Source organism: Pan paniscus, chromosome 17, assembly GCF_029289425.2.
Source record: "Pan paniscus chromosome 17, NHGRI_mPanPan1-v2.0_pri, whole genome shotgun sequence".
Lineage (NCBI taxonomy): Eukaryota > Metazoa > Chordata > Mammalia > Primates > Hominidae > Pan > Pan paniscus.
Window position 1 is genome coordinate 78,852,595 of NC_073266.2, and position 288,358 is coordinate 79,140,952.

General features: G+C 39.5%; 1 protein-coding gene, 1 non-coding gene and 1 pseudogene across 2 annotated transcripts; 2 read left to right on the top strand and 1 right to left on the bottom strand.

Moving 5' to 3' along the window:
• The first annotated feature begins 5,468 nt into the window (after positions 1-5,468).
• Positions 5,469-227,561, top strand: CDH20 (cadherin 20). Its single transcript, XM_003827263.6, has 12 exons — positions 5,469-5,938; positions 162,424-162,821; positions 171,088-171,382; positions 172,268-172,387; positions 174,846-175,013; positions 179,276-179,463; positions 199,890-200,143; positions 208,392-208,528; positions 210,910-211,031; positions 216,934-217,051; positions 221,874-222,125; positions 226,077-227,561. Exons 2-12 carry the CDS (start codon positions 162,576-162,578, stop codon positions 226,580-226,582), a joined length of 2,406 nt encoding a protein of 801 aa, XP_003827311.3. The 5' UTR covers positions 5,469-5,938; positions 162,424-162,575; the 3' UTR covers positions 226,583-227,561.
• LOC112437841 (U6 spliceosomal RNA) lies at positions 63,549-63,657 on the top strand. The gene has a single exon (XR_003026342.1). It is a non-coding gene; the product is annotated as a U6 spliceosomal RNA (small nuclear RNA).
• LOC129394622 (large ribosomal subunit protein eL30-like) lies at positions 75,626-77,297 on the bottom strand (annotated as a pseudogene).
• Positions 227,562-288,358: the final 60,797 nt, after the last annotated feature.

The window sequence follows — 288,358 nt, forward strand, 5'->3', positions numbered from 1 at the left end:
TGTCCCTCCCCTATTGAAAAGAATCTTTCTCTCCTCACGGGGCCCCCCACAGCCCTTCATTTTAGATCCTTTACTAGGAAATCTCCATTTCTGCCTTAGATCTTTTGTTTTGCTAAATATCAAGGCCCCTCTCCCAGATTATAAGCTCCTTGAGAGCAGTCATTGGTTTTATTCCTCTTTGAAACATTTACAATCACTTGCACAGCACCTTGCCCATGGCAAGGACATCGTGTTCGTTTGTCAGATTCAACTGAATGGATCAGTAATGTCAACTTAAGAAGGTTGTCACAAGCACTGTTTCTACAGCTAGTTCTTGGAGGTGATGGTGGTGAGATACATTTTTTCTCTATTTTATTCACGAACACAGTGAGACATAGACAGGAATCGACAGACATCTACAGTGAGGGAACCAATTTCTTCTTCTGAAAATGACTGAAAGTCACTGATTAACCCATAAATTTAAAGGACAAAATAAGTATATGTTACACAAAAACAAAAGTAAGATAACACAAAACTGCGAATGTCCTTAATAAAATCAGTCCAGAAACATCATCTGAATTACATACAACTGCTACAGAAAATAAAGAACCTGTAGATTAGTAGGAATTCCTAACTCTGTGAATGCTGTCTGTGTGTATTTTTTTAATCAACTCTTCATTAATGAATATGTATGGAAAAGACAGGCTATGAAGGCATAAAAGTGTTTTTGGTGTGTCACTGTCATCAGTTCTACTAAATAATTATCATTACACATCCAAAAATATCTTGAATGGATAATACTGAATAATCTAGATTGCCAAATTGCATTAGAAGGGTATTAGCTGACTCAGGAGACTAATTATAATGAGGTATTGAACTGCTTATCTCTCATCTCAATCTTAAAACCATAAACCACACTGTATGGGCAATGGCTGCCAATCAAGGCCAGTGTGGGGTAGTGAAAATAGCCTTGAACGAGGGGTCAGGAGCCTCAGCTCTGTCATTAACTCTGTAACCTTGGAAGCGCTTCATAAAGATCATCCTATATGAGAAAAGCAGGGCCCTTCTTTAGAGAAATACAGCTGTACTAGTGGCTGAGACTGCTTATTCACGAAAAAATACTCTTAAAATGCAGAAAGACTGCACACACACACATGCACACACACACACACACACACGCACACACACACACACACTGACTCACCTCTCCCAGACGAATACCTTCTTGCCTAATGGGCCAGTTTAGTGCTACTATTAACCAGATGATTATAATTTGAGCAAGTGTTATCCATCCATGTCCCAAAAACAGAAGCTGACATAAAAGTTATCAAATGCTTTTCTCACCCATAGAATTTATCAGCCAGAGGTCAAGGCTGAAATTATTATATTTGTTTCGGAATCTACTTTTGAATAACAATAATATCTTTATATGGTGTTTTTAAATTTCCAGACACCTACCAACTATTTCATTTATTCCTGATAGCCCAGTAGAGTCAATGGAACACATTTTCAGAAGTGTGCTAGGACTGGTGTTAGTGCTGAGTGCTTCCCATTCAGCTAAATTTGGGGACACAAAAATTATTAAGACAAAGTTTCTGACTTCAGTTTGCTTTTGATTACTGGTAGAAACAACACATTGCGTTGTAACTATTTATTTACACATCTTGGATGTCCTAAGGGAGCACAAAGGAGGGAATTGTTATTTCCACCGGAAAAAGAAGTGTGTGTGTGCATGGCAGGGCTGAGGGAGGGAAGGCAGAGGGAGATGTCAAACACAGTTTCACTGAGAAGGTGACTTTGTTCCTGGATTAAAGTCCCTGTTCTATCCCTTCCTAGGAGAAGCTCTGAATGTTACCGAATCTCTGTGAGCTTGAGATTCCTCATCAATTAAATATAGATAATAATACTGAATTCATAGGGTTGCCGGAAGGATGGAATGAGAAAGCATATGGGAGAGCAATTTGCAAGTAGCAAAGCACTCAATAAAGAGGGTATTATTCTTTCCACTTTGCACACTCACTAACTTGGTTCACTCCAAAGGAGAATGGCTTATCCAAGAGGGCCCACACCTGCAACAAGGAGCCAGTGTCCCCGCTCAGACTCCAGTGGTCTTCCCCTGACTCTGCCCACTGAGACTCTTGAGGAAATATAGAAAGCACTCATCCTGATAACATTTTATGAGCTCTAAAATCATGTTAACATATTCATATAAATACATACTCTAACATCTAAAGACATTTCTGTGAAATGCTGCTTCTAAATCCTAAGTGGATTCTCTCTATAAAAGGAAGAACTAACAGAGCATTGTAAGGGAGGAATCATGATTGGGAAAATCATCAGTATTTAATATGAGAATAAAACAGTCATACACTTTTTTAACATAAAAAGTTTTAAAGTACCCAAAGTTTCAGAGAATAAAATATGGCAGATCCTCAACATTTAAAAGGGATTTAACTGTGGATTTGAACAGAAAACATTTGAATAGACATGTGCCTTTCATTTAGTGGGTACTCAACAACTGTTGAATTCTAAGATTTAACCTGATCATTCTTATCCCTAAAATTATAATACTCAAATTTCTCCCTTTATATAATATCTATAAATTTTGCTTTAATCTAATATATTATAGTCCACTTTCAGTACTTGAAAGATAAAATGTTATTTAAATCTGGTAGTCTCACCCATGTTTAAAAAAACAGGAAAAATAAAATTGCTCTTACCTTGTTAATAATAGGCCTGGAAAATCTTAAGTAAAAAAACTGCACACTGTGTAGCAATGTATTGGGAGATGGAGACATTTGATATCCATGGGAGATTCACAAATAGTTGTGTTTACTGAATATATCAATTTGTATTAGTTGAAGTTCTCCAAAGAAACAGAACCAACTAAAGGTAGGTAGGTAGGCAGGTAGGTAGATGGGTAGATATAGTACAAGGAATTGACTCATGCAATTAGGGAGGCTGGCAAATCCATAATCTGCAGAGATGATGTCTGAGTCTGAAGGCCATGAGGCCAGAAAATTCTTCCCATCAGGCCAGAAAATTTTACCATCGTAGAAGATAAGACATTTCTCATCCCAAAGGCTTTTCATAAGACCTATAAAAATATGCAAATATCTAGTCCTAAAAACTAGACACAAGCTCTGTGCAGAGAAACAGCACTTTATAGTGTGCTGTTTCCTTTCAGTAAATGGAATATAATTTTGGTAAAAAAAAGTTTTCAAACACACGTTTGTAGAAGGTAAAAGAAGAGATTTCTCATCCCAAAGACTTCTCATAAGAACCTATAAAAACATGAGAAAAGCCAGCTCTTATTTGAGGGTAGATCAACCTTTTGGTCTATTCAGGCCTTCAACTGATTGGATGAGGCCCACCCACATTACGGAAGGCAATCTCCCTCATCCAGTCTGCCAATTTAAATGCTAATCTTATCCAAAAAACACTCTCACAAAAACTTCCAGGATAATGTTCCACCAGATATCTGAGTACCTTATGGCTCAGTTAAGTTGACCCATAAAATTAACCATCACACTATGCAAAAAAAAAAAAAAAAAAAAGGCTTATGATTTTCTCTAAATTTTATGTAAGAAATTGATCACCAAAAACAAGTCACTTCAACAAAACACCAGGAAACTGATTTTCTTTTTAGACAAGAAGACAGTGTAAGCTGCTAGAGACCGGAAGGCCCTGGACCACTAATCAGAGTCCTTTGGGTCAAAGTTGATCTCCCCACTTATGAGCTATATGACCTGGACACACTACAGTTGATCCTTGAACAACAAAAGCTTGAACTCTATGAGTCCACTTAGACCTGGATTTTCTCCCATCTGTCATCCCTGACAGGGCAAGACCAAGCCTCCCTCTTCCTCCTTCTCCTTCACCTGCTCAACACGAAGACAACAAGGATGAAGACCTTTATGATGATCCACTTCCACTTAATGAATAGTAAATACATTTCATTTTCCTTATTATTTCCTTAGTACCATTTTCTTTCCTCCAGACTATTGTTAAGAATATAGCATATAAAATGTACAGCATATAAAATATGTGTTAGTCGACTGCTTATGTTATCCATAAAGTTTCCAGACAACAGTAGGCTATTAGTAGTTAAGTTTTTGGAGTGAAAAGTTATATGCGGATTTTTGACTACACGAGGGTCAGTGCTCCTGACCCCCATGTTGTTCAAGGGTCAACTGCCCTTACTTTATTGAGCCACATCTGCATCATCTATTAAAATAGAGAAATAATAGTCTAGACTGAATAGAGTTGTTGGAAAAATGAAATGAAATAACATGTGTAACACATGTCTGTCACATAACAAGTTCTCCATAAACATTAGCTATTCTGCTATTAATAATCATTGTTATAACTATGAGTTCTAATTCTAGGCCTGCTGAAAGCTATTAAAATATGGCATGACTGCCTTAACTGGGATACTATTTCTATTGTCACACACTTGGGAATCTTATTGGATGTTTATATATATCATTTTATCAGTTCTTTACACACGTTGATCATTTGGCCACAGAGCAGTTGTACAAATAGATTATTTAGTAACCTATCAATTCAATCAAAATAACTTGCTGTATTACAATCAGCGATGGGGGAGGAAACCCTCCAAGCACCTTGCTTGAAGAGAAAGGTAGAAACCACATCGGGCAAAGAGTCCCCCTCCAGCCACTGTGAAACCCAAGTTGTCAGCAATAACTTGACATTCTAGGGTAGGAATCAGGACAGGAGAGAGGTGATCTCTCCTTTTGACCTTGTGTATTCTGACCTCAGAAATAAGAACTGGAATTGCCTTCTGGAATGGGCCTGTCACAGTATTGTGTGATTTGGGGGACCCTCTTCATCTGGGGGAGAAGGGTGGTCTCAGCTTCCACCTCAGGAATTTCTGACCCTTAATATACCTCCACCCCATCTCTAGTTAAAGGCTTAAAACTCTAAGATTTTCCTATGAGGACAAAAAGAAAAGGAAATCTGAGCATTTGAAGAAATTCTTAAAAGTCGATGAGTGAGGTTTCCCTCACACATGCCATCTTCCCCTACCTCTCCTTTTGAAAACAATTAGTCTTTTGCACCCTCAAGGTCAAGGTTAAACCCGAGTTGGTACTTATTTCCTTTCTGATCTTATTTGCCTTATCCTGTTCTACTCCTCAATTGCCTCTTCCAGAATCTGTGCAAAATAATTACCTCAACTTCAGGGGAAAGTTTAGATGTAAATACCCCCGCCCCCCTCCCCACGTCCACACATCCCCTTTCTTCTCTCTCCCTCTTAACATTTCCTTACGCTTTCAGCCAATAGAGGAGTTGAAACATTTAAATGCGGTATCTAAACTGCATTTAAAGAATTAACCCATTTTGCCCCTCACTGGTCTAAACCACAGGGTGCCAACCGGACGTTAATTGCTTTTATCTGGTGGGGTTCCAGACAGCTCCTCAGAAGGAAGGAGCGCACATTCCTGGCACCAATTGGCTAATTCAATTTACTTCAGCGGCATTAGCCTCTGTCAGAATATTCATGAGCAGGGGAATGAGGACCCACAGCACAGGCAGGCAGCAGCCACTCCTGCTAGGGAAGGCGCGAGGGAGGGGAAGCGGACCGCGCGCCACGCTCGGGGGACGGTGACCGCGACCAGGGGGCTCTTCTCACTGGACAGGCCGAACGCGGTGGCCGCGGGAGGGCAGGGCAGGGCATCGGCGGGGTTGGTGCACTTGGCAGTACCCCCCAACTCCTGGCAACCGCACGGAGACTTTGCGAAACATCCGAAGGCAGAAAAGCTGTGACACTTCTGACAGAGGGGGTAGGGGGGTGGGGGGCGGGGACAGCGCCGCGAGCAGGGGCGAAGAGACCCAGCGGGGCACCAGCCGCCCAGTGGGGGAGGCAGCTATGTGAGCAGGACGCCCGCCCTGGAGCAGTCAGGACCGAAGGTCTCCGGAGAGTCGCCGGCCGTGCCAGGTAACGCAGAGGGCTCGGGTCGGGCCCCGCTTCTGGGGCTCGGGACTCCGGGCGCGCCGAGCCAGCCCTCTGGGGCGAAATCCCCGGGGGCCGCGCGCGGTCCCGCTCCGCGCTGCGCTCTCCCAGCAACTCCCTGCCACCTCGACGAGCCTACCGGCCGCTCCGAGTTCGACTTCCTCGGACTTAGTGGGAGAAGGGGATGGAAATGGGCTGCCGGGACTGGAGGAGCTGCTCTCTGGAAGCAGGGAAGCTGGGGTGCACCGGGGCAGGTGGAGGACGTGGCGCGCTGGGAGCCGGGACTGCGCGCGCCTGGGGATGGTGACTGGCGATCCAGGAGCACGGCTTGTGGGGGCGCTTGGCACGGCTTCACCCTCGCTGGCCCCGCGGGCGGTGGCGCCTCCCTCCGCCTGCAGAGGGGACAGGGTGGCCGCGTCCCTCGCACAGAGATGTGCGCCGGGAAGGGGACCAGAGAGCCAGGCTCCGGGGAGGCGCAGGCACCCACGGGGCCGATCCCTGGTCCGCGCCTCGCGCCGCGCCCCCGCCGGAGCTCGGCTGTGGGAGGAGAATGTGGTGGGTACTCGTGTCCCCGCCACCTGCCGGACTTCGCCAACTCCCCGGATTTCCTGTCCTCGGGCCCTGACACTCCCAAGGAAAGCTCTGAATTGCGCTCGCTGTTTGGTTTTTGCTTGTTGTAGTTACTCTGGGGGAAGAGCCGGGGGCAAGGGGGTCAAATAGGGCTAAAGTTTCAGATTTGCAAAGAAAACGTTACCGAGGGGTCTCAACGTGTCCTTAGCAATCGGAAAGACTGCAGCAGCCTTTGCCTAGCTATCCGCCTCTGGGGCAGCAGTGGGGGCTGAAATCTGGAAGGCAGCCCGGAGGCAGCGCCAGAGCCTTGTTTTGTTTTGTTTGTTTCTGCCGAGACCAGGCTGGAAGTGAGAGGGGCTACTACCGGACAATCGGGGAGTTGGTCGCCTGGTAGATTCGGAGTTTACTATGTTGTTGCTATTATTATTAATGCTCTTGTTATTGGCACGAGCACCAGGAACAATTTTTTTTTCTGATTGTTATAAATCGCCTGCAAATTGAACCTGCAGCCGCCTCCCCTCAAATGAAATGTCCCCGGACCTCCTCCAGTCTCTGATGTGTGTCTTTCCACCACAGGAAATTACCCACTCAGAGCTGTGGTGCTGTCAGGGACTCAGCTAAGGAATTGGATCTACCTAAGAACAACAAAAAGTTGAAACTAGGATGACTTTGAACCCACGCTTATAGATGAGTATTATGTTCCTATCTGCTCACCTTCCTCAGCCGCCTCTGGCTGGGGAACCCTGAAGGCATAGCCATCTTGAGAGTTGACCCAGCGTTTCCCTTTCATTTATTTATATAACCTGGGAAAATCTTTTCCCTTTAGTGTCACCCTTGCAGTCTCGTTGGACATGCTGAAAGGATTCAGGTCCTGACACTGGAGGAATCCATAAGGGCACCTGTGGTTGCCAACTCTTGGCTTGACCCTGTTCAGATGTTGCCCAGGGTGCAGGCTTGGGCAGCTGATGCAGCAGAAAGCTGGGCGAGGGTGTGGGAGAACAGTATGGCAGAGTTAAGCTGAGTGCAGGAGATGAGGTCAAGCCTCCACGCTGGCCACATCCCTTCCTGCCAGAGAAAAAAGAGACAAATGAAGAGCAGGAGGGAAGTGTTATAAATTGGAACCGAGCTCTTAGAGTCTACTTAGGCTGTGAACCAAGCTCTCAGCATCTACTGAGGCTCTGGCCATTGACTTTGGCGTGACCTTTCTTTTGAGTGCTTCTGATTTTCGCTCTCTGCAGATACTCAAGTAACTGTGCCTTTCTAACAGGACAGTTGTCGTGAGATGATCTAATTTTGTATCCAAAAAAATGCTTTGAGCATCCTGGGAAAGGACAGTCTATAAAATATGCCATTTTAATGTTTTGTGAAAAGTTTGCTACACTGCAGGTTAAGGAGATACATTTTTAGCATGTGTGCCATGTGGCAGTGTAAAATTAAAATGGAAAAGGAAAGTACAAACATAAAAATGACTTAGCATTCTTGACATTCTTGTGCATACTTGTAGAAAAATTATCTTTCGTTTGGGGAAAGTTGCCGGGAAATTTAATCAGTGTTTATACTACTGAAACGCCCCCTTCTACCTTTCTGCCCTGTAAAATTTTATGACCCAGTTCTCACCGGAAAGGCGTTGTGACTGTAGTAAGTGCTGAGGGTTGAGAGGAGAGATTGAGAGTTGTTAGGGGAACTGTTACACAGGGTTCAGAGACTGGAATCAGAAGGAAGACGCCACTATCCTGAAAGAGCAGAGCAATGCTCGTCTGGAGAAAGCAGTTGAGCAGCATAGGGTAACAGATCTAGCATTGCTTGTCCTCTGCTCTCAGATTCAGGAAGAGGACTCCCTGAGATAGCCCAGAGGGCTAACCAAGGTATTTTTCCCTCCTCCACTGGGTAAAAGCACTGCCTCCTTCTAGACTTTGGATTGGTATTAACTTCTCTCTTCCTGTCAGTCATAGTGCAGTAGTCTTCTCTTACCATCTCCAAGAGACTCAGATGTACCCTCTACCCTCTCAGACCCTTATACATTTGTAAATATCCCCCAAGTTCTGAAGCTTCTCAAAGACCTGCAGCTGTTGGTGGATTTAAGTAAATAGTTGGAAGTCATCAAGAGAGCCACTGAAAAGTGGACATGTTTTTCCCCTGGTGGAGAAGTTATTGAATGCCTTTTGAGCTAGAAAATTAGCAGTTCAGAAAAGCAGGAGGGAGTTCCTTGACTTCCCTCTACCCGTAAACCAGTAGTTGTATTTTTCTTTCCCTCATAGTAGTGAGCACTGTTTGGCCAAGCATTTTTTTACAATTTTGGACTTAAAATGGTGTTTTGCTGATGGTGTTCTATGGAGAAAGGAAAAATGTAAAGAGACACGGAAGGAAGAGCTGCAGTGGCGAGAACATAAATCAGCCAGAATATATGGGGGGGTGATGAGAATAGGTCTTTTCACCCTAAAAAAAAATGTCCACTTTGGAAGAAAAAGAAGTCTGATTATTGGCATCCAGGGCTGAAACCAAGGCAGCTGATGCTGAGAGGAGCCAAAGGGCAGTTCTTCTTAGTTTAGAAACAGCAAGACAGCCTCTGCCAAAGATTGCTGTAAACACGGAATAAAGATTTCATTGTGGGCTGGTGTGACTAGAATAATTAGACAGTTAATTGTTCATTCTGATCTGGTGGTGCTGCCATCAGTAGTGCAGGGTGGCAAAAATAAGAACAAGAGAGAGAGAGAAAAGTAGCATTTATCACTTTTATATTCATTTGTTTTACTTTGATGGTACTTTGGGAAATCCTCGTTATTTCCCCTTTCCCCCAAAGGCATACCCCCAGAATACCAGAGAGCTAAGACTCAGGGCTGCCACTTTTTATTCCCTCCACATTCTACTTCGGATATGGGGAAAATTTCTTGTCCTCTAAAAACAGCATGTGAAGTTATAATAAAAATAAATGCATTACCTAATTCTAGTATTAAATATATTTTATTTATATGTAAACTCCATGTCAACTCAATCAACATATGTGCAAATAGCACCAGATTGTTATGCTTCTCCAATATTTTTTCTCGGACATATAAGACTTAAAAAGTAAATATTTCATTTTTGACATTTAATTGTTTTCTATTATGAAACAAATTGCTACAGGGATTAATCTTTCACATTTAATTGAAGAAACAACCCCCTCTGTATTTTCATACTAATTTAGTGACCAAGAAAACATATTTTATGTAATAAAGGTGGTTTTAAGCAACTGAGCATCCACAGGTTTTATATTCAGTAGACTGTGACTTATTGTTATTTACTAAAAGAAGGCACTGTCATCAACTCCTTCTGAAATGACTACTGCAAATGAAGACATAAGTAAGGGACTATACACAGCATTAAGCACATGGTATCTGGGGAGGGGTAAATGAAGAACCATGTGTTCATTAGGTTCAGCCCTCCCTGAATCCTGTTATTGACACGGAATATAGAGCAAAGTTGTCATTAGTTGAATATAAAAAAGGAACATCTTTAAGTGTCAATGTTAAGTATAATTGTTCTGGGAATAAAAGCATTGTTATAAAAGCATTATACATTAGCATAAATATAACATAACTGTATAACATAAGGTCATACAGTCTCATAAAGAGAAATACTTAGTTTCTCCAAAATATGGTCTGTTTGCTTAAGAGGTGCAACACTATCTTTACTAACCTTTAGTTTATTTTATCCATCACAAATCAAAAGGGATTGCAAAAGCAGAAGACTTACTGAAGTGCTAAATAGCATAAGTAGTACAAAATTATGAAACTAGCTCTCAGAAGACAAAATTTTGCTTTAAAAAATGCACTGTCTACAGCAATTAAAAATAGAAAATCATATTACCACATTAAGTTATTGCAACAACCTATTTTAAAGAGAATTTTATTCTTTTTTTTTATTTAATTGCTATCCATGGTTTGCTAACTAGTGTTTCAGAATAATCTGCCAATCTCTTGCTAACCAGGACTCTCTAGTTAAGAATGTTCCTAATTACATATGGATTAACTTAATTTTAGAACCCTGAGAACATTCAACTCAAAACATTACTCAAGTGCAATGTAAAATAGAAATGATCCAATTCACCTCAAGGTATATGTAATTTTTCTTTTGTTTTTAGCTTAAGAGATCATAAAAGAGAGGTTTTCTGGCCTACAAACATATCATTGAATAACCACTATAAAAGAGTAAAGGAAGCTATAAACTATTACATCCTTAAAACATAAAGTTTTAACAATATCACTCATCTCTTCTTCCTAAGCAATAAGGGCCAGCATGTAAAATACCATGCAAAAGTGCAAATGTCAGAAACATGCACAGCATAGCCTGAAATGGGGGTATCCTTGCTATTTATAAGAATGTTTAACAATCTAATCACAAGTTTAGAGTGTATTCTGACTAATGCCATTACCTCCAAAGAGTAAAGGGGTATCTTGCATGGGAGCCCTTTCTTCTTCTTTATAGTTCTACAACTCCTAACTAGAATCTTGCTCATAATAGATTCTTAAAAAATATGTGTTGATTTGGTTTTTAATAAGGAATATAAAATTGAATCAATTGAATTTTCAAGTTAAATAAATTTGTAATATTTAATCAAATATTTAGTTAAATATTTGAATGGTCCTTGTTACTTTGAATTATTTCTTTCAATGGACAAAACTTGCCTGTGACCGTTAGTAATAATTATTGGCGATATTCTGGTGTGGACGTGAGGGGGGTGAGAAAGTAGGAAATCTTTAAGTTAATGGTTTTTTTCCTAAGTTTTACCTAACTCTTAAATGTGCGTATGCATATATAAGTTGTTAAAATGTACAATATCTCTTTATAAAAAAGTGGTATTATCTCTGAATTACTATTTACAAGTAGTAACATAAACAGATTCTACTCTTTAAGTACTGAGTCTTTTTTATTTTAGATTCAAGGGGTACATGTGCAAGTTTATCACACACACACACACACACACACACACACATATATATTGCATAAGGAGAGATTGGACTTCTAGTGTATGCATCACCCAAATAATGACCATTGTACCCCATAGATAATAATTTTTCAACCGCCAACTTCCTTCTAGCCTTCCCACTTTTGAAGCCCCCAGTGTCTACTCTTTCCATCTTTACATTCATGTATTAAGTGCTGAGTCTTAGACCAATCATGACTAAATAACTGCATGTCCTCTGTTATATCAACTAATTAAAGGGTAACTAATAAAGTGATAATTTGATTCCATGCAATGGATACATCTGATGGTCATAGAAATTTTTTTTTTTTTTTTTTTTTTGAGATGGAGTCTCGCTCTGTCGCCCAGGCTGGAGTGCAGTGGCATGATCTTGGCTCACTGCAAGCTCCGCCTCCTGGGTTCATGCCATTCTCCTGCCTCAGCCTCCCAAGTAGCTGTGACTACAGGCGCCCGCCACCATGCCCAGCTAATTTTTTTGCATTTTTAGTAGAGACAGGGTTTCACCGTGTTAGCCAGGATGTTCTCCATCTGCTGACCTCGTAATCTGCCCGCCTCGGCCTCGCAAAGTGCTGGGATTACAGGCGTGAGCCACTGAGCCCGGCCAGGTCATAGAAATTTCTTTGACATGTAGCCCCCAACACCCCAACACTCCAACCATACAACCACAACTCTGTGTTCAACATCTGGCAGGATAACAAAAACTTAACTCTTAATACACTCCTACTTATCTGTTCCTGCACCTGGTTTATAACTAAAATAAGCAATGTTAACCTTCCACCCAAAATGAAAAACAGATGCTTGTTAGGAACTAAATTGTCTTTAGCTAAATCTTCAGCCTTCTTTTTTTTTTTTTTTTTTTTTTTTTAAGGTCTGACCTTAGCTGAATGAACAAGGTAGTCTTAGCGTTTTCCCAGAGAACAGTACATAGTGTAATATGTTGGCATAATTGGGAGCTAGCAGTCAAAAGAAAGCCAGGATAGAATTAGCATGAAGATTCAATTACCACTTGTTCCCAGAGAGGGTTGTTTACTAGGATTAGAGTTAAGGTTGTGGGCAAAATAGCATGGAAAGAGGTACAGGAAAGTTTTTTTGTTGCTGTTCTTTAGCTGGTATCTTTGGACAGAACCAAATTTTGATTTCCACTTTCCCCCAGTAATTTAAAAATACAGCTTACTAAATAGCAGCTTATATAAATTGAGCACTAAGTGTACTCATAAGTATTATACATATATTTATACAAATCTTTGGTCAAAGCTATTAATACAAAATATTTTCTGAAGGACTAGCATACATCCTTTATCATATTCATGATTGTTTCACTTGGTAAACTCAGCGTCTTTGAACCCCTTACCAATCCTAATAAGGGATTAAATTGTACATATTATAAATAATTGATGAACTTAACCATAATTTGTTTTTAAGCCAACAGACGTAATTTCCTTTAGCAATTTAATTAAAAATTGGCTAAAGAAATTTCATTTAGAAGTAATCTTATCTATATTTGAAAGGGCTACCAAATATATGTTTCTTTTTAATTTGAAAGGTGTTGAGCACTAAAATAAGAGTAACAAAATAGATAGAAATGAACATTTAATCTTTGCATCAAAGGATATCTTTTCCTATGCAAATGGCTTGAATAAACATGTAGAGTAGGCAGTATCACCTACCTACCACTGTTGAAGGTCAGAGAAGGACTAGGAGAAACTAACTGGATGATACAGCCATCTCCGTACCCACCTCCCACACGGGTGCCAATGTTCTCTTATGTTTTACTCTGTCCAGGCTGAAATGACAAAATCCCATAGACTTGGCGACTAATAACAGAAATTTATTTTTCATGGTCCTGGAGGCTGAAGTCCAAGATCAAGGTGCCAGCATGGTCCGTTTCTGGTGAGGGCCTTCTTCTGAGCTGCAGACTGCTATCATCTCATTGTATTCTCACATGACAGAAAGAGGACAAGAGAGCTGCCTGGGGTCCCCCTTTTTTTAAGGGCAAGAATTTCATTCATAAGGGCTCTATCTACCCTGATTACACAATGACTGCCTTGAGCCCCCCCCTCCTAATGCCGTTCCATTGTGGGTTAGGATTTCAGTATATGAAATTGGGGGAGACACAAACACTCACAGGTCATTGCATCTCATCTTCATTTTCTAATGTAAGAAACAATACAGTTTCCAATATTTCTTTTTCAAATCCCTTGATTCCCTGCATCAAAGACTTCACATCAATTTGCAGAGGCACCAACCATCATTACATCATTGAAAGCAAGCACCACACTTGAGAGCATGTGTCTTGTAGGCTTTTTTGGAATATTAAGTAAGAATCTAAATGTATGCCTATACTTTGCACAAACTGGCAAGATCTCCCAAGGATGTTCGTCTTATAAATAAAGATTAAATAACACTTTTGTGCTACCATTAATATCAAATTGCATTTAAAGCAAATAATAGCTGGCAACCAGAGTACATCTTCATTAACATCACAGTTTTGAAGTGTTATAGTTGCGTCTACCTTTATGCTTAGCTGATACCCTCATCTCCATAATATTGGGAACATTTATTTCAGTCTAAAAATATGAGGCATACTCATATTTGAAAATAAACTCTTTGAGCAGTCATTAAAATATTAATCCATTTGGCAGTTAGCATCTCAGTGGAATACTTCAGGCAGCTCAGCACAGAGGATATTATTTGACTCATGGAGCTGGCTAACATTTGAAGATCAAATTGTTTCGAGTTGTTTCTTTAAACACAGGAAAACAACAGATTTCTTCATGAAATACCAAGTGTTATACATTTCTCTGGCTACATCTATCTATTTCGCTCATGTCAAAACATGTAGTATTCAGAGGAAAAATTGACACAGCAAAAAAATAAATAAATAAATAACCGCCATTTATTTAGCCATACCTCTCTGCCAGACACTGTGAGTGCTTCATGTGCATTACCGCTCTAACCCTCTCTTTGAATTCAGTATTGTTACCATCTTCACTTTGTAGATGCAGAAACTGAGGCAGGATGAAGTGGTCACCACAAGAGGTTTCAAACACAGGACTCTCTGGCTCCCACGCCTGTGGTCTTCACCACTCAGTTCTACTGCTTCCTCTTCCCAAGCAGGGTTTCTCACCCTGGCTATCACTACTGACATTTTGCCTGGCAAATTCTTTGGAACAGGAAGTCCCCTATGCATTGTAGGATACTTAACAGCATCTCTGTCTTCTACTCACTAGATACCAATAATATCTTTCCACTTGGGACAACAGAAAATGTCTCCAGACATTGCCAAATGTCAAATCCAGAAGCAAAAGTACCCCTAGTTGAGAACCACTGCCATAGTAAAGTTCAATTTTCATGTATTCCTTATTATAGTATACATTTTCAATTTAAGAGTAGGGCATCTATTTTCCAGATCATAATATAGATAGTTCCCATGGTTACATCAGCCACATTATATATGATTTGTAAAAAAGATATATATCAGACAAAACTTTAGGAGAAAAAAATCATTAAGTCAACATGCCTTCATTAAGATCAGGTCTTTCCCTACTAAACTGGTTTCCTTTGGGACCATACTGGGTGATCAGGGGACTGCCATGTTTATATCTTTGTACCAACAAAAGCTGGAACAATGGTTGTAAGGGCATTGTCCACAGTGCCCCCAAAAGCCCATTAATAGATGGTCTATTAGACTCCAAGCTCCTTGAGGGTAAGGACAGGAACTCTCTTGTTCATCTTTATATGCCCTGAACCCAGTATCTTACCTGGCACATAATCAGTGCACAACAACTACTTCTTTAATAAACCACTGAAGCCCTGGTTACCCTAGTGCAGGTTCCCAATGCTCTGCTCTGGGCTTCTAGCTGGATTTGCAATGTATTACATTTTGCTTTAATTTGTGGCATGGACATGCACATTATGGTATGCCAGTCATACAAATTTAATGAAACCTGAATGAATAGTTTATATTAGATGAAGAAATGGGGTCAAAAAGGCTGATATGATCCACTATATATGACTAGATAAAATTTAACACCAACATGTGCCAGTGAGAAAAGCAAACAATGTAGAGGTTGAGTGCCTCACCCAAGACCACTCTGCTGGAGAAAGGCAGACCCAGGATGCAAATTCAGGCCTTTAGATACCCAGTGTTTCCAGGGATGGCTCCAACCTGCTTTACTTTCTCTTGGTCAGGGTGCACTGTGATGTCCTGTTCTGTTCCACTCATCACACTGTACCTGAGCTGTGTAGAAAGTAGCCACTGGCCAGGAAAGGGCTCAACAACATGCCTTCCACATGAGAAATGGTTGAAAGTCTTCAAAATAGCCGACCTGACACAGAAAAGACTTAGAGGGAGCACAATAATCCTCTTCAAGTATCTGAAATATCTTCATGTGAAATAGAAAATATATTTATTCTGCATTGCTATGGAGGCCTGGACCAGGGTCAATGAGTGGGAAGCATATTTTATCCTAAGGAAGCATATTTTATCCCAGCAAAATGATGAGCTTCCTAATGATGAACTGCCCTACAGTGAAGTGAGCTTTCCTGGAGAGCAGTGAGTTCCCAGCAGCCAGAGGGGAACATGCAGATGACTGGCCTGTAGGAGTCTGAGCACAGACATCAGATCAGGGAAGGTATCAGAGGTCCTCCAAGGTGCTTCCTAGCCTGTGGTGCATGTGAACTCTTTCTTAGAGGCTATTGGTTGACCTTGTAAACTACTCTGTGTAATTTTGTTAAGAAAAGCAAGATGTACTATTTTCTCTAACCCGCATAGTCACTCAGAGGGGTAAATTAGAGAGAATACACAGGAAAGAGGATCCTACCATATGCCATATAAAATAAGAATCACTTGCCATAGGCCAAGCCCTGTCAAAAGCACTTCATCAGTATTATCCCATCTATTCCTGATAATGCTATGAGGTACAAATATCATCACCATTAGTAGCTGAAGAAATGAAGTCACAGAGAAGATAAATATGTTGCCCAAGATCACATAACTAGTTATTCTAGCCTTACTGCTTGAACCTGAGTCTGTCCAAAATTATGAAGCCTGTTTTGTAACTATAATACTACAGTATACCACCTCATCCTTTCAGCAGGGATGCACTATTTAATTTGAAATGTTGCCAGTTTCTAGAGTTTGAGACATATGGCTATTTAAATGCAGATACCTAAAATATCTTCCGAAGAATAAAATACGTCATTTAAAAAATTATTTGCTGCTTTCTGTTAACCATGATATCAATTCCTTCAAATAGTGCAAATTACCATGAGTTAACTTTAAGTAAATGAGCAAAATAAGGTTTTTAGGGCTTAAAAAAATGTCTATGGAAGAAAGATTGGTAATGGCATTTCAGATGCTGTTCTATAAATTAGGGAATTAGAACCTAGGTCTCCAGACTGGAAGGTACTAGTGCAAAACAAGATCATGACTTTCATTTCCACAAGTTCAGAAAATTCCAATGGTCAAGGGTTTTTTTTTTAAGATAATTTTATCATTGGAGATCATGCTCTCTTCTGATTATGATTATCTCCTTTGGTTATCTTCTGTCTTATGATTATTTTGGTGAACATTTCATAAAACCAAACTGACTTTGAAAACTACTTTCTCTGCCTTTATCATTTCAATGCCAGAAAGACACTGAAAACCTCTAAACCATTCTGCCAGTGAACTCTGATTTAGTTGAGGTTAACGTTAACTTTGCAAATTAAATCGGGTGACTTCCTGTTCTTAGGAAGGACTGCTTCATGCCCACCAATCCGGACAATATTGAGCAAAAGACTTAAAACACTGTTCAGCATTTGCTTTCTAAAGTTATTGCTGCCCTGGCGCTCACATGCACTTAAACGTTTATGGAAGTCCCTAAGTCTATGTTTACCATTCTTGCAAAGTATCAAGATGGTTGTAGGAGGGAGCCCAAGCACTTGTCATAGGACTTAAAAAGCATCTTATGCAGCTCTTGGTGGGATGGTTATTTTGCCAAGAGGCAGGAGGCTTTGCTGGGCCCTGTGGCTTGCAGAGCTGAGGAAAGGCCTGTTTCTTCACCTGTCAGTGACCAGGGTCATCTGCTGTTAATGAAACAGTTTTAGGCTGAAGGTTCACAACCCGCCCAGGTACATGTCTAAAATAACTGCCTCGATGAACCCCTTACCATAACATTTGCTCATTAGGGTACCATTCCTTCATGTCAAATTGTGGCTTGAAGAACATTTATATGAATTTGTGAAGTGGAATGGAGATTAGCCATCGATGTTTCTCCCCCTAGGTTTTTACATTATTTCTTAGGGGAAAACCTATATAAAAGAATGCTCTCAGGATACTTCATGATGGGAAATGTTCTGAATCAAGAACCCAGATGTCTTAATGAATCATGGGAAACATCTCTGAGAAGTATGCAGGATAGAGTGCGAACTAGGAGAGCAGCACTTCCATCCTCCACGAGCCACCCAGAACGTAAGATCTGAGAGGTTGTTTGGGAATTTGGACAAAACAGACTAGGATTGACATGGGAAGGAAACAGGGGCGCCACCCTTTCTGGATTCACCAAACTTAAGACCAGATGGATCCTATGAGCACTGAAGAATATTCCAGGCAAGTGCTGCCAGTACCTGGGCCCTGGGCTTTCCAAGTTCCTTGAGCCAATGTGTGACAGAAGTCATTATGGCATCCATCTCTACCCTTATGTCTAATTCTGGAAAGCGTAGTTGACCTCAGGTGGTGGCACCTTTAGAAGTCATTGGCTAGGTATTTGAATAACTAGGACAGGAGTAAGTGAGAAATAGAAAAGAAAAAGAATGACCACTAAGTCATGGTCTTGTTTATCAGAAGGGACGAGAGGAATTGCATCATTGTTATGAGTTATTTCTATTACAACATGCAGTCATTAAGTTAGAGGGATCCGCTAACTTCCTTCCCCACCTTGACCCCATCATTATTAATTTCCCATAGAAGATAACAAAATAACTTGCATCCTTGAGATGAAAGGAAACCTTTTATGCATTTGATTCTGGGCAAAAGAAATATTTATACCAAATTGAAGGCATGAAAAATAAGTAACTGCATTGAAAAGTCACAGCCACATTGAACAATAAACAATTTATGGAAGGAGCTTAGAAAAAAATTGTTTTTTAAAAAATTGAAAAGCATAGCTCTGACAAGTATTCTTTATTTATGAGAGTAAGTAGAATTTTCAAGGAACACGAAAATATTAAAATAAAATACAAGTTTGACACACGTTTCTCTTTGAGGTTTTGCAAAAAAAGAAAAATCTAGGTAGATATGAGGTTAATTACATAGTTTAGTTCAATTATCATTATCTACACTAATTGAGAGAACAGAAGAGGTCAGGATTGTGTGAAATTGTAAATGATCTGAAATAATTTACAGTTGAGTAGGTGAGTGATTTTTTATATTTCAACTGAACACAGGTAAGCCCTGGATCTAGCAATTTAATTTTTCAAAAGAAAAGTCAAATAAGTGAAGTCCAGGCGCCCAAGCTTGGAAGTTGCTCTTATTCCCCTTCCTATCTCATTTCAGCTCCTCCCAGCATGTCCGTCTGGGGTGCTGGCATGCTGTACCCACCTGGCCAGTGCTGGGCTTATCTTCTGCTGGGTGTACCAGATAACCCAATGGTCTGTCGGTTCTATTTTTGCTCTTGCTTTCTGTTCCTTTATAGTTGCTGTGATTTTATAAATTTGATAGTCTGAGAGCAAGGAATGGGAGAATATGTGGAAAGGGTTAACTGAGGAAGTTTTGCCAACAAATGTTAACTATCAAAAACACAAAAACAGGCCAGGCTCAGTGGTTCATGCCTGTGATCCTAGCACTTACGGAGGGCAGGGTGGGTAGATCACTTGAGACCAGGAGTTTGAGACCAGCCTGGCCAACATGGTGAAACCTTGTCTCTGCTAAAATATATATATATATAGACACACACACACACACACACACACACACATATATATACACAAAAATTAGCCGGGTGTGGTAGCACACACCTGTCATCACAGCTACATGGGAGGCTGAGGCATGAGAATCACTTGAACCTGGGAGGCGGAGGTTGCAGTGAGCCAAGATCGTGCCACTGTACTCCAGCCCTGCCTCAGGGAAAAAAAAAAAAAAAAAAAAAAAAAACCACACACACACAAAAACACAAAAACACATGCTTTGTTAAACATTTCTCTGGTTCCAAGGCAAATTGGAATATGCATTGTTTCAAATTCTATGCACACAAAGTGACTAGCTGTCAACAAAGATATAATTAAGGAGGTGTTGTCAATAAATTTGAAATAATAATTTATCTTGGAACAGCCTCTCCTCAGAGGGCCTCCTCTAGGATAATCTAGAGTTTCCTCAATAAAACTAGGAGGGGAAATGCCATATGTAAGTTTTTAGAGACTTTGAGAAATTCATAAACAATACTTTTTTTTCAGATGGACATGTGGCTAACATTTTCTTAAAACTCACGATGTATTTTTGGCCAAATATTATCAACTGACCCCTCCCACACACATAAAGAACTCAAACATAGTTTTATTAGTTGATAATTATAGCAATAAAGATACTTCCTGAGCCTACAGAACCTTACCTTTGCAAAGTTTGGCTTCACGTGTATTATTTCATGTTTTCAGAGCTACCTGCCATCAACCTTTCTCCTGGTTATAATTGATTTCATTTTTTTGGGGGGGGTGGTCCACTGGAACATTTTAGGTCTCAATTAATGTTTTTAAGTCAAAGTGTGCTTGTGCCAAATGTGTTACTTTCCTTATTCTTAGGAACTGTTTCTGCCACAGGCTTGCTCCTATCATTCCCACACCTTGAGGAAACTGTATTTCTTTTGAACTATCTCTGATCCTTTTCCCAAAAGATGGTTCAAAATCACTCTGTCTGAATGAGACCTTAATTAGTCATAGATTACTCTGCCCCACCCCAAGACTCTGATGTTCTCCCCTATATTAAATTACACTTGTGCACCATGTTTTATGGTATCCTCACCAGTTGTTATCTTGGGTGTTGAATTTCTCTCCCACCAGCTGAGTCATAACCTGCTTCAAAGCAGACTGGGGTTCTGATTTCTGATGGCAGAGTTCTCCATTCTGAATGGTGGGGCACATGGATACCAACGGCCCAGGGCTTTACAATACCCCTGAAACATACCACTGTGTCAGTTCAGGGCTGGGAAGTTTCTGAGTCCACATTCCTGTCAGTCAGCCGATTATCCAATCCACATAGCCGTAAAAACATGAGAAATCTAGATTGTCACCCCATCTAAAGAAAGGAGGGATTGCAAAGGTAGAAAGTGGGGGTAAGAGAGCACAACTAGCATGGAGAGAAGAAAAGGAACATTCGGAGGGGAATTGGGAGGGAGCAGTAAGGCAAGATTGTGTGAAAAAGGAACAAACTTCAGCTTGGTAAAACTATGAATAACTACATTTTATTTTTATTCCTTGGAATCTAGGTGTAGCTTTGTGGGGCAGTAAAGCAGGATTGTGTGGAAAGAGGGAAATTTTTCAGCACGAATAGCTAGATTTTGTTTTTACTTAGAATCTAGGCGTTGCTTTGTAATGCGTTGGAGGAAGTAAATTTATTTTTAAACTGCATGTAGGCTGTGCTTTTAAGACTGTGGGGGTTGAAATGTGTATTCTTTTTAAATGATCACTTTAGAGTGGCTGTTAGAAACATTGGAATTACCAGAACAACTAACCATGGTCTCCATCTCTGAATTCTAGACAATAAATGGCATTTTGGCAAAACTGTTCTGTGTGCCCTAACAGCTAAAAAATCTCCTGTTTGATTTTCACCATCTGCTTCCTCCTAGCAGATCCAACCCAAATCCAAAAATGAACAGGTGAATTTAAGCCCTAGAGATTGGTGCTTTCCCAGGGAAAGCAGAAGACATTCATGAACTGTAGCAGTTTGAAATTCTAATTTACAGGCTGAACCCAGAGGACTCCTTCTCTGAATATGTCTTCCCAGGTTGAGATGTATGAATATGAGACATCCAGGAAATAGGCTAATTTAGAAGGAATTTAAGTTCTTAATGAATGTTTCCTACAGATTCTATAATGACTCCATTCTGTTTTTGCCATGCAAAGAAGTATGCCCTTTTCACTGTTGTTGGCATGAACTTTTTAAAGATTCACTCCTACACAGCACAGCGACAATTATTTTTCCATGGATATCTACAGATTCAGCACCTAGGAGTTCTGCAGTGAGTATTAGAACTGCTTCATTCAAGCCATATCTCTCCTAAGACTAAAAATCCAAATGCAGCAACATCCTAAATTAGGCCAGAGAGTATACAAACTTCTAAATTGTCACATGCAAGTGACAGATGAAAAAAAAAAGAGAGAAGGGCAAACAATATCAAAATTAGGTGTTTTAATCTATCTCACACTGCAGGTTGTCACATGTAATTTGGCTTATATTTCCACAAACTACATGAGCTGAAGATTTAAATGGATGACTAAAAAATCAAGGCAAAGGTGCCATTTCCACCAATAAAGCTTATTAGCTAATGTATTTGTTACATTTACATTGACTCAAGCACGAAGAAATCACTGCATGTTGTTTGGAATCCACTGAGTTTAAGTGACTTTCCTAGCAGTCACACAGTAGTTGACTAATCTGAAACTAGATTCCAGGAACTCCATGCCACTGCTCCTGCTTGTACAGTATATTATCCTCCCACTAGGTCCCCTCTCTCCCTGCTAAACTGCCTGTATACTACTTTGGTGGACACTGCATTTCACATTGCTTAGCAGTGTTTATTGCTGTCTTCTTCAGACATACCCAAAGAATCTATGTTATTCTCTCTATTCTACCACTTTATGTTCTGGCCCTCATCATTTTTATTTAAATTTCTATACAAAATTATTGCTGATCTCCAAGCCTTCATTCTCTTCCTTTTTGCAGGACATTTAACTTCCTAATGGGACTGCACTCCCTTTAATAATCACCTTGGTTGTAGGACAGGACTTCCAGCGGTCTTGAGTTAATATATCATGGTAATTATGTAGATGGAGGGCGATTCCATGCAAGATTCCACCCTTAATCCAAAGGAACCATAAGTGAATCACTAGAACTTATTATTATCTTCTTGGGAAGAGGAAAGGGTGCTATCTGAGGGTTCAAAGCCATTACTGCAAACAGGGTTGAAGTGTGAACTGCCCGCTAAATAGGGTAACATATGCTAGTTACTCTAAGAAAAACACCAAGTCTCAGTGGCTTCACACCATAGTCGTCTATTTCTTGCTCACCTCATAGTTCAGCTGTATGTCAGGTGATCCTTCTGAGTGCTTTTCCTCTAAGCAATGACTCAGAAATTTGGGCTGCTTCCATCTGGTGGCTCTACGTCCTCTAGGTAGAAGGCAGAAATCTTTCCTCAAAGTCACCAGGGGAGCAAAGACAGAAAGTGCAGAGGATCTTTCAGAGTGTTTTACAGTTAATAATAAAGATGCCTTTCATTGGCCAGAACCCTGCCTCAACCTAACAGCAAGGGAGGCAGGCAAATGTTCTCTTCCTGTGTGCCCAGGAAGAGGAAATGGGACACATTAGTGTCTTCCAGTCTCTGATACAGCTCACAACCTTTTTTCATTAGCAAGCAGCATCTTGGTGCCTAAGTGAATTCTTGTAGTCTGATGGCACTGATGGTGGGTGAAGGAAGTACACCAAGTAATTGTCAGTAAGTCCACATTAGCTATAACATGAGATGCAAACTCCCTAACAAATCTTGGAAGACACAATGTAGCAGTACTGTGTAATGGTTAAGTGCACTGTCTACCGAGTAAGACCATCTGGATATAGATGCTGCTGGTCCCAGGGTTACTTATTGAGAGCCACTGCCATAAGCCTTCCCATTTCACTCCCCTCATCCTCTGGTAAGCTCCTATAGTCTCAGGTGGGGGTTCAGCCATGGATGTTGCAGTCTGGTTGACTTTAAATCATGCTCTTGCCTCTCCCTGAGCAAGTTACTTAAATTTCCAGACAAGTTACTTAATCGCTTTGATCAGGTTCACTCATTTGAAAAGTGGGAGTAATAATGCTGATCTCAAAAGAATTACATTTGATCATCAATATAAAACATTTTGTACCTTGCCTAGTACATAGGAAACACACAATAAATGGTAGCTGCAAATATTATCAGGAGAGAAGAACTTGTTTAGTTTGCCTCTATGTTACTTTTGGACAGCAAAAATAACTGCAAAGTCTAATTAAAAAAAAACAATTTTCAGGTGATATGGGGATAGTTTTAAAAAGCAGCACCTTTGGGATGCCTAAATCTGTGTACAAGCTCTGTGATATTAGCCAGGTAAGTTGATGTCTTTCTTTAAAATATATTCCTACTACCTGTGTCATGAGATTGATGTCATGAATACCTGTGTCATAAGAAAACTTGTAGACACATCTAGTATATTCCTGTCACATGGTAGATTCTCAATACATATTGAGTTACAATTATCAACCTCCCCTCAAAATGCTTCTGCAATGAAAAGTGATTTTCAACCTATGAGAGCGAGATAAAGCCATGCATAAAGACTTATTTTGAGAAAATAAATGATTATCATTTAAAAGTGCTTATTAAGATGTTTTTGATCTTTGACCTTCATCACTGCCCACTCCCTCCTTGGAGAACAGCTTCTCGATGCCTCTATTTAAATGATAATCACTGTGCAAAACTCAAAGTCTCTTCATTCAGGAACTTACAGTACACATCTTAATAAACCATAATGAACTGGAAACATGAAGAATAACTGGATAAACAGGCCTCTCTCTCCAGCTGTCATGTCTGTTTGTGACAGCAACTGGTATTTCATTGTAAAAGATGCTAATTTCAATCTGAGCTGTAGCAGCATTGAGAGGAGCATAAAAGGAATTCTTGATTATCTATATCAGTAACTGTGGTCCCTGGGGATGCACTCAGAACTTCAGATCACATATGGCAAGAGTGCTGTGATAAAATATGCATCAATGGAGCTTTGTGATTTATGATAATAAAGAAATGGAAAGTTTTGCCCTCTATGATAACTATTTGTGGCTGGTATTTCTCTTTTTACTATTTCTGGAGTTGTAAATGACATTTGTTGTACTAATTATTACAGCATTCGGTACCTGGATCACCGTATCATTTCTATAACTTCTGTCAAGTTCCTGAGGGCCTGCCATGATACTGTTTTACTGATGATGATTCTCCCAATCTAAATGTAATAAATAATAATTACCTTAGTTGCTGGACCACATTGGCAAGTAAGACCACAATATTCTTACTTGACAAAATTAAATGTTAGTAACTCTGACTCCTCCCTTTGGCTGTTTTGACCAATTCTTGAAATTTCAAAATCTAGAAACTCTTTTGGACTCTTTCCTGTAACCGCCCAACACAAAATCCTTGGGTGGCCAAGGGCTTACTCACTATTTCACAAGGTATCTGTTTCATTCATAGAAGTTCTCATTGTTAGGAACTTACTTGTTTTATTGATCAAAATCAGCCTGCATAAAAACACTACCTTGGCCCCTTATAGTGCTGCATAGAATAATTCTCATTCCTTTTGATATAATAGCTCTTCAAACATATAAACAAAGCCAACATGGTCTCCCAGTCAGCCTCTTCTCTAGCAACCTTCACATGCTGTCCATGGCTTCTATTTTATGGCTACCCTGGTCACCTCCCCTGCAATCACCTCCATGATGTGTGCCCCAACAAAAGCGCGGGTCTGATACATCAATTTCTAACTTAGAAACATTCATTTAATTGTCTACATAACAAAGCTCAGAGCTTTTAGCGTGGCATTAGTTTCTCCACCATCTACATCCAGATAACTCTCTTGCATGATACACACCGATACACATTCTTTCCTTTGTTCTTATACTTCTCTGGCCCTGGGCTTTTCTCATCTACATGCTGTTCTCAATCTCTCTACATCTGACTACTCATCAAGGCTCACCTCTCCACAAAGCCTTCTCAATTTTATGGGTCAATAGTTACTTCTTCTTCCCCTAGATTCTCATAAAATGGACTTCATATTGCAATACCAGCACTAATCATTTTTCTACTTGTGGTCCTCTTGTTTTTTCTAGAAGATGATCTGTAATTGTACAGACACAGCTTTACTTGCTTTTGAATATCCAACACTGTGTATCACAGTGCTTTGCACATATTTCAGTGTTTGGTAAGATTTTGTTCAGTTAAATTTAATGGACCCTCAAATTTAACGGGCCACCACCTACCAAATGCCCTTCGACCAACTCCAAACCCACTGAGATCACTCTTGATCGTCTTGGCCTGCACTAGCCAATACAGTAGCTACTAACTACACAAGGACATTCAGCTTTAAACTTATATTAATAAAAGTTAAAAAAGTCTTTCAGTTCCAGCCAGTCATGGTGGCTCATGCCTGTAATCCCAGCATTTTAGGAGGCCGGGGCGGTTGGATTGCCTGAACTCAGTAGTTCATAACCAGCCGGGCAACATAGCAAAACCCCATCTCTACCAAAAATACAAAATATTAGCTGGGCATGGTGGCGTGCACCTGTGGTCCCAGCTACTTGGGAGGTTGCAAGTGAGCCAAGATTGGGCCACACACTCAGCCTGGGTGACAGACGGAGACCCTGTCAAAAAAAAAAGAAAAAGAAAAAGAAGGCTTTCAGTTTCTCCATCTCATGAGCCACATTTCCAGGGCACAGCAGCCATTCAGGGCTGTTAACTCCCACACTGGATGACACTGATCTGGAACATTTCCACCTGTGCAGATGGTTCTCTTAGTGAGTGCTGGTCTCGACACCATTCTACTTTTCCAACAGTGAAAACAATGCCTTCTTTCCTGTGGAATTACACACTATTGACAAAAGTCACGCAAGCCTCTGGCAAATTAAAACCCCTAGGTCTCCCGGTGTGGTGGCTCACGCCTGTGGTCCCAGAACTTTGGGAGGCCAAGGAGGGCAGATCACCTGAGGTCGGACATTTGAGACCAGCCTGGCCAACAGAGTGAAACCCCATCTCTACAAGAAATACAAAAAATTAGCCGGGCGTGGTAGTAGGCACCTGCAATCCCAACTACTTGGGAGGTTGAGGCAGGAGAATTGCTTGAACCTGGGAGGCAGAGGTTGTAGTGAGCTGAGATAGCGCCACTACACTCCAGACTGGGCGACAGAGTGAAACTTCATCTCAAAATAAATAAATAAATAAAACCCCTAGGTTTTTTTTCAAATGAGTAGCTAAACTTCCCTCATGCTGTACTGAGACAATTACTTTTGGGGATCTAAAAGTAACCCCCTCTGCATCAAACCCTAACACATATTGAAATTATTTTTTCTATTTTATTTCATCTGCTCAGCTTATCCAGATCTTTATTTTTAATTCTGTCATATTTTGGGCTATTCTATTCTAGGTTTGAGCTACCTACACATTTGTAAGTACTTCTGACGTCATATCAGTTGTTAATAAACATGTTGTCCATAAATAGGGTGACTATATAATTTGTCATTCAAATGGGTACACTTCTCAGTGAAAGGCAATGCCGTAAAAAACTGTGCTTAGGCACTGGCCTTAACTGGTACTGTCCGAGGCTGACCAGGAGAGATTGTACTCCACCCTTAGAAGGCCACATCTAGAACCACTGCTGCATCACTGAAGCTCTTCCTCCAGATGAGGACTAATGTAACATTCAATAATCTGTTAATATGTTGACAAAAGTTTACCTTATTTCAGATCACATTGCTCTTTTTATTTATATGATTATCATGAGAAATAAAATATTTTGCTTAAGTTCAAATTATGCTACTGTTTTTAGCATTCAATAGAAGAACCAATGTAGCTTTTTTTTTTCTTTTTTCAGAAAAAGAAAACACACTAGGGAATAAAATTATTTATACATTAGGAAAATTTGAGCAGAATAAATGAATTTGTAAAGTTTGATATAGTATCATTCTTACTGGGACTAAAGGACTCCAAAGGTTTGCAGAATATCTGCCTGTACATGAGAGGCTAACAATGACCAGTAGCTACGTTTTAGGATTTACACACAAGGAAAGAACACATGTAGCCAAGTATACTTGAGAAAGTTGTTCAACATGTATCACTTTATTTGTGAAAGTGTCTATATGGAGGCAAACCACAACTGATAGTGGCCATTAACTATTACTTGCCATTCATCTATGGCTAGTGGACCAAAAAAGTCCTTGTAAAACTCTAAACCATAAAACACGGGCTCTGATTAAAATAAACAAGTAAATATAAACAAAAACAAGTACAGATGCTGAAAGAATGAAGAAAATGGAGTAGCACTGTCAAGCCCTCAATAAAATAAAATTAAAAGATTTATGTGGAATTCTGTTTTCATGGATTTTATACACAGAAACATTAATAAATTTGGGCAAAAATTGGGCAAAAAATCCATAGACTAATGTAGTAAAAAGTCAGATAAAAGTCTTAGCATAAGATTGAAGGAAAGAGATAAAAGTATACTATTAAACTGAAACCAGAGGAGAGGGACCAACTTTGAGCTCCACTTCTAATTTGCTCTGTAAACTTAGTCAAGTCTCTCTTAATCTCTGCACTTCATTCTTCATCATTCAAGAAACAATTCTTGGCCCTCAGGGTGGGCTGGGGAAGAGTAAAGAGTGATTCCACCCCTCAAAATCTACACTCATGGACTTGAACCCAAGGGTTCTCCAGCTTTAAAATTCTGTAATGCTAGACATGAGTTTAGAAGGAAATACTTAAGCTTCTCATATCCATTGAAAATATAGTTCTAAATTATAACTGCAATAAACTCTTTTCAGAGTTGTGATTTATTTCATGGATCTTTGCAATGTGCAGCAAATGTATGCATTCTACCTTTTGTACTTTTAAGACATTTTTAAAGCACTATACACTATGACTCCACTTATTTCTTCTGCTTTTTAAAATATATTTTTCTCACACAGTATTTTTCTTAATTTTTAAATCAGGCATTTGTAATTAAGTGCTTATAAGTGAAATATTATTTCAACAAAATCTTACACCTTTAATAATACTAAAATGAAGGTTATATTATCTTTTAAGAAAATACTTATTTTCCTCTACCGCCTAGATATACAAAGGAAAACAATTTACCAACCCATAATTTGTGGAATGAGTATAAGTTATTATTTTACTTTGGTTCTTATTTTAATTCCCAAGCTAATAGCAATTCACAGGCAGTTAAGTAACTCAATTTGGTCAATTTTCTAACTTCCTTGTTTTTCATTAGGATGATCCTTAAGGCAGGTGGCTTTCAATTAGTTTGGCTGACAGCTCTGGCTAATGTTTTAATGATCCCTAGCAAAGGAAACAAAAAAGAGGGGAAAAAATAAGGTAGAGGGAGATTTACAATGACGAGGATAATCTAGATCAGGCAGGGAGACAGAGTACATAAACCACTAATTAACGTTCATCATCGTCATTTAAACATCTGCAAGCTAAAAGGAGATACCCAAGTATCCCTATACTGCTGACAAAGTTCTTGAAGTATTTAAAGAGTGTCTCCTAATTCCATATTCTCAGACATGTAGAAACTAGTTCAATAGCCTGCCTGATAGTACTATTACAACATCTAATTCTTGAAGGCTTAACTATACCAAGATACTTTTAGTAAAACAAATGGAAGAGACAACAACTGTCTCTTGCCTTCTAATTGTTCTCTCTGCTTCCAACTTGCCTCCCTGCTGTCTCATTTACACCAAGCAGCCAGAATACTCTCCAAGAAAAAACTAGATTATACCAGTCTTTTGCTTAAACTCCTCTGAAGGCTTCCTGTTGCAATTAGAATAAAGTGCAAAAATCTTTACCATGGCAAATATAAACCCTACAGAATCTGGCCCTAACCGTTTGTACTTTTAGCTGCATGAATCAGAAACCCATCTATAATGGCTTAAATATTCTAACCCCTAAACAAGCAAGAGATTTAAACTCATCACCATTAAACAACTAAGAGGGTTTTTCCCCCCTCCTATAACAAGTCTAGAGGTTGACAGTACAGGGCAGATACAGCTGCTCAACAAAGTCATTAAGGGGCCAAATTCTATCTGGATTTTTGCTCTGCTCTACTTAGCATGTGGTTTTTGTCCTCGTGGTTGCAAAATGGCTGCGTTGTCTCCAGGACTGTGTCTATATTCCAGGCAGGAAGAGAGAAACAGCAAAAGGTGAAAGTATTGCATGCCAGCCAAGTGTGTCTTTTAATCAGGAAAACAATTGTTTTCCTAGAATAACCAATAGTCTTCATCTCATCAGCCAGAACGATGTTGCAAGGCTGTTGAAACACAACAAAATCAACTGTTTGTTTTTTTTTAAGTGGGTACATGACCCCCAAACACAAATTTTGGGTAAGGAGAGGAGACTGAAGAGGGTAAGCAACTGGCACAGCTGCCGCCCAATCTTTCTGACTTCATCTCGTGATCTCTTCACTCCCTTTTCAAGTGTAGCCTCTCTGGCCCTCAGATACCCCTTCTTCATTCCTGCCTCTTGATTCTAGCAGTTGCTGTTCCCTCTGCCTAGACTTCTCTTCCCCGAACTGCTGCATGGTTCATGTCTATGCACCATTCAGATTTCTGCACAAATCGTCAATTCCTACAGGAGGCCTTATCCAATCCCTTCAGTGAACATAGTCTCATCCCACCTCCAATCACTTTCTTTTATTTTGCTTCTGTTATTGTTCCTTTTTTTTTTTTTTCGAGACGGAGTCTTGCTGTGACGCCCAGGCTGGAGTGCAGTGGCATGATCTCTGCTCACTGCAAGCTCTGCCTCCTGGGTTCACGCCATTCTCCTGCCTCAGCCTCCCGAGTAGCTGGGACTACAGGCACCCGCCACCACACCCAGCTAATTTTTGTATTTTTTTTTTTTTAGTAGAGACGGGGTTTCACCGTGTTAGCCAGGATGGTCTCGATCTCCTGACCTCGTGATCCTCCCGCCTCGGCCTCCCAGAGTGCTGGGATTACAGGCGTGAGCCACAGCACCCAGACTGTTCCTTTATTTTCTTTATAGCATTTCTTGATATTTGAAATATTTTATTGTTTTTCTTTATGTGCTTCTCTTCTACCCCTTGTATTTATATACGTAATGGTGTGGGCTCCCTGTATTTTGTCTGCTACATACAGTGCCTGGAAGAGAGCCAAGCATAGGGTAGGTGCTGAGTTAATAGTTTGATTCTGACTTAATGAATGGATCAGTGGTTTTCCTGACCTGTCCTGAACTGTTGACCCTTCTCTTCACTACACTCTTACCCATTTTTGACTCTGAAATGAATAATACCATAATGCTGCTGAATTCTATTTGAATTTTTAATTATATTTCATGTTTTCTTGAATTTCCATATTGCTTAGTTGGCTTATATAAGCATGATTTTTTGGGTCATAAAATATATTTGAGGAAATGATTTCAAGTTGTTTGATATATTCACTGGACTTTTGGTTTCCCTGTTTTATAAGCCTCTGATTTTAATTATTCTATAATAAATATTGGTGCAATGGACTTTTTTTTCTGAGTGACTATATTCTGGGGTTTATTATTCACAATTGGTCTCACAACCTTCTGTTTTTAAAATCTAAGCACACACATTAAGTAGTTCCTCACAAACATCTCTAGAAACCTTTCTGAAATAAATAATTAAGACATCCAATTTTCACATTTTACTATCAGACAAATCTCTAAATCTTTGAATACTAATATTTTTAGCTATCTGAGTTTTGTTTCTGATTCCAACTTGGTAAATATAATAAGTGACCATAATGTGATGTTCCTTATTCCATCTACATTTTACATTCCCTATAATACATTTTGCAGAGCATTTTATAGGGACTCAATTTTCCTTATCCCAAAGATTTAACATTTATTATGCTTAAATCTTCTAAAGTTTTTTTGGCATAGACTTTTCCTTTATATTCATTTGTTCTGCTGCAGGGACAAAAAGCTAGGTGAGCAGCAGAAAAAAAAAATAAAAAAGAAAGAAAGAAAAAAAAAGAAACCCGCAAAGCTTAGAAATCTTTTTCCCTTTCCCTCATGGGTATAAATGAGAACCTTTTCATGACCAATCTTCTAAGAATTCACTTTTCTTTTCACTCTCACTTCACTGAACAAGAGTGGGGAGCATGGATTATGTGGGTAAAGTAGAAATAAAAATAGTGCTAAACTAAGATATGTGCTTCTTGAGAAGCTTGAGGCATGGTTTATTTAAAAAAAGAAAGTTATCAAGTTGTCTCCCATCCCTGGGGATAATTTCTAAAGAGTCAAGAGCATTTGGATATACTGACATGAGTTTAACATGTATGGAAACAATAGATGTTCCTTATAGGTGACCAAAAATTGATCTTTCTGGCCTTAGGTTCTAGTCACTGGTGATCACGAGTCATCCATAATTACAGCTATTTCTTCTGCAGCCTATACTGTGTGGTAGGTGCTGGGCTGGCGTTCTGATTCCCAAACTCCATCTATGTGCACCAAGTGACAAGAGATACAGGCAGCCATTCCTTGAGCAAAGTCAACTCTTCCAGTCAATTACAGAAAATTGTTAGCAACATCTTAAAGGAAAAGTCGCCGTCAAATTTAAGTGTGTATGAGAATCACCGGAGGGCTTGTCAAAAATGCACCCATTTCCCTTTTCACTTTAATTTCAGTGAATAAGAGTGGGGAGCATGGAGTATCTGGGCAAACAGGCAGGAAAAATAGTGCTGAACTAAGATCTGATATTCAATGGGTTACTGTGGAGCCTGGGAACCTACATTTAACAAGCTCTTCAGACAATTTTGCTGCTAGATGATCTGTAGGTTACCCTTTGAGAAAAAGTCCCCAAAACTACTTAAGTGGGCATAAGGGAACAGCATGGCTCATGCCTCAACAAGTCAGCTTGTTCTCAAAAGTTGGCAATAGTAGATATTAGATTGATGAATGGATGGGGGAAAAATGCATTAATGAACAAATGAATGGTTTTCTTCATTAACACTTAATGGAGGGAATACAAAATGAAAGACCCAATTCCTGCCCTAGAAGTGCTCAGGGTCTCTTGAATGAGGCACATGCAACCACCACACCCCATGTTAAGTGTGTAAAGGAAGAGCCCAGGCAGGAGGCGAGGGGAGGGGAGAGGAGAGCTGAGATTTATGGAGCAGTTAGACTGTGCAAAGCACTGTGGAGGCAGAAACTGTGCAGGCTCTGCCTTGTGGCACTGAGTCAGACCTCACAGGGGAGATGACATTTGAAGAATAGACAATAATTTACCTGGTAACTAAGGTAGGAATAGTCCAGGGAGAAGGAACAGTGCATGACCAGTTAAGTGAATACCAAAGCCCAGCCAGGCAAAAGGACCCAACACATTTCTAACACCACTTGCCCCAGGGCTGGCTGCAGACAAAGAAGTGGGGAACAGCATTTGCTAAAGTGGCCATCAAAACCATAAATGTCTTCCCACATTCAATACTTCCTCTTTCTGTTTTAGTTTCAGTTTGCAGACATCATGTTATATTTCTCATACTGATGTTAGCAATAAGGAAATGACTGTGATTTATGCCTCAGTATTTTGAAGCAAGTGTGCATGTTAAATCTCAGTCGGGGTTGTTGGTACTATATCATTAAGGTGGACAATTAATTTGATTATCATTCAGACAGATTATTTTTCTGAACATATGTAACAAACCCTGTATGGTGACTACAAGTATTTCAATTAGTTTGCAGAAGCAAATACCACTCCCTTCTCCCCTTTGCTTTGTGGGTACCTTCCTCTTCTGCTGTAGGTTCGCTGCGTGGTGGTAACAGAGCTAGGGGGAAGGAGGTAAACAGATGAACTCAAGGACATCCATCATACCCATACTTAACAGATACCTTTGCTGTATGTGCTGTACACCTGAAAGAAACTTTAACATGAGGTGACAAATTATCTTTCTAGAAAATGTACAGCACTGTACCTTGTTTTCAATTATTAGCTGTTCAATTTGCTAGATTTTGTTTATAAATTTTATCATCTTGGCAAACTGGCAATAAAAATAGTGCTGAACTAAGATCATCTAAGTCAATCAGCCTTTTGAAATACATGTATAAGGGAAAATTACAACTGTTGAGCTAAGAACAGATTAATATTTTTTAAAAATGCATCTCTTTGCTCAGTCATTCACTGGATAGTAATAGGACCAGAAGAATCATAAGAGGTCACCTAAGTGCCAACCAGTGCCTGCCCATGACCAGTTAAGTATAGAAATTGAGAGTAAGCTTAGCAATATTTATAGCAATTTGACAGAAATACTTCATCTGTTAAGTCTAAAAATAAATTTAAAATTGTGGCTTATTTAAAATTTTTTTTCATTTTGTTTTTCTATAAAGTCATTTTATTGTATTTTATAAAAGCATGAGAACATAATAGATTAGAAAATAAAACCAGCCTTTCCATAAGAACCAATGATACAAGATGCCCTCATCTAAGATGATCTCTGGCATTCTACAGACCTATAATGATTATAATTACAGTATTAGTTACAGTTGTGCAGTGCTTTATGTTTTTCAAGCATTCTCTTGGTCTTATAGCAGCTCTGTTAGTTATTAATCTCCATTTTACAGGAGAAGAAATTCATCTCCAGGGAGGGTGAGTGAATCACCCAGGGTCACACAGCAAGTCTGAGGCAGATGGAGGAGCAGAGCCCATAAATCCACTTACTCCAAGAAACGATTTTCCTATCTTCCCATAACCCAAAACCATCACTTAAAAAGCGAAATTACAGAAAATTTAAGAAAATCTAACAACATAGGAACACATGATTTTACATTTTTTTAGGGTAGGGTTCAATGTAGTATTTAAAAATTATTTTTTGTTTATATGTGAGTAACCCACATACCCCTTTTCTGCATTATACATATGGAAACATAGAGACCTAAAAACAGAAATGCTGTTTAGCAGCAGAGTCAATGCTGTACAGATGCTAAGTCTCCTGGCCCAATGTCCTTTCCACTTGTCAGCACCTTCATGAATTTATTCAACACATATTTATTGAGGAGCCGTGATGCACCAAGGGCTCTCCTCAGAATTGAGGATACAAACAAACAAAAATCCCAGCCCTCCTGCAGCTTGCATTTTAGTGGGGACAGACAGATAATAAATATAAAAAATAAGTAAATTAGACATTATGTTAGACAGTAATAAGTACTACGGAGATGAAAGTATGAGGAAGAGGAGCATGAGAGCAAGAAAGCAACAATTCTAAGTAATCACAGTAGACTTAGTATGACTAAGTACTATGTAGTATGTACTTAGTACTATGACTACATAGACTTACTACTATGACTAAGTACTACATAGTAGACTTAGTATGACTAACTACTATGACATAGTAGGCTTAGTATACAAAATTACCCATATGCTTGAATATACATATTTATATTACATATATACATGTTTAATTTACTTATCCAAAATTTCTCAAAAATGTCATCACTTTTGGCCAATGATGAAATGCATTAGGAGCAAAATCATAGTAAACTAACCTCCACAGAAGATAAAGCCTGTGAGTCAAGAGACTGAATATTTAAATGCCCTGGAGAAGTTGTCTTCTTGCCATCATCGTGACTTAAGGGGCAGAAATTAAGGAGAGCAGATGCACCTTTTATGATTAATTAATGAGTGTTTATCTTGGGCCCTTAATATGCCCAGATCTGTGCTTGATTTGTGAGGAAAAGAAAAAGAAGATATTTGATCTTCTCTTTGGAAAGTTTACCGTCTAGCTTGGATGATAAAAAATAACATACTTAAAGCATCTCAGGAGCCACTTGGGATTCAGGTAAGCAGTATTGGCAGCTACACAGCATGGTATATTGTGCAGGTTGTTTACAGAAGCCCTCGGTGCAGATCTCTTTATTGAGCTGTGTACTTTTTATGGTACCCAAGAATTTTCCTGCTTAGGAATTCTACTCTCCATCAAGTAATAATGTAACATGGCATAATATCATCCTTTCTATTATAGCTAATTTATAGTGGGGGAAAAAGTATCTCTCATGGATAAGAACTAAGACTAAACATAGATGAATAAGAGACGTCAAGAAAATTAAAATATAGCATTCCTTTAATGTATTTGGTATTATTTCAATTAACAAATAAAAAGGTGTGTTTTCAGTAAATTTGAAGCATTTTTTGTTCTTCTGGCTGAGAGAGTGTCAACCTTGAATATTCGTGTTGTTTAAAGTGATGCTTGTGTTCTGGACTTGTGCTACATGCCAAAAGAGAATAGTGACTTACTTATTGCGGATTTATGAAGAAGGTCTATAAAATTTTATTTCATCTTACTTAAAACAAGAGTCAGGGAATTCATCCCACCGGATGGTAGTAACAGCCTTTTATTACATCAAAGTTGGTGGTAGCTTACAGAGGAAAAAATGGCCTTCCATGGTGTGTAACTTTATGACCTAAATGAAATGAGATAGATGATCCTCCCCCGGGTGAATTTTTATATTGTTTTACAAAAGAATAGAGAGAATGAAAAGAAGAAAGAAAGGGAAGCACTAGTCAAGCTCATCTGACTGCACAGGTGCATCTGTGCTGCTGAGTGAGGTGGTACCAGATACACTTGGAACTGCACCTTGATTCCAGCTCACAAAATGGCCATCTCTATCTTGACGTTAAATTTATTATAACTCCCTGGATTATATGTGTAAAAAGTCAACTGCTGGTTGGGGGGAACATGATGAAGCTATGGTGCTATAGTTTGGATGTCTGTTCCCTCAAACCTCACATTTAAGTTTGGTTCTCAGCATTGGGGGTGGGGCCTAATGGGAGGTGTTTGGGTCACCAGGGCAGATACTCCCTGAATAGATTAGCGTCCTCCATAGGTGGAGAAGTGAATGAGGTGTGTTTGTTTGTTTGTTTTAGACCGAGTTTCGCTCTTGTTGCCCAGGCTGGAGTGCAATGGTGTGATCTTGGCTCACCACAACCTCCACCTCCCCCATTCAAGCGATTCTCCTGCCTTAGCCTCCCTAGTAGCTGGAATTACAGGCATGCGCCACCACACCCAGCTAACTTTGTATTTTTAGTAGAGATGTGGTTTCTCCATGTTGGTCAGGCTGGTCTCGAACTCCCAACCTCAGGTGATCTGCCTGCCTCAGCCTCCCAAAGTGCTGGGATTACAGGCATGAGCCACTGTGCCCAGCCGTGAGTTCTTACTCTAATTATTTCCTGAGAGAGGTGGTTATTACGAAGTGCCTGGCACCCCTCCCCACCACCTGCTCTCCTGCCATGTGATCTCTGCGCATGTCAGCTCTCCTTCCCCTTCCACAATGAATGGAAGCAGCCTGAGGCTTGGCCCAGATGCCAGTCTTCCAGCCAGCAGCACTGTGAGCCAAATAACCCTTTTTCTTTCAAAATTACCCAGTCTCAGGTGTTCCCTCAGAGCAACACCAGTGGACTAAGACACGGCTACAGCTAATGTTTGAGAAATGAGTCATTCTAAATAGCTACACTAAAGTTGAGGTATAAAACCTCAATTTTAAGCATCTAAAACTATTTTTATTATTTTAATGTTGACAGAATCTCATTTCCTTAATCAGGGAAAGCCTGTGCTTCCCTACTATTATGTCTCTACTTCCAAGGCATTTAACTCACTATCTAGAAATTACTTATTTTCACATCTGTCTGCCACCCCAATAGATCTTACATACACTGTCTAGGAGCAGACACTGTCCTTCATTCTACTTTGCTTCGCACAGAGGAGGTGATCAATACCCTTCATAGAATAAATCAACAGTGGCTTTGCCATTACTACTGCAGCATCTTGGAAAGGATTCCCTCCATGAGGAATGAAAGACATCATTATGAACATTCATTATTGGGTTAGACTACAACACAGTAATTCCATCTTCTGTCGGGTCCCACTGAGGATTCTGAAAACTGTCTGCCTCTATATTAAATGGTCCCAGATGCTATGGGTTTCTAAATTCCTATTCTAAATTTTGGAGTTTTAGCTATTTCTAATCTGCTGGGTAAAGCAGATAATCACACTTTTTTTCCCCAGATGCCTTGGCATAGAAATGGGTTTCCAGTGAGAGTACCAGGAATAAAAAAGGTCCACTGAGTAAAAATAGGAGTTTTAATCAAAGGTTTTTGTAAACTCACCTCTGGCAACTCAAAACCACCCCCTTCCGCTTTTTTTTTAACCTTATATTTTAGTTGTCAGTTATGTATCAGAAAGATAAGGTTGCTGACTGTATAGCTGAAATGTTATATTTTCCAATCCTAAAAACTCCTGTAGTTCTAGTAGGTTTACAGGTTCCTGGTAATTGAATCCCTAAGCAGGCAAATGTTTTCTGGAATTCATGGATTCTACAAACTTGTAAGCTACTGAAGTACTAAAAGTTCCTTTGCAGTGTGATACAACATTTGGCCATACCCTAGCTATCACAAGCCTTAAGTCTCTTCACAAAATAAAAATTGACCTTTGAGGGTGTAGGTGTTTAATATTTCTAAAATATTTAAAACTCCTTAGGTAAAACTTTTTTGGTTGAAATATTGGGGGGTTTTGTTACATTTATCACATTAAAAAAGAACATGACTTGCAACATTGCACGTTTTAAGCCTCTTACAGTTTTCATATGCATTATCTAATTTGATTTTCATAATAATTCATAAATATAGGCTTTTGTGAGATCTTTATCAATTAATCTGTAATGCTGAACTCTCAAATTTCATTTGGTTCTAAAACTGACCTCCTAAATTCTCTTATCCTACATATTATTCATTTCTTGTGTAAATGTCAGGGGCCAGAGAAAAATAAACTCACATTCTGCCGCTTGGTATAAAGTAAGGAATCTAAACCAACATCATTAGTGTGGACAGTATTTGTGGTAAGCACTGCAAATACTGAGAATGTTTTTTAAAGTTAGAAGGAAAGGGCTTTTACTTCCCTTATGGCCTTCCTTTGACCATTTTAAATTTCCTTAGACTTTATTAAAGTACATCAGTTACATAGTTAAGAAAATTTAAATTAATGTTTGTAATATGAATATGGTATTATATCTCCAAGATATACACTAAAGAACTGGACATTACATAAATCCTTATTCTTTTTTATAACAAGTATTTGATTTTTTAAAAGATTAGCAGGTGGTATGAGTTATAGTAGGATTTGTATTTCTTAATTTTTGATGTGAAATTAATCTGAGTAGCTAGCATATCTGATTTTAGACATGCCTTAATTATAATTTAAAATAATTTGTTATACAAATTAGTCTAGAAAAATTTGAATGCTACTTGAAGATTTATAATGTTGCCCCTTCCCTCTTCCCTCACACACATCAACTTTTCATAACTCCCTTTTCCAATTTCATTTCCAACAGTGAAACAAAGCAGAGACGTTGTAAAAAAAATCTCTTCCTGCATAGTTATATTTTTACCTAAAGATTATCTATTAATTGTTCCTTTATACAATGCTAAATTACCTTGAAAAACTGTGGGATTATAGATGAGGCTTATGAGAATATACGATGAATATATTAGGGCGCAAACAGGTAAAATCAATTCCTAATTCTTGTGTCGATCTGTGGTATGACTTAGAGGTGCATCTGGGATTATAAAGTAATTTCAGACAGGAAGAGAGAAATAAGAAAATGAGTCTATTGTATGCCTTAGTATAAAGGGCTTCTCTAGCCTTTTTACAAAAGGTGCACACTTTTAAAACATTTCCTCTCATGTAAAGGGAACATCCTAAAAGAGTTTGCCAATTCTTAAGAAAGTAAGAAGAGAAGCACGGCAAGTTCCTTTAAAAATGTTTTACGTGTTCTCTACAATAGCTGACACGGGAAAATGAGTAAGAGCCCAAATGCTTTGAACCCAAAAGAGATGAAACCAGCACGAAAGGAAGTCAAGTAAGATCCTAAGGAAGTCAGATTTCATACTAAGAGAAATTAAACTCACTCACTGTATATGTTTTCTATGGTGGCTGTAACAAATTATTATTTCGTGGCTTGAGATAACACAGATTTATTATCTCACAGACCTGTACTTCACAAGTCTAAAATGGTTCTCACTGGTCTAAAATCAAGGGGTCAGCAGAGCTCCGTTTATTTCTAAAGGTCCTGTGGGAGAATCTGTTTCCTTGACTTTCCCAATCTCTAGATGCTGCTGGTCTTCCTTGGCTCGTGGTCCCTTCTGCCTTCAAAGTCCACAATGGCCAGTCAAGTCTTTCTCACCTTGAATCTTTCTATGACTCTTCTGCCCTCCTCTTCTACATTTAAAGAACCTGCATTAGTTTCCTGGGGCTGCCTAACAAAGTACCACAAACTGGGTGGCTTAAACAACAGAAATATATTGTCTTACAATTTTGGAGGTTAGAAGTCCAACCTCCAGACTTCTGGGTGTAGGCAGAGCTGGTTCTTCCTGAGGGCTGTGAGAGAAGGATCTGTTCCAGGTCTCTCTCTTTGGCTTGTAGATGGCCATCTTCTCTTTGTGTTTTTGTATCATTTCCCCTCTTGTCTTGTACTTGTCTGTGTCCAAATGTCCTCTTCTTATAAGGACACCAGTCATATTTGATTAGGACTTACTCTGATGACCTCATTTTAACCTGATCACCTGTGCCGAGGACCTATCTTCAAATAAGGTCACATTCTGAAGTACTGGGGGTTGGGAATTCAACATATGAATTTTTTGGAAGACACAGTCTAACCCATAACAGGACCCTTGTGATTACATTGGGCCTGCTTGGATAATCCAGGATAATCTTATTTTAAGGTTGGCTGATTAACAACCTTGACTCCATCTGCTGCCTTAATCGCCCCTTTGCCATATGACATAACATATTCACAGGTTCTGGGAATAAGGATGTGGACACCTGGGGGGAGGGGGAATTATTTTACTGATCATACTCACTGTCTCCTTTTCTTTTCTTCTGTTTATTTAATTTCAACTGTTTATTAGGAAATCTACAGTATGATGGTGCCTTAGATATTTTAGATAATTGATAAAAGGAGACTGTTGGAAGGACTGCTGGGTCGGGGGTGGGGGGCCACAACTACTAAATGTAACAGACTGACAACATATGTTTGGGGGTAAATAGATATTTTTACAAATCACAAAAACAGATGTAATATACATAACATTTTAAGAGATTAAAAACAAAAATTTTTGGACATTAGAAGACTATGTTTTACACTGATACTATTATGTCTAAATATCATATAATGTTGAAAAAACTGTATGGTGCTAACATTACATACCTTATCTCCCATTAAACACAATTAGTAACCAATTGCATCAAAGTAAAAGTACACTATTTAATAAAAAATCACTTTCAAAGACATGCTTGTGAAGAAGAAGACAGACATTTTCTCAAATGTCAAAAACAAAACAAAATCTATAAGCTGTAGAGGTCATATAAAGCCAGGCTGGAATAAAGTAAAATAGAAACTAGTTCTTTTTCAAAAAAAAAAAAAAAAAGTTCCAAATAAGTTGGGAGTTCTATAAATCATGCTTTCCCATTCTACTAGTCACATGGAAAAGCTGTGCCTTGCATGTAGTAATTCAAAAACCTAGTTTCTGATAAATGATATTTTACCAAAAATAAGACATAAGATACAGATAACTTGTAGGACCTGGAAATGTTCTATAGAAACCGGGATTTGGGATTTGGGTTCAAACAAACCACCAAGAGGAAAAAGAGAAGCAGCACCACTTATTATGTAGGTCTACTCTGCATCCGCTGGATATGTATATTTCAAACAAGGCTACAAAGTAGAGAAGGAAGACTTACAAATGTGAAACTGAGGTTCAGAAAACTTGCGTGATTTATCCGAGGTCAAATACTTATAGGGGTGGAATTGGAATATAAAGTCAGGTTTGTCTGACTGCAAGGCCCATATTCACTCCATGCAGCTTCCCTGGATCAGAACAAAATATCCAGGATAGGTTTTTAATCCCTTTAATTGTATGACAGACTTTTAATGGGAGTCTATAACTCGAAGCATAATATATATTCAAACTAAATAATCTAAAAATACCCAGCTTGAATGTTGATTACTATATACTGAGCATCATAGTTTTAGGCAATGTATTTTAAAAGAGGTGTATATTCTATGTTTATATTGTCATTTCCTATCATTTGACCCAGGAGTCTCGTTACTGGGTATATATCCAAAGGAATATAAATCATTCTGTGGTAAAAACACATGCACACGTATGTTCATTGGAGCACTATCCACAATAGGAAAGACATGGAATCAACCTAAATGTTCATCAGTCATAGACTGGATATGGAAGATGTGGAACATATACACCATGAAATACTATGCCATAAAAAAGAATGAGATCATTGTCCTTCGTAGGAACATGGATGGAGCTGGAGGCCATTATCCTTAGCAAACGAATGCAGGAACAGAAAACCAAATACCACATGTCCTCACTTGTAAGTGGGAGCTAACTGACAAGAACACATGGACACATAGACGGGAACAACACACACTGGGGTCTAATGGAGGGTGGAAGGTGGGAGGAGGGAGAGGATCACGAAAAATAACTAATGGGTACTAGGCTTAATACTTGGATGATGAAACAATCTGTACAACAAAGCCCCGTGACACAAGTTTACCTATGTAACAAACCTGCACATGTGCCTCTCACCTTAAAAATAAAAGTTAGATAAAAATAAAGTAAAATAAATTTCCAAGAGTTGTCCTTTAATTGTGACTAAAAATTGCTGCTCTCACGAAGAGAGTTAAAACTTCATGGGGTGCTTTTTCTGTTGTTTTGTCCATGTGATTTTCTTAGTAAGTCCTTTGTGCTAAGGAAATGAAACAATATCAAGTTTCCCATCTTGGGGCATAGGGTATGGTGTTTACAAAGACACTATCCTAAGTTCATAGGATGCTTGCTGCCTGACATGTCCTTTTCCAAAAGGCATTTCAGGTGTAATTTAATAACTTAGATAGCTTAAAAGTGAATATATCTATGCTTTAGGTCCAGGTAAGTCTAAAAGCTACTGGATATAGAATAGTTTTCATAATTGATATTTTAAATGATCACCTTATTACTTCTCCTATATTAACATTTTTTTCTTTTCAACAAATAAAAATTGTATATATTTAAGGTGTACAATGTGATGTTTGGTAAACACATTGTGAAATAATCACCACAAACTGATTAAAACAACTCATCACCTCACAAAGTTATTATTTTCATGTTTTTTTCTCTTTTGTTTTGTGGTGATAGCACTTAAAATGTACCCTCCGCAAATTTCAAGTATACAATACAGGATTATTAACTGTAGTCTGATTGCTGTAAACTGGATCTCCAGAATTTACTCATTTTGCATAACTGAGACTTGGTGAAAGAGTACAAAGTCTCAGTATTAATATTTTCTTTGCAATATTGGCTCTTTCAATAATAGATCAACATCAAAACTATCTTTTTTGAAAAGTATTCAGTGACAAATCAATTTTTAAGTCGAAAACCACAATCAGGACATTCTTTTTAAATAGTGATGGTATTTTCTCCAGCTATAAAAAAGTTAGACTAGGCATGTAGCCCCTGAAATAGTTATTGATGGTAATAAAATCTATATTACTGAACAACAAAGGAACATTTTTAATACAACTCTTTGTTGATGGGGCCATGATCTCAGATCAGAGCTTCTGGATTAAGAATGAATTTTACCAACAAGAAATATTCTTTTAAAAGAGAGATTATCTTCCCTTGCATTTGTGTTTTCTAGGTTTTAAAAGGGGCAGAGAGGATTAGTAACCTGTAATTAACCTGCTGTATTTTCAAACTTCTCATTCATCAGAGCGCTTTCCCTTGTACCTGATGAGACAGAGCAGCAGGGTAATATTTCTTCATTAGTGCTGGTTGACTTGTTTTTGGTTTTTGTTTCCTACTGAACAAAAAATTAACTGGCAATGATGAAATGGTATCTGTCTTGAATTGTCCCTTGTTATAGGTGCTGTATAGTGAATCACTACAATCTTCTTTGAGGTTGTTATCCATATACCGAAACATGATATTGAGTGAATTAAAGAGGCCGGACTCCAGAAAATGAGGTCACACATATTTTGGAATCCATTTATATGCACGGATATAAAATATGCATTGTCTTAGATATAAGGAGAAAAATCTTTTAAATAAAACTAAAGAGAAAAATGAGGTATTTTCTTTCCAAAAATATCCATGCCCTCTGTGTCACTACACAATAATGACTGACAGCTGCCCAGAGGGTTTGGTCTCAAGAAAGGCTAATAAATGGCCAAAAGAAAAGTAGCTCATTAGGAGTTAGAGAGCAATGATTTTTCATATCCTACAGCTAAATTTGTGACAAATATGATTATTGGCCTTATATTTTCCAAATGGTCTTCCTTCTTTCATTCATTACGGTATAGGAATACACGCCCCACTGCAAGTCAGCATCTCTTATAGATGACTCCAGTAGAGGACTGCTAGGTAGCAGGTAAATACCTTGATTACTGAGAAATGTACTAACTTCGAAAACAATATTTTAAATGCAGTCATTTCTCCCTCGTACTTTAAGGTTATGTTCTTAAATATCCCTGTGGGAGTTAAATTGCAAGTGGAAGAAACTATCACTGTAGTAAAAACATGAGATTGGAGTTTATAGTCAGGAAAGAACCTATAGGAATCCTTCTACTTTTCACTCACACAATAAGTGTGTATGTAAATAGTGCACACTAAATAAAAGTTATTTTTAAAGTTTTATGCATTTTCAAATTTGAAATAAAGGGTACTATACTATTAATTTATATTTGTCTTTCCTAGTTCTCTAGAAGTTTTTCAGGATTTCTTCTCCCCACAATTTTACTAAATTCATTTCATTTTGTCCTAAATTTCATTTTGTTCTGTTGCACAGAATACCCATACTAAAACATCTTCTGTGTCTATTGATCCTTTCAAATGTTCAACTCATTTTTAAGTTTAATAATGCCTTATCAATAAAAGAAAAATATTTATTATAAAGTAACAGGTATTTCAGCATGTAAATACTCAGGAAATACTTTATCAGAAGACAAAAAATATTCCCAGAAATTATTTAAATCCTCCCTAGGGGGCAATATCTACCCCAGTAAGAACCTCTAATTCTGACCGGAGGTCAGTCAACTGTGGCCCACTGGTGGTTTAACGAGAACCCACAAGCTTAAGAACGGATTTTCATCTTTAAATGGTTGGGAAAAAAATCAAAAGAAGAGTATTCTGTGACATTAAAAATTCTATAAAATTCAATTTCAGGTTCTGTAAATAAAGCTTTATTGGAAAACAGCTACGCTTGTTCATTTATGGATTGTCTATGTCTGCTTTTGTTCTGTAACTGCAGAGTTGAGTAGGTGTGACAGAGACTGAATGGTGCACAAAGCCTAAGGTATTTCCTATCTGGCCCCTTATAGAAAATGTTTGCAGACCCCTAATTTAGACTAAAACTTCCCCCAGTACATCATCAAATTGTATATTCTCTGTCCATGATAATCCTATGACAAAGCCTATGCTATGAACGACCTCTCACTGATAGAATGTAATTCTTCCAGTAGACTCTAGGGACCAAAAGGAGGCTGAATGGACAAGTAAAGAATGTTTGGACCATCTCTAGACTCTGTGGGCTCATGGTTAACTGATGGTGAGATTATTTCCTTCCTAGTAATGCTGGCCTCAGTTTTGCCTTTCGTTTTTCTTATGCAAAGTTGTCTCACACAGATGGCACATGAATGCATGATTTAGAATAAATGACTTAGATGGAAAAAAAAAAAGAATGTAATTCTAAGGCAGGATTTTACTTTGTCTTTTATCTTCCCCCCACCCCACCCCCATCTCAATGTATCTAACTTTTCTACTTTGGGGTTTTGTTTTGTTGTCTTGTTTTAATTCTCTCCAATAAGAGTGACTTTTATTGTGCATAAAACCCACAGATTGCTGACCCTATTCAATAATAGATTATATGTATTTTATATCCCCTAATGACTATTACCCGAGACTACTTCACCTAACTGCCAGAAATGCATCCTCGGCAGATTTCAAACTATTGTTCAGGCCACTGCCCTCCATCTTCCCTCATGGCACTGCCCCAACACCCACTCTGATTTTGAGTTGTTGACTATTCTTCTCCAGGCCTCCTTCCAAAGCATGGGATATACCTTAATTCCCCACCATATTTGTGTATGGGACCAAGTCTTTAATGAAGGCTCAGGGATGACAGAAGAAAGTATAACACAAAACGTTAACTAACAACTGCTGCTAGAATGGCTACTTTAAAACCTGCCCAGAACCACTCATTTCCAGGAAATCACCACCTGCCTCCTCCTTGCCTTGGCATCTGGGACCAACTGAGACCCCATCAGATGTGGAGGAAATTGCCCTTTCCAATACAGCACCCACTTCACATTTTACGTCATGTCTGGGAAGATCAACTTTCTCCCCAGATATTTATCTTCTCAAGGGAAACAAGTTCCTCAAAGACAAGGGACTGAGTTGGCACCATGGCTCAGATAACAAAAGCCCAAGTCTTTCAATACAGTTTTCCCAAAGTCTGAATTGTCTTCGATGCTTTGTCAGTCTTTTCTGTAAGATTGAGTGACAAGGAAATCAGGTATGCTCTTCTCTCTGAGTCTCTCATGATCGTATCTAAATCAATTCACAATTTTCAAGCATACAACAGTCTGTATTCAAATTCAGAGTGTGTGTATATTGGGGCAGGAAGGGAAGGGGAAAGATTTTTCACCCTTGGTAGCCATATACCCAGTCTCCATCATTAAACATAACTCTTAACACCTCTGTGTGAAACGCCTTAATTGAGTTGTCTTGTCAACACTTTCTGAGAGTAGTGAGTAGGTGCATAACTAACTACACCTACCATCATAGGGGCTTCTCCAAAATTTAAAGAAACAATCTTCCCCAAATGAGGGGAAATTTCTGTAACTCTTTAAAAGGTCGTTTTTCCATCTAAAAACAAAAAACAAATTACAACTCCAGCTCCAGTCTTTTGAATGGAAACTGTAACCAAAATTATTACCATTTACAAAAGAGTATATAGAAACAAATTTGTGCACATTACTTTCCCCAAAAATGAAAATTATTCTATTAGAGAGAAATATTTTTATATTCTGCCCATGTTTGTTTTTCAAAACATTAGGATGAGATCGACTAGCATTTTGCACAGAATTATCTACTCACCTTTTTCAAAACTTATATGAAATTTTTATGTTTAAAATGCTTAAACCATTTTTAAACACTTTCAGAGTTTTTAGATTCTTATGGACTTGAATATCTTGGCTTCCAGTTGCGTGTTAAAGAGCTAATTTTGTCCTTGCAGTTTCAGATACAGGTCACTAGATGCACCTGTCTACACAAAGCAAGCACAACCAGAAGACACAGTCTTAGAGCATTTTGTAAAGGGTGTTTCTTTCCTGGCTATCTACCCTGGGCACAACCTCTTATTTTATCATTTGTCAGTTTCCTCACCCAATTTACATGTCTTTAGCAATCTCTAAAGAGGTTATTTTATTGTGGGCGTTTATAAGGACAGCAAAAAGATTAGATTAGTTGAAAGTTACTGAACTCATAGTGCAGGGTAAATCTTACAGAATTTACTAAAAAGTATTTAGAAATGTATGTCAATCAAGTAATATATAATGTGAATCTGGTTTTAAGTCCCAACCCTATTCATCAGAGAGGCTAAGGGACATGTCTCATTGTGCGCCGCTCTTCATCTGGGGTTCTGTCCAGGCCAGTCCACACTGGACCAGTCACTTCCTAGCATTAGAACTGATATAGCGGTAGCAGATAATCTTCAGGATTTGTCTATGGTTACTGATAGTTCATAATTGAAGTATTCACAGAAGGTGTTTAAAAGCTCTAACTTTGTTCTTACAACTACTGAAGCGTTTCATGCAGCGCTGAATTCTGCAGGGTTCATCCTTCCACAGACCCTACAAATTTCTGCTCTAGTTGGAAATGCCTGGGAGTGGCTTCTTTCTCTCTCTTGGCTTATACAGACGATCTTAGATTTTAGTGAAAAGAAAGTTGCTATGCTGAATGCAGTGAAAAACAATCCTTCGTGCTACTTCCACCCTCCCTTCTTCCATCTCACAGACTTCCTGTAGGTCACTGAACAAGGAAGCCGTTTCATTCTTCAGTATTTTGTATGTGCTATTCTCCACCTGGAATGCTTCCTCATCTTCCCCTTCCATCCATCTAGTCAACTCCTTCATCCTTTAAAGACCAACTCAAGTGTCACCCATTACCCCGTTCCCTCCCTAGGAGGTACTATTCATTCATTTAATAACAAACTTTAATTAACAGGATGCCATATGCCAGACACTGCCCTTAAATTTTTTTTCTCACTTTTAATAATATCAGGAACCAGAACAACCATTTCACTACTACTGTCTTTAATCTCTTACATTTTCCAGGGCTTATCTTGTGTAAAAGAAAAAAGTTAAGTATCCAACTGCATTATCCTTCCACCACCATCTTTCTTTGTATAGACTTAATTATTTCAGTTTTATTTAAGATTCAATGATTAAAATTTAATTATCAACATTTAAAATAACACCTAACAGTAACCTAATAGTACACTGACTGCTTAAAATATATGAATTATTGCATTTATTAACAAAATAACTTCATCTATAATTCTTAGAAAGGTTATTTATTCATTTTTGCAGAGAATATTATAGAATTTGAGCCCCCTAGTAGTCTAGTGACTAGGATTTTGTTCCTTATCCTGATTTTCATATCAAATGTATGAAAGATACAAAGCAGCACTACTAAAGTCACTTAAGGCAGCATTTCTACAAACCAACAAATCCCTTTATTTAAAAAAAGGAATTAGGGTTATATATTTTTGTTGAATTTTTACATGTACATTTTTAGGAATTTTGGTTCACATTTTGATACAAAATTTACCTATCTGCTATTTTTTAGAGAGTTACTTTTCTCCAAACTACTAGTAGTACTGTTCACATTATCTAAGAGAGATTTCTAGCATTAAATATGGAACATAAATGGAGAGCTTCTTAGATGCTGATTCTTTTGAAAACTGAGGTTTTCCAATTTGATATTTCCTTCAAAAAAGTTGCCTTTTATTGGACTTATCATTAGTTATTCTAAATTATTATTAAAAACACATACAATGTATATGTGAGACACACAAAGAGAAAATAAAAAGAGAAAATAAAAATAAACATATTAAAAACCTTAAGCCCTAAACTTTGATGGGATTATTGACGAGAAAAGGTACTCTGAAGACAGTTTCTTTATGAGTAAAATAAGTTTAGCATGTGTGTGTATTTGGAGGTATAACTTTAAGTTATTCACAAGATTCTTCTTATAACTTGTGAGCTATCTGAGGGTGTAACAGCTTTCACAAGGCCAGGAATCAGGGAGATAATGTCTAGGAATAGGTGCGTATGCAGGCAGAGTTGGTTATGTGTGGAGGGGAGGTATCAGAGGAGACAATGAGGTAAACTGAAGGATTCTTCTGCTGTTTCATTAAGAAGGATAAGTAGCTGTATTAGCTAGGCTCAATAAAGGCTTAGCTGATACGACCAGAAAAGTAGAGAATAATTTATTCTTCTTTCATGACAGAAAGTGAGGCAGCTCTTCTCCATGAGGTCATTCAGGGACATGAGTCCCTCCCAGCTTGGAGCCCTTAGAATTTACACGGTCAAAACTGATTCATCCCCATTGCCTTTTCCTCACCAGAAAAGTGAGAAAAGGAAGTCTGAACCAGGTAATTTCCTTCTGGGCAATTTGTTGTAGAGGTTGTACTTAGTACACCCATTCACATTTCACTGGAGAAACAGAATTTCATGACCATATTTAGCCACAAAGGAGTCTGGGAGTGGCCTCTAGCTGGGCAGTCAAACCCCCAGATAAACCCTATTACAATGGAACAGGGGAGAACAACAGGGAGAAAACCAGGAGGCAGCCTCAGTAGAACTGAAACATTAGACCTGGCCACATAAGTTTCCATTACTTGTATCTTGTTCAGGTTTCATCAGACACGCGAAGCCTCATAAGTGGCCAGCCTCTTAGCCTTCCTTCAGGTTGTCTACCGAGAGCCCAATCCACTTTGAGTTTTTACTTGGCCGCATTGTTAAATCTTTGGTGACCACTTCAGAAATATATTTTATTTCTTAAATTAAAATGAACTAAAATTAATATTTTTAAATATTTTACAACCAGCACACACATCCCTTTTTTTAGTAAATGGAGTTTATTTGGCTGTCACCAAATCAAGATTAGGGATTCCTACCTCAGCGGCTCATTTGCACATTCTATCATGGGTTTCTCAATATTATGATATATCTGTTTTTTACATTGTGGGCCTACATCTTGAGGGAAGAAATTATGTATTGGATCTATGTTACGGTTCACTCCACAGACCTGCACATATTGGGCCACTTACTAACTCTTATACTAATTAGACTGGTTCACATTCTGACAAATAATGACTTATTTACTTCACATTTTTGAAATGTCAGGACTTGAAGGAAGGGTCCACCCAAGCAGGAAAAATCTATACCTTTCTTAAGCTGAGAAAGTCTGTGGGGGACCCAGGAGTTCCTTTGATGTCCCCGTTTTCCTAGTAGATTCCCAAGGGTCAACAGGGCTCTGTTCACATCAGAAATGGCTAAAATACTGAAGAACAGATTGCTCACTATTGGCTCATTCTACCCCAGGTGCAGATTAAATACTTGTATGGGCATTCTAAATTAAATTTTAATATAATAGGTGTATGAAACACCTTCATTTTCAAAATTCTGTGGACTTTCATCAGCTGATGTATTTGCCATGGTACTCTAGTGAAACAGAACCAATGGTAGACGTGTATCTGAGCCTGAGAAGTCTCAAGATCTGCAGGTAGCAAACTAGAGACCCAGAAGACTAATGGTGAAAGTTCCAGTCCAAGTTCAGGTCCAAAGGTGGGAGAAGACTGATGTCCCAGCTCAAAGACAGGCAGAATGAGCAAACTTCCCCCTTACACAGCCTTTTTATTCTATTCAGGCATCCAACGGATTAGATGATGCCTGCTCGCGTTGGACAGAGCAAGCTGCTTTACTCAGTCTACGGGCTCAGATTTTAATCTCATCCAGAAACACCCTCATGAAGACATCCAGAATAATGTTTGGCCAAATGTTTGGCATGCCACAGCCCAGTCAAGTTGACGTAAAATTAACCATTACGACTGGTGACTATTCTTTTTGTCTTAGTAAAAGCTCTGATTTAGATCAAATGTAACAAAACTTTCAGGTAGATAATAAGGGAAATAGTTCTGCTTTTTTCAAAATTAATTTCTAAAGAACTGGCATTTGGTGCTTCAGCTTAGATGTGACTTGGGGTGTATTTTAAGGAAACAACCACACTGTAAGCACAATTAATATGAGACACTCAGGGTTGTTTGCCAGGAATAGAATATATACTGCAAGTGATTTAAGAAAATCTTATAATAAATTAAATGGTGGCCTTTTTCTCCCCTCTCGGTAGTTTTCCTATAGTATTAAAGACTTCCTGAGATTACTTAGATAAATATGATATAAAAATAAAATTTAAGAAGAAAATCTACAATTAGGTTTTTCCCCTTATAAGTTTCAGGCTTTTAGGCTGTATCTCTTGAAATGATGTATAAAAATGATAATGACTCAGATATGGTTAACACAGATAATCAGCTTAGATAATTACCACAGAAGAGTGGCTCTCTTTATTTCAACTGGCTATTTTAATAGATCAGATAAGCCTAATAATAATCAAGCAATTTCTCCTTAATTTGTGCTGGGCACATAAAATTTCAACAGCTGTGAAGCATTATTATGCTCCCTTCAAATTTTTCTTAGGGCTCTTTGAGAAACTTGTAATGTTGAAATATTAATCGCTTTATTGAGGATGCCAAACCTTAGAACATTAATAGAAAAGTCCCTTCCCAGGATTGCATTGACTTCTCTGGCTTTAAGATACAGAATGTACAAACTTAGTGTCTTTTCTCTTTCTAGGCTCCACAATATAAAGCTTACTAGAGAAAAGGAAAGTCTATGGAATAATCTTTAGGGCCACATAGACAGAGTATCTATTATTAACTGATAATTTTTGGTATCGTGAGATAGTTCCCAGTATGAATCCCAAAGATAAAGTTTTAGTGGGCATTATGTAGCTAAGAAAACATCAGAAAGGGGCCTTGCCTGCAGAACTATGGGCTTCATATTTACATTTATTTCCTCATCTAGTGTCTTTGTATACAAAATAGTATTGTTGGAGTGTCCTGATGTAATTTGCTGACTGATCCAAGAGTTTCACATACATGAGATAACTATTACAATTGAGAAACCTGTCAAGAGGAGGAAAGCAGAGAGGTGGGTCTTTGATGGTTTCATTTGGATTTTAACATCCTTAACCATTCAAAATTAGACTTCAGGCCTTATAGCTACTCTCCCTCAGCCACTGAACCAAGGCAATAAGCAAAGTGCTTCTAAGGACTGTCAGCTTGTAGTTGACACAGGCAAAGCCTCCTTGTCAGGATTCTTAATGCAGGCAGACACGCGGATGTTTATTTTAGATCATTTGCTCTGACAAGACTGTCGATTTGGAGTTGCTGCGACTGTGGGTTAGGGAAGTACTGAAAGTGGCTGCAGGCAGATAAAACCCCCTGAAGGGGGCTTCAGGGGAGGAAGGCCAATATCCTGATGAAAAGTCTTCTTGAATTTATCCACAGTTAGCTTTGAGCTTGCAAAAACTAAAGTGAAATCAGTGTATTTTCAGGAGTTAATGCAACAAAGAAATAACCATGGCAATTTCCTGCATTTCATGAGACCGTGGAAAGAAAAGGGGAGGAGGTGAATTCAAACCGCACATATATATTATAAATACCATAGTAAAATTAAGTAAGAAACACTGGAAAGAGTGAAGTATATGAAAAACAGAGGACAAAATATGGGTTGCTTTTGTGTTGTTGTTCACACAAGTAGAAATTAAAGCCAGTCCATATTTCCATGTTTTAATTTCTGCAACTTTTGTTGTAAAAATTATCAAGACAACCGGGCACAGTGGCTCATGCCAGTAATCCCAGTAGTTTGGGAGGCCGAGGTGGGTGGATCACCTGAGGTCAGGAGTTCTAGACCAGCCTGACCAACATGTTGAAATCCCATCTCTACTAAAACTACAAAATTAGCCCGGCATGGTGGCACATGCCTGTAATCCCAGCTACTTGGGAGGCTGAGGCAGGAGAATCGCTTGAACCCAGGAGGCAGAGATTGCAGTGAGCCGAGATCGTGCCACTGCACTCCAGCCTGGACAACAAGAGCGACACTCCATCTCAAAACAAAACAAAAAAAAGACTCAAGATTTAGAAAAAAGTCAGCACAGAAATACTTCTTGGTCAGTTGGTAGCATATATTGCTGAAGTAATATAAACGGCTTCTGATTTTGAAAAGCGGTTATTCTGCAGAAAGCATATAGCCATACTTTTAGTGTGATGAACAACGTGTTTACTATAAAATGCTAATTAGCCCTTCAAATTATTAATGTAATTATTGTTCATCTAAGGACATAAATCTGACAGCCCCTAAGGACAGGGGTGTTTCTCATATTAAAGAAGCATGCTAAAGCACTTTCGTGCTTACCTATGTGCTTATTTTAAACTAAATCACACTTAAAGAAGAAATTTAAATATCATCAAGTTGTCAGTCATTTGAAGAGGACAAAGATGCTTGGAGCTAAGAAAAAAGATTCTGAAACACACTGAAACTTGTAATTATAAAGTAAGACATTATTTTTAGGCCTAACAAGCAGATTTAAAGGTATGTACTGTGAATTTCCCATTTAATCTCTGATCAGGCATTTTACTTGGGTACTCACTGAAAGAATCATTTGGGCAAGGAATAATACAAAAAGTAATGTTAGTCTGTTCCCTAAATATAGAAAATTTTGGAGTGGGTCTATTTATTTGTAGTTCTTACAAAATTCCAAAGTTCTGTGACCTCAGGGTTATCTTGCTCTCCTATCCTACCTGCCTTCTTTGAATAGAGAGGTACCACTCTAGTTGTCTGCAATAAATAAAATTATCTTGCTGCAAAGATGCAAAGCACATTAGAAATTCACCAATCATGTTCTATGGGAAAGTAATTTCAAGAGAGACAAAAGGGAGATGGATGTTAGAGAGGCAATCCAAAAATGTCTGATACACAAGACAATACACCTTCATCAAAAACACCATTCAAGTTGCTCATTAGGAACCTATAGAATCTCTAAGAGCTGCAAATATTGTCAGAAGACAGACCCTCATTTTCAGATGTCTGAGATTTCTTCTTGAACATCCCACAAGTTTAGCACATTCAAATGTTTAAAATAAAACTGACCTTCCCTCTCAAAAGTTGTTTCATCTTTTATATTCCGCATCTCAACACATGAGATCTCTTCTACCAATTCAAATAAACTGGAAATTTCAAAGCTGTCCTTGACCCTTCTGTCATTACTACCCCCCCCCCCAGTATGGTCACAACTTCTGCTAATTCCATATCCAAAACGTCTCTTGGCTCTATCTCTTGCTCATCAATCCCATTTTCTTCCCCTAATCCATGCCGCATGCTCTACTGAAACGATGCCTTGCTGACTTCTAAACTTCAGACACATCTAACTCCAATCCATCATTTCATTGCTATTAAAATTACAAACATCATGGACTGTTTTAAATCACCCTTCAAAAAGTTTCTTATAGTATTATTGATATAAAGCCTCGGATCACTTTCCTCCTTAAGTCTACACTTCAAAACATTCTTCTAAATGCATCACAGTGATTAGGCTAACAATAAGAAAGATTACTTAAATTGAAAAGTGTTTGCTAAAGAAACTAGAGTAAAACGTAATGGCCAAAAAGTAGAACGAGAAAAGGGCTTTGGAGTCAAGAAGTCCTAGGCTATTTCAGCTTACAAGCTGAGGGTAGATTCATCAAATCCCTTAACCTTCCAGTGGTAGTTTCCCACTCTTAACATGGGGAATATAGTCCCCACTTTGGGAGCTGTCCAGGGCTTTAAATGTGGTAACAGGGTTAAGTATCTAATGTAGAATGTCAGATCTCAACACATAATTGCTATTATTATTCTTTGTACCAGGTACTTCCAAAATTCTGGTTTTTCTTCCTTATCCAAAACTAAACCTATTGCAGAATTCATACTTGGTGATGGTACACAATTCTAATAAGTTTTATTCTGATTTTCCAGCCCAAATCCTGTGAATGGCAGCAAATTGAAAAGCAGGAAGAGTAAAAATGTTGAGAAATAGTAGATGACAGCAGGGAAGCTTAAGGAGACATGATAACATACAGATGTAAGAACTCACAATGAACAGTAATAAGGCAAACAGCCCTTGCTAGCCCAGAGGCATCCACCGTGTAAGGCAGGAGGAAAGAATATAATATGGTGGTGAAGGCACAGATTGTGAACTCTGGCAGCATGGGTTTGAATCTCAGCTTCTCTGCTGACTAGATTACGGTCTTGGACAAGCTTCTCAATCTCTCTGGGCCTCAGTTTCCTCCCTGTAAAATGAAGGCAATCATGGTACCTATGACATAGAGTTATATTTAAGTAAACATAGAAGTAAATAACTTATTTGTTGAAAGGCCCTTAGAAGAGTGCTGGACCCATAATGAATGACCACAAAAGCACTTACTTATATTATTGTAGCACAGTATCATCAATAATGCTTATCTGAAAGACTGAACCATCAAAAGTTCAATTATGTTCTGTATCTTCTATTTTTAAAGAGAAGTGACAATACCTTTGGGAATTAGTTCAATCAAAAATGTTACATTCTGGCCAGGCGTGGTGGTTCATGCCTGTAATCTCAGCACTTTGGGAGGCCGAGGCAGGTGGATCACCTGAGGTCATGAGTACAAGACCAGCCTGGCCAACATGGTAAAAACCCATCTTTACTAAAAATACAAAAATTAGCCAGGCATGGTGGCATGGGCCTGTAATCCCAGCTACTTGGTAGACCAAGGCAGGAGAATCGCTTGAACCGAGGAGGCGGAGGTTGCAGTGAACCTAGATTGTGCCACTGCACTCCAGCCTGGGAGACAGAGCTAGGCTCTGTCTAAAAAAAAATAAAAAATAAAAAATACATTCTAATGAAGGTCTGGTGCTGAAGACAGAAAATTTCAGTTACCTGAAATATTTACATATCTGAAATTCTACTAAGAGTAACAGAAAAATGAGATACATTTAGAATCTGAATTTTTAAGTTGATATTATTTTCAGTACATTAAAAAGAGTCATTTTGTTTTTCCATGCCTCCAGAATTGAAAGGAGAGACAGACTCTTTTGAAAAGAGTTCCTGAGCACAGCCATGGTGAGGCTCAGCCTCGGTGGAAGTTTCTAGGATGGGGAGAGGGAGAAGTTGAAGTAGTAGGGGAAGAACGGGACATGATTCAAATGTTCCTAAGCGACCTGAAGATCCCATATATGAGATTGCCAGATCTCAGAAGAAGCCTCCCCTACCATGCACACAAGTGTGTCACAGACACCTTTCTTCTCTTTTCTGAAAAGAAACCATAAAACAAATCTGCTTATTCCTGTTCCCTTAATTGAGAGAAACAGGGGGTGATGGTTCTCGAATTTTTACAGATGGGTGAAAATGGCTTACAAAACTCTTGTGAATAGACTGTCTCAGGCTACCAGGTATCTTCACATTAGAGACCTTTAAAAATAGTAAATCATTCCAAAAATGCTGCACTGAATGTTCAATCCAAAAGAAGATTAAAATCGTTTATCATCATCATTCATAACTTTTTCATTGTATCTCATCAGGAGAAGGAAAATAAGAATTGTATTGATAAATGGCCCCAGTTCAGGCTAATTCTGACAATAAGTTAACACAGGCTTCAATATTTCAATCTCAATTTTTGGGATAAATCTTCTGAAGGTAGAAAGAAATGCCTGCCCTATGCCAAGAAAACTTAAAACCAGTGTGCTGTCTTACAATGTAGCATCTTTTCTCAAGTAATCCCTACCAATAATATTAGAAAACCTAAACAAAAAGGTTGCTAGGCCTTTGTAGCCAAAAAGATTGGCTGTCATTGTCTTTCGACTATAGTTGTGAGCACTAAATAAGTATCTGATAGGTAATTCAAGGAGATACTGATTTTATTTCCTTACAGAATCTACAGGATTCTCTTAGCATTCATGGCTTAGCCCCAAATAATAACCAATTTTTTTCATGGATAACATCCAGCTTAAGGATTATTAAAAGCCCAACATTAATATTTACCTTTAAAAAAACTAAAAAGCAAATTTGAGAGCATATAAAAATAAAAATCCACTGAAGCCAAGTACTTTATCCCATCAATACAAGAATATCTATTAGTATTAAGCGTGATATGATTAGTTCAATAAACACAGGGAATTTCACAAAATTCCCACCTTTTTCTAAGAATAGCAAAAATAATGGCTGACATTTATTAAACACCTCCTAGTTTCCAGGCCCTAAGCTAAGAGGTTTAGATGCATTATCTCCTTTTACCGTCTCATTAACCCTATCAAGAAGATAACATCACAGACTCCATTTAATAATTAATGTTTAGAAACGCTAAAGAACATGCCCAACATCTTACCTCCAAACCTGCCTTTAATTCATCATAATATACAAATTTTATTTGTAGTAGAAAAAGGAATATAAGTCAACAACTTTAACATAATAAACTATATTTACCTTAAGCTGACAGCCAATATCTACTAATGGCAAACAAAATAAATCTATGCTTACTATCACCATGATTATGTGAGACTGTCAGTAAGCTCTTGTTAACGCAATAAGACAGAACAAAAAATAAAACAGATTTAAACATAGAAAAGAAACAAGAATATAGATTAAAATACAAATAAATATCCATACTTAGGTTAGGAAGATTCTTTAATTGAAGGAGATACATTTTCTAAGCATAAATATATGAAAGGAAACATATACCAGTGATATATTTCACTACACTCAAAACATCAAAATCAAAAGGCAAAAATGGACAGTAAAAATATGTAATATCAACGAACATAATGGACCATACCTCAAGGAAAAAAATGAAATGAAAAGGCAAAAAAAAATTTGGGGAAAAAAAACCTTACCATAGTTATGAAGAACACCAAGACCCTGTATAAAAGATATTAACAGTTTACAGCTGGGTGCAGTGGCTCATGCCTGTAATCCTAGCACTTCAGGAGGTCAAGGCGGGCAGATCACAAGGTCAGGAGTTTGAGACCAGCTGGCCAACATGGTGAAACCCCATCTCTACTAAAAATACAAAAATTAGCCAGGTGTGGTGGCATGTGCTTGTAGTCCCAGCTACTCAGGAGGCTGAGGCAGGAGAATCACTTGAACCTGGGAGGTGGAGTTTGCAGTAAGCCAAGATTGCACCACTGCACTCCAGCCTGGGCAACAAAGTGAGACTTTGTTTCAAAAAAAAAAAAAAAAGATATTAACAGTTTACATAGAAAATGCAAGTGGATTAACATGTAAAAAAAATTCACTTCACTAGTAATTGAGTGTAATCTTAAAAAATAAGGTATGCTTTATACCTACCAAAATAGCAAACATTTCAAATATTTTTTGAGGATATACTGCAACAATTACTTGTAAAAGGGTAAATGTTTCTAACTTCTCTGGTCAGAAATTTATCAATAAATACAGACTCTTAGACACTTCCTATCCTTTGCTATGGTCTGAATGTTTGTGTTTCCTCAAAATTCATATGTGAAAACCTAATCACCAAGGTAAGGATATTTGGAGGTGTGGCCTTTGGCAGTTGACTTAGCAGTTGATTAGGCCCTTTTATAAGGTCACACAGGGATTAGTGCCCTTTTTAAAAAAGGCCTGAGAGAGACACTCTCACCCTTCCTTTCTTTTGAGGTCTCATGGAGAAGGCACTGTCTATGAACAAGGAACTGAATCTGCCTATGATGTGATTTTGGACTTCCCAGCCTCCAGAACTATGAGAAATAAATTTCTGTTGTTGATAAGCCACCCATTTGTGATACTTTGTTGTAGAAGCCCAAATGAATTAAGACACCCTTTGGTGTAATAATTCCTGTAATACATAATTCCCCTAAGGAAATAATTAAAATTTGGATGATAATTTACATAGAAATATGTTCTTTGAAATTTTATATCTAGCATTGAAAACAGTGAAACCAGCCTAGCTATTGAACAATAGAAGAATGGTTCAATTAATTTTATTTCATCCTTTTGACGGAATGTTAAGCTTTTAAAATGTTTGAATATTTACTTACTTAAAAGTGATCTATCTCAAAACGTAAATATCAAAAGCTAAATTAAAAAAGGATAGAATATTTATATACAATATGATCTCATGTATCTGTATATTAAGAGAAAAAGATTGAAAGTAAAATATATGAAAATGTTGTGAGTCAATATTTCTGTGTGGCAGGTATATAGTTGATTTTGATTTATGTTTTTATCCATTTCTACATTTTACAAAGTTTTCTACAAGGAACTGTTATAACTCTTATACTTAAAAAAAGTTATAAATATGAAAGTGCCTAAATTAATAGTATCCTGTGGGTGAATAATTTGGTACTATCTCAATTTTTGTCAGCCAGGAACTCTGGTATTAGTGATCTATTTTCATCCATACATCTATTCAACCTTCACAAATAAAACAGCTTCCATGTCATTGTTGATGTTTATTAGAGTGAACTAATGCCAATGACCAACAATGTGGTCCTGATGGCAAGCACGCCCCTCAGACTGCAGCTCTGGAGCCCAGCTTTCTTACCACAGCAAAGACTGTCAGTCCTACCAAAAGAAGTGGAGAATGGAAGAGTGGGAAGCCAGCGGTAGACAATTACCAGGGTCTGAACTCAAAGTTGCAGCAACATGTTCTTCAGTGCAATGATGAATCTGTCAAGGCAACATGGTACTCGTTCCTGATTACCCTCAGGAACTGTGAGAACCTACAGGAGCATGTATTCACCATTTGGGATATGTGTCAGTTTGCTCAATTCAATAAATAACCTGTTCTCACTCGACAAAACAGTTGGAATTCATTAAAGTCGGCTAAATTTTGTGATAAGGACGCATGTGATTTACAGAGTCAAGTGCCTTCATGAAATACTTTCCAAACAGGCTTGTCCATACTTTGAGCAAACCCCTTCTTTATTCTAAATATCTACAGAATTGTGTGTGTATACATAGACATCATTATATGTCTGCCAGCCAACTGCACTGTACATCAAGAGTCATACAGAGACAGAGAGATTTACAGTCTTCTAGTGCTTTGAAATCAACAATGTCTACCCAATTAAACTCAATGCTTGTCCACGGTGGAGGAAACATTAGATGAATTATTTCAAATTCTAAGCCCTGATTGTATAGGGGCAATGGATAAGTGAAATGATTCTTTTTCATTTTAAATTCTGTTGCATTTTCCCAAATTTTGTCTCATTGAGTGAATGTTACTTTTATAGTGGGGGAAAAAAAAACCCTTACAATATTTAATGTTCTCTGCCCTTGCAGAAATTAAAACCTGGCAAGGAAGACAGATTTTACAGCTAGCTATACGGTAGTGTAAAGAGTGCTATACCTACAGTGCAAAGTTCCAGGGGAGTTCACAGGGGAAGGAGAAGATTAATTCTGTCCAGGAAGGAGGAGGCGCCATGAGGATGAGTGAGCTAAACAGAGGAAGCAGTTTATGAAATGAGCCTTGATGGATGAGTAATATTTTTATCTGGCCAAGAAGAGTGTTCCAAGAGAAAGATCAGCATGTAGAAACTCAAAGATGAGAGTACAGAACATACTAGGGGAAGGACAGTTAATCTGGAGTGACAGCCCTTCCTTATCGGATGTGGCAACCCCAATTGTCAACCCCTTCCAACTCAATGTTTAGTCTTGATTAACTTTTAATTTCTCAGTATGCATTTGGGTTAAAACTGATTTCTTATTTTACTATGGTTGACAATAAGTAGGACTGCATGCCTCATCTGTCTCAATCTGAAGATTATTTCAAAAATTGAACTAATTTCAAAATTAAACGGATTTAAGTGCTCAGCCAATTCATTTGATTTGCATTTTGGAGATTTCTGTTGAGAAATTATAATGATTCCTCACAGCTCATTATTTTTCACAATTTGATTAAAGTTTCTGTAACTTAGCTAACTCAGGTGTGGAAAAACATTTAGGCAAACACTTTTAAGTGGTTTTATGACATGCGTGTGGATGCGAACAGTAATACAAGTTAGAAATTCTTTCAGGTATTTTAGTCAGAGTCTTCCCTGAACCAACAGAAAGCCAGTGAGGGAAATCATTTGATGGCAACAAAAGGACTGGGGCTTTCATCTCTGCTCCTCCATCTACTAGGCAAGAAATTACAGAAAATGATAAACTCTGAACCTTGTTTTCCCATCCGTGAAACAGACATAATAGTACCATGCACTCTTTACTTCACAGGACGATTAAAATCACATCAGGTAGCACATGCCATCGTTTATGCAATTCTTAAAGACCTTAGAGATCATCTTATGAGGTCTGTAAATTTTGCTCCGAGAAGCTCCATTCAGGGTCCCCTCACAGCAAAATGAAGGCAGGGTTGAGACAGGCTCAAGGACACTGCTGCAGGATGGGTGGGGCTCCACCTCTCACATCTCTACTTTCGTCTGAGGAGTCCTCGATTACCTGCTTTACATAGTAGGCTCCAGAAAACCTTTCATACGAAGAAAATATCCAATGGTTTAAAAGGATTGAAAACCACTGATTTATCCCAATTGGCTCATTTTACAACGAGAAAAGTAAAACCCAGAGAAGCTAAATAATTTCCCCAGCTTTAAGTAACTACAAACTGGCAAGGCAGATGATTGAATCCAAGCCTTCTGTTTCCAAGTTCAATGCCTTTTCTACTATACCATATGGTGAAGTTACACAAATATTACATACTGACATGGAAGTACTAAGAATCAGGACAGTTTTGTATAGGAGATATGACATCACCTAGACAGTATGAAAATTCCATTCAGCAATATAAAATGAATTTGTATACTTATTCAATAAATATTAAGTGTCATATATGTCCCAGACATTGTTCTAAGCACTGCTTTCAGCCCCATAAAATTCAGTTTCCAACAAAGAAGTTATGACATCTAAGCTTAACTCTGGAATAAAACATCCCCATTCTTGCTGAAATGGATGAATAATTAGTATAGTAGTATAAATGTGGTTATTGCCCATGCAAAAACACCTCTTTAGTTTCCACAGTGAAATAAACACTAATCTGCTTGTACCTGGGCCCACTCTTTCTAAAATTTCTATTATTAATTTGCTCCTTCTATCAAAAGCTAACATGCCACTTGTGGAGTACAGTCCACCTACTTTCACCTTCAAGGAGCTGGATCCTGCAAGCATCTCCTTTCTCTTCTGTATATTTATTTTCTCTCTTTCTGGTGATCATTTTGCAGCACATAAATATGCTCCAGTAACAGTCATCTTAAAAACAAAACAAAAACCTTCCTTGCCCCCATGACCAACTGCCACTCAATTTCCTTTCTTCCTTTCCAAGCAAGTATTTTTGGAAAGACTTGTCTGCAGTCACTGAGGCCTTCCCACCCTTACCCCCACCCCATCTGTTGTCAAAGGCAAGCTCCACTGCTTCTGCCCTCTGGAATATGAGAACAGGGATCCTGCCCATTCACCATGTATCCCAGTACTCGAAACAGCACCCAGCATATGCTTAGCTCAGTAAATATGTGTGGAATGAATAAATCAGCTAGAACCATATAGTGATTTAGTGAAATACATAATATACAGCTTGCCTGTTTCTCATATATTTCAGAAAGATAGGTCACAATATATGCCAAATTTTACTTGATTGCAAATTAAATTACTTCAGCCACTATTTGAAAAAATTTGTAATGGCCCAAAATGCTAGAGTAAAGCAAACGTAAAAATGTAATTTAAGTCCTACCAAACTTGCGACAGGATATTTTTGTATAAGTTGGGAAAATAATTCTAAAATCCATTTTGAAGAATAAATATTTAAAAATAACCAGGAAGACTTGACAAAGAAGAATAATGTGGATAAAACTGCACTGCCAGATATAAAAACTGTGTTACAAAATAACAGTAATTAAAACAGCGTGAATCTGGCACAGGGGATGAGAGATCAAAAACAGAATACAGAGTTCAGAATTGAGCTCAAATGTATTTGGGGATTTGGTAAATAAAAAAGATAGCATTTCTAATCAGGGAAGGAAATAGTGGTCATTCAAGACAGTTGCCTAGGTTAGGGAAGGAAATAGTGGTTATTCAAGACAATTGCCTAGGTGCTTGCTAAATAAATAAGTATCCCTCCCTTACTCCTCACACTGAATTCCAAATACATTCATAATAGAAAATATAGCATTGGAAAACCTTTTTCTAGGCTTGGAGTGAGAAAGGCCTTTTGAATATATCAACAAAACTACAACCATAAAGAAAACCACTGACAGATGACAGACTCTACTTAGAAGTGAAAAAAATATACATATGGTAAAAGCAGAACAAAGTAGAATAGGAAACCCTGTCAACAAGATTAAAAGGCGAACAAAAATCTAGCAAACACTTTTGCTATGTACATATGACAAAGGGTTACAAAAAAGTTATGTTTCATCAACAGGGAAAAGAAAATCCTGAGATATAAATAGGCAAAAGAAATAGATAATCTACAAAATAATAAATACAAATGGTCAGTAAACACATGAAAAGATGGCCAGTCTCATGAGTAATCAGAAGAATGCAAGTTAAAATACTGAATTTTGTTTACCTATTAGCCAGCTAAAATTAAAAAGATTGACAATACACTAGGGTTTGAAAGGGGATAGACAATGGAAGTCTTATGCACTATTAGTGAGAGAATAAACTAGTATGTTTCTGAGAGTTGGTTTGGCAACTAATATAAAATATCCATTAAGAGAACAATCAGACAATTAATACATAATACAATTTGCAGAGTCATTTGTAATTGAAAAAAAGTCCATCGGTAGGAGATTATTGAATATGTAATAATTGATCCATACAAGGAACTATCATAGAGACCTGATTATGGAGATCAACATTTTTGAAATGTAGAGACAGACCACAGTGCTCGCTTCAGCAGCACATATATACTAAAATTGGAATGATACAGAGAAGATTAGCATGGCCCCTGCGCAAAGATGACACGCAAATTCGTGAAGCATTCCATATTTTTACAAACCTGCACATCCTGTACATGTATCCTGGAACTTAAAATGAAAAAAAAAATACAAATGAAAAAGAAAACATAATAATCCAATAAAAATGAAATCAGGCAAAAATTTTTTAAAAAATAAAAAGACAGAGATTCACAATATGTCAAGTAGAAAAAGCAGATTCTAAAACTATTCTACCTCAATATTCCTTGACCCAATCCCCTTCCTCCATCTCCTTCATTACTCTGCAACATCCTCTCTCTCCTGGTCCTCCAGCCTCCTCTCATGCCTACCTCCTGTTGATCTTCCACACTGCAGCTGTGGGGAAAGTCCTACAATGCTAGCTGAATCTTTTGCCCCTCACTTAAAAATTGTAATAACTTACCATTGCTCAGAAAGATTACTGCCCTTGCCTGATCTGCTCACACCTCCAGCCCCCTCTCTTGCCTCTCTCTCCCACTTGCTCTAGTGACCTTTTCAGTTCTGTTCCCACCCCACCCCACCCCCTACTCCAACCTTGCTCCTTTGCACTTGTTCTCTGTGTGGAACCTTCTTGCTCACACTCCACCTCCCATCTCCACATTGTGCCCATTAATGCCTCTAGACCTTTATGCACGCAGCACAGATGTCATGTCCTCAGGAAAGTCTTCCCTGTTTACCCACTCTAAATCAGCTCCCTTTTATATACAATCGGTATCTGCAGATGCAGAAGCTGTGGATACAGGCTGGCTGTAAAGGACTTGAGGGGTTGAGGTATCCACAGGGAGTCCTGGAACCAATCCCCGTGGATACAGAGGACAGGCTGTAGTCTCACAGCTGTCTTCCTTCTTCCTCAGTCACCTGTTACAGCTTGGAATTACGTATTTCTAGATTATATCATGACTATCCATCTCCCTCTCCATGCTGAGCACAAGGACCATGTCTCTTTTCCCCATCATTATATCTCTGCTACATATTAAACACATTTTAGAGACTGACATGATCAGACACTGAAGCATCTTGAGTGAACGAAGGAAAGGCTAGAATAAGGATTTGCTATTCTATTACTTGACAATTGGTAAGAAATAGATGAAGAGCTATAAGAACTTTTTAATTACTATGGTAAAAAAAACAAGGTGGATAATTCATCACAAATTTTGAACCATGAAAGCAGCAAGGTATTTTTTTCCTAGTATATTTGTCCTTCCCAAATCAGAGACTCAGTGGTGCACTGTCTGGCTGTTGCACCTCACTTCCAGAAACAAGAGGGCAGTCTCATCCCCAGTGGCAGGATCACTGCCCAAGTCAAATTTACAGCAAACTCTGGAATTCTGATGCTGAGAACCAGACCCTCTTGAACCTAGTGGCCTTATTTCCTAAATGTTGCCCATAATAAGGCCAGTTTTATTTTCCATTTGTAAACTGTAAATCAGAAATTCAATGTTGAATTGATTCCAGATTTCTTCTTCTTACTCTCTGTTGCCATGTTCCAAAGATAGTCTCACTTTCTTGAAAAATTTCACTATAAACCAGAAAAGGGGAAGATCAACTACCCCTTCATCTTCTTTCTCTTTTCCTAGGCTTTCCACACCACACTTCACAGTGCCTGCCAAATCCAGCCATACCCACCTAGGAAACTCAGAACAGACATTTTGCTTCCCACAGTTATCAAGTGGCTCCTAACTCAACACTGTATTTTTAAAATTTGGAATTGTCAATGTTTATCTGTCAGTGCAGTGAAGAATCCAGGCCTTTGCATAGAGCCCAGCTGTTTCTCCCAGGTAGGCTACTCTTACCTCACTTAAGAAGGTGAAGGATATTTGAAAAAGAAGACTGCAGTGGTTCAAGGTGGCTAATGGTTTTATTTTTTAAGGACGCAAGAAACTTACAGTGTATTTTGGCATCAAATACAAATTATATAAATTGTGTATAGCTGTAGGCAGATTGGCACCTGTGGATAGTGGGTGGTTGAAGATTTATACTCAATATTTAGTCAACAGCTCAGTCACTGTCATAGAAATGTCTCTGACTTCTTTTAAACATTATTTGCTATTTCACGTTCATAAGTTTAGGTAATCATTTTCCTGACCAGTTATATAAAAATAATTTTTAAAATAATACATCTCAAAGACGTTTGACATAATAGAAAATGGGGCTGGATGTGTGTTTATATACATAGGGTAACTGAAAGAGCATATTTCCAGTTGGCAGACCTGCAGCAGGCCATTTAACATTTCTAGAACTAAGATTCCTTACCTGCAAAATTTAAAAATAAACCAAATTAGGTCCAAAGCCCCACTCTCCTTCTCATTAATTTTTTAATTTACGTAATAATCTGATGGCGTCTCACTTACAGCATTAATCAGATCTGACTTGTGTTTTAGGCATCTGAGTTTGTCATACTTTACCCACTCTCTCTACCTACCCCAAGTTCAGGCCCTGGAAGCCAGGGATTTTGTTTCATTCATTTGTATGTTCCCTGCTATACCCAGAAAGTACCTTGAATGCTCAGGTGCTCAGAACAGATTCCCAATCAAATGCGAGTGGCCAGGAGTGAGCAGAGCCCCTAACACCACGGTTATATAGTCTGGAATGTCTCCCCAAAATTCCATTGTTGAGGTTCTACCCTGCAAGACCTCAGAACACAACTTTATTTGGAAATAGGGTTCTTACAGATGTAATTAGTTGTTAAGATGAGGTCATTAGGGTGGGCCCTAATCCAGTATGACTGGGGTCCATATAAAAATGGGAAACTTGTGCACAGACACACACACAGGAAGAATGTCACGCGAGGATGAAGGCAATGATTGGGGTGAGGCTTCTACACCCCAAGGCATGCCAGTGATCACCAGCAAATGTCCAGAAGCCAAAGGAGAGGCTTGGAACATCCCTCAGAAGGAACCAACCCTGCAAACACCTTGATCTTGGAATTCCAACCTCCAGAACTGTGAGATAATAGATTATTGTTGTTTAAGCCACTCCATCTGTGGTACTTTGTTACTGCAGCTCTAGGAAGGAATATGCTCACTGCTTTACCACTTGCTGCGTCAATAGAGGTACAGCAACGAACTCCTCAGGGCCTCCATGGTGTTTACCAATGTCGCTGCCAGAGGGCCGAGCCCACCTGGCAGCTGTCACCAGTATCTTCAACCTCATGTAATCTCTGCATCTGGCTACCTCCCTCACCCTGTCTCTCTCCATCCACCCTCCTGCTTGGCCTTGGGGTATTTCAATATTCTCCACCTTTTCTTAGAATGGTCCTTCCTCCTCCTTGCCCGAAGAGGAACCTGTGTTCCCCTAGAAGAAACCACTGTCTAGAATCTGCAGCTACCTTCAGTGGAGACTGTTGGTCATTCACACTCCTCATGCCTCAAGGCCAAGACTTTGAGTTGTTCAAGACCACTTCTTCCTCTTCCCCTTGCAAAACCTCCCACTTCTTTAAGGTTCACACTGTACCCTCTGCTCTCTGTCCCCTGGCCATAGTTACATCATTCACAGATACTGAGAGAAAAGTGGTAAAGAATGCAGGCTCTGGGGCCAGGCTGTCTGGGTCTGAGAACTAACAGACTTGACACTCACTAGCAGTGGTGCTTGGCAAAGTTTACAAGCCTTTGTAACCCTCACTGTTCTCATCTATAAAATGAATGTAACAATAATATATAAAATTCATAGTGCAGTGCCTGGTACTTGATAAGCACTGAATAAATATTAGCTATTATTATGTGAGTTTTTAGGACTGAGTCATCTTCATCTGCACCTTAATGACCGTCTTCTTTGTCGATGCCTTCCATACATGTGTGGATGACCCATCCCAAACCTGGATTATTGGTTCTTTGATCTCCTTACCTCCAAAGACCTTCTCCTTCACATCATCTGAACCACTGATGCCCCTGGTCACATTCCAGCCTTATCAACTCCAAAATCTGTATTACCTCCAACTTCTGAAATTAAAAAGATCCCATACTCCAATCACAGATGTTAATGTTTTGTCATATGTGCTTTGTATTTTTTTGAAATAAATTTGTCTACTAGTAAAAACAGATATATTTTCAAATACTCTCAATATAAAAATTATATGACCTTGGCCAGGCGCGGTGGCTTATGCCTATAATCCCAGCACTTTCGGAGGCCGAGGCGGGCAGATCATGAGGTCAGGAGATCGCGACCATCCTGGCCAACATGGTGAAACCCTGTCTCTACTGAAAATACAAAAATTAGCTGGGCGTGGTGGCACATGCCTGTAATCCCAGCTACTTTTTCGATAGTGTTAGAAACCATCTCCCTCTGAGACTGTGCACCGGCCTTGCAGTGAAGTGAAGATTGTTCCCCAATCTCTCTCCAAGCATAGTATCTCTCCTGTGCACTCACAGAGTGTGTGTGTGTGTGTGTGTGTGTGTGTGTCTTTGTTCATGCACGCACACCATGTGGAGAGGTACATCTTGGTAAATTAGGAACAAGCACCATTGAGGGGATTCAATTCACTTTAACCTTAATAGCTATTTCTTAGAGAGACTACAGAAGAGTGCTCTCTCTCTAGCGGCTGCTGCTATTAATAGTATTGCCCTTTCCTCTCCTGAAAGAGTATTAGTTCATTCAGAAAAATCACCATCCAAGTTAGAAGCCATGAAAATCATTTTCCAAACTCTTCCTTTCTAGGTATTCTTCTGGAAATCAATAATTTAATTTACTAAAAATTAACAATTTTTGAAAACCTCTGTGGGTACCTTCACCTGTTCATCCTTTTTTTTAAAGACCAGTTTTTATCTGCTCAGAGGGCTTAAAACATTCTCTTATACTTTTTCAAACTCAACCTCATCACAGCCCACTGATATTTCCAGAATCAACAGTGACTTCTAGGAATGGAGCTCCTTTCTGTTAGACAGCTCTCCCACAGGGTTACACATGTTGCCTCCAGATGACTTGGCTTTCATCTTAGAGTTTGTAATCAACCCAGGATGTGGATACACGCTGCAGGTGAATTTTTAGCAAACCTGGAAGATATCTCCACATGAAGCAGGTAGAAACTTCAGTCCATAAATGCACATGTGCAAGAGACCAACTTTATTTTTTCATTATTCCCTTTCCATTCTGAGCCTCTATCCTGCAGAGGTAGCAGGCAGTTAATCCCCAGAAAACAGCAACTCTGCTTTTCCTGGGGTTGACCTAACATCCTGGGGCCAGGGAAAGCCTTCATAGTAGTAAGACATTGCTGAGGGCATTTGCAATTTGTCCACACACAGTCTCCTCTGAGACATCTCTCATTGCTGTCTGTTTATCCCTTCAAGCCTGGCTGTTCTTGCTACTACGTATGTTCCTGGGGACCATGAACTATTTGGTTTCTATGCTGTACTGGGGCACCAGAGTCTCTGTGAAACTATCCAAGACCCAAATATAACGTGCTGCCAGTTACTCTAGTGGGAGAGGTAGGTGTTGCTTCCATGGGCATCTAACCTAGGATATAAGAAACAGATTGCCCAACCTCAGTATCTTCTGGATTCTTGGGGGTTGACTCCTTCCCTAAGACTTTCTCTGGAACCCACCTACATCTCTGCCCTCCTTACTCCCCTTCCATCTATTTCCCATCATCACCCAACCTCCCTGTACTGAAGGAATATTTTATCTCATCCAGGAGAATAATTTTCTCTGCCTCATAAAATTTCTTCCAGGCATTTTTCCTGGAGTCCTCCTGGCCTGGCCTACCCACTCCTGAAGCAACAAAGCACATGACTGCCTGCTGCAGCCCCGCAGCGCTGTGGAGTTTCTTGAGCATCCAAGGCCTTCCCAGGGTCTGGATACTCTCAGGGCTCCCGGGCTGGCTCCTTTTAACCAATCCTGCCTCCATGTAAATGTCACTTCCCTGACCACCCTATGCAGCCACCCATCACCCTCCACTACCCTGCTTGTTACAGCTCATCATTTTTTGTTTCTTTCTTGCTCACCTGTTTATTGTCTGTATTCCCTCTGGACTGTAAATTCCAGGAGAACAGAGACTACCTCTGTCTTGTGGTTAAGAACACAAACTTTGAAGCCAGCCTGCCTGGGTTCTAATCTCAGCTCTGCCACTTACTAGCCGTGTAACCTTAGGCAAGTTACTCAACCTCTGTGACTTAGTTTCCTCACCTGTAAAATGAGGGAAACACACCTCATAGAGTAATTATGAGAATTAAATGAGTCAATGCCTGGCACATAGTAAGTACTATAAAGTGTTTATTAAAAGAAGTATTTAGCACTTAGTATAATGCCTTAATCGTAAGAGATGCAGAAAACGTTTTTGTTGAATGTAGGAATTCATAAAAGAATGAATGAACACTACAACTCCAAACAAATGTAGTCTTCCAACTGTGATTCACTTGCTCTGCTAGCTAAGTCAGATTGCAACAAGATCAAGGCTATTTGCTTGAATCCTAACAAGGGCAGCATAACTTATGGCTTTGTATCATCTAACTACATCCCTAGCCTGTGTAGCCATCTAGCAATTGCATTGTGCTGTTTACAGGTTGTAATGAATGAGAGTCTGAACGGGTCACTATTTGTCTGTCACAACTAGTATACGAATCATACATAGTACATGTCTTATTTACTCTAATTTTATAGTTTTATCTGCTTTGTAATTGATAGTTCTTGTTTCTAATCATCCTATAAAAACTATGTAATTTGCCAACAATTCCAGAACCTGAAAAGAGTAGTATCAATTTAATTATGGTCCTCTTAATTTATATACATATATCTATATGTACATATTTACTCAAGTAGCTGGTTATGATTAGGAGATCATAATTAGAAGATTAAATGATAAGCCAAGTATTTAAGGGATAATCTATGGAAGTGTCTGAAAAACCTTTCTGCTGATCAGCATATTGACATCTTATTTTCAATGTGTAAAAACAACAACAAAAAAGGAAAATATAAGATATTTAAGAAGATATAAAAATGGTTCTTACAGATGAGTTATTACGAATTTAAGATGGTCTCCCCTATCTACAGAGCACAGGCCTTCTTGTGTTATCATTTGTGGGCATTGAGACTCCTGAGTATATACTTTTCTGTTAGGTTTGCTTTTCCTCTGTCCACTCCAGGTCACTCTACAGGAATCAATGGCATTGTCAGCATGGCCCAGTCACAAAGAAGCATGGCCCAGTAAGAAAGAAGATTACGCTAATATTAACAAATAGAAATGAGTTAGAAGGATATATTTACTGTGGGAAGATCTGGCCTATATCAGTATATTCTGAGTGGCCAGCACAAGTCTGCCAGGGAGGACAGGGTGGGCCCCTTGATCCCACGATGAAGGGAAAATTACTATTTCCCTGGCCCAAACTTATCAGCTTTTGAGGAGCACAGGGTTGTCATGGGTAAATGAGAGTCCCTTCATTTACCTGTTCATACAGTACATTTGAAGTTTAGTCAAGGCATGGAAAATATGAAACTTTTATCAACATGACTAATGGAATGAAGACATAAGTCAGACACATTTTGCAGTGACCAACCTCTCCGATCCTGACTGCACAGTCATTCATTGCTAATTCACATTGGGTTTTCAGTGGGGTTCATAGAACACCAGCAGTTGTCTGTACCTCACAGAGCCGGACGTCTGAGAAGTTTAGTGAATGTTCCTCACAGCAACATGTTCTATATTCCACCATTAATTCCATAAAGTACTCGAGTAGCCTAACTTCTAATTTAACCTCTTCTTTCTGCTTTCCTTGGGTCTCATGTTCCAATTTTAAAATCCACATAGCTAGAAGGCCACATATGGAAATGATATCTCCCTGTTACACTTGGCTTTGTGTCAATATTATGATTCATTTTATACATTTCTTCTCCAGCCCGAAATCCCATCATGTTTTGTTCAGCTCACTGGATCAAAAATACATTACCATATCATTTCCCCACTGGAAAACATACTACTGCCATTTTTTTTCATGGAAATCAGTCTTTAATATTTGTTCACTGATCTTCACCTCCCCCACCAATGCCTCTCTCCACCCCTGCCTAAAATTACTCATCATTCTAATAAGTTAATATATTGGAATGGAAAAAATTTGCTTTCAGTCTCAGGGATCAACTTATGATCATCTTAAATCAGCCTCTTTTTAATTGATGAGTCTACAGCAAATTGCATACTTTGGTTTACTCTGTAAAAAATACAATTACACTAAGGCAAAGCTGGTTATGACTCATGTATAATGAAATGAAAACAGTATCATCATTAAGCACCAAATAAAGCCATTGATTCCGTGTATTATTCTGTCAGTTTTAATTGAATTGCATTTCCCCCTTTCAGTTCTTAATTACGCAGTTCATGCTGAATCTTTATTTTTATGCACAGAATAGGATAATGTTCTCTTCCTCCTTACCTTAGTGTCTAAAAATATAAGCCTATTGAGAACAGAAAAGTCTTTGTTGGTCTTAATTAAAGCAAAACACCTGCTTTTATCCTGGGAGCTGAATGTGTTGCTGTACTGTGAGACTGTTACCAAGTGAGGGGACAATAGGGCTGCTTCCTGTTGCATGTCCACCTCCCTGACCTGTAGTCGCAGCCTCTTTCCAAATTCTATCAGAAGAAGAAAACATCACACTCTCTGGCAAAGGAGGTCCATGGGGCCTCTCCAGCCTGCTAATGAGCATTAACTCTTGTCTAGACTGTCAGGTCTAGACAGAGCAAGGCAAAGTAGATACTGCTTAACTTGGGGGCAGATGTGATTAGTGAGATAACAGTCAATCTGAAAATTCATTCTTTTCTTCAGTTAACTTGCGAAAGACCTAAAGGCAAAAGCAGGACTCTCTTCTCTGGTAATATGTCACATAACTGAGATTATGTGCAAGTGAAAATGAGCAAAGGGAGATGGAATGTCTATCAAACCTAGATTTAAAGGAAATCCTGCTACCACAGTGTAATTTCTGTAGTTGAAAAAGAGACAAAGGGAACACAACCTCTACCCTCCTCTCGTTCCATAATTGTGTTAGCTGTGTCGAAAGTGCTTCTGCCAGATTCAGGTAAATGCATCACCCTAATACCTGCACAATTTTATTTCTAGGATTCAATTCACAGGAGGCAAATGTTCTTGTGTAAAGATATCAAGTGATAGTGTTAGGAAGTTATTCATCTTGGACCATATAATAAAGGCTATCTTGGAATTCAGAACCAAAGAATGAGCTCTGGTCAGTCTTTGGTGTCCCAATGGTATTCGATATAAACTGAAAGATTATTATCATTGGCTTGAAACCCCAAATGACAAGGGCCTGACTCATAATAAGTATTTAGTGGGAAAGAGGAAGTGGCTGCTATTTAGACTTAACCTTAGAGTTGAGGGATTGTCCTCCTCGGGCTGAGAACATTTGATCTAATGCGTTGAAGGGCTGGCCCTCCCTGGAATATCTCCTACCTCTGGCATATCAAACTATGCTCTCCGTGCAGCTGCATCTCCAGCATCCATGCTAATAGAGGACACTATCTTGGAATGAGAAGAGGCACTAATCATTCTCGTACTTATTTTACCCATGTTCAAACTCATCTGCCAATATTTCCTTGTGCAGTGTGCTGCAAAGCATTCTAATAAGCTTATTCCAGTTCCATCTTTTTTAAATTCCCAACCTATCCTTTGATAAAAGTGAGGAGAGAAAGGAAAATGCCCAAGAAATAAGAAAAGGGATTTAGGATGGGAAGAGGGAACTCATATTTATTGCGTTATGTTACAGGCACTATTGGGTTCTATACATTAGTGACCCGTTTTTGTTGTTGTTGCTGTTGTTTTTATATCAATGACCAGGTGTGTGTGTGTGTGTGTGTGTGTGTGTGTTTACACACATATTTATGTATAGGATAACAGGGAAACAAGATAAAGTGACTTAGATACTAGACAACCAAGGGTTAAATGTAAATTCTAGGACATGACTCTACATATTTATAATATCCCTGACTTCAGATTCTACAGTAACAGGTAGCCGGTAAGTCTATAAGTAATGTTGATTTTCCATGTTCATTGTTCCTAATGTTGCAGACTAATGCATATGCCATGGTAACATCTATTTCAAATCAATTTCCTACAAATGCCTTTCACAACTATTTTGTTTTTATTAATAAATTAAAACACAGCATACTTGAGCAATGTATTTTTGTTCCGTGCAAATTCACAGAGATCCAAAAAGATTATGAAAGAGATAAAATTTGCATTTACAAGAGACTGTCCTTCAGAAGGGTTTATGAAATTATTCTTTCACTATTCAAAATAGGAAACCATAAAACAAGGAGATTATAATAAATCCTTGGCAAAAATTCACATGAATACTTCCTGCCAACATTTTAATTAAGGATAATAGGTTGGCTTATCAAATATAATTGAGGGAATATTGACCAAAGGTTGGTTTGTCTAAGGGGCAGGCAATGGAACATGAGGTTCTAGTCACAGCCTCTCTCACATTTCCCCTTGACTCCCTCTGCAAAGAGACATTTTCCCTCACCTTGACTTCTCAGACCTAGAAACAGATAAATCAGAAGGCGCAGCTGGATCTGACCCCCAGGTTCTGTGGAAGTGGAAAGCATTCTGGTGCTGATGGAACTTTTCAAAGTTAGACACTAAAGGTATCCCCATGCCTTTGGGGATCCAGTAGGATTCTCATGCCAGAGGAAGGCTCATTCTTCACCCTGCTGTAACTTGGGCCTCAGCAAATTCTCTGATAAGATTTACTGAAAAACTTACAAATGTAGGACAACATAGATTTCCCCTGCCAGCACAAAGGAATAACTTTCCTGAGATTTAAAAACCATCATATATTCAAGGGGAAAAAAAAAGGAAATTGACTAGCAAAACTACTTCATGAAATACATCTCTTGATTCCCTAATGTCATCCTCTTTATGAACCAGATTTTCTCATGGCCTAAACTACTCCCTGATTGTAAATTAAGCACCATATGAATAACCTGCCTGATGGTATTACAGTGATCTAAGGTTAATGTTTAACTATTAACAGAAAATAGGATTCCAGGTACTATAACCTGAGAAGAGTACCATTAGGGTACCATTTAGAAAATTCTGTTTAAGTCTTATGATAAAGGAGCAACTTAACAGCTAGAGAAATTTGAGCCAATGAAAAAATTGATGTGAAACGAATCTATCCCCTGGGCTGGGGTATTTTATGTTTCAATATTGAAACTTGAACATTTTTTTACACCAGAAAAGTTATTCTTAGTAGTTGGCAGAGTAAATCCATGTTATCGTGAATTCTGAAGCAGTTCAGCTGAATCTAATTAGAACATCTGCAGATTTATGCAGCTTTCTGTATATTAAAGTCCTAACCCTTGTGAAATAAATATTTCTCCTCAATCCTTTATTTTTACCCTTCTCAGGGTTAATCAGACTAATATGGTATAAATTTTAACAACCATTTTTATGATCCCAGGATGAATAGTGCAATACAAGTCTAAAATATCAAGATCTTATAAATAGTGTCAGTATGTACTGGCTTTCAATGCCTTCCTCCTGGCCATCAATTTTGGCTTAGAGAAAGGGAAACAATTATGAACTCAGTCACTTGCTTCTTTGTATTCGTTTTTCAGAGATTTTCAAGGTGATCCATGCATTTCTGGGATGTTGAGGAGAACGTGTTTGGTCTTACTATCCCTCGATAGAGAATTCATTGAATCATGTAGGCAATTAAGCTAAAAAGGTCAGTTTGGTTTTACCACTTAGACAAATTACTCAAACTCATGTAGAAAATGAGTGTTTTGCTAGAGTTATCTTTAAAATACTTCTTGGGAAACAAGGCTACCATGTTTCTTTGGTAACAAAACACCTAGATGTAGCACTTCATATTAGGACTTTTGTCTTAACCAGCCTTCTATGTTAGATCAGGCTGATAAGTAATTTCTACTTCAGTCATATAATACCTCAAGGTGTTACCAAATAGTCTTAAAATTAGTTTTATCTCAGGCTGAGAAGCACTGTAGCAAAAAGAGGCCTAATCCTGGAGTCAGAGAGCCCTGTGGAAGCACCAGCTATATCACTGGTTAGAAGTGAACCACTGGGCAATAATCACACTACCTAGAAGCTTAGATAATTCGCGGGTAAAGAAATACCATTTGAACCAACAATCCCATTAGTGGGCATATATCCAAAGGAATATAAATCATTCTATTACAAAGATACATGCGCACGTATATTCACTGCAGCACTATTCACCATAGCACATTAATGACAGACTGGATAAAGAAAATGTACATATACACCATGGAATACTATGCAGCCATAAAAAGGGATGAGATCATGTCCTTTGCAGGGACATGGATGGAGGTGGAAGTCATTATCCTCTGCAGACTAACGTGGGAACAGAAAACCAAACAACACATGTTCTCACTTATAAGTAGAAGCTGAAGAATGAGAACACATGGACACAGGGAGGGGAAGAACACACTGTCAGAGTGGTAGGGGGCAAGGAGAGCATCAGGATAAATAGCCAATGTATGTGAGGCTTAATACCTATGATGGATTGATAGCAAACCACCATGGCACACCTTTACCTATGTAACAAACCTGCACGTCCTGCACATGTATCCTAGAACTTAAAATAAAATTCAATTGAAAAAATAAAGAAACTACTAACAGAAAATTCTATGATTCCAGAGTGAGGAGTAATGCATCTAATCAGAGAAAAACATGGTTTATTACTTAAAAACAGATAGGCGTATTTTGTCTTTGAATCTTGAATTTTAAATATTTGTTTTGAGAATAAAGGCCACTAACCCACCAAAATATAACAAGGTCTGGTTAAGGAGGAAAACCCCTAGGGAAAGTTTTCAGCCGATTTCTTCAATATCATATTAAAGACTCCCACATATAGAAATCCAGAGTAGATCTGTAGGGAGCAATGAAATTCTACATCGTGATATGAGGCACGATATTGAAAATGCTGTATGAAATCTTGGTTCTGTCGCCCAAGATACAATAATAATCGACGGGTAAAATAAGGATTTACCCAGCAATTTTAAAGATTAATAAAATCATATGTATAACTAGTACATGCTCAATAAATGAGAGCTGAGATACAGAGATGGGACCTTTAAAAATGGAGCATGAAAAAAGAGACCCTTTTCCTTGGCAGTTAAAAAAATGGAACATTTGTTTAATTAAAAAAAAAATTGTCAACTTTTTTTTTTTTTAACAAGCACTGGCAAATTTTATTAAAGGGAAATTTTGCATGGTTTATTTTTCACCAGTCTCTTCTGGCATGCTTCTAATGGTGTCAGAATCACCTGGATCAATGACAGCCAGTGTGCATACTCTGTAGTATTTTCCTCATGCTGCGTCCAGTTCAATATTATTGCCACTGTAGTGATGGACACCAGTTTTGACCAACATTGCATAGTACTCTATTTCTGATTTCTTCAAAGTTGGACAGTTGTTACAGAGAATGACCAATTTTGCTTTGCCTTGTCTGATCATCTTCAGAGTCTGCTTGTACCCCAGCACATGCTTCTCACTTTTTATAACAAGTTAGAGCCTAGAATTGATCAACTCCAGCGACTTTTTTGTCTTCTTTGCAGCCACCATCTTTCTGCCTTAGGTGCGGGATGGCCCCCAACCAGGAGCTGCTGCTAAGATGGCCCGGGAGCGAGAAAGGCCACTGTCAACTCTTAAAAGACTGATATAGGGTTGGGTTTGGTGGCTCATGCCTTTGATCCCAGCACTTTGCAAAGCCAAGTGAAAGATGGCTTGAGGCCAGGAGTCTGAGACCAGCCTGGGCAATATACCAAGACCCCCATCTTTAAAAAATAAAAATAAAAATAAAACCCTAAAAATTAGCTGGGGTAGGCCAAGCTACTCCAGGGGGCTGAGGCAGGAGGATTGCTTCAGCCCAGGAGTTTGAGACTGCAGTGAGTTATGATCACACCACTGCACTCCAGGCTGGGTGACAGAGCAAGACCCCATCTCTAAATAATTAAATAAAATAAATTTTAAAAAACCATTATAAACAAATTCCATCAGGTTCTTCTAGTCAATCAGTGCTTTAAAGCAGTGGTTCTCAAAGTGTGGAGCCTGGATCGATGTCAGCATTATCATCTGGGAACTTGTTAAAATGCGAATTCTTGGGTCCCAAGGCCTACAGAATCAGAAACTTCTAGGATGAGGCCCAGCAGCCTGTGTTAACAAGCCTTCCAGAGGACTGTGCCACATGCTTAAGGTTGAGAAACACTGCGTTAAGCCTTCCTTCAAATATCAGCATAACTTCAAGGCTTCCACTGTCTCAACGGTCTTGCAGAAGGTCCCTTCTTTGTCTGTTAGGATGTGCAGATTCCTAGTAGATTTGCTGAACAATCTGAGTCTCCACTTCCTCCTTCTTGGCATTCATCTCCTGCTCTTTATTCAGGACTAATTGATGTTCACACTGGCCAATTAGTCAATGCTACAATTCAAATGGCCCCAGCTGTATCCAGAATTAACATGAAAGCTTTCCTAAAATATTTGAGTGGGTTTAAAAAAAAAATCACAGATTTTCCTTTTCAAAACAAGCATTTGGGCCCATTTTTGTTCAAGTATGAAGGTGAATTTTTCATGTATTATTTCCTCAATATAATTATTTTATGTGTTCGTTAAATACAGAGACTGCTAAAAACTTGTTTGTTGAGACTTCCACAAGTTGATAAGTAATAGGATAAAATGTGCATCTCCTTTATTTAACTACCCTAACCTGTGTATCAGTCTCATCTCACTCATTTGTTCATTCTACAAATATGCATCAAGCACCTATTATGTGCCAGGCACTGTTCTAGGTATGAAGGCTTCAGCCATAAACAAGACAGATGGGGTGAGACTGGACAGATTGGAGGGGAGTCTCTTCCTGCTACAGCTTGCATTGTAGTGGAGGACAGAACACTATAAATAAATCAACAAATTAATAAGTACAATAATTACAGGTTGTATGAAACACTCTGCAAGATAGAAACAGGATAATGTGATAGAATCCCTGGAAGGGGTGGCTTCCTTAGACAGGGTGGTTGAGAAAGGTGTCTTTAGGCAGATTATATCTGAACTTAGTCCTGGAGATTGAAAGGAGCTACTTAAACGAAGAGGTGGAGGAAAGCGGAGGAATTCAGGCAGAGGATTATACAGCAAGCAACAGTTTTGCACTTTATGAAACATGAAATAAAGCCATAGTAAGTCAGCGGGAAAGAGTGTTGGGGAAACATCATTAAAAACAAAATCTCCTCCCAACACAGAAAATGTCTCTACAGACTAGAAGAGAAAGAAAGTAATCTTATTATTGAAAAAGCATTGAATAAGAATATGATAACTATCACAGGTAATCCATTAAGAGATTCCAAAATTCAAAAGACATCTCATCCTTTTACCATGTGGTACATACTTGCCATCAAGATAAACAATAACTACTCAAGTAAGAGGACTTGGCAGCACCATTTGTCACACACAGCTCTTCCTAAATTTACTTGGTAGTTGAGGTGACCATCTGTGTTAACTATTGGCTTTATTCAACAGAAAAATAAAGTTCTCTTTATGATAAGAGACAGTTTTGCAACTTGGAGCGAGGCACCTGCCCTCCCACAGAAATGGGGAAATAGGGGCACTATCTTCCTTGATTCCATTTGAAAAAGATGGCTCCCAGGGCCTTGAGAAAGACATTCCTGGGTCTAAAACTGGCCAGAAGCTTATTTAGCTTTCAAAAAGATTTACATATATTTCACAGAGACAGAGAAAGAAGTTAACAATTACAAGTTTTCTAAGTAAATGCTCTAAGAATAAGAGGTTGGGGTGGGGAAGTCCTTCCTTCTATTTTCAACAACAAGAATTAAGCCTCTTAATTTTAAATTGTATTGGCCCTTACAAAAGGCATGAATTAAAGTAACAGGGACCGAATTATGCAGGATCTTAGAAGAGTTTGCCATTTACCCTCAGAGAAATGGAAACCCGCTGAAGGTTTGTAACATGATCAAATTTATATCTTTAACAAGGCATTTAGCCCCCGATAGAATGTACTGAGAAGGACACAACGTCACTTTTGTGATAATTCTTGTTAAAAATCCATAACCCAATGCAGTCATAGAAAACAGCAGATGAACCTAAATTGGGGAACATTCTATCAATGAATTGACCAGTACTTTTAACAAATGTCAATGTTATAAAAGGAAGACTAAAGATCTGTCACAAATTGAAGGATACTAAAGAGATATGACAAGCAAATGTAATGTGGGTCATTGGATTGTATCCTGGACCAGAAACTTTAGTGGAAAAACTGGTGAAAATTGAATAAGGCCTGTAGCTTAGTTAATAGTATTACATCAATGTTAATTTCCTGCTTTCCAAAATTGGTTATATATGTAAGATGTTAAAATTAGGAGAAGCTGCATGAAGAATATATGAGAACTCTCTGCACTATTTTTGTAACTTTTTTATTAATTTAAAATCATTTCAAAATAAAAAATTAAAAAGCAAAAGAGCTTTAAAAACATTTTAAAATATCATTTATGATACTGAGTTAATAAATTATTAAGGGGGAAAATAGAAGTGGGGAGGGAAGATAGGAGGCTAATGAAAAAAATTGCAGGAAATAAGAGTTTGAAGATGGTGGCAGCAATTATGGAGAATATTAAGAATCAAGATTCATTTTGGGTTCAGAACTGACAGTACTCGTGTATCTACTGAGTGTGAGAATTGAAGGACAAAGGTAGTTTCTAGAACTTTGCATAAGTAACTGTTGGGATGTGCCATTTTTTCAAAGAGAAGGCACTAAGAAAGACATAAGGTTTTAGGCTGGATGATCTCTGGTTTCAACCTCTCCTCTACAATGTTATATCACAAATCCAGCTCCCTCTGAGAAAGCAGTGAGCGTTGATCAATGTTATAATGAACGATATATGATTTTGACATTATTCTTCATAGAGGTGGCCACAGACACTTCAAATCCCAGTTTAGACCTATGTACAAGGTACAACCATCAAGTAAACTAGTCTAAGACTTGTTTCTTACCAGCATTTAGTTTTTAGATTGATTTTTCTTTTCCTCCTCTCACCCCATTACTTTAGACAGCAAACTAGTCAGCAACAAGTTGTTAATCAGAACCCTGGCTAAACCATTTGGTCCTCTTAATTTAGCCAACTGTGGAAGCCAAAAAACAAAACAAACAAACAAAAAAACCCACCACCTTTTTACTCAAAAAGTCAAATTGCACTATGTGGACTTACAGATTGTCTAATTTTAACTAAACTAAACTTCACAAGTATGGATAAAAGATAATACTAATACAAAAAAAAATGACAGAGCAGACCTTTTTAATTCTAGCATCAGCTCCTCATCTGCCACACTACAACTTAAAAGTAAGCACAAATTTAATCAGAAAAAGCAGTAGCATCTGACTCTGTATTTTTAAAAGAATAAATAATTACAACTTACCCCTTCCAGGGAAGGATGACTTTTTACAGAAACTGAAAATGTCTTTACTTTTGAAAAGAAGTCTATGCTATGCCTCCAACCCATTCTGAGCATTTTTGAACTGGTTGCTTAGAAATGTTTTCATTAATACATGATTTTGCCACCATAAACCACGTAAGTCTTCCAGACGGTTCTCACTGTGGAGAAGGGAGGTCCCCACAGTGCTTCTGTGCCCCCACCCCGCATCCTCATCTCCAGTTTTCCAGAGATTTTAACACCCTGACTTTTAAGGGGACAGGCACCTGTTTCTGTCTTTGCTGGCCTGAGCCTGGGACAGGCTCCTTCAACATGGACCTGTGGCAGTCCTGGGGAAAGGATGGCACATCTCAGCAGACCCTTCGATGGGGACATTTGGACTCAGAAGTCACACCACTTGGATTCACAAAGTGGCCCAGCCACTTGCCAGCTCTGTGACCTTAGGCAAGTTGTGTATGTCCTTGAGCCCCAGTTTTTCATTAGAAAGTGGGGATGGACATAATGCCTCCACACAGTAGTGAGAGGATCTCATAAGCCAGAGAATATAAAGCTTTTAATACAAAGCTTAATAAAGGTTGGCAACTGTTAAACTAAATTAAAATTGCGCGTGAGGATGCCCCTGTCCTGAGTCCTTAAGTAATGAACTGCAACATAACATAGTACATTAACTAAACCCTAACTTAGGAGTTGAAGTAACGAATATTAATAGCTGGTCTCAGTCAATCACAGATCACAGTAGCTGAGCTCCAGCCAATCACAGTCAGCCAGTTGATTTGAATTAGGCAAAACACCAACCTGTTGCCTATGACAGTGACAGGGAAGTCACTGTCCCTGTGACTTCCGTTTTCTGACCATAGATGTCTGACCACATTGCAGCCAGGGAATTCTTTGAACCTTTTCTGGTTCTGAGAACCAGGTGCTAGAATCGTCTTTATGATTTTTAAATTGTAAATAAAAGCCAATTCAGATAATGAAAGTAAATTTGTTGTAATTTTGCCTTTTGACACTACTATTGTCCTACTATGTTTCCTAGAGGCAGGGAGCTCCTTAGTTTTTGGTTTCAGAATTGTCCTGTCCTGGGTCAACCACTGTGTTCCCCTTAGTTCAAGCATGAGCCATTTCTAAAACACACAGGTCTCCTAACATGAGCACATTAAACTGAATAGAAAATATTAAAAAATAACAGCAAAACTTAATGACAGTATCAAGAAGAGCTCATCTATCCTAGTAATCAATGTACAATAAAGCTTATGACATACCATTTTTATCTATGAAATTTGAAATTTTAAAAAATACATGAAAAACATATTAAATACATATGTACAAGTATTAGTAAGGTGAAGCGAAATAAGTATTTGCATATGCTTCTAGTGAAACTATAAATTAGGGCAGCCTTCCCAGAACCCCAAATCAATTTGACCCAACAATTTTGCTTGAGGAAGTAACGCCATTTTCTTCCTTCCAGATAGCAGAACACGTTATAAGGCTATAATAATTAAAACAGTATATGATTTAAACACAGAACAGAGATATGACCTTTTGATATATTAAGTTGATATTTAAAATCAGTGGCAAATGATGGAATGGAAAATAAATGGTTTAAAAACAACTAAATATTATTTGGAAAAAGCATGAAGCTGGATCCCCTCCTCTTACCATCAAGCAAAAACAAATTTCAAATAGATTAAATATCACAACATAATAGCCCTAGAAGGAAACATATGTAAGTATTTTTATAATCTTTGAAAGGAGATGGCCTTTCTCAGCATAGGCATAAGACCTAGAACTCATGAAGAAAATGACTGAATTTGTACTGCAATTAAAAATATGTATATGGCGGGGTTGGGCGCGGTGGCTCACGCCTGTAATCCCAGCACTTTGGGAGGCTGAGGCGGGCGGATCACAAGGTCAGGAGATCAAGACCATCCTAGTTAACACGGTGAAACCCCATCTCTACTAAAAATACAAAAAATTAGCAGGGCGTGATGGCGGGAGCCTGTAGTCCCAGCTACTCGGGAGGCTGAGGCAGGAGAATGGCGTGAACCGGAAGGCAGAGCTTGCAGTGAGCCGAGATCATGCCACTGCACTCCAGCCTGGGTGACAGAGCAAGACTCTGTCTGAAAAAAAAAAAAAAAAATGTATATGGCAAGAATGGCCATAATAAAAAAATAAAAAAATAATAGATGTTGGCATGGATGTGGTGAAAAGGGAACACTTCTACAATGCTGGTGGGAATGTAAACTAGTACAGCCACTATGGAAAACAGTGTGGAGATTTCTTAAAGAACTAAAAGCAGAACTACCATTTGATCCAGCAATCCCACTACTGGGTATCTACCCAGAAGAAATGAAGTCGTTATATGAAAAAGATACTTGTGCATGCATATTTATAACAGCACAATTCGCAATTGCAAAAACGTGGAACCAACCCAAATGCCCATCAATCAATGAGTAGAAACTGCGATGTGATATGTATGTGTATATATGTGTGTGTGTGTGTGTATATATATATGTGAGATATATATCTACACACACACACACACACACACGCTATGGAACACTACTCAGCCATTAAAAAGGAATGAGTTAATGGCATCTGCAGCAACCTGGATGGGATTGGAGACTATTATTCTAAGGGAAGTAATTCAGGAATGGAAAGCCAAATATCATATGTGGGAACTAAGCTATGACAATGCAAAAGCATAAGAATGATACAATGGACTTTGGGACTTGGGTGGAGAGGGAAGTTGTGGGAAGGGGTAAGGCAAAAAAGACTACAAATTGGGGTCAGTGTATACTGCTCGGGTGATGGGTGCACCAAAATCTCACGAATCACTACTAAAGAACTTACTCATGTAACCAAATACCACTGGTTCCCCCAAAAACCTATGGAAATAAAAAAATTTAAAAATAATTTTAAAAAGTGAAAAAATGAAGAAAACACATTTATGGCAAAAAAAAAAAGCACTGTAAGTAAAATTAAAAGATACATGATGGATTGAAAGAACACATTTGCCAGGCATAGAAAACAAAGAGTTAAAAGTTTCCATAAATCAGTTAAAAAGATATAATTTAATAGAAAAATATATACATAATTCAAAGAGAAAATTCACTGAAATGGAAATACAAATGGACATAAACATTGAAAAGATTACCAGTTTTAAAAATTATTATGGCAATATAAATTAAGCAACATATTCTGCTTATAAGGTTGGCAAAATTTTGTTATGTTACAGAAAGTGCAGAAAAATGGAAATTCACACTGCTGTTGAGAGTGTAAATTGGTACAACCTTTTAACAACAATTTGGAAATATTCATCAAAATTAAAGGGCCACACATCTTGTTACTCTTCTAGGAAGCTGTATTAGATAAATACTCAACATGTACACAGATACATGTCCAGAAAAGATTATAACAGGTTTGTTTATAATAAATAGAAAAACAAACAAAAAAGAATAGTCCAACAACCCATCTGCTGGAGAAGTATGGGTGGAGCAAAAGACACAGTGATTCAGCTGAAAGGGGATGTGGAATCAAAAAAGATTTTAAATAGCAATTAAAAAATAAAAATAGCTCAAGTGTTATAATCAAGCTATTGCTTTAAATAGTTCATCTATAATAAAATACAGCCATTAAAAATGATGCTTTTGAATATTTACTTAAATAGGAAAAGATTCATGGTATACCAATTAGAATGAGGCTATGATATCATATGTTAGGTATGACCCATATTTGCAACATACATACTCCAAGGAAGGATACACACAAGTATGTGAACAATGGATCTCTCTGGGTCGGGTAGGAAAGAGGTTACAAGGTAGTTTAATTTATACTTCATGTTTGTATTTTCCAATTTCTTCAATAGTCACAATTAACTTTTGTAATTAAGAAAGTGAAAGCTTAACAACAACAAAAAATGAAGTCAGGAGACGGAGACGAATCCCTGAACTAAAGCAGAGTACTTATTTTATCTTTCTCTGCAAACCCCAACTACCTAAAATGAAATGCTTTATGTTTATCTTACACATGCAAATACAAAATGTTTTAATTTTATCTTCAAAGCATCCACTGTACCATCCACATCCGCATCTGTTAATCTCTATTTTGGAGTTTCGGAATTCATATGGTGGGATTTATGAAATCCACATTCTGCTGTCAGTCTTCACACTAGGGGTTTTAGAAAATAGTATGAATGAAATGTGCTAACCCTGGCCTTGGAATGCAGTCATTCTACAAAGTACATTTATTTTTTATTTTTTTAACCAAAGAATCAATAGACGTTTCAGCTGCTATATAGAAAAATACTCGCTTTCAATATGAAAGCTCAGCAGCAATGGGAAGAAAATATAATGCACTGCAAGAAAAGTTTAAAGTTATAAACTTGTGTGGCCATGCATAAAAACTCCTAAAAACTGTGACCATCCAAGGGTTTCTTTCTGAATGGGTCTTTTATTCCAGTGAGTTGGCACAGTGAAGGATGCGCTGCATTGTTCTGACATCACACCAGGGTGAAAACACATAGTTCTGTTGACATCAATACAATGAACTACAATATATTTTTTATATCCTCTGTAGGTGTTCTGAAAGGAACGTATTGGTGGAAAAGTTAAAAAAAAAATTGCAGGAAAATCCCTGCAATGAATGGAGTACTAAAGCATTTCAATTTCCTAGGAAAAACTGGGGCCTACTTAAAAATGTGATGGTAACATGAAGCATACAAATGGAGAAGAATTTTCAAAGGGAACATACAGAACACTTTTCCTGTGTCACAGTTTATTGTGCAAATTCCATATATCTTAGTATAATGCAGTATGCATTAAAAAATTAGTTTGTCAAGAAATCTGTTCATAATACACCTCAGTAGGTCAAGAGAAATGTAATTTTGATGTAGACATAATTTGATTTCTCACTCTGCTCTGTTGTCTTCATGCTTTCTGGTCTTAATCAAAATTGTCTTTTATTTGAATTCTTATGAATGAATCTTCTTGTAGACTGCATGGTCCCTCCATCGTATTTTAGAAACTAAAAAATAATTACCAAATGTCGATGTGGTTGGTACTATAGATAGCAAGAGATGAAATAAAACCAGTGGGAAGCCAGACAAGTAAGGGACAGATGCAAAGTGTGGACTCTAAGGGGTCTTGGATACTGAATATTCAATTATAAGATCTCAGAGTCTTGTTACATGCAGCTTGATTCAGAAACAAGAGAAGCACAAGGGAAGCTACTCAGCAAAACTAATTCATCTCAGACATGTGAATGTATTCGTCTCCTATGACCCTCACATTGTGCAAGACAGTAGCTCCAAAAGAACTAAAGGAATTAGGGCACGTCATCATTTTCTAGTTTAATTAGATTTTTTATAGATATTAATTGAAAACAGTATAATATAGTGTGCTCAAATTAATATAGCCTGCATTGTATACAAGTGTCAAAATGAGTGATTTGGGATTCTCTATGCAAGCATTTGCTTTCTTACATGAGCCTATCTGTATAGTATAATATCCATATAGTATAGTAATTCTGTCTAAAAATGTGGAGAACACCTAAAATAAATGTATGAATGGGACAAATCTTCAATGAAAACATTTTATAGAAACCAATTTAAGTTTTAATTTGATTAATGTACATGATTGTCAGAGAAGAGGCGAGAATTTTTTTATGTTTATTAAAATAATTATTAAGAATTTTAAATATTTATAATTGGATAGAATATAAATAACATAGAATTTACTATTTTAATTATTTTCAAGTGTTCAATTTTGTGGCATTAAGTACATTTTTATTGTTGGGCAAACATCACCACCATCCATCTCCAGAACTTCGTATTTCCAAATTGAAATTCCATATCCGTTAAACAATAACTCCCTACAGTAAGAAATTCTAAATGCCGGAAAAATATCAACATGTATACAATGACATCATTTGCAAGTCAAAGTTAAAATAATGAGAAAAGGTTTTGATGTGATATGTTTCCCCAACTATATATGTAACCTCTTTTGTGGCTTTTTGCTATATTCTAGCATTTTTATTCACTAGTACTATCATTAACTGTATATTTATCATCTAATTAGCTCCCTATTTTCAATTAACCCCCAACATACCAGAAAAAATCATCGTCATTTATCATCTGAGTCCAATGGGTCCTTTTTAAAATATATATTTTAAGTCATTTTACAAATAATTTATGGAACAATAAAGAGATAATGAAAAACTTATTTAACATTTCATAAGAAGTTAAACACAGCACACCTCACTGGGTCAAGTAAATGCTGGAGCACAGGCATTGTAAAGGATGAAATAGCACTGTCACACACTTTGTGTGAGTCCCATCACAAAATATTGGTGGACTAGACTGAATCCTTCCTGATTGAATGACAAACTGAATGAAAATACCACATTTTCTTTTGTGCCCCTAGAAATGTATTGTTCACTCATCTTTTCTTGAGTTGGAGAAAATTCAGGCAGAATATCACCCTCCGAAAACTCATAATCTCAAATTTTGTGTGTATGATTAATTTCAACATCATCACTCAAAAGTAGAATGCTGCTCTCCACCTCTTTGCATGTATGCATTGATTCATCTTAAATTTTTGAACCAGATTTATCTATCTCTTTCCTTTATCATTTTGGGCAGAAAATATAAACTTTGAAATTCTTCACTCTTTTTAATGGAAGCTAAAAGCAGCAGACCACAAAGATGGTGTCTTCCATCTCCTCTTATACTATTCTTTAAAAAATGATATATGGACACAGGAAGGGGAATATCACACTCTGGGGACTGTGGTGGGGAGGGGGGAGGGGGGAGGGATAGCATTGGGAGATATACCTAATGCTAGATGACGAGTTAGTGGGTGCAGCGCACCAGCATGGCACATGTATACATATGTAACTAACCTGCACAATGTGCACACGTACCCTAAAACTTAAAGTATAATTTAAAAAAAAATGATATAATACTTTGGGCAATGTAGTTAGAAAGCTGAAGAATTATGAATATATTATTCTTCAGCCTCAAATTTAGGGAATTCCATGATTCTTATGTCTTACTATTTTAGTCTGCTTAGCCTAATTGTTAATAATTGATGAGTAATGATGAAATAATTCCTAAGATGATGTACTAACACAATGTTCCAAGATGTAAAAAAAAAAAAAAAAAAATATTAAGATCACTATAAGAACTCATTATGTATCTTGGATTTTCAAAAGAGTTTAATGGGCCTATATAGTAACTGCAAGATTTAATTTTTTTCTGTTTAAAGTAATAGTAAATTTTCTCTTCGTTCTTTGGAAGGCTTTGAATAAATAATAACTATCAGTCCTTACAAATAGTTAAAACCATTTTTAAAAATTTCAAATGCAAATCAGATCCAATGGGCCTTAATGGCATACCAATGACATGGATTTATTTTAGAACTAAATTTTATATCACTAACATGGGAAAACCAATAACATTTGCCATTTTGGTTACGATTGTGTCCCTTTATATACTCCACCTAAAGTGACAATGGCTTTAACAGATATATTTCTCACAGAAATGTAGTCCAGAGAGAGACAGTCCAACCTTAGAAATGGCAGCATCGTGGCCATTAGGGATAAGTATCCTTCTACTTTTCCGCTCTGTCATTCTCAGGATTGCCTCACTATCCAATTTAGCTGTTGTTGCTCCAGCCATCTCATCTATATGACAGGCAAGAAGGAAAAATGGGCCTAGGGAAGAAAGTGTGCGTGCCCTAGATTAGTCAGTGTCCTGTGAGCATTTTTACCAGGTGTCACCAGTGGCATTTCTGCTTATCTCACTGGCCAGGACAAAGACATATGACCACACCTAGGTGCAAGGAAGGCTAGGCCTTATAGCCTTTTAGCTGGTACACTGCCACTGCCAATAATGGGATTCGTTAGGAAAGAAGAAGCAAATAATGGATACTGGATGGCAAACAATAGTTTATGCCACAACTACCAAAAACAGAAGATGACTACAAACACATACATGAAAAACAAACTATGATTAAACTATAGATATATACCGTTTATAACTAAAGTTCAAAGTCCAAAATCTTCTCACATTTGGTTTAAAAGGGAAAATATAAAGCACCAGAAAAATATTAAAAATCTTCTCTTTGACCCCAATCAAAAGCACTGAAAGAGAAAATAACTATTTTCCTTTAGTGATTTGATAATTTAGTGATTTAGTATTATTTAATGTCATATTTGTGTAACACGTAAAAATCACTTCCTAAATGACCAGTGGTATGGAGCTCGCATTTGGGGAAAGTCTGCCTTTCACAAAGAAATCATGAAAGGAGATAAGATTATAGAGGTAAAATGAGGATAAAGAGTAATAAAAGACTTTGGTGCTAAATCAAAAAATTCTAAATTAGAATTTTGGAATTTATACCTGTAAGGGTATTTAGACATTATCCAACCATAGAATCATAATATCACTGTTTATTGCAGCACTGTTCACAATAGCCAAGATAAGGAATCAACCTAAGTGTCCATCAATGAATGAATGGGTAATGAAATTACGTACATATATACAACAGAATACTATTCAGTCATTAAAAAGAGTGAAATCTTGTAATTTGCAACAACATGGATGGAATTGGAGGACATTGTGTTAAATGAAATAAGCCAGGCACAAAAAGAAAAATACTGTATGTTCTTACTCAGATGTGGGAGCTAAAAAAAAAAAATTGAATTCATGGAGATAGGGAGTAGAATAATGGTTACCAGAGGCTGGGAAGGGTAGTGTGCAGGGGGCAGATAGAAACAGATTGGCTAATGGGTACAAAATATAGTTAGATAGGAGGAGTAAGATCTACTGTTTGGTAGCAAAATAGTGTGACTATAGTCAACAATAATTTTATTGTATTTTTCAAAATAACTAAGAGTAGAATTGCAGTGTTCCTAACACAAATAAATGATAAATACTTGAGGTGATGGCTACCTCAGTTACACACATATGCAGTCACACAGCATACGCTTGCATCAAAATATCACATGTACCTCATGAATATGTATAACTGTTAAGTATCCATAATAACTAAAAATTAAAAATCTAAAACAGTTGTCCTGATTTTCTTAAAAATATGTCAAGTTGACTTGAAATAATAATAAAAATGACAAAAATTAAGACAATAAAGAATATCATAAGTTAAAAAGCAACAACAAAAAGTATCATAACCTTATAAAGTTGAAATTTATTTTAGAAGTAATCTTGCCCGTTGAACAATTCTTTTTAAAACATCTTTGGAACCTAGTTATTTAAGCTGTTTCAACCTTTTCAATGAGAATAAAATCAATAATAGGCAACCAATTCCATTTTAAAACATTTCTAATCCTAAAACATCCTGGCCGGGCATGGTGGCTCACGCCTGTAATCCCAGCACTTTGGGAGGCTGAAGTGGGTGGATCACAAGGTCAGGAGATCGAGACCATACTGGCTAAGATGGTGAAACCCCGTCTCTACTAAAAATACAAAAAATTAGCTGGGCGAGTTCGTGGGCGCCTGTAGTCCCAGCTACTTGGGAGGCTGAGGCAGGAGAATGGCATGAACCCGGGAGGCAGAGTTTGCAGTGAGCCAAGGTTGCGCCACTGCACTCCAGCCTGGGCGACAGAGCGAGACTCTATCTCAAAAAAAAAAAACAAAAACTTCCTTATATGCATGTAAATACATTTTTTCTAATACAATTTACCATTTTTCCCCTGGACCAATAATAAAGCCATTTAACAAGTTTTCCAGGTATAAAGGCTATATAAATTCTATTCACTCAGTTTTATTTATTTATAACTTCCACTTATTGGTTCTTATAGAGACCTGAATACATTTTTATGCAAAAAATACAATTTATACAAATAAGGAGCCCTTTGACTCACCCTTAGTCCTACTTAGTAAGCCATTATTGTCAGCTTGTTATGAATTATTCCAGATATTTATCTCTTTATGCACATAGGGAAATATTTTGTTTTATGGATTTTTTCCATAAACCATAATACATATATATTATCTGCAACATGCTTTTATTTGAATTTGATAAATCTTGCTGATCTCTATACATCAGAACTCATATATGTTCTTTCATTTTAACTGCTGCATGGTATTCCATAGCTATGCCATGTATATAACATAATTATGATACACCCTTAGGGTATCTTCTTTTTAAGACAGGATCTTGCTCTGTCACCCAGATTGGAGTACAGTGGTGCAATCATAGCTCACTGTACTCTGGAACACCTGAGCTCAAGTGATCCTCCTGCCTCAGCCGCTCGAGAAGCTGAGACTACAGGTATGCACTCCCATGGCCTGGCTAATTATTACATTTTTTTGTAGAGACAGGGTCTTGCTGTATTGCCCAGGCTGGTCTTAAACTCTTGGCCTCAAGCAATCCTACTGCCTCAGCCTCTCAAAGTGCTAGGACTACAGGTGGATATTTTCAGTTTAGGGCAATTAATAAAATTGCTAAACATCCTTGTAAATGTTTTTGTGTATGTACCTTTGTGTATATTCATTTGTGTATAAAAGTTTTCAAAATTACATATAAACAAATGTGCATTTTTAAAGTACTGATCATACCAAATTACTCTGCAATACAACCATGCAATTTTATACCCACTAGCAGATTACAAGAATCTCCATTTCCTCACATTCTCACTAATACTTTATATATCAGTATTTGTATCTTTTCCCAATCTGAAACTTTTTTGAAGTCATATGCAATATTTCTGTAAAATCTCTTTTTTTTTTCAATACTCTCTGGTTCCTTTAATCCCATCTTTATAGGTCATGATTTTCACACCTTCCACTATCCCAACTTGCCTCCCAGAGATACTTCAATTTATCAATGTTTCTCTTACAATGTATTTCCAATAACTGATTATAATGGTACAAGTGTACTTTGACCTGACCTGCGTACAAAATAGAACTATTACCTACCTTGTTCTGAGCTAATAGATCTTAATATTTTGTGAGTCACTGTTCTCATTGAGAATCTAACAAAAGAAATGAGCTTTTCTGCCCTCCCCCCACCCCACCAAAATACACAGGCATGCAATATGTACACAAGGTCAAAGATTTTGTGAAGCACAGACCCAACATTAATCATTTATTAATGCAGCCCCATATCACATTTATATTTTGGTAGTGACCTCACAATATTGTTGATTTGTATTGAGTTTGCAATCAACTACATCTCAAGTCTTGTTTACATTAACTACTGAAACATTACATCTTTCTCAGCCTATATTTTTTAATACTTTTTAAAGCTGGCTACTAAGCGTTTGCATTATTCCTTTTAATTTTGTCTGTTCCATCAGCCCATTGAGCTGTTTGTTAACTGTAAGTCTGCTGCTAACCTAATTTATGAATGTCTTCATTCATGTTAATGAAAATGATTTAAGTAGGAGCACAACAACATGTCATTCAGCCTGTCTTCACAGGCTTTTTTTTTTTTTTCAACAAATATTTTTTGAGTGACCTCTGTGGGCCGGGCTATGGAGTAACTATACTGTGACCTAACACACTTTGCTTCCCTGCAAATTGTTCAATATACTTGCTGAAATTCAGCTCTACTTCATGCGTGGTACCCACAGTCTACCAAATTAGTAACCTAAACACTAGAATAGGAATTGATATTAGTTTTCATTTCCTGATTTGTTTATTCTTTCAAAAAATTTTTTGAGTGGTTTCCAGGGGAGAGGTGCTGTGCCTGGGGCTGGAACTGCAGTGGTACACAGGACAGAATGAGGCCTCCTTTTCAGCTTGAACTCTTGCAAGGAATTGCAATGCTCAGGCTGACTCCTACTCATCACCACATTCCTTGCTGATCCTGCAAAAACTCCTATTAAACAATCTGGCTGGGCGCGGTGGCTCACTCCTGTAATCCCAGCACTTTGGAGGCTGAGGTGGGTGGATCGCCTGAGATCAGGAGTTCGAGGCTAGCCTGGCCAACATGGCAAAACCCTGTCTCTACTAAAAATACAAAAACTAGCTGGGCGTGGTGGCGTGCCTGTAATCCCAGCTACTTGGGAGGCTGAGGCAGGAGAACTGCTTGAACCTGGGAGGCAGAGGTTGCAGGGAGCTGAGATTGCACCACTGCACTCCAGTCTGGGTGACAGAGCGATACTGTCTCCAAAAAAATAATAATAGTACATACTAAAATTTGCCAGCTATAAAGAACAAAGGGAGAGGGTCATGACCTTACTCTTTCCAAACTTAAATAGCTGACGATTAAACTTGACATTATTTGATCAACAGAGTGGTAAAATTAATGAAATGGTGTCTAAAATAATGTTCGAGAAATTTTTTGTAAATAAATGAAGCAGAGAAGTAAAACAAAGGGATAGCAAAAATATTGCAGCTAATACAGAACATTAAAAACTAGTGTAATCTAATCCATGGGCCATGAAGATAAATTTCACTTAATGAAATTCATAATATTCTCTCTTATTATCTTTTCAAATTTACTGTTATCACCAGAGGCATAACTCCTACTTTATATTCCAAAAAAGAAGTCCCAGATCTAAATCTCTGAGTCTCTGGCAATCGGGCTTAAATGTTTCACTATCTAATCATGTCATATAATGTAATATAATTATAAAATGCAATATAATTATAAAATTATAAAGTGTACAGCTCTATTTCTGGATTTGTGGGTCTCTTACAAATATAAACTATCACCTGGTGTTCCATAGATCAGTAGAGTTACTATAGTTAACACGAATCAATTATACATCTCAAAGTAGCCAGAAGATAATATTTTGAATGTCTATAGCATAAAAAGAATAAATATTTGGGGTGGTAGATATATATACCAATTAACCTGAACTGATTATATGAATGTATCAAATTATCACATGTACCTCAAAAATATGTATACCTAATATGTATCAATAATAAACCAGATGGATAGATAGATAGATAATCATGAGTCTTGCTTCTCCAGAGGGGCACATAACATAGAATTAATTCCAATTCCACTGGAAAAATTTTATTTGGTCTGATTAGTGTCAATGAGGGGGGAAAATTCAGTAGTTTTCATCTAAATAGTCACAAATTCCATTTTCAATAACGCTCATATCATACAATGAGCTAATTTTTCAAGCAACTTTTCAAAAATCTATACATTACCATGCTTACTGTACTTACTATCTAAAATAACAAAAGAAGCATACTGATTTGGGATTAATATGGCTTCTATTCCATGCATTCATGGACCTTAATGAGGATGGTAATATTTTTAAAAATACATGAAATTAACAGTTCTTTAGCTCCATGGGACAGAAAAGTGATTTCCTACACAAGCTTAAAGACATAATTAAACATATATTTCATTTCTCTTTCAAGAATATTCTTCTGAGCTTATCGAATACAGCTGCAGGGAAAGCAACTGGCAGTTTCCAGGCAAAAGGAAAACTATCAGTTCTTTATAAGCTGCTTTATGGGTTGTCAATTTCTCTATCTTTCCACATTGGCATCTTCTGTCTTGATATCATTTAAATTAGATTAGAAATTAGTGTTTTACTGGGAAAAAATAATGTTGCTACAGGGCAAAAAATAAATAAATAAATAGCCACATTAATGAGAATTTTTCTAATTACTTTCTAGTTAGCCAGGCAGTTCTGTTGACCTTTGCTGTGTTTTTAGGAGAAGCTGTTATCAGAAGAAAACTCCACAGTTATAACTGCACATTACATTTTTTAAAAAACCTCAAACTTTCTACGTTCAGGGAAGTATTTTTACTCAGCATGGGAGCCAAGATTCTGAAAAAGATTATCATACTGTGAGCTTTTGATTACATGACATTTAATAAAAAATTACTCACAGTATACAATATAAAAAGAGAACAAAAAATACTTTTGTTAAATGTTTTAAATATATAAAATATATTTATAAATATATACTTACATAAATGGTCACATTTTATACAATAGCTACCAAGTGTGAACGAGCCCATAATTCATAAATAAAACTGTCCATGACTCATCTAACATAAATTTTATGAAAGAGTAGGAGAAAGTAGTTCCAATGATTATATTTTGCTTTTGACTATGTTTATAACGGAATTCTCTTTTACACAGAGAGCGCAATTGTTATTTTTGTAATTTAGGATAAGTCTTGTGGGTAGATGAATGATTTAGCTACTAAATAAAAATACAACTTTATCATTGTCAGTTGGTTTTTATTTCTTTCTGTTCTTTTTATCAAGAATATTCAATGGCTGGTCCAATGCGAGAAGAAGAAACAGGGCAAATCCTGGGGAGGTCCCGAATCACGTCAAGTGTGGACCAGTAAGAATGTGGTCAGTAGCGTCAGATCAGCATCAAAGATGCAGAAGGATGAGGTATACAGAGCACAGGGATAAGGATTTGGGGAGGGCGCCCTGCCCTCTCAGGGTCTCTCTTTTCAGCTAGGGCAGCCCCCATCAGAGCACTCAGTGTTATAGAGACACGGCCTGGACCCTCTTCCTGCTTGAGCTCCTCTAAGTGTGTCTGAGGACTCATGCCTTCTTGTAAAGAACTCACTTATCTGAGAGTCATAGTTTCATAGTACAATCCCATTCACTTGTTTGTGAATAATCTCTGCATCATCCATCAGGGCCAAGGCCCTATCTTACCTTTACCCTGACTCCCCTGAATATGCTACACTACAAGATTAAGCATCTATTAAGTCCAGGCTGACTCTCTCTGGAAATTTCTTTTTTTTTTTCTAATTTAATAGATCTATGCTACGTTTTATAACATCTAGCAGTAAAAGCCAGTTTAATCATGATGTATATCAGACTCCCCGTTCCTGCTTCTCTCCAGCCTTCACCCCATAAAAAAATTGCTAAATTCAAAGCTTTTTGAACTCATTCTATAAATCTGAAGTTCTGGAAAATTATTTTATTCAATATAAGCTGTCCATATTTCACTTCCAAATGCTAGATTAAATTCTTTCAACGTGACAGTGTTTTATAGTTTTCTAAAATACAAAAATTAATTAAAGAGTATAGCATATGCACAGAGACAATGATATCATTTTCAAAGATTTTAATCCTTTCTAAATGTTTATATTTTTTCTAATTTTATCTTCCCTCATTCTCTGGCAAGTATACCCTTCTTCGCCTCCTACGCTCATCAAAAAAATGGCAGCAAGACAACCTCCAGCACTGCATTCTATGCAGACTTGAGTATATGCAACAGTGTCTTCAACTCATGTTTGTTTTACTAATACATAATTGTACATACTTACGGGGTACATGTGATATTTTGATACATGCATATGATGTATAATGATCGAACCAGAGCAATTATGATATCCATCACCTCAAACATTTATGACTTTTTTGTGTTGGAAACATTTCAAGTCCTCTCTTCTAGTTCGTCTATTTTGAAATATACAATAGATTATTGTTAGCTACAGTGAGCATTTCACCAGCAGACTTAATCAACTTGTGTTTACAAGCAGTGTGCTACAAGCACTGAAGACTTGCCTGCCATCTTGTGCAATGTTTACTAAATGGGAGGCCTACAGAAACCAAAATGTGTCTCTCTGAGCATTGGAAAGTATGGCAGTGTTAGCACTGATTATTATTTGTGCCTAAATTAGACTTAATTTGCTCTAGGTTAGATACTATACCCTTCTCAATCAATACAATATTTGTCATGCTATGGAAAATTGTAAAATATACAGTGATTGCTGAGATCTCATCCATCTAGAATTTGTATGTACTAATTTTATTTAATGTCAAATAGCATTGATTTAGAATTAGCCAATGTAGTATGGGAAAAAACATTTCTCAGAATGCATATTCTTTTTCATATTTACTTTGAGGTAGACTTCTTAGTATCATTGGGATAATATTGGAATCCAACCTGATATAAGAACCTACCCTCTGCTAATAAAATTTTAACTCATGTATTTCTTCTTCTTCCTTCATACTTTTGTTTTCTAACAATAAAAAATATGAAATAAGAACCTAGCCCTGGGCCACAAACCATCTGGGGAAATTCCTCAGTATTAGCATCTCAATTTTTTAACTAGAGAGAAAACAAATCAATAATTGGATTAATAATTAGGTTCTTGAGCCTCTAAAATGTCTCTCATTCCTTGATGGGTTCTTTATTTTTTTCTCCTTCTTCCAGTTCCTCTCCCTCTCTCTCCCACTTCCCCGCTCCTCTCTCTCTCTCTCTCTCTCTCTCACTCTCACTCACTCCGGCTCTAGGTATAGGTCTATCTCAACTCCTTCCCTCCCTGCCCACTTCCTGAAAACATCTTACTGAAGATGCAAGACAAACCTGAGGTATGTTGAGGGGAACTAAAGTCCTAGAGAGGCTTATGTCAGACCATAGGGTCTGTATTTACAGTTCAGTTTCCCCAACCCTCCTGTTTAGGTTTGTTCTCCAGCACAGGAAGATGGACCGGGAAGTGATGGGAACTTCCAGTAATGACCCTGTCATTGACCCATAGAAAAGAAAGTATCCTATACCCTCAGAGAAGCTCTGAAGGAGACAGAGATAGAGAAGAAGGGATGTGAGGAACGGCTGAGGGGGCAGAGGCATGAGTAGGGCCCAGTGACTCTCTCACTGCCCCTCAGACGGTGGTACCAAGGTAACCACAGCAAAGGCCTGCCCAGAGCACGTTTGTCCCAACTCACTGCAGCATTCAGTGCCCCAAAATTTTTCAGCAACTTGGATGGAGTTGGAGGCCATTATTCTAAGTGAAGTAACTCAGGAATGGAAAACCAAATATTGTATGTTCTCACTTATAAGTGGGAGCTAAGCTATGAGGACGCAAAGGCATAAGAATTATATAATGGACTTAGGGGACTCGGGGGAAAGGAGAGGGGGGTGAGTGACAAAACATTACACATTGGGTACAGCATATACTGCTCAGATGACGGATACACGAAAAACCTCAGAAATAACCACTAAAGAACTTATCCATGTAAACAAAAACCACCTGTTACCCAAAAACTATTGAAATACATTTTTAAAAAAATAATTAAAGATCTAAATAAATGAAAACATGTTCCATGTTCATGGATTGGATGACTTAATATTGTTAAGACGGCAACACTCCCAGTACTTCATTCTTTTTGATGCTATTACAAATGGAATTTAATTTGCAAATCGTTCATTGCTAGTGTACAGAAACACAACTGATTTTCATTTGTTGATCTTGTATCCTGCAACTTTGTTGAACTCATTCATTACCTCTCATAGTTTTGGGGTTTTTTAATGTTAATTCTTTGGGATTTTCTATATATACTATTGTGTCATCTGGAAATAAAGTCATTTTACTTCTTCCTTTCCAAAATATAAAATAAAATAAAATAAAATGGGAAAAAGAGAGCCCCTTTTCTAGGTTGTTGTGAGGATTAAATGAGTTAACAAACTTAAAGCTCTAAAACAGGGCCCAGTATACAACCAACTCTCCCTCAATCATTTTATAAGAAATACAATACGGTGTACAAGAGGGCAAAGGACATAAAATTTAGAAAGGGTTTGAAAATGACCTTCAAAGCCTTAGGGGAGAAGGATTATAGGAGGAAAATGGCATTTTTTATCTTCTCGAAATATAGAATTTTTTAATAGACCTAGCAAACTGGCAAGGGAGCCATTTTTCAGTTTATTTGCTTGTTTTGCTTTCCAACAAAACCTAAGTAAGGCTCCCTAACTGCAGCCTTACAGTTAAATCGGTTCCTTTGCATGGGTTCAGACTGAGTAGAATTAATATATCTGCCCATTGACTCCCAGCGTTCTCTCCACGACAGGTCAGTATTGCTTGTCCCACAAGGACTGACTTAATGGCCTGCATCAGCAGCATATTGCGTGATTCATTTTCTTTGCAGGGAAGTCAGTCATAATTTTAATAAACATTTGCAGTCACTGCTCATCTTTGCTGCAGTGCTCCTGGGACACGTCCTCGTGGTTTTGTTAAGCAGCAGAGCCTGTGTGCTCTGTCAGGACATCAAGTATCCCTGGTAATCTCTGTGACGACTCCAGCAGAGAAATTAGAGCCCTGAACGAGGGAGCGCAGTCATTGGGTCTGTGGTCAGTTAAGTGGGGACCTGACTGAGACTGCAATGACTGAAGCATGTTTTAAGAAGCAACAGTATGAAGGGGATGCAGAGCAAATCAGGGGTCAGAACAGAGTGAGGGGCAAGAACAGAAGAATTAAGAAAATATTATTATTGTTGGTAGGGGGAGATTTGGGATAAAGAGAGGAAATAGGATCAAGAAAGAAGAGTCCTCTGAGAAGTATGGGAATGTAGATTTCCGTTCACTTCCCTAAGTCTGTTTTTCACCTGTATAATTAATAACATTACATACAATAACATTACATACAATAATTGTGAGGCATTTGCTATGTGGCAGGCCCCATTCTGTTTTAAATGTTTCAACCCATTTTATCCTCATGACAACCCAGTGAAGTACGTACTAACATGTTTGTCTTTATCATAACCCATTTTATAGCAAAGTGAGGAACAGAGATTTAAATCATTTGCCCAAGGTCACCCACCTAGAAAGCGGAGGAATCATGATTCCCACCTTGATAGCCTGGCTTCAGGGCCTATGTGCTTAACCATTATGCTGTACTGAAAAGGTAGAGAACTAACTACAAACGTGGTCTCAAACCTTTGTCTGAGACTACCAAAAAGTCAGAGCCTTTGTTCTTTTCATTTCCTATCCTTCATAAAGCAAGACGACTTTAATAACACTGCAAAGATGAAATACTAAAATAAGATTGCATGATTGGATGTTGCAGCAGTGTCAAATTACAATAAAATTTCTAAATGTTTTCTATTTCGGTGCTTCTCTTATCACAAACTGATAAACAGTTCACAGCACTAGCTGGTTGATCACACTGTATGTAGTGCTAAACTGCATGATCTCTAGAATCCCCTCCAGCTCCGCGGTTCTGAAGAACAAATTTTGAAAAGCTGGCCAGGTTTCCCTCTTCTCTACAAAAACTAAATTCCAAAGGAGGTTAAAATTAAGCCTAAATAAAGCTTCTAAAACAATGCCAGATTTATGTTAGACACCTTCCATTCACCTACAAGCATTTGCTGAGCACATACTTTGTTTCTGGTGTTGTCATGGGTGTTAAAGATAGAAGGATAAAGATATAGCCCCCTCCACAAACTTACACTCTAGATGGGAGGATAAAAATACATCAAATGCTGTAAGATTGGCACAAGCTGATGACATTTAAAGCTAAAAAAGCAAAAAGAAGAGACACTCTTTTCTCCCTCCCTTGAGTCCTTTTCAAGGAATAAAAGGAATGAATCCTGTGTTTCCCAAGTAATCCTTTTTACCTGCTGAGTATAGGGTGGGGAGGTGTCAGGGTGTTATAAAAATGGAATCTGCAATCAAGTAAGAGATCCCTCGGGCTCTGTTTTTACCCATGCTACAGCACCTGGACCTACTGTCACCTTAATATTACTACCAAAGAAGTGTAGGCGGCCCCAGATGTCTCATGTGTGCTCCATAATGAATGTTTTTTGACACCCCTGGAACATCATGGGCCATTTTTCTTCTCCTTTGATCTGGTTCATTGTGTTGACAGCTCCTGCAGTGCAAAAGTGGTAGCACAGCCACAGATGGCTGCTGGGGTCTCCTGTGTGTGATAATGAGGGTCTTGCTATTGGGTCAAGAGCTCCATTTCCCATCACTGTAGAAGATCCCCATCAACACTGACACCTTGCATCTCCATATCTCAGCTCTCTTAGCTTCCACTGGTTCTTCCATTGTGCCTGCCTCATTTCCTTTGTATAAAACTCAAGTTTCAGTTTACAGTGGTTGGGAAGACACAGATGGACTCTGCATAGAATCACCACATCTCTCAGACACTAACTAGCCCATGGTTCCTGAAACAGACTTTTCCCTCTGAAATGTGCATTTCACCTCTTTGAGATAAAATTATCCAAATTCCCTTAGTTCTTTCCAATAAAACAGGCCCATAAGGGGCCCACCCACCAGCCCTCCAGCCATTCCTGATACAGGTTTACGCTAGAACACCTATTCAAGAATATGCCAAGGCTCAACCATATGCCTCCTCTTCTTTTCTTTATTTTTAATGAGTATCACTTGTCTATGCCACAGTAGTCCCCAGCTTCAGTTAGCCTCCACAGCACCACACCCTGTGACATATCTTAGGGAACACACCAGTGGAGAGCGTTATGTAGGAATTTCTAGGTGGTGAGGGGGGTTTTATCGAATTTCTGAGAGGTGTGGGAGTATGTAAAAAATCACAAGTTTTTGACTCCCTTGCTACAGTCATGGTTCTTTCTTTTTCATTTCAAACAAGGAGAAATTTTAGGAAAATCATAATGTGCTGGATTTTTAAAGTGCTAATTCACATGTCTTTAGACTTTTGTTTCTTAATTGTCCTCATCCCAGACACAGACCATTGTACTGAGTGTTGATTCTGTGACTACATTTGGGAATTTTGCAAGATACCTCTTACTTCTTAGAGTTGCATTTCCTCTCACAGTTTTTCCAACTTGACTAAAAGTTGGCTTTAGAATGAGATTGTTTGTGTGTGTCTTCTGACCTTTCAGTTGTTTATAACCCCCAAAATAATCACAATTATTATGTATGTTGTTCAAGTACAGAGCAAGCCAACTCAACTTCTCCCATGACTTCAGCTCCAAAGAGAAATCGTGTTTTTCTACTGTAGCCACAACTTAATTTTTTTTTAGCTTTTGTCAAATTTGGCTTATCTTCTCCAAACCACCTGGAGGAAGTCCAGAACACTCTACCCACCTCTTCTCCCCAGCACACCTGGACAGCCTCGTCTCCCCTGATTCTAACATGAAAGAGTTAAATCACCTCGGCAATTCTCTCTAATTCCCAGTAAGATGCCTGTCAAATCAAGAGCATAGAGATGCTTTGAGGAGTTCACTTGAGAAATCGTCCCTTCCCAGATAAACAGTGATGGTTTACAATTATTATTTCTTCACTGGAATAATACTTTTCCCACTCAGATTTCAACAAACTATGTTCCTTTGTAGTGGGTACTCTGAAAAGAGGACTGTAAGCATCCTGACACTTTGGCTCCTATATATTGTGTCACATATACATGTAACTTCAAGGGAGCTATAACATCAGAGGCAACCCACAAGGGTCATCCTGACAGCACAGGCTCTATGGAGTGGCTCAGCAACCAGAGTAGAATATCCACTCCTGGCTTTTTTTTTTTTCATTGTCCCCTTACTCCTAGGCATCTTTTTTATTTTATTGTTTTTAGAAAAACAAAATGCCTGACTTTTGCAGTTTGGTCTTGGTCATGCTTGCAAGCATAAATCTCACAGTATCTGGATTACACAGTATCTAGATTATAAACTCTCTGAGAATAAGAATATATCCCTCTGCTTTTTTTGGTCAAACAGTGATGGGTCTACATAGGGTCCTCAGTAACTACTAGTCAGTTGATTTCAGAGGTAAGCCATGAAAGGAGAAGACCACAGAGGTAAAGTACTATTCTCATCACATCATATCAGGATACATGTTGATAGTATCAACATGGCATCACTGTTGATGTTAACCTTGCTCACCTTGCTGATACAGTGTTGTCAGGTTTCTCCACTATAAAATTATTCTTTTTCCATACTGTACTCTTTGGAAGGAAGTTACTCTGAAGCCCACATTTAAGGACTTGGAAGCTATGCTCCACATCTGTGAAAGCAAAGTATCTACACACATTATTTGGAATTATTCTGCAATGAGATTTATCCCTTCTCTGCCATTTAATTAATAATTTTTTTCAGTATGAACTAATGGATATTCATTGTATACTTTGGGTTATAATCCAATACTATATCATTTATTTTATTGTTCAAATTGTTCCAGCTTTGGCCCTTGGGAGCTCTTCCAGATTGGCTCTTGTGACCCTTTGACATGCCATCATTTGTTTTTCAAGCTCTTTCTTACTTTCTGGCAGTATAAGACCCTCTGGGTCCATCTTGGGTGTTTCCTGCCCCAATCCTAGAATCAGCCATTTCTTCAAGGAGCCCTGGTTCCTTTTCCTGGAGAATGGTATTGGAAACCAAGATCTGGGCCCTAGGTGTGCTTGTATTTACAAGGGTTTTGTTACTTCTAAGATCTCTCAAGCGACAGAAATAGGAAATATATGTATATATGTGAACTTGTAGACCTATGTATCTGTAATTCTCTGTTTCTATCCATCTGTATCTGTGTTAAGCTAAATATGAGTTCATACTTATATCTTGGACTCATCCAGCACCACATAGTTCTTTCTAGCATCCCATGTTGCCTTCCTGCAACCTCCCCTTCCACAGTGAGAAATCTCTCTGTAACTCCTATGTAACCATAAGAAAAACATCAGACAAACCCAAATTGAAGGACATCCTACAAAATATCATAATTGCCAAGGTCATCAAAGACAATGAAAGTCTGAGAAACGAAAGAAATATCATGACTAAATGTAGCCTGGATGAGTTCCTGGAACAGACAAAGGATGTTAGGGAAACACTAAGGAAACCCAAATAAAGTATGGACGTTAGTTAATAATGATATATCAATACTGATTCATTAACTAATTTAATTAAGTCCATTAAAGTATGGACTAGTTAATAATAACATATTGATATTTGTTCATTGGTTCTAATGTACCATAGAAATGTAAGAGGAAACTAATAGGGTATATGAGAACTCTGTAACATCCTTGCAACTTTTCTGTAAATCTAAAATGAAAAGTGCATATCTTAAAGAAAAAAAGACCTAGAAAGTGCCTACCATATATAGTTCAATAAATGATAGCCCTATTATTTTTTACAATAATTTTTGCCATCTTGAAAAGTGAAAAGAAACATTTTGTTGCTTTAGTTTGAATTTCTTTGATGATTAGCGAGGCTGAGCTTCTATAAAAGTTTGGTGTTGCTTTTTGTATCTACATCCTTTATCTGGTTTTTGTAGCTTGTTGATTCTTCTGAATTACCTGGCTACATGGGTAATCAAACACTTCCCAGTTTCTCAGGGACAGTCCTGATTCCTGTCTGCTGTACCAACTGATGATTAACATGAACGCTTTGTATTTAGAAAGATAAATTATAGGCAGGACATGGTGACTCACACCTGTAATCCCAGCACTTTGGGATGTCGAGGCGGGCAGATCACCTGAAGTAATGAGGTCCAGAGTTTGAGACCAGCCTGGCCAACATGGTGAAACCCCATCTCTACTAAAAATACAAAAAAAATTAGCTGGGCATGATGGCAGGCGCCTGTAATCCCAGCTACTCAAGAGACTGAGGCAGGAGAATCACTTCTGGGAAACGGAGGTTGCAGTGAGCTGAGACCATGCCATTGCACTCCAGCCTGGGTGACAAGAACAAAACTCTATCTCAGAAAAAAAAAAAAAAAACCAGAAAGATTAATTATATGGTCACCCTACTGTGCCACGGCACTGCCCTGACCAGCATGCTTTTCGTCTGTTCTCCCACACATATTTCCCAGCACCCCAGCTGCTGCTTCTTACTCCATCCCCATCCACAACTGGTGCCCAGACCTTGGCAGTTAAACAGGGTACTTTTTTTGGTAGATAATAGTCTCCTGCCAAAAAACTCAAAACATTTTGCTAAATAACCACTCTTTGGAGGAGATACGACCTTCTATATAAATTACTATCCAGTTCAGTACTGCAACACTAAACCTTCCACAGTTGAAAGTACTCTAAACGTATAGAGGTCCCTTTCCCAAACCCTTGTGTTTTGAAGGGCATTTTCCTCTGCTCCTGTCCACCTTGTTGAACTGCATTCAATGCCACCCCCAGGGGAAGGGGTGATGGCACAGAGCTGTGCACACACAGTCTTACAGCCATCTGAGGAAGACAGCCCTCCTCTCGCCTTCCTCCTGTTCTTCCTCTCCCTTCCCTTTTCCTTCCTTCCTTTCTTACTTTCTTTTTACTTTCCCTTCTTCCTTTCTTCCCTCACCTCCTCCTTCTGCTTTGGCAAGGGAAAGTTGTTTGTGGTTCAATTTATTTTTCCCCTTTATTTATTATGCAAATAATACATGTTAATTGAAGAAAATTAGAAAACACAGATAAGCAAAAAGAAAAAACATACACCACATACAGATAGCAATTCACATTTTAATGTATCTTTCCCTGTCCTATTAGGAGCAGTGTAACTACATGGAGAGCACTGTTAGACTTAAGATCTTCTCAACTTGGCTATGTGACCTTGAATGAGTTACCTCTCTAGGCCTCAGTTTTCATATCTGTAAAATGGGGATAAATGGTGTGTTATTTATTATTATAATAAAATATCACATTATTATATCAAGATTAAACAAGGTAATGTATATATATCACCAATCACCATGCCAAACACAGAATAGGTACAGAATAAATGGCAAGTGTTACTAATATGTGTTTAGTCAAACATCTCAGTAGGGGCAACTTGTGTTTTGTTCAACAAAATATAGAACTGTTTGTGATTAAATCTAGATCTGTACTATCATTTTTGGTGTTTATTTCTTTGTATTGCCTTTTTTATTTGGAAATATAATGAAGACAAATATATGTTAAAACATAATTAATAAACATCATGTATTGCCACTACTTTAGACACACTGGGAATTATCATTTCGCCAGGATTTTTAAATTTCAGTCTCACACGTGAAAATGTGTGGGGCCACTTCAAAGTAGAAACATGAGGCCAATGATATCCTTGGATACCCTTGCTTTCATAAACACCAGCTCTTCACCCATATGTACATTCTGGGTCACGGTTTGATCTTGAGGACTAATGAGCTCCAAGGAACAATCTAAGTTGAATATAGTATTGATCACCAAAATATGAATAGAAGGTGTTTTCTGAATTTTACTTGGGCACTTGCCTCTCCTGGTGCTTGCTGTTATATTTGGGAAAATATTGTTTGCTGTTGTCACTGTTTGTGTTGTTCAAGAGCAGGATTTTGGCTTGCATTGGCTTTCCTAATTGAGAAATACGAACCCAAGAAACAGTATAGAAAATGTCACTTCTGTTTACTCTCAGAAAACAGAACCTTAGAAACAAATTCAGGGGTAGAATCAATACAACACAGAGAAGGTATTGAGTTCATGGGTGTTTGACCAGATTTTCCCTGAAGAAAGGTCTGGGACGGCTGGTATTTGGGGACTACATATGTATATGTACTCTTTTAGGCCCCCAAATCTGAGCAGTAACAGCACTTTATACTGTGACATATGATACAGGACATAAGCAGCCTGTGTGTTTCTAGATGTATTTTCACATAGCATTCTATATGAAAAGAAAACCAGGATGTGTGTAAAATCAGTGAAAGGAGGCTTCATGACATAAATCTTGTCAGTTAATTGGCCCATTTCATCTATTAGAAGAAGTCCACAATGAGGCCAACTAGCATAGCCCCTGGCATTACAGGCAATGATAGATACCCGTTGAACTGATTTGAAGGTAAACTGTTAGAAAACATGGTACAGGGTTCTGTATTTAGTGTACAGGTTATGTGGCGACAAACCACATTTTATGTCTTCAAAGTATCCTTCAGAATTCAGCACAATTATTGAATGCTAACTAAGTGCCAGATACCGTAATAAGTATTTTGCATGGTAACCTCACTTTATCACCTCAGGCCCTGTAAGGGAGCTATTATAATTACCTGATTCTTACAGCTAGGGAAACTGAGACCTCAAGAGGCCTCACAGCCGACAGGAGGCAGAGTGAAGTAGACACCCCACTTCTCCCTGCTGCAAAATTTGTCCTGGGAGGTCTGGTGGTCCATGAGGTCTGTGGGCTGCTCACTGTGCCTGCACCCCAAGCTCCCTGAGCCAGAACTTTCTTCCTAAGTCTTAATTTGTCATGAAGTTTTCCTCCTACAGCTTATTAATTATTGAGGTAAGGCTGATGAGAAGTATTAATATAACACAAATTAAAATCATGATGCAGGAGGACATTTTGACCCATAAAGTGAATGTTAATTGAATTTATTTCTAATTTTTATACATCTTCACAGTTCCTTTAGAATATTTTCTCTTAGGTGTCTAAGATAAGGACTGAGACAGAAAACACATAGTTCCTAGAGTTCCTGTGTTTACCCTTTTATTATGACAGTGTCTGGGGACAGAAATAAAAGTCAAAATAATAATATAAAGATAACAATGACAAAGTATTTTCCCCCCATGTTACAGACAATTTTATGCGCATTCTCATTAAATCTTCACAATTCCTGTACATAAGACTTACTGTCCTTTTTCTACAGATCAGGAAATTGATCTGTAGAAAATTTCAGGGGAAAAAGAGTTATTCAGGTCACCCAGCTGGGTTCACACCCTGGCTCCATCATTTACTATCTCCGTGATCTTGAGCAAGGCTGACATTTGCCCATTACAAAATACTGCCTCTAGTGGTACCACTATATACTACACACAGGACCAATCCCAGGCAAAATCGTGATGTAGGCAGGACGCTGTCAATACCTAGCATATCCCATACTCTGCCCTTTTTCCTCCTTTCAATGTGCCCTCCTCTCCTAGCTTCTCAGGACTCTCAGACTGTCCAGGATCTCCATGGCACAGAGAAAAATGCTTCTGTCCTTCCCAGGACAGTTTGCATCATAAAGAGAACCTAATACAGGCCAGGCATAATGCTAGATGCAGGTAGATAAATGGAAATAAGAAGTTGACCTTTATAAAGAACACACAATATAGACAGGAAATGGAGGAGGGATGCCATTATCCCAGAAAGAGGAACTATCAGAAGAAGCAGATTCATAGGCAGACATAGGACAAGTAAATTCAAAGTTTTTAAAAATATATATATAACAGCTTTAAATTATATATTAATGTATTGTATTAAATTATAACATAAATATAAAAATATATATTTATATATATAAAAGCTTTGTTGAGATAGATTTCAAACACTATATAATTCACCCATTTAAAGTGCAAATTCAATGTTTTTTTAATATATTCACAAAGTTGTGTAACAATCACAATTAATTTTTGGACATTTTCAATACCCCAAAAAGAAACCCAGCACACATTAACCATTGCTCCCCGATTTCTGCACACTCGCCACCACAGCCCTAAGAAACCACTAATCTACTTTCTGCATCTGTCAATTTGCCTATTCTGGGCATTTCATATAAATGAAATCACATATAGTATGTGGTCACTGTAATTCTTAACATAATATTTTCAAGGTTCATCTGTGTTGTAGCACATTTTAGGACTTCATTTCTTTTCATTTCTGAATAATATTCAATTATGTGGCTATACCACATTTTATGTATCCAATCATCAGTTGACAAATATTTGGGTTGTTTCCACATTTTGGCTATTATGAATAGCACTGCCATAAGCATTCACATACAAGATTTTGTATAGACATATGTTTTCAGTTCTCTTACATAAATACCTAGGAGTGAAATTGCTGGGTAACTGTATGTGTAACCTTCTGAGAAACCACCATACTCTTTTTCAAAGCATTATTTTACATTCCCATCAGCAGTGCATGAGGGTTCCAACTTCTCCACATCCTCACCAACACTTGTTATTATCAGTCTTTTTATTCTAGCTATCCTAGTGGATGTAAAGTGCTGTCTCATTGTGGTGCTCATTTCCTGATGACTAATGAAGTTCAGTTTTAGATACCTGGATTTGACATGCCTGTGAAACATCTAGGAAGCTTCTGGAAATTCAGCTTTAAGTATACAGCAAGTCTAAACTAGGGATAGAGCCTGTGTTTACATTTGAGAGTCATCAGCGTAATAATATCAAATAAAGTATTTCTATTTGTGGGATTTTTAGGCACGGTGGCATTAGGTAGAAACTATTTGGGTCATGAGATTGTCCCAAGAACCTCAGATTGTACCATGTGGGTACCTACCAGTTCCATTCACATTCAAGACCAGCCTTGGCTAAGCAAATCAGGTTTTTCCTGTTCTTCATTGAGTCTGGAGACTTTCTGAAGACTGGAGAGGCTATATAATTAGGAGTTAAAAGTACAGCCTGGGACAATAAATAGCTGTGTGAATTAGGGACACAGAATTTCACTTAACCTCTCTAGTCTCAGTTTCCTTTGCGTGTAAATGAAGAATAAAAAATGTGTTCCTATATCATAAAGTTAACATGAGGAATATAAAAGAAGTAGAACTATTCCTGGAACATAGTAGGCACTCAGTGAATAACGGTTGAATGAATGTACTTAGCACAGTGTCCTGCACTTGGTAATTGTTCAACAGTCACAGTTAATATTCAATACACTCAAGCAGTAAAGAATAATTTGCGGCAAGGGCAAACGTTCCATTGCCACCATCAGCCTTTGACCAGAACAAAACATAAATGGCAGATGTCTTTATATGTTCTTCCCACTTGCCAGGTAGTTCCCTGGGGGCCTGTCAGACAAGAAGGGTTCATGTCCACAGTCTCTCAGCTCTTTGAGCCAAGCAAATGTAATTTGTGAGCTGCCATGTTCATCATCCTCTTCCATCAGGCCATTTATGGCCCTTACAATTTCACTCTTGATGAGAATGCATAAAATATTATTGGCCCTGTGTGCTTACTGTATAATATATGGAACTTACAATAGGCATTATTAAATATTGTTAAATGAAGGGCTGAATAGGCACCCTAAAACGCTTTCATGTTGAAAGGATTTGTTAACCCCACTGGTGCCATAAGAAGTAACTTCAACATTTCCCTGATTCCTCCTTGCACAAAAGTCACTGGCAAATGGTTCAAAGAGGTTATGCAGAAATGAAGTTCTGGGTTAAGAATAGTATCCTGGAGATAGGAGCCTCAGTTCAAATATTGGCTCTGGCATTCACATTACCTTAAGCAAGTTACTTTACTTCTCTGGACATCAGCTCATGTATAAAATGAGAGGTCGACCATTACAGTGACTAGGTTCATTTCTAGCCCTCAAATTCTATGATTCCATAAAACTATTCAGTGTAGATTTTATTTCTTCTACTCTTTCCCCCATGTGAATTTTCTATTCATTCTGTCCATACTATGTTTTCACGTTGAGTTAAATGACTAATACAGGGAATCTCGAAGTGGAATTGCCTAAATTACTTTCATTTAACAATTTATTAAATTGCTCCAACCAAAAAGAGAGGATTTGAGCAGTACAGAAAAATCCTGTGGATGATCAAGAATAAATATTTTGAGGCTAGAAAGTGAGATCAATGGTATCTAAACAGGTGCATTTCAGCTTGGCTGGCTGGTTTCCAACTCTCCTACATTCAAACTCACTATGTCTCAGTTTCCACCTATGGCTAGTCCACCTACTTCCTACTCTGCATTAGCTCCCTATTCTTTGTTGCTTTTCTGCCCATTTCTTTTGTTTTCTTTCCCCTTGACTCCTCTGACAATGAGTGTTTCTAAGGAACATAACAAATTTCTTCTCTGGCATCATGTGTGCTTGGGTATGTGGGTGGTGACAGGAAAAAGAGGGGAGTTAATTCAGAGATGTAGAGGAGGTGGAGAAGGGTTCCTGGAGAGGGTATAACTCTCTCCCAAACACCTGTGCTCCTGCCAGAGGTGCTCTGACACTTTTGATACAGGAAGACAGACAGGCAGAGGTTACCTTTAAAGAATAAATCCACAGGATACACTGATCCAAAATATTTACAGTACTTACATTTTTTTCAAAGTGTTATTAATGATGAAAATCAAAACCACAAAGAGATATCTCATGCCAGTCAGAATGGCTACTATTAAAAAGTCAAAAAAGAACAGATGCTGGTGAGGCTATGGAGAAAAGGGAACGCTTATACATTGTTAGTGGGAATGTTAATTAATTCAGTCACTGTGGAAAGGAGTTTGGAGATTTCTCAAAGAACTTAAAACAGAACTACCATTCAACCCAGCAATCCCATTACTGAATATATATTCAAAAGAAAATAAATCATTCTACCAAAAAGACACATGCACTTCTATGTTCATCACAGCACCATTCGCAATACCAAAGACATGGAATCAACCCAGGTACCCATCAATGGTGGATTGGATAAAGAAAATGTGGTACATATGCCATGGAATACTACCCAGCCATAAATATGAATGAAAGCATGTCATTTGCAGCAATATGGATGCAGCTGGAGGCCATTTTCCTAAGTGAATTAATGCAGGCACAGAAAATCAAATACTGCATGTTCTCACAAGTGGGGGCAAAACATTGGGTAACCATGAACATAAAGATGAGAACAATAGAAACTGGGGACTACTAAATGGGGGAATCAAGGGAGGGGAGCAAAGGTTGAAAATCTAACTATTGAGTACTAGGCTTAGTACCTGGATGACGAGATCAATTGTACCCCAAGCCTCAGCATAACGCAATATATCCATGTAAGAAACCCATGCATGTATACCCTAATCTAAAATAAAAGTTGAAATTATTTTAAATGTTATTTCAAATCAGTTTTTTTAATAAATGGTTGACACTGAGACACTAGTATATATTCATTTTTAACAAAGAAAAATGGTTTTCTGACTGTCACCTTTCCAAATAATAAATGGACACTGTTCAAGGAAAGACCTGGCAATGAAAGAAGCAATATTGAGAATCAACCACAACAAGCAATGTCTAGATTCTGAAACTCTCAGATAAAGAAGATTCCAATATACCATAAATAATAGGTGTTAGAGCACTTTTCTGTGTAGCATGTTGTGTACAAGGTAAAGTCCTACATTTCTATAATAATATTAATTTAGTCTCTGATTTACCTGTTTCAATTCCATTTTCAATTCAGACTAAAAATCATTTTATAATTAGAGTGCATATTAGCCTACAGTAGCACATATGACTTTTTCTGGCTCTACAATTTTTTAGAGTAGAAGAAATATATTCCTATTTTTATTATACTGCAAACCCAAGGAAACCTCACTAAATATGGGGTAGATAAAATTATAAAACCAAGAGAAAAAGCATCACATAACCCCCATATGTGGAGAACATCAAGAAAAACTGGAGTCAGGTGAGTTGACTAAGGAAAATGAAAACATTTTTGGCATATTCCTATTTCAAAGAATTTATGTTTCAGGAAAACAATATACTACATTCATACTAGCATATTAATTGTTACAGGTCTTTGATGGGTTATTTTGGCTTTTTCTATGGCAAACTCTTACTGCATTAATGAGTTCCATCAAGTATTTCAGAAAGCAGTTTCCCCATTTTGCCTTCTGAAGAGTTCTTCCTGTAGCCAATGATGGTTACTAATTCCTTGTATCTTTCCTTAATACAATTACACCTCACTCCTTTGCCTATGACTTTGCAGAGCCTCGAGTAGTGTAGATAAAGTATGCATAGTCACACTGGCTTTTGGCTTAGCCATGTGACTTTCCTTTCCCAATAGGATGTAAGTAGGCATGATACAAGCAAAGACTTTATATTTGCTTGCATAATTTAACTTGACTCTGGTGTTTCTGCTATCATGAGAGACATGGGCAACAGTCCTGGACCCTACCCACAGCCTGAAGTAGAGGTATCACAGCTAACCTCAACACTATCAGAGAAATAAAAAAGGAAAAGAAATAGTAAAACCTACTACTATTTAGGAGTTGTTTGTTTCACAGCTTTATTGCAGACATAGCCGACTAATACACTCCTTCTGTGTCAGTTATCTATTGCCACAATAATAGTATGTAACAAAGCAACAGACTTATGGCTTAAAACAACACCCACTTATAATCATAAGACTAAAATCAACTTGACAGTTCTGGCCTCAGCTGGGTTCAGTGAAACTCACTCATGAACCTGTAGTCAGCTTCAAGCCAGCCAGGAACAGTTTCTGGTCTTGGCTAGGCATCTCAACGTCTGGGAGCTTGCCTGGGGCAAATGGGCTTATTTCGTTCTGCCCCACATGGTCTCTCCCCCTTCAACAGGCCAGGCTTGCTCTCATGGTGTGAGTTCTGAGATGGGGAAGAGGGAACATGGGATGGGGGAAGGGCACAGGTCTCTTGAGGTCTAAGCTTGGAACTTCTGCAGGCCAAATCAGGTCACAAGGCCAACCCAAATTCAAAGAGTCAAGGGAGCAGACTCTCTACCTCTTGATGGATGGAGCTGCAGTCACATTGCAGAGTATGTGGATACAGGAAAGGGTAAGAAATTGCAGCTACTTTTGCAATCAATCTAACAAGTCTCAAAGCACACGGAGAAATAGCAAACTAAGAAGCCCAAACAGAATATAGTGAACATTTACAGTAAATGACTGTTATTAATAGTTCTTGATCTAAGATCTTCCTACCTTCAAAAACTGATTGATCATGGGATCGGGTATAAGCTCCCTGTGATATAATAGCCCTCTAATAATCCTCTCACCTTTGCATAACTCACCTTTCTTAAAATTCACCACCTCAATTTCCCAGGTGGGAAAATGCATGATGATTTTGTATACAGTTGTGTTTGGGTTTACAACTCCAATCTACTCAGTGGTGGTATTCTAATTATTATAAATTTCTAAATCCTTTTCATAATTTTACTTTTTAAATTCCCTCCCTATATTCATCTTGTAAAGTACTAAGTGAAACATATTTATGTCTCATGTGTGTTAAACATTCTGATGAATCAATTTTACTGAACTTCAGAAAGCACCAAATTAAGGGACTGGAGCTTATCCAGATACTGTCCTTTTTATTAGGTGAACCAAATAAGCAATAAATATAGACTTTACACACAGAAAGTTTCCAATAAATTATATTGAAGATAGTAAGACAAAGAAAAAAAAATGAATAGTTTTGTGCCTGTAAAATAGTTGTGTGGATAGGGGCCCCATACCTTTGCAAAGGCAACTTAAGTATTTGATAGTACTCAGCTTTGGTCATTCCTTTATTGTGGGTCCCTTTCAACATTTTTATATTGTTTATCCTATAGAATATTTTCTATTTAGTAAAGGTTCTTTTTCATTTGTACAATGTGTGTCTAGAAGTATATGATCTAGTTTAATTATAATGTAGTTTTTAAGACTTTCCTGTACACAATTCCACATTCTCTGCCAAGCCACCTCCCTGTGTTATGAAACTTACAAACTATATCCTTTTTGTGTTCTCTACCCGCATGTCTTGCTTCAAATCCTGAATCAGTTGGCTTTAGATTAGGAAAAGACGACCCCAGTACCTGATTCTCCTCCTGTCTCTCTCAGTTCAGGGCCCACAAAATCTTTTAGTATTTTATAGCAAGTAAATAAGTGAAAACAAGGAAAATGCAAAACAAAACCCAAATGGACATGGTGGCTCATGCCTTTAATCCTAGCACTTTGGGAGGTCAAGGCAGGAAGACTGCAGGAGGCCAGGAATTCGAGACCAGCCTGGGCAACATGGCAAGACTCTCTCCCTACGTAAAAAACTGAAAATTGGCCAGGCATGGTGGCATGTGCCTGTAGTCCCAGCTACTTGGGAGACTGAGGCAGGAGGATCTCTTGAACCTAGGAGCTCAAGGCTGCACTGAACTAAGATCGCACCACTGTACTCCAGCCTGCACAACAGAGTGAGACCCTGTCTTAAAAAAAAGAAAAAGAAAAGAAAAAAAAAAAAAAAAAAACAGAAGCAAATGCTGGTCATGAGGACTTCCAGGCAGGGCATCTGTCTTAGAACATCACAGTGGTTTTCCAGAACTTTACCTAAGTCTGGCCAAATGAGGGCTGCCCAAAATCAAGTCTGCTGCATCATAACAAGTACTCACTTATAATTTTCAGTTTCAATTAGTATACTTCATACGGCACAGAAGAATACAATTAAGGCTTCAAACCAATGGGAAAATGGCATCAAAAAGACTCTAACTAAAACTGCAGACTATTATGTGCTTTCACAGAAGTCAGATCAAACACCATTTTGTAAAATTTGTAAGGATTAGAGGGAGCAGTGAAAGGAGAATCTTTGTTACAAGAAGATCATTGAACCATTAGAAACCAAAAGGCACTTTCTAAAGCAATACTTTGATTTGACCTGCTCTCTTGGGAAAGTTAGCAGTAATTCATCTCTGAGCAGTTAGCAATGGCACACAGATCTGGCCTTCTGAGGACCTCACTGATTTGCCCTCAGATTTAAAGATCTAATTCCCCGGGATCCTGAAAAAAAAAACAGTGCTTGCCAGATTGGAACTACTTACTAGTGATTTTGCTGTGAGTGAAAGAGCGTATGCATATTCATCTTTCCCAGTCTCATCACTGAGCAGCTTCCACGCGATAAGTTGTAAGTACTTTTATGATGGAAAGGGTAGGAGAGAAGACCTCATGAATGGGTGAAAGAATAAAGGAAGGAAGAAAAGGGACATTCTTAATCACACTCCTACTAGGTTTTTCCTCCCAGGGCTGAGCAACAATTGTGCTTGTTCAGTGAGCCCACTGATCCTTAGGGGTTTTGAAATCAAATGCCTCTAAGGGCCAGCAAACAGCATAAATGAAAAAACTGGGCCAAACATGTCCCTTGGGTTCTTTAAAGGTACAGGCCCCATATAAAAGGGATAATCACTTCTCAGTTCCATCTTTCTTTTGCTATGTAGGAATATGGAATCTCTACATATCAACTGTTGGAGGGACACAAAGACATGATGAAGAGCTATTGAAAATGTGGAATTTTATTTAAAATATTTATATTGTCAAGTGTTGACAACGGTATGCAGGCCAAAGAAAACATGACTGCAGGCTGGATGCAGCCACATGGATCCCAGATGTACAGTCTATGCTCCAGAGCCGTGCTACTCAGAGTGTGGCCCTCGGACCAGCACCTGTCCACAAACTATTTGTTCCCAGTCTGCAACAAGACAGGGAGCCCACAAAAGAATGCAAATCAGCTGCATGACTAAGCACACCCTGTCGTTCAGATGACATTTTTTTCCATAGCGAGATTTTCTTTTATAGAGGATGCAGGGCACTGATTTACATTCTGGCATAAGCTCGTTATCCCACTGTTGGTTGCGATTTGGACAGCCTTGGTCTCTAGAGAAGCTTTCAGGACCCCTCTCCCCATGGTGCTCTATTAGGAATTTGAATGGCCCAACAGACCATGTTGGGGACAGAAAGGGAAAAGGAGAGAGTACAACACCGGTAGGGATCTGGGAAATTGCAGATGGCCCTAGATAGCCAGGGTATGGGTAGTCCACCACTGGGAATCTCCAGTGACCCCCAGTGCACAGTGTCAGCAGGAAGTCAGTTGTCTGGACCCGTTACTCTTTCCCCTGAATGTACCCAATACCTGGACTCTCTCAGACCCTTTAGAGTTTGGGGCTTATAGCTAGTCAAGGTATATTGCATGTCTTGTACATTCTTAAATAAATACTTGTGTATTTATTTATTTATGGTCCATCTCTCTGTCACCGCTGCCTCCCTCCCCATTCTGCACCATAGATTTCAACCTCCAAAAGGGTAGGGTATCTAGACTAGTATCTAATACATAGTAGATACTCAGTAAATGTCAGATGAATGGGTGATGTTATATCAAAGGTATGGGTATATAAGACAGGTGTATACATGATTAGACAGATAAAACAATTTTTAAAAAATGTTTCCAGATGCTGACATATATCTTTCTTGGGAACTGTTGAGTATATTTTGTTTTTATGTCCAGACCAAAAGGGATGTTCAATGGCTATTAAATATGGTATGGGATATGCTTGAAGGCTAATACCCTTGTAAAAACAGACTGAAGTTGGCAGCTATGGGAAAAGTTGGTAAATGGAGGTTCTCAGGCATTGAGATAGTCAATTACTTGCTGGTAGTCTTTTAAAGGAAAATAGATTAATCTGTCTGAGGAAGGTCAAGAGAGATTCAACCCAAAGGGGGAGGGCTGCCGGAGAGGTGCAAGTCCTGTGCAAGTCTACATGGGTGGCTAATGTTAGAGGACACAGCAAACTACAGCCATGAGCTGTCTGTTGAATGAGGCAGAGCTTTAAACCTTCCTCTTCATTACTAAAATTCCTCAAAATAATCCTGCTTATCAATCATATTACTTTCCTGCTAGTCTCTTGACCTCCCTTGTTCTCCATAATTTCAAATTCATTATGTTGGAGTTTTGTGGCCTTTTCTAATATTTAGAAACTCATTACTTTTTAAATCTCCTTAGCCTATTTCCTCCGATTCCCAGTACTAGTGGAAGAAAGGGGTTGCTCTAAATGCTATTCTAAGTCTTTATTCTGCTCTCATCATTCAAAAGTTTCTTCTTTGAAAATTTATATCATTTATTAATATCATCCTTTCTGAAACTTCATTACTATCTTCTACTAATGCCTACCACCTTCTTATAATTCTTTCAAAGGTTTTAAAGCTTGGCTATGAATTTTCTAGTCTGCCCTACTCCTGCCAGCAGCCATAATAAGTTTAGAGTTAAAATAGTAATTATTATATTTATAATTATATCTACTATTTATTTAGTGCCTACCATGTGCTGGTCACTATGTGGTGTCTTACAGGCACTGTTTCTAATCTATAACAACCCTGCAAGGTAGGTTTTATCCTTCATTTACACAAAAAAAATCCACAGATCAGAGAAGTTCTATAACCTGCCCTAAGCCACAGAGTTGTTAGCAATGGAACCAGAAAGAAAACACAAATCGAATTGATGCTAAAGCCTAACCTCTAAGTTTTCCTAATAATAAAAAGAATAGCCACAATTTTTTAAACTGGCAGCCATTAGCTTTATATTAATTACTTCCAAATGTCACAACAATCCCACCAGGTCCCATTATTCTCATTTTAAAGATAGGAAAAATGAAGCTCAGAAATGTTAAGTAACCTATTCTAAGTCACATAAGTGGTCAAAGATTTGAACTGAGATTATTCAAAGTCCAACATTCTTGCTCTTTGGACAACCACACTGACAGATACAGATATGTCTGTTTAGTACATTGCTAAAACCCTATTCCAATTTTCTATTGCTACAAACAAACCACTCAGACTTAATGGCTTGAGACAACTATAATCATTTATCTTTCTCACAAATCTCCACTGTGGGCAGGGCTTGGGAGGGAGGGCTCCTCTGTGCTCTGCATGGCCACAGCTGGGGCTGGTCAACCCAAGATTTGAGGGTCTGCTTTCCAGATGGTTCACCTCCAGGACTGCTAAGCTAGTGCTGGATTTGTCCAGGAGCTCAGCCTAGGCTGAGGTCCCAGGCTTAAGTGCCCCTGTATATAGATCTCTCCATGTAGCCTGGGCTTCCTCAAAGCATAGCAGCTGGGTTCCAATGGTAAGCATCCCAAGAGAGAGAGACAGACAGAAGCCATATCACCTCTTAGGGCCTAGCCTCAGAACCCACACAGCATCATATGCATTGCATTTTATTTGTTAGAAACATATGACTAAGGCTAGCCATACCTAAGAAGAAGGAAATTATACTATACTTCACGAGGGAAAAATATCAAAGGATTTACAGACACGTTGTAAAACTACATACACACTGTTTCACACTTTCTCACCCACTTCACCTCCATTCTGCTCAACTATTCATAAAAATAACACACCTCAACCGCATCAGCATCACTGAAGGGACCATCAAACACAAGATTTTCACTCTGGAGCTCTCCTTCTTTAACTGTTTCCTGCTCTCACCGCTCTCACTACCTTACTTGCTTCTGAACATGACCTTCTCCGCCAAGAACTTGAATCTTTTTCTCCATATCCTTCAAGTCTGTCATCTCTCAGTTTGGGTTCCATGGTCAGGAATTTCACGGCTGCCCTTTCCAGTACCTTATAAGTTTTTACACCCTCTTCATTATCTACTCTCTTCTTCATCACCTTGTAATCTTTCTTTTCCACAATTTCCATCAGTTTATTCAAATTACTCAGATTAGGAGGTACTCCTAATCCCCCTAATTATCAAGTACCTTCTAATCCCCCTAATTACCTTTTCTCATTTCTCATTCTTTTTGTTTCTGGATCATTTGTTATAGCTGCTTCTCTGTCCTTCTTTAAAGTTTTCTCTTTTTGATATCCTTGGATAGGTTTGTCCTTGTCTCAATTCATTTCCATTTAACAGAGTAGTCCAAAGCAAACTGTCGGGAAGGCTCATCCTAAAGGCAGAACTAGGTGTAAACACACGAGGATTGGTAGCACAGCAAAGCAAGTTGCCACATGTGGAAACCAAGTAATTGTGTTACATCCACGAGAGGCATGAGATTTAGATGAGAAATCTTGCAATATCCAACGTTTTTCAATCTGCACAGGAGTATCTGCCCCAACCACTGGGACTGTGATTCAAGGGAAAGAGTTTTCTCTTAGGAAGAATGCAAAATAGTTCTATATTTTTCTGGGGCCACAGAACTTTTAAAGTAGCTAATGAAAGTTCTAGACCTTCCCCTTGAGGGAAAAATTTACACTGAGAAAGAAACACGAACGTTTGAATATGGGGACCTAGTGAGTTCAGTTGGGACATATTAGATTTATTGATGTTGAGATGCCTGTGGGAATCCAAAGTAGAGTTTACCAGGAGATAGTTGGACATACAGCTATGTTGCTCAGGAGAGAAATTTAAACTGAATTCACAGTACTGGAGGCATTAGACAGGATAGCTAAAGCCACTGGTTGGAGTTTATAATCCCCCTAAAACGTTAAGTATGGTTATGCGGGGAAGATATGGACACTTAACATGTGTGGTAAGGGTGGACTCTTGAAACAGCAAGAGATCTAAGAGAAAATACAACGCACAAAGAGATTGGCGACGAGCAGCCAGGCAGTTGGGAGGACAATCTGGATTGTGTGGTTTCCTAGATGTTAGAGAATTTCAGGAGGAAAGGGAATTGTAACATTCAATAAACATTTATTAATTGCCTTTGAATTAAAGCTTAAGGATGCAGCAATGAAAAGGGTGAGCAAAGTCTATGATTTATGCAGTAAGCAGACATTTATTCATTGTAAGCTTGAAGAGCTAAGCCAACAATTCTCCTTGGGGAGAGTTTAAATTTAATTTCACATCATGACTTTAGTCACTGTCCTCTGCTCCCCTGGATGGCCAGTCTGAATCCGTGTTGCCGACTCTCACATATACGTGAGGTTACTCCTTCTCTCCTAGCCTCCTCTTTTCAGTAACATTCTACCACCCCAACTAACGCTTGCTCCTGCCACTGCAACAGATGTCCTGGGCAGCCGATTTCTACCCACACAAGAGCTGCTCTCAGCAGTCCTCTGGTACTCTATACCAAACAAGGACTCAATGCTGGTTTTGAACTCAGGCTCCACCACTTAACTAGCTATATAAACCTGAGCAACCCTCACTATGAACTTCAGTTTTCTCATCGGTAAAATGAAGGTAAAGCTACCAAATACTGACATTGCAGGGCACTGAATCAGATAACATGTCTAAGACAGAGAACACAATGCTTGGCCTAGTGCTCATTAAATATCAAAAAGGAAAAGAATAGACATGTTCAGGACAGTTCAACTCCTCTCAATTTTGAGGGGGAGCTATAGAAAGCCTAGCCCTCACCCAATTACAGCATGTATGGGAATAATGGGATTCCTTGCATTTCAGAATACTTGTAAGTGCTTTCCCCATCTATTAGATACATTAGAGAGGTCAAGTAATTTAAGTCTGAACAGAGTCTGGGGACTGGGCACAAACATCTTGAGTTTCAAAGCCATTTCAATTGATGAGAAAAGGCAAAAGCCAGGTCTCACCAGGTGATATAGAAAGTGATGAATAAGAGGTGAGGAAGTGAAAATTATGTAAACTGCCCTTTCAGGAAGTGCGACTGTGGCAGGAGGAAGTTAAACTAGTTGTTATTTATTTAATAATTAGCTCATGCTCTTCTATAGTCAATCACCTGAGCCTTCCCTGAATCAAGCTGAATTGGTGTTATTGGCCTTATTTGAACAAAACTCCTTTGTTTTCATGAAGACATGGGACATATTAAGGTTGTTTTAAATATTCTGTCCTAATCATCACCTTACTATCCTGCCAATTTGGTGACATTTCCATATTAAGAGAAGTGACTAAATATCTCTCTGGAGGCATTTAAGAAGTGGATAGACTGTTGAAAGGATTAAACTTTGGTTTAAACAAGGTGACCTCTGAAGTTCCTTTCTCAACAGCAGAATTCAACACTCTTCAGGTTCCTCTATGTAAAATCAATTCTAAGTGGCCATAGCAATCTCTTGACTGAGAAAGGAAAGCATATATTCTTACGCTACCTTTCCTTGCTGATGATATCAGATGAACACCCGACTCCAGGTACTTACAGAAGCTACTGATGGCTTTCAACCTCATTGCCCCATTTATATGTTGCTTTTGGTGCCAGAAAAGTTAACAGGACCATATTCACATAGGACTTTTCTCATTAAAGTCAAACATGAGCCCAAACCCTCCACCTTTACCACTCAAACCTATAACGACCTCATTTAATTCCAGCACAGAACAATGTCTTTCACTTAAAATTAATGTCTTGTCCACATAAAATTGAAATACAGAATGCAGCCTTCCTGATAAGTAGAAAGCATAAAGGTGACTTTTAAGGAGATAAATTTATTCTGTCAGGGAAGGAATAAAAACCTTTTGCTATTCACCTGTGACTTGAACACTCTAAGCAATGAGTTCTTCCCTTATTTGTAGCTAAATATGATCTGTCACTCAGCCTTACCTTGCTGTCATGTGTTAAATTAAAACATATCATTTATATATATATTGTCTCTGATTCTCACATGGTTAATGGCTCCTCATTAATAGACCAGGCAGCATGTTGGCATCCGATAGCCATGTACACAGAATAATATATTGTCCAAGCGAATAGGTGGTAGGGAACATGGCACTTTAAATTATTTAAAATAGCATAATTGTATGGCTTCCATTTACAGAGAATATCAAGTAAGGCAGTACAAATTGTTTTAAGTTAAGGGAATCATAAAGAATTAGGATGATCCAACAGAGATTTCTGGAAATAAAATTATACAATATTATTTGTGTTGCTTAATAAGACAGCCCAGATTTTAAAATAGAAAAAAAATATATACATACACACACACACATACATATGCACACTGGATAACTGAACAGGGAGGGGGTATTTTCTTTAATAAATGAAAATCAAGAGTCTTGCATTCAATCTTTTATTATTTAGATTCTGGATATGACATGGGATAAATTATATTGGCTATTCTCTAGAAATAAAGAAAACTTAGGCTATGTTTTTATTCTATTACTTTCAGTGTAGATGCAACTTGTATTTGTTGAATACTTACTAGGTGCCAATATTTTAGTAAACGCAATCCCCGCAACAAATCTTTGAGGCATATTTTAGTAGCAGCAGCAGCAGCAGCAGCATCCTATTCTGTATGTAGTAAGAATAACCAAAACCTATTCAATACCAGGCACATTATTTTACTCCATTTAATACAATAACCCTATTAAATAGGTACCACTATTACCATTATCCCCATTTCCCATAGAGAAACTAAACAGCAGAACATTTAAATAACTGGTTCAAAGTCATCAGTGAGAGAGTAAATAGCGTGGAAGAGAACACAGTCTACCTCCCTCTCAGATAAGGAAAATAAGTCTCAGAGTAGGTAATTATCCCAATCAAGGTCACACAGCCAGAGGAAAATGAAGATGAAAGGCAAACCCCTTTTAAAAAAAAAAAAAAAAGAAACTTTTTACTTTTTACCACGAGAATTTTCAAAGAGATACCCAACTAAAGGGAATGATAATGATATTAAAACCCCAAAGACTTAGTTTCAAGTCTAAAGCTCCTTTTCTAGAACATTCTTCAACTATGACATAGAAGTATTTATCACAGCAACTTTTACTAAAAAGAACTTTTTTTATTATAGAGGTAATGCATGTTCACTATAAGCCATTCATTCAAAATAGAAAGGTTTGCCTCTTTAACAATTTGTACATATCCTTCCAGATTTTCTGTACACATATATGTACATGTATAGAGATATAATTTTTTACAAAATGAGATCATACTATACATACTCTTAAAACCTAATGGTTTTGCTTTTAAGTGTACCACGGCCATATTTCCATTACTATAAACATTGATCTCCAGCTTTATTTTTAATGTTCACTTTGTATTCCATTATATCAATGAACCATCATTTATTTAGCCAATCCTGTGTTGGTGAACACTTAACATTTTTTGGACTTTTTTGTTATGATAAAAACATTGTGGTAAGCCTCCTCCTTGTACATCTTTATACGTTTGTGAAATTAATTCTTAGAACTTGCTGGCCCATAATACACTCTCATTAATGTGTTGAATTAATGGATAAAATATGGCTTGGTCAAAGAGTTGGTAAAGTTTATATTTTGATATATATTGCTAAATTGCCTTTCAGAAAGGCAACTAATCAATTTTCTGTTATTTATACCTTTTTTTTTTTACTTTATGATTTAAATATTTCAGGAAGTTTAAAATCTTTTACTTTGTGGTTCTGCCTCAGGACAGCGGTATGTTGGAGTAAAAGCACAACAGCTTATGAAAGCCTACTGTCAAATTTTCAGAAATTTTCAACTACTTGTAAAATGTAGCCATTATTTTAAAATTATGGAAAATTATTAAATTATATAAAAAAACAAAGGTGATAAATACTCAAAGTATAGCAGTTCCTAATTATTTGCTATTATCTATGCTCTTGAAGTCAGTTATGACTATCACATCTGGAGAGTGGGAATACCTGGCAGTGGTGTACTGCCCTGCATCTCTTCCCAATTCCACACTCAGTGACTATGTCAGTAGCTTAATATTGGTCATGGTGGAAGCATTTATACTATGGAAATCAGCAAGTGCTAGAAATCAGGGCCTGATTTAGTGCTGAAGCTGAAAGAGTTTTTAATTAATAATTTATACAAGGGTGAGAAATAGTTTAACAATAAGCCACATATCAGATTTAATGGCAATAAATTTATTGGGAAAAGAGTTAGCAGACTGGAATAAGCTCCATTTGTCAAATCATGGCTGAATGTTGACTACAGAGTCAAAGAAAAAAAAATCAAGAGAAGCATTCTTGGAGAATCAGTTGACTGAAAAGTTTACATACTTTTTCAGAGAGCTGATAGTTAAATGTCTAATAGCACACTACTGCTTAGGGATGCTTTGAGAAGCTTTCCCTTTATAAGAACTGAAATACCACATGCACTGAATTCTAAGTTCCTATTTGTGGTCAGCTATTTCTGAAATTTGGGTTCTGTTCCATTGATCTTTCTGTCTGTTGTGGTCTTAGTACCACAATGATTCAATCATTAAAGCTTTAAAATACATTTAGTATCTGGAAGGACAAATACTACTCACTATTTTCCACAGTGCTGGTTATTCCAGATGAATTAAAAAACAAAAAACAAAAAACACCCCCTCCCAACAGTCCTCCAGTGATATCTCCTCATTCCATTCAGTTCTTATATTGTTTAACTCTTATCATTGTCTTCATCTATGTCCGATTCATTTCCAGTCTTCCTAACTCTAGGTATTTGATATTTTTGTTTTTTTATGTACTGTATGTGTGAAATTTTATGTTTTTAAAAATTATTTATCACAGATGTTTTATCACCACTTAGAATTATCACAAAACTCTTGCACCAAAAACTAAGTTAAAAAGAGCGGTTACACACCAATTCCAACAAGAATAATGGCTGGATCGTTCTACGTTTGTTATCATCCTTCCAACAATTCTCAGTTTTTTCCACCTAGAAATTGTGTTTATTTTCTTTAAATTTTCTGTTTTATAAGAAGAAAAGTATGGGTCATTGTATTGAAAAGTGAGTTCTTGAATCCCAAAGTTTTATAATACCAATAAAAGCATGAATGCATTTGTCTACCAGGAATCGCCATATACAAACAGGTATAAATAAGGCATTTCTAATATGTTTTTTATACCGCATAATATGAAAATAATCTTGGCCCCAAATATGCACCAGTCTTTGAATTACTTGTATTTTTCCATCTACATGACAGCTATGTAACACTTGTATGTTTCCCTCTTGGCTGTGACTGAAGGGAAGCAATGAGCCAAGTTCTGTGTCTTCACAGTTCCTTAATTAAGACCCACAACTGTTTTACATTCTCCTTCCCTCTCCTATTTGATATTTTTATTGCACTAATAATTCGTGAATATCTGATCATTTTTAAAAATTCAAACAAAAGTATTTTCAATAAAAAGTAGGCCCCCTTTCTTTCTAAACTCTTTGTTTTGAGGAAATTATAAGTTCACATAAGGTTATGAAGAAATAATACAGTGAGATCCTGACTACCCTTTACCCAGTGCACCCCACTGCTAACTTCTTGGTAACTATAGTCCAACATCCCAGCCAGGATATTGAGATTGATATAGTCCAGATACAAAACATTTCCATCACCACAGGGCCCTTTATGTTACCCTTTTATAGCCACACCCACTTCCCTCCCACCTCCACTCACTCCTTAATCCTTGGCAACTATTAATCTGACCTCCATTTCTATAATTTTGTCATTCCAAAAATGTTATACAAAAGGAACCACATGAGGCCTAAACTTTTCTGTTTTTTTGTTTGTTTTTTTGAGACAGAGTCCTGCTCTGTCACCCAGGCTAGAGTGCAGTGGCACAATCTCGGCTACTGCAACCTCCATCTCCCGGGTTCAAGTGATTCCCCTGCCTCAGCCTCCCAAATAGTTGGGATTATAGGTGTGTGCCACTGTGCCCAGCTAATCTTTTGTGTGTTTTTAGTAGAGACGGGGTTTCACCATGTTGACCAGGCTGGTCTCGAACTCCTGACTTCGTGATCCGCCTGCCTCAGCCTCCCAAAGTGCTGAGATTACAGGCGTGAGCCACCACGCCCAGCCGATCTAACCTATTCATATTTGCTTTTTCACTCAGCAATTTATCCAAGGCATTGCATGTATCAATGACTTCCTTTATTGCTGAGTATTTTCTACTTTGTGGAGGTGCCCCAATGTGTTTATCCTTTCACTCACTGAAGGACAACTGGGTTGTTTCTAGTTTGGGGGCATTATTAGTAAAGCTGATATAAACATTCGTGTACATATTTTTGGGTAAACATGTCTTCATTTCTCCGGGATAAATGCCCGAGTGCAACCGTTGGATGGTATGGCAGTTGCATGTTTAATTTTTTTTAAGAAACTGCCAAAGTATTTTCCAGAGTGTTTGTACCATTTTACATTCTCCTCAGCAATGTATGAGTAACACAGCTCCTCCACTTCCTCACCAGCATTTGGTGTTGGCACTGTTTTACGTCAGCCATTCTGATTGGTGTATGGCACTATGTCATAGTGGCTTTAATTTGCATTTCTCTAATGACTAATGATGTTTAACATCTTTTCAAGTGCTTATTGGCTATCTGGATATATTCTTTGGTGATACGTTTCTTCATGTCTTTTACCCACCTCCTAATTAGATTGTTTGCTTTTTCCACTGTTGAGTTTTGAGAGTTCTTTATGTGTTCTAAACACTAGTTTTTTGTTAGATATGTGGTTTCCAAATCTTTTATCCCGCTCTGTTAGCTTATGTATCTTATTTTGGTAACTATAGCAAAACTCCACCTTAACACAGACAGTACAGATACAGGAAGTTCTATTACATAAAATATGGAGTTATGAATTACAAGATTAATGAAAACAGTGTTTGAGTTTTCATTTTGGTTTGGATTTGGTCAGCCTTCCAGTACCTGTCTGTAATGAAAAGGGAGGAATAAAAACTTATTTTCGTTTATTTGACATGTAAGGAAAAGAATGATTATTGCAAAGAAAACACACAATGCACACTGAAATAAGAAAGTCTCAAGTGAAAGGAGGAGTCACTTCCTACCTCAGTCCCTTGCCAAAAATGATAAAAATTTCTGCCTTTCAGCCACCCTCTTCTAAAAATAAGGTCTGGGTAGAAGACTAGGACCACTTGCCAATCACATCATATCCAAATAACCTGCAGGATCTTGCTATATGTTTGTTTCACTCTCTTTTATTATAAGCCACCTCCAATCATCTTATATATAGTTCAAGTAGACATAGTACCACCTGACTTTGTAACTGCATTCACAAGACATTCTATGTGAACAATGCCCCTGCAGCATAAAACAGCATCCTCGGGGTTTGTAGGTTCCCATTGTGGTAAGGTGTTTATTGGGTAGAGACAGATGCATTATTTGCATGGTGCCTTGGAAAAGCATCATGTGTGAGGCAAAAGAACTGAGTACTGATCCTGGCCCTGCTTCAGCAGGCATCTGACTACAGGGAAGCCATTTAAACCATGGAGGCCTTGCTTTCCAAGGCAGTAAAACCAGGAATTTGGACTCATCAATACAATGATTTCTGAAGTCACTTCCAGCTCATAAATTCTATGATTTCTATTTTTAAGGTATGAAAATTTTACTAAATGGTATGACAGGCAGTCTATAAAATACCTACCCAGTACTCTTCAAAAGTGTCAATATCATGAAAGACAAGGAAAATTTAAGAAATTGTCACACATTAGAGGAGACTAAAGAGCTGTGACAATTAAATACAATGTGGGATCCTGGATTGAATCTTGGAATAGAAAACAGATATTAGTGAGAAAATTGGAGAAATCCAAATAAAGTCTGTAGTTTAGTTAATTAAAACATACGATTGATGGGTAAAATTTTTAATAGACCAGTTTGTAAGACAAAGATTCCGGAGCCATTAATGAAATTATTTTTTGGAAAAGAGGGCAGCTCTTTTTTAATATGAATATGCAAATTTAAATAACCTTAAGGAGGCACAAATTTTGAGTCATTTATTCTATGTTTTGGGTTTCTTCAATATGGCTATTTATAAAACCACTGGAAGGTCATATTCTCCTAACAATATTTTTGACTACATCATCATCTTCTAAGAGATTCTACAAGTTTAAAATTATTTGCCAGATGTGGGAATATAAAGATATGAGAACTCAAGTTGGAGAAGCAAGCAAAAGAACATGATTTATCATAAAGAATGAACCTTATAATTCTGTTCTAAATGACATCAAAATGATGAACTTTCAACTTTATGTCAAATTAATATTTGTTATCTAAATTGTATAGGTAACAGCATCTTCACGTTGAGCATTGCTTTTGTAAAGAACTTTTCATAAATTACTGGAAAACGTTTAAATAGAGACATTTAAGTTCAAATTCTGGACCCCCTTCACTGTAGAATTTACCCTACAGAGTTCTAAAAAATGAACTCTCGTAACCCTATCATTTAACAAGCTTCACCGTTTGGGGTGGCCCCATTCCACAGTCTATTGCTAACCTCAATCCTCTAGCCTATGGTTTGGGTGCCCCCATTCCTTTATTTGCTCCTAGGTGGGTATAGAAACCAAGTGGCTGCTACATAATAAACTTCAATGTATTTGAAGTAGTAGGCTTGAATTTTTTCTTTCCTTCTTTCAGTTATCAAATGCAAAGCGTGACCTGGCCTGGATATTCTATGTTCTCTACATGATTTGGGAGTTACCCCTCTGAGGTTTTCCCATACCTAGGATTGTCTCTTTTTTTGTCATTGTTCCTGGGTAAGACCACAAGATGATGTACTTTTTATATTTGGCAGTTAAAACCTACAAACCAAATCTCCCTCCAATGCTTAAAGGACTTCTAAACTTAATAGAGCTGCTTTTATGTTTAAAAATTAAAACTATGCATGGTTAAACAGATAATATAATTACATAACTTTGTAAAAACAAACAAAAAGTTTGGAGAAAGATGTATTGGGAGCAAAACATTTTTAGCCACAAAAACCTAGTTTTGGATGGGAGACATTTTGCAATAAAACACTTTATCTTAAAAAAAAAAACAAAAAACACAAAAAAAGACTTCTTGATTAATGAGTCTGTCTCAGGCAGTTCAGGCTTCTAACAGAATACCATAGATTAAGTGGCTGAAACAACAAACATTTATTTCTCACAGTTCTGAAAACTGGGAAATCCAAGATCAAGGTGCTGGCAGATCTGGTGTCTGGTGAGGGTTCTCTTCCTGGTGTGCAGGTGGTTGTCTCTTGGTTGTATCCTCAAATGGTTGAGACAGAAATCATCTCCCTTGTATCTCCTTTTATTAGGCCACTAATCTCATTCCTTAAGGCTCCACCTTTATGACCTAAGTACCTCCCAAAGGCCCCACCTTCTAGGGAGTTAGAATTGCATATGAATTTTAGGGCAGAGACAAACATTCAGTGCATGAATGCATTTCTGGTAGAACTTTTTCCAGTCAGAAACCTTCTAAATAGACCTTGTGTTCTGCTTGAAACCTCTGTTTTCTCTTCCATTGTAGAGCATCATGTGTGTTTGATGCATTCCCTGATTCTGAAAAGAGGTAGTAATCTCTGATTTCTCACTGATTCCTCAGTGGTTGTCTAATTATACTTTATTAAAATGAGCTCTGGGATGTGAATCTAGAACACCTGGTCTGAATAGCTTAATCTCTCTTAATAATTACAGTCATACCCAGCATTTATTTAGCACTTAAGAGTTTTGCCAAATGCTGTTCAAAGTGCTTGTTGTACTATCTCATTTAATGCTAACAACCACCCTAAAAGTCAGGTATTCTTATTATCATTCTCATTTTCCTCATAGATGAGGAAACTGAGGCACAGAAAAGTTAAATTACTTGCCCAAAATATCCTGGTGGCAGAGCCACTCCCTATTTAACCACTATGAATATGACTACTTCTTCCTAGCTGGGTAATTTTCTCCAAGAAATTCAATGCCAGGTCTGTTTCCTCATTTGCCTTTTGACTGGATGACACTGGTATGAATGCCTGTTCCTTCTACTTCTCAGACTTGTTGGAAGGATCAAATATGATGGAAGGATCAAATAATATGTTTGGAGGTTTTCCCTCATCATTGGTGTTATTTTTTTTAAATATAAAATACGTAAAATACTTGGCAAGATCTTAGCTCTTTGGGAATTGAGGAAAACCAAAACTTAAAATAGAGAAAGCTGAGAATTCTCCAGCCTCTACCCCACCCCGTTTTCCATCCAGGCAATCCATAGCTGGCTGTGTCCCAGTTGACCTCACACAGCTGCTACCCTCTTATGTCCTAATTTTAAAATGTAGATTATCAGTGAATAATCTGGGTTATCAGTCAACTCCTTTTATGAGTAAAGGAGCTAGTCTTCCTTCAAACACTCTTAAATAAGACCCATCTACAGCATAATGTGTGTGTTTAAACAAACATGACTGTCTTTCTGATCATGGCATTTCCTCTTCATCCTGCCTCTTCTCTCCAGCTCTGCTTCTCTTTTGTTGTCTGCCTGAGTCTTGCTATGAAACCTTCTCCATCTGGTTGCCTTCTCATTCCCTACAACCTCCTTCCTGTGTCCCTCCATTCTCTTATTTTACTGTAAGTGATAATATTGAAATATTCTGCAGTATTTATTCTATTTCAGAATAGGGTCTTCCTTACTGAAGAGGAATAGTGGAACATTCTAAAAATCCTGTTCTAAAAAGAACTCCAAAACACCAAAAGTTGTTAATGATGTATTTGGCCCTCAATCATAATTTATTAGGCCCATTCTTTGCCATACTTGGGGGAAAGCACGGTCAGGAAAGTTGCCCATCAAAAAGGCATCTTGGAAAATATCTCTTCCCACACGAGACCACCACAGCCCTCTCCCTTCCAGAGCCAAGCAGCTGGGTCTGAGTTCTGCCAGACAATTGGCAAGCGATTGTTCTCCACAAACCCCTTTGATTCTGTGTGCAGCAATAGAGCCTCCCTCAGGGTTGGGGAATCAGGCTTAAGGCTTATGATGTGTATAACCTGTGACTCCTTCAGGATCTGAACAGAGGCTAAAGGGCCCTATAGGCAGTAATTTAACTTGAAGCTAGATTGCACATAAGCATCTGAAAGCAGAAATCAGCCCTGCAATTGCATGTGAATTAATGAAGGCAAATTAGCCCAGGATTTGTGTTTGTTGTGTGGGAAGGTGATGGCAGAGTAAATCTTCCAAATTTAAGTATATTTTATGTTAATTGCATAAAGTAGCATAGATTTGTTGCTTTAAATCTCATCCATGGGGAGCTGGAGTTGGCTTGTTGATTTCTTTTATTATCCACTAAAATGACTGCAGTCCTTGTTTGTATTTACTTGAGAAGCACAGATCTATTTCTGAACAGCTTTACAACTTTAAGTGTGTTAAGAAACTTCTTTTTAATACCATCTAGTTAATCGTACGGTAATAGCTCCTAAGTGGAACATTATATCTATCAGTCTTAAGTGCTGCTGTGGATATAATAGCTTTGGTCATATTATTATCATCTTTTTTATTTAAAGCTTTTGAAAAGCTGAAAATTAAATATGTCTCAATTTGCTATCATTGTGGCTATTACTTACCTTAGTGCTAAGTACATAGTAAGGACACTCTATCACCTCTGGTAAAATTATATTCTGAATTTTTTGATGATGGGATATAGGTTCAATGTAGATAAACCTCTTCTCTTGTTTTCTCACACTCACCTCAATTAAAAATGTTTGTTCTGCAATGGCAAGTTTCTATAAACACTGATTTTTAAAATACCAGTTAGTGCATCTCGTGGGGAGAGATTTGGGATGAAGGGGGAAGAGGAAGTGGTGGAATGACATCCATGTGTGGTAGATACTAATGCTAAGTCCTATATGCACACCACCATACTAAGCCCAGAAACGGCCAGGTGTTGGGAGAAAGTCTGGACCCAAAAAGTTGACCTAAACTAGATGTTCTCAAAGTGTGCCACTCCTTGCTACTCAAGATGTGGTCCACCAACTAGCAGTTGTTGGTACCACCTAGGAGCTTTTCAGAAATGCAAAAGCTCAGGCCCCATCCCGGGGTGACCTCAGAAAAATCTGCAGGCTGGCACGACCCTCAGAGGATTCCTATGCACTTTCAAGTCCGAGAAACCCTGTCTACACCACTCCAGGAGCCTTCCCTGGGAAGATGGAAAAGTGTTGTTCCCCTCTGCTTAACCTCAGGTTATTAACTAGGAATACTCTAATCATTCCTCTTAGGAGAGAATGGTGCTATACTGACAACTGAGAGTGAAAGGCTGTAACTCCTCAAAAATTTAAATCAGGCATCGAGATTTGGTGTCTGGGGAAGGAGAGACAGGGAAGAGGGAAAGTGTCCCATACTCAATTCCAACCAACTGTTGAAAAGAAAAGCTCTTGTTGGAACAATTTGACCTTCTTCTCTGTGTGATGTTATTGGATTTGAGTTCCTTTCTTCTAGAGGAGGACACACTGGTTTTAAAAACAAACAAAAAAAAATGACCTAAATTCAGTATTCCATCCAGATGCTTTCAATTTGGCAGGCGGGAAGCAAGTTTTGCATAGAGACTGAGCTCACTGAAAGGGATTAGAATTTTCAGTTTAAAATTCCAAAGGCATTTTAAAGTCAAGAAACTGTTTAGGGGGGAAAAAATAAATACAAGTGACCTTGATATGATTCTGCAATGATATTCACATCTCAGAGCCATCTTGGAATGAACTCCTTTGGGTACATTTGCATTTAGTCTTCCTGGCATTGAATTCAAAACAACAGACTTTATGATAAATTTCACTTAGGCAAATGACAAAAAAGTAAGAAGCTGAGTAAGATCCAAAACACATCTAATTTAACAGGAGGAGCAGCTCACAGAAGCCTTATGCAGGGCAGGGAGGCAATAGCATAAACAGGCAACCACCACTACAAAGGCTGTACTTACTCAGCTAATCACATCTCAGAATTGGGTGTCGTCTTTGCTGTTTAAAACAGTCCTGGAAGTCATACGCATGACAGACACCCATGGGAGTCACTAGGGTAGCACCACCATCTTTCCCTGAAGGTAATTTGCAGGATCAGATGGACTCTGGTCTCCAAATAAATTTGAGACTTTTGATATCCCTTGACCATATGGTTTATTTATTGCATAAGCTGTTTTGCAGAGGCTTTTTACTTAGCCATTTGTGATTTTCTCTTCTTTTTGCCATTGTTTTCAATAATTAGATGTCCTAGACACAAATAGTGACTGTCAGGCAATATTTAAAAACTTTCTTAAAAGTATTTATTTTGAAGTAATTTTTTGATTTAGGAGTAAATATATCTTTTGGTATTTTTAAGTCAGAATCTTATTTAGAATATCTCAGGTAATAAGTACTAAAGAATTATATGACATTGTTATGTATATTTTCTGTTCACTAACGGTAATACATTAATTTTTTAGTTTTAAAAGGAAAATAGCAATTTTGCATTTTGTGAAAAGGTAAATTTGAGTCATCACATATATAAATGTTACATATGTGGCCTATACAAGTAGGGTATTTGAATTTAATATTAATTGGGAAAATATTTTGGATTTTTATTACTCACGAGTATTCTATCTCAAACAGTATATAAAACTACAGAACTCATTCAAAATCGGATCAAAATGATTACTAACTATAGAAAAATAATTATTCATGGTGTATTAGTTCCCTAAGTTGACGTAACAAAGTACCACAAGCTGGGTGACTTAAAAAAAAAAAAAACCAGAAATTTATTTTCTCAGTTCTGGAAGGTAGAAGTTTAAAATTAAGATGTTGGGAGGGCCATGCTCCCTCCAAAGCCACTAGGGGAGGAGCTGCCTTGGCTCCTCCGGCTTCTCATGGCCCCAGGCATCCCTTGGTGTGTAGCAGCATGAGCCCAAACCCTGTCTCTCCCATCTTCTCATGACGTCCTTCCCTGTGTGTCTGTCTGCTCCTATTCTTAGAAGGACATCAGTCATATTGTTACCAGTGGAGGGTGTCCAGGTTCTTGGCATTTTGAACAAATAATTGGACAAAATGCACAAACAAAGCGAGGAAAGAATGAAGCAACAAAGCAGAGGTTTATTGAAAATGAAAGTACACTCCACAGGGTGGGAGCAGGCCAAGTAGAGGGGCTCAAGAGCCCTGTTACAGAATTTTCTGGGGTCCAAATATCCTCTAGAGGTTTCCCATTGGCCATTTGGTATACACCCCTTGCAAATGAAGTAGTGGCCCTCAATCAGACGCTGAAGTGAAGTTATAAAGGTTACACTCCTATGCGAACGTCTGATTGGTTGCTTTCCACAACCAATCAGAGGCTAAATAGTTACGAAGTTGCACTCCTATGCAAACGAAGACTTGGCCCGCATTCAGAGGCTGCAGTGAAGTTACAAAGTTACACTCCTATGCAATTGGTTTGCATAGGAGTACCAATCAGAGGTACTCTCAATCTTCCATCTGCTAGGCAAAAAGGGGAGGGGAGTGCAAAGGAAGCAGCCTCTGGTCCTTTTGTTACTTAGGCGTGAAAAGTTGGGGTTTTCCTTTTCCTTCTGATTGCTAAGACAGTAAATTTCAAATGTTCTCACCATTAAAAAGAAGACTGTGAGATGATGGATATATTAATTAGCTTGCTTTAGTCATTTCACAATGTATACATATATCAAAACATCACCTTGTACCCCATAAATATATTACAATTATAAGTTGTCAGTTAAAAATAAGGAAGTCAGCATGAATCGGCCTTAGGTTCTCTGCCTTCAGACCCTATTCTCCTGCCTCAATATTGGGTTAAGGACCCATTCTAACAGCCTCATCTTAACATGATTATATCTGCAAAGACCCTATTTCCAAATAAGGCCACATTCATAGGTACTAGAGGTAAGGACTTCAACATATCTTCTAGGAGGGACACAATTCAACCAATCACATATGGCTAGCATTTTCTCAGTGATGGAATATAGGCAGTAACTTTACCAAAATGACATATTATCCTCTCTGCTCCAAAAATTGAAATAATTTTTTTCACTTCACCAAAAGGAAACAGAAATCAAACAATAGTTGTTAATGTAAGATGCCTGACTAGTATCCAATAATGAATCTCTTACAAAAAAAAAAAAAGGTGGGGGGCATCTAGGGCATGTCAATGGTGGCAGCACCAATAATAAGGGCTAATAACTCAAGATCCTTGAAGTTTTCCGGTAACACACCTGCCTGGATGGCATAGAGTTTAAGAAAACAAAGTTCAAAAGGTTCCTCAGGGGAAGAGATAAAAGCCTTAGTGCCTAAAGTCATTTGCTCCACAAATATAAATAATTTAGCATGGCAATTATTCTTTGATAGCAGTTGAATGTCTAGAAAGCGTAATTCACACTAAGTTATATACCATTCAGGATTCAACATATTGTAGTAAACAACTTCTTGTTATTGCAATTCTGTGTTTTTATCTCAATACCTCACTTTCTTACCCGACTTAATTGTCTTCCTGGACTTAGAATTTCCCATCTCCCCCTTGGAGTACCATTTCAAGGGCCCTTTCTGTTGTCTCTTTTCCCTTTTCCCCTCTGGGCTCCTTCTCGCTTCCTTGTAGGCACCTTCATGAGTGCTCTCAGCACTGTTCTCCTATCCTTGCTTCTTCTAATCTCAGCCCCAGCTCCTCACCCCATCCCAGTATCATCCTCAAGAGAATCAATGGCTGATAGACTCTCAACTACCTCCCTCATCCTCCCAGAGCTTTTCATTGGTGGTCTGTGTGAATCTCTAAATCAAGGAATGTTAACCTGAAGTGTAAATATTGGTACATTTTTCTGAAGAGTGTAGTCAAGATTGTTGTCAGACTTTCAAAGAATTCCCTAATCCCAAAAGATGAAAGAGCCAGACTCTAAATAGTGAAATGCTATTGTCAATGAACATGTTTGGAAGGGCATAAGAGGGGTGAAGGTGGTGGGGCCTTCTCTGAAACACACCCTTTGGCTTCCTTCTCTTCTCTTTGGGAGGCTGTGCGTTGGGGGAGAAAGAGGAGAGTAGTGCTGGGGGCTGCAGTGAGTCTCCTGTTCACATTCTCCTCAAAAACCATTGACTTACTCTGAGTTCTGCTTCCTGGTTTTCAAGCAGAAATCCCATCTGAAGGTAGGTTCGGTCAACTCCCAACTCTGGGCACTGTGTCCTCACTCTGTCCAGGGGTGACGAAGATTCCAGGGCTCAGGAAGCACACATTCCTAAACCAAGGAGATGTGACAGATGCCTGGACCAATGGGAAAATGTGTGCCCCTGACAAGGAAAAGAGAATTCTGCATCTTTAGAAGGGCCCAGAAGTATCATTTCTCCCTCCTCTGCCCACACCGAGCCTGGAAACACCTTGTTAGCTATCTATTAAATGAGATAACATATGTAAAGCACCCAGCATGGAGCCCGGCAGATATTAGGGATTCAATAAATATTAGTTACCTTCCCTATTAAAAGTAACACCAGCTACAGTGTTTATGTGATTCGCTTGCTATTATTACTATATAGCACAGTAAGAAGTGTGTGCATAATTAAATACGTACCACTATGGTAATTCCGTTTTAAAATTTTATTGATAACATCATTATATGCTTTATGTAAGCTCAGAGTTTTTGTGCTTATCTGGCATGTTTATGCTTCTAACTTTCAAAAAAAATCAAGGTCACATCTGAGGGAAAAAGTTTGGTGGTTTAGCAAGGTGTTAAAAAAAAAAAAGTTAACATATTGCACAATTCTTATTATTTTTCCTGTCCAAACCTAGTCTCACCCCTTCCCACTGATTTCTCCACCAACCCACTGTCCTCTCGGCCCATCACACAACACTCCCTCCCTTTGTCTCCATTAAAAAAATTGGTAGATAAGCTAAAAAACTTCACATGTCACTGCAAGCAAAGACCATGGTTTGTCCAGGAATATCCCCTCCCATCTGTTTTCTGGATGTTTTGATTCACTGCGCTGGTCAACTTAGAGTATGGGAACCCCAGCAGGGTAGAGCTTGCTACAGGAGCTGACAGTTCCCTGCCAAAACTATCCTCACTACAGAATCACTGATCAAAACACTGGCTAGAAGTGAATGTGGGCTGTGACTCAAAGCCGCAGGGGACTGAAAGCAACCACACCCATTTATTAATATCTAGGACTAGGAGGAAACATTAGCATCACAGTGAATAATAGCCAGACCTCTCAGACTTGAAAGCAGACATTAATGAACCAAGCCCAGAGCTGACGTTGAAGTCAAGGTTGTGGCAAAACCAGTTAGAATCCTCCATCATGGTCTAGATGTGAATGATTAGTACTAAAATAAAATGTAGGAAGCCACTGGACATATTTAGAAAATCCTCAACAGGGTCTGTCAATGTTTAACAATAATCTTGACTCATAACTTCAGGAAATGACACTATCCACAAATGGAATCAATCATTTCAAAATAAGCCTTGTAATATCAAACAACTTCAGCTCCCAAGTAAACCCTCAGGAGTATTTTAAACATGCTCTTCACAGAGCTCACTAGAAATAAACCAGTTGGCCTGGCTGCCCAAGAATATGCCCTAGATATTGTTTTCAATTGAAATTGAAAATAGGGTCACTGTCTGCAGGAACTGGAACACCTTACTTTCTACACATATACCCCTACAGCTACTAAAAAGAAAACCAAAAAAAAGCAAAGAACAGCACCAAATCTATTAACTCTAGTCATTCTCCAGCCCCCTGGCCTCTCTCAATCATAACTTTGGATCTGATAGTTACAATTGTCATTTTTTACAAAGAATGGCATGTTGGCTAATCTTCTAACTGCATGGGCCTTTTGCTAGTAGCACACATACTTCCCATTGTACTAAATAAAATAAAATAGAAGTAGCAATAAGAATCTCAGAGTTTTTAGAGTTACCAGATTCGCAAAACAGAATTGCCACTTTGATCTCCAAAACATTTTTAAATTTTGATAGCTTGGAAATAAATTAACTCTCAGAAAGAATTACATGGGGAAAAAAAAAAAAGAACTACGTGGGCTGGAATTTTGTTTTCAAATCAACTGAATTGTAATGGTCCATTTTGAAAATTAACATCGAAATGAAGCAAGAAGGTCAACAGCATAGAGGATCAAAGCATCCAGAAAACACAGGGAAAGGAATATTTATGCATTTCTAATTCTATTTCTAATTCTACAGAGAAACTTAGTGACCCACCAAGATATGGAATCTGCTCTGGGAAGGAGGTATACTAGTCACATAAACAATATAAGGCTCCGACCTGGGCAACCTGGAGGAACCTTGTCTCTAAAAAAAAACATTTACAAATTAGCCAGGCATGGTGATATAGGCCTGTAGTCTCAGCTACTCAAGAGGCTGAGGCGGGAGGATGACTTGAGCCCAGGTGGTTGAGGCTGCAGTGAGCCATGATTGTGCCACTGCACTCCAGCCTAGGCAATAAAGCAAGACCTTGTCACTTAAAATATATATATTTTCTCATTAAGCTATATATATATATATATATATATATATAGCTATTTATATATATAGCTTAATGAAGACATATTTCTCAAGAGAAGCAAATAGCTTCTTTTTACTGTGTGAATAGTAATATTACTTTTTTTGAAATAAATGGTCATTTACAAAAGGTAAATAATTCCAATAGTGATTCTCTATTCACCATTTTGCAAACAATTCCTGTTAGTATTGTTCTACTTACAACATTTACAATAGAAACTTACTATTTTACAAACATTTACAATAACTTACAACATTTACAATAGAAACTTACTATTTTACTTAAATGCTATATCATACTGCATTTCCTTAAAAATGAGTATTCAAAATCCTTTCATGACATGATGTTCTAGTCACGCAGAGTTACGGGACATGCAGCTCATGATGTCACCACCATTTCTTCAAAGGCCATCTTGTTACGACTTTACCTTCCACAGTTCACCTAATTAATAAAGGTGTTCAAAACAATCTAGGGGACAGAGAAGAGGATTAAGTCCATGGAAATCTCTCAGTGGTTTTTCCTTGGATCCACAACTTGAGGCCAGTTTCCCATGAGGTATCTATCTAGGGACTAACCTAGTAAAGTTTTGGGAACTCCCCCTAGTAAAGTTTAGGTCTGAGGGAAACAACATTCCCTCAAGATGGCTTTAAGGCAAAGAAAGAAATTAGTGCACAACTACAGAGGTAACTCACATAGAATCCACACACAGGAGTTTGGGCTCAGCCTCCAGAGGGACTGAAACAAGGAGCAAGAGCCTGCCCTCTTCCCATGCCCTCCCCGCCTCCCTCTTCTCTGTCCCACTTCCTCTGCTCTGCTTCTGCAGGGCACAGCGCCCCAGCCATCCTTGCAGGTTCCCTTCCATACTCCCAGCAAACAATGTGCTTGGCCTGGCTTGGCTCAGTGTCCATCCTGTTCCAGTTTCAGCCTGGGGGATGGGCAAGTTCTTTGTTACAAACAAGGCTGCAGGGGCCAGTCCTTTAAGGATGGAAGGTCAGTTCTAAGACAGAAATATGCTAGACACACACTCCTAAAGGTGTCTGGTACCATCTCTAATGAGAGTATATATATATAATGATCAGCTGCCACTGGGGAGACATATTGCCATGATATCCCCTCAGATTTTCTCATTAGAATCATGTGCAAATTGTAGTATTGCAAAATCAGTTTCCTATTCTCTCTGTATTTGGAGAGGCTTGTGAGGCCTAATTTGCCTTCTTCTCTGCTTGAGAATCTGACAATTTCCAAATCATCACAATGAAGAAGCATATTTATGGTGTTTGGGGTTTTTTTCCCCAAAAATGTCAGGTATAGAGTGTCTTTTTGACAAGCCAGGTACAATTTTATGTCTCATTACTAATAAGCTTCCATTTCTCACTATACATCAAATACAGAGTTTGCAACTTCAATCACTTTGAGGAACCACCACTCCTGGCCAATAACTACCATGAAATCCCAAGTTAGAAAAATTCACTCCCTCCCTCCAAATATAATGAAGGAAAAGATCCAAACAATTATGAGGAAAGATGAACATGATAGTTTACGCCATAGGGATATTTTCTTCTCTACTTTTGGAAAGACAAACTTTTACTGAGCATCTCTTATGTTCTACACACTGGGCCTTCCTGTGGCACACAAGAGGATTTCATGCTTATAGCAACCCTGCAATTCTATGCATTGGAAACTGTCTGGGCCTCAGAAATGTTAAATTGTTTGCCAAAAAAACACAGAAGTAGAATCTAAAGCTGATTCTGCCTGACCCCAAGGCTTACGTTCGCTTACTAGTACTAATAACTAGTATCTATTGAGCATTTGCTGTGTGCGAAGGCTCTGCCCCATTGCCTCACATATAATGACTTATGTAGTAGACATAGGAACTACTATTAGCTTTGTTTTACAGGTGTGGACTCGGATGCACAAAGAGGTTAAGTACTTGCCCAAGTTTACACATCCTGTACACAGTGGAGCAGAGGTTAGAACCCAGGCAATGCAGCCATACTTCCCATCAAGTTGTCTCCCCTGGAGAATGTGATTCTGTACATATCACGGGTCCCTTTGTGATTACTCTCAAGTTAATAGGCCTCAACTGTATCTGCAAGAGCAGCCGTGATCCAATCACCAGCATCGAAATGAAGCTAAGTCAAAATTGCATGGTTTGCCTTTCACTGCATGTGTGGAAAACAGAAATGACAATCTTGATAGCCAAGATTCTCAAATCCTTATTCTCCCTAAAACAAGTATTTTTCCTTATGGCCCCAAAAGATTCAAGATATCAAGATATGCTAAGGATGTTCTGAGTGAGGGAAATCCCTTTTCATTTCTGTCTGTAGGGATGTGTAGGCGTGTGAGTGTGTGTTTGGGGAGGGGAAGGACCTACTGCTAAAGAATAATGGTAAATCTTTTCTAAGAATATTCTTTTTCTTATCTCTCCTAAGCATATTTAATGCTGAGAGACTTTTAATGCACTGTGTTTCTCTAGTATCCCTTTTCCCCCCCTACTTGCTCCACTAAGTGTCTTCCAATTTCAAATCACTACAGTGCAACTGGCTTAGATAATGTACTGTCATCCATACCTCATACATCGTATCCAGGGAACTCGCCTTACTGTAAGCGTCACTTCCATTGCAGCAAGCTGGCTATGGGCCATGACCTGTGGGGGCCCCAGTGCCCATTTATTGTAAACTATGGCTTGTGGGTGATGCTAATGAAGTTCCTCAAAAAGCCACATTTGTATGACTTTACATTTTGCTGTGTTTCCTTAAAAATTGCCAGTGAAAGACTGGCAAAGGTGTTCTTTATTATGAATTTGTTTCCCCATTTCTTGATTTCTCCTGTATAGGGGAAACTAGTTCCATTCATCCCACAAATCTCAACAAATCCCTTCATAACCACTAAATATCAAACCCCTCCCCTCAAAAATCCTAAAACACAAATGTGGTCATTACCTCCAGATTTGGAGCTTTATATGCAAATTGTTTATGACATTCACAAAGCTAGGAAGGAACTGCAATAGCACTGTGATTCTGGAAAGATGAAGCCAACTTCAGAATTCAATTTTCAAAAGGAAATGCTATGTTTGTTTCATGTCAGCCTCTGCTTCAGATCAGAACAACAACAACAAATGAATAAAGCTAAAACCATTGCTCTGGCTGGTTACTTCCAAGCAAAGCAGAGGCAGATGGAAAGCCACTCAGTTGGCTGTAGCTCCTCATGTTGTCTACTTCCAGTCACTTTGAAAGCAGCTGAGCAAAGCTTAACCCCAGTTGGATGAGAATGAATACATACACACACACACACACACACACCTATATAAATAACATTATTTTAGAAATACAGACTGGGTTGTCACACGCACAGGTGATCTGGCTGCTTCAGCAGTTTTGAAACAACAGTCTGGCTGCCCAGTTAGGGTAAGGCCTTGTCTCCTTTCCCCTCTCAACCATCCTATAGTGGGCAACACAGTATAGAACCTTGGTTGTGTATGTGACCCTCAAGCAAATCCAACACAATATCTCATTAAGGAAAGATTTCTAGCAGGGAGCCTGTGGCATTTTGTAGATTTAGAATCAACCTTTGGAGTATGAGCATACGTATGTATGTAAAGAGAAAATCACCCATGCCATTGCATGTTTGCATTTACATTTATGTATATACATTATCATTTCCAGTTACCTATATACACATGAAATTAACAAAATAAAAAATGTTAGTTACACATACACATACATACACACATGCTTACTACACTGAACACGGGGAGATGGATGTACGTACATGAAATATATCAATGATTCATAGAGATTCTGATAAAGACTTGTGCAGGGAAAAAAAGAAAGTGTAACATGATTTTTAAATGAGTTTCTTTCCCCGATATGTTCAGATTTCTTACCAAAGACCATTTTTCTCATTGCAATCTGGTGAAAACAGTTTGAGAGTTGCATCTGCTGTTCTTCACCAGATGCAAAAAGAACACAAGCACCAACCCATCACATCTTTTGTTCTCACCTCTGCCGGCGGTCTGTGTGTCAGTTCCAACAATTCCCCTGCCAACGGCTATAAATGCATATCATACACACCAGAGCACCCTGGGGGGTGTGGGGAAATCGGGGCTTGGTTAGCTGTGTGATTACAGGGTCGCATCTTATCATCCCTGTACACAACCTATCCCATGACTGTTTGCAACACGACTGGGCACTGGCTGTATCCAATCTATTTCTACGCCGTATTGTTAATGGTCAAAACTGGCCTTGTTCCCCTATTCCCTCCATTTTCCAACGGAAAAAGGAAAGGAACCGATAAGCCTGAGCTCAATTTGTTCTGGCAATTATTGCAAAGTTCCTACTGTGAGGGAGGCCCTGCCCGTTGGTGCGGAATGACACGCAGCCATCCAGGGTCCAGACAAAAGGAGACCCTGCTTTTCACCAAGTGTATTCAGCCATGTATAGACATATTGGCTGAGATGCCTGCTCATTCACGCCTTAACGGGAAAAAGAGACAAGAACCTGGAAAGAAAAAAAGAGAGAATGAAAGATTATCAAGTGACACCAGATAGAGAAAGGATAAAAACAAGACGTGAACTTGGTGAAGAGGAAGAAAGGAAAGAATTTTGACCACAGAACAGTAAATCACTGATATAATATGGGTATATACGTTTTAGTACTATTGACCTAAATTATGCTTTTATTACAGATAGAGGTTTCTATAATGATAATGAAATGTGAAATTGAGGAAAGTTATGCTTGGAGGTTGGATTATATGAGCCTTCTTCTATCTTCTCCTCTTTCTCTCCCTCCCTCCCTCTCTCTCCCTCTACTAAGCCACAGCTGCACATTAATTCAACCAAATGAAACTGTTGGAATGATATACCACCAAGACGCATTCTAAAGTGTAATTTTTCTGAAACATGTAACTTGATTAAAAAACCAAAGTACCAGTCAAAAGGTGAAAGAAATATATTATATTATGATGAAAAAGAGGTCATTTAAGAAAAGGCTGAAATAGCACTTCTTTTTGAAATGGCATATGGAGACTTTTATAACTCTGAAAAAAAAGGTGACTTTTTCTTAATACTTGTCCTTATTCTCTGCTCATGGACAGAAGGAAAATGTTTGTAGATAAGGTCACTTTAAATTCTAGGCCATAGCACATGTTGCTCTCTGCAGCCAAATGCCCTCATCTGTCTCCCTTTCAACTCCATCCAGTGATAATTGTTCCACCTACCTAACTCTCCTGTCCACTAGGAAAACAGTTGACAAGAGATAATGTCAGAGTTAGGTCCGTGACATACCAGAAATTATATCTCCCAGCAAAAGTCATTTATTTCAAAGGATAAGTAATATAATGAACTGGAGGAAATTAAGTTAATTTTAAAATCCGTTATCAATTGCTTCTCTTTAGTCATAATGGAACTGGGGGGAAATTACAGATTCAATAGCAACATGCATTTTTTCCATTATGAAGAATGGCTTATTCAATGGATGAATCATTGGAGAATGATCCCCATGGCCCTGTGGAACTCCACACGTAGAAGCAAACAGCAAAAGTTTAAGATGTAAAACATACTATAAAATTGTTGGAAAAAGTGAACTACAATCCCCAATGAAATTACCTCTTATGGCAATTAAGATCCCATTTGTCGGAGCATTTATAGCCTCAGGCAAACTCAACAAACCCATTCCTGGCTGCCGGTAATGACAGATTTCTTAGGGAGTATTATTTAATTAACAATAATTTGAAAGAGCAGCTCAGCTGAGATACTGCATTTACTTACTGGAAACACTAAGTAATGGTAAGTGAAAAAGACATGTGATTTGTTAGCATTCCCATTATCTTTTGTTTCTGAAATGCATCAGTAGCTGATAGGTATTTGCCACTAGATATTTTCAGCTGTCTGTGAGGACAACATGTCCAAAGAACTTTAGCTCTTACTGTACAAGGCTGCACATAGTCCTGTGCTGTTTGATTCCGTTAAGAAATCCCCCAGGGCCTCAAATGTTCAGGGCCAGCATTCTTTGTCCTTCCCCCTCCAGACAAGGGCAACTGCCAGCTCCCCTTCCTTGTATACCAGGCTCCCTCCCACCCCCATACATCATTTGCTGCTAATCACCTAACTTAAGAGATGCCTTTTGTTCCCACTCCCTTCCCAAGTCGCTTTAGGCTGCATCAGCAACTTGGGGGCTGGCTGGGTCTTACTTCCCCCCAAGAGACGTGCTCAAACCCCAGGGCATAGGCAGCAGGGGAAGGAAAACCTTCTTCCCTCAAAGTTACTCGGCTGATGTCCTCGCATCCGATGGCCTCTTTCACCCCTGATTCTAATTTAAAGACTAATCTGGAACTGGCAAAAGGAGGGCCACTTTAAGTTGTCCTGACATACAGTGGGAGCTGGCAGCAGGAAGGGAACTCCACCACTCAGGGGCAAGCTCGGGAAAATGCAAAAATAGCACGCTCCGTGAAAGGAGAAAAGTAAGTTATAAAACTTTTCATCTTGTCTGTTATTTCTTTGCATATCTTTACGAAATGTTCAAGATTGGTCAATGAAATAGAAAGATTGTCTTGGGAAATGAATGTGTCAATGTAATTCCTGTGGGAGCCAAACAAAGTGATCTGAGATAATCATTTTAAATTATTATTGGGTGGCTGTTAATTGTAGTCACTAGTGCCCATTAAAATTCCTGCCAACAGAAAATCTTTATCTCGACTTGATTTGTGATGAACTTAGAAATGAGCAGTTGGTGTGGAACATGGTTATTAAGCAAAGCAAATTTCTTTCATGGCTTCTGAAAAAGACAAATCTGAAATCTTAGCCAGTTAGGTCATGCTTATGTCTGTGAGTAGATTAGGACGGGGTGTGTACACAGCACTAGTTTCCACCGTGGGTTAAGACTGATTGCAGGAGCAAAAGATTTTTCTCTTTGATTCTTTTGAGTCTAAAGTAGTTTTCGCTCAAATAATATCAAAGGCATCTGATTAAACACATCTCCCAGCAGGATTCTATCATAGGGCATACTTTATTAGGAACAGTATAATCAGATTGATGTAATATGGCATCAGCCAGTGAATGTCTTGTTTTGAAACAACTTGTGGAAATAGATTTTTATCTCTCTCTTTAATCCTAATTTGATGCTATTAACCAATTCTATTTAAATTGACTATTAAGATTGGAATCCGTCTGATTTATCAGAATGTATTTCCCATTAATAAGGCTTTCTTTTTAGCCTCCTTCTTTAACCTTCATTTACTTTTAATACCGTGAAGAGAAACGTTTGCAAAATCATTTTTCCTTATTATGGATTAAAGCATGTGGCTTGGTTCCTGTTAGACTGTTCTTAGCCTCATAAGAACAAAAACTGGTAAAGTTTACATGGGTTTCTTTTAGTAATTAGTTACTATATGGAAAAGATAAAAGGGATTATAGGGGAAAAAAATAATAAATTTTGCAAAAGATACATAAGAGCATTTTCCATTCCAAAGAAACCTAAATTCTTTTACCAATATAGAAAAGAAACATACAGCAATTTTAACTGGTAATGCAGTTTCCACTAGAAACATTTGAACATCTTTGTGGCTTCATTACATGGTATTTACATATCAGAAAGGGGAAAAAATATCAGCATAAAAGCAGTGGAAGCTGACTTGTAATTCCCAAATAACAATGATTTTTCCAGACAGCAGAGCTAACAATTTTGCCTTGCTCCAAGTGCTACCTGGGATCAATCAGCAGGTCATAAAAAATATTTTTTTAACTGATACTTTATAGCCAGTCAGAGTAGGAATAGCTAGAATCAAGCATCATCATCAATTGATTGCACTTGGAAAGGGCAGCTCGTTCTTTTCACTGTATGCTTGTAAATTCAACATTTCTCCTAGGCAAAAATGAGTGAAATGTTATAAATGCTTACTACTATGTAAAATCAGCATTTTAAAACACCATTGATTTCTAGTGTTTGTAAAAGACCCTAAAATCCTTTGCTTCCATCTCCCACCCCTGGCAGGTCTTCCTGCCAAAGTCAGTGTTACACTTCCTCCCCTGCAGTCTCTTGTCCCTATCATCACTCTCTACCTAAGGAAGGGCAGGAGATTTCTAAATCTCCCTAAGCAACCTGTCCCAGTTTATAAGCTTCAAGAAACCTGATGTTGTTTAAATTTCTTCTGCCACTGATTAACACTGTCTTCCCTGTTCCTGGTTCCTAAAGAGATGCTCATCTTCTGTGAAGATGAATTTTTTAAATGTGGATATCATTATTAAGCTGTACTTTGACCTTTTCTCCTCTTGCCTTAAAGATTTCCTTTTTTCAGACACTTAGATTTCATCTTTAGGGCTCCATGGATTTCTTTGAACCTGCTCCAAGTTTCAAGCCGTCCTCATTCTCCAAACCTCTTTTCGTTGTGTAGCTCTCAGAAACTGACAAATTCTGGAGAGGATCCCAGTCCCACCTGCTGGTTCCTCGGGATTCTACTCTTTTAATATTGCGGTACAGGTGCCAAGATTCTCTTCAAGATGAGAATGTTATATTGCTGAATCGTTGTTCACTTTTTATTTAAATAATTCAACTCCAAGTTTTATTATATTCCTGTTGGTGCCGACACCATGCTAATGCTGAGAATACAGAGGTGACAGCCACTGTCCTCAGAGAATTTGCAGGCTAGCATGAAAAGCAACCAGGTGGGCTGTGCTGGCATCATGGCCAGAGTGGCAGGGGGCACAGAAGACAGGCCCGGGGATTAATAGATGTTCCCTGGAATTGAGATTGCTTAGCAAAGAAGGGCCGGGGAAAGGCACCTGTCTTCGAGCAAAAACATGAAGAAGGTATTAAAATACAGCATCTATAGTTTATCAGAGGGACCCCAAAAGGTTGAGGAACAGGGAAAGACGAGACAGAATGGTAGAGGGGGAGCCAGATTGTGTAGGTCCTTAAGGTCCTGTCAAGGAGTATAGATTTTATCAGTTAAAAAATGAGGATCCATTAGAGAACGTTTAGCAGGTGAGTGGTCCGATAAGATCACTCTGGCAGATAACAGGATAGATGAGAACAGGAATACCAGCCAGAGGGCTGCTGAAGGGATGGAATTTACAACACCAGAACTATGGCAATGGCAGAAGGAATGGAGAGGAAAGACAGATCTGAGAAAGACTTACAAGGTAGAAATGGTAGAATTTGACAGGTCTAAGTAACCAGATATGGGGGTGTGAAGGTGGGGATGGAAGAAATCTTACCCTGACTTCTGGATTTTGACCTGGATGGCTAGAAGTGCCAATCTTTGGGCTAGAATAAGCAGAGCAAAGGAAGCTCTAAATAAAATCAGGAGTCAAACTGGAAATAAATGATATCCACTGTGACTCACTAATCTTACATTGTTCAATGAGTATCTCACTTCCAGAAGTTACTAGGTTTTATTTTATTCATCATCACTCTGTTTATCTCCTAGTACTTCTCCAGTGATCCATGTGTCTAAAGCCAAGCCACAGATTTTGCCATCGCTTTTACTTGTTGCATATTTGGAAAAATCTCAATGCTTAGTGACCATGACTTTAGACATCCTTAAAAGTATGAATAGATATCATTGATATAGAACCTACTGTATAATAGCATATGTTATTGCACTAAAGTGGAAAATGATCGATTGATAATAATTCTCCACTCAGTACCGAACCATCAGGATGTTTTCTCTTTTGTTATGCCTGAACAGACATAATCCAAAGTTTTGTACATATAGCCTGCATAGAATTCTCTTCTTTAGAGACACCTATCTGTCACATCATAAATGAAAATTAGACCAGTCTGACTAAACTTGTTCTGTTTTTTACATAGAAAAATAACTTTTTCTTACCCCCTTCTAAATGCAAGAACTTGCCTTTTCCTCCTTGAGGGGGATTGGCTCCTTGTATTCTGAGATTGCTAAAGTTCTTCAACCTTGAACTCAGTGGTCCTGGATGCCTGTCTGGAATTCCAGGTGTGGCAGAGTGCATTTTCTAAAGAGAGCCACAATATTATCTCCCACCCCGCAGGCTCTTCTGGAGTCTTGCCACATCCCCGTTAAGATGCGTGTGGACTTTCAGTGACTCATAACCAAGAGAATGCCGCAGAAGACATGGCTTCTGCTTCAAGAACAGCAGCATTCACACCAGAGCCTTGATTGCAACTGCCATCCCCAAAGTCATCACGCTGTGACAAAGCCCAAATTAGTGCATGTGGAAATCACATGTAAAGGTGCTAAATGAGACCATCTGGAGAGACAAAGATGCCCAGCAGCCCCCAGTGGCACCAGACCCCCACTGTCCAAGTTCTAGCCACTATCTGATTGCAAACGCATGAAAAACCCCACACCAGAACCACGTAGCCAAGATATATCCAAATTCCTGATCCATAGAAAACTGTGAAAATTAATAAAATGACTGCTGTATTAACTACATTTTGAGGTGATTTATTTTATAACAAGAGCTAGCTAGAAAATATGATTTAGTGCCAAAATGATCCAGTAGAAGGTCGAATGATAAAGGACCACTGGATGAAATCTCCCTTCCCTCATTACAGGAGAATACAACTGTGGCCCTTAATTCAGGCCTTGGTCTAGTTGGTTACCTTGATACCAAAACTAGGCTGGTTTCTGATGCACCTGAAATGGCTGAGAAGATTCTGACTTAAACAATTCTCATTCCTGATGGTGCCAGTCACTTCTGGGATTCACGATGGCTTCCCTTTGCATTAATGTATACCTAGTTGCAGATCAATTTGTCTTGGGCCATTTGGGAATCTCTCTTTTTTAATAAGTCCTTTGTTAACATAGAACTTCCCAAGAAAAATTAAAATGTAAGTACATATTCAATGATCTTATCAGAGGCTAACTGGACTGGACTTTGTGGGGGCACAAGCACTCGGAATGTACTGAGAGTCCTCATTGAGAACACCTCACACACTTGCTTGAAAGGTGGTTCCAGTTACTAAACTAGAGAACACTACTGAAGAACCATCGGGGAATTAAAAAAACAGCCTTGGAAAATGAGGACATTGAGCCAATCCTTGCCCCATGATTTTATTACTATGATATAATTAGAGGCAGGTTGCTGCTGCAGTCTCTAGGTCAAATAACAACTCTTATCATATACATGTGGCTGGGCATGGTCTGTTGGAGAGATCCAAGACCCAGTGGTACCAAGGAGAAGAGAATGTTGCATCTCAGGCTGATAAACAACACCTTCTGCAATTATCTTCCATAAAGGTAACTGGGATCTGTAGATAATGGATACTGTCACACTACCAGTCTAGGGTCAGCTAATTCCAACATAACTTGACTTACTGTACTAGTTTATTCTGAAGTATTTCTATAGAATAGATTTTGTACTTATAAAACTGCAAAGTGGCTAAATTCTGTTTTCTGCAGTTAAAAGGTGTGTGGCAACAATGTTAGAAATTGATAATAAACAGTGTTCTTGAGAACAGGTTTAAAACCAATTCTCTATCTTCCTTCGAAGACAGTTGCATAGTATTCCTATGCATGAGTATGTCATAATGTTTAGAATCATCTATTGTTGCAAATATGGATTACACTGATTTTTTGCTCCAATAATGCTAATAAAAATTAAAATATATATTATAATTAGCTCCTTAAGATCCATCAGTAATTTTAAAGACGTGGCACATCATGCAAAATTGTCTTCCAGAAAGCTTTTATCAACCCACACTCCCATCCATATGTATATGAACAACATATGCTCAGAAACATTGGTTAGCTTAGTTCTTTTTTAATGTTTGCTAATTTAATAGGTTGAAATGATATTTTATTATTTGTATTCTTAAGCTAATTGTGAAAGTAAAATGTTTTTTGAGGCCAGGCACGGTGGCTCACTCCTGTAATCCCAGCACTTTGGGAGGTCGAGATGGGCAGATCACTTGAGGTCAGGAGTTCAAGACCAGCCTGGCCAACATGGTGAAACTGTCTCTACTAAAAATTAAAAAGTTAGTCAGACGTGGTGGCACATGCCTGTAGTCCCAGCTACTTGGGAGGCTGAGGAAGAAGAATCACTTGAACCCAAAAGGTAGAGGTTACAGTGAGCTGAGATTGTGCCACTGCACTCCAGCCTGGGCAACAGAGTGAGACTCTGTCTCAAAAAAAAAAAAAAAAGTAAAATGTTTTTCATATATTTATTGATCATTTTATTTCTGCCTTTCTGAATTTTTCCTATTGTCATTTGATCACTCTTTTTTGGAATAATATTTTAAATGTTGAGCATAAAGATTTCTAAATATGTTAAGGACAATAAGCCCTCGTTTTCTCATGCATGTTGCCTGTTTTTAGTATATAAAATATAACAATTTCTAATAACTGTTTAATTCAATATCTCAACATTTTTCTTTTCTACCTTTGATAAAGGTAGAAAGGTAGGGATAAAGGTTCTCTGGGAATCTTTCCCTACCTTTCTTATAATACTGGGAACCCAGTATTATAAACCTGCATGTTTTCTCAGTAGCTTGTTTTTGTTTTTCCGTGTATTCTACTAACCCACATGTTGTAATTGTTCCCATTTAACTATTCAGTGCATGAGGAGTAAACAGTGGATGGTGAAGAATAGAGATGTAGCCTCTTCTTTAACCCCAGTTAACCAACTTAGTGAAGAAGTCTTTCTTGCCAAATATGTAACACAGATTAAGGTGGAGCTTAGTAAACGGGAAAGTGGCAATAAAGAACGGGGGAAGTAAGAAGACAGCTGAGCCTAGAAGTTTCATAATAGATCTTGAAAAAGCTTTAGAATTTCTAATGTCTAGAAGAGCATAGTTCTGAAAATCTCTGTACTAAAGTATTTCCACTTCCTTGATCCTGTGAAACTGCAATTGAAAGACACCATAAATATAAATTTATATTATATAAATATAATAGTCTCAAGTTTTGGAGGAATAAACACACTAACATGTAAGTGTGTACACTGATATATCCATTCTGCTCTCAGAAACACTTAAAGGGTGGAAAAAATAGTTCCGAAGTATATAAAATATCTTCACTACATCTATTTCAAACCTTTCTTTTCTATTTAATTCCTTAATATTTATTTTGCTTCTTTGAATATGTTCTTTAAAATTTCTGAGTTTTTATTTTATTGCAAGTAGAATATTTGCATGGGCCAAAAAACCCCAAGATGGCTCTGAAAGACTTATAATAAAAGGAAAAACCATCCACCCGCTCTAACCTCAAAACCCAATCTCAAAAGGTAAACCCCAAAGTTATTTATTCGAGTATTTGCCAATACATTTCTAAGTCATATGCTTATATATATTTATTGAAATACCTATTCTAGATATTAGCAGTTGGTGTTCCAGTAGGGTAATTGAGCTCTTAGTTCTTTTTACACATATTCCCATCCACTCTCCCCTCCTTCGCCCTTCAACAGTTATATTTCAGTACTCACTAAAAGAATAGCCAATGTTTATTTATTATGGATAAATGTTGTTTTCTACTGAGCAAAGTTATACCTGAAGATTTAATGCCCTTCTTATAGAACTTTGTGTTTTTCTTGGTTAACAATTGCCTAGGGTTTTCTTTTCTTGTCTTCTCTATGTGTATGTCACTATTTTTTCCCCACTAATGCTCAAAAAATCTGTCCTGTGCCTATCAATAATTTATCCAAATCCTGGAAGCTTCTCAGTCACTCCAACACTTCATTTCTTTCCTGGAGCCCTCCCTCCCCTCACCTGGCTGCCGTACTCACAGCCTGGTAAGCAACTGCTATTCTGGACCTTCTCCTTGCCAGTCTCCTTTGTTGGATCCCCTTTCTCTTGGGTCCCATATCTTTGTAAGTTTACCATTTTGCTAAAATACACTGAATTTCTCATTAGTAATACTAGGTGCTAGAAGACAGTGGAGCAATTTTCATCATAGACTTCCATGGTGAAAGTCTATCTTGAAAAAGATGTCACTGAAATGAAAGGGTAGAATAAAAACATTCTAAAAGGAGATGTGAATATAGTCTTATAGTGAGGATTGGACTAATGAAGAGATTATAGGTTCAAGGAAAAGGGAATTACCAAAGAATAGGTGGAGGCTGACCTTGAAAAGAATTAGAGGAAAAAAGATCTTCTCATATCACCTTCCCTCCCCCAAATTAAGAAAGTTAAAATCTAAGCCATCAGAGGTAACTCTGACGGTCATATCCCTTTAACTTAACAATATTACATATTATTAGGTGTGAACCTCGAATATCTGAGACAGGTCTTAGTTAATTTAGAAAGTTTATTTTGCCAAGGTTGAGGACTCGTGCCTGTGACACAGCCTCAGGAGGTCCTGACGACATGTGCCCGGGATGGTCAGGGCACAGCTTGATTTTATACATTTTAGGGAGACATGAGACATCAATCAATTTATGTAAGATGTACATTGGTTCTGTCCAGAAAGGCGGGACAACTCGAAGCAGGGACAGGACTTTCAGGTCACAGGTAGGTGAGAGACAAATGGTTGCACTGAGTTTCTCATTAGCTTTTTCAAAGGAGGGACTCATATATGCATTTATCTCAGTGACCAGAGGGATGACTTTGAATAGGATGGGAGGCAGGGTTGCCCTACGCAGTTCTCAGATTGACTTTTCCCTTTAACTTAGAGATCTTGGATCCCAAGATTTATTTTCCTTTCACATAGGTCACTGTAATTTCTCAAATCCCAATTTCCTCATAAGATTTCCAAGTATTTCTGCAAATGATGCTTTAACTTTACATTACAAGTGATCCCACAGTTCTAGAAGACTTCTGACACATAAGGATTATGTTGTCTGCTGAAGAACAAAAAAAGCATTTGTGAAAACTCACTGCTTTCTTGACTTTTGTTCACTTTGTATTGTCTTTATCTCTGCCTCTTAATATGTTCACTAATTGTTGCAGGTGTGAACAGACATTAAAATCAGTATGGGAATACACTGATTAAATCAAAGTAAAAGCTTGAAGGCAGAAAGAATAACATTAAACTGTTAAATACTTTTCTACCATTTAAAAATACATTGACAGTTAATATTTACTGAGCACCTAGTATGTGCCAAGTACTGCCCATAGATACATGGATAAAAGATATTACCCATGTCTTCAAAGAGCTTACAATATGGAGAAAAAACAGACAAGTAAATAATTACAATACAGAATAATGAAGTGCCAGGAAAGAAAATGCACAAACTGCTTTGAATAGATAGATAAAAAGGGAAACATGTAGGAAGTTAAAAATACATATATATTTTCAACTTAATCTATAGTATTAGGTCATGATAATCTGTAATACTCCTTTAAAGAAGATTATTATTCTCATATTTGAGGCTCAAAAGGATTAAGCAATATACTGGATGTCACACATCGAGTGGCAGAGCTGGAATTGGTCTTAAACCGCGATGTCCTGATTCCAAATGATACACTATGCTCCAAAAGAGATTTCTTTTCCTGAAAGCATGTATTAGAAGACAAGGTTTTACTTTCCTTCAACAAGATACATAATAAACATCAGTGAGATTTTTGGTTTGTTTTGTTAGGGCATTAAAAGGCAAATTTTTCTTTTTCTTGAACAGATTGCCCCTTTCTTTTGTTTTCTTTACATTTATATGGCATCAGATGCCATTGCCCATACACATTACTATCATATTAATATTTTTACATATATATTTTTTAAATAGAGACGAGGTTTTGCCGTGTTGCCCAGGCTGGTCTTGAATTCCTAGCCTCAAGCAATTCTCCCCATACCCAGCTTTCCAAAGTGCTAGGATTACAAGTATGAACCCACCATGCCTGGCCCAACATTACTTTGGCATGCTCAAAAACCTCCAGTTGCTCACTATGAACTATCAAGCCTATTTCAAATGTTTCAAACCAATATCCCCAGCTCCTAGCTAGACCACATTATTCTAGCGTGAGAGGGGATTGTGTAAAGTAAATAAGATCCGAGAAATGGACAAATCAAAAAAAATCCTAGCTAAGTTGAAGTTAAAGATAAATTTTACCAGGTTAGCCACAGAGAAGCCACGTCCAGGTACAGCACCAGGACAGGGAAGCTGGATTCAGAGCTGTATCTCAAGGAGGGGTGAGGTGTGCTCTAAGAGAAAGCAGCTCACATTCGTTATGCCCAAAGCCCCTTTGAAGTGTGGACTAAAAAGAGAAAGTTCCTGCCTCTTTAAATAATCAGAGTAGAATGATGATTTTTTTATTCCTGCATATAAAACCAAATTTATCACCTTGGCTCTAACTAGCACCTCCTCCCAACTTCCTGCCCTAACCCAGGCACAGAAGTTTAAGTCATGATTGTTTCATCTTTTCCAGTTCCAACTTTTCTTCATATCCAGTTAGTCTGCAAGTGTTAGAGACTCTGCCTCCTTGATGTTTCAGACGTCTGGCCAATCCTTCCCTCCCCCTGGATCCTTGGTTGAAGTTCTCCTTACCAATTTTCCCTGGACTCTCAACTGATTTTCCCAACTTCTCTCCAGAAACACTACTCAACAGAGATTTATCAACATTACTTTCTTCTCCTTTTTCTTTACATACATATGGCCTCAGATGCCACTGCCCATATACATTAGTATCATATTAACTTTACCTTTTTTTACATATATATTTTTTAAATAGAGACGGGGTCTTGCCCTGTTGCCCAGGCTGGTCTTGAACTCCTAACCATAAGCAATCCTCCCCCAACCCAGCCTTCCAAAGTGCTAAGATTACAAGTGTGAACCACCACCACTGGCCCAACATTACTTTGGCATGTTCAAAAACCTTCAGTTGCTCACTATGAACTATGGAGTATATTCCAAATACTTCAATCCAATATCCCCAGCTCCTAGCTAGTGGTTTTTATCTGGATTTCCTGCCTTCCTCGTCCCTCCTCAGTCTCCTAAAGTGACCCTATTCTCTAAGCAAATTAAATTATTATTATTCTCCCAGACAGGCCCTTTGCATCCTGCATCTGCACCATGGTATCTGCGTTTTAACTGGGAATGCCCTTTTATTTTTCAGGGTCTAGTTCATATGTTCCCTTAAGCCTTTCTCCTCCTGATGGAAATCATTTCTCCCTTTTCTGATCTGGCCTAGCATTTTGTTTTTTAAGGGGTCCTGTAACCCTCATCACCAATAGATCTGTGCCAGTCAGTCACGTGCTAAGCACCTCTTGTACAGTCACTCCTGACGAAGAATTCCAGTTCATCCTCTTCCTAACTATGTAGCATTTGCCAACACCCATGGTATAAATACACCATGGCCAATTTCAAGGCATTGAGAGGCCTTGAAAGTGAGAGGCTTTGAGGCATTGAGAGGCTCCGGTGAAAGGTGATAGGAGTTGACCCCACCACCTCACTGTTTGTTTCTTTGTAAACTGAGGAAACAAAACATTTTTGTGGAATCCTTGTAAAGATTAAATGGCAAAGTAAATGTAAATTACTTGACACAGCCTGGCGTAAACACTCCATGTCATTACCTCTGCTGTTATTGCTTCTGTTGCTGCTGCTGCTACACTATTATTGTTAATAATGGTATGTATACCTATGCCTATTCCTATTATTATTTCTATCACTAGTATTAATGGTAATACCTCCCTCCTAAACTGTAAACTCCTTGAAGGAGGAAAAGGAAACCAATATTTATTGAGCATCTACTATTTTACAGGCACAAGACTTTAACCATCTCTCAAATGTCTAAGAGTTTCATATATACTTTTTTCTCACTTAATTACAATCACCCTGTGAGATAGAGTCTATAATTACCTCCAGTTTGTAAATGACAAACAGAGACATAAAGAGATGAAGTCACTTCTTCAAGATTGCATAGATAGTAAGTGGTAGGGCTGAAACTCACTGAAGTTTGGCTGGCTTTCCAATCCATTTTTTGATTAAACATATTGATACTCAAGATTTAAGTCTTACGTTTAGGTAGCAAACTTACCTTTGCCAAAAAATCTTCTTCCTGTGAATTATTTTTTATGGGTCAAGGAAAACTGCAGGATTTTCCTAACTTCCTAAAATGCTGTACAAAGGCAAAGTCATAAGAGAAAACACTGAGTAGCAATTACTTGCAACTTCTTAACAAAGAAGAATGTTAGCCACATAATTTCATTTTAAATACATGCTTTCTATAAAGAATGAGCACAGATTTAATGCAATTATAAATGTCACATAAAACGAGAAATTAGTAGGCATGTGGAACAAGTCTCAGAAATCAAAATTGATCATTCTTGTCTAACTGTAGTCAGAGAAATTGCCCATAGACTGGGCGGTAGTTTCATTAGCTTGATTAAAAGTGAAAACTGGAGGAAGGGTAAAGTAGGTCAAAAACTTCCTGACTCCTTGAGGATGAAAACATTTACTAGATCCTAAGTATGGCTGAAAGGATCAGTAACAATCTATTCCCCAGCCTTGGCGGATACGGAAAGAAAGACAGGGCACCCTGGACTGCAAAAATTGATTATAGCAAGAATGAAAAGCACAGAGGAATCGGGCATGAACTCTAGAGCAAGGATTTCTAAAGTGAAAATGCCTTTATTTATGACCCAAGCTAGGGAATTCATAGCTAGAGGGTCAGCATGTATACAGGTAACATATGGCAAGTTTTATTATGGGACTGACCAAGTTTTTCAAAGCCAGGGCTCTTAATTATATAATTCAAGCTTTCTACCAATTTTTTTTTTTGCTCTACTCCACACACACACACACACACACACATATCCCTACCATTATACAAAACTAGATATTGTTCCTAAACTGCAATTAAGCTACTGTTTACCTTCCCCTCACCCACATCCACCCCATAGTTCCATTTATGAGCTCCCAGTCTCATTTAGAAAACAGCACTCTCGCATAAACTGGTTGGCTGGTGGGAAGGAGAGGGAAAATAAGTAGGAGTGGTGGGAAAGAGAAGATTTCAGAGAACTGACAATGGCCTGAGTGAACATGATAACAGCTGAACCTTTAGGCTCAGGAGTGCCACCATTTTTGAGGAACTTGATGGAGAAGGAATTCATAGAAAGATAAATAATGAGAATTAGAATAAGCAAGAGTGGTGACCACCTTTTCCAAGAAATCTCCAAGGAAATTAAGTATTCCTTTTCTTCTTCTGTTCAATTTCTTAAAAAGGTAATACTGTAATTCTTCTATTCTCCATACACCATCAATGTATTAACAGCTTCTCTGAGGAGTGAGGAAAGCCTACTATGAGAACATTAAATATGTAAACATTGATTTTTAAGATATATCTCATTTCAGAAATGTTAAGTTGGGAGGAGGGGTGTGGTGAAGCAGGTGAGAGTTAGGTAGGGGAGTGGAAGTGAGAGTACAACTCAAAATTCAGCAAATCTAGTGCCTGGACTACCTCTTCTGACCCTGTTGGGAGTTGGTTGCCTCCACAGATGGGTGGCTTTGGGTAGGCTGGTGAGTTGATGACCACAAAAGAGCCATGGAGCTTCCACTCACCTAATGACTGTCCCAGAAGAAACTGGGATGGATAGAACCTCTGTAGTAAATGAAAATTAAACTATCACTTTTACTTATAGAAAGAGCCTCAAAAATACACTTAGAAGAGAGCCTTTATGTAGATCTTAGATATTACAACAAAACATGACAGTATATCATAAGGTGCATCAACATTAAATCAGAATACAGCTCAATGTCATAGTGCTATTCCACCTCCCAGTCAAGGTTCTCTTTCGAGAAATAGAAAAAAACCCATTTTGGCCAGGTGCGGTGGCTCACACCTGTAATCCCAGCACTTTGGGAGGCCGAGGTGGGCAGATCACGAGGTCAGGAAATCGAGACCATCCTGGCTAACATGGTGAAACCCGGTCTCTACTAAAAATACAAAAAATTAGCCGGGTGTGGTGGCAGGCACCTGCAGTCCCAGCTACTCAGGAGGCCAAGGCAGGAGAATGGCGTGAACCTGGGAGGCGGAGCTTGTAGTGAGCCGAGACTGCGCCACTGCGCTCCAGCCTGGGTGACAGAGTGAGACTCCGTCTCAAAAAAAATAAAATAAAATAAAATAAACAAACAAATCCATTTTACTTAGGAGTTAAAATCCTTCTGTATAGAGTACAGAAGAAATAAAAACTTAGTAAATGAAAACAGCTTCCGGTCAGAGAACTGTGTCCCCTTTCAGCATATAAAACCATACTATCCACCCTGTCCAAGACAGATCCCTAGTGATGGACTTTGGTCAGTAGCAGAAACATACACAAACAAATCCAGAAATGTTGAAAGTTTATTTAGAGAAGCACTCAAACTATTTTCTTTATGGGATTCTACAATGGGAATATTGTTGTTTGTGAACCATACATACTGAAATACACAAACAACTTTTTACTCCAATTTATACTCGTGACCACCTGTGTCATTCTCTGGGGTTTTGTACTCTATACAAAAGGATTTTAACTCCTAAGTAAAATGGGTTTGTTGCTATTTCTCAAGAGAGAACCTTGATTGGGAGGTGGAATAGCATTATGACATTAAGTTGCATTCTGATTTAATGTTGATGCACCTTATGGTACACTGTCATGTTTCATTGTACTATCTAAGATCTCCATAAAGTCTCTCTTTTAAGTGCATTTTTGAGACTCTTTCTATAAGCAAAAATGATAGCTTAAGAAGTTTAGCTCTTAAAACCATGACACCACTGTCTGCATTTACCTCTCTTAAAGGCATTAGGCCACATCAGAACCTTAAAACACCCCATCTTCTTATACAGAGTCACAGAGTCGACTGACTGCTTCTATAGAGATGTCATTTGAGCTTTGCTAAGCAGTACTTCCATTAACCATGAAAAGCTCAGGAAAACTGGAATAATGAGGAAAGAAATCAGAGCAAGACCATAAAAGCCCAGTTCATTTCAAGGAGAAAGCAGTAACCATCCCTCCCCACTACATTTTAAATATCACAACGAATTTACGTAACAAAATAAACAATTCACTGAAAGCACACTTTATGTACAACTTTAATTTCTTCCTACTGTGTTCATTACCAAGCTGTTTTCTTTCTTTAGGGAGGATGAGGGGGAAACTTTTAAAAGACTCATTTAACACAGAAGTCAATTTCCACTAATGTATTCTTCATGTGGCATATGTAGTCTTCCAAAGCAGATCTATATATACAAATACACATGTATCAGTATCTTCTTTTATAAGAACAACAGCAATTAGCCCACCCCAAACACATTATTGCTATTCATATCCTCTAGGGAAAAACATGAATATGAGAACCACCTCATTTATAATAAATGCAAACTGATTAGTTTTTCTGATAGAACTGTTTTGTAAAAAACAACTCTAATTGTGAGAAGAATAATGCGACTATTGTATAACCCAGCTTTTACCTTCTAGAAAGTTAGGCAGGGAGTCTTTTTCATGCATTCATCCCTAAGGAAGTAGAAATAAAGTGCTTTGCACCAACTGTTGCTATCAAGTTATATAAGACAGAAAGAGTTGGTACGACATTGCGGTCTTTGTGATTTGGGGTGTGTAAAGGTACCATCAGCTTTCACAGAATCACCAAGGGCTCCCCAGATCAAGATCCCAAAGCCACCTTTGTACGTGTTCAGTGGAGGGGAGGAAAATAAGAATTTGCACTAGTGTGTAGGAGGCCAAAGTAGAAAAGAGGGAGAGATGAAAACAGGCAACCTGACCGCCTACAAAATATTCATCACAGATTTCAAAGAAGGCTTTTCTCCTTGAGCTCTTCAGATCATGCCTCAGGTAGGGGGATAGGGGGTTTTAATTGGGAGGAACACATGCCTAGTTAGAAATGGGGAATATAAAAAACACTACTTAAAAATCCTCAAATCTCATTCTGTACATAAAATGTAGCCAGTGGAAGCAGAAGAGGAGACATCTGCACATACCACACATGCATGCACAGGCACTCTTAGGTTCAAAGCAAGTTGCTACAACCAGCCAGAGAAAATAACAGACATGTGTGCTTAGGCAAAATATAGGTAAGAAACAAAGACATTAAAGGGAATACACTAAATAGAATACATACATACATACATATATGTATGTATATATGTATGTATAGTGAGTTCTAGCTTTAATCAACGCAATCCGCAAAATAATTTTCTTTACTATTGAAGAGTTTTCTAATAGCTAGCCCTTCATTAAATCTCCTCAGATGGAACGCAAGTGTTTGGTTATTACAGAATTAGACTGAGCCAGAATCTGCTACCAGACGGTACTTATCACAGATGTAGAGATCTGAAAAATAACAGATACATATTATAAGCCCTTTCAGAATTCTGGCCTCAAAGGTACCCATAAAATATATATTTCTGGCTTAGCTCCATGATTTTTACATATGACCCAGGTACTTTACCTGACTGTTCAAATGTCGGTTGGCACCTTAGTCATTTACAGGGCACTTTTTTGCCTGCATGATCCCATCAGACTCTTGTGATGGTCCAGTGAGGTAGGTGGGAGAATTATTGTCCCTGCTTAATAGATGAGGAAACTGAAATTCATACAACTAAATAAGTCAGAGGTAATGAAGATAGAACCAGTAACCAAACTGTCTCTTAGTCTAATGCACTTTGAGGAATTATAGATACATTGTGTCTTACAACATACAGAATATTGCTTTTATGGTTTACTAATCACAGCATTCTGGCAGTGGCTTTTTTGGGGTTTGTTTTGTTTTGTTTTTTTTGGCAATGCCCTTTAGTCTGCCTTCTAGGCCCCTAAAACAGCACAGCTATTTCTCACTAATCTTTGTCATCAATTCGTTTCCTGGGTTAAATTCCTTCTTCCCAAACACCTCCCTGTAGACAGGGATCAGAGTAACATGAACTGGGCTTCTCTGTTCCCTAAGGGAAGATGTCCACCAGTCCAAAGAGAGAGAGAACAGCTAATATTTGGTAACCCACCTGCTAGCAGCACCATTGTTCTTTATTAGCAAACCCATTGCCCTCAATGAGGTGCAGCTGGCTTGCTTTTTCTTAACAATCAATCTGCCTTCAGAGCTGGAGCTCATAAGAGGCACAGCCTCCCATTCTGCTACAAAAATTCTATAGTCTCCTCAGCTACTTTCTCTATCATTTCTCATTAAAATGATTTATTATACAGAAATGAAATGGCATATTGTATTAAATAATTACAAAATAGTTTAAAATTTCTTTTGTACATTTCAATCATGAGTATTTGAGAGGAAGCTGAAACCAGTTCTGATGACAGGTGGAAGGTAGTAACTGAGTTAGCATCAATGCATTCACTTCAAACCACTTGTAGAAATGAAGTGTTATTTAGTTTCACAGAGCTGCAATCTCCAAATACACACATTTGTTCTCAGATGACAGCAGTTCTTCGAATTAACAGTGAAAATATTAAGCCGACGGAAGACATTTTGGTTGTTTTGACAGGTTGACTTGAGTGTTTGCCATCTCATTAAACCAAGTCAAGTAAGGGAAGAAAAGATTGATGAGGCCATAGCCCAGGAGTGAGGTCACCAGCTAAATGTGACCGCATAGCAACAAAAGAAGTTTGACTGATAAAGATGTGTCCCCACGGTAGTAGTCCTTTTCCCTAAATGAGTCCTTCAGGTCAAGAAAGGAAATTTGTTGACTAGATTCTCTTAGCTTGCTCCCAAAGGCATGTGACTAATAGCACTTTAAAGTCTGTTGTGAAGGATATAATGATTAACTGACCATTTAAATCCTGGAAAGGTCACATTAGCAGCCCCTATCAGTGCTTCGGAGCCAAAACAGTAGAGTGTGAAACTTGAAATTCACTATGAGCTCAGAAAATGATTAAAGTCAGAAGTGATCCATGGCTGCTTATAAATGAAGTCCAAGATTTCTAGCATTATCAATAACAGCAGTAGGTACAAGATCATTGTGGGTGACCAAAAAAAAACAAGGTAGTTGGATTCTCCTATTTTTTTAATAAGCAAAGAAAAGCAGTTGGGCTAATGGAAATATTAGTTATTAGCTGTAAATTTTGTAAATGAATGCTGCTTTTAAGAGTTTAAGAGCCTGTCTGATCATAAATATTTCAAAGAGCACACTATTAATTCAAACCAATCAATAATACAGTATAACCCTCCAGCTAAGTTACCAATGAGAAGAAATTTATTCATCAGTTTTATTCCCACTGAATCTATATCCAAAGGTTTGGGATTGATTATAGCAAGATGTGTTGTCTTATTATCAAAATAGTATTTATTACTCAAACATTTCTAAAGCAATAACCTGTTATGACTTTTTAACTCATTGAGTAGAAAGTTGAATATTTACTGACATTTCTTGAAAACTTGCAACCCACCTGCAGGAAAGAATCTGACATCATCACACTGTGTTTTCCTTAACTTGACAGGAAGTCAACTTCAAGCAGATTGACTTGAAACGGGATCTTATTTGGGAAGCATAAGTGTCCAATCAAAAACTGTGTATTTTTTTAAATTTGGAAAACACTCAAGTTCCAGTTGCTTATCATTCTCCTTCACTTTCTGAAAACCTGGCAATCCCATGTGGACTTCTGGTAGAATGAGCAATGCAAAGAACTGGCTTGGACTTGGCATGTCCTTGTACTTCTGGGGACTGATGGACCTTACGACCACCGTTCTCTCGGATACCCCAACACCACAAGGTGAACTAGAAGCACTCCTGTCAGACAAGCCACAGTCACATCAGCGGACCAAGAGGAGCTGGGTTTGGAACCAGTTTTTCGTTCTGGAAGAGTACACTGGGACCGACCCTTTGTATGTCGGCAAGGTAAGAAATGCCAAGTAGAAATGACCCGGGTATTGGATATTGAAATTGAATATGAATTGAGTATCAAAGTTGACCTAGCCTTTATCTGAGACCTGAGAAAACTAGAACAAGTGGTACGTTACTTGACACCTAGCTAAAATGTAACTTCTGCTTTGTCAGAGACCAGTCTGAAAGGAAAGATTTATTTCCTTGTCCATGTCTCTGTTATGAATGGGAAAAACTGGGAATTGGGATTTGGAGGAAAAGGCTCAGACCCTGCAAGAGCTATTCAAGTCCTAAAAGAGGCAGCAGCAGCTGTCTGGGAATGACAGAATGGGGGAGAGGGAAACTTGGAAATACAAGAAGAGTACAGAGTTTTTTGCTTTGTGTTTTTGTGGAGTTTTTTTCAGAGCATTTCCAGAGGTATTGCCTGAGGTGCAAATTTAATGAAAAAAATAAAAATAAAACATTTTTCATTTCAGAAGATCTTAGCATGTGCTTTAGGATAGTTGGAGACAATAAATATATTTATAAATGTTATATTTGAATTCTCTTGATTTAATCTATCATTATTTCATCTTTAATCCTGGATTTTTCCTGTGTTTACTTTATTGGGGTGTTAATTACAGACCATTTTGTGAAAGCAACCAAGTGAGAGAGAATGGGAGACAAGAAACTAATTAGAAAATAACTAATTCATTCAAATGGTAACTTAAACGCTTGTTTAGCACAGAGGCTGGGAGCATGGGTTTCAAATTCAAACACAGGTGGGTTCAAAGCCCAGCCCTGCCAATTATTTCTAGAGGAACTTTGGACAGGTCACCAAGCCCTGCTCATCTCGGCTTCCTCAAATTTGAATGAGATTGAGAGAACTGCTCCTTCTCAAGTGTTGTCTACCCAAGTTCTTTCCCCAGTGTCCACTCACTTCTTAACCCAGGTATCTGGCTTTGGTCCCTACCTCTGACCCAAAGCTGTGTTTTCATTGCTTCTCAAGACCTCCCTACTGCCCAATCACACCTCTCAGTCACAACCTCAGACACTGCTGACCTGTCTCTCCTTGACTCATTGTCCTATCTGTGCCATGACCTTCACAATCCCGTTTTTCCTTCTTTTTTCTCAGCCGTGTTTGTGGGTCCTCTCCTTCCACCTGACCCCATTTGTTGGTGGGCTTGTCAGCTTTGCCCTAGCCTCTTCTCCACACACTCATTCCCTGGGTGGACTCGCCACCTCTGCAGTTTTGAATGCCATGTCTATGCCAATGAATGCAAAACCTCTATCTCTGGCTTAGACCACTTTGGGTTATAAATTCTACTGCATATGTGACATCTCCACATCTTCTACCCATAGGCCTTTCCAATGTAGTGTGTCCAGTAAGAAACTCTTGTTTTTTTTCTCCTAAACGTAGTCTGCCCCAACACCCACCCATCACCCATTTCCTAAAACCAGAGAACTGGGGATCATTCCTCCCTTTCCCCTGCCCACACATTCTCTCCCTCTGCAAATTCTGCTAGTCCTATGCCAGAATCAACCCCAAATCCTGCATTTCTCTTATCCCTGCTTCCACCATCATCTGTCACCTGGGCAAGTACCTAGCCTCCCAACCAGTCTCCTCATGTCCACCTGTACCTCCTTCCCATCTGTTCTCCACCATGGTCTTTTTAAAATTTAAGTCAGATCATGTCACTCCTCTACTTACGTCTCTTCAATGTTTTCCCACTGTGCATTGAATCCTCCAGACACCTCCCCACAGCTAACAAGACCATCCCTTTCTGGATCAGCCTACCTCCTGGCATCCACCCATGGCCCATGCTACTCTCGCCCTCATTCTCGCGTTGCAGCGGTATGACCTTCGACAGTTCCTACAACCTGTCAAGCACTGCCTTTACTGCTCCCCCATAATGAAATATCCTTCCTGTGGCTTCTCTCATGCCTTCCTTGGCCACTGTCTAAGGCAAGCCCCTCTGTTAGACTCTCTTTCACAGCCCTAATCACAACCACCGTATTTGTTTCTTATTTACATGTTTATTGTCTGAAGCCTCTGACTAAACCTAGAAGCTCAATGAAAGCAAGAACATTGCTCCCATTTTATCCCCAAGGCCTAACACAGCATTTATCTTATAGAAGGTGCTCAAGATGACATTTAATAAATGAATGTCTCACTGTGTAGTAAGGATTAAATAAGCTAATGCATGTAAAGCACTTTGCACAGTACTCAATCCAGAGTAAAACTTTAATTATCCTTAACCTGTAGTAGTAAATAGTACTATACTAGCAATAGTATTAATAGTGGTAATAGTAACAGCATTTAAGGAGTTCATTATGGGAACTCAGCGCTCAGTAATACCTAATGCAGCTGCAAATCCCTTGGCCTCAAAACCTGTGACTTTTCATTGACTTCTCCTTTCCTTATCTCCTTTTACCTTCACGTGCAATCGGTCCCCATATCTGCCAATATTTCTGTGCCAGTTTCTCTCAGATGCATCTCCTCCTCTCTAGGCTCGGTCATGACCATGAGCCTTTGTTCTTCCTGATTAGATTAACTACGCCGGTGCTGCCTGTCTCCCTGTGAAAAGACTCTTCCCATCCCTCCTCTAGGATGCTCAGCGCATTCCTCTCCCTGAAGCACCCTTTCCATCATGTTGCTCCTCTGATTAAGAAAGCACTACAGTGCTTTGAATGCTATCAGAGCTCCTAGCATGCAGTTCAAGGACTTCCTCCTCCCTCACTCAGCCCTCTTGCACAATTTCTCAAATCAGGTCCTCATCCCAATCAAGCTGGACCTCCTTAACTGGTTCTGCCACACATACCACGTTTGTCCCTGACCCCACATGTGTGCCCACGCTGCCGCCCTGCCCAGGACAGGCCCTGACTTCCGCTTATCAGGCCACATTCAAATTCCTCAAAGTTTTAGCTTAAAATCAGACAATTCTATCATGAACACATCTTGTATCTACTCAGAATTCCAAAGACTTCTAGCTTCTCCATATCTATATAACATTTCTTCCAAATAGACATACATGGCCACTGCTAAGTTCAAGAAAAGAGTATGTTTGTATTCAGCAATTTTCAGTAATTACTTATGTGCACATAAAATTTAGGGCTCTCTTCCCTCCTCCCAAGGGTAGAAATTGAGACACCACTCCCCAACTTTGTCTACACCTCCCTGACGCTGAATACTTGGCACAGAACTGGCCACACACAAAGAGTAAAGAAGGGTAGCTAACGTTTTATTGGACTACCACAGTACTATGTGTCGGTCACAATTACATCAAAGCAGATCATTTAATCATAACAACAATGCTGTGAGGTGAGTATAACACAGGGAACTAGACTCAGAGAGGTTATTTATGTTCATTGCCCAAAGTTAGACCGAAGGTAGCAGGGAAGCCCAGACTGAAATACACATCACTCCTACCCAAAAGCCCCAGCTTTCATTTACATTGCCTTGTCTGTGGTCAGTGGCTTTAGACTAAGCCCGGAGGACACACACAGGAGTCAGTGGTGTTTAGGTGGGATCAGGAATCTGAGCCAGGCTGCTTCCTGAACCCTTGATCTCTCACGCTGGGTAGTTCTTAGCTGTGTAGCACCCTTGCATACTCACAATTAGTGCTCGCCCTTTCCAAATAACCCCAACCAAGATACAAGACACCCATGCATCTCAACAGTCATCTGATCCAATCCTCACACCAGCAACCAAGCGAAGATTTTTACCCTGCATTAGGTGTGTTACCTCTACATGAAGAAGATAATTATATATTCACTTTTCCCTTTTACTTTCTTTTGAAAGGGAATTCATCCACTTTCATTCTCTTTACCCAGGGGCATTCTGCTTGTCACCTTGAGCTCCGGAAGATGTCTGTTTAGAGAGCTTGCCAGAGTATTTGCTTATTTCAGAAAGGAGTATGGCAACAATTATCAGCTGTAATTGGTATGGCCTTACAAAATCCACACTGGGCTTTCCAGGGACAAGGCAGTGTCAAGTTAAAGCTAGATTATATTGACATATGCAAAGAGAGGGATGCTGAGAGCTTGTGCACGAATCTGTGGGTCCAAATCATGCCGAGGTTAACAACTACATGGAAGCTGCCTAACCACAAACTGTAAGCACTCACTGCATTCTCGAAATTACTCAAGGTACTCTGAAAGATGACAAAAGGAGTGAACATCATTCTTGTTTTTGAAATCCTCAATTAGCTAAGATTCTTCAGGACCTGCTTGTACTTCCCATCACTCACTACTCCCTTGGCTGAAGATCTTAAAAACTAAAGAATGATTAGGATAAGTGAGACATTCACTTGTCTTATTCTGCCTAAAATATTTTTTTAGGAAGGAAAAAAAACATTTTCCCAAGATGTACGTAACTGTGCTGCTGACTCTGCTCGGAAGCTTCTTACCTTCCTCCAAATAGCTGGTGCGCAGTCAGTGTTAGTTGAATTAAATATGGGTAAATATAAAACACATTTTTATTACACCGCCAATTTGCTGAGTGACTTGGAGAAAAGCTGTTAATGTCTGTTCTTTGCCATTTTTGAAACCAAATGTGTATTCTACGGCTGGTAAAGCGGAATATTAAATGTGCACTGCTGCATGGGTTATTAAGCTGGTGTCTCTCAGCCCCATGCTCACCTTTCCATACTCTGCTTTGGGTGCTGGGGCTGAAACTCTCCAAGCCGTAATTTCTCCTCTTCCAACCATCTCCTCTCCCAGGTAGGTTCTGCCTGCCAGCAGAAGGTACTAGAGGGAGCCCAGGAGGCAGGAGGAGGGAGGAGTGACTTGCTCCTCATCACACCTACTTCTAAGAGGTCTGAGTCCCAGGGAACAGGGGCACCTCCTCGAAGCTCCTGCGGCCCCAGCCCAAGGAGCAGCACTCCTTCCTCAGGGGCTCAGCCTCAAGGGGCTCCCCTCCAAACCTGCAGATGCCAGAATCCCCACCTCCCTCCTGTGTTGCCCCAGCCAGAGGGGCACTGGCTGTTTTTCCTGGAGCTGCGCTCTCTCTCTGATGCCTCGGGGCTTCCTTCTGGCCTTTCAGCCCTCCACTCCAAATTCTCCCTGCTGAAACCAGGTGTGAGTTTTGTTCCCTGACTACACCTCGAACTGATAGGCTTATGGGCCTCAGAAACCACCTCTGTGTAAGTAGATCCTGACATGCTTCAAAGCTGAGACGCTTCCTGCTTCCCTGGGGCTGTTCTCTACCCCCTCCCCACTCCTTTTCCCTTTCCCCGCCTTCTTCCCTCTCCCCCCCACCCTTCCTCTCCCACCTCTCTCCTCCCTTCCTCTCCCCCCTCTATCCCTCTCCCTCCCTTTCCCTTTTCCCCCCTTTCTCCCCGCCTTCTCCCTTCCTCTCCCTCCCTTTCCCTTCCCCCCTTTCTCCCCGCCTTCTCCCTTCCTCTCCCTTCCTTTCCCTTCCCTCCTTTATCTCCCCTCCTCCCTTTCTCTCCCCCTCTTCCCCTGCTCATGTGCACACTTGCACATGCAGACCGGTGCTCCGAACCTCCTGGAAAGCTGCTCCTAGCTCTGTTAACCAGGGCTAGCACCATCCATACAGAACTTTCGTCCTCCCCCAGACCCTTCTTCCAACACAGTTTCATTGCGCACTTACAAGACGTCAGGCCCACATCAAGATGAAGGTCACACGGAAAGCGGAGGCCTCACACCCAAGCGTCAGCCCAGACTCCAGGGCACCAGCCAGCTCCCAGGAGTCGGGGGCGCCCTGCGGTGAGCTCTGCCGCTGTCGTTTCTTAAAGCGCTTAAAGCGCGCCCACCTGCGGCCTGCCGGGATCACAGGTGTGCTGAATATTTCAAGGATCAGGGAACAAACAGTTTTATTTGATAAACAGAGCACCTCGGAACAGTCCTGGGGTGGCCTTTCTGTCAGCTTCTGTTTTTCCTTCCCTACATCATCAGCAGTGCCCTAAATTAAACCAATTTCATTAAAAGTCCTATGCCACATGCCATAAAATTACATACATACACTGTTATATATATAAACATACACCTATATGCATACGTATACATGTTTTTAATTTAAAACACCTTCTGAAATCCTTGTTCTCCCCACACTTCTGTTCCTCTGCCTGAGAACACAGGTCCAAATGGAATAGATTTTCATTTGTTTGTACCCAGGTCAAATGAAATGGCTTTCTATTCTACACAACAAGAGTTGGGCACCTCTACTTTTTTAACTGCATAAATAGAAGATTTGGATTGTAAAAAAAAAAAAAAAGAAAGAAAGAAAAAAGAAAATACTGTATACGAAATGAGGAAATGTGAGAACTTCATATTCTAAATAAAATAAGTAGAAAAAAAGTCCACAACTATTTTTTCGGTCAATTTTATTCCCTTATTTCCCTTTCTAGATAAGACACAGCTGAGTTCCCCTAGGCAGCAAAACCATTGCCTGCATGATTTGGCCTTGAGTCAATCTGAGATCAGCTCAAAGCCAGCCACAACCTCCAAACCCATCCCTGTCGGAGGCTGTTGTGGATGCATTTGCAGGTGTTTTATTGGTGTTCATGCTGTTTAATCCTCAGAGTAACACTGTCTCAGCCATGCTTCCGGCGGCCTTCTGCAGCTTTTACCATGAGACTGTGCATAACAAAAAAGCCAACAGGTTGTTTTTGTCTCTCTGCCACCCTCCTGGAGGTCTGTAGGGAGCAGAGAAGAGCTGAGTGTGCTAATACCCTTTTCTCTATGCACGTGTGTCATGGTTGGCCCCATTTATGGCCTTCCTATGTTGGGAAAAGCACTGTGCTGGGTGCCTCACGTGCATTAATCTCTAATGATCCCAGTGAACCTTCAGAATAAGTATTAGTGCTGTCCTCACACTTATAAGGAAATTAATGGTTATAAACATAAAATAACTCATCAAGGGCCCTGAATTTATAGCTGGCCTAGACAGTGTTCAGGCCAGATATATTGGCCTCCCTGCCCCAAGCCTAATGCTGGCTGTTTTATCAACTAATCTCATGAACTTCACCCTGGACTATGCAAAGTGCTAACAACCCAGGCAACAATGGAGTGGCTGACTAAATTTAACTAATTGTTTTGTTACCACCTTTGGAAAGAGACCATTACCTATAGGGTTGCTCAAAATTACAGGGTTCTTGCCACCCATACATACTATCTGCAATTAATTAGATATTACAGATGCAGAAATATGTTTATAGGCCTGAGATTTTAAAAATATAGTACTCCTGGACTCCTTTTGAGAGTTATTAAAAGTATTCTGGCCGGGCCTGGTGACTCACACCTATAATCCCAGCACTTTGGGAGGCCGAGGCAGGTAGATCACCTGAGGTCAGGAGTTCAAGACCAGCCTGACCAACGTGGCCAAACCCCCTCTCTACTAAAAATATAAAAACTAGCCAGGCATGGTGGTGCATGCCTGTAGTCCCAGCTACTTGGGAGCCTGAGGCAGGAGAATCGCTTCAACCTGGGAGGTGGAGGTTGCAGTGAGCTAAAATCATGCCACTGCACTCCAGCCTGGGTGACAGGGCGAAACTCTGTCTCAAAAAAAAAAAAAAAAAGATTCTGAGAGCAAATATAGCTGCATGGTCAGATAAAAGCATGTCCCTAACTCAACCATCCACATATAGATTTAAGTGACTCAGTTATGAACCCAAGAACCAGTCCCAACTAAAGGAGACACACACCGATGTAAAGAATCATAACCAGCAGTTAAATTCCATTTGACACCTGAAACACAAGCCCAGTCCTACCGAATGAAACTACAGAACTAGGATCACAGAATGGGAGGAAGAATCCACGGAGGTCATTCACTTTTCTCACTGCAGTGCCCTTAACCTTTTTATAAACTACTTCCATCAGCTTATCAGCCAACTTGAATGGTCATAAAACTGTTTGATACTCCAAAACTTACGGCAATTTCTTCATTTTAACACATTTAGGCTTATCCATTTTATTTTTATTTTTCTTAAGTGGAAAGGCAGGATTCCTCCTTATTAAATTTGTTCTTATTCTAACATTGGGGATCTTCACTTTCCAGAGTTCCTGTTTTCCCTACTTATCAGGGAGAAGAATTGTGTTTAAATAATGGTGAGTTCAGGATACAGAATGGGACATGGAAAATTTTACTTAATCAACCTACACCCACTCCTTGATACAATCGTGTCCAATGCATACTAGTTCTTTGTCGACAAACTTATTAAACATTTGAAAAATCTCCTTATGTAAAGGGAGGTTATAAGTTTGTAACAAACTGAAAATCAATGTGTTTTCTGACACCTGTTGACATTCATGATGAGAATTAGGTGCTTTCCTCTCCCAGCTTCATTCAGATATGGACAGGGGAGACGGATCCATCAAATACATCCTCTCGGGAGAAGGTGCTGGCATCGTGTTTACCATCGACGACACCACTGGAGACATCCACGCCATTCAGAGGCTCGATCGAGAGGAAAGAGCCCAGTATACTCTAAGGGCTCAAGCCCTAGACAGGCGGACGGGCAGGCCCATGGAGCCTGAGTCAGAGTTCATCATCAAAATTCAAGACATCAATGACAATGAGCCCAAGTTCCTGGACGGACCTTATGTGGCCACTGTGCCAGAAATGTCCCCTGTGGGTAAGGTGGTGACTCGCTGATTTTCACAAATAGCACCTCCTATATATATATATACACACACACACGTATGCACATGCACACACACATGTAGATACACATATATTCAGAACAGGAGAGCATGAGAGGAGAAGCTCACCAATTATAAAGCAACCAAAGATGACAACCAAGCCCTTTGGCTGGCAGGAAGCTACTTAGACATTGGAATCAACCAGAGCAAGTAATAATAATAAGCCTATTAATGTTTTTTAGTTCTGATTCTTTAAAAACAAAATATTAGCTAGACAGATTTGTTTCATAAGGGAGAAATGTTTTGTTGTTATCAAAAGAGCAATAGGGTTAGGCGCGGTGGCTCACGCCTGTAATCCTAGAACTTTGGGAGGCTGAGGCAGGTGGATCACAAGGTCAGGAGATCCTGGCCAAAATGGTGAAACCCCGTCTCTACTAAATACCCTGTCTCTACTAAAACACCAAAAAAATTAGCCTGGTGTGGTGGTATGCACCTATAGTCCCAGCTACTCAGGAGGCTGAGGCAGGGGAATCACTTGAACCCGGGAGGTGGGGATTTCAGTGAGCTGAGATCATGCCACTGCTCTCCAGCCTGGCGACAGAGTGAGACTCCATCTTAAAAAAAAAAAAAAAAAAAAAAAAAAAAGCAATGAAGAGCCCAAAGGCTGTGTCCTTATCAGTCATTCAGATTTTAAAGCACAAATAACTCTTATCCCTACTAAACAGGTACAAGATAAGAGTTATGGAAGCTTGACCTAGAAAGGGGACTCTCCCAGTGAAGCAAACACATTTGCAAATGCTTTAAGATGGACCGCTCAGGATTGCATCCAGCCTTTAGCTATTAGACTTGAACAGGTTTCTACCTCTTCTCTTCCCCAGGTACCTCTGTCATCCAAGTGACAGCCACAGACGCAGATGACCCGACCTACGGCAACAGTGCCCGGGTGGTGTACAGCATTCTTCAGGGCCAGCCATATTTTTCTGTGGACTCTAAAACAGGTATCTGATACAAGGGTCGAGTCAGAGGTGTTTATTCCCTGATAATTTATAACTGCTGCTATGACAGATCCAACTCTCCTTTTTAAGGACTCTCCAGGGAGTGTATTAACCAGAGAAGACTGCTCTTAGCTTTAGGATTAAGAGAGCAAACTAGCACTGCCCTGACAGGTAAGAGCAGCACTATGCATAGACAGTGAGCAGTGTCTGATTGGAGAGGCAAAAAGCCCCTCTGCGCACACACACAAAATAGCTCCCCAATAGCCTTCAAAAAATCCTATGGTTATGTTTATTCCCAGGGACTAAGGTCTTTTATAACCCCTTGAAGACCCAAGAGGATTGTCACATTCACCTGGGTCATTAGAGAACTAGAAGCATTGATTGTGAAACTGGAAAGAGCCTTGGGGGAATCATCCAGTCCATCACCATTTGCTTAACAGATAAAGCAATTGGGAAATTGAGAGCTACTAAAGTTCATCTAGTGTAGAGAGGTCTCTTGACATGTGGTCTGATATTCTTTCTATTGAACCAACCACTGTGCACTCAGCAGAGAAGAAGTCCAAAATGAATGGTTGCTGGGGCAGACAGGTTTTGATGAGGGAGGAAAGACCAGGTGGGATGTGGCCCCCAAAAAGGCAGGTCCTGATTGGGAAGCTCTCACAGGGAGGACATCAGAGAGAACTGAATGGGCGAGGAGCAATGCAGCAGAAAAGACAAACAGGAGTTTGGTGTTTTGTTTGCTTATTTATTTCTGTCTTACCCGAGAACTTTGACTACAGAATTTACCTTTGGATGTATGAAAGATTTCATTTAATATGTTTGAGCTTGGCAAAGTTATTGCGATATCATTATTATCTTATACTTGTGCCAGGCTTCCTCTCTTATTAATACTTTCATAAACGTTGCCATATTTGAGCTTCCCAATAATCTTGTAAACTAGCACAAGATACAGGAAGTAATATTACTTCCATTTTATATGAGGGTAAACATGGGACCTAGGAGTAATTAACAAGGAACTTGAGTAAAGAAACTTACAGCCACAGAATAAAGTTAATGGTGAACACTCAAAGTCACCTCTTTATTTGAAAAAGAAAAAATACATTTCTATTATCAGCAACCTGATCGAATTTTTTTCCCAGAAGTCCTGAGGGAAACCAGACATTCAGAAAATTGTATCATAAAAGTAGTAAGGGAGTGTAAATTAGGCGGAGGAAAGAAAAAAGACTGCAGTTAGAGACTTCTATAAAACAGTAACTTTAACAATTCTACTAAGGGCAAGGGGGAGAATGAAGAGATGAAGGGTGCCCACAGGGAGGAAAAATGCAGGGAGGAAGAGGATAATGTGTCCTTTATATCCTAAGAAGAGTCTTACATTATTTTGACAGCTCCCGGGGGGCATCTGTAGTGTTAAGGTCAAAAATACATGAACAGAGAGTTATTGCTGTGCCCATGGAGGGCCTTTTAAAAAAGAAAATGCTGCATATATCACTGGAGAATGTTATACTATAATGCAATATATACATTATAGGGGTAAACTGGGGACGGATTATTATTCCCAGTCCCTTCCATTTTCATGCAAAAGGTCTATCTAGCCAAGAGTCATGTTGTAAAGCTGTAGTAAATAAGCCTTTAATCTTTGCCTACAGTGTAGAGAAGTCAACTTTTTTAAGTTGCAGGGTTAAAAGGGAGATAAAACATTACTGTACAGGCTTGGCAGGATCACAACACATTTCAACGGATTGTGGTGTAGGCCCCTCTTCTTAAATGAAACCGTATCTGCTGCTTGCTCTCTGGGGAAATTCATATCTTATGCATGGTAAAAATAAACAGCTCACAGAGCATCTTTCATGTCCTAGCTCACAAAATTAAGTAAAAAGCACAGAGGTAAACAGAAGAATGTCACAAAACAGAATGAATATGTAACAACAGGAAAATCCAATTAGAATTCCAACCCTGCTTACAGGTAGTAGGGAAGCAAGAAAAAGCAGGAATGAGTTACCTAAAGAAGAGCCATTCACACTACAAGGGCTCTAGGGGCTGAAGAAACTGAGGGAGAATTATCTAAATTCACAGATTTGTAGACATATGAGGCTTTGTTTTCTGGACCCAAAGCCCCCAGTTTTCCTTGGTGAGACAGCACTGTCTGAAATCGCCTTGGACCACAGTTTCCCAGATCTGTAAGAGAAACATTGCTGCCACCTCCTGTTCACTTTCAGTAATGTTGCCAGAAGAAACCAGCCCTCTGAGCACTTCCTGCTGGAATAAAAGTTTTCATTCACCACTGGTTTCAGTACAGCCCGTTTTTGAAGCTGAGATTTTTTTACCTCAAATTTAAAAGCACAGGTGACTTGCACCTCACTTCTAGGCATTAACGGTGCACCAGGGAGACACCTAGAAACCAATCTTTAAAAACTGGACCTGTGGTTTTATTTTTATAAACAAAGTCATTTCTATCCTCCAGGTGTAATTAGGACAGCGCTCATGAACATGGACAGAGAAGCCAAAGAATACTACGAAGTGATTATCCAAGCCAAGGACATGGGAGGGCAGCTTGGAGGATTAGCTGGGACCACAACAGTCAACATCACCCTCTCAGATGTCAATGATAACCCACCCCGCTTTCCCCAGAGTGAGTACCTAACCCAAGAGAGCACAGACCTCGGGCCCAGAGGGACGCACCTGTTGCAGAGGTGTGGGAGAAAGCCCAGTTTGAGTTTCCTCATTAAATTCAATTATCCATAGATTCCTTTCTTACATTCATCATGCAATTCTCGCATAACTATTTGCCTTCAGTGTTCCAGCTTCCCATAGTACTAAACCAGGATTTCTCAAACATATTTTTCCATTTTCTCCTCCCTGTGGAATCTTTTTAGACTTTCTTTCCTGATTGCCACGCCCACCCACCCCACATAAAATGCAATACTAAGGAATAAGGTTTGTTGGGTAGAACTGACCTTTAGTGGGCCACAAACTAGTAATGCTGAGATTTTTTTCATCACACCCCTGGAAACCTATTTTTGCCCCCAGGGGGCAATATTGATCCATTGAGAATGCATTCACTGATATCCAAAGCTGTAGATGGACACACCTGCCCATGTGACGATCTTCACCAATCACTCCAGTAGGTACCAAGCACTTGCTTGGTGAGACCCCTGGACATGAAGGGCACAAGAGGCTTAGAATCCTGTCTCTGCCCTTGTGAAGCTTCAAATGCACTTGGGAGGACACATTCTACACACAGGAAAAATTAAACCGTAGTAGCACTAGGTGCCACTTGAACAGTGCAAGATGATGCCTTCACATAAACTGAGATGAACGAAGCCTCCACAGAAGGATGAGATTTCAACAGGGGGCTAAAGAATATAACAGGTTTACATAGGCAGAAAAGAAAACATTCCAGAAGGGGAAGTCATTCATTTATTTATTCATTCAAAAAATATTTATTCCAGGCACTATTCTATGAATGGAACACAAAGCTGTATACAGACAAAACAACGTCTCTACCATCCTGGAGCTCATTTGAGTAAAAACCTGAATGGAAGAAAAAAAAAACTGCTGCCTGGAAATAAGTTTTCACTGTCACTTTACGTTCAAAGACTCCTAAAATTAAAACCTGCTCTTTCAAATGTGCTGTATCTCCAGTGGAAGCCATAGAAACGTTTTTGAGCAAGAGGGAGACATAAAGAAAGGCTAATTTGGTAGCCATGTAGAGGAGGGGTTGGCAAGGGCAGAGACTAGGAGCAGGGGAGTCGGTTAGGAGGCATTTAGAGTGGTCCAGACTTGAACTGCTAAGGACTTAAGGAAATAGCAGGAGGAGTGGAATGGGACAAATGAGGAAACATGGACTTCTGCCTCTTGATTTCCTGGCTAAGGGAACCATGGCAGAGGGTGGAGTCAAAGATGACAACGACGTTTTCACTCTGATGACAGGGAGAAGGATTGTACTACTTATAAAAATAGAGGACGCATAATGGAACGAGTGGCAGTGAAGGAGGGAGACAAATTCAGATTTGAATATGAAGTGACAGCAGGACAATCAGGTTGAATGTCCTTAAGGAAAGTGGAAATATAGAGCTATGAACGTGGAACAGAGCCCAGGAATGAAGACGTGAGTTTGAGAAGCAGATGCCTGAAGGAAGCAGTGGGAGAAATGAGAGCAGGAAGTGCAATTCCAGGTGAAACACTTAGCTAGGGAAACGGGGCTTAAAAAAAAAACTAAACTAAAAGGAGGAAGAGTCTAGCCAGACTAGCCAGACTGTCAGATGAATAGTTGCATTTTGAATCAGCCAGACCAAGTGAACCTTCCCTTGTATCTATGTAAACACAGGAGAGTTCAAATATTTACATGCAAATGGAATACACAAAGTCCCCATGAGCATTCATGATGGAAAAAGCAGGATACTAGATAAGCATTTCACAAAGGGTGCAAGTAACTAAGTTCCTAAGTTGCTTGGTCCAACAGTGCAGAATTCGTATTCTGCATCACAGAACAGTTTGTGAAATGCCACATGGATGGACTTTGTGTTGCTTTGGTGATTCTGTGGGTTCCATCTTCATTACTTCATGAAGGGCTCATATTACTCACACTATAGACTATAAATTCTTGAACACCCTTGAACTACTTGGCTTTTTACATTTCACACTAGACAGGTGTCTCTGATGGAGGCAGAAGGGACAGTAGAACCAGCTAATTACATAGCTCAGGTTATTACATAGCTCAAAGGTAGATGGATTTGGACATATTGCCGGGAGTCATGTTACCCCAAACATGGCAGCTTCACAATAGCAGAACACTATACAAGTATTACTGGGGTTTTAGTCTTGCCTCCGAAACCAATATCTTTTTTTTTTTTTTTTTTTTTTTTTTTTTTTTTGAGACAGGGTCTTGCTCTGTCACCCAGGCTGGACTGCAGTGGTGCAATCACAGCTCACTGTAGCCTCAACCCCCAGACTCAAGCAATCCTCCCACCTCAGCTCCTGAATAGCCGGAACTACAGGTGCACACCACCATGCCCAGCTAATTTTTATATTTTTTATAGAGACGGGATTTTGTCATGTTGCCCAGGCTGGTCTTGAACTCCTGGGCTCAAATCATCTGCCTTCCTCAGGCTCCCAAGGTGCTGATATTACAGGCATGAGCCACTACACCCAGCCTCAAACCAACATCTTAATACCATTCTAAAGCACACATTTTAAGTTGTCACTTTTTCAAAATATAGTTTTAATGGAGACTCCAGGATAGAGTGGAAGCATGGATTATGTTTCATGGAAGACAAAACAGAAATATAAAAAAGTTTAAATCTCTGTGTCTCTATGCATTCTACACACGTTATCGCTGCTTCCTCTTTTTTGACCTTTTAAAACTTTGCATTCTCTCTTCATTAAATAGTTCCCCATCTATTTGCTAAAACTAAGTTTAGATGACCTTGATATTCTATAAACCTATCTTGGCTATACTCTTATGCCTAATTAATCTAATGAGTCTTCATTGTAGGAATTCCATTTTGCTTCTTTTTCACAAATATTACTATAACTGATTATGGAATGTTGACAAAATGATACACCTACTATTTTACATTGAACAAGCTAAGCCACCTTTAATAGAACCAAATATAATGAAACATCAAGATCTCAAGCTATTTATTTATAATATAATGTATCATGTAGAAATTGTATGTAGATGTTTAAACATATAACATAGCTTTATTGGGATGAGGAAAACTGTAGGCAGATGCTTGTTTTTCCCAAAAGTTCTGCAACAGCAAAGTGTAATCCATCAACAACTTTGGAAGTAAATGGAAAGAGATCATGAAATCCAATCCCCTGCCAGCTTAGTACAAACTTTAAAGATTTCCTGGCTCATATTTGTAAAGAACAAGCATCATTTCTTCTCCTGCGCAACGCAGGGTGCTGTGAGCTGGCTGGGTGCTGTCGACCTCCCTGAATCTTTGTGAAACTTGAGCCCTCACACCCTAGGCTATAGCTTACAAAGCATATTAGAATAAAAGGGAACACGTACATATTGAAAATGTGATTGTGTGATTTTTCTTTGTTATTTAGTCAGTCACATTATGATCGACAAAATAACAAAAAACGTCAAAAAGTTGAGCCCCAGAAAAAGTAAGTTGGTAAAAATACGAATTCATGGAGATGAAAGTGAACTAAATTTAATTGTGAGCTCAGGATATCATGTCCAAAAGGAGATGACCAACTCTCAGCTTCTTACATATGTGAGAACCTTTTTAGTATTTTATTCTGGAATAAGAAAACAAGAAGCATGAAGGGTCTGTCCATGGAGAGGCAGGCCGGGGCAGTCTGGGGTGTAAGGACACACTGAGGGGCAGCACATGGAGCTGATGGAGCTTGCTCTCCACGGCTGCCCCCCCTTTATAGATCACTGATCTCCATGACCTCTGAGCAGGTGGTCCTAGAGACAGGCACTCAGCACACAGGCCAGGCCATGAAAGAAAAGATGGACATTTGAAGCGTAAACAGAATAAATATGCACTTTGTGACCACAGTGTTTATCACTCTCAGAAGGAACTGCAATTTAAGGAAATACTTCAGTTCACTAGGAAGCACTAAAAGATTCGAATCCAAGGTACTTCCTACCACTCAAGCTACAGTCACTAGGACTAAGTCGTTTTGCTTTCACCCTGTTCTACTCAAGCTTTTTTGACTCCTCCTTATTGAACATCCAATACAGGCTATGGCCTGTAGGACCGTTTGCTCAGCCTTTCTGGACCTTAGTTTTTATCTGTAAAAACTCAAGTTTTACTTTTTGAACCCAGAAAAAAAGATATTTTGCACAGTACTCCTGATATGATAATGACGAGGCATTTTTTATAGTGACGGATTATCAAGAATGCGTGTCCTGGCTTTTCTTCGTAGAACATTACCAGATGAGTGTGTTGGAATCAGCTCCAATTAGCTCCACTGTCGGGAGAGTGTTTGCCAAGGACTTGGATGAAGGCATCAATGCAGAGATGAAATATACTATTGTGGATGGAGATGGTGCAGACGCCTTTGACATTAGCACAGATCCCAATTTCCAAGTTGGTATCATAACTGTGAAGAAGGTAATCCAACTCCTTTTTCTAAACCACTTTCATGGGTGCTTTGAATGTTTATGAAATGCTAGTAAGGACTGTTGTATTATTGATATGCATTGCTTCAAATCCTCTGATAAAAGCACTTTCCTATTATTTAAAAAAAAAACACACACAGAAAACCTCTTAACACTTATGTTTACATGAAAACACTGGCTGTGCCATCATTTTACTGAAAAGGTACCAGGTCATGATAAAAATATATTATAAATATATTTCTAAATACATTCCTTCTACCCAGCCACTTAAAAAACTGTTGTAGCTTAACTTTCTAATGATGTTAATGACTTGATCAACATTTGCACTTGAATAACACATGCATTGTAGCATACTATACCTAACAATAAAGTAAGCCATAATATTATTTATGAATCAATAAATAACATGCAAGGGTTTTTTAATTGCTTCTCAAAGATCTGTAAATTCTAATTAAACTTGAAAAAGCTTTATCAAACATAGCTGCTGAACGGCTGTTATCACTTGAAATTCCTTTGTTTTATAAGGTACCAAGATAAGCTATCAATTCTTTCTGTGACATAAAGCACATATGGATATACTCAGCTAGAAGATAAAACTTTTTAAAAATTGAATCTTTAACTCCATAGTAAATATATATCTAATGAAATACATTAATTTTAAATGATATTCTCAACAAATTTATTGAGTGCCACCTATGTGCCAGATATTGTTACAGGCATTTAATACAGAGTAAATAAAACAACCAAAAATCTCTGCCCTCATGGAGTTTACATTCTAGCAAGGGAAGAAGACAATCAAAACATCAAATCACTAAAGTAGTTTATTAGAAGGTAATAACTGATATGGGAGGGGGAGCCAGGAGGCAGAACAGAACACAATAAGTGAGGCCAGGAAAGCTAAGATGATTTCAAACTTAAATTGGATGGTTGGCTAAATGCCCATCAATCAAAGAGTGGATAAAAAAAACTGTGGTAAATATATATAATGGAATACTACACAGCCATAAAAAGGAATGGACTAACAGCATTTTCAGTGACCTGGATGAGATTGGAGACTATTATTATTATTATTATTATTATTATTATTATTTTTCATGTTCGAGACAGAGTCTCACTTTGTCACCCAGGCTGGAGTACAGTGGCGCAATCTCGGCTCACTGCAACCTCCGCCTCCCAGGTTCAAGCAATTCTCCTGCTTCAGCCTCCCGAGTAGCTGGGACTACAGGGGCACACTGCCACGCATGGCTAACTTTTTGTATTTTAGTAGAGACAGGGTTTCACTGTGTTACCCAGGCTGGTTGTGAACTCCTGAGCTCAGGCAATCTGCCTGCCTCAGCCTCCCAAAGTGCTGGGATTACAGGCGTGAGCCACTGCACCCAGCTGATTGGAGACTATTATTCTAAGTGATGTAACTCTGGAATGGAAAACCAAACATATTCTGTTTTCACTGATATGTAGCAGCTAAGCTTTGAGGGCGTAAAGGCATAAGAATGATACAGTGGACTTTGGGGACTTGGAGGGAAGAGTGGTAGAGGGGCGAGGGATAAAAGACTACAAATATGGTGCAGTGTATACTGCTCAGGTGATGGGTGCACCAAAATCTCACAAATCAGCACTAAAGAACTTACTCATGTAACCAAATACTCCCTGTACCCCAATAACTTATAGAAAAATAAAATTAAATAAATAAATTGGGTGGTTGGGACTGGTATCACAGAGAAGTGGCATTTATGCAAAGACTTACAGTGAGCAGAGTCATACCACTGAGTTAAGCAGGTTGACAGTGTGGGAGGTGCCCTATAAATGACTCTTTGTGAAAAGCATACGTGGCAGTCCTAGAGAGAAGAAATGGGCATGAACTATTGAGGAAAGTGTTCCAAGCAAAAGGACAGCCAGTGCAAAGGCTTTGAGGTGGGACCATGCCTGTTGTATTTCAAGAACAGCAACAGTGGGGTCATAAGGCTGAGTGGAGGGGGGAACTCTTAGGAGATGAGGTCTGAAAAGTAACAAAGGAGCCAGATCATTTAGGACCATATAAGCTAACTATAAGGACTTTGGTTTTTACTCTGAGTAAAGTGGGAAATGACTGGAGGATTTTTAACAGATGTATGACATGACTCAGTTTTCATTATAAATACTCAGTAGGCTGTGTTGAGGTCAGGGGAATTTAAGGAGAGAAGGACAGAAAGAGGAAGACCAGCTGAGAAGCTATTGCAATAATCCAGGTAAGAGATGATGAGGGTTTCACCTAAGTAGTGGGAGTGAAGGTGATAAGAAGTGGTCAGAATCTGTACATATTTTGAAAGCAGAGCCAACAGGATTTCCTAAAAATGTGGAGGAGGATATGGAAGAAAGAGAAGAGTCAACCGAGCAACAAGAATGGAATTGCCATTAACTGAGACAGGGAAGTCTGCAAGTAGAGCAGGTGGCAGGGGTGACAAGTATTGGAATTCAGCTCTGGACATACATGTGACATTTGTAGAGTCTATTAGACATCAAGTAGAGACGTGTCATGGCTTTGGTTATAAGAGTGAGGAGTTTGTAGAAGTGTCCTGCACTGGAAATATGAATCTGGGAATCATAAGCATATAGATGGTACTTAAAGCAAATAAAACAAATGAGATTCCAAGGGACTGAGCATAGACAGAAAAAGGACAGTGAAACGAGCCCTGAGGCACCCCAACATGAAGAAGTCAGGGGAAGTGTAAGGACAGGCAAGGAGACTGAGGGGCGACCAGGGAGGCAGGAGGATAATGGAGGAAGTGCAGTGTCCTGAAGGCATGAAGAACGTGCTTCCAAGGGATGGAGTGATCACCTGTGACAAATGCTGCTACAGGTCAAATAAGAACATCAGGAATTCACCACAGACTTTAGGAACATGGAAGCCTCTGACAACCTTGACAAAAACCACAGTTATAACATTAAAATGTAACTCAAGTTAATGTGTGTTTATAATAACTTTTTTCTACGCTATTTGATAGAACTGAATTAACACTGCTTCAGAAGGGAATAAGGGACCAGTTCATATGTTTGTTCTGTATTTATTTAAGATGCAATCAATCACAGCAAAGGAACAGAATCACAGCAAAGGATCCAGAATTCCACCAACCAGAAATCTTTCTATCCTGTAAACAATGACCTTGACACAATGCAAAAGGCTGAGATTGACTTCTAAATCATCAAATAAATCTAGATGTAATTAAAATACTATAATTTCTTATTCTCATTCTTTGAGAATTAATAACACATGCTAGAATTATAACAGGTGATTAAAATAACAATACTATTTTGGTATATGTCATAGGTTCCCCTACTGTGTGGCATGCCTCAAGTAAACAATAATACATTGCTAACCATAACTAGTAACTGTAAATAAGGGAAATGCTCAAATTTTTTAATTATTGGGTTTTTTCTTTCTTTCTTTCTTTCTTTTTTTTTTTGTTTATTTGTTTGAACAGGGTCTCACTCTGTCACCCAAGCTGGGGTGCGGTGGCACAATCATGGCTCACTGCAGCCTTGACCTCTTGGGCTCAAGCAATCCTTCCACCTCACCATCCTAACTAGCTGGGACTATAGGCATGTGCCACCACAGCCACCTAATTTTTGTGTTGTTGTTTGTTTGAGACAGGGTCTCTCTCTGTCACCCAAGCTGGAGTGCAATGGCATGCTCATGGCTCACTGCAGCCTGTAGTCCCAGCTACTCAGAAGGATGAGGTGGAAGGATTGCTTGAGCCCAAGAGGTCAAGGCTGCAGTGAGCCATGATCATGCCACAGCCACCTATTTTTGTTGTTGTTGTTTTGTTTTGTTTTTGTAGAGACAAGGTCACCCTATGTTTTCCAGGCTGGTCTCAAACTCCTGAGCTCAAGCGGTACTCCTGCCTCAGCCTCCCAAAGGGCTAGGATTACAGGCATGAGCCACCGCAACCAGCTTTACTGTTTCTTTAGTACGAAAACTCTATTCAAACAATTAAGCAACCAGAAAAAGAACTTTTGGGATTCTCAATATTTAAATGTTATCTTATGTCTTAAAATAATGTCTGAGATAATTCTAAATAATAAAATATTAATTTATGTTAGATTATCACAATATAGTTTAGACTGTATTACAAGCCATTTGTTTTAAAAAGTCTATTACCTGTAACAACTCTGTCTCTGAAAGAAATCTCAAAATGTGTTTTCTTCAGCTCCCTTACCTGCAGAAAAGATGAAGCCTCTTAAGACAGAGTACTGTTTTTCACTGTCATTACTAATACGATATCCATGTTTAATCAAAATACATATCAATTTTGCCAAGGTCACTTTGATTTCTCTTCTGAACTTATGAGCTGCCAGAAAATGGAATTAAGAAAAAGGTCAATAAGTTGGGTAGATGGACAAATCACATATAATAAATACTTTAGAGGCCACTGACAGCTCAGTCTACGCCTTTGCAACAACATTCACTCAGATGTCTGCTCCATGCCCATCTTCCCACTTTGTCATTAATAATGTCATATAAAATTGAAACAAAAGTTCTGCTTTTGATTTATTTCCCTTAGGCCTATTATTTGTCTAAGAAGCACATACGTTTTCAAAACGAGGAATTGAGTTGAATTGATAGAATTGGGTCTTCAGGAAACCACACTGATTACTACCCAGTACCTTGGGTCTTTTTAGCTTTTAAGTAATCAATCAATCGATTTTCAGTCTCTTAAATGCTTGAAGTATAACTTGAAATATATAATTTTCAGGATGTTCTTTATTCTGAATGAGCATGATGTACCATTTTCTAGTCTTCTGCATATCTTCCGTCTTACGACAACAAGAAGCAATTGTTTAGAGTCCATTCTCTTCTTAGGTAGGTCACAAAGAACAAAAATTCTATATTTGATCAAATCTGAGATGTCATGAATTATAAATCTCATCATTGTCTTATGGGTCATTTAAGAACAGTTCTTGCCAATTCAAATAATACAATACTTTCTTATTTCTTAGTTTAGTGTCTATAAAGTACTCTTGTAGGCACAGTTAGACAAATTTGTTTCACCAGTGTTAGATTCACTCCATGCCGCTGTTTCCATGCCATTCTCCCTACACAATAAATCTTGTTTCAATGCCAAATCATAATATAATATATTTAAAGACATTTTAATGCATCCCAGAGATTCTGGTATGTTGTGTCTTTGTTCTCGTTGGTTTCAAAGAACATCTTTATTTCTGCCTTCATTTCGTTATATACCCAGTAGTCATTCAGGAGCAGGTTGTTCAGTTTCCATGTAGTTGAGCGGTTTTGAGTGAGATTCTTAATCCTGAGTTCTAGTTTGATTGCACTGTGGTCTGAGAGATAGTTTGTTATAATTTCTGTTCTTTTACATTTGCTGAGGAGAGCTTTACTTCCAAGTATGTGGTCAATTTTGGAATAGGTGTGGTGTGGTGCTGAAAAAAATGTATATTCTGTTGATTTGGGGTGGAGAGTGCTGTAGATGTCTATTAGGTCCGCTTGGTGCAGAGCTGAGTTCAAGTCCTGGGTATCCTTGTTGACTTTCTGTCTCGTTGATCTGTCTAATGTTGACAGTGGGGTGTTAAAGTCTCCCATTATTAATGTGTGGGAGTCTAAGTCTCTTTGTAGGTCACTCAGGACTTGCTTTATGAATCTTGGTGCTCCTGTATTGGGTGCATATATATTTAGGATAGTTAGCTCTTCTTGTTGAATTGATCCCTTTACCATTATGTAATGGCCTTCTTTGTCTCTTTTGATCTTTGTTGGTTTAAAGTCTGTTTTATCAGAGACTAGGATTGCAACCCCTGCCTTTTTTTGTTTTCCATTGGCTTGGTAGATCTTCCTCCATCCTTTTATTTTGAGCCTATGTGTGTCTCTGCACGTGAGATGGGTTTCCTGAATACAGCACACTGATGGGTCTTGACTCTTTATCCAATTTGCCAGTCTGTGTCTTTTAATTGGAGCATTTAGTCCATTTACATTTAAAGTTAATATTGTTATGTGTGAATTTGATCCTGTCATTATGATGTTAGCTGGTTATTTTGCTCGTTAGTTGATGCAGTTTCTTCCTAGTCTTCATGGTCTTTACATTTTGGCATGATTTTGCAGTGGCTGATACCGGTTGTTCCTTTCCATATTTAGCGCTTCTTCAGGAGCTCTTTTAGGGCAGGCCTGGTGGTGACAAAATCTCTCAGCATTTGCTTGTCTGTAAAGGATTTTATTTCTCCTTCGCTTATGAAGCTTAGTTTGGCTGGATATGAAATTCTGGGTTGAAAATTCTTTTCTTTAAGAATGTTGAATATTGGCCCCCACTCTCTTCTGGCTTGTAGGGTTTCTGCGGAGAGATCCACTGTTAGTCTGATGGGCTTCCCTTTGAGGGTAACCCGACCTTTCTCTCTGGCTGCCCTTAACATTTTTTCCTCCATTTCAACTTTGGTGAATCTGACTATTATGTGTCTTGGAGTTGCTCTTCTCAAGGAGTATCTTTGTGGCGTTCTCTGTATTTCCTGAATCTGAACGTTGGCCTGCCTTGCTAGATTGGGGAAGTTCTCCTGGATAATATCCTGCAGCGTGATTTCCAACTTGGTTCCATTCTCCCCATCACTTTCAGGTACACCAATCAGACGTAGATTTGGTCTTTTCACATAGTCCCATATTTCTTGGAGGCTTTGCTCATTTCTTTTTATTCTTTTTTCTCTAAACTTCCCTTCTCACTTCATTTCATTCATTTCATCTTCCATTGCTGATACCCTTTCTTCCAGTTGATCGCATCGGCTCCTGAGGCTTCTGCATTCTTCATGCAGTTCACGAGCCTTGGTTTTCAGCTCCATCAGCTCCTTTAAGCACTTCTCTGTATTGGTTATTCAAGTTATACATTCTTCTAAATTTTTTTCAAAGTTTTCTACTTCTTTGCCTTTGGTTTGAATGTCCTCCCGTAGCTCAGAGTAATTTGATCGTCTGAAGCCTTCTTCTCTCAGCTCGTCAAAGTCATTCTCCATCCAGCTTTGTTCCGTTGCTGGTGAGGAACTGCATTCCTTTGGAGGAGGAGAGGTGCTCTGCTTTTTAGAGTTTCCAGTTTTTCTGTTCTGTTTTTTCCCCATCTTTGTGGTTTTATCTACTTTTGGTCTTTGATGATGGTGATGTACAGATGGGTTTTTGGTGTGGATGTCCTTTCTGTTTGTTAGTTTTCCTTCTAACAGACAGGACCCTCAGCTGCAGGTCTGTTGGAATACCCTGCCTGTGAGGTGTCAGTGTGCCCCTGCTGGGGGGTGCCTCCCAGTTAGGCTGCTCGGGGGTCAGGGGTCAGGGACCCACTTGAGGAGGCAGTCTGCCCTTTCTCAGATCTCCAGCTGTGTGCTGGGAGAACCACTGCTCTCTTCAAAGCTGTCAGACAGGGACATTTAAGTCTGCAGAGGTTACTGCTGTCTTTTTGTTTGTCTGTGCCCTGCCCCCAGAGGTGGAGCCTACAGAGGCAGGCAGGCCTCCTTGAGCTGTGGTGGGCTCCACCCAGTTCGAGCTTCCAGGCTGCTTTGTTTACCTAATCAAGCCTGGGCAATGGCGGGCGCCCCTCCCCCAGCCTTGCTGCCGCCTTGCAGTTTGATCTCAGACTGCTGTGCTAGCAATCAGCGAGACTCCGTGGGTGTAGGACCCTCGGAGCCAGGTGCAGGATATAATCTCGTGGTGCGCCATTTTTTAAGCCCGTCGGAAAAGCGTGGTATTCGGGTGGGAGTGACCCGATTTTCCAGGTGCTGTCCCTCACCCCTTTCTTTGACTCAGAAAGGGAACTCCCTGACCCCTTGCGCTTCCCAAGTGAGGCAATGCCTCGCCCTGCTTCGGCTTGCGCACGGTGCGCGCACCCACTGACCTTCGCCCACTGTCTTGCACTCCCTATTGAGATGAACCCAGTACCTCAGATGGAAATGCAGAAATCACCCGTCTTCTGCGTTGCTCACGCTGGGAGCTGTAGACCGGAGCTGTTCCTATTCGGCCATCTTGGCTCCTCCCCTCCAAATGTCCAACAATGATAGACTGGATTAAGAAAATGTGGCACATATACACCATGGAATACTATGCAGCCATAAAAAATGATGAGTTCATGTCCTTTGTAGGGACATGGATGAAACTGGAAATCATCATTCTCAGTAAACTATCGCAAGAACAAAAAACCAAACACCGCATATTCTCACTCATAGGTGGGAATTGAACAATGAGATCACATGGACACAGGAAGGGGAATATCACACTCTGGGGACTGTTGTGGGGTGGGGGGAGGGGGGAGGGATAGCATTGGGGGATATACCTAATGCTAGATGACGAGTTAGTGGGTGCAGCGCACCAGCATGGCACATGTATACATATGTAACTAACCTGCACAATGTGCACATGTACCCTAAAACTTAAAGTATAATAATAATTTTTAAAAAAAAGACATTTTAGAAGGCAATAAAGCTCAACATGTGCAGTACCAACAATGTGTAGAACTCCCCTAAAGTACAAGATGGGCAGCTTTGACTAGGTCTGGCTTGCATGGGCAGTAACAACTACTGCTTATAAAGATCCCTTTGCCTCCCATTGACACTAGAGCACTTATAAGGTGTTATCAATTGGAGAAGCAACGCTATTTCTAAAATATCAAAATATGAAAAACTGTGCATCTTACATTACTGAAATACATTAATAAAATCTGCATATACTATCACTCAACCAGTAAATGTTAATACTCACATTGGGAAACTTTTTGCACTGTTCAATGTAACAGTTTTTTTAGGTTTTTGCTACCCTTTGAGTTTCTGGTTTTGCTAGGCAGTGGGGAATAAAAATCTGACTAAGTCATAGCTTTTGCCCTTGAGTATGGGGAGTGGGATCAACACAGAAAGAAATATTTGTAATACAAGAGAAAAGCTATAAAGGAAGTATAATAGTGTGCTGTGAGAACAAAGAAGGGAATACTTAATCCTCCTTAATTAGTAATTAAAGTTTCATTACTATTTTGTGCCATAATTTTCATGACTCAATTTTTAAGGATATAATGGCTTTTTGTTTTTGTATCCTCTAACTTGAAGAAATTTCTTGAATTTGGAAATTGGGTTCTCAGATATTATTACTTTTTTATTTTCTATTATGAATACAGAAATAAATAATTATTTGATATTTAAAATAAAAAGGACACAAACTATTCAAGAGGGAAAAGCCAAAACTCATATATCAAGTGTGGGCAATTTAAATGTTAAGAGCTGAGCAGAGTGGTTGCAGCTTCTTGGGATGGAGGTGGGAGGATCTCTTAAGCCTAGGAGTTTGAGACCAGCCCGGGCAACATAAGCAAGAGTTTGTGTCGGTACATAAATAATTAAATAAATAATAAAGTTTAGACAATTGAGGGCAATGTTTTGTTTCCATTTTAAATGTGGAAGTGAGGGAGACAATAATCTTAGATAGTTTAAAAGTCTTAAGTAACTTACTTAAAAAGAATTTCAATAATAATTAAAAACTCACGCTAGTGCTTTCAACAGATGCTGGAACAATTGGATACCATTTGCAAAAAAATAAAGAAATAAACCTCAATTATACCCCCACAAAAAACTCAAAATGAATCATGCACCTAAATGTAAAAACCTAAAGCTATAAAATTTCTAAAAGGAAACATAGGAGAAAATCTTTGCAATCCTGATTGGACAAAGATGTATTCCATATTACATCAGAATCCCAACCTACCAAAGAAAAAGTAAGACTTCATCAAAGTTAAGAGTTTCTGCTCTTCAAAGGACACTGTTGTGGCAAGATGGCTGAATAGGAAAAGCTCCAGTCTGCAGCTCCCAGCAAGATCAATGCAGAAGGCAGGTGATTTCTGCATTTCCATCTGAGGTACCCAGCTCATCTCAATGGGAGTGGTTAGATAGTGGGTGCAGCCCAGGGAGGGCGAGCTGAAGCAGGGTGGGGCGTTGCCTCACCTGGGAAGTGCAAGGGGTCAGGGAACTCCCTCTCCTAGCCAAGGGAAGCCATGGGGGATTGTGCTGTAAGGAACAGTGCATTCTGGCCCAGAGATTACGCTTTTCCCATGGTCTTTGCAACCAGCAGACCAGGAGACTCCCTTGGGTGCCTACGCCTCCAGGGACCTGGGTTTCAAGCATAAAACTGGGCAGCTGTTTGAGCAGACACCGAACTAGCTGCAGTTTTTTTTTGTTGTTGTTTTGTTTTGTTTTGTTTTACCCCCAGTGGCACCTGGAATGCCAGTGAGACAGAACCATTCACTCCCCTGGAAAGGGGGCTGAAGCCAGGGAGCCAAGTGGTCTAGCTCAGTGGATCCCACCCCCGTGGAGCCCAGCAAGCTAAGATCCACTGGCTTGAAATTCTCGCTGCCAGCCCTGCAGTCTGTAGTCGACCTGGGACACTGGAGCTTGGTGGAGGGAGGGAGGTCCACCATTACTGAGGACTGAGTAGGCAGTTTTCCCCTAACAGTGTAAACAAAGCCACCATGAAGTTCAAACTGGGCAGAGCCCACCGCAGTTCTGCAAAGCCACGGTACCTAGACTGCCTCTCTAGATTCCTCCTCTCTGTGCAGGGCATCTCTGAAAGAAAGGCAGCAGCCCCAGTCAGGGGCTTATAGATAAAACTCCCATCTCCCTGGGAAAAAAAACCTGGGGGAAGGGGTGGCTGTGGGCACAGCTTCAGCAGACTTAAATGCTCCTGCCTGCCAGCTCTGAAGACAGCAGTGAATCTCTCAGCACAGCACTCAAGCTCTAAGGGACAGACTGCCTCCTCAATTGGGTCCTTGACCCCCGTGCCTCCTGACTGGGAGACACCTCTGAGCAGGGGTCAACAGACACCTCATAGAGGAGAGCTCCAGCTGGCATCCAGCAGGTGCCCCTCTGTGAAGAAGCTTCAAGAGGAAGGATCAGGCAGCAATCTTTGCTGTTCTGCAGCCTCCGCTGGTGATACCCAGGCAAACAGGGTCTGGAGCGGACCTCCAGCAAACTCCAGCAGACCTGCAGCAGAGGGACCTAACTGTTAGAATGAAAACTAACAAACAGAAAGGAATAACATTAATATCAACAAAAACAACATCCACACAGAAACCCCATCCAAAGTTCACCAACATCAAAGACCAAAGGTAGATAAATCCATGAAGATGAGGAAAAAACAGCACAAAAAGGCTGAAAATTCCAAAAACCAGAATGCCTCTTCTTCTCCAAAGGATCACAGCTCCTCACCAGCAATGGAACAAAACTGGATGCAGAATGAGTTTGACAAACTGACAGAAGTGGGCTTCAGAAAGTGGGTAATAACAAACTTTTCCAAGCTAATGGGGCATGTTCTAACACAATGCAAGGAAGCTAAGAACCTTGAAAAAACATTAGAGGAATTGCTAACTAGAATAACCAGTTTAGACAAGAACATAAATAACCTGATAAAGCTGAAAAACACAGCATGAGAACTTCGTTAAGCATACACAAGTATCAATAGTCAAATTGATCAAGTGGAAGAAAGGATATCAGAAATTGAAGATCAACTTAATGAAAAAAGCATAAAGACAAGATTAGAGAAAAAAAGAATGAAAACATATGAACAAAGCCTCCAAGAAATATGGGACTACATGAAAAGACCAAACCTACATTTGTTTGGTGTACCTGAAAGTGACGGGGAGAATGGAACCAAGTTGCAAAACACTCTTCAGGGTATTATCCAAGAGAACTTCCCCAACCTAGCAAGATAGGCCAACATTCAAATTCAGGAAATACAGAGAACACCACAAAGATACTCCTCGAGAAGAGCAACCCCAAGACACATAATCGTCAGATTCACCAAGGTTGAAATGAAGGAAAAAATGTTAAGGGCAGCCAGAGAGAAAGATCAGGTACCCATAAAAGGAAGCCCATCAGAATGACAGTGGATCTCTTTGCAGAAACCCTGCAAGCCAGAAGAAAGTGGGAGCCAACATTCAACATTCTTAAAGAAAAGAATTCAACCCAGAATTTCATATCCAGCCAAACTAAGCTTCACAAGTGAAGGAGAAATAAAATCCTTTACAGACAAGCAAATGCTGAGACATTTTGTCACCACCAGGCCTGCCTTAAAAGAACTCCTCAAGGAAGCACTAAATATGGAAAGGAAAAACTGGTACCAGCCACTGCAAAAACATACCAAATTGTAAAGACCATTGACACTATGAAGAAACTGCAACAACTAACGGGCAAAATAACCAGCTGGCATCATAATGACAGGATCAAATTCACACATAACAATATAAACCTTAAATGTAAACAGGCTAAATGCCCCAATTAAAAGACACAGATTGGCAAATTGGATAAAGAGTCAAGATCCATCAGTGTGCTGTATTCAGGAGACACATCTAACATGCAAAGACAAACACAGGCTCAAAATAAAGGGATGGAGGAATATTTACCAAGCAAATGGAAACCAAAAAAAAAAAAAAAAGTAGGGGTTGCAATCCTAGTCTCTGATAAAATAAACTTTAAACCAACAAAGATCAAAAAAGACAAAGAGGCCAGGCGTGGTGGCTCACTCCTGTAATCCCAGCACTTTGGGAGGCCAACGTGGGTGGATCACAAGGTCAGGAGATCGAGACCATCCTGGCTAACACGATGAAACCCCATCTCTACTAAAAATACAAAAAATTAGCCAGGCGTGGTGGTGGGCACCTGTAGTCCCAGCTACTCGGGAGGCTGAGGCAGGAGAATGGCGTGAACCTGGGAGGTGGAGCTTGCAGTGAGCCTAGATCATGCCACTGCACTCCAGCCTGAGTGGCAGAGCGAGACTCCGTCTCAAAAAAAAAAAAAAAAAAGACAAAGAAGGGCATTACAGAATGGTAAAGGTATCAATGCAACAAGAATAGCTAACTATCCTAAATATATATGCACCCAGTACAAGAGCACCCAGATTCATAAAGCAAGTTCTTAGAGACCTACAAAGAGACTTAGACTCCCACACAATAATAGTGGGAGACTTTAACACCCTACTGTCAATATTAGTCAGATCAATGACATAGAAAATTAACAAGGATATTCAGGACTTTAACTCAGCTCTGGACCAAGCAGACCTAATAGACATCTACAGAACTCTCCACCCCAAATCAGCAGAATATACATTCTTCTCAGCACGACATCACCAATCTAAAATTGACCACATAATTGGAAGTAAAACACTCCTCAGCAAATGCAAAATAATGGAAATCATAACAAACAGTATCTCAGACCACAATGCAATCAAATTAGAACTCAGGATTTAAAAACTCACTCAAAACACACACAACTACATGAAAACTAAATAACCTGCTCCTGAATGACTACTGGGTAAATAACTAAATTAAGGCAGAAATAAGGTTCTTTGAAACCAGAACAACATACCAGAATCTCTGGGACACCGCTAAAGCAGTGTTTACAGGGAAATTTATAACACTAAATGCCCACAGGAGAAAGTGGGAAAGATCTAAAATCAACACCCTAATATCACAATTAAAAGAACTAGAGAAGCAAGAGCAAATACATTCAAAAGCTAGCAGAAGACAAGAAGTAACTAAGATCAGAGCAGAACTGAAGGAGATAGAGACACAAAAAAACCTTCAAAAAAATCACTGAATCCAGGAGCTGGTTTTTTGAAAAGATTAACAAAATAGATAGATTGCTAGCCACACTAATAAAAAAGAAAAGAGAGGAGAATCAAATAGACACAATAAAAAATGATAAAGGGGATATCACCACTGATCCCACAGAAATACAAACTACCATCAGGGAATACTATAAACACTTCTATGCAAATAAACTAGAAAATCTAGAAGAAATGGATACATTCCTGGACACATACACCCTCCCAAGACTAAACCAGGAAGAAGTCGAATCCCTGAATAGACCAATAACAAGTTCTGAAATTGAGGCAGTAATTGAGGCCTACCAACCAAAAAAGCCCAGGATGATACAGATTCACAGCCGAATTCTACCAGAGGTACAATGAGGAGCTGGTAGCATTCCTTCTGAAACTATTCCAAACAGTACAAAAAGAGGAACTCCACCCTAACTCATTTTATGAGGCCAGGATCATCCTGATACCAAAACCTGGCAGAGACACAACAAAAAAAGAAAATTTCAGGCTAATATCCCTGATGAACATCGATGTGAAAATCCTCAATAACATACTGGCAAACTGAATCCAGCAGCACATCAAAAAGATTATCCACCAAGATCAAGTTGGCTTCATCTCTGGGATGCAAGGCTGGTTCAACGTATGCAAATCAATAAATGTAATCCATCACATAAACAGAACCAATGACAAAAACCACATGATTATCTCAATAGTGCAGAAAAGCCCTTCAATGAAATTCAATACCCCTTCATGCTAAAAACTCTAAATAAACTAGGTATTGATGGAATGTATCTCAAAATAATAAAAGCTATTTATGACAAACCCACAGCCAATATTATACTGATTGGGCAAAAGCTGGAAGCATTCCCTTTGAAAACTGGCCCACGACAAGGATGCCCTTACTCACCACTCCTATTCAACACAGTATTGGAAGTTTTGGCCAGGGCAATTGGGCAAGATAAAGAAATAAAGGGTATTTGAATCGGAAAAGAGGAAGTCAAATTGTCTTTGTTTGCAGATGACATGATTGTATATTTAGAAAACCCCATCATCTCAGCCCAAAATGTCCTTAAGCTGATAAGCAACTATAGCAAAGTCTCAGGTACAAAATCAATGTGCAAAAATCACAAGAATTCCTATACACCAATAATAGATAGACAGCCAAATCATGAGTGAACTCTCATTCACAATTGCTACAAAGAGAATAAAATATCTAGGAATCAAACTTACAAGTGATGTGAAGGACCTCTTCAAGGAGAACTACAAACCACTGCTCAAGGAAATAAGAGAGGACACAAACAAATGAAAAAACATTCCATGCTCATGGATAGGAACACTTAATATCGTGAAAATGGCCATACTGCCCAAAGTAATTTATAGATTCAATGCTATCCTCATTAAGCTACCACTGACTACTTCACAGAATTAGAAAAAACTTCTTTGAATTTCATATGGATCCAAAAAAGAGCCTGTATAGCCAAGACAATCCTAAGCAAAAATAACAAAGCTGGAGGCATCACAGTACCTGACTTCAAACTATAGTACAAGACTACAGTAACCAAAAAAGCATGGTACTGGTACCAAAACAGATATATAGACCGATGGAACAGAACAGAAGCCTCAGAAGTAATGCCACACACCTACAACCATCTGATCTTTGACAAACCTGACAAAAACAATCAATGGGGAAAGGATTTCCTAGTTAATAAATGATGTTGGGAAAACTGGCTAGCCATATGCAGAAAACTGAAACTGGACCCCTTCCTTATGCCTTATACAAACATTAACTCAAGATGGATTAAAAACTTAAACATAAGACCTAAAACCATAAAAACCCTAGAAGAAAACTTAGGCAATACCATTCAGGACATAGGCATGGGCAAAGGCTTTGACTAAAACACCAAAAGCAATGGCAACAAAAGCCAAAATTGACAAATGGGATTGAATTAAACTAAAGAGCTTCTGCACAGCAAAAGAAACTATCATCAAATTCAACAGGCAACCTACAGAATGGGAGAAAATTTTTGCAATCTATCCATCTGACCAAGGTCTAATATCCAGAATCTACAAGGAACTTAAACAAATTTACAAGAAAAAAACAAACAAACAACCACATCAAAAAGTGGGCAAAGGATATGAACAGACACTTCTCAAAAGAAGACATTTATGCAGCCAACAAACATGAAAAAAAGCTCATCATCACTGGTCATTAGAGAAATGCAAATCAGAACTATATTGAGATACCATCTTATGCCAGTTAGAATGGTGATCATTAAAAAAGTCAGGAAACAACAGATGCAGGAGAGGATGTGGAGAAATAGGAATGCTTTTTTACACTGTTGGTGGGAGTGTAAATTAGTTCAACCATTGTGGAAGACAATGTGGTGATTCCTCAAGGATCTAGAACCAGAAATACCATATGACCCAGCAATCCCATTACTGGGTATATACCCAAAGGATTATAAAACTTTCTACTATAAAGACACATGCACATGTATGTTTATTACAGCACTGTTCACAATAGCAAAGACTTGGAACCAACCCAAATGCCCATCAATGATAGACTGGATAAAGAAAATGTGGCACATATACAATACGGAATACTATGCAGCCATAAAAAAGGAGTTCATGTCCTTTTCAGGGACATGGATGAAACCACCATTCTCAGCAAGCTAACACATGAACACAAAACTAAACACTGCATGTTCTCACTCATAAGTGGGAGGTGGACAATGAGAACACATGGACACAGGGAGGGGAATGTCACACACCAGGGCCTGTCAGGGGTGGGGGGCTAGGGGAGGGATAGCATTAGGAGAAATACCTAATGTAGATGACGGGTTGATAGGTGCAGCAAACCACCATGGCACAGGTATACCTATGTAACAAACCTGCACGTTCTGCACATGTATCCCAGGACTTAAAGTATAATAATAATAATAATAAAGGACACTGTTAAGAGAATGAAAAGACAAATCACAGACTAGGAGAAAATATTTGCAAATCATACATCTGACAATGGACTTGAATATAAAATATACAAAGACCTCCTCAAGAAGACATAGAAAGATGCATCACGAGGCAGTAAGGAAGTGCCAATCAGAACTACAATGAGATACCACTTAACGCACACTAGGATAGATAAAAATTTTAACGCTGGCAAAACCAAGGGCTGACAAAGATGTGGAGTAACTAGAGCTTTCATATACTCCTGGTGGGAATTCAAACTGGTACTGCCTTTCTGAAAATTCATTTGGAAGTTTCTTATAAAGTTAAAAATATATTTACTATACAATCCCACAACTCCAGTCCTAGGTATTTACCCCACTGAAATGAAATTTTATGCTCACACAAAAAAACTCTATGTAAATATTTATAGGTTTACTCATAACTGTCAGAAATTGGAAAAAAACACAAAAGTATCTCTAGTGAAGAATGGATAAATCAACTGTTGTGCATCCATACAACAGAATACTACTTGGAAATAAAAAAAGAACAAACTCACCAGGCATAGTAGCTCACGCCAGTAATCCCAGCACTTTGGGAGGCCAAGGCCGAGGTGGGCCTATCACCTGAGGTCAAGAGTTCAAGACCAGCCTGGCCCACATGGTGAAACCCCACCTCTACTGAAAATACAAAAATTAGCCAGGCGTGGTGGCACACACCTGTAGTCCCAGCTACTTGGGAGGCTGAGGCAGAAGAGTCGCCTGAACCCGGGAGGCAGACATTGCAGTGAGCCCAGATTATGCCGCTGCACTCCAGCCTGGGTAACAGAGTGAGATGCTGTCTAAAAAAAAAACTCCTCATTCATGCAATATGGATGAATCTCAAATGCATCATGCTAAGTGAAAGAACCCTAACTCAAAAGATTACATACTGAATGTAGTTTATCTGACATTATATGACATTCTTGCAATAGAGACAGAACATACATGAATCAGTGTTTGCCAGGGGCTGGGTGGGAGGGGAGAGGTTGACTACAAAGGGGCACAGAGAGGGTCACGGGGGTTTTGAAACAGCTCTATAGCTTGATTATCACGGTAGACACATGACTGAATACACTAGTCAAAACCTGCCAACTTTATACTAAAAAAGAAATTTTAATGTATGTAAATATATAAATGTATGTAAATATCTTATTTTTTAAAACATACAAATTTCACACAAAATTAGAAAAACAATTTAAAATTAAAGGGAAAACAAGTTTTGCCTAGCTCAAACCTAACACGAACAACGGTGTCCACAACTGTGTTACAAATACATAAAGAATTTTAAGAGCGTATAAATGTAATTTACCAGGAAAGAAAAATGTTTCGATTTAGGGAGCAAGCATTAAATGAATTGGTAAAATAGTCCTTCAAATATATCATTAATCTGACTGGCAGATTTCCCTGTTTATGAAAACCTTGCCTTTTCAATGACAACTAGGGAGGCAGGCTGGCTGGTGGAGATGGGCGTCTGGGTTTGAATGGGGCTTCTTGGTTTGGATGGAAATGGCTGGCGACCCATGAAACGGGAAGCACTATGTCTGCTACTAAGTAAATGGTAAACAAGCAGTAACCCAACAACAGCAACAAAACAAAAAAAACTTTATTAAAATTTGAAAATAACAATTATATGAATGCATTAAATTATTACATGTACCCTGAAAATATGTACATCTATTATGTATCCATTTTTAATGTAATTTTTTTGAGACAAGGTGTCTCTGTCACTCAGGCTACGGTGCAGTGGTGCCATCATAGCTCACTCTAAACTGAGCTCAAACCATCCTCCTGCCTCTGCCTCCCAAGTAGCTGGGATTACAGGCACATGCCACCACACCCAGCTAATTTTTTTTTTTTTTTTTTTTGGTAGCGATGTAGGTCTCATTAGGTTGTCTTGGCTGGTCTCGAAATCTTGGCCTCAAGCGATTCTCCCACCTCAGCTTCCTACATTGTCAGGCTTACAGGCATGAACCACTGCTCCTGGCCAAAAAGTTGACTTTTTTTTTTTTTTTTTTTTTTTTTTTGAGACAGAGTTTCACTCTTATTGCCCAGGCTGGAGTGCAATGGCTTGATCTCGGCTCACCACAACCTCCACCTCCCGGGTTCAAGTGATTCTCCTGCCTCAGCCTCCCGAGTAGCTGGTATTACAGGCATGTGCCACCACACCCAGCTAATTTTTGTATTTTTATTAGAGACGATTTTTTTTAAGAAAGAAAATAACAAATCTAGTTAAAGCAGCACCTACCGATATTTTTTTCTGAAAAGCCAAGCAGTTGTTTAAATGGGTACATGCCTCTCTCTAACATGAAATGTGCTGCCATTCAACATATTTTATGAAAAAAGTGATGTTTAGCTAGAAAAATGTAAGTTATTGCTATGTTGACACACAACTTTTAAGTTCTAGTAACTGCTTTGCTATCCACTTTTATTTTATGGGACTTAACATTCCGAGATGTTCTGAAATACTTGTTGCTTAAAACACACATGTTCATCAGCTTTAAACAACAATAGATTAGTCTTCAGAAATAGCATTTTAAGTTCACGTTCTGCCCTGGAGCACTGTATTTATTTTGAAAAAAAAAAGTTCTGAAGATAGGAATAAATCAAAAAAGAGAACAACCAAAAAAATTGTATTTTACGCGATGGAATTTTATAGACAAAATTAAAGTCCTTGTGGAAGAGCTGTAACCACGTCAGCGTACTCCAGGCTTCTGAGCTTCCTGCATCTTGGGTTCTTCAACTCTAAAAGATCAAATAAGGGTTTTAAAGGGGATTGTCAGCAGGGTGTGGTGGCTTACGCCTGTAATCCCAGCACTTTGGAAGGTTGAGGTGGGTGGATCATCTGAGATCACGAGTTCAAGACCAGCCTGACCAACATGGTGAAACCCTGTCTCTACTAAAAATGCAAAATTAGGCAGGCATGGTGGCACATGCCTGTAATCCCAGCTACTTAGGAGGCTGAGGCAGGAGAATCGCTTTAACTTGGGAGGTGGAGGTTGCAATGAGCTGAGATCACACTGTTGCACTCTAGCCTGGGTGACAGAGCGAGACTCCGTCTCAAAAGATAATAGTAACAATAAAAGGGATTGTGCATGATGAACTAAATATACAAACATTGATCTGACACAGCACCTGAGAACCTTGTGTGGCACAGTTTCTTGAAAAGAATCAATATTGCCTTTGTACTCAAGAATAATTTTTTAAGGAAAAAAACAAAAGCCTAGGCCTCAGTTGCATGAATATTCTGATAGATAGATAGATAGATAGATAGATAGATAGATAGATAGATAGATAGATGATAGATAGAATAGATATATGGAATATATATGGAAGTTTGTGTTTGGAATACAAACTTGCTCTTAATTGTTGTGAAGTCCTTTCAAATGAGCAAGCACCTCTAAAGATAATGTGACCAACCGTCCTGGTTTGCCTGGGACAGAATAGAGTCCTAGGAAATGAAACTTTTCATTTTAGAACTGAGACAGTACCAGGCAAATTGGGCCCAGGAGTGAGGGGATTCCTGGGATCTCTCTAAAGACCAGGCTGATTGAAGGGTAGACAAGTTAAAGCCAAGTTTGCCCAGAATAAACGGGCAAACTATTATCAAACTGGCTTCCTTAACTATCTCTGCAGTGACTGATATCTTATCCTCTTTACCCAAAGTGTTGAAACTGACATTAAGACCAAGAACTACAGAACAAGACAAAGATTTCCCTTCTTTCCCGTTTACCTTTTTCCCACTTAATGAATTGGAGAATCTTCCCACCAGCCATCAATATTGGGCATCCTTTTGAACGTTGACATATTTTGAATCTTGAACCTCAGTGGCGAATCAATTTTCCTGTCATTGCTTTTCAGCCCCTGAGTTTTGAAACCAAGAAAAGCTACACCTTAAAGGTGGAGGGAGCCAATCCTCACCTAGAGATGCGTTTTCTGAACTTGGGCCCATTTCAGGACACAACAACAGTGCACATCAGCGTGGAAGACGTGGACGAGCCCCCTGTGTTTGAACCTGGCTTTTACTTTGTGGAGGTGCCTGAGGATGTGGCGATTGGAACAACCATACAGATCATTTCTGCCAAGGACCCAGATGTGACCAACAACTCAATCAGGTTTTTCCACAGATTTCACCTTTTCCTTATATGCTGGAATCTTCCCTTCCCTTGTATGTAATTTTCTAGCACTTTTCCCTTTGTTTCTTTCTTCTCTATCCCATTTCTGGAGACTCTCCTCTTTGAGTTTTTTGTGTTGTTTTTTTTTCCCTTAAATAACATGGCCTTGCCAGGTTATTTAGAAGTGTCATTATGTTTATAACTCACTTTCAATTGGTTGAGACACACATACACACACACACACACACACACCCCTTAGTTCTCAATCATGGTCCTGTTGACATTTGGGGGTGGATAATTCTGTGTTGTTGTGGAGGGGTTCTCCTGTGCACTGAACCATGTTTAGCAGCATCTCTGGCCTTTACCCACGAAATGCAGTAGCACTCTCTGAGCTGTAACCACCTAAAATGTCCCCAGATATTGCCAAATGTCCAGGGAAGTGGTGTAAAATCACCCCAGGTTGAGAGCTACTGATTCAGATAAAGTATAATCAGACACACAGATGTCAAAATGTTAAAATCCATTGACTCTCAGTGGTAAACATAAAGGAAATCATCATGCATTCTTCCATCTTTTATGAATCTTTGACATGTTTTACTTTTTAAAACTGGGGAAAACAATATATACTACATATATTCCACATACTATAGAAAGAGCAGACATAGAAACTACTTCTGTTGTCAGCAACTTCAATGCCTTGTAGACTGGCCAGACAGATGGGTCTTTGTATGGCAATACCAAGTATCTATCTCTCCAAACCATGTTTTGGAATTAAAGATTCCAACCAAGATGCTCCCGCTCAAGAAGATGAGAACTGCTCTTACAGTCATGGCCATCTCTCATCAACTGGAACCAAAGTGCAAATAGTTGATGGACAGGTTGACACCACAACCTTCCAGAGCAGCTGCCAAACCTATGAAGCTTGACACAAAAGATCAGAATTCCAAGGCTGTCGGAAGCCATCTGTCACATCAATTGTTGAAAGCCACACAGTAAAATGAATCTGGGGCTTTAGTGCAGATAACACATTTTAAACATACCGCACTTTATCAAATGCCTTTTCTGTCAGCTGGCTGCTTCTCTCACCTAGTGCTGTTTTGTATTTAATGAAAACGTGCTTCTGTAGTTTAACAAGAATGGCTTTCTCCAGAGAATAACCATACTAGGGGCAAATTCACTTCCTCTAACCAACCAGTAAACATTTTACATGTTCAGGCATTAAAATGGCAAAAACGATTTTATTTGAATTCTGATATTTGATTTTTTCAAAGGCAACTAATGTATTATATAACAACTTTATAGATGTTGTATTTCAACCTGAAGCTTTTTAAATATAAACTAGGATGGGGAGAGATTAGTCAACCATATTATCCCCAAAGCAATCACAATGAAAACAAAACATTGTGTGTATTTTCAGAAGCCAAGAATATATACCTTCTGACCCTAATTTATTAATTATATATGTATTAATCCACCATAGGCTAATTAATCTATTCCTGTAACAAAAGACCCTATGAGAGAAACTTTAAAGAATAAAACTTTCACCACTGGCATGAAGTAAAATGAGGTAGACAAAATGAAGAAATCTTGTCTGGCTAACAGAAAATGCTGCTTCAGATGATGACCAATTGAAAACTATCAGTTGGCCAGCACATCTGTTAGCATCAGGGAGGTTCATATTGGAGTGTCTGGCTACCCCACTAGAACCCAGGCAGGATGAATGCAAGAGTGAACAGGCCAGAGGCACAGGGCAGGGTCCACTGGGCTGTTCTGGGGCAGGACTGCAGATCCTGAGATGAAAATTGGTGAGAACAAGGCCACAAGGCCAGAGGTAATAAGACATGGCTCAGGCACAGGGGGCAACGTGAAATTCCAATGATCAGATCTGGGGATAATTCTCCCTCTGCATTTTGGTTACAAAGAAAGAGAGGAATTCTTATTGCTAGGTATGAGGTCCCTGACTCTTTGTACTATCCAATAGCAACAAAGAATGGTCCCTGAACCCAAGAAGAACACTGGGGGTCCTAGCCTCTCAGAGGGAAAAGCACTTAAAACTCAATGAACTCCCTGACTCTCATTTCAAAACCCATTTGGGAATTCCTTTCTTCTGTTATCTTTCACCAAACTGCTCTTCTTATCCTTATTTTTCATATTAAAGTTACTTTCTTTTAAAATAATGTGTATAGTTATATGCTGCATGGCTAATTCATCATCTGCATTTTTGTTACGAAGAATAAATGAGATTTATATTCTTAAAGAGAAAATATCTATTAAATAATTCAAAAAATCAACACATCACTGGAAGTTAAAATGTTACAGATAAAAGGCCATTTAACAAATTATTAGGACTTTTATAATCTCCTTTCTAGAAAGTTGATGGTGTGTTCAGGAATATATGCTGGTCCTCACTTATTTATAATCCCCAAAACAAAATCTCCAGATTTAGTGATATTTACATGAAAAGACAATGTTTGGATCCCCTGAATTTTTAATACATGCTCAAGGACTTTTTGGCAGGCAGGATACTGAGCCATTTGGCAACTGAAAGAGGCTTCTGCTGATGTGGAAACTGCCTGCCCCCCAGTTCCTTCCCAGAATGTGTGTGGATTTAACCAGCCTGCTCCTGACACCCCACCTCCAAATTGCTCCCAAATTCAGAGGATGTCCCCAGCTAAGTGACAAGCAGGGAGTCCGGAAAGCACCAGCTACTGCTGGCTCTGGGCAGCTTTGTACCTGCATGATGCCGATTCTGCTCACAGAAGGTTAGGATGTAATGGTTAAGAAAAGAAAACCACCTACATAATTCATGAGTGTGTCCCAATTTCCTCGTTTTCCATCTGTATCTACACCTTTAATTTTTCTCCTGCCTCCTGAAAATTAACCCAGCATCCCATTCAGGGAAACAAAGGCTATTATTCCCTCAATTCCGGCCCCATTGGGGAAATCAGAGAGGGATTCCCCTCGATGAGGGAGGCTTCTCTGAGGAAGGCTCCTGGTGTGTCAGCCCGGCAATGCTGTCAGGGGTCCTGTGGGTTAGTTATTTCTATCACTCCCTCTCCCATGCGACATTCACTATGGTGCCGTAGGTCTGAGTATAGAAAGCTGCTTTCTCATAGGCTGCCTCTCCCCTTGGCATCATGCCTGCAGCCTGGAGAGCTGCCATCAGGGACATGGCTCCGTGTACCACATGGCTGGCTCTCTGCATGTGTCGGGAGCTGAAAGAGAAGACTGTCATGAGCCAATCGGTGTTTTTTTATTTTATATTAGAGAAAATTCAATTCTGAAAATAGTAAACTTTAAAAGTAAATAACAATTTATGCTTAAAAAGTAAGAATCTAGTCCATTTTAAATGAACTCTGAAGCACGTGTTTTTCTTTATTAAAAAGGCAACTATTCGCTGTCACTCTGATGTGATCTGGCTCTGTGTCCCCACCCAAATCTCACCTTGAATTGTAATAATCTCCATGTGTCAAGGGTGGGACCAGGTAGAGATAACTGAATCATGGGGGTGGTTTCCCCCATGCTGTTCTCATGATAGTGAGTGAGTTCTCACGAGATCTGATGGTTTTAAAAGGGGCTTCCCCCTTCCCTTGGCACTCATTCTCTCTCCTACCACCATGTGAAGGACATGTTTGCGTCCCTTTCCACTATGATTGTAAGTGTGCTGAGGCCTTCCCAGCCATGCTGAACTGTGAGTCAAACAAACCTCTTTCCCTATAAATACCCTGTCTTGGGTATGTCTTTATTAGCAGTGTGAGAACGGACTAATACTCTTATCTTTAAAAGATAAAGTCTTGTTTCCTTAGACAATCTCTTATAGACTATGTGTCAATAAGGCAGCATGGCCTGGTGGCTGGGAGCAGAACCTGCAGCCAGACTGCCTGGGCTTGATTCCCAGCACTGTGACCTTGGGCAAGGGACCTAACCTCTCTACTCCTCAGACTTCTTACCTGTAAAATAAGGATCATAACGGTGCCTACCTCATGGTGTTATTGTAAAGATTAAATGAGTCCATATAGGTGATGTGTGCTGAGCAGTGCCTGGCATACAGTGAATGTTCATTAAATAGGGTCACAGGCAGAGACAAACATTAATTTTCTTCCTTAAATTTCCTAACTCTTAGGGAGTCATGGCTTAAATGATTCTGATTTCTCTAGCTGTTACTCATCAGCTTTCTCTTTAATTCCTAATTCCTAAATAGCCATCCCGAATCTCCGCAGAAAAAAATATACATTGTATTTGATACAATACATTTTACCAACAATAGCTATATATGCACAACTGTATACATGTGTGTATTGTTTGTATATATATACACACACACACACACATATATATATAAAACAAAAGCTTTACATCAATATTTACCCTTACTGCATGTGATAGTCTGGCATGCATATATTCTATTCTATTTCATTTTCTTTCTATGCTAATCATAACCCACCAAACTGATTTCACAATCCACTAAGCTACATCTGAAAAACAATGCACTATAGTAAAGAAAATGTTTATTCCCTCCAAAAGTGCTGCTTCTCCGTCTCTACAACGTTAAGATATGGATTACAGTTGCTGGCAACTTTAAATCAAATTTTGAACCCAATATATTTCCCAGTCCCTATTTAAATAATTTGTAAGAACATAGTAGTTATAACTTTGTATATATGGCTTCAAATCAAACACAGTAGTTATAACTCCATAAAGATGGCTTCAAGTCTTACCTCTGTAAATTATTACCTGTGTAATTGCATAAAAGTGACTTCAGCTAGTTGCAGTGGCTCATGCCTGTAACCCCAGCTACTTGGGAGATTGAGGCAGGAAAATCACTTGAGGGTAGGAGTTTGAGGAGTTTGAGGCCAGCCTGGGCAACACAGGCTGTTTAAAAGACTCTGTCTTTTAAAATTAAAAAAAAAATTTAATTATCCAGGTGGGGTGGTACCTGCCTCTAGTTCCAACTACTCAGGAGGCTGAGGCGGAAGGATCACTGGAGCCGAGGAGTTTGAGGCTGCAGTGAGTTTGGTCATGCCACTGCACCACTCCAGCCTGGATGACAGAAAGAGAACCCATTTCTAAAGAAAGAAAAAAAAGTGACTTATTTAAGCCTCAGTTTCCTTATCTGTTGATTGGGATAATAACTACCTCCCAGAGATGTTGGAAAAATTTTAAAAGAAGCTGTGTATTAAGTACATAGTAAAGTGCCTGATATTCAGCAAATGGCAGCTATTGTAATTACTGGTCTTTTAAAAACAGGGTTGTTTTCTTGTTATTGAGTTATTTATATATTTTGGATATTAGCCCCTTATTTTCTGAAAAGAATATTTTCTCCCAATCTGTGGGTTGTCTCTTCACTCTGTTGTTTCCTTTGTTGTGCAGAAGTTTTTAGTTTGATACAATCCCATTCATCTACTTTTGCTTTTGCATGCGCTTTTGGGGTCATATCCAAGAAATCATTGCCAAGACCAACATTGTGGAGCTTTTCCCCTAAGGTTTCTTCTAGTAGTTTGATGGTTTCAGGTCTTAACAGTTAAGTCTTTAATCCATTTTAAGTTGATTCTTGTATAAGGGGTCAGATAAGGGTCCATTTCCATTCTTCTGCATGTGGGTATCTAGTTTTCTCAACACTATATTGGAGAGACTGTCCTTTCCCCATTATGTGTTCTTGGAATCTTTGTCAAAAATCAGTTAATTCACTGCAGACCCATGAGTTTTTTTCTCAGCTGTCTATCCTATTTAGTTGGTTGATGTGTCTGTTTTAATTCCAGCTGTTTTAATTACTATAGCTTTGTAATATTATTTCAAAATTAGGACAAATGACCCTGTTAAAAAAATGTGCAAAATGCCTAAACAGACATTTCTCAAAAGAAGACATACAAATGACCAACATACATGAAAAAATGCTCAACATCACTAATCATCAGGAAAATGCTAATTAAAACCACAATGAGATATCACCTCACAATGTTAGAATGTCTGTTGTCAAAAACATGAAACGTAAGTGTTGGCTGGGGTGTGTAGAAAAAGGGAACCCTTGCAAACCGTTGATGAGAATGTTAGTACAGCCATTTTAGAAAACAGTATGGAGGTTCCTCAAAAAACTAAAAAGAGAATTACCATATGATCCAACAATCCCATTTCTGGGTATATATCCAAAGGAACTGGAATTAATATGTCAAAGAATGTCTCTACTTTCATATTCACTGCAGCATTATTCACAATAGCCAAGATACAGAAACAACCTTAGTGCCCATCAACAGATGAATGGGTAAAAATAATGTGGTATACATACACAATGGAATATTCATTTCAGCCTTAAATATTCAATACAGCTTTAGAAAAGAAAGAAATTCTGTCATTTGCAACATGGATGAATCTAGACGACATTATGCTAAATTAGCCAAGCACAGAAAGACAAATACCACATGATCTCAGTTATATGTAGAATGTAAGAAAGTCAAACTCATAGAAGTAGAGAGTACAATGGTGATTGCCAGAGGCTGGTGGGTAAAAAGGGAAAAGAATCAAAAAGTTCAAAGCTTCAGTAAGGGGTAGTAAGTTCCTGTGATCTATTGCACAGCATGGTAACTGTAGTTCATAATAATGTATTGTATATTTCAAAATAGCTAAAAGAATAGATTTTAAATGGTATCATTGCAAAAAACAAATACATATGTGAGGTAATAGACATGTTAATTAGCCTGATTTGATCATTCTGACGTATACATATATCTAAATACCACATTGTACGCCATAAATATATATAATTATTACTTGTCAATTAAAAAAATAAAAATGGCTGGACACAGTGGCTCACACCTGTAATCCCAGCACTTTGGGAGGCTGAGGCAGGTGGATCACTTGAGGTCAGGAGTTTGAGACCCGACTGGCCAACGTGGCAAAACCTTGTCTCTACTAAAAATATAAAAATTAGCCGGGGATGGTGGCAGGCACCTGTAATCCCAGTTACTTGGGAGGCTGAGGCAGGAGAATCACTTGAACCCAGGAGGCAGAGGCTACAGTGAGCTGACATCATGCCACTGCACTCCAGCCTGGGCAAGACAGCAAGACTCCACCTCAGAAAAAAAAAAAGAATTAAAAAATAAAAATGATAAAAATTACTTGGCCTTTACGAAGGACTACATAAGGTTCTCATTGATGGTTCTCAATCATGGCTACATATCAAAATCCCTTATGGAGGGTTTTTAACATCCACATGCCTGAGCCTCCATCCATATTTATTGAATCTTCCAAGATGGGGACCAGACGAGATAACACAGGTGAGATAACACAACAGAATTGGATTGCCAAATCAGGTTCAACAGGAAATATAGATCCTACCCAGGACCTAGTTAACTAATGGCTCAAATGATACAGACAACAGCAAAACATGAGTCATTCTCCCCTTGGAGAGCTCTGAAACTGTCAGGCACAGGTGCCTATAAATGTCCTTTTCTTGCATAAAGATGCATGTTGGTCCAGACTGAACATGAAAAGTAGAAGCAATGGACGAAGTGCATTGTTTGAACGCAAAGATCCATTTTTGTGATGGAACATTTGCTTGTTATACATCATTAATTACATAGCTTATATGACATTTTCCAGTAGGCTGTACCCCACAAATTTATAAACTCTAGGTTTATTTACAGTAAACAACCTAGCCAGATCCGGTCCATCCTGCTAAAAGCATACCACAGTTAAGGACTCTCTGGCTAGCAAATACATTACCATTATTGTATTTGCCAGAAGGTGGGTCATTAGCATGTTAAGAAAGGGCCTGGTACAAGGCTTCTTTTCTCAATAGTTGATACAAATTATAAGGACTGGAACCACTAAACTATACCTTTTCTCCTTTTCTAGTTTCAGATTAGCATTTGAGAACTCATTTGAATACAATTCTTTTTAAACAAATATATACAGGACTCGATACTCAGGATGTCCCAGAATTCTTGGGGTAATTCCAAGCATTACGTAGCATAAACCATATTTAAATAGCTTAAAACTTCCCCAAGACTGTCGGCACCCTGTTTATTTCATTTTTTGAATGAGAAAATTGAAGCAATATTTGTTTTGTTTATTGGAGGAGGAGGTGACTTTTGTTTTTGAACAAATAAAACCACGAATGCAGCCTTCCAGTAGCCATAACTCAGAAGTGGTGGAACCATGTTTCATATGGTAGGCACTCAGTTGTCTCATGTGGTATGCTGTCATATGCTTACCCAAATGCAAATGATGTACGTAATCCATGTTTCTGCAGATACTCCATTGATAGAAGCAGTGACCCTGGAAGATTTTTCTATGTTGACATTACAACAGGTGCCCTAATGACAGCAAGACCCCTAGACCGGGAAGAATTTTCTTGGCATAATATCACTGTCCTTGCTATGGAAATGAGTAAGTAGCACAGTAAGTTGGTCTCCATGCAGTGACAAAATATAGGTGTTATAGAAAGTGGAAGTTTCTAGAACTTGTTGTAACAAAAATTATATCCTTTAAGGGAAGAAATGGAAATCATGCTTTATGCAAGTAAGTAAATGCGTTCAGTTCAAATACTTTTTTGAGGCTCGCTTGTATACTTAGTCCTGTGCTAGAGATAAAAGCAAACAAAACATGGAAAACAGTGAAAGACAGCATTCTTATCCCAAGGAGCTATGAGGAAAAGGGAAGATTCCTGAGAAATCTAACAGGCTTTCAATCTTTAATATGATTGTGAATGTACAAAGAGTATAAAATATTACTGTATGAAAGGAAGCATTTATAACATATCACTCTTATTATACAAACATATACATATCCATGCCCACAAGAATTTGAGATACCTTACAATAAAAGGCAAATTGATTAACATAATAAACTTATAAATGGAATGGAAGATTAATAACTAGATTAATATATATTATAAACATAATAAAAATTAGATTATATACTACTACATTCCTTTTTTTTTCATACTGGTGATAGTAAAGGCTTAGAAAAATGGCAGTCCCTAACCTATTGGCTATATAACTAAACAGCCATTCAGGAGGGCAGTTTGGCAATATGTATTGAGATTCTCCAAAATATTTATACTCTTTCAGGAATTCTACTGCTAGTCATCATATTAAGGAAATAATTACAGATATCAACAAAGATTTAAATGTGAAAATTTCCACTGCCATGTTATTTTAAAATAAGGAGAAAATGGAAATTACTTAAATGTTTAATAATAGGAGATTAAATAAATTATGGTACAACCTATAGTAAAATGACAATATAATACAGATGCTTTCAAAACATATTCAATGACAAAGGATAACCTTACCCTAAAATATTAATGTTCTGAATTCAATCTTTCTATTTTGCTTAACTGTAACTTCTGTGTCGGGGGAGGGTGTATAACTCCAACTTTAGACACCCATGTTGTATAATGTCATATATCTAATGGATATCTCTGGTGGTAGGACTGTGGATCATATTCATGGATTCATCTATGCTTTTCTGGAATTTTCATTATTCCTTAGACAAACACCACTGTTATAATGAAGAAATAAATCTTAATTTTGCTAGCATATTATGGTAACCAAGCAATAGAAGTATTTAGGGGGGAAAGAGTAGAGCATAATTTTTTGGGAAAGAAAGGAAGAAAAATATGATTCAGAAGAACAATGCATTTTGGGATTTAGTAAAATTATTAACCAAGAAAAATTTCTGTGTCTCGCAATTTCTGTTTTGTCTCCTTGGGGTGGTGACCAAAACAGAAAAAGACAGGAGGAGCACTACCAGAGCTGTGAAACTGTCTCTGCATGGCAGTGCCAAGCAAAAGACACAGATCACAAAGACACAGCTCCCCATGAGTGACTATGACCCCAGCCAAAGATATGGATTTGGTGTGTGTTTGATCCTGTAATATCCTGTTAGTCCCTAAGCAGAAATAAATGTGCAGTGTTATCTTTATTCCAGTGAATAACTCGAAACCTTTGCAAATGTAATTCAAAGAACTGATGATTCCACAGGAAGAAGGCCAAGCAGTGCCACACAGTATGCATCCGATTGGCAATGGGCTCTTTTAAAGCCCAGAATACAGAACTGACCTGCCTTTAATTCCAAGACTTGAAGTGTGAGCCAAATGGGAGACTGAAAACCTCTTTTTAAGATTCGTTTTTTGACACTTGCTCCCTTTGTCTCACCCTTCCCTTCATACTGCTGATAGCAAAGGTTCACCAACACACACCTTGTTCTGTCCAAACTTCTCATGTCCGGCCACACTCTTAGTAGGCAACACATGGATCCTATGCTCTTGCTACCATCTCCATGTACTTCATCCTCTCCTTTCAAACCCAGACTCACCAAGTAAATACCTACTTCTTTTGTTTTTTTGTTTTTTTGTTTTTTGTTTTTTGTTTTTTTGAGACGGAGTCTCACTCTTTTGCCCAGGCCGGACTGCAGTGGTGCTATCTCTGCTCACTGCAAGCTCCACCTCCCGGGTTCACGCCATTCTCCTGCCTCAGTCTCCCGAGTAGCTGGGACTACAGGCGCCCGCCACCATGCCTGGCTAATTTTTTGTATTTTTAGCAGAGACGGAGTTTCACTCCGTGTTATCCAGGATGTTATCCAGGATGGTCTCGATCTCCTGACATCATGATCCGCCCGCCTCGGCCTCCCAAAGTGCCGGGATTACAGGTGTGAGCCACTGCGCCCAGTCATAAATACCGACTTCTAGCAAAGACCATTACTCTTTTTTTTTCCTTTTGGCATTACTAAACTCTCAGATTTGGTTTTCCTTGTGTTCCCTTTAGACAATCCCTCCCAGGTTGGAAGTGTTCCTGTCACAATCAAAGTCTTAGATGTGAATGACAATGCTCCAGAGTTCCCCAGATTCTATGAAGCTTTTGTCTGTGAGAACGCCAAGGCAGGACAGGTAAGGTGGCCTGTGGGTGGTGCACTCTGCTTAACCCCTAACTTCTGGAAACAATTGTTAGATAACCAAATTCACCATCAAAGCCATTTTGACTCCAGAAACGAACAATTCACAAAACAGAGTCCCTAATTCCCGTATATCAGGTTTCAACCATTTATTTGTTAAGACAACTATTTGAGGCTAGATGTGGTGGCTCATGCCTGTAATCCTAGCATTTTTGGAGGCCGAGGCAGGAAGATAGTTTGAGCCCAGGAGTTTGAGACCAGCCTGGGCAACATCGTGAGACCCAAGCTCTAAAAAAGTGAAAAAACAAAAAACTATTTGGAACCTACATTACCTTTTATGGCCTAAACAGCACTTTGAGGGTGGCCAGATGCACACAATGGCCGTATAAGGTATGTGTCCACCTGGAAACTGAATTGTGTAGCACCAATGGCAGTAACACCTGCTCTGAGGCCTGGAAGTGAGAGACCAGGAAGACCAGGAAAAGGAGGAAAAAGCTGCTCTTTTCCCGAGTGTGGTACCAATTCCTCAAAATATCTTGCAGTAGGACAAGTTTATTTTCTATATCTTTCCACCTCCCTTTCTTAACTTCTGGCAAGAAGTACCTTATTTAGGGACTCCCTGGCCTATCTCAGAATGCTGCCACCTAGAATGACCTACCTTCTCTCCTTCCTCAATTAAAACATCCATTTTCTTAGTGCTGCTCATGTCAGGTAAGTTTTGAGAGGAAAGTAATCCAAAAGGATAAAGGTCTACTTATTTGAAATATACCTCCATAATCTTCAGAGACATATTTGTGTATTTTTTAAGTATGCCCTTAAACCTAACTGAATATTTAGTTGATCAAATTCTAAGTGGTGTAATTGAGAAACATCTGGAACTCCATTTGGAGTGCCCATGTAGCAATGCATGTCAGGCTGTTGCCTGCCCTATAATCTGTCCATCTCCTCCATTCTGCTCCTGCTTTTGTAAGATGCTTTCCTCCCCTGTGTATGACCCAGCAACCCTACAGATCCCCTAATAGTCCTCATTTACTCCCCTTCCCCACCCCAGTGTATCCTGTGGTCCTGTGGATGCTGGTGCTGGATCAATGGGCTGGAATGGTTTTAACATGAAAGCTGGGGAGCGCATATTGATAAGACAGGGACTCATGCATTGGTAATTCTGGCCCCTGACTGTAATCTAACTTTGCCTTCATGTATTAGTCCATTTTCATGCTGCTGATAAAGACATACCCAAGACTGAGTAATTTATAAAGAAAAAGAAGGTTAATGGACTCACAGTTCCACGTGGCTGGGGAGGCCTCACAATCACGGTGGAAGGCGAAAGGCACGTCTTACATGGCAGCAGGCAAGACAGACTAAGAGCCAAGTGAAAAGGGAAACCCCTTATAAAACTATCAGATCTTGTGAGACTTATTCACTACCATGAAAACAGTATGGGGGAAACTGCCCCCGCAATTCAATTATCTCCCATTAGGTCCCTCCCACAACATGTGGGAATTATGGGAGCTACAATTCAAGATGAGATTTGGGTGGGGACACAGCCAAACCATATCACTTCACTTCTCTCACTCCCTGGGAGTAGTACCTCCAGCATCTTGCTGCACAGAGAGACTAGGTCTGCATAACCAAAACTTATGTTAGCTCCCTGAACTCACCAAAGATGGACTCGATGACACATCTTTACCATTTACTCAGCCAAAGCAAAAAGTGATTTATGTCCCTCAGGGGAAGAAAGATGTTCCATCACGATTCTGATCTAAATTTATCTAACAATCCTTGAAATTTGGTGCAATGGTCTATAGCCCTCCTAAAAGATTCTTTTCAACAAGTCTAGGATAATTCTCTTTCCACATCTAGTGAATTTCTAGTCTACTAAGACCTGAAATGTTATGCAGCCAATAAAAGTTATAATGCAGAATTTACAGTCCAAGAAACGATCCATGTTATTATAAGTAAAGAAGGGAGGTATAAAAACTACACCTACATGCTTGCAGTCATGTAAAATTATGACTGCAAGTGAACAATGATCGAGAGGGAAGATGCAAAAATAGTATAATTACTGTGCTAAGGTAGTTGAGTTTAAGTGAGGAGGTTTGGGTCTTTATTTTAATAATTTTTGTTTTATATTATAAAATTTATATATATGTAATATAAACTTATGTTATAAAATTATATGAATATTTTGTTATGATAAAATAAGCTAATTTTAATCTATAATACAAAGAGGGTGATAAGTAGCAGAGTAAATTAAACCTCCTTCCCCCCAAAATAAAGCACTCTTTTTTAAAGGGCTTCAGAGTAGGAGAGGTTGCATTCTAACAAGTGAAGAACATTTCAACGATCTCTCCTGTTTTTGTAATCAAACAAACATAGTCCCCATTTCTAAATGCATCTTTTAATAGTTTGTTATACAGTGATCTGAAGTACAGATCTTTCACTTCAAGTTCAGTCTGTCCCATTTGTCACCTTTAGGCCAAGATACTGAAAATATTAACCTTTGATTTAGGCTCTGGGAAATGTTTTGAAGATTTTTCAAAAGCATACAGCTCAGAGATACATCTGGTTTATAAAGAATCGGGCCTCCTTGTGTTTACTTGTTGGATACTATCGTCAGCTTCACGTCTGACAAGTCCAGATACATGCTTCCCTCTTAGTAAGCAGCCTTGAAGGAAGCCCATAAAGAAATCAGATAACATACTTGGTGATGGCCAAGGGCGGAATGAAACCAGCTGAGCAGAATATTGCACGACAAGTGGGGCTGAGGAAGAAATCTGACCTGCTGGGAGAACAGAGAGCAGGAGAGCGGGCCATGCGCTCCCAACCCAGACTTAGTGATTTGTATCTTCACTCACTCATGCTTTAAAGCCCTGTAAGCAACCAGCTCTGTGCCTCAGGCCCCAGTCTCACCAATATATACACAATACGCAGGCCAGATATTCTGAAACGACTTTCCCAACTATGTTTATCAAATTACGTAGAATCACCTATGTGTAACATGCCTCAAGAAATATGTTACCTCTCTATGTGTTTGGCACTACAAGCAAGCTGAAAAGTGCCGGCTCTGTCTCCAGGCGGGATAGGACAGGAGGGTAATCCTGGAGTGTGAGCAGCACTGATACTAGGATTGGCTGTGAGCAAGTTTATCTCCATTAGTCTCCTGGCCCTCACCTTCCTGGGAACTCCATTCCCCCTACTTTCAGGTTCAACAGTTGGGGTCTCCAGGAGGCATACCCTGAGATGGAGTTCCAGTATAAGGTGTTTATTAAGGAGGGCCCTTGGGGCCAGCACCTGTGGGAGGGAAGCTAAGGAAGCAGGACTGGGCAAAAGAAGTCCAGCTGCCATGCAGACTAACTGCCTCAGCTGACTTCTCAGAGAGTTCCAGAACTAGAGTTTCCCCAAGTTGAGATGGGATAGCCAGACCCGTATACTATCACATTAATTAGTCACTGGATGTCTGTCGCCCTGGAAGGATGTGGTGACCGTGGGTGTCTTAGTCGGTTTGTATTGCTATAAAGGATTACCTGAGGCTGGGTAATTTATAAAGAAAAGAGGTTCATTTGGCTCATGGTTCTACAGGCTGTACAAGAAGCATGGTGCCAGCATCTGCATCTAGGGAGGGCCTCAAGCTGCTTCCATGCATGGAGGAAGGGGGAAGGAAGCTGACATGTGCAGATCACATGGTGAGAGGAAGCAAGGCAGGAGGGGAAGGTGCCAGGCTCTTTTTAACAATCAGCTATCACAGGAACAAAGAGAGTAAGAACTCAACTCATCACCAGGACGACTGCACCAAAACATTCATGAGGGATCCACCTGGATGACTCCAACACCTCCCACCAGGCCCCACCTCCAACAATGGGGATCAGATTTCAACATGAGATTTGGTGGGGTCAAATATCCAAAACGTAGGAGTGGGTAGGTGGCTCTCTGCAATTGGCAATCCCTAAAGGGACTGGTAGGTGACGGGGAAAAATCCTTCATTGAAGGGGGATCTGAGCAACACAGTGTCCAAAAGGCCCCCTGATGGGAGCTCGCCCTACCACCACCCCCAGTTATTTAATCTTCAGCATATTGTGAGAGTAGCTTTAGCTCCCCTAATTTACAGATGAAGAAATATAAACTAAGCAAGCCCAGCTGGGACCTCAAACTGACCTTTGATGTCCTGGTTCCTATGGTGGTAGAAGCACAGCTGGCTTTTAAACAGCAGGATTGGCAAGTCTACAGGGCTGGGCCCAAGATGGGTAGGAATAGTTTGTGCTGTTGCTTGGTAGAAGAGGAAACACATATGAAGGAGGCTGCCGTTCAATACCTCTTCTGTATCCCCCTCAGCCTGCCAGCTCCCGTTCCAGTCGTCTGTTTCACACAGATTTCTTTAATAGCTTTTACATCATGGTCTCCACAGACTTCATGCAACTTACTCCTTTGAAAAACATTATGGAAAAGGCAAAACGTGGCCAGTGAGTCCAAGAGGAAGCCACCTGACCTCCTGCTCTCCCCACTCCAGAGTTCTGCTTCTGACTCTTGTCTGTTCTGCATTTCCACTCTGGGGATCCTGTGCTATCTTTGCTAGCTCTCCCTCCTGCCAACAAAATGTGACTCTCTGTGACCCATTCCCTCATGTCTGTTTTCTGTTAACCTGACATGGCCAATGCCGATGGGTCACTCACTTCTCTTCAGGTCATGGTCGTTCTTCAATAGGGGCTTCTTAAAGACAGCAATTTAGCCCTGAAATATTGGGCCAGTGATGAGGTTAAGTAGATGAGGTGAGAAGAAAATATGGGGTCAAGCAGGACTTTGCGGCACCCGAGCCCTTTAACTCAAAGTCTCTTATTTTTTAGACTGCCTAGAAACGGCTGGCCGTGGTGGAAGAATATATGTTATTTTGATGTCTAACATCTGAAGTATTTAGGTAACATTTATCCTATGCCTACTAACATACTCAAGCCCAACCCTAAAGCAAAATTAAATCCCGAGGTGTGTGATGGCATGGAGACTGTGCAGGGAAGTTTCACATGGAACGGGAGAGTTCCCTTATCCCCCTTGCAGAACAGGGGTGTGCCCTGCTGCTCAAACCCCTAGGGGAAGCATGCAGACGGGCAGGTGCAGAAGCCATGGGGAGCGCTTTTGGGCTCTGGCCCAAAGGCAGCGTCTAGGACTCCTGAAGCCCAAGTGGGCATGTGTGACAGTGTGCTCGCTCTCAGCTACGCCTTCTGCAGACGGCTTGTATTAGCTCAATAGACCCTCTGCCTTATCACAAGGACACAGGGCCAGTGTGACAGCCTGAGTTCTTGCCCAGTGAACTGGAAGAATCAGATCACACATGGGCTGGAAGGCTGAGTGCAACGTTTATTGAGTGGTGAAGGTGGCTCTTAGTGAAATGGATGGGAAGCCAGAAGCGGGGCATGGAGTGGGAAGGTGATCTTCCCCCGGATTTGGGCTGCCCAGTGGCCAGATTCTTCTCCAACTGTCCCGGGCTGAACTTCCCTTGGCATCCGCATCATTCCACCATCGCTAGTCTGCCAGTGTCTGCTGGTGTGCTCCTCTTCTCCTCTCAACATCCAGCTGCTTGTGTCTGTGCCCGCTAAGGTCTCAAGTTCATATGGGTACAGAATGGGGGGCGTGGTGGGCCAGAGTGGTCTTGGAAAATGCAACATTTGGGCCCAAAAACAGGAGTTCCTATTCTCACTTAGATCCATGGGCACAGGCCAGAGGATGGACCCCTCGCCAGGAACCCTGCCCTTCTCTACCCAGCATTTCCCTGCCCCTCTCCCATACCAATGATATCCTTCTCATAAGGTAAAACATCCCACCATCGCGTTTCCGGGTTTGGGATTTAACTGGGCCCTGGTGCTTTTTCCTTTGGCTCCAACTCACCTGATTTCATGTCCCTCCCTCAGCTGATCCAGACAGTGAGTGCGGTGGACCAAGATGACCCACGCAATGGTCAGCATTTCTACTACAGCTTGGCTCCTGAGGCTGCTAACAACCCCAACTTTACCATAAGGGACAACCAAGGTAATCAGGTGGATGGTTGGCTATCTATGCTTTTCTACAGCATAGGCCAGCTACTTTGGGTTACTGTCTTATGCAAACAGTATCAAAGGCTACCTGTTCCTTACCAGCAGGGAGGATGTTAATAATTCAGTGTATTTTTTTTTTTTTTTTGAGATGGGGTCTATGTTGGCCAGGATGGTCTTGAACTCTTGGCTTCAAGCAGTCCTCCCATCTCAGCCTCCCAAAGTGCTAGGATTACAGGCATGAGCCACTGTGCCCAGCCTCACAGTGTCTTTTAAAGTTTTGTTTCAGAACAACAAACACAGAGAACCCTTTGCCAACTCTAAAACTCATTCAGTCAGTAAGTCGACAGATGTTTACTGAGTGCCTGTCCCGTGCCAGAAACACTGCAAAGCACAGAGGCAAAATCCTTCATTCCCACTGGTAGCAGCCCTGTTCATATGTTCTGTAACAACGGGAAAAATCTGAGAAAGACAGAAAGTGATCTAGGATAAAAAATAAAATAAAATAAAATAAAAAACCCCTGGGGGCACATTTCTAGGCAGAGATCAAAGCAGGAAACAGTAAAAAGCTCTCCAAACAAAAAGGAGACAAGGATAATAGAGATAACAAAGGGCAAATACAGGACCATAAACACAGTTTTGGCACTGAAACAGCTTTATTACTTTAGAATGATTTAGAGAAATACTTTCAGGTAGGGTTCCCTATCCATAAACTGCCCCCCGCTATAGCTTTGATGGAACAGAATTCTAGGCCCCTCTTTTCCAACAAGCATTCAGACCAGCTAAGGGGCTCATAGACCCAGCACACACTTCTTTGGGCACAGATGGGAAAAGGAAGGACTTTTGTTCTGTAGCCAGATGATTTGCTTCAAAAGAAAAAAAAAAGGTCAGGGCAATGGAAAAAATAAGTTAAACTGTCAAATGAACCTCATCTGTTGTTAACTCTGCTGCCAGCTAGCCAGCTGACCCTGGGAAGGTCATCACTTCTCGAGACTGCAGTAGCCTCATTTTCATTCCGATTCTAAAATATTAATTGCCGATTTGTAAAAATCTAAGCAAAGGGCAACAAAAAGTCATGATTAGGTTAGGCACGCCTGATTTTAGTTTCAATCATCAATTATTTGAGATTAAAAGTATTACTTCAACCCCACATGACAGTTTTCTGCTGTAAAACTTGAGAATCTCAAACCTGTTTTCTTCTAAATGGGAAAGCATTCTTCTAAGTCATCCCTTCAACCTCCTACATGTCATCATAAAAATACTATAATAATTCTGGAAGCAACGGTAATATGAATTATAAAGGCAGAAATACTTCAATTAAATATCCTGAAGTTTTTATTGGGTCACAATTTTGAACTATTCATTTATCTGCTTCATAGGGAAACTATTCCCGCAAAAAGTGCTTTCAACCTAGGATTGGCTTTACAAAGGCAACCCTGGGGGGGGAAAAATAACACATTGTAACACATTATATTTTTTCTTCAACTGTTCAGCTAAGCTATCATTCTAATGAGTGAAACAAAATGCAGCAAAATGCTGCAAATTTCTTAAAGAGGACTTTGGGCACCAATTTATGGAACCAATTCCTTAAAAAGATGGGCCACCGGCACTGGATGACTATAGTAAGACGTGACTCATCTCGTGGAAGGTTTCCCAAAACAGAAGTCAGCACATCTTCAACAGAAAGCATGAACTCTTAATCTCCAAATGACAATTTATCTCACGAGTATCCTTTACTGAGGCTCATTTTAAAACTGAACAAGTCTAGGCACAGTGGCTCATGCCTGTTACTCCAACACTTTGGGAGGCTGAGGCAGGAGAACTGCTTGATACCAAGAGTTCAAGACCAGCCTGGGCAACACAGCAAGACCCTGTCTCTGAAAAACATATTTTAAAAATTAGCCAGGCATGGTCGCACACACCTGTAGTCCCAGCTAGTTGGGAGCCTGGGACAGGAGGGTCACCTGAGGCCAGGAGTTTGAGATCAGCCTGAGCAACACACCAAGACCCCATCCCTAACAATTTTTTTTAATTAGCCAGACATGGTGGCATGCACCTGTAGTCCCAGCTACTTGGGAGGCTAAGGTGGGAGGATCACTTGAGCCCAGGAGTTCAAGGCTGCAGTGAGCTATGATCAGACCACTGTACTCCAGACTGGGTGACAGAGTAAGATCCTGTCTCTAAAAAAAGCCACCACAACAAAAACTGACTAATATAGGGCAGATCTACTGTCAACTACCTCTGTTCCTGTGCCTGAAACATGATGTCCTTTTATGAACACAACAGGGCACTATCTCCAGTAAAGCCTTTTTCTACTTTTCAGCCCCAAAACATTATGAAAAGAATTATGTATATATAGTACTTTACAGTTTCAAAGTATTTTCCCATACCTTATTTGATATTTACAATAATTCTGTGAGGCTTTAAGGAAGTTATTAATCCCTCTGATTCTTATTGTCCCATCTGATAGATGAGGAAAGTAAGCAAATGGCCCAAGACCAGAGTCAATAAGCTGAATAAGCATTAAAATTGGGATTAGAAATTGAGTCCTGTTTTACCATGCTCCTCCACTACACCCCCGCCCCCCCCACACAGTGTTCTGTGTCACCTTAGGAAAAAATGCTGTTTCCAAATAAGTTACTAAAGTCCTCATTATTACATTCAACAAAAATTTTCCAAGTGGCTACTATATGCAAGGCCCCTTCCAGCACTGGACTCAGCAATGTGATGCTCTGATATTTTTCTTTAATCTTAAATAATTCTTAGATCAAGAAACATATATATCGTAGGTATAATACTTTTATGAATTTCGGCTCTAGTCAGACTTTCTAAAAGACTCATGACCTCACCTGGATTAAACCAAAAAAATTAAAAAAAAGTTCTGATTAGAGAAAAACCTGCTTTCTGAAAAAACAAGCAATTAAAACTACAAAGTGGAATTGATAGTATTTAGCTATTAAGTCTGGAACACAGGCGCACAGGTTGTTTGGTAGGTGGAAATATGAATATAATCCTCAGGTTGGCATCCTTTCTCCACTGAGAAGAAAATAAGAGGTAGCCTGTATCAAAGCAGGAAGAGGTTATGCTTATCTGAATTTTTTTGACAGTTAATATTACTAAACTAAATAAGCAGTTATATAGCACAATGGAACGTGTACATGTTTTGGAGCCAGAGAGACCAGAATTCAAATCCCAGCTCTGCTACTAACTAGGTTAGTGGCTTCAAACAAATAATAAAATCACTCTAGGCCTTACTTCTATTTCTGAAAAGGAGTAAGATTATTACTATGTCCAAATTGTGAAGATTGAGTGAGATACTGCATGCAAAGTGCAGGTACATAGCACATGAGCCTTTAGTAACAATAGCTGTTAGCATAAAAAGCAGAGTGGAGGAGGAAAAGTTAATTAAGGGGTAATGTGTTACTCAGAATAGCCCAGGTTATGCTACGGGAACTACCACGAAAATCTCAGTGGCTTAGCACAACTACAGTTAATTTCTTGCTCACATACAGCCTACTGTGGGTCTGAGCTCAGCGTCCCAGGCCGCCCCGCTCTGCATCTCACACCCTGTGGTTCTTTCTCAGTAACTACAGCAAGGAAAGAGCATGGAGACTTATACACCAGCTCATACAGACTTCTGCCTAGAAGTAACACAAATCACTATTGCTCATCAACTAAAGCAAATCACACAGACATACCTACATTTAAGAGGATAGAAAAGTGTAATTCTTTATTATGTCCAAAATCGGAAGAAGAACCAGAAATATTGATAATCACTAATAATGTTTTCTTAGGTTAGGCTCTCAGAATTTTTTGTGATGTTCTAGACTCTTTCCTATGAAATATGAAACACATCCATGGGACCTCTGTGTTGGTGGTATTAGCTTTGAGAATCACTTCTTGCATGTCCTACTACATCTCTCAAATTTTTCCTCTGCTGAAAATAATCTGAGCTTTGCAAAAGTATATCTACTTTAGAATTCAAACCTATGCCAGGAAACTTCAGAACGTAGATTTTTAAAAATGAAAACTCCCACAACACAATATGTGAATATAAATGTAAACACACACGTACACATCCCAACTTTGTAGAAAATATCTAATAATTTGACGAATCCCCTTTAAAACTGGAGGAAAGATTTCTAGTATTGATCAGTAACAAAGTTTCACCAAGTTCATTTTAACTGCTTAAAGTGAGACCACCAACCCAGGAGAAATAACAAGGTGTGTCATATGATTAGGGGATTTCAAAGAAGCTTCTACTAAACGAGCAGGTTCTTTAGGAAACACAGGAGGTGGTGACTGCATTTCAGAGGCATAAAAGAAAATAGTAAAAGACGTGAATTCCAGACAAAGTGGCAAAAATAAGTAATCTGCCACAGTCACACAGGCTCCTCAGCATTCTTTTCCTGGAGGCGCAAAGCAGCACTGGGGCCTTGGCAAGCTGCTGAGCAGGAACAAACAGGGACCACGAGTCACCAGTGATTGTTCTTTTCTGTCAAGCTTTCCCAGGGACATTTTTGCTAGATCTGAAGTCTGACAGTTTGCCTTGGGCACTTTATGTCACAAAGGATAAGACAGACTCAAAAAAAAGAGGCTTTCTCTTCTTAGGCCTCAGGGTTTTGCCTAAAAGCAAGCAAAAAGCATGGTTTCTGAATCCAAATGCTGATCCAGGCAAACCCGCCATGGTTGACCACTACCAGGGAACATCTGACTATCCTCTTTCCTTCCTACACCCTGCCCCTGCCCCCCTGCTTTCCTCAATCCAAGAAATTAATTCATCTTCCCTTTTCCAATCCTGGAACCCCTCCTTCTTTCAGATAACACAGCACGGATTCTAACCAGGAGGTCTGGTTTCCGGCAGCAGGAGCAGAGTGTCTTTCACCTGCCTATCCTGATAGCAGATAGCGGGCAGCCCGTGCTGAGCAGCACAGGCACACTGACCATCCAAGTGTGCAGCTGTGACGACGACGGCCACGTCATGTCCTGCAGCCCAGAGGCCTACATGCTCCCAGTCAGTTTGAGCCGGGGCGCCCTCATTGCCATCCTCGCCTGCATCTTTGTCCTCTTAGGTGAGTAAGGGGCTGCTTTCCCTTCTGTGGAGTCCTGCCAGTGCTCACTCAGACATCTGTTCATTACCTTCCTGACACAGCTATTCAGAACTGGTCTTCCACACCTTGCTTACTCAAAAGATGGTAGAGTGAGGCTGCAAAAAACAGTAAAGAAATTGAGGACAGTCCCTTCTTTGAGGTGTCTGTGGCAAGATCAAAGCACATATACTTATAAAGTATCTACTATGAGCTGGGGCACCACACAAGGTGCTAGGATTAATAAAACAGACAAGTCCTGGCCTTCCTGAGTTTACTTCAGAACAAAGCAGGTTCATTTTGACATCATAGAATCAAAATTACAATTTAGACAGGATTTGATGATCACCTCTTCTAACCCCTTCATTTAAGTAGTAGCTAAGTCACAAACGGGTAAGTGACAGGCTCAAAACCAAAGTCAGAGGCACAGCCAGGGCTGAAATGCAGGCAGGCCATATACACTGGGCACCCCTGTGGCTCAAAGGCACTGCCTTTCTCCTAAATGCTCATCCCGATTCTGGAGGTGGTATTACAGGAAGGGAAGAGGGATAAGGTATCCTGGTTGGAAAAGTGACAGGGATAGATGCCACTTCAAACAGGGTAGTCAGGGAATCCCTTACTGATAAGACCTTTGAGCAGAGAGCTGAAGGAAGTGTTGGTGTGAACCACACAGATTTCTGGAAAATAAGCTGTTTGGGGTGATTAGTACCCCTCCCAGGCACCATGGCCATCCAACCAGGAACAGTGACTAAACAGGGTCAGTCTGCCTCTGCTGATGAAATAAGGGCATAACAGGCTAGTAGTGGCAGAACACTACTGGGGTAAGGAACCCTTCCTTCTTCCTCTCAAGTCATACTGCAAGGTGGCTCCCCAACTCCCTGGTATGTAAGGCCATCCTTGCAATTCTTTTCTAATTCCACACTCAAAAACAGTGAAACAAAAACACCTAAACCAACTCTTGCAAAAAAGAAAGTATCTGTACATATATCCTTGCTCTTCTTATTGAACTAATCTATAGCATATATATCATGCTTAGAGAAAAACAGATTTAGTAGATACTAGTATTATTCAATACAAAAGAAGTCCGAGTTTTCTGAGGGAAAAAGCCCTGAGGATTGAAATTAGAATAGAGGTACAGATATTCATATACACCCTTGATCCCAAGTTCACCTCTATACCAAGAGACAGACCAAAGAAAGAAGTTCCTGTGTAAAATGTCAACACTTGATTTTCTAGGTAGGTCCGTACAATGTGCTTCTCAAAATACATTTAAAAATACAACATGTGGTTTAATTTTGTTGTTTTAGTTCAGTCCTACGTAAAGAGAGGAAGAGTATAAATAAGTAACCTTTCTAAGTTCTTGGATCCCTGTGTCAGAGAAAATTGTTATGGTTTCTGGTCCCTGACTGCATTGACAAGTAAAACCTCCCTGCAATTCCTTGAGTTTCCATAAGGTGGCATTGGGAGTCCTTTAGCACAGAAGTGGACGACCTGTAAGAGGCCTTTGAAGAAACTTGTTCCTGGGAGGAATTTCCAGACTGGCTGTCCTGACTTCTATCTTTGGAAAATGTCGAAGTTAAAAGTTCACCCTGGCCCACAAAAAGCCATCATTACAGAAATACTGATTTAAAGAGACTGGCTTGGAGAGGCTCTCAAGTTAAAAATGGTGTGCAAGGGACAATTTATTTTATCCCTTCCCACCCACGATGATGTCTTGTCTTTTAAACTGTACAGAAAAAGTAAACAGTTTTCAGGAGCTAAATTGAGCAGAGCTGTCATAAAATCCTCACAGTTTTAAGTACCCTTACTTCTAAGAGTACACATCCCACATTAAAAATAATTCATCAAACTTTAAGATTTGACTTGCATTTGTTAACAAAATACTATATTTTATAGACAACTAAATAAATTAATTCTGACTTCCTGGGTTTTTTTTTTCATGTCTCATATATGTATCTAGTGCCTAGAAAATCTCATAAGCTCTACGCACCGTGCCTATAGTACACGAAGAATAAACCATCCCTAGACCTAATTCTCTTCTGTCAGAGAAGCCTTTCAGCTGAATAAGACCATTTTCCTCAAAATCTGATTTTCAGGGCATTATGTAATATTTGTTATCTAATATTTGTTATTTACCTAATTAGATTACCTAAAAAAAAAAAGACGTAGCTGTCTTTATTTTTCAAGAGACGGACGAGTTCTATATAAACGGCCTAATTCTCTGTGACCATCAGAATTCTCTGCAGCAAGGTATTCAAAAGACTTCCAATTTTGCTTCCTAGCGTTATCCGAAATACCGCCCCTACCACTTCAAGGTCACCTCTGTGAAGCCCTACCCAGTCTCCCAGGTAAAATTCACTGGCCCTGCCTCTGTACTCTCCCAGTGACACCTGGGGCTCTAACAGCCCTTATCACTGTCTGACTTGCATTAATTATCAGCATCCATAATCTCCTTAAATTACAAGCTCACAAGAGCAGAATCCATGTCACACTCAATATTGTTTCCCCATTGCTTAGCATAGAGGATTAAAAATATTTGGGTTTAATAACTTTACTGAATCCTGCAAACACAGCATGCTCACTTCGAATCTCACGTCTCCGACCTGCATCAATCCAAATCACACTCCAACCTTTCATGCTCGATTCAAGCCCACGCTTCCTTAGAGTCCTATTAGTCTCTTTTTCTCTAGGAATCCCACCCTCCTTTCAGTCCACGCCTCGTATTTTTGCACACAGGGAAAATACACACGAGCATATCATCGTTTCCTGTGTATGTTTTGTCACCAAAGCTATCTGGGAAAATATTACGTGTTAATGTCATTAATTGCAATTTATAAAAAAGCACATCTACATTCAAAAAAATTTTTAAATCATTGTTGTGAGTTTTATTAGTCTGTATTCTTTTACTGCATGTATGAATGTACTCCACTTTCTCCCCTTGGATAAACTGGGGTCTTATTTTGCAGTGCTGTCAAAACTGTCACTGTTCACCAGCTATAACAAAGCACACCAGAAAAAAAAAAAAATCAATAGCAGTTCTACAGCTAAAACCTCAACACTCTTCCTGGAAAACGTTTTCAGAGAGATAAATAGCTCAATGGGATTATCTCCATCTCTCCTTTAAACCCCAGCGAACACATTCTAGGGGGGAAAAATGCATTTGTTGGGATAAAATTTTATCCAAACCTGCAAGGGCACATCTAACAGTGTGGTGTTTCTTTGATAACATGATGAATTATATAAAAGGCCACTGCTCATTCTCTGCCTTCCATAAATACCCTTGGGTCCAGAAAGCCACAACCACTTCTTTAATGAAAGGCTTCTCTGAGGAACCTGAGTTTATTGGACCCCAGGGATCACTTATGTTCTGTTGTTTTTTAGAGGTATAAAAAGACTACAACTTTGGTGCACACTTAGTATGTGTGTCTCTATGCATATTAAGATATGATTATATACAGAGTAGAATCCTATTAAGATGCTAATATACGGAAGCAGAATTCCACCTACATAATAAGACTTTCACATTATAAGAGAATGTATATTTATCATCATATAAACAGAGCACGTGATCTGGTCCTTAGAGTATGTTGGTCCATAGCAGGCCTTTGTGCATTGTTAGTGGGATTTTAAATTGGGTGTTAGGTGTAGACACACAATTTCAAAACAGCAAGCTGATGCTAAGCGACTATATGCAACTTTTTCTAAGTAAACCATTTGAAGAAATACAGGGCTTCGTTGTCCACAACCTGACTTACAGAAAGAGAACAAAGTGGACTTAAATTAGAACTCCCCGAGGTTTCAGGTATCCAAAAGCTATCTCTGAGCCCTCCACTCGGTAGCCCTTCCCCTATCCGTGGTGGATCAAGGCTATTTCTAGTCACCGCACACACAGCCACATCTCCTCGGTAAACACACTCTCCTTTTTGTTCCTGGCAGTGCTGGTGTTGCTCATTTTGTCCATGAGGCGGCACCGGAAGCAACCATACATCATCGACGACGAGGAAAACATCCACGAGAACATCGTCCGCTACGACGACGAGGGCGGCGGCGAGGAGGACACCGAGGCCTTCGACATCGCGGCCATGTGGAACCCCCGGGAGGCGCAGGCGGGGGCCGCCCCCAAGACGCGGCAGGACATGCTGCCCGAGATCGAGAGCCTCTCCCGCTACGTGCCTCAGACGTGCGCAGTGAACAGCACCGTCCACAGCTACGTGCTGGCCAAGCTCTACGAGGCCGACATGGACCTGTGGGCGCCGCCCTTCGACTCCCTCCAGACGTATATGTTCGAGGGGGACGGCTCTGTGGCGGGGTCGCTGAGCTCCCTGCAGTCGGCCACGTCGGACTCGGAACAGAGCTTCGACTTCCTGACGGACTGGGGGCCCCGCTTCCGGAAGCTGGCCGAGCTCTACGGGGCGTCGGAGGGACCCGCGCCGCTGTGGTGACGGAAGCCAGGAGGCAGGCGCGCGTCCAAATCCAGACGTTCTCCGCGGGTGCTCCGCGGACAAGGTGCAGCCAACCACACGAGCAATACTGTGCTGGAGAGTGAGAATGGGGGTGAGCAGGCGAACAGAGCTCTCTCTGGATCAGCTTTACTTGGGTAGATTAAGTTAAATAAGCAAAAGGAAACCCAGAAGGAAGAGGGCAGAATCTTTAATTACCTTTTTTTCTTTTCTTTTTGATTTTTCTGACACTGTGTGCGAAGGCTTGGAGTCCAAGGTGTTCTGACAAGGGTGGCTTTTCTCTGCCATTCGCTAAGGCCTTTGTCACTTTTCCACCACAGAAAGGCTCTGGCCTTGGATACAGAGATGCCAATTGAAAGCAGAAAGTTCTACTCTCGTATCTGTTTTTTATCTTATCTTATTCTCCATTTAAGAGTTTTGCTGGCTCAAACCACAGAAACCAACCCACAAGAAAGAACAAAAAACTTGTTACTCAGTGAAATTAACCTACTTGTTCTGGGATGGATGGAATTTCCCGTAACCCTTTTGAGACAAGGTTAAGACTGAATCAGCCTTGCATGGGGGTGGATGGGTGGGAGGGTGGGTGAAGGAAGAGACATTGACTTTATGCTCAAGTTTAGTGGCTGAACCAAGAGATGTTGGCATTACAGCTCATCCAACGCCATCAAGTTAGAGTGCTCGTGTCTCCTCTCAGCTCTTTAACTGTGCCCCTGCAAAATTGTTCAGAATGAAACCAGAAAAATCTGCCTCTTTTGCACTGTAGATGTCTCTTCCATGTGCCAAATGTGGAGATTAGATGCTACAAATGAAAGCCAAATAAAAAAGAAGTATCTGACAAAAGCATGGGTTAGAGGGCTTTCCTAATCTGTGTGAGGTCAATCCAAGGGATGTTTACATACTGTAGATAACCTACTTGAACAAAAATCAGTATTATAGAGAATAAATGGATGTAAGAAAATTACATGTACAAGTTTTGTATATTTGTTAATAATTTTGGTAATAAATATGATGTACTGCATCTCAGTACCTTAGCACTTCTTTTAATAAAAGTTAAATAGAAGGAAAAGTCTACTGTGAATTTGTTTAATTGCTGAACAGGTAGAAGATGACTTTGTAATCCTGATCTAGCCTCAGGCTCCCGGGGTTGGGGCTAATTTGTAAGGCAAAAGCAATGGAAAAGAAGTGTGAGGCTGCATTCTATTTCAGTCGCTAACCGTATGAACATTATGGTTCAAACTGTTAAGCTTTTAATGAACACCCTTCATTTCTTCATCCCTGAAAAGAGCAAAGGGTGGTTTGGTAATATCAACTATACAATGGTGAATTTAGCCCATATTTTTCATTTTGCAAAAGGTTATTACACATAGCCCCCAATGAGGCAGGCTACTGTGCTACTTACATCTCTATTTCATTGGCAAATTGAGCTCACAGATGGTTGAAACCATATTTTATTCATCTTTCCTTTTGCTACAATAGCTAGCATACTCTTCTGCATACAGTAGGTGCTTAACACTTCTTGGCTACATGATGGGAGGGATCTCTATTTGACATTCTATTACTAAAAAATATTTTACACAACTATCCTCACAATTGAGGACAAATTGTGAACAAAATCATTCCCTGAGAGCCTTGATTATAGCAACAGTTCTTAAATTTTAATGTATCAGAATCACTTGAAGAAATTGTTAAACTACCTCACCCCTAGAATTTATGATTCAGTCGATTTGGGGCAGTTTGTATTTCTAACATGTTCCCAGGAGATGCTGATGCTGCTGGTGCAGGAACCACATTTTGAAAACCTCTGATATGTAGTTACTCACTCTCTAACACATGAAGATTAAACTATGTCCCCATCTGTACTGGGTCCCATCTTCCTGCAGAGTGGTGTTGTGAATTGTTTTCTCAGTAAAACATGAACAGTTTACAGAAATGTATGAGAAAGCTGATGAGGGTCTGGGAGGCAGTAGGATGTGCTTTTTTGCATATCACATATTACATGGTACCATTACATGGTACATTAACAGCCACCAAATTCTCTTCAGCCTTCAGCATACTAACCCTTTCTTCCCATGAAAGGCAGGCAGCTCTCACACATCCTCTTCAAGGATAGAGTGCAATGTAAAAATAAATACATTTAACAAAGCAAAAGAAAAAGCATGGACTTGAGTCCAAACTAGGCTTTACAATATACCAATTATATGGATGTAGGCAAATCAACCTCTATAACATTCTTCCTTCCTACCACAGCCCTGAGGATAATTTTGTGAGTATTTCACTTTGTACTGCTTATGTTACAACTGAGAACAGCTGTTATCCTAACCACAGGGGGTTATCATGCCCCACATCCTGCAAATGTGGTCCCCATGATATTGGGCATGAAGTGATTAAACAAAATCTCCTGAATCTTCTGGTCCCTGGGAGGATATTTAACGGTGTAATACAGGAAGCGTGATTGAAGCACAAAATAGATCTATTTCAGCGTCATACTCTAAGCTAAGAGATTCCCACTCCAAATGAGTTTTAAAATTCCCTTTCTACTGCCACAATGTAATACAAATGCTGATCCCTCTGGGAATAAAGAAAAAGAAAACCATCATCATCTCTATACAGACAATGTGATCAGGTTAGGCCAGAGAGCTGTAAAATTATTCAGCCATTTCTTTGTCAACAGGTATGACAGCTAGCCTATAATTTACATGTTGGAGGGAAACAGGAGAATCTGTAGAAACCAATTGATGAGACTCAATCTGAAAATGTATTCTGAATAAGAACACAAGCAAAGATAAAAATTAGCAATGAAAAATTTGAAAAAGAGAATATCTTAAAAAGAGAATATTCAAGCATGGCATATAGCAAAGACAAACATGGGGTGGTTCACACAAGAAAGAATCTATGAATCCTGAAAATGGAATTCAACAAGTTAAAAATCAGTGCAGGCACATTGATTAAAAGTTGTCATTAATTCACTAATATTGCAGAACTAGGCCTTGATGACAGAATTCACAGTATTTCCATATAGTGCTGGGACTATATGAATGTAGGACAGACACACTTTACAAGCAGTTCTCATTGCAGATTGACTCACTGTCATATCCATTTGTCATTTTTACAATAAAGAACCTTCAACAGATTATTATATATAAATATCTGGAATGGGGAAGCTTCTGCTTTATTCTTAAAGATCAAGTTTCTGATAGAGGAAGTCGATAAAATTAGGCCAAGTGGTCTTCTTTTATTTTTTATTTTTTTAAGTTATACTTTAAGTTCTAGGGTACATGTGCACAACGTGCAGGTTTGTTACATATGTGTATATGTGCCATGTTGGTGTGCTGCACCCATTAACTCTTCATTTTCATTAGGCATTTCTCCTAATGCTATCCCTCCCCCCTCCCCCCACCCCACGACAGGCCCTGGTGTGTGATGATCCCCACCCTGTGTCCAAGTGTTCTCATTGTTCAATTCCCACCTATGAGTGAGAACATGCGGTGTTTGGTTTTCTGTCCTCGCGAAACGTTGCTCAGAATGATGGTTTCCAGCTTCATCCATGTCCCTACAAAGGACATGAACTCATCATTTTTCGTGGCTGCATGGTATTCAATGGTGTATATGTGCCACATTTTCTTAATCCAGTCTATCATTGATGGACATTTGGGTTGGTTCCAAGTCTTTGCTATTGTGAATAGTGTCACAATAAACATATGTGTGCATGTGTCTTTATAGCAGCATGATTTATAATCCTTTGGGTATATACCCAGTAATGGGATTGCTGGGTCAAATGGTATTTCTGGTTTTAGATCCTTGAGGAATCGCCACACTGTCTTCCACAATGGTTGAACTAGTTTACACTCCCACCAACACTGTAAGAGTGTTACTATTTCTCCATATCCTCACCAGCACCTGTTGTTTCCTGACTTTTTAATGATCGCCATTCTTACTGGTATGAGATGGTATCTCATTGTGGTTTTGGTTTGCATTTCTCTGAGGGCCAGTGATGATGAGCATTTTTTCATGTGTCTGTTGGCTGCATAAATGTCTTCTTTTGAGAAATGTCTGTTCATATCCTTCGCCCACTTTTTGATGGGGTTGTTTGATTTTTTCTTGTAAATTTGTTTAAGTTCTTTGTAGATTCTGGATATCAGCCCTTTGTCAGATAGGTAGATTGCAAAAATGTTCTCCCATTCTGTAGGTTGCCTGTTCACTCTGATGGTAGTTTCTTTTGCTGTGCAGAAGCTCTTTAGTTTAATTAGATCCCATTTGTCAATTTTGGCTTTTGTTGCCATTGCTTTTGGTGTTTTAGTTATGAAGTCCTTGCCCATGCCTATGTCCTGAATGGTATCGCCTAGGTTTTCTTCTAGGGTTTTTATGGTTTTAGGTCAATATTTAAGTCTTTAATCCATCTTGAATTAAATTTTGTACAAGGTGTAAGGAAGGGATCCAGTTTCAGCTTTCTACATATGGCTAGCCAGTTTTCCCAGCACCGTTTATTAAATAGGTAATCCTTTCCCAATATCTTGTTTTTGTCCAGTTTGTCAAAGATCAGGTGGTTGTAGATGTGTGGTATTATTTCTGAGGGCTCTGTTCTGTTCCATTGGTCTATATCTCTGTTTTGGTACCAGTGCCATGCTGTTTTGGTTACTGTAGCCTTGTAGTATAGTTTAAAGTCAGGTAGTGTGATGCCTCCAGCTTTGTTCTTTTTGCTTAGGATTGTCTTGGCAATGTGGGCTCTTTTTTGGTTCCATATGAACTTTAAAGTAGTTTTTTCCAATTCTGTGAAGAAAGTTATTGGTAGCTTGATGGGGATGGCATTGAATCTATAAATTACCTTATAGATATTTCACGATATTGATTCTCCCTATCCATAAGCTTGGAATGTTCTTCCATTTGTTTGTGTCCTCTTTTATTTTGTTGAGCACTGGTTTGTAGTTCTCCTTGAAGAGGTCCTTCACATGCCTTGTAAGTTGGATTCCTAGGTATTTTATTCTCTTTGAAGCAATTGTGAATGAGACTGCACTCATGATTTGGCTCTCTGTTTGTCTGTTATTGGTGTATAAGAATGCTTGTGATTTTTGCACATTGATTTTGTATCCTGAGACTTTGCTGAAGTTGCTTATCAGTTTAAGGAGATTTTTGGCTGAGACGATGGGATTTTCTAAATATACAATCATGTCATCTGCAAACAGGGACAATTTGACTTCCTCTTTTCCTAATCGAATACACTTTATTTCTTTCTCTTGCCTGATTGCCCTGGCCAGAACTTCCAACATTATGTTGAATAGGAGTGGTGAGAGAGGGCATCCCTGTCTTGTGCCAGTTTTCAAAGGGAATGCTTCCAGTTTTTGCCCATTCAGTATGATATTGGCTGTGGGTTTGTCATAAATAGCTCTTATTATTTTGAGACATGTCCTATCAATACCTAGCTTATTGAGAGTTTTTAGCATAAATGGCTGTTGAATTTTGTCGAAGGCCTTTTCTGCATCTATTGAGTTACTCCTGTGGTTTTTGTCTTTGGTTCTGTTTATATGCTGGATTACGTTTATTGATTTGCATATGTTGAACCAGCCTTGCATCCCAGGGATGAAGCCAACTTGATTGTGGTGGATAAGCTTTTTGATGTGCTGCTGGATTTGGTTTGCCAGTAATTTATTGAGGATTTTTGCATTGACGTTCATCAGGGATATTGGTCTAAAATTCTCTTTTTTTGTTGTGTCTCTGCCAGGCTTTGGTATGAGGATGATGTTGGCCTTATAAAATAAGTTGGGGAAGATTCCCTCTTTTTCTATTGATTGGAAAAGTTTCAGAAGGAATGGTACCAGCTCTTCTTTGTACCTCTGGTAGAATTCGGCTGTGAATCCGTCTGGTCCTGGACTTTTTTTGGTTGATAGGCTATTAATTATTGCCTCAATTTCGGAGCCTGTTATTGTTCTATTCAGAGATTCAACTTCTTCCTGGTTTAGTCTTGGGAGGGTGTATTTGTCCAGGAATTTATCCATTTCTTCTAGGTTTTCTAGTTTATTTGCATAGAGGTGTTTATAGGATTCTCTGATGGTAGTTTGTATTTCTGTGGGATTGGTGGTGATATCCCCTTTATCATTTTTTATTGCATCTATTTGATTCTTCTCTCCTTTCTTCTTTATTAGTCTTGCTAGTGGTCTATTTTGTTGATCTTTTCAAAAAACCAGCTCCTGGATTCATTACTTTTTTTGAAGGGTTTTTTGTGTCTCTATCTCCTTCAGTTCTGCTCTGATCTTAGTTATTTCTTGCCTTTTGCTAGCTTTTGAATGTGTTTGCTCTTGCTTCTCTAGTTCTTGCTTCTCTAGGGTGTTGATTTTAGATCTTTCCTGCTTTCTCTTGTGGGCATTCAGTGCTATAAATTTCGCTCTACACACTGCTTTAAATGTGTCCCAGAGATTCTGGTATGTTGCGTCTTTGTTCTCATTGGTTTCAAAGAACATCTTTATTTCTGCCTTCATTTAATTATGTACCTAGTAGTCATTCAGGAGCAGGTTGTTTAGTTTCCATGTAGTTGTGCAGTTTTGAGTGAGTTTCTTAATACTGAGTTCTAATTTGATTGCACTGTGGTCTGAGAGACAGTTTGTTAAGATTTCTGTTTTTTTTTTATTATTATTATACTTTAAGTTTTAGGGTACATGTGCACATTGTGCAGGTTAGTTACATATGTATACATGTGCCATGCTGGTGCGCTGCACCCACTAACTCATCATCTAGCATTAGGTATATCTCCCGATGCTATCCCTCCCCCCACCCCACAACAGTCCCCAGAGTGTGATATTCCCCTTCCTGTGTCCATGTGATCTCATTGTTCAATTCCCACCTATGAGTGAGAATATGCAGTGTTTGGTTTTTTGTTCTTGCGATAGTTTACTGAGAATGATGGTTTCCAGTTTCATCCATGTCCCTACAAAGGACATGAACTCATCATTTTTTATGGCTGCATAGTATTCCATGGTGTATATGTGCCACATTTTCTTAATCCAGTCTATCATTGTTGGACATTTGGGTTTGTTCCAAGTCTTTGCTATTGTGAATAATGTCGCAATAAACATACGTGTGCATGTGTCTTTATAGCAACATGATTTATAGTCCTTTGGGTATATACCCAGTAATGGGATGGCTGGGTCAAATGGTATTTCCAGTTCTAGATCCCTGAGGAATCGCCACACTGACTTCCACAATGGTTGAACTAGTTTACAGTCCCACCAACAGTGTAAAAGTGTTCCTATTTCTCCACATCCTCTCCAGCACCTGTTGTTTCCTGACTTTTTAATGATTGTTCTTTTACATTTGCTGAGGAGTGCTTTACTTCCAACTATGTGGTCAATTTTGGAATAAGTGCAATGTGGTGGTGAGAAGAATGTATATTCTGTTGATTTGGGGTGGAGAGTGCTGTAGATGTCTATTAGGTCTGCTTGGTCCAGAGCTGAGTTCAAGTCCTGAATATCCTTGTTAACTTTCTGTCTCATTGATCTGTCTAATGTTGACAGTGGGGTGTTAAAGTCTCCCATTATTATTGTGTGGGAGTCTAAGTCTCTTTGTAGGTCTCTAAGAACTTGCTTTATGAATCTGGGTGCTCCTGTATTGGGCGCATATATATTTAGGATAGTTAGCTCTTCTTGTTGCATTGATACCTTTACCGTTATGTAATGGCCTTCTTTGCCTCTTTTGATCTTTGTTGGTTTAAAGTCTGTTTTATCTGAGACTAGGATTGTAATCCCTGCTTTTTTTGTTGTTGTTGTTTTCCATTTGCTTGGTAGATCTTCCTCCATCCCTTTATTTTGAGCCTATGTGTGACTCTGCACATGAGATGGGTCTGCTGCATACAGCATACTGATGGGTCTTGACTCTTTATCCAATTTGCCAGTCTGTGTCTTTTAATTGGAGCACTTAGTCCATTTACATTTAAGGTTAATATTGTTATGTGTGAATTTGATCCTGTCATTATGATGTTAGCTGGTTATTTTACTCGTTAGTTGATGCAGTTTCTTCCTAGCATTGATGGTCTTTAAATTTGGCATGTTTTTGCAGTGGCTGGTACCGGTTGTTCCTTTCCATGTTTAGTGCTTCCTTCAGGAGCTCTTGTAAGGCAGGCCTGGTGGTGACAAAATCTCTCAGCATTTGCTTGTCTGTACAGGTTTTTATTTCTCCTTCACTTATGAAGCTTAGTTTGGCTGGATATGAAATTCTGGGTTGAAAATTCTTTTCTTTAAGAATGTTGAATGTTGGCTCCCACTCTCTTCTGGCTTGTAGAGTTTCTGCAGAGAGATCTGCTGTTAGTCTGATGGGCTTCGCTTTGTGGGTAACCCGACCTTTCTCTCTGGCTGCCCTTAACATTTTTTCCTTCATTTCAACCTTGGTGAATCTGATAATTATGTGTCTTGGGGTTGCTCTTCTCGAGGAGTATCTTTGTGGCACTCTCTGTATTTCCTGAATTTGAATGTTGGCCTGCCTTTCTAGATTGGGGAAGTTCTCCTGGATAATATCCTGAAGAATGTTTTCCAACTTGGTTCCATTCTCCCCATCACTTTCAGGTACACCAATCAAATGTAGATTTCGTCTTTTCACATAGTCCCATATTTGTTGGAGCTTTGTTCATTTCTTTTTACTCTTTTTTCTCTAAACTTCTCTTCTCACTTCATTTAATTTGATCTTCAATCACTGATACCCTTTCCTCCACTTGATCGAATTGGCTACTGAAGCTTGTGCATGCGTCACATAGTTCTCATGCCATGGTTTTCAGCTCCATCAGGTCATTTAAGGTCTTCTCTATGCTGTTTATTCTAGTTAGCCATTCTTCTAATCTTTTTTCAAGGTTTTTAGCTTCCTTGCGATGGGTCTGAACATCCTCCTTTAGTTAGGAGAAGTTTATTATTACTGATCTTCTGAAGCCTACTTCTGTCAACTCATCAAAGTCATTCTCTGTCCTGCTTTGTTCCATTGCTGGTGACATGCTGCAATACTTCGGAGGAGAAGAGGCTCTCTGGTTTTTAGAATTTTCAGCTTTTCTGCTCTGGTTTCTCCCCATCTTTGTGGTTTTATCTACTTTTGGTTTTTGATGATGGTGACCTACAGATGGGGTTTTGGTGTGGATGTCCTTTTTGTTGATGTTGATGCTATTCCTTTCTGTTTGTTAGTTTTCCTTCTAACAGTCAGGACCCTCAGCTGCAGGTCTGTTGGAGTTTTCTGGAGGTCCACTCCAGACCCTGTTTGCCTGGATATCACCAGCAGAGGCTGCAGAACAGCAAATATTGCAGAACAGCAAATGTTGCTGCCTGATCCTTCCTCTGGAAGCTTCGTCTCAGAGGGGCATCCGGCTATATGAGGTGTCAGTCAGCCCCTACTGGGAGGTGTCTCCCATTTAGGCTACTCAGAGGTCAGGGACCCACTTGAGGAGGCAGTCTGTCTATTCTCAGATCTCAAACTCCATGCTGGGAGAACCACTGCTCTCTTCAAATCTCAGTTGGAAATGCAGAAATCAACCATGTTCTGCGTCACTCATGCAGGGAGCTGTAGACTGGAGCTGTTCCTATTTGGCCATCTTGTAGCTCAGTCGTGGCCCTCTTTTAAAATGATCTTCTGGTGACTTTTTTGTCTCTTGTGATTCATGTTATGCAAAAATACACATGAATACTAATTTATATACTATGTAATTAACTATAACACCAACCCAATTTTTCTTACATCTTTCTTCCAGGGACAGGAAGCTAGCAAATCCTACCTCATTTGTTTGGCCACACTGTTGGTTTTATAAGGATGATCAGATGACTGATGATGAGAGAGTTTCTTCCACTCTATTGCTTTAGCTACTGTGGTCACCTTCCTGGTGCCTGTGATGCCAAGCGCTCTATCTCCTATCCCAGAAAGCCTTACATCACTTATCTGAGAGTAGCCACTCTCAAAAACTGGTACAACTACCCACAGAATCTTCTCTAATTTTTCGGGAGGGCTGGATCCTTGGTCTTTTTTACTGTTATTTCCATTTCTTCCCCTTCTTTCCTATCACCCGTTTCAGTTACCATTGCTGCTGCATAAAAAATTTTTTAATTTAAAAAACTGGTGAAAATGATAACCATTTTATTATACTCATACGTTCTGTGGGTCAGGAATTCAGAAAGGGTGCATCTGACACTTTGTGACACTCTGTCTCTGCTCCACAGTGTCTGGGGTCTCAGCCGGGAAGGGTCAAAGGCTGAGAGTGATTCATGGGATAGGACTTGACACATCCATTGGTTTGTTCACCCATGTCTTGGTGGTTGACACTGATTATCAACAAGGATATCAAATGGAGCAACTGTCAGCCAAACCTTGGTATGTAGCTGCTTGGGCATCCTCCCCAGCATGGAGGCTGAGTTACAAGAGTATAAACATCACAAGAAAACCAAGCAGAAGCTAAATCACCTTTAATGACTTCAGAAGTCATGTAGCATTACCTCTATGGCAGTCACAAGCTTCCCCATGTTGAAGAAGAGGGAATGTGGGCTCCACCTCTCAGTGAGAAGAGCGTCAGAGCTAGATCTATATTATAAGAAATAACGTTGCCCATTGTTGGAAAATACAATCTGCTATATTGTCTTTTCCTTTTTTAATACCCTGCCTCTTTTTCTTACTCCAGGAAATCACTTTTGGTTCCATTCATCATTTCCTTTCTTCCACTCCATTTCTTCATTGTAGAATACATTCTTATTTCCATAGATATATTATTATTCTTTGAAATTCAGCACTCTCCCTACCACAACGTACTTTCAGAAGTAAATGAATATTTCATGAAAACACCTAGCAAAATATCTGATGTATAAGAAGCATTCAATATATATATTTTATTGAGATATAATTGACCTCAATAAAAGGTCAATTGTATTGAATTTTTACTGAGGTATAATAAACTGCACATATCTAAAGCATAGAATTTGTTAAGTTTTGACATATGTGTACACCCATGAAACCACCGCCACAGTCACAATGGTGAGTATACCTGTCACCCCCAAAAGTTTTCTCCTGCTCCTCTGTAACACCTCCCTCCCATCCTGACCTACTCCTCTCCAACCCCAAGCAACTGCTGCTATGCTTTCTACCACTATTGATTGGTTTGCGTTTTCTAGACTTTTATATAAATGGAATCATGCAATAGATACTTTTTTCTTTGATCTCGACTCTTTCACTCATCATAATTATTTTGGTATTCATCAGTGTCATTGTGTGCATCAATAGTTTATTGGGTTTTGTTGCTGAGTAACATTTCATTGTATAGCTATAGGACAATTTGTTTATTGATTTGCATATGGATGGATAATTGGGTTGTTTGCAGTTTTTGGCTATTGTAAGCAAAACTGCTATGAACATTTATGTATGAGTCTTCAAATGGACATATATTTCCTCTTGTTGGTAAATGCCTAGGTGTGGAATGGATGGAATATACAGTAGGTATATGCTTTAAGAAGAAAAAAAAAAACCCTGCAAAACTGCTTTCCAAAGTGTTTTTACCATTTTCTACTCCCACTAGCAATAAATGAAAGTTTCATTTTTTTTACATCCACACCAACACTTGGTGTGGCTGGACTTTTTATAATAGGAGAGTTGCGGCATCTCACTGTGGCTTTAGCTTACAATATCCTAATGACTAATAATGTCGAGCATCTTCGCGTGCTTTTTTGCCATCCATATATCTGCTTTGATGCTGTTTCCAGATGTTTTGTCCATTTTTAATTGGGTTGTTTCTTAGTATTGAGTTCTGAGATTTATTTATATTTTCTGCATACACATTCCTTATAAACTTTATATGTTTTTTATGTTTTAGATGCTTTTTAAAAATTACTTATATGCTTTGCAAAGATATAGTCCCAGTCTGTAGTTTGCATTTTTATTCTCTTAACAATATCTTTGAAAAGTCAGAAGTTTTTGAGTTTGATAACATCCATTTTATCTTTTTTTTTTTCATTTATGGATTGTACCCTTGGCGTCATTTCTAACAAAACTTTATCAAACTCAAGGTCACAAAGTTGTTTTTCTATGTTCTCTCCTGAAAGTTTTGTGTTTTTAGGCTTTACATTTAGGTCTATATTCATTTCTGAGTTTATTTTTGTAGATTGTTAGATATGATCAATGTCCTTTTGTTTTTTATTTTTTATTTTGTTTTGTTTTGCATATGGGTATCCAACTGCTCTGGCACCATTTATTGAAAAGGGCTATCTTTTCTTCACTGCATTGTCTTTGAGCCTTGTTGTGGGTTGAACTGTGTCCTCTAAAAAGATACGTTTAAGTCCTAACACCCAGTATCTGGGAATGTGACCCTATTTGGAAATTGGGTCTTTGTTTATTGACATAAAATAAGATGAGGTCAGGCCGGATTACAGTGGGTCCTAATCCAATGACCAGTATCCTTATAAAAAGAGGGAGATTTGTACACTGAGACAGAGACACAGAGAAGACACCATGTTGACGATGGAGACAGAAATTGGAGTGATGCTGCTACACACCAAGGAAGGCCAAGGACTGTTGGTAATACCAAAAGCTGGGAGGGAGGCCTGGTACAGATTCTCCCCCAACACCTCCAAGAGGAACCATGCCTGTCAACACCTTGACTTCCTACTTCTGGCCTCCAGAACCATGAGATTTTTTAGTCTTCAACTCCTAAGTTCACGGGTACATGTGCAGGATGTACAGTTTTGTTACACAGGTAAATGTGTACCATGCTAGTTTGCTGCACAAATCAACCCATCACCTATGTATTAAGCCCAGCATTCATTTGCTATTCTTCCTAATGTGCTCCCTCCTCCCACCCTCCCCAACAGGCCCTAGTGTGTGTTGTTCTTCACCATGTGTCCATATGTTCTCATCATTCCGCTCCCACTTATAAGTGAGAACATGCAGTGTTTGGTTATCTGTTCCTGCATTAGTTTGCTGAGGATAATGGCTTCCAGCTCCATCTATGTCCCTGCAAAGGACATGATCTAATTCCTTTTTATGACTGCATAGTATTCCATAGAATATATGTACCACATTTTCTTTATCTAGTCTATCATTGATGAGCAGTTGGGTCGATTCCATGTCTTTGCTATTGTGAATAGTGCTGCAATGAACATACATGTGCATGTATCTTTATAAAAGAATGATTTATATTCCTCTGGGTATATACTCAGTAATAGGATTGCTGGGTCAAGTGGTATTTCTGCCTTTAGGTCTTTAAGTAATTGCCACACTGCTTGCCACAATGGTTGAACTAATTTATACTCCCACCAACAGTGTAAATGCATTCCTTTCTCTGCAAATTCAGCAGCATCTGTTGTTTTTTGACTTTTTAATTATCACCATTCTGACTGGTGTGAGATGGTATCTCATTGTGGTTTTGATTTGCATTTCTCTAATGATCAGTGATTTTTTTTTCATATGTTTATTGGCCATATGCATGTCTTCTTTTGAGAAGTGCCTGTTCATGTCCTTTGTCCACTTTTTAATGGGGTCTTTTTTTTCTTGTAAATTGGTTTATTAGACCTTCGTTAGATGGATAGATTGCAAAAATGTTCTCCCATTTTGTAGGTTGCCTGTTCACCCTGATGATAGTTTATTTTGTTGTGCAAAAGCTCTTTAGTTTAATTAGATCACATTTGTCAATTTTTGCTTTTGTTGCAATTGCTTTTTGTCATGAAATCTTTGCCCATGTCTATGTCCTGATTCATATTGCCTAGATTTTCTTCTGCAAAAATGTTCTCCCATTCTGTAGGTTGTCTGTTCACCCTGATGATAGTTTATTTTGTTGCGAAAAAGCTCTTTAATTAGACTGCATTTGTCAATTTTTGCTTTTGTTGCAATTGCTTTTGGCATTTTCGTCATGAAATCTTTGCCCATGCCTATGTCCTGATTGATATTGCCTAGATTTTCTTCTAGGATTTTTATAGTTTTGGGTTTTAAGTCTTTAACCCATCTCAAGTTAATTTTTGCATAAGGTGTAAGTAAGGGGTCCAGTTTCAATTTTCTACATATGTCTAGCCAGTTCTCCCAGAACAATTTATGAAATAGGGAATCTTTTCCCCATTGCTTGTTTTTGTCAGGTTTGTTGAAGATCAGATGGTTGTAGGTGTGTGGCTTTATTTCTGAGTTCTCTATTCTGTTCCATTGGTCTATGTGTCTGTTTTTTGTACCCATACCATGCTGTTTTGGTTACTGTAGCCTTGTAGTATAGTTTGAAGTCAGGTAGTGTGATGCTTCCAGCTTTGTTCTTTTTGCTTAGGACTGTCTTGGCTATTTGGGCGCTTTTCTGGAAGAACCATGAGATTTTTAAGCCACCCAGTATATGGCGGTTTGTTACAGCCACCCTAAGATATATACATACATAATGTACACATAAATGTATGTAACATATTTTAATCTATTTAAACATTAAAAATACTGAATCACAAGGCTTTTATGTGCCCTTGCCACTTTGACTGTACCTACAACACATGCATCTCACACACACACACACACACACGCACCAGTTTACCTATGAACTAGTGCATTCATTTTGTGAGATTTTCTTTTTAACTTTAACTTTGCCATCACACACAGTTTGAGTGCATAGAGAGGACCTCTGAATGTGCCACTGAAGTCTGGCAGGCCACGGTGGCAGCATTCCTCTCTAGCTGACTTGGCAGTGTGTGAGCAGCTCTCTCACGATGCCAGACAGGGGGTAGGGAAGAATGAATCACCAGATGGCTGAAAAGAGACACTTCCATTCGTGTGACCCCACTGATATGGGCCATGCAGAGAGATTGCTGAGAATGGAGACAGGCCCACGCTTGCTGGAAACAGTATTCAGTGCCCCTGGGTCCTCAGGTACAACAGCAAAGAAACGGTGTTCAGAAAGGTGCCCCACACCCTGCTTGACTGCAGAGCATATGGACCAGGCTGGCGAATTCCCCCTTGCCATGACTCTGTAAGTGAAGAGCTGCCCTACAAAGTGAAAGAATTAACCTTCAAAGAGCAGCCTGTGTGGTTTCCTTCTGTTTCTCATGCTTGACATTCTCTGGCTGCCCCAGGAACCTGATGCAATCCCTTGCATTTCCCTGCCAGGCCCATATGTAATGATGTTCACTCATCCTGATTTCTTTTCTTCGCTAGCCTACCGAGGGGCACTCGCAGTCTGGCCTGGTGTCTACCCCCAGGATTAGCTTCATCAACCTCAAATTTTTACATCTGCCAGTGACTTTTTGGGACTTTGACTAATGGACTGTATGACGGTCAGTACAAGACAAGATTCTCAAATGTGAGTCATTACCTGAGGATATATATTAACTACACCCAAGAGGCACACCGGGCCTCATCAGCATTCTCCAGGCTGACATCCTCACTGCTGAGATGCAAGGTTTAGAAAAAGGAGTGGAGAAGGAAGATGCCAACTATTGAGCACCTACTGTATGGAAGCACCGTGCTAGGTATTTGCACATACATTGCCATACTAAAAAATAAACTTAGCAAAAACCTGAAACCAGAAAAGGAAACAGAGGCTGTGTGTGAAACACTCGCCTTGGATATGGATATCATTGACTCCTCCAAGAATAGTAACGCATAGAACGTTCTCTGAAAACATTACTGACCTTTGATTGTTGATACTCCCTCTAAACCTTAAGCTCTGGAGAACTGAAGATTGGCCCTAACAGTGAGCAGTAAAACCAGGGAAGGACACTGGTATGAATCCTCTGAGAATCAGTGAGTGATCATTATTTCAAAATTCCACTCTTCAGTTCTTTCCTGAAAGCATGATTTCACTATAATATGTAAAGATTTAAAAAAATAGATGTCAGCCAGCCACAGTGGCTCATGCCTGTAATCCCAGCACTTTGGGAGCCAAGGTGGGTGGATCACTTGAAGTCAGGAGTTCGAGAATAGCCTGGCTAACATGGCAAAACCCTGTCTCTACTAAAAATACAAAAATTAGCTGGGCATGTTGACAGGCGCCTGTAATACCAGCTACTCGGGAGGCTGCGATAGGAGAATCGCTTGAACCCAGGAGGCAGAGGTTGCAGTGAGCCGAGATCGTGCAACTGCACTCCAGCCTGGGAGACAGAGCGAGACTTTATCTCTTTAAAAAAAAAAAATAATAGATGTCATCATGTAGGATTTTGTTATCAGGGACCTTGTATACCCAGGTTAATTGTCTCTCAAAAGAGCAGGGGTCTCTTTCTGGAGGGCATGGGCACATGGCCATATTTGCAGTATGTCCCTTCCCTACAAACAGGTACAAATACTCTGTAAACTCAAGGCCACGAGCCACATCCAGACTCCGACATGGATCTAAGCATATGCCATGTACATCTCAGGCACATTTGGCAAACAGATTATTTATGGGACTTGGCAGAAAAGTCTTTAGGGTTTTCAGTCACAGTCTTCCTGACGGCACTCACTGTGACATTGAGCAGGTAAAGTGAATAATAATATATGCAACTTGGAAGGTCAATTCTTGCTCATATTTCTAATTATTAAATACACCATAATTGAGGGCCTCCCTGTAGAACAGTGTCCTGCTGTGAAGCTAGACTGTTCATTATTCAAAGTTGCTCTTTTGTTGCAGGCAACAATAACAGCACAGCACATGTGGAAACCCTATTGCTATTATTAGCTAGAGCATCCTTTTTTCAAAGAAAATAAGACAAGGTTTTTTGGCTTCTAGTACATGTTTCTTCTCTTTTTATTCCAGTGCCATCCTCACTGTTAGAGTTCACTGGCGAATCTCAACGCTCCACCAAAATATAACTGTATCAAGGATCATCCTTTGGTATCACCTTAATTGGTTTGTTTCCCTTCTGACCAAACACGTTTCCATGAGGAAAAAGAAAATCATGGGAACCTCCATTTGATCTAAAAGAGAAGAAACAAAATTTGAGGTTGCACAAATAGAAACTCACAGCATAGAAGTTTCTATAGGCTCTCCCTAGCCAAAGTTAGACTGTTGATGGCTGCTGTGAGACCTCGGTTCTTGTCTTCTTAGCTTAAAATAATTTAAACAAGAGACACACAGCAAAGGAGATAGAGTGTGGAACAATTTGCTGCAAAGGAAAAAAAATATTTTGAAATTTAGGCACAGGGCTGGAAGCAGTGGCTCACGCCTGTAATCCTAGCACTTTGGGAGGCCAAGGCGGGCAGATCACCCAAGGTCAGGAGTTTGAGACCAGCCTGGCCAACATGGTGAAACCCCTTCTCTACTGAAAATACAAAAAATTAGCCAGGTGTGGTGGCGCGTGTCTGTAGTCCCAGCTACTTGGGAGGCTGAGGCAGAAGAATCACTTGAACCTGGGAGGCAGAGGTTGCAGTGAGCCGAGATCATGCCACTGCACTTTAGCCTGGGCAACAGAGCCTGACTCCATCTCAAAATAAATAAATAATTAAAAAATTAGAGTTAGGTGCAGAATGGACAGTACACCCTGAGAGAGAGAGAACAGAGGGTGGGCTGCTCATAAGGATGAGTTTCTCCAGCATTGATTCTTGCTGGAGAAACTCCCTTTATGGGAATTGACATGATTATTCATAAGGAAGTAGGAAGAGGTGTTACTAGTGAGCATGTTCTGGGTGGTCCTCTGGGTACACATGCACAGTAGCTGTCCGTGTCTGTTCATACATTACGTGTCTCATTAGCATCTTAAATCTCCCCCAAGGGGTGTGTTTTTTACTATCATAATGAGCAAAGGGTCACTGTGAGGACAGGTAAAATCAAAATGCACATGCTCTCTATGGGGAAAATTCCCTATTGAAAATAGCTTTGCTTGAATGAGCTCAGTTACGATGTAAATGCTGAGATTTGTGTTGTTGATTGTATGATCACCAAGGTTGCTGCATCCCAAGAACACGGTTACTTCCTTGGATACCTCTCCTGCCTCAAAAGCAGATGTAAAAATGTCAATACAGGAGAAATGTGGCCATCTAACTGAGGGGCACATTAATTGTATTACGCAACTGTCCTTGGCCAAGTTTTCTAATAAGGTATAAATGGATAAACTACATGAATAGCAAACTAAAGTAGATATATTATTTTTATAGCCTGTATGGTAACTAGCACACTTGAGAGCCTAAATTATTGAATACTAATCCTAAAACTCTTCAAGGGATGGCCATAGATCCTTTGTCCTTCTATTTTAAGTCTTTGATTACAAATAGCACTATTACCCATGGCCATGTTCTAAGAGGTTTCTCAGCATCGTGTTCAGTTGTTTGGTCAAAGTTCCACACTGCAGGAGAGAGTTCTCACTCTCCTGAACTGAAAAGAATGATGGTGCCAATGTGTAGGAACTCTAAAGCACAAGAAATCTACATCCTGATGTGGTAGTCATTAGGGCCGTTCCCAGACATTCCAGTAACTCCGCTGTTATAAACTGCATTCTTGTGTTTATAAATTCATATGTTGAAATCCTAACTTCCAATGCAATAGTATTAGGAGGTGGGGCCTTCTGGAAGGCTATTAGGTTTAAATGAGTTCATGAGGGTGGAACCCCCATCATGGGATTATTGACCTTATAAAAAGAAAAAGAGACTAGAGCTTACTCTCTTGGCCACATGAGGACACAGCAAGGCAGCAGCTAAGTACAAGCCAGGAAAAGAGACCACATCAAAAACCAAATCTGCTGGTGCCTTGATCTTAGACTTCCCTGCCTCCAGGACTGTAAGAAATAAACATTGTTTAAGCCAGCCAGTCTATGATGTCCTGTTATAACGGCCCAAACTGACTAAGACATCCTCCTTCCAGGTACACAGTGGGACTGCATTTTGTCACTTCTTTATAGTTAAATATGGCTGCGTGACTCCATTTAGCTAACGAAATATGAACATGATACCTAAGAGCTAGTACATGATTTGCTATGTGCTCTTCTCCCTGCTATGGTGAGCTTTATAGCCTATGCCAGGATGGCGCCTCTGCTGCTTGGGGTCTCTGAGCGACTGTATTGAGTAGACATAACAGCTGTCATATGACAGAGACACCAACTTTTATAGTGTTAAGCTACTAAGATTTTGGAGTTATTTGTTACTTCAGCATAACTTAGCCTATCCTGACTGATACAACAACAATTGTTAACTTCTCTTAAGAAGAGAAACTAACCGTATTAATCTATTCTCACACTGCTAATAAAGACATACCTGAAACTGAGTAATTTATAAAGGAAAGAGGTTTAATTGACTTGCAGTTCTGCAGGACTGAGGAGGCCTCAGGAAACTTACAATCATGGAGGAAGGGAAACAAACACATCCTTCTTCACATGGTGGCAGTGAGGAAAACTGCAGAGTGAAGGCGGAGGGAAAGCACCTTATAAAACCATCAGATCTTGTGAGAACTCACTCACTATCATAAGAACAGCCTGGAGGTAACTGCCCCCATGATACAGTTACCTCCTACCAGGTCCCTCCCACAATGTGTGGGAATTATGGGAACTACAATTCAAGATGAGATTTGGGTGGGGACACAGCCAAATCATATCAATAATCAATGGTATGACTATGACCAATATGAATAGGATAATGACTACTGATGCCTCATCAAAAAACATGTACCCCAGTTTTGGGGTTTTTTTTCCATGAATAAGAATGGATTTCCTTGACCAATTAACTTTCTTCTGTTTCTTTTCAAAATTAGCAGCACACATTTTTGAGATTGGAGATATCAAATAGCACTGTAGTCTGTGGCTCTTCCCCATCTCCAACTATCAAAAACATACTTCAGCCTTCCAGCTCCATCTCGTGAAGCCTTCTGATCCAGAGACAGTTACCACTTCAGAGTTCTTATGTACAGAGTTAATACCTCTCCCAGAATTCAGCACATTCACTGGTATTGTAACTATTTTGTGCCTGGCTATTTAGCATTCTTCACCCTCTGGACACAACATTTTCAGGAGTCGTAGAGATTGAGGGGAAACACAATTAAATGCACACTATTATTCCAGGAGAAAAGTCTGTCTTAAATTTCTGACTTCTCTTGTCTCCAAGTGAGCTATTCTGGAGATGTTAGAATGAACCCCAAAAGGTCCTATTTCTGTGTTTTCCCAAGCCTAGAGCAAACCTAAATCACCTATTCCAGGCTTTCTTTCTCATCCTGTTCCACAATTTCTCCAGAGTTAAAGTAAAGCCAAAGCCAGTTTATCTTCCAACACCACAAAAAGTCAGGAAAGAGTAAACTGCATCTACTTCATAATATAAAATATCCCAGGGCTGAGGGCAGTGACTCATTCCTGCAATCCTAGCACTTTGTGAGGCTGAGGCAGGAGGATTTCTTGAGCCCAGGAGTTGGAGACCAGCCTAGTCAATATAGTGAGACCTCATATCTGTAAAAAATTTTCAAACATTAGCCAGGCATGGTGGCACATGCCTGTTATTCCAGCTACTCAGGAAGCTGAGGTGGGAGCATCACTTGAGCCCTGGAGGTCAAGGCTGCAGTAAGCCAAGATTGTACCACTGCACTCCTGGGCAACAGGGCAAGACCCTGTCAAAAAAAAAAAAAAAAGCCCCTACATTTTCCTCTGAAAGTAATTATCATATTAGTTCTGCTACAGTCCTACTTCAAGTTTCGGTGCCTATATTAAACTCAGGGGAGAGGAATACAAGAACAATACCTTTCTTCTCTTTGCTTCTTTCTTGGAAGTATATTGTTTCACTTCCTTACTCTCCTGCCCTGCTGATTTTGTCAACATTTGTAGGTATGTCGGTTGGTGAAAAGTTTGGTTGAATAGTGTCCCCACACATACCCCCAAATTCCCAGAACTTCAGAATGTGACCTTATTTGGAAATAGGGTCATTACAGATGTCATTTGTTAAACTGAGGTCATACTCGAGTAGTTTTAATCCAGTATTTCTTGGTGTCCTTATAAGAAGTGAAGAAAGCCAGAGATGGAAAGGCATAGAGGGATGATGGCCATGTGACAACCGATGTAAAGGTTGAAGCTACGCAGTTGCAAGCCAAGGAATGCCAAGAATTTCCAGCAACCACCAGAAGCCAAAAGAGAGGCATCTTCAGACTCTTTCTCTAAACCTCCAGGAAGGAATCAACTCTACCGACACCTTGATTTTGGATTCTGGCATCTAGAACTGTGAGAAAGTAAATTCTTGATATTTTAAGCCACCAATTTGTGTTCCCTTGTTACAGCAGCCCTAGAAAACTAAAACAGTGTCTTTTAATTATGTTCTCTCTACTGCTTCTCAGACTGCTTGGCATTTTTATAATGAGTCTTTATGCAATGATCTCACACGTTCCTGCATTTTAAATCTTAACGCTTCTCGGGTCTCTGCCCTGAGTTGAGCAAAATAGGATATGAGGCCCGAAGTCTTCTTTCTCCAGATAAAAACACATCAAGATCAGAAGCAATATCTTGTTCACCTTTTAATCTCTCCTCCAACACCCTGTCAGAACCTAGAACAGCACTCAGCCCACAGCAGGGCCTCAAAACTACTTAACAAAATTACAGAACTAACACTAGATATTATTCCCATTCTTCTCTCATCTCATACCAAACAGTGATTTAGAATAACTGAATCACCAAATACGTTAGTGTTGGTTCACTTCATGGCCAATTATCAAACAATAAACTGGGTCACTTTAACATTCAGTCTAAGTCAGTCCATCCACATAAGTCAGTCCATCCACATATGGATGCCAACTATTCCACGGTCCATTAACGCCATTCCCTTCAATGATTACATCAGGGCAACCAAATGAACATCCAATTGCCAGAGCCAGGTTTTGGGCATCTGAAGTAACAGAACATCATTAATCACTGAGGACAGAATGAGAAACCTCAGATCTAAGAGGCAAAAGTAAAAGCTAAAACTATCCTACTGATCTGACAGAGCGAGTCTCCGTGTGCACATAGCCATGTCACCAATGACTGGGTACACATGCCACATCCCTCAACAGAATTTCTGTTTATTCACTTGCTATTAACCTTAATGAGTTGAGTGGCAGGTGAGATATCTACTGGCTTCCATATACATTCCACTTTCTTTCCAAGCATAAGGCAAAGCCAATTTTCTCGATTGGGCTGGGAAGGAGTCCTAATTACCTAAGAACCAGCACATTTCAGTCTTATAGGGACTAAGTCTCTCTGTATTGGAATGCAACCCAAACACAGTTTTCTGTTTCATGAACAAAGAGAAAGCCAAAGAAAGTCTTCTTGAAAACCACTTAATGCCTAGGAGGTTCTCCAGTCAACTTTGCCATTTGAAATCATACTCCTTACAGGCAACCAATGGTGCTCAAAGCATCTCTTTCAGCATCAATCTTCCTACTTTGTGATATTTGGGGGATGTCTTAATTAGATCAGTTACTTTGCCATTCCTTTAAGTATTATATCTCGAGGTACCTGTTGGCTTCTTACAGGTCTCAGGAAGACAGCTCCATTTTTTAGAGGTAGCTAGGAAATATATAGCTGCTTTCAAAGTTCTATCGCTTTCTGGGACAAGCAGTTCATCTTATTTCTTCTCTGTGGCTAGTCATTAAATGTTGAAGGTCTTGGCTAATTCTGGGTACTCTAATCTGCAGTGAATCTGAAAGAAGGGAAAGTCAACTAAAAGCCAGACTGTGGATGTTCATGTACTCATTTTAGGAATGGGCTGGTCACAAGGGTAGAATGACTGACTGCATTGGGCTTCAGAAAAGGTCTTGAACTTTTCAACATTTTCCCTCACATGTTATCTCTGAAAATGCAAACACCCTGGGGGAGATAAACCTCTTTTATCAAGACTTTTAAAAAAATCCATCACAGCATTGATCAGGGTACTGAAGTGGTAATAATTTTCATACAGCCAAGACAAACAGGGCCCTAACAGTGCCCTGTTAGGTACGCACTGTGGAGTCAGAAAGAGTCCAAAGAGCTTAGAGGACTGGATCCTCAGTCTCTGAGCAGACAAAATACTGTTATCTCCATTTCAGAGATAAGACAACTGAGTCCCCTGGGATTAAAAATGGTACCCTATTGAACACCAAGAAGGCAAAAGATGCTTGAAAACTTTTTTAGGAGCAGAGGATAGACTAGATAGAACAGAAAAGGGCAAGAGAAGGGTGCCTAGCTTCATGATTTGCCAAGTCGTCTCCACTATGTGAAAATGCCATACTACCTGGGAAGGTGACCCCTTAGGCCAGCAACAGTTGGGGCTGTGAAAGACCAAAGAGGTCAGAGAGAGAGGTTTGGATGGAGATGAGAAACAAGGTACAGAGTCAGGGACATTGAGGGCTCTGAATATCTGGATGTGAATGCTGAGAAATGATACAAGTCAGAAACAGAAAATCAAATACCTCAGGTTCTCACTTATAAGTGGGAGCTAAATAATGTGTACGCGTAGACAAAGAGTGTGGGCTGATGGAGAGTGGACACTCAGAAGGGTGGAGGGACAAGAGAGGGGAGAGTGATGAGAAATTACTTAATGGGTACTATGTACATTATTGGGGTGATGGCTACACTGAAAAACAAGATTTTGCCACTACATGTTGTACACGTGTAACAAAATTGCTTCTGTACACCCTAAATTTATATAAATTCTAAAAAGAAATGGGAAAGAGAAAAGTCAAAGCTTACCTCCCTATTACTTGGAAACTGACTCTAGTATTGATTTTATTCCTGCACTCAGGATAGATCATTTGATGAGTAGCTAGGTGAAAGAGTAGCCCAAAGGAAAACAAAGCAGGGTAGAAAATGAACAAAGCCAAAGATTTTCTGTGTAAAATTCAGCGTTCCAAAACCTCTACAGTAACACTCCAGGTCAGATAATCTGCGACGCCCCCTGGACCTGAGCAGCCACACCATGATTGACACAGCCATCAGTTCAGCTACTGGTATCTGTCTATAAGGAACAGAAGCAGCATGCGGATGATGGTTTAAGCAAAGATTTGTTTTTGTCACAAACAAGAAGTGCCATGCTGTTTAAGGGACTCAATGGTGTTGGGCCAATGTTGCTGAATTCTCTTGGCTTCCCCATTGGTTTGTAAGATGGCATCAGCAGCTTCAAGGTTCAGATCTCAAACTGTGTTCAAGGGCAGGAAGCTGAGCATAGGACTAGAAGATTTTCTGTGACTTCCTCTTATTAGGGAGGAAAAATTTTTCCTGGAAGGTCCAAGCAGACTTCTTATATTCTCCCTAATCTATGTCACATTCCCATCCTTAGACCAGGGACTACATCTACATTCCCTAAGAATAACTGAACCCCATCTGATGCCTGTCCAAAGTGGGTTACCCTTGCTCCATCCAAAAGGCATGGAAGATCAGGGGCTGGCACTTTTGGGGACTGTACCTTCTACTGTTAATGGGATCCAGGTAGACTGAGTGCCACTGGATCAGAGCAGAACCATCAAGGCCAGCATAAGCAGGAGGCTGCTGGGGCTGCCAGTTGAGAGAAAACAATCTGTCCCAGGCAGGCATCCTCTCCAAATTTAGAAGCAAGAGCTAGCCTTTCCAGAGGGCTCTTTGAAAATGTTAGAAAATTATAATTAGACTTTGTGCTTCTACCAAGCCTTTTGTCCCAGGAGCTCAGGGCACTTCTCTGCATCATCTCATTAATCTTCACCACGCCATTCGAGGCAGCCTGCATCTATTGTCATCTTTATTTTCAGGATGAAAGATCTGAGATGTGGAAACAGGTCAATGGCTTGCCTAGTGTCATATACTCAGTGAGGCACCAGCAGCTGAGGACAGGACCAAAACTTATCACTGAAGACCCGGGACAAGTACTTGGATGGCATTTACTTACCCAGAAAGCATGAGACTTGCAAGGTGACTTGACAGAAGAATGTCAAAGCTCTGTGCAAAGAGGTGAGAGGAACAGAACACAAGCCGTGATTCACTATCCAAGGAACCTTGGGCAAGTCACTTACACTTTCTGAACACTTCCTCATCTAAAAAATGAAAGTAACATCTACCACATCGAACTTCACTTGGCTGTTTCAAAGACAAAAGAAGTGTTTTAAACAAAACCATGTGACCTAGGACATTTTATAAAATCTAAGTCAACATAAGGCATTGTTATTTGAGAGGATTTGTAGAATCAACATTTAAAATGAGCCTGCAGCTGTTGGCACACAATGATAATCCTGAATTGCAACCAGACAATTATAGAAAATGCATCCTAGGAGATGACTAAGAAGTTCCTTTTTGCCATTCAATGTGCTATGATCATTTTCACCACTTACTCTATGGAAAGTGCTACAAAGCATGCAAGGACAACTGGACTGTGACCCACATCCTCTAGGAAATACGGTCTGGTAGAGGAGACAGATAAACCACTCATTTCACTGTGAGGAAAAATGAAACAAAACATGTAATAGCCGAGGAGACCAAATGTGGGGGGTCCAGAGGAGGCTTGGGTCGGTTCCCATTCAGCAGCTCAGAGGAAGCTTTTGGGAAGTTGCAGGGTGATAGGAAAAGAGACCCCAGATGGCAGGAATATTGCAGTGGGGAGAAATGGAAGCCAAGAACATACAATATTATATGACTAAAGAAAAAGGTACATGGAAGATTGTAGACATTCCAATAAAAAGTTTGTGCAACATGGTATTAAGTGGGATGTTTTTTCCTGTTGTCTTGGAAACGTGGTAGCTCCTCAGTGAAGCTGAAACTGAACACAGCTCCTAAACAACCACAAACACCAGCTATGACAGCAACACCACTACAGTGGAGCCCACCACCGCAGAAGGACCAGAAGTGGCCAGGGTAAGGCTGGGGCAGACATACTTCACTAATCTGCAGCAGAGGGTCCCTCAAGATTCCTCTTTCTGCTCCCTTCTCCCTTCCCCTTCCCCTGCACCCCACCTTCCTTTGCTCAAACAAGAAGCCACATCTACAACAGTGACTTTCTTTCTTTCTTTTTCTTTTAAAGACAAGGTCTTGCTCTGTCACCCAGGCTGGAGTGCAATGATACAATCACAGCTCACTGCAGCCTCCATCTCCAGAGCTCAAGAGATCCTCCTGCCTCAGCCTCCTGAGTAGCAGGGACCACAAGTGCATGTCCACCACCCCTGGCTAAAACAATGACTTTCAAACTTCTCTAAGCATGACCCACAGTAAATGTTTTACATTATGACACGATTCACACAATTCCAGGCAGCTGACATCTATTATCACATTTATTTTCACACACACACACACACACACACACACACACACACATACACACACACCTGAAACAAAGCTTTTTGAGGAAATCATACTCTATTACTTGGAATGTACTTTGTAATTTGTATTCCATTCTACTCCTTTAAAGAAAAATAAAGATTGTGACTTTCTAAATTGATATTATGAGCCAGCAATGGCTTGTGACTTGCATTTTGGAGAAACCAGCCTAGGACAATATGGGAAGGGCATGGGTCACACACACACACACACACACACACACACACACACACACACACAGAGCCAGGTCCATGGCTCCAGCCTCACCTGAGGAAAAAAGCTGTGCAAGGAGTTTAAACAAAATTTTAAATAATGGGGCTGGTCGTGGTGCTTCATGCCTGTAATCCCAGCACTTTTGGAGGCCGAGGCAGGTGGGTCACCTGAGGTCAGGAGTTCAAGAGTAGCCTGGCCAACATAATGAAATCCCGTTCTCTACTAAAAATACAAAAATTACCCAGGCGTGGTGGTGCACACCTGTAGTCTCAGTTACTTGGGAAGCTGAGGCAGGAGAATTGTTTGAACCCGGGAAGCAGAGGCTGCAGTGAGCAGAGATCCTGCCACTGCACTTCAGCCTGGGCGACAGTGAGTTTCTGCCTCAAAAAAATAAAAGCAAAGAGTGTAATAAATGATATTTTAAAAATTTTTTTCTGAATAATGAACAGGACTGAAATAAATTGCTCTAATACCCCAAACAAAAGGCTGGCTCTTTTCAAGGGACTTGCTCCCCCACTGGAAGTCGTCACAGTGGGAGGGGGTGGTAGAGTCCAGTTCAAGCCTGTTCTAAAACACACACACACACAAACACACACACATTTTATGTCCCTACTCCCAATTTTGAGGCCCCGAATTAAAGTTGGATGGGGCAACACCATGAAGGCCACTGCAGGATCGTGCAAAAAAAAAAAAAAGACACACTGGGGAAAGGAAAGTGCGTCCCTCAAACACTAGGCAAACACTGGAGAAGGAAGGACCTTTGGGTCAGCAATAAGAAAGCCGTCCCCCTCAGTCAGCACAAAAGCTCGCCCCCAGGGAGAAACAGGAAGATCCTTAGCTCTTCTTTTCCTTCCCCAGCGCCCATCATCCTCCCTCCTGAGAAAACGGAAGAAAGGGTAGCACAGCAGCCGAAAGGAGTTTGGGTTTGCTTTGCTTCCATCTGCGGACAAGGCTCTTTGCAGAGAAAACCCAGCCTCCCGGGGCCCGGGCCCCGCAGGCAGTCTCTCTTTCGGCCACCAGAGGGCGCTCTCCTCCTCCCCAGCCTCCAGCCAACACCTGGCCGAGGGGCGTCCTTGCCCGACTCCTGCAGCCCAGAAGCGCACTCACTGCACAGCCGCGGAACCTGCAAGACGGGCCACAGGCACGCCCCGCTGCCAGCCGCTTAGCTTTTTAAAACAAGCCAGCATAGATGTTCACAATTATTCTCCCCTCAACGGTGGACACTGTCAGGTCAGCAATCCCTAGGAAGCTCCCGGGGGCGCTGTCGGAAGACTTTCCCAGAGCTCAGACTCATCGGGAGGGGGAAATCGGTTCTCTGGCTGCCCCTGGCAGCGGGGCTCCCCCACCCCAGGCTTAAAATAGGGATGAAACTCTTTGACATCGAAGGACACAGGGTCCCTTCCCACTGACGTCCGTTGTGGCGCTGAGGGACCCAGGAGAGCAAAAGGGCTTCCAGATCGGAGACATCACCAAAGAGGGAACGCAGCCACTTTTATTTTTGCCTTGACAATTATTAAAATACCCAGAGGAAGGAAACTATTCAGGCTGGCTCTGTACAAGGCAATTATTCCCAAATTGCACCAAATTGGCTGCTCCCCAAAGTCCGTGTGTTCTCCCCACACCCTCATATAAACACACACACCCACCAACACCCTGTGTTATTTGTCTTCAATGAGTTAGAAAGAAGACTTTAAGATAAGGCAGGGTGAAACTCTGACAGCTAGTACCCAAAACTCCCCCTCAACATTAATGGGAGACTTGCTTGTATGTTTTTGCCCCCTAAGGGTAACTGATTCCCATGACTTTGCTTTGGCCAAGGGAATGAAGTGGCTTTTGGGGTAGAAACAGCCTAACCTTACACAAACTTTGAGATAAACAAGCACTATCACAGCACATAAAAACGAAAACTACCAGCAGGTTAAAATTATCCCTATGAAGAAAAAGGAATTTCACGTTATGAAAAGCTTTTTTTTTTTAATAATCTGCTAAGTACACACTAATACCCAAAACAGGCCTTAAACAGTCTGAAGGATGCTTGAGCTAAAATCTTATAAATTGCCCTGGAATATTTGTCAAACCACCTGCCCAGAACATACTGTATGTATTCATAGTGCTGTCAAACAAGTGGACTACCATCATTGGATGAGTGGTTTGTCAGCCAGAGGCTGGCTCAGATAGAGCATACGTAAAGGTTTCTAACCCTAATTTTTCCCTTTAGTGATTGAGCCTGGACCCATTGTTTGGGATACTTGTGGGGACATGGACTGCGTTCTGTCTTACATTGCAGATGCTAAAGAAAACATCTTTCCAGTCCCCCCTTCCCACAGCAGAACACCATGGATTAAATCTGAAACAGTATAAGTGTTCACATCTGGAAAATTGAGCTGAATCTGTCTGGAGACATCTGTATGGATCCTATGGACTAGTATGAAAAATGATGATTTCTGTGTTTTCTATAGTGGTTTCCACCCTCATGCTAAGGTTTACGTTTCTGAAATCACACTACAGCCACCCATTTTAAGGAAGTAGGAGGTTAGAAACATTAAGGAAATTAAGATTGGAGGACAAAGATTATGTGATGCTTAATCTTATATGTCAAATTGGCTAGGCTATAATGCCTTGTTGTTTGGCCAAACACTAGACTAGATGTTGCTGTGAAAGTATTTTGTAGATGTGATTAACATTTACAGTTGATTTTGAGTAAAGGAGATTACCCTCAATCATATGGGTGGGCCTTTTCGAATCAGGTGAAGGCCTTAACAGCGAAGACTGAGGCTTATCAAAGAAGGAGGAATTCTGCCTCAAGACTTGCAACATCAGCTGTTCCCTGAGTTTGCGTGCTGGTCTGCTGTAAGATTTCAGATTTTAGCTTGGCATGGTGGCACACTGCTGTAATCCCAGCTACTCGGGAGGCTGAGGCAGGAGAATCACTTGAACCCAGGAGGCGGAGGTTGCAGTGAGCCGAGATGGCGCCACTGCACTCCAGCCTGGGTGACAGAGCGAGACTTGGTAAGAAGGAAGGAAGAAAGGAAGGAAGGGAGGAAGGGAGGGAGGGAGGGGAGGAAGAGGAGGGAGAGAGGGGAGGGAGAGAGAGAGAGAGAGAGTGAGAGAGACAGGGAGGGAGAGAGAGAGAGAGAGAGACAGGGAGAGATTTCAGGTTTGCCAGCTCCCACAATTGTGTGAGCCAATTCTTTAAAATAATTCTCTCTCTCTCTCTCTCTCTCTCTCTCTGTGTGTGTGTGTGTGTGTGTGTGTGTGTGTGTGTGTGTGTCCTATTGGTTTGGTTTCTATGGAGAATATTGATTGATACAGATTTCAAGTGGGAATCTATTTTATTTTGTACATGTTATACATCAAAATAACGATGTGAGGTTAAGTGCTGCCATTCTACATGATATTACACATATCCCAGATTTCTGATTTTGTTTAGGTGCCCAGACCATCCTTAATACCCCATGTGACACACTGGAAGCTGGCCTGACCCCCAGCCATAGGTGTGGTCCTGATTGGTCTAAGGGTGAGCCATCCCCTTTCCAATGATTGGCTCAGGGGAGGGGTCATGTGATTTAGTAAAGACCAATGAGCTATGAGAAGAGGTTTGCTGTAAACTTTTACTAAGGTTTGTAGTCATTCTTCCAAGAGGCTTTGCAGAAGCAGCATTCTCTCTCCCCTGTTGGAGGAGAATAAAGAAACAGTAGCTACTGCCATGATGCCCCCATTGTTACTGACAACCCCTGGCACCTGCCCTTTGGTAGAAAATAACATGAGCTTCTGAAAATGTTGTTAAGCTGATTGAATCTCCCAGCCCCAAAGCCTGCACTGACTCTGGGCTTCCTTTTAGGTGAACCAATCCATTTTCTTATTATGGAAGCCAGTTTGAGCCTGGCTTCTTGATAGTTGCAACCAAATGACCAAGTTTCCTTGCCCTTAATTTCTTCTCTACAAACTGGGAAAGTAGAATTAGATAATCTAAGTTTTCCTCAAACTCTCAATGTCTGTGAATTGCATATTCAGGTACTAGCACTAACAACATTAACACTATTTGTCAATTACTAAAGAAGATAAATGTTATTATAGGTATGTTTCTAAATAACTTTCATTTTTAGAAACAGTAAAATGACATGTTAAAGTTCATAAAGTATAATTTAATGCCATTTTTTCCAGTGGTCTTAACCCTAGTGAACCACTGTCAGCAACAATAACTTTCGCTAAATTTTTTAACACAGAAAAAGCTCTAACAAATACAGTAAAAAGAAAAACCTAATAGAAAAATGAGGAAAGGATAAGAACAAACTTCCCAGCAAAGAAAATACAAATGAGTCTTAAAATCCATTTATCTCTAGTTTTCCATTATTGGAACACTAAGCATGTGGGAGTTATTTATATCCTACTGCTCAAGGTCATTGCTAAGGTCTGATTGCAAAAATTCAAAAAATTGCAACCTCAGGCATAAATGGGTTAAACCAATGAAGAGATGTTCAACCTCACTCATAGGGAAGAGGAAAATTAAACAGAAATGCTAATTAAAACGATGGCAAGGTTTTTTCAACCTACAATATTGGCAAGTTACCAAAAAGTTTAATAACACGCTGTTGGTGAAGATCTTTTAAAATCAACTTTTACATCAATAATGAGAATTATCACTGAGGACCAGCAATCGAAGGTTTCTTAGACCATTTTTTGTTGCTGCAACAGAATACCACAGATTGTGTAATTTATGAAGAAAAGATATTTATTTGGCTCACAGTTCTGGAGGCTGAGAAGTCCAGGACTGAGGGACTACCACTGGTTAGGGCCTTCTTGCTGCATCATAACAGGACAGAAGGTAACACATGGCAAGGAGGTGTACCCTAGAGACAGAGAGACAGACATTTTCAAAAAATTGAGTCTGAAAAATGGAGTAACTAACTCACTCACGCAACAACTAACCCACTCCCGTGGTTATGGCATTAACTCATGAGGGCTTTGCCCTCATAACTTAGTCACCTCTTAATACTGCCTCAATGGCAATTAAATGTCAACATAAGTTCTGGAGGGGACATTCAAATCATAACAAGGGGTAAGAGTGAAATAGTGCAACTTTCATGGAAAGCAATTTGACATCATCTGTAAAAATTACAAATTACCCTTTGGCCCAACAGTTCTCCTTCTGGAGGCTGTGAAATCCAAGATTAAGGGACTAGAAGATTTAGTGTCAGGTGAGGGCTCCCTCTCTGGTTCATAGATGGCAGCTTCTTGCTGTGTACTCACGTGGTGGAAGGGAATAGCTGGCTCTTTTATAAGGGCACTAATCCCAGTCATAAGAGTTCTGCCCTCAGTTTACCTCCCAAGGGCCCCACACCCTGAACCATCATCTTAGGGGTTAAGATTTCAACATATGAATTTTGAGAGTAAATAAACAATCAGATCATAACAATCTCTACATTCAATGTGAAATAAAAAGAGCAAGTTGGACTGGGCATGGTTGCTCATGCCTGTAATCCAAGCACTTTGGGAGGCCAAGGCAGGAGGATTGCTTGAGTGCCGGAGTTCAAGACTAGCCTGGGCAACACAGGGAAACCCAGTCTCTATTAAAAAAAAATTAAAAAGAGCAAGATAAAGAACAATGAGTGCATGCTACCATTTATATTTTCAAAAAAGAACAGCTAAATATATACGTAGAGATAAACTAGGAAGCTATAGAAGAAACTGGGAATTGTTATTAACCTAGAGATTAATGACAGAAACTAGAAGACAGGAGTGAGACAGTGGCTTAACTTTTCACTAGATATCTTCAAAAACATTTTTTTAACATCTAAGTCTATATCGTTTATTTTTTAAATTAATAAATGGGGAAAAGTCAAGTTATTATAAATACATTTCCTGATTTGCTGTAATGACAGTAATTCTGAAGCTAAATTACAGAGCTTATATTTTGGATAAATAATTCATGATCAGATATAAACAATGATTTGGCACATTTGTTTCATTCCCCTTTGTGTCTAAGTAAGGGCAATAGAAACAAGATCTTCAATTAAGGGAACAAAATGAATCTTACAACATTTGAAAAACTACTTTTGGGGGCATTTGGCTTTTCCATGCATTCTACCCTGATGTGCAGATGTCTTCTAACTCAGTGTCTTATCATTCATTTACATCCACTTGTTCTACAAATATTCACAAAATGCTTTTCCTGCACCAGGCACTGGAGCCCCACTAGAAAATAAGCTCAGCACAACTGCTATTTTCATGAGCTCAGTTTTTTCACGATTGTCATCCTTCAAGCCATGTGTAACGGATGATGATGTAATCAATAAACTGAGAACTGCAGGTCCTAAAACATGGAGAACCCACAAGCAGAAAAGCTTACCATCTGGGAAAAGAAGACAGCAAGCACTCATGATCCATGGAAAACCATTCTAGAATTAACCTTTTTCAGTCTGGGATTGAAATGCCTTGATAAATATTTATTTTAGGAAGACAAATAAGAAGGGAGGGAGGGAGGGAAAAACAAAGAAAAGAAAGGGCCCAGCTGCAAAATAATCCAGAAGAAATAACCTCTGAACTTCAGATGAGTACATTTTAACACATCCATTAATGCATTTGCTTGTTTGACAAATATTTACTGAGAGTATACTATGTGCAAGGCACTCACCTAAAAAGCAGAGATGAACCAAAAGCCTCTGCCTTCATGAAGCTAATATGAAAGACAGATAGATAATAAATAACTTGATGCATAACCTATTGGCAGGCGGTAATAAGTGCCATGAATAACGTAGAGTAGGGTATGAAGGTAGACGAAGGGATGGGGCTACCGTTCTAGGCAGGCACAGCGGAAGTTCTCTCTAAAAGATGCTATTTGAGCAGAGATTCTGAGGAAGCGCAGGAGCCATGTAGCTACCTGGGAGAGCATTTTCTAGGCAGAGGAAAGAACAGAACAGCAGCAAAAACCTTCACATAGATGTGTACTTAGGAGGTTGAAAACTCAAGAGGCAAAGATGAGTGGATGACTTTATGGAGTTTAGCAAAACATAGCTGAGAAACAATGTCAGTGTTTCTTCCAGAAAACACACCCAACTGTTATGTAATTTCACACAATGACCCTGGATCTTTAAAGCAGAAAAGAAACTTCTTATTTACAGACAAGGTAGGAGCCTACCCACGTGGGCCAGTGTCAGTAACACTGACCAATTGCCCTGTGACCAAGAAATATAATATTTCCCCAGCACTCACTGATCTATGGATTTCCTTCTATAAGAACAATGCTTTGAGACCCATATTTTGAAGTGAGCTTCAAAATATAAAATGCCTTAGAAAGATAATGCATAGATTTGAATTCATACCAAGGTAAAAATAACTATTATTTGATACTGCTGTGAGCAGTATAGGTTTCCTGAATTCAGGGGAGGACAGGGCATTGAAAAAATTAAACACATACAATATAAAAGCTAGAAGTCCTCAAACCAAGCCTCAGCTGCTGTGCTATTTTCTCTCAGATAATGGCTGAATAGAAATATTCTTTCTCCCCAGAGAGAAGAAAAGTATTTCTGTGAAGCTACCATGGCTTGTTAGAAGTACCCCCGGGGGACATGACTCCCTTTGGAGTCTAATTATATATTCACCCAGCAGTATTCTGATCTAAATTTAGTTATCTGAGAAATATCCAGAAAGGGAATACCATTTGCAGACAGCTGCACTAGGTAATTACACATTGTAAATTAATAAATTGACCTTGTTTTATATAACTCCAATGTGATGAATTCTGCAAGTGTAATAGAGCCAAAGACACACATCTGAAATAACCTAATGAATAGATGGAAGTGTCCCTGGACTTTAAATCTGTGAACTCCTTGCTTAGAACTCACTATTCTAAAACTTTTCCAGATTCAGTATTTAAGGAAAATCATTTCCTGAATGCAGACTGTGGAAGAATTCATTCATTCTACAAAAGATATGGATACCCTGGGCTAGGCATAGGATTTCTAAGGAAAAAAATAGGACCTGCCCTGCCCTCTCCACATGAGGCCACCATGTCTAGCAATTAAGCAGAGGAACCAAGACCCTCAAAGCCAAGTTAATATTCACATTCAAGATCCTTAACTACCATTGTTTCATTGTCTCAAAGAAACTGCAACACAGGAGTTACCAGTAGATCTTAGATTCTTCAGTTTGGAGCAGACCTCTTTGTTCTAAACAAGTCACTGGAGTGAACCTTTGGTGACTTAAATGTAAATCTGGTAACTTCCTCTTCTGTTGGGGCGAGGGTGGAGAGGTCTGGTTCTAACAGGCCCTCACTGAGAACTCCACCCCTTCTTGTTAAGATCCAAACTGGTGATTTGCACTCCAAGTTTCCTAGCTGATGACAGATACCAGAGGGAAAAGTTGGGGTTCAGGATGGGAAGCTTAGCAAAAGAAGGAAAGGGGAGCTCTAGACCTGTGACCTGGATCCAAACATCCAGGAGCAGACATTCATATCAGAAGGCAGGATCTAAACATGATGTCTAGTTGATGCTGATACCCACGCTGACCCAGCTGATCTAAGAAGATAGTCATTACTTGGTAAACACTGAGTGAGTGCATGTGGGAGAGAGAAGGATAAATGAAAGAGCTCATCACAGAGAACCTTGGGACCGCAGGTCTGATGAAATGCAACATGAGGATATTCCCATAAAAATGTCTGAAGTTACCATTTTGGTAAAAACGTCTGCAATGTGTAAAATGCAAAAGCCTGAGAATGACAGTTCAGCATCACAGCATCATTCTGCTCCACTCCCCAGGCAAATGTATGCCATGCCCATACAGGCTTCATTCTCTGATACTCCCTGCACATCGGATAGCTGAAAGCCTCAGAAACTTAAGCAAAAGGAAAGTTGTTGGAAGGCTGCCAAATAGCACACAGAATCCACAGGATGACTAAAGAAGTAAGCTTGGAAAATGGTCAGGAACAAGGCTGGACAGCAGGAAGTATGGTTCCAGGACAGAGCCGCTGGCTCTGCTTCCATTGGACACTCAAGGCCAAGACCGACATGGACTCTGAACACCAGAAGGCATCCTCTCTTAGCTGTTCCTACATCTTTGTATCACTCCCTGGACATGTAAAGTCCAGGCTGGAGGGTCCTGTGCCTCACTCTGGCTGTCAACGGCCAAGGATGAGGAGGCTCTCTCAGTCTCAGGCTCTGTACTGTGAGGACGACCCTGCCTCCCTCCCCTTCTTCATCCCCGCTCTCCCCAACCCTACAAGATTCACACCGTTGGGGGAGGCTCTGAAACTAGAAAGTAGCTGTGGTTTGGGGCAGTCAAAAAATGACATTTGGATGACAGTTGGTGTGGGAAGTTGGAGATGGAGGCAACAAAGATAAAGGAGGAATAAATTCAGCAGACAGCAAATCTAAAACTCCATGTAATTTAGACAGGATCTGTCTTTAAATGTGTAAAGATGCTGAAATGAAAAGAATGAATCCAACTGTGAGAGTAATCCTGAGAAGAACTCCTTGATTAACTACAAAAGATACCTCTACAAAAAAAAAAAAAAGACAGTCCTACCTTCCTTGAACAGTATTATGAAAGATTTTGAGAAACAGGCTATTGAAAGCACACCTCAACCACACCTTGGAATTAAAAGTCAAAGAAATTTAATGTTGATCGTATGTTTGTCTACATGCTAGATATGAATCAAATTTACGATATAGTAAAGTTGCATTTTTAACATAACCCAGGTGTATTTTATAATACATTAGTGCCTATTTTATATTTCAGGTATATTTTATTCTATAATACATTAGTGCCTATTTTATAATCCATGTACTTAGTACATTTATGCCTATTTTATGACCTCAAACATAATTTTACTACTTGTATGATTATAAAGGTTTATAGATGTTGTGGTTTTACATATATTTTATATATTCTTAGTCTGGTTTGTAATTTCTTTCAAACAAGAGTGTAACCTCCAAAGCATTCAAGACTGATCCTGCATTCTATAAGAATCTACATGATGGCATGGTCTCTGGAGACACAGAGCAAAAATTGAGGCCTGGCCACATGCCATAGATACTTTTATATAAAATTTGATTTATTATCATAATAAAATGGTCAGGAATTTTTGGCTGGTTTTTCCTTGAACCTATAATTTTACAAAATTACAAACACTTATGAGGGTTTTCCATAGTTTGTATTTGCCAAAATAACATGTTCTAGTAATGTGCTGGGGCTATGATGGACATTTCTGTTAACCAATATAGGAGGAGGCTATAAGGAATGTGTATAGGATGAAAAGCTGAGTGGAGAGCAAGCATGGGCTCCACTACTTACCTGGGTTAATGGCTTATACCAAAGCTGATTGCAAGGAGGTATTTCAAATTGGTCTTTCCCCAGCATTGCTTTTCTATTACACTGGCCCCAAATGCCTGCCTCCTGAGAGTTCTCCAGGAGCTCAGTGTTCTGCTCTGGCTATGCTGTGCTTTTGATGTGAGTTGATGACAGAAACAATTCTGGAATATACCTCAAACTCATGGAACAAAAACATGACTTGCATTTTCATAATTGCAACAGTCTAAAAGTCTACAGTCTTGGTATAACGGACTGATTTGTGTCACACCAAAATTCATATGTTGAAGTCCTAACCCCCTCTCAGAATGTGGCCATGTTTGAAGGTAGGACCTTTGAAGAAGTAATTTAGTTAAATGAGGTCAATTTCTAGAGGCTGCCCACAATCCCTGGCTCGTGACCCCTCCTACCCTCATCAAAGCCAACAATGTCACATGTGTCTGATGCTGCTTTCTTTATCACATCTTTCTCTGACCACAACGGGGAAAGGTTCTCTGCTTTTAAGGACTCCAGTGATTAGGACCAGCAGGGTAATCTGGGAGAGTTTTAAGGTCAGTTGATTTGCAACCTTGATATGGTTTGGACCTGTGTGTCCGCACAAATCTCATGTTCAACTGTAATCCCCATAGTTAGAGGTAGGGCCTTGTGGGAGGTGACTGGATCATGGGGATGGATCCTTCATAAATGGTTTAGCTCCATCCACTTGATGCTGTTCTCTTGAGGGTGAGTGGGTTCTTACAAGATCTGCTTGTTTAAAAGTGTGTAGTACCTCCCCCACTTCTCTCTCTCTCTCTCTTCCTTCTGCTCCAGTCGTGTGAAGTACCTCGCTCCTTTGCCTTTCACCATGATTGGAAGCTTCCTGAGGCCTCCCCAGAAAGAGAAGCCACTATGCTTCCTGTACAGCCTGCAAAACCATAAGCCAAGTAATCCTCTTTTCTTTATAAATTACCCAGGCTCAGGTATTTCTTTATAACAGTGTAAGAACAGACTAATACAAACCTTAATTCAATCTGCTATGTGACTGCTACTGTCATGTAACAACAGATTCACAGGTTCCAGAAATGAGGATTTGGACATCTTTAATGGATGTCAGGGGAGAGTGGGCCATTTTTCTGCCTTCCACACTGTATTACCTTGAAATGACAGAAGCTTAACATACTTAAGGTTTATTTCCCTCTCACCCCAAACTTATTAAGGTTCACGTGTTTTCTCCTTGGTGCCTTGTGTCCACGTGGTGACTCAGGAACCTGGGTTCTTTTCATCATGGGGCCATCATGTCAGGACTCTCCATTTCCAGGAATGTTTTAGATTCTTGTGGAGCAGGAAAAAAACCAACATGAGGATATCATGGGATCTTTTAGGGCCCAAGACTGCAATTGGGGAACACTGTTTCTGCCCTTGACTTCATTTGCCAATTCTGAGAGCAGATTTATTATTCCCAAACTCAGTTATGTTGATAGGAGCCTTCTCTGCCTAACAAGATTGTTTATGCCTGGAACCCTACAATTGTCTTGCCACTTCCTCCCAAGAATTAAAACCTGCATCTGAACTCCAGCCTGATGACTAGGATTCAGCATGGGCCTGATGGTCATACATCTCCTTCAGGCCCAAGATCTATATATCCACTTCCATAAATAGCATCTGCACCTCAAACTGTCCAGAACTGAACTCATGGATCCACACAAACTTAGTGCTCCTCCAAGGGACTATTTATCCATTTGCTCCAGCCCAAAAATCCTTGCCACTGCTTGTCTCTTCTGCCCCTATTCAGTCACTGTGGCCTGGTGACTTTTAAAATTTGTGGTAAAATATGTGTAACACAAAATTGACCATCTTAAGTAATTTTATCTCTGCAGCCTCTCATGAATCCATCCACTTTCCACACATCAGCAGCAATGACACAACTCCAAGACAGCATCTCTTGACCAGACTCAGTTGTTTTTCTGACATCTCAGCTCTTTTTCCCTTCTAACCCATAACTTATCAGCCAGAATGACTTTTCAAAACACACACAGTGCTCCCTGTCACACACATGCACACACACATACACACACCCTCCAATCCACTATCTTTAATGTGGCCTTAGAAGCACTCTGCATGATCTGGCACCTTCCCCAGGCCACCCACTCCTGGCACTTTGTTCTGCAGCCAGGTCTTTATTTACTTATTTTTATTTATTTATTTATTTATTCATTCTATTTACTTATTTATTTTGAGATGGAGTCTTGCTCTGTCACCCAGGCTGGAGTACAGTGGCACGATCTCGGCTCACTGCAACCTTTACCTCCCAGGTTCAAGCAATTCTCCTGCCTCAGCCTCCCAAGTAACTGGGATTACAGGCATGCACCACCTTGCCCAGTTAATTTTTGTATTTTTAGTAAAGACAGGGCTTCACCATGTTAGCCAGGCTGGGTCTTGAACTCCTGACCTCAAGTGATCCTCCCACCTTGGCCCCCTACACTGCTGGGATTATAGGTGTGAGCCACCAAGCCCAACCAGCAGCCAGGTCTTTAAAGGCCTCAGACTTCTTTTTCCCCGGACTTCTTTTTGCCTTGCGGTTTTCCTCTTGCTCTCCCTTCAACCTGGAACACCATCGATTCTCCTCTTTACCTAGATCATCTTCTCTTTCTCTCTTCCTCCTGTTCCAGCCATGTGAAGTGCCTCACTCCCTCTTTGCCTTCCATCATGATTGGAAGCTTCCTGAGGCCTCCTCAGAAGCAGAAGCCACTGTGCTTCCTGTACAGCCTGTGGAACCCTGAGCCAATTAATCTTCAGAACTTTGTTCAAACATCACTACCTCAAGGACATCTTCCTCATGCCCTGCAGACCACATCAGCCCCCACTCCTACTCTCATACCGCTGTGTCATACGACTGTCATACTGCTGCCCTGGGTTGGTTTCCCAGGAACAAACTTTAAAAGGAAGGAAGTTCTGAAACATGCTACAACATCGATGAACCCTGGAAATACTATGCTATGTGAAATAAGTCAGTTACAAAAGAGCCAATACTGTATGATTGCACTCATATGAGGTATCTGTAGTAGGAAAACTCATAGAAACAGAAAATAGATTAGAAATTACCAGAAGTGGGCTGGGTGTGGCATCTCATGCCTGCAATCCCAGCACCTTGGGAGGCTGAGGTGGGTGGATCACTTGAGGTCAGGAGTTCAAGACCAGCCTGGTCAATGTGGCAAAACCCTGTCTCTACAAAAAATAGAAAAATTAGCCGGGCGTGGTGGTGGGTGCCTGTAGTCCCAGCTACCCAAGAGGCTGAAGTGGGAAGATCACCTGAGCCCAGGAAGTCAAGGCTGCAATGAGCTGTGTGTCACTGCACTCCAGCATGGGCAGCAGAGTGGAACCCTGTCTCAAAAAAAGAAGAAGAAGAAGAATAGGAAGAGGAGGAAGAAGGAGGAGGAGGAGGAAGAGGAGGAGAAGGAGGAGAAGGAGGAGAAGATGGAGAAGTTGTTATCAGGGGCTGAGGAAGAAGAAAATGAGGGGTTGTTGCTTAAAGAATATAGTTTCTGTTGGGGGTGATAAAAACATTTTGGAACTAGATGGTGGTGATAGTGGCACAACTCTGTGAATATAATTAATGCCACTAAATTGCATGCTTCAAAATGGCTAAAATGACAAAAATAAATATTTACCACAAAAAAAAAAAAGAATGTGAAAGAGTAGAGGGAAAGCGAGGCCATTTCTAGATGATCCCTGTTTTTCGACACTAAAAACCTAATTAGAGATCCACTGGTTCCTGCCTACATAGCCTGCAGCAGCTTTTTCTTACATTAAAAGGTAAGACTCAGGTCCTACCTTCTCATTCTGAGCAAGAATATCAGAAGGGAAGCCACTCTCAGAAATCCATCAGCAGGGAGGGCCTGCCAGCAGCTCCACTGAGCTGCCACCTTCTCTTTAGTGTATTTGCTACTTGTAAGAAAAGAAAAGCCCTGTGCGTTTCAACTATGACTTTAAGTGTTCTTTTTACTAGGCAGTAGTCCATTAAATTAGATTCAATTAAAGTTGATTTGATTGATGAACTAAGGTCTCATAGTCTCTCCAAAGATAACATAGGTTTGTGTCATCGATCCAAAAACCTCTCACATTTTGGCAACCATGCGGCAAAATGATTTATTTCCTCAGTAAAACCAGGCAATACTATTGATCTACAGAAACATCACTTTAGTCATTCCTACGTAGTAGAGGTTCTTAACTGTTATTAAATCAGCTGTTCACTGGCTGACACATCACAAATTGAAACTACGCACACAAATCACACGATTGAACTTGAAAAGCCAAATCTGTTCTTATTACACCGTGGAAAGTAGAAATGGGATTTCACTCTGCCGAGGTTATCACATGGAAATAGAAATGCAAAACACTCCTCCTTTTAAAAATAATAAATAGCATAAATCATGTGGACAGCTGACTGCTACATGGTAACATTCCTGTGAGTTTTGCACTAATAAGAAGCTGAATTAGATTAATACCTGTGCATTCTCCTAAACAGTTCAAGGAAATTAATTTAGCTCTCCACCTGTCTGAACAAAATGCTTTTGAAATATTAACTATCCGATTCTTATCACTAAAACACATTTCCTTTACACCTATATGCACATATGACTTTGCTAAGCACTTTCTAAGCAATTCAGACTGATGGATTATATAATCTAAAAATGCAGTTTTCCTATTAAAAAGACAACCTGGAACTTGTTTATTTAAGTGCGAAACAGCACTGACTTTTTTTTAAGTTGGATTATTTCTGGTTATAAAAATATGGGGAGGTCTTATTTCATACAAAAGATGTGTCTTGCCAGACTTTGTATAATTCGAACTTGCATAATTCAAGAATGATTTTCTCAAGGGAATAAATATAAAATAAGACAGATGTATTCTCAGAGCACATTTACAAGTTATAACATATTTTTTGCTTTTAAAGCTGTTTTTCCTGTTCCCAGCATTACATCTAATATTTCATGGAGTGCTGTCTCCCATATTAACTGCACCATGTTTCACAGTAGTCGTTTTCCCTCTTTCTTGGCGTCTTATCACATATAACTTCCCTTCAAATGCTATTGATTTGGGGGAACATTTTTCAATGTAAATGCTTGCATCCCTATTTTGTGAACATTTGAATGACATTGTTACGAGTTGTAAAAATATGTTACATAATAATAACCGTGAATGCTAAAACAGAAACATAATAGTAACTAAAATCACTTGCAGGAGTCCCAAAATGCAAACAACAGCATGGTTTATTGAATCTTGCAAAACTGGATTGGTTTATGTGTTTACCAGCTAAAATGATCATGTTGTAAAAGTGTAAACAAAGATTACAATATTCACTCTGCCTATCAGCTTTAAAATTACATGACTCTTGATAATTTGTTTTAACTTGGTGGATTAACATCTCTTTTTTTTTTTTTTTTTTTTTTGAGATGGAGTCTGGTTCTATTGCCCAGACTGGAGTACAGTGGTGTGATCTCCGCTCACTGCAATCTCCACCTCTTGGGTTTAAGTGATTCTCATGCCTCAGCCTCCCAAGTAGCCGGGACTACAGGCACGTGCTAACACGCCCAGCTAATTTTTTGTATTTTTAGTAGAGACAGTGTTTCACCATGTTGGCCAGGTTGGTCTCGAACTCCTGACCTCAAGTCATCAGCTCACCTCGTCCTCCCAAAGTGCTGGGACTACAGGTGTGAGCCACCACACCCAGCCCAGATTAACATCATTTTAATCTTTATGCAAGGTAAGCTTTTACTGGTATTTTTACATGGATGTTTTTGAGTTTACATATTCCAAACTTGCAGAAACAGATTATTTTCACTTCTAACCTAGTGTGTCCTCCTCTTGATGGATTAAAGCCAACCATCAACTGACCTCCAGATGGATCCACTTTCACTTTTACTTTCCATTTATGTAGAATATGTGGTAGGATCTGGATGGGCGTCTGTAGCAGGTACAGTTAGTTGTATCTGCTTCTACTCTAACCTCCATCTTCTTCCTTCTGAACAAAACCTTAACTTTTGTTCAGTTATGCACCCCTCTGCATGGCTTAGAGGAAGATGACCCCAATGTGAGCTCCAGGGTGAGACCCTGAGAAGTCTAAGGTGATCATGGGGGTCCCAGGCCCTTGCCAGCTTAAGACTGGGTAGGCATATGGTGCACTTCTGTCTGTTGATATAAAATGTGAAATCTGCTTGGGGACAGGGGTGGGGAAGGCGTGTGGGAAATGCTTCTTCACTTCTTAGAAAGAGACAGTGGAAGTTTGGAAGAGAATGGTCCTTCTTCCTCTGGATGCGGTTATGTCCAAATATGATGCCTAGAATTATAACCCATCTTGATGCCAACCTGAGAATGAGACCAACACTCAGAAGAGAGCAGAGGCAAAAGCATCACAGAGATGTGGATCCTGAGGCCCACCCTACCTCTAGACTCCTCTTAGTGTGAGATCATTGGTTCATTATTAAGTCAATTTAAGTTTTCTCTTCTTTCATCCTCCAATCTAGCAGACACAGTGCCTCTTTCTGTCTTCATTAGCTGACACTCCTGGAAATCAATGTGTGTCTCCTCAGTTTCCCATTGGGGAGCTACGTAGTGTTGGGGTACAAAAAATGAAAGTATGGCTCTTGGGTATGCTGAGTGCTTTTGAAAATTGAAAGGCCTCAGAACCAAGGCCCTTTTAACCTTGCCTTGTTCCTTTCTCTGCCAAGCACAGGGAGCAACTCTCTACAGAATTTCTTTATCTGACCAAGAAAGCTTCTTACCAAAGGCACAAATGCCTTCTATCCTGCCTGATATGGTTTGGATGTCTGTCCCCTCCAAATCTCATGTTGAAACTTGATCACTAATGTTGGAGGTGGGGCCTAGTGGGAAGTGTTTGGATCTGGGGGTGGATCCTTCATGAATGGCTTGGTGCCATCCTCACAATAAGTGAATTCTTACTCTTAGTTCCCATGAGAATTCCGTGACACCTCCTGCCTCTCTTTCTCTTCCTTCCTTCTTCCCACCATGTGATGCCGGCTCCCCTTCCCCTCTGCCATGAGAGGAAGCTTCCTGAGGCCCTCGCCAGGAGCAGACCCTGGCACCATGCTTTTTCTACAGCCTGCAAAACGATGAGCTAAATATACCTGTTTTCTTTATAAATTACCCAGCCTCAAGTATTTCTTTATAGCAACACAAACAGACTAAGATATATCCCCTCCCTGAAATCTCATTAAAAAAGAAGACTGAAAAATGCAACCACACCTGAATAGACTTTTTCACAAGATAATGCCTGCCTCTCAACTTCATTCAAATTCCAAAAAGAATCATTTACAAGTTCATTTCTGTGATCCTGGTCCAGTCATTCTCCTGAACAATGAGGTACTGGCCCTCGAAAGAATTGTCTTCATCTCACATCTCTTCCCTCCCCTAAGGAAAAGGGTATACAAGCTTCTGTGTACCCCACTAGGGAGGAGATTTCCTCCCCATGCCTCCCACATTAATAAGTGTGTATGGATTTTTTTCCCTATCAATCTACCTTTTGTCAGTTGATTTTCAATGACTCTTCAGAGAGCAAGGGGGAAGTTTTCCCTTTGCCCCCTACAGTAGACACAAAGCTTAGAGTATGGACCATCTCAGGACCTCAGTGATAAACTGCAGCATATCACCTCTTGGAAACAAAACCAAGACATGATATATTAAAAACATCTGTTAGGATAAGAGCACTTAAAAAAAGAAAAACAAACTCTGAACTAAAATACGCATATGAGGAAGGAAACAGCAGATTCACTCAAGCACAAAATAAAAACTATCCAGAGCAAACATGAGAAATTCAGAAAATCCAGCAGAAGAGAAATCTGACAAAGCTGTTCATCTTCCGTTCTTTTCTCCAGTCCACTTTATTGTGAGTAAACTTTCAGAAAAAGTGATTCCAACTCACTGTACCAGCCTACTGTAATCTTGACCCTTGTCCTCAACCTTGGAAAATTCCTTGACCCTTATGGCAAGAGGAGTCTTTCAGTTGATTAATTAATTGGAATGGAAACCATGAATATAGGCAACTTTTGAGAAGTTTAGGTGTAAACAATCGCAGAAAAATAGGATAAGTGTTTGTTAGAGGTTAAGTGGACTATTTAAGATCATCAACGTTTTATTTATTTATAATATTTTTAAATAGGGATGGCGTGGGGTGGGGGTGGTTCTCACTATGTTGCTCAGGCTGGTCTTGAACTCCTGGCCTCAAGGGATCCTCTGCCACAGCCACTAAAAGTGCTGGGAATACAGATGTAAGCCACTGTGCCCAGCTGAGAACATCAACATTTTAAACATATTCTCTACTTGTAGAGAATATTCAGACTTTTTCTTTTTATCAAAAATTATAAATTTGATTTTAAACTTTAAGTTATTTATTATGTACAGGTTAATACTCTAACACTGTACTCTCGAAAAGCTTATAATTTTCAAGCCCAGAGGATCCACCGGTAACAAAATAACATCCCTCCCCTGGTGAGACTTACATTCTAAAGATTTGGCAGGATACAAAGAAAAGAGGTGAAGAGAAACAAATATGAAACAAATGTATAAAAATCAGGTGGTGGGAAAAAATAAGAATAAAGCATGTAATGTCAGATGTCAAAGTGGCGAGTAGAGACTTTAGGAAAATGAAGGAATTTGCGGACACAACTCTGTGGGAGGAAGCTATTACAGATACAGGAGCATCAGACGCAAAGGCCTTGAGAAGATGTTTGCTTAGAATATTGAAGGGACAGCAAGAAGTCCAAGAGGGCATGAGCAGTGTGTGACAGCTAAAGAGAGTGGTCATAAGTGATATGAGAGAGAGTGGAGGCGGGGAAAGATTGTGCATGGTGTTGTGAGTTATTACAAGGATTTTGAGTTTTAACCTGAATAAAGAAAACCCTGGAAGATTTTGAGCAGATGAGAGTCATAATTAGACTTAAAATGTTAGAAGCACCATTCTCGTTTGTGTTGAAAATAGATCATGATGCAATAAGTCAAAAAGAGGGATGTCAGTTCAGACATGATTACAAAAACTCAAGGCAGAGACCATGGCAGCTTGGACCAGGGTGATAGTGGTGGAGATGGTGACGGATGGTCAAGTTATGGAGTTATGGGTATACTTTGCAGGAAATTCCAACAGGCTTTGCTGATGATTACACATAGAGTGGGGCAGGAAGAAGAGAATAAAGTTTTTTGCCTGATAACTGAAAGAATGGTTTACGCTTTTGGAGATGAGGACACCTGTTGGACAAGCAGGTTAGAGAGGGGGTGGAAGGGTGATTATCAGAAGTCCAGTTTTGGAAACATTGGTTTTGAAATATCTATTAGATTTCTGTCTTAGCTAGTGAATGCTGAGTCACAAACCACCTCAAAACTCACATATAAGACACAAAAAGCACAATGCATAAAAGAAAAAACAAGTGTTGTTAAGAAATCAAAATGGTAAGCCACAGAATAGAGGAAAAAATTCGTAACACGTGTATCTAACAAATAACTTGTATCTAGAATCTATAAAGAGCTCTGATAATTGAAGAATATGAAGATAATTTTAAACGGAGCAAAAGATTTCAACAGTCACAAAAAGAGGATAAACAAATGGCCAATAGGCACATGAAAAGGTATTCAACATTACTAGTCCTGAGGAAAATGAATTAAAACTACAATGAAGGCTACGTGCAGCAGCTCACACCTATAATCCCAGCACTTTGCGGGGCCTAAGTGGGCGGATTGCTTGAGCCCAGGAGTTTGAGACCAGCCTGGGCAACATGGTAAAACCCCATCTCTATCAGAAAAATTAGCTGGGCATGGTGGCAAGCACCTGTAGTCCCAGTTACTTGGGAGGCTGAGGTGGGAGGATGGCTTGAGCCCAGGAGGCAAAGGTTGCAGTGAGCTGAAATCTCGCCACTGCACTCCAGCCTGGGTGACAGAGCAAGACCCTGTCTCAAACAAACAAACAAACAAAGCAAAAAAACTACTGTGAGATACCCCTACCTACCCATGAGAATGGTTAAAATTTAAAAGACTGACAATGCCAAGTATTTGAGATCACCAATGTATATCCTGTCAAAACTCACTGAACCTTTTAAATGTATGCAATTTATACTAGGCAAATTAAATCTAAAATTATTTTTTAAAAAAACTCTATGGGTTAAAGCTATAATTTTTATAGCTCATGAGTCTGGGGGTTAAATGAGAGTCAGCTGCTACTCGGGAGGCTGAGACAGGAGAATGGCATGAACCCGGGAGGAGGAGCTTGCAGTGAGCCAAGATCGTGCCACTGCATTCCAGCCTGGGTGACAGAGTGAGACTCTGTCTCAAAAACAAAACAAAACAAAAAAAGAGAGAGAGTCAGCCACTTAGGGCTTGGCTCAACTAATCTCAGCTGGATTTGTGATCCACTCTAATAGGGCTTGACTGAAGTTCCTTAGGAAGCTCTGCTCCAAATTTCTCATCATATATATACATATATATATATATTTTTTGGAGACAGAGTTTCGCTCTTGTTGCCCAGGCTGGAGTGCAATGGCGTGATCTCAGCTCATCGCAACCTCCGCCTCCCGGGTTCAAGTGATTCTCCTGTCTCAGCCTCCTGAGTAGCTGAGATTACAGGCATACACCACTGCGCCCCGCCTTCTCATTCTCCTCTCAGGGCCAGAGGGTTAGCTGAGCCTTGTGCTTCTCATGGTAGTAGCAGAAGCGCAAGAGACAATAAGTGGAAATACACAAGCACTCTTGAGGACTAGGCGTAGTATGTGCACACTGATGGGGTTCAGAACATCTTACCCCAAAATATGGCACCTTGGCATTTGAGAAAACAGCAGAAGCAGGAAGGTCACTATCATTCCTCCCTCACCCTTCTCCCTTGAAGCAGGTCATAAAACCTAGGAAGGTCACTCTCTGACCTTCTCCTACCCTTCTCTTCTGAAACAGATCCTAAGACCCTCATTCAAGAAGTACCCTTCATATACCCAGAGAAAAGGAAACATCCTTATCTCTGAAGACACAGGGACACAGAGAAAAATCAGAATACACAAGCCTCGCTAAGTTCCTCCCAGTTTAGTACCAGCAGATCACAGCTTTTTGTCCTCCAATCATATTTCTCCATGACTGTCCACTCTTCCTACACCTAAGCATAAAAATACACACGTTTAACTGTTTCTTCAGGAGGCTCCCATGCCACACAAAACTTACATTAAATACGTGTTTTTGCTTTTGTCTTTTTAATCTGTCTTTTGTTATAGGGGCCTCAGCCATGAACATAGTGATAGGTGAGGAAAAGATATTTCTTTCCCTACAGTACATTGAATTTGGCCTCATCCTGTCAAGCAAGTGACATGACTAAGCCCAGATTCCACAGGGGTGGCAGGAAGAGTAGATCCTGCCTCTCAGTGAGAGGGAATGCAGAGTCACACAGCAAAGGCTGTGGACATCATACAATCAACCTCAACATCCAAATGGGTATATCACACATCCTGGAAATATGTGTCTAGGCTGAAAATATAATGTCATGGTTGTCAGAATGGGAAGGTATCTGAGGCTATAGGGACCAAAGGGAAACCTCTCCTTCACGCTCTGAAGGTTCACTGAAAAATCAACTCACAAAAGACTGGTTAATTGGAGAAAAGGCAAACAAATTTATTTAATGTATATACATGGGGAGAACCACCGAGAGATTGCCCACCCCTCAAGAGCATTCAGAAGCTTACACACCATCCTGGTGGAGCAGGTTATGGGAGGGGAGGGAAGAGCGATTCTGTTGAGGGGATTACTAGGGAGAATGAGTGGCTCAGGGAACAGAGATGAACTTGTACATTTCCTTGGAAAAGGTTCTGTTCAGGTGTGATTACACTCTTGGTCTTACAGAGAGGGGAAGAAGAAACAATTGTTCCTTTTGGCATGTCTAGATCTTAGGCAGATAAAGGTTTGAGGAGAGATGTCAGGAGTAGGGAGATGCCAGAGAGACCTCGAGGCTTCTTCAGTTCAGCGTTTAAAAGCACCACATTTGGGGGTATCTGCTTCTGACCCCTAACAAGGCCATGTGACTAAAACAATCACCTAGAGAATGAACGATGACAGAGATGAGAAGAGAGTCAAGGTTGGGGAGACGACAGGAGCCAATGGTGGACACTGAAGTGGGGTGCCACTGCTGATAAACTCAAGAGAGAACACAGGTAAGAAACTGTTTTCAAAAAGGAGGAGGCATGATCAACTGTGGTGATTACTACTCCATGAAATAAATAAAACTGCAATCGCTGCCTGGTTCTTCTTGAATAGTCACTTCATTATGGATATATCAGTGTGTTCAACTAGGATGCAGTTCGAATCTAAAAAAGAAATTCTGCCCTGCCATACACGCCCAGCCAGGTAGATGAACCAGGTGAGATTAGCTGAGCCCAGCCAGAACTATATCTTTTGCTATATTCATTCCTTTATAGATGCTGGGGTCATTTCCAACATTAGTGAGATCTATAGTCTAATTATTTATGTAACAATATTTATTGGGGGCCTACTTTTGTCATACACTGTTCTAAGCAATGAGGCTTAGAAAAGAAAATAAGAGCTGTCATAGAGTTTGTTTCAGTGGAGGGAACAAACAAGAAACATAAACAAGTACACATATAAATAAGCAAGTAATTTCAGAGAGTGGTGAGTGCTGGGATGAGGATAAAAGAACACTGATGACTAGAGGGTGACTGGGGGAAGTAATTTTGATCATACGGTCAGGGAAGTCTTCTCCAAGGAGATGATAGTTGGCTCAGATCTAAGTTATTGAATTAGACAAATCCTTAGAGAGTTTTATTACAGTTTTTTGACCCTCCGCCAATGCTAGACTGATACTCAGAAAGAATTCCAGCATCATCTCCTCTTATCTCCCACTCTGCTGAGAGATGTCAATAAAATGGGACAGTAGGCATACCAACAGAGGTATACGAGATGCCTCCTGGACCATGGGACCTCAAATCTGGGCTTCTCCTGCCAAAGAAGAATCCTTTTCAAGAAATGTACCTAGTCAAAGCTATTCAAAAAACAGAAAGGTCTTCTTTGGCTCAGCAAGTGTGGTTTTTTTCTGTGGCAGGAAGAAAAGAAGGTATTACACTCTGCAGAAGGAAAAATCGTGATTGACTCAGAGGCCCCTTGACTGGTCATGATCTTCCCACTTTCTGCTATCAGAGAAATGAAATGAGGTACCAAGTGATATATGTCTTACATCTCCCTGAGACCCATTAGCAAACTCAGATGGTAGGAATAGTTATTGGAATGAAGACACTAGCTCAAAGGGACAAAAGAACTTACCCAATGTCACTCGGTTAATAAGTGACAACACGAGAATATGAACCAAGGAGGACTGGTTGTTTCCAGAGCCCCGTGTTCTTTCAACTAAATGTCTCTGCCAGGCTGCCACACTGGACATCAGAAAATAAAAACCATTCAAAGATACAGGGCAGAACCAATTCATCTGTGGAATTCTTCTAAGAGGAAAAAAAAAAGAGAGTGAGAGTAAGATTAATAATGCCATGTTGCATTTTCCACGATGGGCAGTGAGAACAGCACACAACAATTTATAGAAAAAGAAGGTATGTGTATTCCCTGGGGCTGGAAAGTTGTTAGACATTAATAGCAAGAAAATTGTTAAGAAGTTGACAAGAGGCAAAGGAAATGTCCTTCCTTTGTCCCTGCAAAAACCTCGTTGAAGGAGATGTGGGAGAGAACACAGGATGGAAAATCGAAGCAGATTTGGGATAGAAAAAAAAAAAAAAAAGAAAAACAAACTCACAGGAGGGAAATATGAGAAAACTTGAAAGAAAGCAATATGAAATAAAACAATTTTGGAGTAAAAAGGAAAATAAGCATAGCTGTTGTAAGAAAAGCAGGATAGTTAATTAACAAGGGGGATAAAAATGTCCTACAGATAATATTTATCATCCTTCCCAGTTTTCCTGTGGCTTTACTTGTGCCCATCTGTCGGCCTGATCTTTTCCAAGTGTCTGTTGCCACATATACAGGCCATTAATTTATTAAAAATATTACTGAAATTAGATTGCTTCTGGCCTTCTTATTGTTTTAACTTTTTTTAAAAATTGTGTTTGTTTGCCTGTTTGTTTTTGCATTTGGCAAATAGGGAAACATAGCCTTTCCAACCCATAGCATAAGAAAATATGGGAGGGAAACTTCTCTATTGAGAAGCATATTCCTCTACATTTGCAAACCCAGTTTGCCAAATGTACTTGTACACACATTCTTCTTCCCCTGGGGTGAGAAATCTAAACCTGAAACATTCTGACAAGAACAAAGAAAGCAATTGCAAGACTCTATTTATTTGCCTTAGGAAAGAACTTAGCAAAATGGATGATGCTTATTATGAATATGTCCAAGTTAGATTTTAAAAATTATCCATTAGACTCCCTTAGGAAAGAAGCAGTTGACACATTCAGATTCTACCCATGTTTATTTCAAAAACAGGGACGAAGAGCCTTCTTGTCGTCAGTCACGGGCTGATAGGAGTCTACTTTTAGCTAGGAACTGCCAACGGAAGATAATTGTGCCATTTTAAATGCCACATAATGTTCTTAATCAGCAACCAAGTGTAGAAGGGAGTCTGTAAAGGGCCTGAGGTCCTGATTCAATCTCTTCAGCTTCCCAAGCCCTCTCCCAAAGAGCAGGCAGGCCACCCAAATCCTGCAGCTTGTGAAACCGGCTCTGGCCCCAGAAGGGATTTATGAGCGCTTCACTTCAAGGAATACCACCCAGGCTGGCTGGCTGCAAATGCGGGCTGCCTATTAGTTCTCCTTCATTTCCCAGGAAGTGTGAGTGAGAGAGCTCCCCACCTCCCGATGGGCGACAATCCCAGCCTCTTGACATCTCTCGCGCTGAGCAACCTTTTCACTGGAGGATCCCAGCTGTTCTCTACCTCCCCGCTTGCTTGCCGGCAGTCTGGTGTACAAGGCAGAAGGGGCGAGACACATAGAGAAGAACCAAGGGGCTTTTGGAGGCTTGCTTTTGCCTGAAAACAAATACTTGAGGGAGAAAAATATGTTTTAAAGGCTAAAAGATGGGAAATTAAGCAATTCACTTCCGCAAAACCATTTAGAACGTGGGTGGTGGGGTGGTGGAATGGGGTGGCATTGGGAAGAAACTAGCCTTCTTCTAAGTCAGCCCCTCTGCTGCACCCCCTTGGTGCCAATGTGGCCCTGACGACAGAAGCTCCCTTACCTGGATCCTTTCCATGTTGCTCTAGAGACTGTCTTTTCCTGCTTCAAAGTCTGTGCGCTCTTGGCGGCCACCCACTAAGATCCTATTTCCTGTCTGAAGGACGCCTTGGCTCTCTGCAGGGCAGAGATAACTGGTGTGCCAATGAGTGACGAGCTCAGGCATGCAGCCACTTCCCCTCTCTGGAAGGCTCTCTAGTGACTCACTGCTCTGGCATTCCCAAAGGAAGTGGGAAGATTTTCATCAGATTATTAATTTGCATTAATTTTTTTTTTTTTTTTTTTTTTTGTAGAGATGGAGGTCTTGCTGTGTGGCTCAGGCTGGTCTCGAACTCCCAGGCTCAAGCAATCCTCCCACCTCAGCCTCCCAAAGTGTGGGACTACAGATATAAACCACCATGCCTGCCCTAAATTGCACTCTTAAGATTTACACATGAGAACTATATAACTAAGGGTAGATGGTTTTAAATAGTAGGACAATTTAACACCCCCCACAAAAAACCCTTTAAGGGATGCAAGGAGCATGTAAGAGAACAGAATATGCTACCCCATAATATGCCTCTTTGGCATAAGAATTATTTAGAGCTGATTATTTCGAGAAAATGCAGACATAGGAGAAACTCTGAAAACAGAGTAGAAATTACACAAAGAAAATTTACATCTATGAAGGAAATCTCCATTTCGTGTCTCCTTTCTGTACCAGTCTAAATCACTAGAGATGTAACAGCGGAGACAGCACTGACAAATCTCAATAAACCTTACCCTGGTTTGCCGTGCTTTTCCTGGTTACCTCCCCATAACCTGCCTTTCCCACACCCTTCTTTGTTTCAGTTAAAGATGGTATTTATGCCTGAACTCAAAGCCATCTCTTTGGGATTTACTCATTTTTCCCTGGGTAACTCTCATGTATATATGAGGCAGACATGTTAATAAACTTCTATTTTTTTTTCTCTTGTTAAGCCATCTTTTGTTACAGTGGGTCCTGGCCAAGAACTCAGACTGGGTAGAAAGAAAATTATCTTTTTCTCCCCTACACTTGCCTGGATGTCTACAGCCAGCCAATGCCTAATGTGGAATTGTAATGCACCCAGACCATTTCATGTTATTAAAGGATCTAAAATTTATATGCAAAAGTGATGGTCTCAGCAGTCAGCTCTTTTGCAGCCTCATTCAGTCTCAGCCTCCTTTTCCTCTGAGGCTGTGATAAAGGCCAGCGCTCCAGCCTGGAAATGTAATGTCAGCTCATGATCTATCCTAGCAAGTATCACTGTGCTTTCAGAGCACACCAATGGGAGCAATTACCTGCATTTTCAAGAAACCGTGTTTGTCTGAAAAGTCTCCACATTTATTTTCCCAGCTAAAAACAATGAAAATAAATCCTGAGTATAGAAGTGACCACTATCTTTCATTCTGCACCTGCCAACTTTGCTTTGCTACATACATCACTCAAGCCTGACCATTACAAGCACTTTCCCAGTTTTGTAGAAAGCACAGTTGTTTACTGGTCATAATTTTAACAGGGGGAAAACTAGACTCTGGGTATGAGACATAGAAACAACCAATCACTGATCTGGTTATTCCTCGACTCCAAGACTAGGCTATATTTAAAACTTACTCCATAAATTGCTCATACACAGTGTTTGTAGTACTCAGCCCTCACTAAAATGTTAGCAATCTACATGGTTACAGCTAGCCCCCCCTCACCCCAGTACTGAAGTTTCCTTCCTGAATAGTTTCATTATTTATTAATAATGAAGTAAGCTGAGTAAGATCTCCCTAGGTCTAATTTAAATAAAGCAGAATGTAAATGAGCTATTTCCTTGGATTTTATGCTATGCTGATTAAGTAACCATGTACAAACCTTCAGGTATACAGTTAAAAATAAGAAGGAATACACATTCCCAGAAAAGACTCAAGCTTGTCCTAGACAATAGCCTCAAAAGATTAAGAGCACACATCAAATCCCAAGATTCACTTGTCTTCAGTAATTCAGTTCAGTAAACTTTTTTCAATCATCTACCATGTACAGGTGACTGGGCTTGTCATTTCGGAGGCATAAAGATGAATAAGACATGGTACCTGCACCAGAAGAACTTATCCATTTCTCATCCATTAAGGTATGGACACCTTACTAGTACCAAATTTTATTTTTCATCCGCAACAAGACTTGCATTGGACAGGATCAAACCATGTCCTCATTCTGTGGCATGAATTGAATCCCATAATCAAAATGCCAATGCCGAAATAAAGGAGGAGGGAAATATTAACAATTTTTTCCTAAGAAATTAATTTGTGTCGATTGGAATCTATTTTCCCAGGGCACATTTTTTCCCCAAAAAATTCTTGGATGTATTCTCAAATATTTGTCTTCATTGTAATTTTGCTTCTGGTTTGCTGTAAGACCTATTCTTCTCTATGTTTTATTACATGAAAGGAAGGGAATCTAGCTGCCTTCTCCTCTGCAAAACACAAAACTAGTGAGACAAGGCTGTTAAAAGGATGAATTCCATCATGTCTTGTGCAATTTGGAGAATTTCTCTTTAGCTGAAATTTTGAACACAGACAAAATGCTGAATATGCAATGCCCAGAGACAACTAATTCTAATAAGCCCTAAGAAGAGGCAGTGTTTAAATGGAAATTAGCAGTATGAGATTAAAAAGGAGCATGAGGTAGGCATGTCAGGAAGGCTGAAGCCATAATGAGCAGTAACCTTTTCTCAAACACTCTTAAATCTGTTGCCCAGCCTAGCCAACTAGTCAGCCAAATGCATCATCATTTGAGAAAATGTTCTAACCTGAGTCTAGATTTGCTTGGATATGAAGAGTACTAAATATGTCGCCCCCCCCCAAAAAAAATACGCCACTTTGGCATGAGGATTATTTTGAGCTAAAGGCAATTGAGAACCAGCAGATGGAGGAAGAGCTCAGATTTCCTCTAACTGCCTAAAACTAAAGAATAAATTTTCCCTTTTGTAAAGAAAACTTATATTTAATAAGGAAATTCTCATTTGCAAAAGTGCCTCCATAGCAGGAAGAAAGCTACTCAGGAGACAGCTCTTATCACTGAGACACTCTTATCTGCCTAACAAGGCAATCCTTATTTACTATACATTTCCTCCCCTCACCTTCCCATAACTTGTCTTCCCCATACAGAAGCCCCAAGCCCCTTTTCCTTTGCTTAACCTAAGAGGGTGTATGAATCTCAATCATCTGGCTGCCTCCTTGAGCCACATTTTTTTTTCTGTGATTGAGAGCCACATTTCTTTTCTCTGCTGCATACATATATAATTAGAACTGGTTTTTGTTTTTTGTTTGTTTGTTTGTTTTCTCTCTTGTTAATCTGTCTTTCATCAGTTTGATTTATGGGCTTTAGTCATTGAACCTAGAATGAGAGAGTAAAATGGATTTTTTTCCCCTCGCCTTCAGAAGCTGCATGCATTCTAGCAAAGATGTTGATGGTTCTTTCTATGTACTCTACAACAGCAGTCTCCAACATTTTTGGCACCAGGGACTGGTTTCGTGGAAGATAACTTTTCCACAGATGCAGAGGGGACAGTTTCAATATGAAACTGTTCCATCTCATGAGGAGTGCACAACCTACATTCCACACTTGCACAGTTCATGTTCCTATCAGAATCTAATGCCGCAGCTGATCTGACCGGAGGCAGAGCTCAGGCAGTAACACTCACCCACTGCTCACCTCCCCTCTGTGGCCTAGTTTCTAACAGGCCACAGACTGGTACTAGTTGGGGACCCCTGCTCTATAACACCTCTGAAAGGAGTTTAATCTAGATTACAGGTAAACTCAAATATGCTAACATAAGCCAAGAGCTCTTCCTTATATGGGGAAGATTAATGACAAACTTCTGGGCTGTCCAAGTTCTTGGGGCACTTCATGGCTCATACAGCTGGCGAAGCTCTGCACCATCTTTCTCGTGTTTGACCTAACATCCTGTGTCTCCATTGTATTTCATACCACGTGTCTCCCCAGCCCAAATTCAAAAGAGCATTTAAGACCTTCCAACAGGATCTGAAAGGATGACCCTTTGAAATGGGTCATTACTAGTGCAAAGAACAGTTTCTGCCAATAAGAATTTCCCATTTACCCCTAAAGGGCAAAGATTATATTTCACTGATATTTGTGGGTTATGTTCCCCACACCTCAACCCCAGTACACGGCATTATGCCTAGTTCAAATTAACACAGCAGGAGTTTGTGAAGGAGGAAAAACTTTTTCTCTGTTCTTTAGGAGGCCTGCAAATTAAACTGAAAAAAAAAAAAAGAAGAAGAAGAAGAGGAAGTTTATTTGCTCATATAATGGGCATATATGCAGGAGTGCTCAGTAAATCAAAGAAGTGGTTAGAATGTGGGGCTTATGTACTTAAGTTACGAGAGAAAAGGAAGATGGAAGAAAAGACATCTATGGGAAAAACAAATAAGTTTCTTTAGGAATGATAGATGGATTTTTAGGAGAACAAATTAAAGATAAGAAAGTTTGTGATAAGTGGTCTATCTTCTTCATGGTCGTGAAACTCCCTGGAAGAGCAAATCTGTGGTAGGTTAACTCTTGGTCTGTCTCCCAAAGACCTGCCCTAAAGAGAGAATTTATGGCAATCTCACGTACCAGAGGTTCTTGCTTTTAGTCAGATAAGGAATGCTTCAAGAAGGCTCCTTTCTGTACCTGTTGAATCTCAGATGTCTTCAACTTAATCTTTATACCAACTCTTCATTCCAAGTGGGTCTCCATATGTTCAATTAATGAAGATGGAACTGGATGAAACACTATGCGGAGCATGGTTCCTAGGTGAGATAAGCTAAGCAAAATGATTCCCATGCTGATCACTGAAGGACTTCATTCTTTCTACGAGGCACTAAATTAGAATTCTATTAGGTGGAGGCTACGGTAACTGCCCAGTGGGTTCACCTTGCCTGCTGCCTAGACAGAGCCAATTTATCAAGACAGGAGAGCTGCAATAGAGAAAGAGTTATTCACACAGAGCCGGCTGTGCAGGAGACTGAAATATTATTACTCAAATCAGTCTTCCCGAGCATTCAGGGATTGGAGTTTTTAAGGATAATTTGGTGGGTTGGGGGCCAGTGGTCTGGAGTGCTGATTGGTTGTGTTGGAAATGAAATCATACGGAGTCAAAGCTGTGCTCTTCTGTTGAGTCAGTTCCTGGGTTGAGGGGGCACAAGATCAGATGAGCCAGTTTGTCAATCTGGGTGGTGCCAGCTGGTCCATCAATTTCAGTGTTGGCAAAATATCTCAAGCACTGATCTAAGATTTTCCAATAGCGATGTTATTCCTAGAAGCAATTTGGGGAGGGTCAGAATCTTGTAGTCTCCAATTGCATGACTCCTAAACCAAAATTTCCAGTCTTTTGGCTAATTTGTTAGTCCTATAAAGGCAGTCTAGTCCAAAGGCAATAAGGGGTCTGTTTGGGTAAAGGGCTGTTTTCTTCTTTGTTTCCAATGATAAACTAGTGCCTCTCAATGTAAGTTTGGCCCATACCCTGGAATGAACAAGGACAGCTTGGAGGTTGGAAGCAAGATTGCATTGGTTAAGTTAGATCTCTTTCACTGTCTCGGTTATAAATTCGCAATGCTGGTTTCACTACTGAATGCATCTCTTTGGGATCTCAGCTAGAAGAACCAACTGTTCTGCTTCAACTCCAGGCCTGATTACTTGGACCAAGGTAGTGTTGAAGCTCAGAAAACGATACCGCAAAGTATGGTCTTTGGCATGCTAAGCACTTTGAATTAAAGGAAATTAGAAGGCTTTAGAAGCTGCCTCAGAAGCAAGGTCTCTCTGACCTTCCCTTTTTCTTCCTCCAAACACAAGGAGGAGCTCTCTCTAGGGAAGTTATCTGACTGAGGACAGTACTACCAAAAGAAACACAATTACCTTCAAACCTTTGTCTGAAATCTCATTGTCAGGGGATTAGTCACTGAAGAAGAAAATGAAGGCTGTTCCCATGCCCATCTGTACAGACCTTTTATCTATTCTTCTGAGGCCTGTTACCTGAGAGACTTTATCAGCATAACAAGACAACTGTTGTTCACAGTGCAGTTCTGTCCCTCACCTTCCTATAACTTGTCACCATCTTCCCCAGAGCCCAGAGAAACTTTGTCCCAGGCTATTGTCTATTCTTTAAGCCCATATATCTCCCCTAAAAACCATTTACTCTTCCTCTAAAATTGTCTACATCCCCCACTTTGCTCTCCCTTACAAACAGGGCATTTCAGTTTCAGCCATCTGGCCCTTCTTCAGGTGTTCAAACTTTGTAAGCCTTTTATGCACTTGCACATTAATACTGTTGTATGCCTTTTCTCCTGTCAATCTGTCTCTTGTGAGTTTATTTCAGCAAACTCAATTACTGAGCCTTCGGAAGGAAAGTTTAGCTTTCCCTACAGTGATGATAAACCCACCTCCCACCTATGTTTCTTCTGCCGAGGCACAGGTTTTCTCTTTGTTTTGTGTTGTTTTGTTTTGAAAATTAACTTGACTGGGAAAATCAAACTATATGGATAGAACTTAGGATGACAGGATGGGTTTTGAGAGCACTAGTTTTGTGGCATATTGTTTTATCCAAGTTTACTTTGCAGCTTGGTTGGCATGTATTCAACCATCCTCAGCATTACATGGAGAGAATCACCTTCTCAAAGACCCTCATTTTAGTCTTGGACCTTTTCCTCTTCTGCTTTCTCTACTGGACACTCTCTCTACCCTACCTCTGCAAATTGGCTGAACAAAGTAGTAAAAAAGCATAAGATTTGGACAGAGATTCTGGCCAAGCACCCTAAAACTCTGTAGGCACATCTCAGCTGGTTGCCCAGTCTGAACCTTGCACCATACTCTTGTTGGAGACCAGAATATGCCACTCCAAAATATGCCTCTTTGGCATAAGGATCATTGTAAGCTAATTATTTTAAGAAACTGCAGACACAGGAGAAGCTCTGACACGTTAAAGTTACCCATTGTAAGGAAATTTACATCTATGAAGGAAATCTCCATTTGTGTTGACTGTTTTGTTGTTGCTGTTGTCGTTTTTAGAAACAAGTTATTACCATGTTGCCCAGGCTGGTCACCACCTGCTGGGATCAAGTCATCCTCTCATCTCCCAAGTAACTAGGACTACAAGCACATGCCACCATGCTAGGATGGAAATCTCCATATTTAAGGTTGTCTCCCACTGTATATTAGGAAGAGAAGAATGACTCTAAATCACTAGAAACTCTGAACACAGAAGGCAAATCTGCATAACAAACTTATTGACAAATCTGTACAACAAACTTATTCTTATTTACCATGTGAAATAGTTTGGATCTGTGTCCCCATAAAATCACATGTTAAATTGTAATCTCCAACATTGGAGGTGGGGTCTGGTGGGAGGTGATTGGATTATGGGGGTAGATTTCTCATGAATGGTTTACCACCATTTACATGATACTGCTCCCGTGAGAGTGAGTGAGTTCTTATGAGATCTGGTGGTTGGAAAGTGTGTGGCACTTCCCCACCTCTCTGGCTCCTGCTCAGGCCATGTGAAATGCTTCCTTCGCCTTTGCCTCAACCGTGATTGGAAGTTTCCTAAAGCCTCCTCAGAAGCTGAGCAGATGCCAGCACCATGCTTCCTGTATAGCCTGCAGAATTGTGAGCCAATTAAACCTCTTTTCTTTATAAATTACCCAGTGTCAGGTTTTTTTTATAGCAATATGAGAATGGCCTAATACACCATGCTTTTCCTGGATACCTCCCCATAACTAGCCTTCCCCACACCCTTCTTTTTTTATTTCAGATAAGGATGGTATTTAAGCCTGAACTCAAAGCAACATCTTTGAGAATTACTTATTTCTTCCTGGGTATCTCCAATGTACACATGAGGCAGACATGTTAATAAACCTGCTTGTTTATCTTTCACTTTGTGTTTTGTTACAGAGCTCCATCTCACTAAGAACTATGAAGGCAAAAGGGAAACTTATTTTTCCCTCCCTTAATCTCTTCTCTTCTTCACCCCAGCCTCCTCATACAGTACCCAAAAAAGAAGAGGTCATCCATAGAAATATAAAAAGAGTGACAGACATCTTCCTTCTTCTCCAGTCTCTGCCCAGGTATCACAAGACTAGTAGGAACTAAGAGAACTAAACATATTATAAATGTTGGGAGTTTGGAGGAGTTCATCTCTGTGGGTGCTCTGCTTGAAAGCTGCACTTAAAGCCAGACCTTCAAGATGTCAGAGGCATTTGAGTCAGAGTGACTCCATCTTGAATAGGGGCTGGGTAAAATGAGGCTGAGACCTACTGGGCTGCATTCCTAGGAGGTTAGGCATTCTAAGTCACAGGATGAGACAGAAGGTTGGCACAAGGTACAGGTCACAAAGACCTTGCTGATGAAACAGTTTGTGGTAAAAAAGCCGGCCAAATCCCACCAAAACCAAGATGGCAGTGAAAGTGACCGCGGGTAGTCCCACATTATATGCTAATTATAATACATTAGCATGCTAAAAGACACTATCAGCACCATGACAGTTTATAAATGCCATGGCAATATCAGGAAGTTACCCTATATGGTCTAAAAAGTGGAGGAAAGAACCCTCAGTTTCAGGAGTTGCCACCACCACCCCCCAGCCACCCCACCCCTGCTTTTCCAGAAAACTCAAGAATAATCCACCCCTTGTTTAGCATATAATCAAGAAATAACCACAAATATAGACAACCAGCATCCCTCAGGGCCGCTCTGCCTATGGAGTAGCCATTCTTTATTCCTTTACTTTTTTAATAAACTTGCTTTCACTTTACTTTGTGGACTCTCCCCAGAGTCTTTCTTGCATGAGATCCAAGAACCCTCTCTTGGGGTCTGGATCAGGACCCCTTTCTGGTAACAAATACACCAAAGGAAATGACGACAGGAGAGATGAGGAACTGTGCATATAAAATAGGCCCAGCAGCCCCTGCACTGCACAACCGCAGTGGGCACCCTTCATATTAGCCCCCGGGGTCAAGCAATAGGGACAAATTTGTGCTTCATTGAAAATCTATGCTTTGCCTAGGTTCTAGAGGACCCATCTCTGGGTTATCTGATTGTCTAGGACTTATTTTACAGCTCTATGATTGTGTCTGACTAATGGCAATGCAAAATAATTCTTGGCTATAGACATGTAAATTCTGTACTATCTGGTAGAGGTTCCATTGACTTTTATCTCCTAATGTAAAATAATCTGGTTTGGGGGGGAGGCTGTTGCACATTAATTTCAACATTCCTGTACTCCCTATGTTAGTGCTTTTTAAAACTTTTCCTTTGACTTGATTGTTACACCTTGCCAGTGTAAGTAAAATCTTTAGCACAGGTTCATATTTATATCTGTATGAGTGTGGCGTTTCACCCCACAAGTATCCAAAACTTGACAGAGGGGAAGCCTGAGCTGAGAACTTACCATTCACCCCTGCTCAGGGCACATTAGCATAACAACAGAAGCTTTATTCTCAGGACCTGGCCTTCTCCCTTTTTCCCCCAAAGGGCTCCTCAGATAAAACCCTTACCCTGGGGAGGGTGTTTCAAATACACTGGGGCTGTTAGGTGGAAGGTTTAATTCATATCTAAGTGACTGGAAGACAAGCTGGGTTTGCATTCTAAATGTACTGGAGCCTGGACCATTTGCAAGTAAATAAACATTTCACTCTCCTCTCCTTTTCTAATAGTCCTTAATGTCTGCTGACAAGTAGCTACTGAGAAATTTTCATAACTAAAGGGCAAGCTTTCGCTTTGAATGCTAAATAAGTTTCTTTAAAGATAAACATCAAAGCCTTGACCCTCTTCCTATAGGTAGTATAGGAAGCACCAACTGTACTTTTTTCCCTGCCTGCCCTCCCTCTATTAGGGCTGCTAGAAGGCACAATGATTTTTGTATATTCACCAAAAT

Bases quoted from the DNA above. Each gene is read 5' to 3' on its own strand.
- CDH20 (XM_003827263.6), top strand. From the start codon at position 162,576: ATGTGGACTTCTGGTAGAATGAGCAATGCAAAGAACTGGCTTGGACTT. The intron at 162,822-171,087 runs GTAAGAAATGCC...TTCCTCTCCCAG, and splicing joins ACCCTTTGTATGTCGGCAAG to CTTCATTCAGATATGGACAG. The intron at 200,144-208,391 runs GTTTTTCCACAG...ATGTTTCTGCAG, and splicing joins GTGACCAACAACTCAATCAG to ATACTCCATTGATAGAAGCA.